Source organism: Molossus molossus, unplaced genomic scaffold (genome assembly GCF_014108415.1).
Source record: "Molossus molossus isolate mMolMol1 unplaced genomic scaffold, mMolMol1.p scaffold_m16_p_6, whole genome shotgun sequence".
Taxonomy (NCBI): Eukaryota; Metazoa; Chordata; class Mammalia; order Chiroptera; family Molossidae; genus Molossus; species Molossus molossus.
Window position 1 is genome coordinate 67,273,736 of NW_023425399.1, and position 288,358 is coordinate 67,562,093.

General features: G+C 38.7%; 1 protein-coding gene and 1 pseudogene across 4 annotated transcripts; both read left to right on the forward strand.

Moving 5' to 3' along the window:
- Window positions 1-28,903: 28,903 nt before the first annotated feature.
- On the forward strand, window positions 28,904-227,609 carry EPB41L3 (erythrocyte membrane protein band 4.1 like 3). 4 transcript variants are annotated; one of them, XM_036244576.1, is made up of 24 exons: window positions 28,904-29,221; window positions 126,809-126,993; window positions 132,521-132,718; window positions 168,328-168,432; window positions 169,629-169,671; window positions 184,594-184,669; window positions 186,748-186,966; window positions 187,323-187,410; window positions 192,270-192,422; window positions 195,956-196,053; window positions 196,740-196,915; window positions 199,904-200,124; window positions 209,487-209,540; window positions 211,419-211,454; window positions 211,638-211,703; window positions 212,160-212,351; window positions 218,225-218,299; window positions 220,938-221,060; window positions 221,690-222,073; window positions 222,838-222,969; window positions 223,701-223,799; window positions 224,654-224,734; window positions 225,005-225,121; window positions 226,508-227,609. In XM_036244576.1, the coding sequence occupies exons 1-23, from the start codon at window positions 29,167-29,169 to the stop codon at window positions 225,113-225,115; spliced, it is 2,970 nt and encodes a 989-aa protein (XP_036100469.1). In that variant the 5' UTR covers window positions 28,904-29,166; the 3' UTR covers window positions 225,116-225,121; window positions 226,508-227,609. The 4 variants fall into 4 exon arrangements, with proteins under 4 accessions (XP_036100469.1, XP_036100473.1, XP_036100472.1 ...); XM_036244579.1 differs by lacking the exon at window positions 28,904-29,221 and adding an exon at window positions 68,776-68,822; XM_036244578.1 differs by lacking the exon at window positions 28,904-29,221 and adding an exon at window positions 95,417-95,468.
- A 21,098-nt stretch (window positions 227,610-248,707) lies between these two features.
- Window positions 248,708-249,338, forward strand: LOC118619233 (annotated as a pseudogene).
- The last annotated feature ends 39,020 nt before the right edge of the window (window positions 249,339-288,358 follow it).

The window sequence follows — 288,358 nt, forward strand, 5'->3', positions numbered from 1 at the left end:
GACTGAGTGCTGACAGCCTGGCTCATCTCTGTCTTTGTAGGCATATCTGTCATTTCTTCCAGTGCCTTTTACTCTCATTCTACCATCTGCTGAAAGGAAGGCAACGTTCTTGAATTTCTGCTAGGCTGCTTTCTATTCTATTACAAATTAAAGTCTTTTAACACTTTATATTGAATATTGACTTACACTCTCCTTCATGCTTTCCTTTGAAGACTGGATCTATACAAGGTGGTCAGATAGTTTCCCATTCTGATAGCAACTTTTTTGCTTTTAACTGTAGTCAAATACACATAAAATTTACCATATTAACCATTTTTAAGTGCACAGTCCAGTAGTGTTATCTGCACACACATTATGCAAGAAAACTCCAGAAGGCTTTTCATCTTCCCAGTGAATAACAGCTTCCAATTCCCTTCTCCCCCAAACTCCTGGCAACCCTCTATGACTTTGAGTACTCTAAGTGCCTCACATCAGTGGAGTCAGACAGTATTTGTCCTTTTGTGACTTGCCTACTTCATTTAACAAAATGTCCTTGAGGTTCATTTATGTTGTCGCATGTGTCAGAATTTCATTTCTTTTTAAGGCTGAATAATATTGCATTGTGTGTATAGATCACATTTAGTTTATCCATTTATCTGTCAATGGACATTTGGGTTGCCACCACTTTTTGGCTATTGTGTACCATGCTGCTATGAACAAATATCTTTTTGAGACCCTCCCTGCATTCAGTTCTCTTGAGTTGACAGTAGCTTTTGATGCAACAAATTAGTAGTGTACATATGTAAGGCAGAGGCCTAGGAGGCTGTAATGGAACCAAAGATCACAGAATTCCTCTAGCATGACCTTGACACAACCTGGTTTTCCAAGGTGATTGCCCATGTGGAAAGCTTACGGCAAATAAACTGTTTTAAATGAAGGCTCAGTCTGGGGAGTTCCATCTACTTGAAAATGTTTATGTGATTTTACGCTGTAAAATTTCTGCCCTAATAAAGTAACTATCATGGCTCATAGAATTGAAAAACAGTCTATGCCATGTACAGCCTAGAAATTGTAAGTCATGTACGTTTTTTCTGGAACTATATAAAGGGTAATAATAATAACTTATTTATTTGGTCCTTTCTTTGAAGAATTCAAATTTGATGGCTCTGACCAGCAGCACATCTAAAATGGGTTGTAATTTATGTTATTTGAGAGTGTATAATTAGAATTTGTTTAGTCTAATGCTTGTTGGAATGTTTAAGTAATTTTACTTAGTTCTCTGATTATGATTTGAGTCAGCCTAGGTCTTTTACCTTGCCGTAGGTCTTCCTTCCTATTCTAGTCCAGACTTGTTTAATTATTGTTATGTCCCTATATGTCCATACACTCTTTCTTGGTATCTTTCTGGAAACATCTATTACATGCTTATATGTGGCTTACATGTGTTTCTTTTTATTTGCAACTGTTAAATGAAAATGTTAATGAAAGATCTCTTTGGATCTCTCATGAATTATCCAGCTTTTCTACCACAACTTTCTTCTTAGCCCAGGGTGTCTCCGCAGTGGGGCAAATTCTAGAAAAGATTTCTAACTATTATTATCATGTTTAGTATGGGGGTAAATTACCGTCAGTTGTTGAATTGTTCCTAAACTATTGTTTTCTCTCTCTTTTTGCATACCCTGTGTGTCTCACTGCCTCTTGGAACATGGACCATGGACCTGCCCATCATCTGGAAAAATGTCTTCTCTGGGCGTTGGGGATGTGGATAATGTGGGTGAGTCCTGAACTTAATGTTTAAGCTGTTGGTTTCTCTCTTTGTTTGTGGAAGAAGAAAATCGCCAAATGAAACTGTTTGATGGGAGAGTATCTTGGGCATCCCTGTGCCTGGGTGCACATACCTCCTGTGTCCTAAGGTGCTATTATAGCGCCCAGACTCAAATGAAACAAAGATGAATCATAGCAAAGGACAAAATTGGTATTTAGACCTTTGCTGTTGGTTTTCTTTTTCTCTTTTGGGTTTATATGACCTCTAACAATAGTTCTATATTACAAAGCCATTAGAAAATATCCCACATAGTTTGAAACTGAGTCTTCTAAGGCTCTTCAGTTGTTTCTATAACTCACATGCCCCAAATATTCACAGCTACATTTGTGGCAGATGAAATGTATTTATTTTTGTGATATTGGCAATTTTTCTAATATAAGGCCATTGGAAATGGTACGTTGTTGATGGATTTATATTAAATGAGTCATGAATCCTGACATGAAGCCTTCCCTCTTCAACTGGTCCTTAGTAGGTGGTTTAAAACTCAAGGTAGCAAAACTGTTAAATCTCAGACTCTAATTCTGTTCTTCCAAAACTGAGCAATAACAACGTTCAGGGCACTCAGCTGGGCTGCATGCAGGATGGGGGCTGGGGAACAGGGTTATGTCTGCTGGGGTACTTTATACTGTGAAATGTAGACTAGAAAACAGGAAGGTTTTGAATATAAAAATTAGATTTTTAAATACTTTTTTTCTAACACTCAAGCAAGATTCCAAGAAAAACCTTTGATTAGCATGATATGATAGAAGAGGCTGGTCCAGTATCATCTCTATTTTCCTTAAAGTATTTTGCAGGGCTGATTCCTAGAAAAAAGGAATCTGTTGAGGTTTACCTCTGCAGGGAAGTCATTGTCTGGATTATAAATTCCACTCTCATCCTGAGTCACTTTTGTCGAAAGATACCTCAAACTGCCATGTCACTATCTTAGCCAGTTGAGGTGGCAGGATTTCACTTGCTGGGAGCAAACACATTTGTTGTTGCAATCTGTTATTTCTGAAATATCTAAAATTATATTGAATGTTAGCATGAAATTTGGCATCAGTGTTTCTGAGATTTTCTATTCTGGTGTAAATGATTTGGGAATCTTCATCTTAGATGATTTACTTACCCATAAACATCCTTAGGAATATGTGTCATTTGAGTTTAATCTGTTGAGCTGTGAGTTGTTGATTTGACACAATTATCATCTAATCAGCTGTTTTGCTTATTGAGTTATGGTATGATTCTTCAGTTCCACAAATAAAATTTCCTTTCAGGATTCACACTGGGTGTTTTCCTCTGTGTATCTCTTCAGGTCTTTTCATCTCCTTCCTTCTATAAATGATAACCAGCTGAACAATCAGCTTTCACAACCTCATTTTTTCTTCCAGTAATAATCAGTAGGCAGAATCTACTTCTTTTAAATTGATCATGAGCCAAATCTTGTGAATTCTTCTTTTGTCTGGGACTTTGAAAGCCCTCTGAAGGTAACACTTTATTTGTGAGATGCTCACAAAACTTCAGAAATCTCTGATCCTAGAAGGAGACAAGAGTGAGCAGGGTGTTTTACTATTATTTTTTAACCAACTCTCACAGTGCACGTGTGCCCTCCCCTCAGCCTCTCCTTCCCCTCTTTCTAAGGCCTCCTTCTACTGAGGAATCTTCTGACTTGAGTTGTTTGGTTTTCTTATTTGTTTTTGTTCCTTTTATAAGAAGGAAGATAGGTAGGCTCTGCAGCCTGAAGAGTCACAGGTTTGGTCAATAAGAGATAATTTTTTTTTTTTAAAGTAGCTGGTGGATTTGTCACACTGACACTGGTCACTTTGGGTAAGGTGCATGATCACATGTTATCATCATCACACTCAGCATCACCCTCAAGAGATTCCTGTCTCCCAGCTCTTGGGTTATGAATCTCGTTTAATTTTCATAACAACCACATGACACAGGAACTGTTTATCATCTAATTTTATGAATAAGCAAACTGAAGTACAGCTTAACCTGCCAAAAGTCACTAGGGTTATAGTCATAAAATATTTCCACTAGACACATTGCCCTTTAACCAGTTTAATGTACTTTATGACTCTCCTGTACCTCCACAGACAGAATTTTGGTGCATCTCAAACAGTTCTTTGTCATGTACAACTAATTTGTCTTTATCTGGCAGTCATGTAAAGCTCTTGCACGAATCAAAAGTGACAATCCTGTCAAGGCAGGGAGTGAAAGGGGCAAGAGTGATTATAGCAAAAGACACGTTATGTTAGTAGAGTGATTTGCCCATGAGATGATTTCTTTGTCTAGAGAAGTTGATATTTTTGTATCTGGCAGTATGATCATATTTGAATAGAACTATAGTAGTAATTTTTGAGGGAAAAATCAAGAAGAAGCTGGATTTTTCCCAAATTCAGATAAACCCCTGTACCTACAAATTTCTTTTGGATTTTCAACTCTTGTTTGTTAGTGTTATTGAGCTACTTCTCTAATAGCTAATTTTCTGCTTAATTAGTCAGGGTAATAGGCCCTTTTCAAAATTAGAGAGCCATGAAAAGCAGAAGGTTATCTTGGTCAGCTAGCTGGGCTTGCTTGACTCTTTCAAGGTACTCCATTGACAAGTATAGGAATTACTGGAGCCACTGTATGGGAGTGTTTGGCCAGAATGCCAATACTTCTAGTTGCCCAAGCTACACAGACACCCCCAACATATCTTAGCTGAGTTTGTTACAGCTTGCTAAACTTTTTGTTTCATCTTTATTTCATCCTCCATCTGGCTCTATCAAAACTGTGAATCTAACAGGCCTCTCTCTCTTATTTTAAACACCCCAGAGGTTCTATGTTGCTTCTAGTACAGCTTCTCTACCATAGTATTGCAGCAGCCTGGTGAGTGCTGGTCATCTGTGTGATTGTCACAAGCAAAGTTTTAGTAGTAATAAACCAGGTATTGAAGTTTAACAATTACTCATATTTATAAAGTAAAATAGACTGGATTCAAGTTTACCTTTGTGGCAACATTGTTTACCCTCACTTGTATTCTGTATTACCTCGTGTGTGTGTATGTGAGTGTGTGTGTGTGCGCGTGTGTGTGTGTGTGAGAGAAAGGGGGGGTGATGCCATGACTAGCTAGGGACTGGGGATTGTGTAAAATCATAAACCTTGCTTATCTGTCCCCTTACCTGCTGGTTTCTGGTGCACAGATAATAATTCTGCTTATCAACAGTTTCTGTAGTTCTTGTGAGTTGTGGTTTTAGTTAATGACTTTGCTTATGTAATTTTACTCACAGTTTTTAGGTAAGAAAGAACGCAAGGATAGAGGAAAAAAGCTCCAACATTTGTATTGTATGTAATGATGCTATGAACATTCTTACCCATAATGACAAATATTTATAACTATCAAATGAACAGCAAAATTATGATAAGAGCAAAACTTGCAAGAAGTCATATAAATAATGATTAAATCTGTACATTTCACTTATTTTAATAACAACAAATAACATATTTACTCTTCAATAGTTCATGTTTATTTACTTTTTTATATATTACCTGTGTGATGGAGGTCTGAAAAAAAAGACAAGATTATTTTTCAAAATAAAATAATACATTTTGAAAATTTTTATGTGCTGGGGATTTTTCTTATAAAATGACATATTCTATGTATAGCAGATGATTACATGTATATATAAAGGTGTTTCCATACCATGCTCATTCGTCTAAAATGTCTGTGCTTTTTTTTGCCTCATTTTCCCAAAGAATTTTGGCAGAGGTGAGGTGTTAGAGGAATCTGGAAGTATAGATGAAAAGGTGAAAAACAAAGCTTATCTGGATGACCTGGAAGATTTTCCTTGAGCCTATTATTGTCTATTGGGCTTCGGCCCCGCCCTTTTCTCATGTGTCACTCCTGCTATGCTCATTGGTGTGGCCTTTAGCATCCCAGCAACTCTCTTTATCTGTGATTTTTCTTATCTCCTTCCTTCTGCCTCCAACTCCTTACCTTGTCTTTAGTAATTCCTGCTTGTCTTTTGCACACAGCTCCTACAAGAAGCCTGTCTTGATAACCTTCCTCTCTCCACCCTCTGGATGTGAGTCTGTTGGACCCTTACACCACCCTGCGTGTGTCTCTCTCACAGGTCTTTGCATATTGTAAGGGAGTGGTGGGTTTACCTGTATATCCCCCTATTGTTTTATTAAATTGGAAAGAAATGGGACTTCACTTTATTCTTTAATAATTTTTTCATGGCTTGATGCCTAAAATCTGGTAGGCTATCACAGGTTGTTTCTTGACTGAAATGGACGTTGGCAGCCAAGTGGTTATTAGCAAGTGTTCCTTGAACCACCACCAAGGAAGAAAGCAGGACAAGGCAGAGGGAGAAGTTTGGCTGGGTTGTGGTCCCCACAAAGGCCTCAGCCTACTCTATTAGGTCCCCTGGAGCTGGGATGATTTTCAGATTGTTTCTAATTAGAGCAAGGGCTCTGACACAAACATGAGTCATTTGGGATGCAGGCTACCCTGGAAGGAGGTAGGACCTGGACAAGGCGGCTCTCTTCAGTGGTGACAGTACCTAAGAGAGCTGAGAGAATACTTCTGTCAGCACTTCTAGCAACTGGAGGATTATAAAGCCTTCATTTCTGCTAGGGGGTCTGGGCAATACATCATCATGTCCACCCTATAGGCACCTGCATTTTTTGTGAAATTAACTGAAGAAGAGCAAAATGCTCATGAATTTGGGAAATTGGGGATAAGAGGAGGAAATGAAACACATGGACAATTTCTATCTGCTCTATTAATAGAAATAGTTTTAATGGAATGGATTTCTCTCTGAAAAAGGAGATATGATGCTGAAAGATCCCTTAAGCTTTAAGCCTCCCAACCCTAAAAGCAGCAAATGAATTTTTGTAACTATTCCAAATATTTTAACTTCTACTACTCTTGCTATAAATGTTTATTAGCTACCCAAAAGGTGCACAGCACTGCAGTAGCTAGTGTGGGAGATATATATATATATATATATATATATATATATATATATATATAATCTCTAGGAGATTTTGAACCACTGGCAGATGAGGACATTTAAACAGCTGATCACAATATGAAGCAGAAGAAAATTGGAATGAGATGTCGTATAAGCTGAGCTTTGAACCTTCAGAGACTTGAGTTTGACTCTTCCAGGAAATGTTAGCTTTTACTTTTCTGCCTGACATAATATCTCATTCAGCTTTTATAGCTTCTATAACTGATGACCTCTGTATTGGAAGGAGGGGCAATCTTATCAAAATGTATAGTTGCCATTGAAATCAGAATCATAACCCTTCCTTATTCCACTCCCAGGCTCTAAAATATGAAATGACCCTCATGCCTCTTAGGTTTAATTCCTGTAGGGGAGCAAAGTCCCCATGGAACTGTATTTAAATTCCAGGCAGGGCTTACCTTCTACAGGTCTTGCCTTCATCCCTAAGCCCCCTATGGACCCTCGATCCCTCTCCATGAGTCTAAGCCCTGCACTGGTTGGAGGTGGACCTCAGCCCATTTCCACTGTGTCTGAAAGAAAGTGCCTTTGTTTACCTTCTTTTCCCTGAAAGATCCCCACTCTCCTTTTTAATTACTTCTATGTATATGTAGTTCTTTTGTTTTTCTACCCTATCTTTAACTGCTAAGGTAATGACAGTGCTGATGACTAAGAAATTATGTTTCTCTCTCAAAGGTTCAGTAAAAAGGGGGAAAAAAAAACAAAGCTTACTGAATTACAATAGCAAAGTTCTAAATTATGCTTATGAGGCAGTGTTGATAAGGTAGTGGTTAAATATTACTTTGCTCTAAAAGAAGTTGTTCTCAGGACCAATACTGAGTGTCAGCAAAATGAAAAACAATTGATTCATCAAGTTCTTTCTTCCCTGACATATAGAGAATGAGATTATTAACTAGAGAAAGTTATTCTAAAACCTATTTTAGTCTATTGCTTTCTTTATCAATCATTTTCCTGTCAGTCCTAAAATTCTATTAAAAAATTTAAAACATCAGTTACCCATTCTCCTCTTCTGACAATTCTGAAATTGTTACCCTAGAGAGAAAGAGAGGAGTACAGAAGGACTTTGTAAATCTGTTGAGTCTGTATTGATCCTTACTACTGGATTTAACATCCCATCCTTTGAATCATGCTAGAAGTAGATTTGAGGTACCTGGCTCAACTTTATCTTTTAGTGGACAATTTGAATCTAAGCTTTACTCTGTATGACTCTCTTATTATTAATACTGGCTACAGACTGGCAGGAGGGATGGAGAAAGTACAGTGTTTAGGAGGGAAATGTGTTAGTATTTTTTATACTACAAGACATGGCACTAGCCTCCTCTTCCCCATTTAAAAATGGACTGAAAAGCTTTATTAAATTGTAGCAGAAGGAAACATAGCTTTACCATCAAAATGAGAACTTGGTATGAAAATATACAGAGTATAATGACTAATTTTACATGAAAACTTCTGTCAGTTTTAAAAGTATTTTAAAAGGCACTCTTTTTAATATAGTTTGTCCAATTCATCCAGTCTTTATTTTAGCCAGTAAATAGCTTAAAAATCCAAATCTCAGTTTCTCTTTAACAAATCACCTGCCATTGAAGAAGACTATCAACTCCTAAATACTATTCTTTACTCCTATTAGCTTGCATCTATAAATCACTTATGGTAGCAGAGTATGTAATAAATAGACTATTAGTAAATAGCTTGCAAAACAAATCAGCTTGCATATGGAAAATATAAAGTAAATGTCAAAGAACATTTGTTTTTCATAATTGTGTTAACAAATATAACTCCTCAGTTATGTTTGGAACCGAATTTTTGGGACAGGGCTGCCTTCATGCCTATCTGACCTGGATTCAACTGGATTCAACCAGTTTCTTGGACTTTCTTGGGAAGAATTTATGAGGTCAATGATTTGTACTTGTTCAAAGGTTACTCTGCTACATAATTCAGCTGTCAGCAGAAGTAGGTTTTGCCTGATCCAAGATTTCATATAAATCTGGGCAAATGAGAGAGAGAGAGGGAGAGAGAGAGAGAGAGAGAGAGAGAGAGAGAGAGAGAGAGAGAGAGATAAGAAAGAAAGAAGAAAGACAGAAAGAAAGAAAGAAAGAAAGAAAGAAAGAAAGAAAGAAAGAAAGAAAGAAAGAAAGAAAGAAAGAAAGAGTCTCCAGCTCATTTTCTCGCCCAGTAAACTGATAGATCTGTGTTGGCTATGGCGGCACAAGTATTCAGAATGGGCAAGGATTCTCCTTGCTGCTTGCTAGCCTGAAAGTTGCATTTTGAGCACGTAAGGTTGGAAAGCCAGCACTCAAATAGCACAGGGAAAGCCGGCCTAGCAACGGTGGAGAAGATAGTGGTGCTTTTATCCTGCAGCAATGAGCAATCACAAAGTTTGGCAGGTTATCTCAGAAGTCTTATCTCCTCCAGCTAGAGTCCACTGTGAGGCTCAGGAGTACAGCCAGGGCCTATTTTTAACTGTAAGTCCTATGGACCCATAATTGAACATGTGGTTTTTTCATGTCAGAAGCCCCTCCCTCCTCAGACATCCAGAAATGCATAATTAGGGCTTCATATATTTCTGAATCACGGAAAACCTCCAGGTTTTACTGTATTTTGGATGTTTTGCCTTTTGTTAGGGCTCTGGTGTTCTAAAGAGTCATTTGTTTGTTTATAATAGCAGTGTATCTCTAACTGAAATGTCATGAAGTATCTGAGTACCATGTCCACTTTAGACACGTGAGATCATTAGTATTGTTAAAATATCTTTACAAGTATCCAAAAAAGATGTTATCCCCCATGGGCTCTATGCCTCTGCCCCAAAGGTAATATAATGTTTGCATTGAATTCAGAACCTTGTAGCTGTTACTGTAGCAACAGCTTTGCCACTAGTCTTCTTTGTAGTAAATGTTAATGGTCCTATCCACTATCATGGTTTTTTACTATTAGGAAGAAAAATTTTTTTCTGGTGGTACTGTAGATTTTAGGACACATTTTAAAAAATCAAAACTATAAGTGTCTCTGTGATTTTACTTTCAATTGTTAATTTTTTTTTCTTTCTTTTTCTCTATCATTCCAAATCTTGGACAAGGGGCTCCACCTAGTGTAAGTTTTAGTGTAAGTTAGAAAAAACAGTATGGCTGTAACGAGAGGCAAAAATTGGCTGAATGTGCTCCTTTATGATAAGTGTGCAAAACAAAAGACAGTGAAATTTTATAAAATTATTTTATGGTTCAGGTGACTCATGTAATGTAAGGACATAGAAATATTCTCATTCCCGCATTTTCCACAAATTCTTACTTTTATGCCTTTTTTAAAAAGGCAAAATTGCATTACTTATATGTATAAATGCACTTTTAGTCGTAAACATTTTCTTTGCCTGTGGTAAATGAATTTAGATCCAATTTTCTGGTGGTGTAATAAGACAAGAATCTTAAATGAAACACTTAGGGATGGCTTAACAGTGAGTAAACTTAGTTATTGCCTGAAATTGCTATTTTTATTTTTATTTTTATAAACAGGGGCTTGACATTTGTATTTAATAATTTTCAAAATGTCATATAATTACATTTTGAAAATGTTTACAATGCATCCAGACTTAAGATTAAGATTTTTTTTTAATCCTCACTCGAGGACATTTTTGCATCCATCTTCAGATAGAGCAGGAAGGATAGAGGGAGGAAGAGGGAGGAAGAGAGAGAGAGAGAAACATCAATGTGAGAGAGACACATCAAGTGGTCACCACCCACACGACCCCAACTGGGGCTGGGGACAAACTGCAACCGAGGTACGTGCCCTTAGCAGGAACCGAACCCTGGACTCCCTGGTCCGCAGGGTGATGCTTTAACTGCTAAACCAAACCGCCCAGGGCTAAGATTCAGATTTTTAAGTTAGCAACCACTAAGTGAAGTTGTACTAATGTTGATAATGTAAATTTTTCTACAACTTTGGTATCACTGTAGTGTGGTATTCAATTTATTTTTATTTTAATTTTAATTTTATTTTTCTTTATTGATTTTAGGGAGAGAGGAAGGAAGAGGGAGAGAGAACATCAATTGGCCAACCTCCTGCATGCCCCCCACTGGGGATTGGGCCTATAACCTGGGTATGTGCCCTCATTGGGAATCAAACCAGCGACCTCTTGGTGCGTGGGTAGATGTTCAACAACTGAGCCACACCAGGCAGGCCAATTTCTTAATATTTTTTCTCATAGAAGAGAATTTCCAGGGCTTATATCTATTGTCACTGAATTTCAAGAACAGAAGGTACATGTCTCTAAATGACTAAATACTAAACTGACACACACAAGAACACAACCTAATTTTATGATGAACTCAACAGCCAAAAGTGCAGTGTCACCTGGCCAGTGTGGCTCAGTGGATTGAGCACCATCCCATGCACCAAGAGGTCACAGGTTCGATTCCCAGTCAGGGCACATGTACGAGGTGTGCAGGAGGCAGCTGATCCATGTTTCTCTCCCACATCCCTGTTTCTCTTGCTCTCTCCCTTCCCCTTTCTCTAAAATCAATAAAAACATATTTTTAAAAATAGAAAGAAAGAAAAAAGTGTCTCCTCATGCATTTGGATCATCTGACATGCAGCATTTATCCTAGAACTAGCCCACTGTTGTTCCAATGGGAATAATATAGATTTGCTACATTTACCTCTCCTAACACCCTGTGAGTTAGGGACGCTTTGAGGCTCAGAGAAATTAAATAACTTATCTAGGTTGTGTCAGAATTGGAATTCAGGTTTGCATCTCTCCATAATATGTGCTTTTCCTCTGTATCATATACTAACTTATATCAAACTCCATAAAGTCTTTTGTGACAGCTCTTCTTTACATTTTCAGTTAGTCGCTATTTTTATTCAAGACTCAATGTGTGCTAGATTCCAAGGGAGGTGGTACTATTCATGTCCTCTAGAAACTCAATTTAACGGAGGAGATTGAGTACTTCAGTCATATTTCCTACGGTCATATATTCCCTTGTACATTTAACTAAGTGCTGTCTGCTACAGGTAATAGGAGCTACAGGAGTTTGGATTTCTAAAATCACAGGGTCTTCTTTTCCACATCCTCTTCTCTGGCAATGAGAACTTTTCTTCTGGAATGGACATGATACCGTGAATCAAAAGAGTATTATCTCAAAGCAGCAGTTCTTAAACTTTTAGGGGTTGATACCCCTTTGCACTGAAAAATTAGTGAGGACCCACAAAGAGCTTTTGTTTGGGTAAGCTTTACCTAGTGACATTCACCATTTTAGAAATCAAAGCTAATAATATTTAAAAACATGTAATTAATTTATTTAACAATAATATTAGTAAACCCATTGTATGTTAACATAACATATTTTTTGAAAAATAACCATATTTTCTCAAACAAAACAATTTAGTGAAAAGAGTAACATTATTTTACATTTTTTGACATCTTCTTAATATCTGACTTGATAGAAGACAACTGGATTCTCATCTGCTTCTGCATTCAATCTGTTACGATATGTTGTTTTGGTTGCAGCATACTAAGAAAATCCAACTTCAGACAGAAATATCATGGAAAAGGGAAGCATATTGTAATAGCCCTTTCAGATCATTATTTGGCCTTGTTGACCTATAAAAGAGTTTCAAGGAACCCCAAGGTGTTCCTGGGCCTCATTTTCAGAACTGCTGGTGTAAGTAAGATGAGACCTAGTTTCAAGTTACTCAACTTTTGGCACAACTGTTACAAATATTAGAAACGATGTGCATGCAGAGTCTGGTACACCCCAGGCACTCAAGTAAATGGTTGTAATGTTGATGTGATGTCCATGAAAAAATAGACCCTGGTCTTTGGTGGTGTGAAGCCCAGATTCAGAAAATAGAGTCCGCTCAGCTCAGGGTATCGAGGGATAAAACTACGTGGAAAACAATGATACTAACAAGAAGGCAGGCCTCATCTCACTCCTAGGTCATATGGCTTAGCCCCTTCAGTCTTCGATCCTTCCAGGCCCCACAGGATGAGGCTGATTTTCAATACACTACACTAAAGAACCAGTTATGGTGGTTATTATTAGAAGAAATGTAATAGAGATGAGGTTTTATTATATATATATATATTTAATATGAAATTCATTGTTTAAAGTGTAATGAACAGTTGAAGTTTTTCATAAATTAAACAGTAGAAAGTGGGTACTATGGGACTGGAAAAAATAAGAAAACAAAAATTCTAGGAAGGCTTTATAGATGCTTTTCAGCGCTTTGATATATTGTGATGATGAGTAAAGCACATTCTACCTATAATGTTATGCTCCCTTTTTCTATACCACTTTGGAACCAGTAAGGTCAGTCCGACATATGACACTAAAGGGTTATAGATAGGATGAGACAGGACAAGAGAGGCTGTTCCTAAGAGAGTGTCCTGAAGCCAAGTCATATTATAGGGAGATGAAGCTGCATGTTCTGAGTCAGAAAGGAGGTTATGGGACAGGTTCAGTATATGAGTCAGAGATCCAAGAAGCAGAAAAACTAAGGTGTGAAAACCAAACTGGGCTTTGGGGAGTCTGATGGTATCGGGGAGCGGGGGAGATTAGGAATGAAGCTAGACCCAGGGATGGGATAAGGCAAGAATGTGGAAGACTTTGGTGAGGCCAAATTTTGAAGACATTTATCTTTGGTCTTGCTTCACTGTAGGAAGAGCTGGGAGAGGAGATTTCAAAATGCTGGGAAATATATGCCTTAAAAATATTTTTTAAAAACATACTGAAAAGAATTTTGGAAAAAAATATGTCACTTTAGAACACTATGAAAGTGACCCCATAAAAAGAAACTTCTTATTGCATTGTCAGAAAGATGACATAATGTTTTTGTTTCAAGAGAATATTTTAGCCATAGCAATAAAACTGCCACAAGAGATTTGTCATTTAAAGGAAGTAGAAAAAACAAAATTCTCAGCTCTCTGTGTGGGATGAGCAGACTAACGGATGTCTTCCTCTCGTTTCCTCAGTGGTATCAGATACAACGACCATTGCCAACTAGTTCCAGCTGAGACACATTTTTGTGTCTGGGGTGGTCACCTACAAGTTTCAGAGACCCATATGTGACCTGCCTAAGATACACTGCTAATCAGAGTATGGGTAGGTCCCAGATGGCCAACTTAGCTGTGTTACTTTGGGTAGATCACACTCAGCTTCTGAAGGTCTCAGTCTACTCATTAAAACATGAAGAAATAAATTAGATCAGTGGTTCTCAAAGTGTTATCCACAGACCAGTAGCATCAATATCACCTAGAACTGGTTAGAAATACATTTCTGGGCTCTATCTCGGACCTACTGAACCATAACCTGCAGGAGCGGGACCAAGCCTTTAGTGTTCTGACAAGTCCTTCACATGACTCTGCATTCCACAGTGTGAGAGCCACCGAACTAGATGATCTCTGAGGCCCTTCTAGTTTCAATGCTACACAATTCAGAGTCATGTGGAGCAACCAGAACAGAACATTTTTCTTTGTAAACATCCAGAGGACAGACTGCCTTAGGTGTTCGTTTCATTGCTTAGCCATCTCAGGAAGTTCTTATACCTATAGTTTATACAAATATATATGTAGAGCAGTGACTTTTAAAAATTGATTTTTGGATTACCATTTTCTTAAAGACTCAAAAAGAACAATAAAGATGATCCAGGGTAGGGGGTGGTGGGTAGGAAGGGAGTCACATACTAGAATATACATAAATTTATATACAATTTCAAGAAGTTCACAGATTTCCTAACATCTATCCATGGTCCTCATGGATTTGGTTAAGAAGAACTGACTTAGAAATTTTTCTGTAAATTATTAAGGAAAGTAAGCACATTGCTAGGGGTTCCGAGGGAGAGAACCATCAGATACATTGCTTCCAGTTTTTGTTTGTTAAGTACATATCAAACACTTACTGATAGGGAAGGTGCTGATTTAGGTCATGGTGGGATATATCCTATTCTGAGTTTTCATACAATTATCTGCAAAAGTAAACAAAGAAAGGACCAAATGAGCCACAAATTCTTTCTGCCAGAAAATATTTGAGGGAAATTCTCAAAAGAGATGATACATTGATCTTTGGAGATGAGCTAGAGGGGCATTTACAAGCTGAGAGGCTGGTATGAGGAAAGGCTGGAGGTGAAAGTCTGTTCAGTATGCCCAGCTGATGAGGGGCCTTTCCCCGAGGAACCCATGGCTCCTTCTCCACTTTCTTCCTGAGACATTTTTTATAATTTTTCTTGATACTTTTACTTCAACTTTAAAGAAGCCAAAGATGGGTCATTTTAGAGAACTAGTAACTAAGTTGCTTACTCTCAGTGTGCCTAGTGTGAATTGTTTAATTCTGTATACTTCAGAGTTCCTCATAAGACATGGCCTGTTCGTTTTTTAATAAGATTTTAATTAATTCTTGTAAGAAAGATAATTTTCTATTCATTTTCTAGACCTTTCCAATTATAATTACAATAGTTGTATTTTCGTGACCTCATGTAGCCCAACATCATTTCTTTGTTATTTAATTTCAGAGAAAAATAGGACAGTGGGAAAGTGCTTTCTGATGTGATTGAATCTTCATCCTTCGTGTTCACTGCTAGACTAAATTAGGGTTTCATTACTGACAGAGGCTGCTTACATTCTCTGAGAGGGGAAGAAAGACATTTAAAGAGCTGGCTTTGAGGCTACCTTCTTAAAAGTTGATTGAGGGAAAATGATACAATCGCCTTGTCTGAAGGCGGAAGATATATAGTTCACAATCAGATCCAGGATGACATAATCAAAAGTTAAATAGCCCTTGTTAAAATCACCAATTAAATGAACTTTTATAGAAAATGCAAATCATATCTTTTTGTACATTTTATTACAACCCAACGCCTAAAGAGAAAATGTGTTTTTCCTCTCTACCTGTCAATATGAGGTTAAACAGAGTGGGAAGTTCTATAACCTTACTTTGTGTACATTAAAAATAATCAAAAGGTGTTACTTAATGAAAATTAGCATCAGCATAGGAAAAGTGAGTCACAGGTATTTAGAATTTAGTGGGATAAATTATGCATTGAAACCATACCTATACCATGCTAAAGAACTCAACTGTCCAAGGTCTATAGTGTGGAATTGACAGTGGTTCTCATCAATACAATCAAGAGGGGAGTGAGAAATATTGCTGCTGGCCCCATAAAGTAAGTCCGTATATCTGGGGATTGGTTTTTAATGCTCCCAGGTGATTTTTAAGTGCAATTACAGTTGAGATGCCCTGGCCTTCATAATACCTGCATAGCTGTCACATTTGGGTGGTGATGTGATTGATTGATGGAAAGATGCCAACAGATATAGCTAGAAGATATGTGTGTTTCTTTTTAGTGGTAGTTGAATTGAAAACATCCAGAGACTTATATAAAGCAGGAGCTAACACAGCTAACGTAGTATGACTTTTTAGGCCTCCCAAATTCTCCATAGTGATGGACAGCTGTGGAGATAATGCTATGTGTTGATGATGCCTATGAGGGTCTCCCAGAGGCAGATAGCATCACTGGCCACTGTGAATTCTGTAGACTCCTGCCTCCCCATCCATCTGCCCCTCCTCCTCTGTCTCTTTCCCTGGGGTCTGGATACTGTGTCTGCTGCTCCCAAGTAAAGTAGCTGGTGCAGCCTCCCCTCCTGCTATACTTTCCTGAGTATATGCTGCAGGATTATCCGGAGCAACCCCGAGAGCATCCTTCAGCCAGCCCAGCCAGGAGCTCCAACATTAAGGGGCCATCTATGCAATGCCAGTTAACAGTTTAACTTATGTGTTAAAATTGGAATGATTTTGCAATCAGAGTTTATTTTGTAGCATAATTTTTTATGTAAATTATTTACCATAATAGTTGATTAGCTTGTTGTTTTTCTCTGTTTTCAAATGTGAGAATCACTGAGGAAATTCACTATCATCTAAAGCATTTTTGTTTAGGTCCAGACCATGCTTAGCTTAGTATTCTTTCATAGGAAAGAAATCCGGAGTGCCCCTCAGACAACAGTGCCTAGTGGTTATTTGGCAATTATTTCATTTTTCTGGGAAGGGGAGTGGCTGTAAAAGATTACATCACACATCTCTTTTGTGGTGTCGGCCTTTCTGAAAATGACATATTGAAATCTTTTTAAAGTTTTTGTTTGACAAACCCCCAAGTAAATCTCATAATTTTTCCTAAGCTGGAAAAATGAGGCATTAGAGTATATAGATTTCATTGATGCTCATGAAATGGAAAGGAAAGAGAAAATGATGGATAGATGGGGTTTTCATTTTGGATTTTTTTAATTGATTACAGATTTGGGGTGATTTTTCTTTCCCTCATTAAAACCCCCACCCCCACCCCAGCCGGTTTGGCTCAGCGGTTAGAGCATTGGCCTGTGGTCCAGAGAGACCCGGGTTCGTTTCCTGCTAAGGGCACGTACCTCGATTGCAGTTTGTCCCCGGCTCCAGTTGGGGTTTTGTGGGTGGCAGCCAGTCGATGTGTCTCTCTCACATCGATGTTTCTCTCTCTCTCTTCCTCCCCTTCTCCCTCTCAGTCTATCTGAAGATAAATGCAAAAGTGTCCTCAGGTGAGGATAAAGAAAACTTTGTTTTTAATTTTAATTTTATATTTTAAATTATCATACAATAAAATTTATCTTTTTGCTTGTACTTTTTTTTCATATGTATAGATTCACATCACCACCACCACAATCAGGATGCAGAATAGTTCATCACCACAAAAACCTCCCTCATGCCCATCCTTTGTGGTCACACCCATGCCCCACCTGAGCCCTGGCAACCACTGATTTTTTCTCTGTCACTATAGTTTTGTGTTTCCTAGAATGTCATATAAAGGGAGTCATGTAACCTTATGAGACTGGCTTCTTTTACTCAGCGTAATGCCTTTGAGATTCATCCAAGTTGTTACATGGACCAGTTATTTGTTCCTTGTTAATCCTGAGTAGTATTTCATTGTCTGGATAGACTGAAGCATGTTTCTTCATTCTCTCACTGAAGGATATTTAGATTGTGTTTGGCGATTATGAGTAGAGCTGCTATAAACATTCATGTACGGTCTTTTTCTGGTAACAGAAGTTGTAACTTCTCTGGGGTGAATGCTCAGGAGTATAGGGTTGCCGGGTCACAAGGCAGGAAATTCCAGAGTGGCTGTCCCATTGTGCATTCCCACCAGCGATGTAGGAGACCTACAGTTGTTCCGCATTCTATTCAGCACTGGGTGTGGTGAGTACTTTCTATTTAGCCATTCTGATAGATGTATCGTGGCCCAGGTGGGATTTCATAGGGGCAAAGGAGTGGGCCTTCCTTCTCTCTGGGCTCACTGTTCATTCACCCTGCAGACTCAGGGGTGGCTGGGACCTCAAACAGTGCCCTTGGGAACAGCTCTCCCCTAACACCTCACTAGGCAGCTCAGGGTGCCTGTCCGGGCCTCCTCCTGGCCAGCGCTATCATCTTTAGAAGAATGGGAAGGAAGAGATGGGGACAGAAACAGAGGCAGCTTCAAAGGAAGGGAGCAGTTTACATCATCACTCTTTCTCTCTACTCTTACCTTCTTTCTCCCACATCTCCCTTCCTCTGTTTGCCTCAGTGGAAAATAAATAGGGATTACGATTGGCTCCTCTTAATTCAAATTAATGTCTACCCTGAGGAAGACAACACATTTTACTCCATTAAACAGTGACGGAAGAGAAAAATGCTAGCAAAAAAGAAGTTGAAATAATCAAAGGATCTCTGTGTTTGTATCGGATCACTCTGCCACCGGCTGTGAACCTGATCCATGTCCTTGAAGCGGTAGAGTCACTCTGCTGGCACGAGCCCTCGTTTACAGCAGCAGCAGCAAAAGACTCCCCCAAACCAAAAAAAAATGCATGTAAAATTGTGGAGAGGTGTACCTTTTCCATTTTCAAACATTGGAAGAAAATATTGGCAAAATTTAGAATTTGGGAAATGGATCATTAAAGCTTATTTATGAGAAAGCTGGGGAGTATACAACTATAGGAAGGTTTTTGTTTTTGTTTTCAATCATGTTTTTACAACAAGTTTGGGTGAAACTATGCAGAGCTAAAGAATCATCTAAACATAATTAAATGTGCCTAATGGAGCCCCATATCCTCATATGTTTTACAGCCACATGCCCAGAAAAGATAAATTAAATTACTTGCTTGATAGCTATATTTTGTATTGTCATTATCACTTTCAGTAAGAGATAAATAACAATGTATATTATTGTAAATGAAACACCTTCCTTACTAATCTTTTCAACAGATTCAAGTAAGTCTATCGTAAATGGTTTTGGGGTCAGCCCGGGAGGTGGGCTGGAAGGTTTTCTCAAGCAAAGAAGTCTGATATGAACTGCCAAATATTTTAATGGTTTCCTAAAATTATCAGCATTTATAAGAGTACACTGTATAGTGAGTTGACACCATGAAATTAGCTTTGAATTTTCCTCAATGGAAAAGAGGAAATTATGATCAACTTTTTTTAAAAAAAAATGTATTTAACCATAATAAACCCCTAGCATCATCTGCCTACTCATTTCATTACTTATAGGAACAGTGTGCCTACATTTTTTTAAGTGCAATACAGCACAAGTATTCAAATACCCATCTCTCAAATTAAATACACTTTCTTGTCTACAGAGTAACACATTTTTTACTAAACTAAGAAGTCATAAATATTTGGGTGCCTGGAAATACATCTTGTCATAATTCACACTACCCTTTATTTTCTTGAAAAATTTAAATCTTTATATTTATTCATGAATTCCACCTGCAAGTCTCAAGAATTTATTTAGATAGTTTTTTCCAACTTGCCATAAAGCCTACAGAAAGGAACCTATTGCTTTAATTCTAGTGGAAAGATAAGTTTTAGCTTTTAGAGGCTTAGTGTCAATGACAGACTCCTGATGTTTGTTCACCACTAACACCTTTGTGACATTGGCCAATATACTTAACACAGAAATGTTCATGACAAAAGAACATGGGTCCAGTACTGCAAACTTAGGGATGTGAGAAAGTAGTAAGCATTTAACAAATATCTATTTAATAAATGATGGATCTACTATTTTATTTCTACTTTCTCACTCAAGATTGCTTCATAGATACTTTTCCCAAATGTATATAGCTTATCTATTTCAAATTTCAAATTATTTTATTTTATTAATAATATATCATTTTTAGCTTACTCACTTATAGTAAGGTAAAGGTCATTTCCACATCATTGAAGGCAGATTAAGAAACATATTTGTACACACAACTTTTTTTCCTTTTGAGTTGCATCTTGAGGGTTCTGATTCTGAAGTTGGAATTACTGGATCCCAGGCTGTGATCAATGTTCCGACTCTTATTGGCTACTGCATGGTTGTTCTCTAAGTATATTGCAATCATTTACAAGAATTTACAGGACTCCTTGCAACTCCTGCCAACAGATTTATTATTTTAATTGGTGTTTCCTAGTTCAGTAAATGTGAGATGGTACTCCATATTTGTTTAAATGTTTGTGGCCTTCATTGTCTGTGAGGCTGAATATTATTTTTAAATGCGTTATTTTAGTGTTCCTTTGTGTGAACTGCATTTTACTTTTGTCAAGTTGAGGGTAGGTATTATCTTAAGGGATTGAAATAGATATTTCTAATAAGCTTATGTTCATCATATGGATATAATTATTGTGATAAGTACAGCTCTTCTATTTTCATGTTAGTTCTCATTTTCATTGTCATACAGAATTATTTTATTTTATTAAATTAAAGTCATCAACAGAGTATAAGAGTCAAACAAATAAACTTTAGCTTCTCTCCAGAACTAAAATTCTCTCTCTCTCTCTCTCTCTCTCCCTCTCCTCCTCTCCCATTTTCTTTCTCTCCATGGTCCCATTAAGCTTTTATTGGTTACTTTCACATCATATGGAAATTTCTGTGGATGTCATGTGAGGGAACAGAAGCAGAAAGGGAAAGAAGGAATAGTGTGGATGTTCCTGTCTGTGCTGCTAGAGCACTTTCCCAAGATGGTCCTCATCAAATTATAAGGCCCATAGTCATTTGATTAATTTCTACCCTTCCCTGCTTCTTCCTGGTTATTTCTGTTTCCTCAGAGTTGCATAGTATTCTCTTTACTACTCACTTTAAGACAGGGATAATGACTTACATAGGTTAAATTTTATTTCTACAATATATACTAAAGCCTATTTTAATGAATTTTTAAATGTTGTAAACCGGCCCTGGCCGGTTTGGCTCAGTGGTTGGAGCATCGGCCTGCGGTACAGAGAGACCCGGGTTCGGTTCCCGCTAAGGGCACGTACTTCGGTTGCAGTTTGTCCCCGGCCCTGGTTGGTCGTGCGGGTGGCAGCCACTCGATGTGTCCCTTCACGTCGATGTTTCTCTCTCTCTCTCTTCCTCTCTCTCCCTCCCGCTCTATCTGAACAAAAAATGGAAAAATGTCCTCGGGTGAGGATAAAAAAAAAAAAAAAAAATGTTGTAAACCAAAATATGTAATTTATTCAACTTTACATGAGCTGTTTTAATGAGTTAAGGCCGCGCTGCTGCTTCTTGCCTAGGTAAAGGGCTAAAGAACTGTGAGGGTTCTGAAGAGATTAAAAATGGTCACTGTAATAACTTGGGACACCAAGGTTTCGACACCCACTCTGTTTTCAGCACCTGCCTGTAAATGTGTCATGTTGTCAGGCTTCATGGAGCACACTGAATAACCGAGCTGCCAAATAATTATCTTTGGAAGTAACTTAAATTACCATTCATGAAATCCTATTTATCTCACACAGTACCACACACAGAAAAACCAATGCAATAAAATTCACTGATACTTGAAAAATATTTAGATACTTATTCATCACATATGATCCTGGATTCTTTCAGCTTCTCTGTCTAGTGTGGCTTGGTCAAATAAATGACTTTTTTTAAATAGCATATGCCAAAATATAGAATTTTGCTCTATCTGAATTATTGAAGTAAGTAACAAATTTCAGTACCCATTAGCCTGATTTGTGGATGTATCAATCAGGACCAGCACAGGCAGCAGGAGGCACATGCAGATGTGAATTTTGGAAAATGCAATGCAAGGGAGTTTCCAGAAGCCAAAAGGAGTGCTGAGAACCAGAATGGTGGAAAGCCTTCACCACCCTTAGTCTGAAGCGGTGAGGGGCGTAAACAGTGTTAGCAGAGCCCATGTAGGAGGAAGGGACCATATGACAAGAACTGTGCTGGTAGCAGACATGGCCAGTGGCAGACACAAGGCACCTAGACAGGAAGCAAGTTTGGGGAAAATACCCCAGCCTCTCTCTTCTGCAGGTCTTCTGTCCTGATGATCGAAGCAAACCCAAGTCAGAGGGTCAGGCAGCCTGATGTGGTTCATAGGGGTAGACCCTCCCCCCAACTCCCTGGTCCTGAGAAAGCAAGGTAGAAAACGGATATGGGTACCTAATGGAGAATACATTAGCAGGATAGGATTCTGGTGCTCCCTTTGAGGAAATGGATGTTGGTAAACACATTCATTAGAATCAGTTACCTTTATCTTATTTTATTATTTTTTAAGAATCAATTATTTTCAAAATAGACCTGTTCTTGCATTACATGTTTCAAGATACATATTTAAGATCTTTCTATATTATTGAAATAGCAGGAACACAGAGAGAGAGGGTCTCATATTGGCAATCGTTTCATCACAGCTAACATGCAGCATCCACTTCTTGTAACTTACAACTACAATCAGGCAAAATCATAAGAACTCAAAAAGCACAAAAACTATAACATATCCACTTCACCCACCATATTTATTTATTTTTTCCTTTCTTTTAAATTTCAGTTTGGAGTCTTCTTTCTTGAAAAGTATCGCACGATTCCTGAAGGGATAAAAGGGTCATTCTATTAATTTTTGGGAAACAGCACCCTCCTCCACACAAGGCAACCATTGACTAGTACAGTGAGAGTCACCCAGTTTGCAGTCCAATTTTCTGAGTCATCGTCTCATGCTGGACTTAGTATTACATTCATTTTTTAATTCAAGTCAGCCTTCTCTTTGAAGCTCTATGCCTTGGGTTTTAATTTGCTACAGATTTCACTTTGAAGCAGATGAAATGCTTTGATACATATTTATTGATTAAAGTGCTGAAATTCCTTTGTGATAGGAAGAAGCATAAGTATTACTCACATTTATTGGACACCTATTATGTGGCAGAATCTTTTTATCTTTCTCTTTGTTCTTTATGCTTCATTTTATTTCACAAAGAAGCCTACAGTAACTTTTGTTAACAGGTAACAATCCTAACAATAGCCATATGCTGCAGATATATTAATTTCACTTTACAGACGAGGAAAAGAGGATCCAGAGACCTTCAGTAACTTTGTAAAACTATAAAATGAACCAAATGTTTAAGTTCAAATCTTCCCAGTAAATATTAGATGATCCGCAAATGTTAAACTCAACACCATGACAACAAAAATATACCTTGCCCCACATATTGAATGCTTTCAGATTACACCGGTCAGACGGGATGACGTTCTATTGCAACAGAGCCATTCCAGGGTTTTGGATCTGCCAGATGGGCAGACCCTGGGTGATCCTCAGAGACTGAATCCGGGAAATAAAGGCCCCACCTCTTTGCCAGTTTTTGCCATATCCCCACATCCAGTGGCATTGTGGATGGAGAACCTAAAGGCATGGTCCAGGTCAGAAACATGTTGGGGAAGCACTTATGAATTATTTTCTAGAATCATGTCCCTTAAGAGAGTTAATCTGAAATTTTCAAAGGCATTTATCATCTGTAAAAATAGCACAGCACTTCAGTTCTCAGATGCTGTATGATTACTCCATAAACTTAATAACAGCTTTTCAGGAAGAAAACCCTATCACATTAAATATATGAATCAGTTTCACATCCTGATTTCAGAATTTCTTTGAAATATTCAGAGAAAAGTACCAGTTAGAAATGAGGAGTTCCTTGTGACATAAGTTTCTTGAAGTAAACTTCCCCCCCTGTAGTCAGCTGTATCCAGATGACATTCTGAAAACACAAAGGAAGTGCTTATTTATTTTTTACTGTGCAGCTCTTAGGACCTGTTTAGACAGTGACTCGGTAAATGGGTCATGATGGGAGCTGGGGGTTCTCCCTGGTGGTTTAGCAGACCTGGATTAAAATGACGACCCTGAGGTTTAGAAGAGCTAAGGTGTGTGGGGCACTTGCCTGGCATGTGGTTGAGACTGTGGCTGTGTGTTTTCTACATGTCCTGGTGGTCTCAGCCACTCTGCCTGGGAGTTAAATAGTACACTACAAATAAAAAAATATTATATTCCTGATTTATCTCTCTGCCTAGTCTCAGGAATTCCAGAATCCTTTCCAGACTTGCTCTTCTCTGTTCACCAGCTTCTTTCTGGGGTAGGTAGGGCGTGTCGAGGGCATAGCATTCTTAGTTCCCCAGAGGTATCTGCCACCTCCCTTTTGGGACAGCCAGAGACTTCTCGGGGACACTTCCTGGCCCTGCTGAAACCCCAGCATCTGCGCTGCCAACCTCATGTCCCTCAGGGATCCCTGGAAAGTGCCTTTATTTTATTTATCTATTTATCTATTTTTAATACTCACCCGAGGATGTGTTTGTATTGATTTGAAACAGAGAGGAAGGCAGAGAGAGAGAAAGAAAGACCTCAATCAGTTGCCTCCTATATGCACTGCCGCTGGAGATCAAACTCGCAACCCAAGTATGTGCCCAGATGGGGAATCAAACCCACAACCCTTTGGTGAGCCACCCGGCCAGGCCCTGGAAAGTGCTTTTAGTTTGTACTTTTATGACAGCTCCTGTAATTCTATGGGACATTTAGGTTTTTATGAGGTTAAAAATTTTAAAGTGAAAACTACCCTTTAGATTATACTTACAGCTCAGTCACGAACTATTTGTGTAGAATCAATAAACCACTTAGCTACCTGGGACTCAGTTTCTCTCATCCTAAAATGAAGGCTGGAAGAGCTCACTCCTTTAGTCCTTTTTAGTACTAATATCCTTTGTGTGGAAACCATTTGGGCCTTTGCCAAAAAACACCAAGTTGCATTTGACGTATTTAGAAAACATTAGCTTTAGAATATACTTAAACATACACTGTTTAGCATTTTAAAAGTAAGCATCTGTTTAATGTTGGGAGAAGTTAAATTGTAGGCTCCAGATGTGATTCCATTCTCTATGGAAATATGTATTTAAATCACAGATCTCTAACCAGCCTTGAGGCAGCTGCGATTTCTGTCCTCTACTACCGTTTCCTTTACCTGTTTTCAACTCTCTGTGGGATGAAGTTTGTGAAGGTGTTCCAGCTTCTCTGTCTTTTCTGTGTTTAGCGCTTTTTGTAGCATGGTTTTATTTTATTATTATTTTTAAATGTTTTTTCTTTATTGATGTTAGAGAGAGAGGAAGGGAGAGGGAAAGAGAGAGAGAAACATCAAATGAGAGAGAACATTGATTGGCTGCCTCCTGCATGCCCCCAATGGGGATTTGGCCCACAACCTGGGCATGTGCTCTGACCAAGAATTGAACCAGCAACCTCTCGTTGCATGGGTTGATGCTCAACCACTGAACCACACTGGCTGGGCTGTAGCATGGTTTTATATCACAGCCTCTATTGCATTTCCTCTGATGTGTGAACAACATTTTAGTGACTATGGAGCCCCACTGCCTTAGGGATTTGATCTGAGAGCCAACCCTTTGGACTTGAGATTGCTGGAGGGCTTTCTATGAAGATATCATAGAGCAAAATTTTCTAGTTTGATGTGAAACTCATTCCAAGTCTTGATTCTTTTCCTTTTCCTTTTCTGTCTTTCATATGAAAGCCATAGGTGAAACCACATCTTAGTCTTTTAAAAAGTTACATTTTTTGTGTTTTGAAGACCGGAGTGGCATTTAATGAATGTCAGAGAGCTAAATTATGGAATGTGTGTGTGTGTGTGTGTGTGTGTGTGTGTGTGTGTGTGTAGGTGCGAGTAGGGGAATGGGGGTGCCATTCACTTTTTCAGCTAGTAGTAAATATATCTGTCTCTCATCTATTTTAGAGATTCAGAGTTTGTAACGTTTTTTGTTTGTTTGTTTGTTTTCAGCATTTCTTTATCCCACTTCCAAGTTTTATATGACCTCACTTATTTACATCAACAGAAAATTGTAACCTATTTACTCTTTCATTATTCTCTGGAGTCGGTAGCCTCTTAAAATTTAATTGGAGTGAATGCACTTGTAACTGAACCCATGAGAACTTTATGTTTAAACACTGTAGGGGTAAACCCACCAAAACTGAAAAGCCACCATGGTAAGATATCAAAAACCAAATGTCAGAAAACTAGATTCTACATAAGGAATGATAATAGTGAGTCTTACTTTTTATAGTAATAATGGCTGCCATTCATTATGCACTGGTTACATTCCAGACTCCATCTGCTGTATGTATATATATAAATAAAATAAAATAAAATAAAATAAAATAAAATAAAATAATATTTTTGTCCAGGTGGTTGTGTCACACCAAAAAGGCTTGATGGATTTTTCCAAATTTAGAGAGATCTGATTATAATTATTGACTAATTAGCTTCCACTCAGTTCACTCTCTGAGGTTAGTCACAGAAGTGGGCCTCATCCTCTAGAGGAGCAGAGGCTAAAGTGCTTGCTAATGTGGAGGGACTGACTATGCCAACAAGCAGGTGCTGAAAACACACACAATGGCTATAACAAGGAGCCCAGCATAACAATCACGAGCCAGGTGCTCCAAGTCAATTTCATTCATTTTAAGTTGAGTTGTTTCTCACATGGCAATTCTATGTGATGTGCTCAGAAGGGAGAGGAAGCAGGACGTTTTTAACAATAGGTAATAAATTGGGCAATGTGTGGATATGTATTTATACATGTATAAATCTATCCATGTGTATATGATGTGTCTATATTTATGTGTCCATATATATATATATATATATATATATATATATATCCATACATTCATGAACAAATGTATCGGCACACATATGTGTATCTATACATATGAGTATATATCTATGTATACCTATACCTATATATCTATTCATGCATGGGTGTTTGTTTCTATACATGCATGTATATTTATGCATTTAAATTGGAAATAATATTTCATGGCTCATAGATTATAGTGAGGGATATAAAAAATGTTGGCAATGCTCTGCCTTATAAGCAGCAAAAAGTATTATGATGATCATCACCTTTATCATCATCACTAATCCTTGCATCCCAAGGAAACTGTGAGAGTGAGACATTCCCCTCCAGTGATGTAGTAGGTCCAGGATTCCAGCCTAGGTCAGTCAGTGTTGTTGTCCAGAGGTATCTATTAGACTGGTAATATCTTTTATGCCTTTCTACACAATCTTGAAAGAATAAGTTATCAGTTCTGGTTATGACCCATACACAATGTCACACCATCATCACGGGTGAATGGGAGTAACTTGCACTGTTTTTGCACATCTCTAGTTGAGAACAGAAGAGTGGCCTGCCCTGGTGGTGGCATGAGCTTTGAGACTGGTGGACCTAATCTGGGCCTAGTTTTTGTTTATTGGTTGTTTGTTTTTCTTGCGTTTTTACATGATCTTAGGACCTCACATATACAAAACTAGACTATTAATAATCTTTGGTTAAGGATACACTCTCATCAATGTTATTTTATTATATAGTTATTATTTAGACATTTCAAATAATGCAATATGCACCTATGTGACCATCTCTCAAACAAAAGTAGGATTTTAACAGTAAACTTAATCTAACCATTGGACTATTCGCTCATTTCATCCAGTCTCCACCAACAATGACCTCATCCTGAGTCTCCTGTTTGTTATTCCTTTACATTTACATTTCTTTATATGCAAAGTTATTGCATTCATAAGTATTCTGAAAAGGAAACTTTTCATTAAAATTGTTTTTAACTTTCTAAAAAGGAGATAATGTATATAATCCTTTGAGACTAACTTTTTATTGGGAAGATTGCTCTATATTGTGATATGCTGCACTACATTTATTTTGTTCTGTTGTTTAATATTCTAATGTGTAACATATGTAGTTTATCTATACATTCTCTTGCTGATGGCCATTGGCCTGTTTTCGGGATTTTGCTGTTACAGGCAGAGCTTTTAGCATTGTTGAACACAGCTCTTCAGGCACATGTGCAAGAATGTCCCTTGGGCAGGAACAGAATTGCCAGATTGTAGGATGTGTGAATGTTCAACTCCAGGATATAGTACCAAATTGTTTCCCACAGTTGGTTGCCCCCATTTTCACTCTCATTGGTATGTGTATCCACAGTCTTTCAACACTTGGAATTGTTAGACTTTTTCATTTTTGCTCATTGAATGAGTGTAAAATGATGATCTCGTTGAGGATTTAATTTACATTTCTCTGACTACTAATGCTGCTGAACATCCCTTCTCATTCTTATTGGCATTATGTTTGTTCTGCCATGAAATGTATAGTCATGTCTTTTGATAACTTTTCTGTTGAGTCATTTGTGATTTTCTTATTAGTTTCTAGGAGATGTTGGGCAACTTACTTGATCATTTTGAGATCATTTCTGCATCTGTAAAAAGGGGGATGATAATACAATGTTCATAGGGTTGATTTTAGGGTTAAATTAATGTTTACATATGATACCGTAAATACTGGCATATGGCATAACAGACAATCAGAAAATGTAGGCCCCAGTCCTACTGGAGCTTCCTTTCAGTGGACTGGCTTTGTTAGAGTTTACCCCATTTGCTTAATGGAGACTCTGTTTATTGGTGTGGCCAGTGTGGTCTTGCTAATGTTGTGCTTTAGGGAATAAAGCAAGTTAAATAAACTCAGGCTCCCTTGGAGGAAATATAGGAAAGGAAAGTAGAAGGAAAGAGCTTCAGTCGGATCCTCAGCAAAATGAAGGGGAAAAATCAATATAATCATTACATTGATCTCAATAGCCCTCTCTGAAGCATATTTGAAGTGTGTATTAATATGACAATTGGGAAAACTAAGGATTTTAAAACTATGCATATACATGATTAAACGGAAAATTCAACACAATTTTCAATACGGGTGCCACTTTAGGCTTTCTGTCTGCCTGCGGCTGGGAACTGCTCCACAGCACTTTTTGGTGTTTTGCACAGTCATGCAGAGCAGCTACCCTGGGAACCAGGAAAAATATTAGGAGAAGAAGCTGAAGGACAGTGTAAAATGCTGTGCAGTTATTGCTTCCTGTTCCTGGTTTGCTTTTGAGTGTTAAATTCAAGAAGAATATCTGGATGTGATAGTAAAACGATTGCTCCCGCCACCCTGGATCTTTCTGTGTTTCACTGAGCATATTCCTGAGGGAATGGAAGCCGGAGAGTCAGCGCTCCGTTCACTTTGAGGTTGCTGCACTGCAGCATGCCATCTTTCATCTGCCTCTATCTGTGCTCAAAGTCCCTCTTAGGATTTGGAGGTAACATTTTTCTATTTCTAACATTAATATATACTTATAGAAGTGATCATTCTTAGTGATGATAACTGAATTTGATAAATATTCAAGCGAGTCCACACATACGTTCCCAGGGAAATGTGGAAATTATTCTTTAGTACGTGATGCCTCTTAAAATGTTTGTTCACTCATGCTATGCTAATTGTTCCCTAGTTTTTCTCTGGTTTAAAAGCCCTGCTTCTCAGTTTTTATGGGGGAAATCTGGAATTGAGAACAGATGGAGTTTAGCTTCAATGTCATCTCACCTTTCCCTTTGTCCTTCTCAGTTTACACCAGTCTGACCAATTTGTCAGAAATTCTTTGCTCTAAGGACACATGCGTAGACTTTGGAAACAGCTTTTGGTTGTGATGGCAATTTCCGTTTAAGAAGTAGTTAAGAGAAAAGTCAGAATGCTCTCCAAATGTCATGTATTCATGCTTAGGCTTTGCAATTCACAAATTGTCATTTGTTTTCCTCTGTGCCAGGAATTACACAGAAGAATAGTGAAATATAATTTTAATTTATTTTGTAAGAAATTGTAAATGCAACTTTATTAAAACATGGATGATACCTGGACCTCAAAGGGATGGAGTTGCCCATACACCAAGCCTAGGAGCCTGTTTCAGGCTAAAGAGTCTTATGGATGGCTCCCTCAGGGGCTTTTGTAGGCCTTTAATGATTGTTGGAAAAATGAATTTCAATAGAAATTGGTATTACAAGAGACTAATTAGCAAGGTATGTATACTGGCGCAGCTGTATACTCAGAGGTTTTTCTGTGGACTCCTGTTGGAATCTTTGAATCCTGTTATGTTTTTAACAAAGGGGATCTTAATGTTTTGGAAGGGGTTGTTTCCTGTCCAGGTCACCTGCCTCAGCCTGAGGGAAGTGGGGCTCTGGCTGAAAGGAAAGCTCACCCCTGGTTTGCTCATTTTTCTTACTTATTTTCTATTATGACAATAATTTTGAAAAACAATACTATTATCAGATTATCATATGACATTTTGAGTATTATTCCTATCTTTGTAGCATAGTATATTTTCTTTTAAATATCTAATTCTGAAATATTTCTCACAATTTTTTTGTATCCAGAAATTTTTGCAGAACTATACAAAAATGACTTGTTTTCAAGTCTGGGAGATGAAATACATGGCAGCTTTTGGTTTTGTTTTTGTTTTGGCAGAGAGGATTACTTATGAAGAGCAGCTGGGTGGGAAGGGCAGGCATTCTAAACTCTGGATATACTGACTCTGCGATGACGGAGGAGTTCTTTAGGATTTTTTAACCATAAGTGAAATACATTCAACATATTGGTAAATAACATTTTAAAAAATCTGATTCTAATATGAAGTTCATGTCCATGGTACATTCTTGTATCATGCTTAGAGAATTAGAGTAAATCAAATAAGTAAGGAATAAGAGTTGAGAGGAAAATTTGACTTTGTATTAGTCAACCTTGCTAACAGACATCATTTTAATATGAAAATAGTATTAATGTCATTAAAAGGTATATACATTAGGCAATTTTCCCCAAGAACCTGAATTAGCATTGTATTCCACTTACACTTATTGAAATTAGGTAGTTTAGTTTTTTACCTGAGTTGTCTAACATCATCTTGATTTTTAAAAAGCACAAGAAGCTATTTTTTATTATAAGTATTATATGAATAATGATTATAATAGGAATTCCCTGTAGGTTTGTTTCCTATGTGAGAGGAGAGTCCTGATGGGTACAGATTTAGAAAAGGAACATAGGAAATGGCTAGGGTGATGTAAAATATTGAGTTGCCTACTGGTCTTCACACCAGACCAGTGAAACAAATGTGTATAAGGCCTCCAAACAACCTAACAAAATTCCTTTCTTACTGGTTTTGTGTACAATATGGGCATATTTCATGTGGCGGATCCATACCATATCTTTAGCCTCAGTGGCTTCTGAAAATCCATAGTTATATCTCCTCCTTATAGTTATTAAGTTAATTATTCAAATCCTGCCTGGCCAATGTGGTTCAGTGATTGTGCATCAACCCAGGCACCAAGAGGTGTCTGGTTTGATTCCAGGTCAGGGCACATGCCCAGGTTGTGGGCCAAATTCCCACTGAGGGGCATGAAGGAGGCGGCCAAGTAATGTTCTATCTCTTGCTCCCTCTCCCTTCCTCTCTAACTAAAAAAAAAAAAAAAAAAAAATCAATGAAGAAAAATTTTTAATATTCAAATCCTATTTACTGGAGATATATAACTGCTTTTGAAACATTTTACTTAGTCAAAGTAACTTTTCTCCATACCTCATGTGTTTTTGCTTTTGTTTTTAAATGAAGGTGCTCTCTTCCTTGTGAGTTAGAAAATATAGTACCAGGTTTGGGATAATTTTTAGAATTTCATCTGTGTGGACAAATGGTGATACAGTAATTGTACAGTAACATGGTCAAAACTACTTCATCAATGTGCATTGTGGAGATGACATTCTCTGTTACACACATTGGACATGTCAGGATTTTAAATGTCACCTTTGGATTTAATGCAAGAAGTTCCTGACTGGCACTTTCTTGATTGTCCTTAGAAGTAATACTGTAGCCACAGAAACGTACTCCCAATCCCTGCTGCCACAAAAGTGAGCTCTCTCTTTCCCTCCTCTGTGCCCTCCCTCCTCCCAGCTCTTGCTACTCTGAACTCTCCCCATCTCTGGATGTCAGGACACACACCAGCAAAAAGTAGGGGGACAGCATAGGGTACCCTTCATTCCACTTGCATTTGCAAAATGGAGGACTAAGAACAAGAGGATTATCTTGCTCTAAAGCTCATTAGTTAAATAGAATAAATGGTTGAGGAAGTCAGGGCTAAAAGAATACATAGAAAAGCCCTGGCTGGTGTGGCTCAATTGGTTGAGCATTGATTGTCTTGTGTACTCAAAAGTCACGGGTTTGATTCCAGTAAGGACACATGCCCAGGTTTTGGGTTCAGCCCCCAGTCAGGGTACATACAGGAGGCAATCAATCAATGTTACTCTCTCACATACATGTTTCTCTCTCTACCTCTCCCTTCTCACTCTAAAATCAATAAAAATATTTTTTAAAAAAAGAATATGCAGAAAGGAAAAAGTAAAACCAGGGGAAGATGAGTATGATGGATGCATACCTTAATATCTGCAGCTGATAGAAGTAGGTTGCAGATTTGGCTCTCAGTTTCCTAGCAGTGAAAATGAAGAGGAAAATATGGTCAGTGACAGATCTGAAATATCTGTAAGATAAAGACCCAAAGTTTTCTAATACTACAACCTAAAAGAAGTTTCTTTCGTAGATGCTCTTAAAGTGTAATGTAAGGGACAATAACTTCACCTGCACCCTGTAACAGAAATAGTGAGACTCATATGATTATTGATTATTCCCTCATCAATATGTGCTCATTTACATGCTGCACAATCTAGACTGAGTAGAAGTGATTCTAAAGGAGCCAATGATTCTAAATACATAGTTCTATCCAAAAGTAAAATTCAGAAAATGTAGGGAAATAGTCCCAATATTCTTCAGGCAATTATGTTCATGAATATATTCCTCCCAACTGGGCTTTTGCTATTTTTGTTGTTTTTAATCCTCACCCAGAGATGTCTTTCCACTGATTTTTCAGATAGAATGAGGGAAGATGAAAGAGAGAGATAGAGAGAGACATCTATGTGAGAGAGACACATCAATTTGTTGCCTCCCGCATGACCCGACCAGGGCTGGGGATCAATCCTGCCACCAAGGTACATCCCCAGCCCTTGACTGGAAATCAAACCCACAACTATTCTGTCTGTGGGCCTACGCTCTAACCACTAAGCTAAACTGGCCAGGCCCCAATTAGACTTTTGATAAGAATTATTTAGCACAGAGTCTTGGTTTAGAATCTTTGACTAAACTGGGAGTTCAGTGTTTGGGAATTAATCCAGAAAGGATAGAATTAATTTTCTCTAAAGAGATTTAAGGACACAGTTATGAATGGATGACCATGGTGGCTTCACTCAGAGACAAACGAGGGAGACCCACAAGAAAGGATAAAGTTTGTCCTCCAAACATATTTCTGGATTTACTTCAAACCAACATAGAATGTGATTCTAACTCAGATTGCCTTACCTTTAAACCTTTAATTTGGAAAACTTAAAAATTTGGTCTGGGAGTGATGGAACCACCACATTGCCTAGAAATGAAATGGCATCAAAGCATATTGTGTTATGCCCACTGGAAAACAAGTCTCAAAATGCATCATGCTAAAATGCAATCAACTATCCGTGAGTTACAAATTCTTAGGGGCCTAGCGTTTGATACAGAACAGGGTGAAAAAAATAAATTCCAGAGGAGATGCTAAAATTTTGATAACACTCCTTCTCACTTCAGAAAAGATACAAGCAAACCTATAGAACATTTTGCATTCTTGTCTCTAAAGAATAATTTTTTAATAAGCAAGCCAATGTATTTGGAAATGGAATTTTATTTAACATTAAGTAATGGTTCAAAGAGAGGACATTTACAGCCAATGTGCATTTTTCATAACTCTTGGAATGCTTTCAAATGTATTCACAGCCACTTTTCACATAGTATATGACTTCAGAATGCCAGTTTTTCACTTTAACCTTTAAAGTGTGCCAGTGTAATAGAGAAGTCCATCTCAAAGCAATATACATAATTAAAATTCTCCATGTGTACTGGACTTACATTCAGAAAGGAAAAGTTTCTAAAAACTAGGCATTTGAGAAGAAAAAATACAGACTATTCAATACAATGAAACCTATTTTATTTCAAGGAGTACAAAGTTTGATTGAAAATGCTGATAAGGCTTGCTTTCCATAATGACTTTAGTCTGCTCCTTAACCTCTGACATCTCTTGCCACATCTCAGTTGCTAGGCAACAGTAGAGAAATAAAACCTGTGTGAGTAAAGACAGTTCCCAACATAAGAGTGGATTGTATTCCAGAAGCTGGTGAGCCACTTACTTAGAATTTTAAATACATTTTTTTCATGTTAAAAATATGATCAGTGGTAGTTCAATACCCAAGCCAGTCACTATAAACCTATTTAACTCAGTCTTCTTGAAGTATAGAAAAGCAGCACCTTTCCTATCCAGATTGAATAATTTGATGATGCTCTTCTCCAAAGTGCCAAGTTTTAGGAAATTAGAAAATGCCACTGCAAAATAAATGTTACAAAGCCCTTGATTTTAGAACATGGGCTTCTTAGTCATAGGAACAGTTAGAGGAAGCCACAGTCCATGTGGTCTCACTTTAAATACAATTATAACATCTCACTATTTGAGCTGAAGGGTGAGAAAGGAAAGTATAAGGAGGCACACAGACAAAAGTAAGAGGTGATTGGTGACAATCTGGAGCAGATATGGAAACTCTTAGACAATTTAAAGCACAACCATCTATTGCCTTTTACAATAGGGCCATTAGCCCCATCCACCACTAGACATCCTGCACTACATTATGCCTCCTTATAAAAATGACAAACTATCCCATAACCAACAAAGTGATGCTCCTTTATTGTGAATTTTTAGAAAGCTTGAATCATAAATGATGAACAAGCAAAAGAAAATGGCACTAGCTACAAGTGTTTTAGGGGTATGTCTCAAGCAAAGTTTGTCTTAGAGTAACAAAAACCTGAGAGTTTTGTATAGCTGAACTTGACTGTAAAAATACCACAGTTTAATTATACCTATGATTTGTAGGATGTTGCTGTGAGAAAATATATTATGAATTCCAAGAGGCATCAGATAAACATCCACCACTCTGTGGCATTGAATGTTAGGTCCAGAAAGCTGTCAGTTCTTGGAAAACTTACAGAGAAAAGGAAGGAATGTTTTCACCTCTGTAAAAGAGAAATACACATCTCTAGGTTAGTCATCAGGATGTTATGAATTATGTAGGAAAATGCATTTGCCCCTACGGAGGCCAAGAATGGGCTTCTCCTTCTCATACCTGCCTCTTATCCCTCGGGTGGGCTGCTCACTCACAAGGGAGGCATCTCTAATTTGAGGACTATTTTATACACTACACCTCACAAACATTTTAATCTAATTGGACCCTGCTGACTCTTAATTGCTATTTTGGTCATATACACAGCAGTGACAGTAATTCTGAATTAAAAGTGACTGATTGACATTAGGCATTGGATTGACTTCATACAGTCTGTCCCAATATTTACTAAAAATACTAGAGGCAGCAGACTAACTAAAAACATTATGTTTACTAAAGTGGAGCCTGCTATTATTTTGTTTCATTATTTCTTCCTTTACTTGCCTTTATGTCTACAAGACTAATTTTGAGTATCCCTCTTCCAGATAACTGAAAATTGTTCTACAATGCTATGCAGTCCTGTTGAAAGGAAATGTTGCCCAATAAAATCTACAGATTATAACCAAGATACATTTTGTAAAAGTGTCTTTATGGAAATGTTCCTTAGGAGATTCTGTAACAAGCACTACATTTGATCTTTAAACAGTTCCTCAAGTTTAAATGATTGAAAGTCTTGGTTTTCATTTCCTAATTTTCAGCTTGACTTTCTTATACAATTCCTTGAATTTAAAGCAAGTTAGGGCTATGTTGGGGCTCTGTTAAGTGTCTGATAAGAGGTGGTTCACACACAACATATTCAATAACATCTACTTTGGAAATTCAGGGATCTGAAAATAAGAACTCTTTAAGATCAAAATATTTAACATGATTCCTCCATGAGAGTGTCTGCGAATGTTTTGAATATATACTGCTAGGAAGATACCTTGGGAAAGGTTACTGCACCTTCCTTAGTCTCTCCTGTTGACAAATAATCAGTATCAACCACAGATGTTTCACATTTAAATTAGGGCTTGAGTATACCCTGGGGTGGGCAGGGCAGCTAGCAAATATGGCTATACCTCTGGGAAATCTAGATCCATATTTCACACTTAATGTTTCAAAAACATTCTTCAAATATGTCAACATATTTGCTTTCTCTCATACTTGGCTTCTTAAAAAATCATCCAGAGGAATTGGTAGAAACCATATAGTGGAGAGAGAAGGGAAGCCCTTGGATATGGAGGGGCTGGTACTCCACTGAGGATCAATGGTCTTCACACTTTTTGCTTATGCACTACCTAAAAAACCTTTGAAAAACTACACACCCCAAGCACACTTTCAAGTTCACATCTATCATCTTTACTTTAAATTTAAATGATTATACAGCATGTACTTTTAGATATCGTGCATATGTTATGCTTTTTATAATCAAACAAGTACATCACTCTTTTATATGTATCTTGCATATTGTCGCCATTTGCTGTCTGTCACCATCTATCACAAATACAGAAACAAACTTTCCTTTTAAAGACGTTTTGCATCATTTCTTTTTCTCAAACTTGTATTTTCATTCCACTTCTTTACAGAATATTACCCTAATACAATATTTTTATGCTTGAAAGTATGTTATTGATTATCACAATTCTCTGTAACAGAATGGTTATAGAAATTGAAATTTTAACTTCATTTATTATTTTATGTAACCATAGCATTCTAATTTCTTAAAATATTTTCTGCATTAACTGATTATTATAATTATTAGTAGTACACACTTTGATCTAAACAACACAACTATATTGCAAACTATGAAAAGTATTAAACATAAAAAAATGTTATTGGAAATCTATCTTTTAATAAGATAGGCAGAGCATCATTTACATTTTTCATGTGTCTTTGGGCAAGTATTATGTATTGCTAAAATGACATGTGGGTCAGCAACATCTTCCCTCTCCCCACCCTCTGTTTCTTCTTCTCTTTCTCCATGTCTTATAGAAGCACAAACAAAATTGTTGAAATACAAAAGTAGATGTAAATGGACGGATTACCATATTATAGCAAACAATCCCCCAAATCTTGAAATTAATCTAATAGCTACTTCATCTGTTCTTCAATTTGGTTGAAAGAAAAATGATAATTTACCTGAGTTGCAAAGTTTGTTAATTAGTCACTGAAGTAATTCCAATTGTTGAAGAAATTTACTTTGTCAATCTTGTATATAGTCCCTTTCTGCATGATAGAGGTTTACTTTTCTGGGACAATGCACTGTATAGATTAAGCATGGGGACCGTTTGCCTTTGTATTGTCTAGTGGGCAGAAGGGATTTTGAAATAGGAGGTAAGGAAGGAGAACATCAGATGGCAATCACTTTCTCAGGCAAATCAGTTTTAAGATCGAAAGTTGAGAACATTAAAACTAGACAAATGCCAGCATACTTCTTTAAAAAAATTTGTGTATTCTCAAAGGTATCCATACTAGTCCAGTTTGAAGACCATTATAGTAGATAATAAATATTTTGCTATATGGTTGTTCATTTAAGGGAAAATTTCTGATTATGAATTTAGTTGCCCTACAGATGTTATCATTATTCGAAAAAGAAATCAACTCTATTAAGTAGAGTTATGATGAACTCTAGGTAGAGTTCTCCCACTAGACAAGTAACATATCTACTGTTAAGCCTTAAACAACACAGGGGTTAAGGGTTGACTGACAGGTTGACTGTTCATTATCACTATTGTCAATATTGTGTCCATCATCACTATTGCCATTGTTAACATTGATTGGGTTCCTACAATGTACCAGATATTTTACTCTCTTTATATAACTTATTATATATAATCATTATTTCTAGTTCTACGAGATAGGTACCCTGCCTCATCCCCTATTTATTCATGAAGAACCTGAGCCTTAGTGAGATTAAGTAACTTGCCCAAGGTCACAAAGATTGGTTGAGTGAGGAATGGAGCCAGGTCATATGTCTAATTTTTCTTTTATCTAAACTAGTTATAATCTCTATTTTCATTGTTTAACTTTTGTTCATCCTTCAAGATGCAACTCTGTCTGGATACAGAGCAGCTAAGCAATTTTTTTTTTACTCTATTTACTTAATGTTTTATATTGAAATAATTTTGGACTTAACAGAAGAGTTGTAAATGTAGTAGAGAGTTCCCATATATCTCATACCCAGTTATCCCAGTGTTAACAATTTACATACAGATTGTACAATAATAAAACTAAGAAATTAAAAAGCTAAACAAAACTAAGAAATAGGCACTGGTACAATACTATTTACTAAACTACAAACTGTGTCCAGATTTTGCAATTTTTTCACTAATGTCCTTTTTCTGTTCCAAGATCCAGTCCAGGATCCTACATTGCACATTAATTGACTTATTGGGATCTCTCTAGTCTCCTCTAATCTAGTCTCCTCTAATATTGACACTTTCAAAGAGTAACTCATGGAAATATTTTGTAGAATGTCCCTCAGTTTGGGTTGGTCTCATGCTGTCCCATAATAGATTGAGGTGATGTATTTTGGGAAAGAATCTACATAAATGATGTGCCATCTTAGTGCATCATGTCAGGGTGCACTTGACATATATGTGACTTATTGCTGATGATGATACTAACTTTCATTACTTGGTTAAGGTGGTTCTGCTGGGTTTCTCTACTGTAGGGTTAACATATATCACTTTACAATTAAGAAATATTTGGGGAAATATAGTTAGAAACTTAAACTTTTACCCACTAATGTTAGCATCATCTATGGATTATGCTGGCAGAAATTACTCCTGTGGTTTTCTAATAGCGATTTTTCTATTTCCTTCATTTCATCCTACAATTATTAGTTGGAATATTTATTTATTTGTTTATTTATTTATCTATTTATTTATGTATTCAGTCATTCATTTATAGCACTATGGACACATGGATATTTATTCTTGGGGTTATACTCGAATACTATCCTTTTTATTTTTTTGCTCAAATTGTTTCAATCTTGGCCATTCGGAGTTCTTTCAGATTGGCTCTTGTGTGTTTTCTCTCTCTCTCTTTTTAATTTATTTATTTTAGAGAGAGAAGAAGGAACAGAGAGAAAGAAACATTTATTTGTTGTTCCACTTATCCATGAATTCATTGCTTGATTCTTGTATGTGCCCAGACAAGGGATCAAACCCAAAACGTTGGCATATGGAGAAGATGCTCTAATCAACTGAGCCACCCAGCCAGGGTTCCTGTGTTTTTATGCCCCTTCTTCTTTTTTTTTTTTTTAAATACTTCTTTATTTTATGGTACCACAGGATGCTACAAGTTCAGCAAATGAAGAAAAAAAATTTTTAATTAAACTATTTAAAAGATAAGCTAATTAAACTATTAAGTATAACAACTATATATTATACTTAAATATTAAAGTTCCTCATTGGACATCTCATTCAGTCCATTACTAACTTTTTGGAAGCTTGGCACTTCTTAGAAAGAATTTGCCTTGTATAGCCATAAGAAAACCACAGAAAATAGGAAGTTCTTTGTTCTCTCCCTCCACCCCCACACCCCCAATATAAAGCCTTGGAAATTGCTATGTAAAGTATGGAATGTAACATTCAAGTCGCATAACAACGTTTGCCATTGCCATTTAATTTTCTTTCAATAAATATGCAAATGTTCCCCTTCCTGATCAATGTACCTGAACAAATGTAGATTTTCAGAGTGATGTAGCAGGCATCCTGCAGTGTTCTCTAGAACTTTTAGGATCTGCAGGCTTAATTCTCCTATTTAAATGAACTTGTACTTTACCCCAGGCTTTGACATTGCTTAGTAACCAGTTGTCTTTTCCTACAGAATGGGTTAAATTTGAAAAAGTTAAAATTAAAAAGTTACTCTTATCAGGTAGATTGTGTTGCCAAAATTGTAGTCTTTCTGCATGTTCCTTTGAAGGAGCATTTTCTTAAAAACTAATTTTAAGGAATTAGTCACTGAATCTAGATTAGCGTGGATTGTAGTTGTTCTCCATCCATCACTCATCAGACGATTGCTATGCCATTAATCAAGGAAACCCATCTAATTTTAGGTTTAGCTTTAATCAACCCTTGTGCTATTTCCATTTTTATATCACCTTTTTATACAAACACTTTAGATTACTTTCAGCATTTATGTAACTCAGAGTTGCAGAAAAAGCTAATCCAGCACACAGACATGTAGGGAAAGGAGCATATTAGGCAAAATCACTGGAGGTACATATAGTTTTTGTATTTGGATAATATCATAGTGTTTGAGCCAAAATGCAAAATAAGATGAAAGAAAAATCAACATGTTGGTAGTGAAATGGCATCAGGTGTTAGACCAGTAGAGTCAGACTGGACCTTGGTTCAGCAACCTCAGTACTTGCCTTCTGGCTAAGAAAGAATTCAGAGTCAAGACTCAAACTAGAAGAGAAAGTTTATTTAAAAATCCACAGAGGTAGAAGGTGTGGGCTGTAGAGAAAAAGGGCTTATAAAACAAGTTGTAGAATCAAAAGAAGGGCTCTTGCAGCTTAGGAGAGAGAGAGAGGCAAGGAAAACACACCTGGGGGTAGGGGGTGGGGAAAGGCAGGGGGCATGCTTGAGAATAGCAGCACTGGGTCCTCCAGCTTGAGGGTATTTATTTGGAGGTCTCAGGGGAGAATCCCAATAGAATATGCATTAGCTTTTCAGGAGTGTCCTTTCAGAGTTGTGGTTTCTACTGATTGGTTGGTACCAGGGTAGGGGTCATTAGTCAATGCAGCTGATCCTGATGTCAGCCATGGCATTGCTTGTCTGGCTTTGCTGCTTTTCTGGTCTTGGAGCTGAAATACAATTGAGGCATAGATGTATTTGATGTGGATCAGAACCTCATTGTCCTGGGGCTTAATGCCTAAGGGATATTCTCTGACCCCCTTTTTGTTTCCCCTGTACAGGGGTCTAACCTGAATGACTAGCAACATGCTGGGGGAGGAAAGGTCAGGGAGGGTTCAAACTACATTACCAGTGATATGAAAGATCAGGGGTCTAAACCATAAGACCAATGATATGCTAGGGGAGAAAAGGTTATCCTGGAGGTGAGGCCCTTATTTTCCCAATGTTGCCTGTTGCTAGGCACCCAGGACTTTCTGACCTGGTGACCTTCTATACCTGGCCTATCACTCTCACTTTGCTCTGTCTAACTGCCTAACATAACCAAGCAATATAAAGGCAGACTAAATAACATCTTTATGTTTTAAAGTGCACAAAGGTAAAATTTCAAATATAACAACTAAGAACATGGTGATGGGTAAGACTAGAGTGGGGGTGAGTGGGTGAGAGGGTGAGTGAGTACAAGAGAGAGTAGGAGTGGGTGTGAGTTTGGATGAGCATCTGAGCAGTAGTGTGGAACTTAGGTCAGACGGTTCTGGCACTGTGGAGTGGGGATCAGCTGGCTACCGTGTGCACTGTTTGGCAAGGTGCTATATCCCACTTGGAGCTAGAAGGCCGTGCCATTTTGGAAGATCCATTGGGTCCTCCTTAGGAGGAGGCAGCAGGGAGAGGCTAGGGCCCAGCACCCCATGGCTATAAGTGCACCTTGTACCACCAAGCCAGCGGCCACTGCTGTGCCCAGCCAGCTAACAGAAGCTGTGCCACCAAGGCACCAGTGCCCTGAAGCAACAGTGGGGCTCAGGGAGCTGAGCCCTGTACCCAGTGGCAGCAACAGTGGTGCCTAGGGAGCTGAGCTCCACTAAGCAGCAGCAGTAGCTCAGGACCCATGTGCCCCAGCAGTGCAGCAGCCAGAACCAAGCACCCCATGATGACACATGAACGCAAGCCACCAGTCATCAATCCTTCTGGACCCACAGCAGATGAGAGGTGCCAGCCTCAATGGCCATGCACTAGTCCAGAGCCACTGAACCCACAGACCTCACAGCAACCAAGAGCCACCTGCCCTGCCACTGCAGCTGCCTCTGAGAGCCACCATCACCCTCAGATGACTGGTTGGATCTGAGATCTGGCCTTGGCACAGCCTGATGCCCCTGGATGTACCAACCTGACAGCACAACCCAGGGTGCCTCAAACTACCAGACTGTTAAAACAAAAAACAACCACCAAATGAAAGAAAAGGAGGTATCACCAGAAAAGGAAATAAATGAAATGGAGGCAAGCAGTTTGTCAGATAAAGAATTCAAAGTAGCCCTGGCCGGTTTGACTCAGCGGTTAGAGCATTGGCCTGCGGTCTTGAGAGACCCGGGTTTGGTTCCCGCTAAGGGCACGTACCTTGGTTGCAGTTTGTCCCCGGCCCTGGTTGGGTCGTGTGGGTGGCGACCACTCGATGTGTCCCTTTCACATCGATGTTTCTCTCTCTCTCTCTCTCTCCCCCTCCCACTCTATCTGAACAAAATATCAAAAAATATCCTCGGGTGAGGATAAAAAAAAAAAAAAAAAAATTAAAAAAAAAAGAATTCAAAGTAATGGTAGTAAGGGTCCTCAAACAACTTAGTGAGAATTATAAGCAACTTAATGACAACCATAAAGAACTCAGTAGGGCCCTAGCCAGTTTTGCTCAGTGGTTAGAACATCGACCTGCCGTCCAGAGAGTCCCCGGTTTGTTTCCTGGTAAGGGCACATACCTCGGTTGCAGTTTGTCCCCAGCCATGGTTGGTCGTGCGGGTGGCAGCCACTCGATGTGTCCCTTTCACATAGATGTTTCTCTCTCTCTCTCTCTCTCTGTCCCTCTCTCTCCCTCCCATTCTACCTGAACAAAAAATGGAAAATGTCCTCGAGTGAGGATAAACAACAACAACAACAACAACAACAACAACAACAACAACAAAAACTCAGTGGGAGCTTGAAAAAAGAAACTATTAATAAGAATCAAGTGGAAATGAAGAATGACATAGCTGAATTAAAGAACACCTTGGAAGGATTCAACAGTAGATTAAAAGAAGCTGAGGACCAAATCAGCAAAATAGAAGACAAGTTAGAAAAAAACACCCAATTAGAGCAGCAAATGGGGGAAAAAATTAAAAAGCAGGAGGAGAATCTAAGGGACCATTGGGACAATATGAAATGCAACAACATTTGCATCAGAGAGGTACCAGAAGGAGAAGAATCAGAGAAAGGAATAGAGAATCTGTTTGAGGAAATAATGACAAAAAACTTCCTTAACCTTGTGAAGGAAAAAGTGACACAAGTCCAGGAAATACAGAGAGTTCCACTAAGATGAACCTGAAAAGGCCCGCACCTAGACACGTTATAATTAAAATGGAAGACATCAAGAACAAAGAAAGAATCTTAAAGGCAGCAAGAGAAAGATAGAAAGTTACCTACAAAGATGCTCCCATTAGACTGTCAGCTGATTTCTCAATAGAAAACTGCAGGCCAGAAGTGGCATAAAATATGCAAAGTAATGAAAAGCGAGGGGCTGAATCCAAGACTACTCAATCCAACAAGGCTATCATTCAAAATTGAAGGTGAAAGAAAGAACTTCACAGACAAAAAAAGGCTAAAGGAGTTTATTACCACCAAACCACCACTGTAAGAAATGCTAAATGGGCAGTTATAAGAAGAAGAAAAAGAAAGAGAGAGAGAGAGAGAGAGAGAAGAACACAGGCATAAAGAATAAAAATGACAGCAAATAAGTAACTATAAATAATAACTTTAAATGTAAATGGCTTAAATGCTCCAATCAAAACACATAGGGTAGCTGACTGGATAAGAAAACATGACCCATATATATGCTGTCTACTAAAGACCCACCTCAGAACAGAAGATTCACACAGGATGAAAGTGAAGAGATGGAAGAAAATTTTCGAAGCAAATTAAAATGAAAAAAAGCTGAGATAGCAATACTTATATCTGACAAAGTAGACTTCAAAATGAAGGCCATAATAAGAGACAAAGAAGGATACTACATAATAATATAAGGATCAATCCAACAAAAGGATTATCCTGATAAACATATCATTAAACCTGATAAACATATGTACCCAATATAGGAGCACCAAAATATATTTAAAAACTACTGGAGAACTTTAAGGGAGAGATTAACAGCAATACAATTATAGTAGGGGACTTTAACACCCCACAGACATCACTGGATAGATCTTCTAGACAAATAATCAACAAGGAAACAAAGACCCTAAATGACATACTAAACCAGATGGGTTTAATTGATATTTACAGAACATTTCACCCCAAAGCTGCAGAATATACATTGTCTCAAGTACACATGGGACATTCTCAAAGATAGACCACATGTTAAGACACAAAGTAAGTCTTTACAAGGTCAAGAAGATTAAAATTATATTAAGCATCTTTTCAGATCACGATGGCATGAAACTGGAAATCAATTACAATAAAAACACTCAAAATCATTCAAACACACGGAGGCTAAATTGCATATTGTTAAACAATGGATGCATTATCAAGGAGGTCAAGGAAGACATCAAAAACTTCCTGGAAACAAATGAAAATGAACACACAACAAAAATCTATGGGACACAGTGAAAGCAGTCCTGAAAGGGATGTTCATAGCATTATAGGCCTACCTCAAGAAACAAGAAAATTTTCTAAGAAATTATATAACCCTAGAACTTAAAGAATTAGAAAGAGAACAAAAAGAAAAGCACAGAGTTAGTAGAAGGGAAGGAATAATAAAAATCAGAGCAAACATGAATGACATGGAGACTAAAAAACAATACAAAGATTGATGAAACCAAGAGCTGGTTCTCTGAAAAAATAAACACAATCAATCATCCTTTACTCAGACTCAACAAGAAACAGAGAGAGGACCCAAATAAATAAAATCAGAAATGAAAGAGATGAAATAACAACTGATACCACAGAAATACAAAGGATTATAAGAAAATACTATGAACAGTTATATACCAACAAACTGTACAACATAAGCGACATGAACAAATTCCTAGAATCATACAAGTTTCCAAAACTCAAAAGGGAAGAGTCAGAAACCTGAACAATCCAGTAACAACTAAGGACACTGAAGCTGCAATCAATAAACTCCCAGCAAACAAAAGTTCTGGTTTGGACAGATTCACCAGGGAGTTTTACCAAACATTCAAAGAAGAACTAACACTTATTCTCCTCCAACTACTCCAAGAAATTCAAGAGGAAGAAAGATTTCCAAGCTCTTTTTATGAAGCTGGCATAATCTTAATTCCAAAATCAGAAAAAGACACTACAAAGAAAGAAAATTGCAGGCCAATATCCTGATGAATATAGATGCCACAATATCAGCAAATCAGATCCAGCAATATATTATAAAAATTATTCACTATGACCAAGTGGTATTTATCCCAAGGATGCAAGGCTGGTACAATATTTGCATATCAATAAATGTGATACACTACATAAACAAAATGAAAGATAAAAATTATATGATCATATCAATAGATGCTGAAAAAGCATTTGACAAAATCCAGCACCTATTTTTTTTATAAAGCTCTCAGCAAAGTGGGAATAGAGGGATCATACCTCAACATAATAAAGTCCATATATGACAAGTCTACAGCCAATATCATACTCAATGGTCAAACACTAAACATATATATTTTAAGAACAGGAACAGGACACAGATGCCTGCTCTTGCCACTCTTATTCAACATAGTACTGGAAGTCTTAGCCACAGTGATCACACAAGAAAAAACAATAAAGGGCAGCCAAAGCTTATTATTCACAGATGACATGGTATTTTACATAGAAAACCATAAAGATTCCATCAAAAATCTAATAAATTTAATAAATGAATTCAGAAAAGAAGCAGGATATAAAATTATATCCAGAAATTGAAGGCATTTTAATACACCAATAATGAGCACTCAGAAACTAAAACAAAATCTCATTTACCATTATAACAAAATAATTAAGATACCCAGGAATAAACTACAGGACACTGAGAAAAGAAATAGAAGAAGACATAAAAAAATGGAAGCATATACCATATTCATGAATTGGAAGAATCATTGTCATTAAAATGTTTATACTACTCAAAGCAATATATAGATTCAGTGCAATCCTTGTTAAAATAGCTACAGCATAGTTCACAGAGCTAGAACCAAAAATTTTGAAAGTTTATATGGAACCAGAAAACACTCTGAATAGCCACAGCAATCTTGAAGAAGAAGAACAAAGTTGAAGGGATCACAACACCAGGTATCAGATTATACTACAAAGCCACTATAATAAAAATATTCTAGTATTGGCACAAGAACAGGCAGAGAGATCAAAGGAACAGAACAGAGATCCCAGAAATCAATTAAAATATTATGCTTAATTAATATTTGACAAAAAAGCAAGTGCATACAATGGAGTAAAGACAGTCTCTTCAATAAATGGTGTGGGAGCCCTGGCTGGTTTGGCTCAGCGGTTAGAGTGTTGCCTGTGGTCTGGAGAGACCCAGGTTCGGTTCCCGCTAAGGGCACGTACCTCGGTTGCAGTTTGTCCCCAGCCCTGGTTGGGTCGTGTGGGTGGCAACCATTCAATGTGTCCCTTTCACATCGATGTTTCTCTCTCTCCCTCCCACTCTATCTGAACAAAATATCGAAAAATGTCCTCGGGTGAGGATATAAAAAATAAATAAATGGTGTTGGAAAAATTGGACAGGTACATGCAAAAAAACAAAAATGAAATCAGACCACCAACTTACAACATAGACAAGAATACACTAAAAATGGATAAAAGACTTAAAAATAAATTGTGAAACCATAAAGATCCTAGAAGAAAAGTAGGCAGCAAAATTGCAGACATCACATGAAGTAGACTTTTCAGTGATACATTGCCTCAGGCAATAGAAACAAAGGAAAAAAATTAATAAATGGGACTACTAAAATCAAACTAAAATGTTTCTGTTCAGCAAAAGAAACCAGTATCAAAATCAAAAGAGAACTCACTGTATGGGAGAACATATTCACTAATGATACATCAGATAAGGGGTTAATATCCAAAATATGTAAAGTAGTCATACAACTTAACAAAAGAAAGACAAACAATCCAATTCATAAATGGGCAGAGGACCTGAGTAGACACTTCTCCAAAGAGGACATACAAATGGCCAAGAGACATGAAAAAATGCTCAACATCACTAATCATCAGAAAGATGCAAATTAAATCAACAATGAGTTATCACCTTACACCTGCCAGAATGGCTGCCATCAAGAAATCATCAAACAACGAGTGCTGACAAGAATGTGGATAAAAGAGAACTCTAGTACACTGCTGATGGGAATGCAGACTGGGGCAGCCACTATGGAAAACAACATGGAGTTTCCTCAAAAAATTAAAAATTGAACTGCCATTTGACCCAGTGATCCCACTTCTAGGAATATATCCTAAGAAGCCTAAAACACCAATCAGAAAGAATTTATGCACCCCTATGTTCATAGCAGCGCTATTTATAATAGCTAAGATCTGGAAACAGCCCAAGTGTCCATCAGTGAATGAGTGGATAAAACAGCTGTGGTACATTTACACAATGGAACACTATGCAGCTGTTAGAAGGAAAGATGCCTTACCCTTTGAGATGACATAGAGGAACCTGGAGAGTATTATGCTAAGCGAAATAAACCAGTTAGAGAAAGACAAGTATCACATAATCTCACTTATATGTGGAATCTTATTAACAAAATACTGATGAGCAAAATAGATTCAGAGACATGGAAGCAGGGAACATACTGACAAACCTCAAGGGGAAGGGGGGATAAGGCAAAAATAAACCAAAGAACTGATATGCATGTATATATAAGCAATGGACACTGACAACAGTGTGGTGAAGGCAGAATGGGGGCTGGAGTGAGGAGGAAGTTGTCAATGGGGAAAAAATGAGGGACCTCTGTAATTCTGTCAACAGTAAAGATAAATTATGCCCAGGTGTGGCTCAGTGGTTGCAACATGCACCAAGAGTTTGCCAGTTTGATTCCCAGTCAGGGCACGTACCCAGGCTGTGAGCCAAATCTCCAGTGGGGGGCATACAGGAGACGGCCAGTTGATGTTCTCTCTCATTGATGTTTCTATCTTTCTCCCTCACCCTTCCTCTCTCTCTCAAATTAATAAAGAAAAAAAAGTAGCCCTGGCCTGCTATCCGGAGAGTCGGCCTGCGGTCCGGAGAGACCCGGGTTCGGTTCCCGCTAAGGGCACGTACTTCGGTTGCAGTTTGTCCCCGGCCCTGGTCGGTTGTGCGGGTGGCAGCCACTCGATGTGTTCCTTTCACATCGATGTTTCTCTCTCTCTCTCTGTTCCTCTTTCTCCCTCCCACTCTACCTGAACAAAAAAAACGGAAAAATGTCCTCGGGTGAGGATAAAAAAAAAAAAAAAAAAAAAAAAGTAAAGATATTAAAAAAATAATAAAATATTTGCAAAGACAAAATATAAAAACATAATAAAAGATACTAACTAAGGTCATAATGGGTGCAGTATAGTTAATTTCCTCAGGTCTTACTGGAAAAACTGTCAATTATATGGTAGGTGAAAAAAATATATATATATATATTTTTTTTATCCTCATCTGAGGACATTTTTCCATTTTTTGTTCAGATAGAGTGGGAGGAAAAGAGAAAGAGAGAGAGAGAAACATCGATGTGAAAGGGCCACATCGAGTGGCTGCCTCCCGCTCGACCCAACCACAAACTGCAGCAGAAGTGTGTGCCCTTCGCGGAAACCGAACCCGGGTCTCTCTGGACCGCAGTCCGACGCTCAGACTGCTGATCCAAACCGGCCAGGGCTGAAAATATTTTATTTAGATCACATACAAAGAATCTAAGATAGTAATGAAACTGTCAATAATTTTGTTTAGTCTTCATAGATTTTTCCAGAGAGGTAACAAAGTAAATGTTACATGGTTGATATGAACTGCTAGAGGGTTTCAAATTAAACCAAATAACTGTGAATTTATAAACATTTACATCCAAAAGTTCATTTGTAGATTGATTATTTGGAACTCTCAAGACATTTTCCCATGAATAGATGGTTTTAGTGGTTGGCTTACCAGGTAATTGGACAAAAGTCTATTTCATCCATGACACATTTAAAGTATCAATAAACTGTAGTATTCCACTTACACTGAATTGCCATGTGTTTGCATTGCTGTTTTGAAGCTTTGCCTTCAGGGTCCTATGGCTGGTGGCTGTTGAGTTAGCTAGGAGGTTGCAGATAGCCCCACTATAACATTCTATGGTGGTGTAGGATATGGGGAAGAAGCAGGGATCTGATGGCAGAAGCAGCAACTTCTACAGTTAAGGTAGACACTCCAAGGGGCACATAACTTTGTCTCTCTTTGCATTAAATGGGTGTTAAAAATTATAAAACCAGGAAAATCACCTTTCCCATTAATTTGTAAATAGGCCTGTTAATAAGTCCAGACTTAATGATAGGAGAACATTCCATTGTAGAAAACATTATCATCTACTGTACTGATCTGCAACTTTGAAATAACTTGCCTGTCTCAACTTCATAAAAATAAAACTGTAGTGAAATATTTTGAAGATCACAAAGTCCTCTACAGGGAAAAAAGAAGTATATTCATCTTCATAAGAAGTGTAAAAAAAATGTCTTCTTTTTTTGAAAGATTATACAGAAATGACCCTGGAAATGTTTCATTTTAATAACTGTCATTTAATTAATTGAGGACACTGTGTAATATTGGCAAAGAAAATACTCCTAAAGTTCAAAAGATTCATACTTGATGTAGTCTAATGGAATTAAAACACCACTGTAGAACCCTCTCCCAGATGAGAACCCTTAGGTGGGAAAGTAAAGTAAAGTACTTTTGCATGAATATTAATAGTAATAGCTGACATTTGCCATGTGCTTACTATGTGCCAGGCACAACTGGAAGAGCTTAACATATTGAATTCTCAAGCAACCCCATGAAGAGGGTGACTTGGTCATCCCTGCTTTGTAACTAAGACACTGAAGCCTTAAAAGATAACTTACTATACAGCCAGCAGATTCCAGAGCCAAGTTTAAACTCGGCACTTAATACCTAGGCTCTGCAGCTTATATATAATTAAATATAATACACATTTATTCTATAGTACTGTTTAAATTCTCCACACAAACATAATGGTATCTGGATACAAATGCCATTATCTATTACCCATTTCCAGGTTTTTAGTAGGCTCATTTCTGCTTCCCATGTGGAAGGGTCCCATCATGGTTCCCATAGGCATTGGAGATTTCTGTGCATTTGTAAAGCCCTGTTTAGGCCCTCGATTCCATTAATCCTGCATATTTGTTGCATTGTTCTATTTTTGCATTTCTTGATCATTATATGATATGAATTTTCTTTTTTCTTTTAAATCATCAGAGTGCATTTATTCAAAGGAATGCTGTCTTCTTGTAGAGGAGGTATTGAAATAAATTCTTCTATGTCCATATGTATAGTTGTACTATTTACTTGGTTTTGACCTTGGCCAGTTATCTAACCACTCATATGTAAGACAGGTATAATAAACTTCAGGGGTCTTCTGAATCTGAAGTGAGAAAGTGTATGAAAGTACTTATAGAGGGCCTGGCAGATACTAAGCGCTCAGTAAATGATACTTATTTTTGTGAGTGGAGATGGTTTGGTGGCTCAATTTTTTGCCGGAACTAGTTTTTTAACTCTTCCAAACTAGCACATTAAACCATTCCAGAATTCAGTTGAATGTGTTTATAGTCAAAACTCAGGGTTTTGTGACCACCTTCTTCATTAGCTTGGTGCCAAATCATTTTGTCTCCCTTCATAAAACAAAACGAGCCCTGGCCAGTTTGGCTCAGAGGTTAGAGTGTCGGCCTGTGGTCTGGAGAGACCCGGGTTTGGTTCCCGCTAAGGGCATGTACCTTGGCTGCAGTTTGTCCCCAGCCCTGGTTGGGTTGTGCGGGTGGCGGCCACTCAGTGTGTCCCTTTCACATCGATGTTTCTCTCTCTCTCTTCCTCTCTCTCCCTCCCACTCTATCTGAATAAAAGGTGGAAAAATGTCTTTGGGTGAGGATAAAAAAAAAACAACGAAAAACTATCCATCTTGAACAACATGAGTATTTGCAGTTTTGAAGTGATTCCCAAATAAGGAGGCATGTGCTCTGGAAAAAAACTTCTCAAATAAGAGCCTTAAAAATGCTTTCAGCCATGACTGTAAGGCTGGGGGTAAAAACATAAGGACCAGCAGACATGCTAATATAGTATAAGTTCTTGTGTGTTTATTTAAAAATATGAGACCTGTTATCTCCTAGCAGATGTGAATTTCTGCACGAACCCCCTTTCCATCAGACAACAGAACCAAGTTAGCAGTGTCAGCAGATTAGCTTTAAAGAGCTCCTTGCTGCTTCTTCCAAGCTCCTCTTTGAAGTGCATTTTAAAGTTCAACACACCTGCCAAGAGTCCAGAGCCCTCCTCCTTCAGGGCTGTTCTCCAAGGGCACCCCAGCTCAGCTTCTGAATCTTGGCGGTCACCGAAGTGAGGCGGAAGGAGGGAGGCCTCGGGGACTTCTGGGCTGCACTGGCCGAGGGAATGGCCAAGTGGTATTATTGTGAGCTGCCGTCATAACTGCAGCACACCATTATGTGACACTCAGAGCTCACTAAGTGCTTTTTACATCCATTATTTTCTTTAATCCTCTCAATGATCCTTGAAGCAGGTTTAGTCAGTTTAGAAGTTAAAAAGCAGATAAAAGATGAAGCAACATGGGCCAAGCCAAGGTTAAGGGCACTGGCATGAAGGAGGCAGAGGGCTGACTCCAAGCCTCATGCTCTGTCCACCACCTGATGGCCAAGGATAGAGACTCACTGTCTTCCTGGCTTTCCCTCCACCCATCCCTGTTTGCCAGACAAATGTCTTTTACTTTTCTGCTCTTTAATTTCCCTAGCAGGATTAATCACTGAGCTCATGGGAATCAGTACTGAAGTTCAGAGGCTGATACTGAGACTGAAGAATCACGGTGTCTCTCTCCCTCCTTTAGTGGCAGCATTTCAGGCTCCAAATGTTCCTACTCCCACCAGACACGTAGGGAAAATGGCAAGTTTGGGTTCTTCCTCAGTCATGTTTGCAAATGATATGGATAACTATTTGAATGCTCGCTGTGAGCCTTAATTAAGTGTCCAAGGTCCAAAATGCCTTGTTGATTTGTGTCTGTGTTTGTTTTTTCTTTTATATCCAGTAGAGAAGTAGCAAGCCCTCACTACCAACTGTGCAGGCAGACACCTAACCATTACAAAGTGTATCATTTCCAATAATGACAGTCTGTGGATATTTGTTTATCATAAATGTTCACTGAGTGTCTCCTATGTGCCAGGCAGTGCACCAGGTGGGGACACAGTAGTGATCAGAAGGAACCCTACTCCTCCATTGGGACTTGCATTTAGTGAAGGGAAATGGTGGTTCATCCAATAATCACATACGCAGTGGTTACAATGCTGCAAAGCAGAAGGACTGGCACCGCCACAGGATATGCGACCTAATTAGGGAACCTGAAAAAAAGGAACAGGAAGGTGGCCAGTCTAAGGAGAATGGAGGAAGGGGATATGTTTCAGGAGCCTAAAGAGAACTCGGGGCACTGAGGTTGTGTTCTATAGAAGGTATTGTCGACACCCTGAGAATAATGTGCTGGGAATGTTCTAAGCAGAGGGCCATAGCATCACCCTTATGTCTCTGAGAGCTCACATGTCGGAGAAACTGGATTAGAGACCTGAGACAAGACTATTACAGGATGAAGGATGGGGAGAAGGAGATTTGGATAGATCCAAGAGTTTAAGATAAAATGCAAAGGACTGGATAATGGATCTGATAAGGGGTTGAGGGAGAGTAAGGTAGCTGAAGACATTAGCATTTTTCTAATTTGCATGACTGAGAATAAGTGGCATCATTCACTAAGCTCTCTAGGACCTAGTGCTGGGAGTTTTTTCAGGGTGCCCCCCCAGGGTTAATGTTCCATGTCCATACTGGAAAATACAAATAGGAGTAAGAGATACCTGCTGCATTTACAGAGCTTGAAATCTAATGTGGGGTTGGTGGCATGGAGGGACTGGTTAAGATAGTTTGTCTGCTGAGATTCATTTAAGGTATGGCTGTTGCATAAAGTTGGCACTTTAGACACTTCTTACAGAGTGTAGATACGGGGTGGGAAGCCTTAGAACTTGGGTGCCCTGGTGGAGGAAGAGGCTTGGGAATAAGAGACATTTGGCAGATGACGGAATGACCTGGTGACCTTTGAAAAGGCACTGTGAATCACTGAATAAAGCCTTAATGCAGACCAAATGGAAAAACACAGTACAGGCTTCAAGCTTGAAATAATAGAATCTAAAACTCATCTTTCATGGGCATGCCAAGTACAATCAAAAGAAGTGAGCCACTTAATGAGACCAAGTGGGATGAGAGTGATTTGTGAAGACGGTGAATTGTGACTTCTTTTCCTCCAACAGCCTCTTAAAAATATTCACTGCGTGGTCATTGCTAAATCTTTATAAATGTCACCATGGCAACAATTGATATGAAAAATAATATTAGCCTGGACACTTCTGCATCAGATGACCTGACATTTTCCGATGCAGTGGTCATTTATATTGTTTGTGCGGATGAGTAAAGAGGGTCCTATTTGGAGCCTGTCATATGTCCTGAGAAGACAAGTGCTTGTTAAGTCCACCCTGATATTAAGAAATGACCTAGTGGCATTTAAAATAGGGTGGCTTTACCATTCTTTCCTTTAATGTCTGAGGATGTGCTGGGAGATGTCCCTCACTGGTGTCATCTGTATTGGTTCAGGGTGAGGATGGGAAGTCTTTTAGCATGGTTGGTTGGAAGATTTTGCCCAAATCAGTTCCACCAGTGGGTCTGGAGGAGGTATATTGAATATAACTATGCACACTTTTATTTTTTTTAAATCATATATCCACTGTTCTTACTTACAGTTCTTTGGACTCTCTTCCTTCTGGTGTCTACTCTCAATCCTGGGCAACCTAGCTCTTCAATTCTGTACTTTCTTTTTTTATCCTCACCTGAGGACATTTTGGCATTTATCTTCAGATAGAGCAGGAGGGAGAGAGGGAAGAAGAGAGAGAGAGAAACATCAATGTGAGAGAGACACATCGAGTGGTTGTCACCTACACGACCCCAACCAGGGCAGGAGACAAACTGCAACTGAGCTATGTGCCCTTAGCAAGAACCGAACCCAGGGCTTTCTGGTCTGTGGGCCAATGCTCTAACTATTTAGCAACAAGTCAGGGCTTCAATTCTGTACTTTCTATTCCTCTAGTCATTTTTCTCCCCAGAGTCTCTTATTTTATAATCCCTGCTGCTTTCTTCACTGTCTCATTCAGCAAACATGTAATGAATACCTTCTCCATGCCAGGCATTATTCCAGGTGGCCAGGACACCCAGCCAAGAGGAGCCCAGATACCCTGCCATTGCGTGACTTACATAGAGAATGACAGGAGACAGACAATAAATAAGGAAATGATGGATATTAAAGAACTAAAAAAGTAGAGTAGGATGAGGGGGTAGGCCTGCTGGGTAGCCTGGTTACTGTTTTAAATAAAGTTTGAGGGTAGGACTCTGTGAGAGGGAACAGGTGAGCAGACTTGAAGAAGGTGAGGGTGTTAGCATTTTGGAGAGAGAATACAAGAACAGGAGAAGACTGGCTTGTCTGAGGATCTGCAAGGAGGCCAGAGTGAGCAAGGAGTGTGGCTGTAGACGTGGCCAGAACGGCAGGGTTGGATTGCACAAGGGCAGTGAAACAGGTCCAAGTGCCCTGGGGGGGGCTTTGAACATTGAGTGATGTGATCTGGCTCATTTTACAAGGATTACAATCTCTTTTGTTTGGAGAAGGACTGTAAAGGTCCCAGGGTGGCAGGAGAAAGAAATGTGGTGAGGCTGTTATGGGAACCCAGGGGCAGGGATGATGATGGCTTGCACCAGTGTGCTAGCAGTGAGTATGCTGAGAAGTAGTTGGATTCGGATATATTTTGAAGATAGAGCCACAAGGATTTACCAACAGATTAGAGCTTTCTCCTTTGAACTTTTGTCAAACTCTAAACAATAGTAGAATGCTTTTCTTAGTAAAATAGATACATATCTACACAGAGTCCATTTGTAGTACAGTTTTTAAAAATTTAATATTCTTTTCTGGAAGTTCAACTTTTCTGGAAATTCAATGGGACATATGAAATTCTGTAGGAACTTAGCATTGTGGTTAAGAATAAAATAAAATTGCCTGGTCCCATTACTTCACAAATGTGTGATCAGGGACAAGTTACTTAGCTGCTCAGTGGCCTGTTTTAATCATCTGTAAAATGTGGACCATAAGAATTCCTGCCTCACAGACCTATGAGGTAAAACGAGATAATATACATATAAAGCACTTAAAACAGTGTTTGGCAGGTAGTAGGTGTTAGATAAAAGTTAACAGTTACTAAAATTTTATTAGCATTTGCCCTAAGTTCTTCTAGTAGCTTCTTAGACTATTAAAAACCTCAGTATTCCTTCTATATTAATGTTCTTAGAGACTTTTCAGAGGACCTTTCTGTTCTCTGACATGTCTGTGGCAGTTGAAATAGTCATTCCTTAACTCAGTGCCTCTCTGCACTCATAGTTAATTCAATGTTCTTTCATTGCACTACATTATTGTACTGTAAAACTACTGTTTTTGAGACTGAAAGCCAATTTCATGAAATTTAACCACATATGTACATGTGTATGTCTGTATATATTTGACCATCTAGTTACAGACATAACAGGAGTCAGACCACCCAAGTTTGCATCCTGGCTCTACTTGTCATACCTGTGTAACCTTGGACACATTGTTGAATCTGTTTCTGCCTCACTTACTCCTCTGTAAAATAGGGATAATGACAGAATCTATCTCTGTGATGGTAAAATGAGATATTCTCATAGAGTAGCTCTTAAAACCATTCCTTGCACAAGGTAAATGTTCAACAAATTTGGTTCTTAGTAAAAATAGTGATCCCTGGACTGGACACCATGGTGTAGAATTCCAATGCCTGAACACCCCTTGGGGGAAAAATCACTAGCTCCAATTCATAAAACATTAGGATTATATTTATTTAGACATAATTCCTATTAAACCCCTCTAATCATATGCTAGATAATCTTCTAATATTCATCACCTAAGATGATCATGAATGCTCAAGTGCGTTTTCTCTAACTCACACAGGAACTTGGAATAAAACCATAAATGATGCTTTTTTCTCTGTGGTGAAATTATTTTTTAATTTAAATTTTCACTATGGAATATTTCAAATGTACACAAAGTAGAATCATACTAATAAGCCCACATGTATCTATCACCCAGCCATGATAATTAACTTCAGTTGCTATTTTTAAAAAGTTCCCCTAAGTGATTCTTTTACTATGCAAACATGGTGAGAACCACTACTCTATTCTAATAAAACAGAAAATGGAAAGAATATTTCAATGGATATTGATATCAAGAGAAGTTGAAATTTGCTCAAGGACACAAAAAAATTTTAAGGTATCATTTAGTACTCTGTTCATCAAGCCATAATAACATTCATGAACAAAAGATGGTCAGTATATACCTGCTTGATTTTGTTAAACAATGAAATAATTTGGGAATGGACATTGGAACACCCGGGGAAAATTCAGAAAGACTTATAAATATAGTAGTTTCATTTAGAATCTTTATACCTAGACTCAAACAACATCATGCCCATCTACCTAAGACAACTCAGTCAAACCTGGCTCAGAGATAAAGAAAGGTCTGAGGAGCAATGGTGGGACAAGTGGATTAGAGTTGATGGATCAGAAAAGCCATGTGGGTGGGGAGAAAGTAGTGAAAGTTGTTTTCAGACTTACAGAGAAAAGCACCACATCAATGAAAGATTAACTTCAAAACAGAGTTTTGTAGGGTATTCAATAACAATGTAAATATATATATATATATATATATATATATATATATATAGTCAGTATATATTTTTGTTAATTTATCTTTATTGTTGAAAGTTATTACAGATGTCCCGGTTTTTCCCATTGACCTCCTCCTCTCTGCTCCCGTCCACCCCTGCCTTCACCACACTATTGTCTGTGTCAATTGGTTATGCCTATATGCATATAAGTTGTTTGGTTTATCTCTTCCCTCACCCACCCTCCTTCCTTCTGAGGTTTGTCAGTCTGTTCTCTGCTTCTATGTCTCTAGATCTATTTTGTTTGTCAGTTTCTTTAGATTCCACATATAAGTGAGATCATGTGATATTTGTCTTTCTCTGAGTGGCTTATTTTGCTTAGGATAATACTCTCCAGGTCCCTCCAGGCTGTCCCAAAGAATAAGAGATCCTTCTTTTTTTATAGCTGCATAGTATTCCATCGTGTAAATGTACCACAGCTTTTTTATCCACTCATCTACTGTTGAAAAGTTGGGCTGTTTCCAAGTCTTAGCTATTGTAAAGAGCACTGCTATGAACATAAGGGTGAATAAATTCTTCCTGATTGGTGTTTCAGGCTTCTTAGGATATATTCTTAGAAGTGGGATCACTGGGTCAAATGGCAGTTCCATTTTTTATTTTATTTTATTTTTTTACTGAAACTCTTGTTTTCCATAGTGGCTGCCCCAGTCTGCATTCCCACCAGCAGTACACCAGAGTGCCCTTTAGTGTGAAGTGATACCTCATTGTCATTTTAATTTGTATCTCTCTGATGATTAGTGATGTTGAGCATTTTTTCATGTCTCTCGGCCATTTCTATGTCCTCTTTGAAGAAATGTTTACGCAGATCCTCTGTCCATTTTTGAATTGGATTGTTTGTCTTTCTTTTGTTAAGTTGTATGAGTACTTTATATATTTTGGAAATTAATCCCTTATATGAGTTATCATTGGCAAATGTTCTCCCATAAAGTTGGTTCCCTTTTGATTTTGATGCTGGTTTCTTTTGCTGTGAAGAAACTTTTTAGTTTAATGTAGTCCCATTTATTAATTTTTTTCTTTGTTTCTCTTGTACTAGTCCATATATTAGTGAAAATTCTGCTATGTGAGATGTCTGATATTTTGCTGCCTATGGTTTCTTCTAGGATTTTTATGGTTTCACAACTTACATTTAAGTTTTTTATCCATTTTGAGTTTATTCTTGTGTATGGTATAAGTTTGTGGTCTGGTTTTATTTTATTTTATTTTTTATTTTTTACATATATCTGACCAATTTCCCCAACACCATTTATTGAAGAGACTGCCTTACTCCATTGTATGCTTTTGACTCATTTGTCAAATATTAATTGAGTATAATGGCTTGGGATGATTTCTGGGCTCTCTGTTCTGTTCCATTGGTCTATATGCCTGTTCTTGTGTCAGGACCAGGCTGTTTTGATTATAATGGCTTTGTAGTATAATTTGATATCTGGTATTGTGATCCCTCCAACTTTGTTCTTCTTTTTCAAGATTGCTGTGGCTATTCAGGGTCTTTTTTGGTTCCATATACATTTTTGGAGTATTTGTTCTAGATCTGTGCAATAGTATGTCTTCATGAAGTCAACATTTGAGTTGCTATCTCAACCGTAAAGAATTATGGGCAAGTCCTGGTTCCTGGGTGGAAAACAATTTGATCTGAGTTGGACAGGACATTAAATATGATCTTGCCCAAGTACCTACCTGACAGAAGAATCACTTCTGGGGTATTATTGGCAGATGTCACCTGGTATCCACTCCCTGAACATTATAGCTGGAGAGCCCAGTGCTCATAAGACAGCCTGGTTCCATATTAGAATGGCAGGATTCTTTGATCGAGCTGAAACCTAATTCTTTAACAACCTTCTAATGAAAGAAAATATTTTGAATGCCCCCCATGCTGTCCTAAATTATTTTTGTTTTAAATATATATGTATGATTTAATTTTATCATGCTATAGGTTTCATCAACTATAAAGCCAAAATAACCTGACAAATTGATATAAAAAATACAAGGTTTATAAAATTAACAACATATTAATTTAATGAGATTAGGGATATTGTTTTTTCCTGAAACAAAATACCTCATATTATGCTTAAGGGTAGGAAGATGTAGCCTCTGGTCAATGTTTTTAATTTGGTTCACTAGTTTTCACTAATCAGCACAGGGGGGTTTTGTTAGCATATGTACATTATACCAAATGGTATTAATAATTTAAAGTTGTTATTTGCTGGGTTAGGCATAGTCAAATCTCAAACTTAACCAAAACTCCCAGCAATTAGTTCTCCATTTCTCATTTTAATGAGGCATCCCTTGGCAACTTTGCAAAGATGTTTTGTGCACTTAGAAATTAAGGTCAGAGTTGCAGTGTTATTGCAATCTTCAATAAATGGGCATCTAATCCAATTATTGTTGGGCTTAGGTACAGAACAATCTTTCATTGTTATTTATTACTATACTTATTGTTAATGAACTACTCTTGCAATTTGATGCATACAAAGACAGGATCCAAGCAATAAATCTTGCAAAATGTGTGCTATTGTAGTATAGGCTCCCTTCAGTTCAGCTCACTTATATGGCTGAATAAGGCTGTCCTCCCACCACTTTTCTCTGTTTCAATTTCTATTAAACATCTATCTGAATAATATGCCAACTTTGTCACCTATGTGATTAGTGTTGTACACTGATCACTTAAATCAGTGGTTCTTAAACCTGAGTGTGATTTTGAATCACCTGGGGAGCTAGTTAACAGTGCCTGCTCTCTAAGCTCCACCCCAGAGCTTCTGATTTGCTTATTCTGGAGCTATACCCAAGAATCTACATTACTAACAAACTCTTCAAGTGATTCTAATATAAATGATGTGAAAACTTTTATTGCTCGTCCTGGCCTGTGTGGCTCAGTGTTACAGCGTCGGCCTGTGCACTGAAGGATTGTAGATTCCATTTCCGGTACCTGAATTGCAGGTTCCATCCCTAGCCTGGTTGGGGGCACCTGCAGGAGGCAACTGATTGATATGTCTCTCTCTCACATCGATGTTTTTCTCTCTCTTTCTCTCTCCCCTCTCCCCCCCATTCTACTCTCTCTAAAAATTAATGGAAAAAATTAACAACACAAAATTTTTCTTACTTTCCAAAATTATTAGTAACATGGAAATATAAAACATAAACTCTTCTCAAACAGCCTGAATTGAGAAATTTCAGCACCCACAGATTTGTATCATCCGCAAATAAGCCCACCTTGGATGTCCTGACAAGTCTCTTGCAAACATCTTGAACAGGAAAGAGTCAATAGCAGAGGTTTTCTTTAAAATGGCTTTGATCTATTAAACACCAGGATTTATTTCAAGGGATACAAATATTCCAGACGTTATTTTTGTTTGTTTGTTGTGTTTTGTTTTGTTTTTCTATCCTCACTCGAGGACATTTTTTTCCATTTTTTGTTCAGATAGAGTGGGAGGGAGAGAGAGAGAGAGAAACATTGATGTGAAAGGGACACATCTATTGGTTGCCACCCACATGACCCAACCAGGGCTGAGGACAAACTGCAACTGAGGTACGTGCCCTTAGCGGGAACTGAACCCAGGTCTCTCAGGACCACAGGCCGACGCTCTAACCACTGAGCCAAACCGGCCAGGGCTAGACGTTTTTATTGATTCCCAGAACGTTGTGGAAGCTGTGGATGAGAGTGGAGTCACATTTCCAGGTGGAACCCACACTGTTAAAGTATGCAAGTAGTTAGGCCAGCTGTTTTCAACCAGTGTGCCACAATAATTTTTTTAAACTGCAATACCTAACTGTTTAGTCAGGGGCACTGATCTCTTTTCCCTTAGAATCTAAGTGGTTCACAACCTTCCTAATGCCGGGATCCTTTAATACAGTTCCTCATGTTGTGGTGACCCCCAACCATAAAGTTATTTTCATTGCAACTTCATAACTCTAATTTTGCTACTGTTATGTCTTAGGTGACCCCTGTGAAAGGGTCGTTCAACCCCCAAAGGGGTCGTGACCCACAGGTTGAGTAAAAAATTAAAAAATGACAACAGCCAACACAACAATACCATCCGGTATGAATGAATAAAAACTTATTTTTTCATTATACAGGCAAAAGCTACATTTTTTGGTGTGCCACAAAATTTTAGTAATTAGTTATGTATGCCATGAGATGAAAAAGGTTGAAAATCACTGAGTTAGAATTGATAATGAAAAAAAAAATGTACTGGAAAACAGGAATCAAATTAAGCATCAAAAAGATGATATTTTTCTTGGTGTAGTTATAGCTATCAATTTCTTGGTTTATCAAGTTAACTAGGACATGTTTGCCTAAAGATGGGAATATAAACCTGGAGATAGAGTCAACAAATTAATAAACAAGATATCTGAATGAATGTGTCTTATTACCCATTTTTCTCCTTCAGTTAAATCTTGTTGATTGCTGTTAGAATGAAATATAATCACTGGTTAGGATGATTTTTAATTTTACAGGAGACTGAGAGGCTTGCTGGCATTATTTTATGTCTCTTGGGGAAAAGTGCTTAAAATGTTAAGTGTCTTGATGTAACTCAATACTGATCGTTTCTGGGATATCAATGTGATCTCAGATAGTGAATAGCTTGGGAGTTGAATTTAATAATATTACAGATTACAAACTTTCTTTCTATTTTGCCAATATGTATAAAATACCCAAATATAAAATATCCTTAATGGATTTTTATTTTTACTTAATGGGAGGAGAATAGAATTAACCAGCATTTAAATTTTATAAAGATCTGAGGATTAGAATAAACCTTAAAATTTTGTTAGAAATTATTCTATTAAAAAGTACTGAGACTTACTTCTAAAATTTATTAGAAATAGAGAAAACAAAATAATTTAATAAGGGTATATTTCAATATAATGAAATTTACAAAATATATATTGATCCTGCCTTTATAACTAATATTTTTACAAGAGTACAGAGAAAGGAGGCAAATAATGAAATTTTGATGAGTAGAAATTATTATTTTTTAATGATGGTAGCATGTATAAACTTGCTCCCTCTCATATGTACACATTTTTTGTAGATTTTCGTGCTGCATTTGTACTTATTGGTGTTCTTTAAATTTCATTTTGCATCTGTGCTGTATATGTATACAGACGCCTGAAATGATGTACAGGGATCTGGAATAAAGAGAACATCTGGAAGCCTTAATGAGCCGTTCTATTCTTAGAACCTAGAAACTCTTAAACAAATTTTTATTTCACAAGAATTATCTTGTTGCTTTTGAATTATGCATTCATTCCTCTATGTCCCTTATTTATGGTCCCTGGTAATGCTGTAGCTGAATACTTTGTGTCCTGATTTCAAGGACTTGATATGCAATTCAGGTGCCTGATATTATACTGAGCATACAATAAGCCTCAACCAGTTACTGAGAGTGTCGACATTTTACTAAGGCAGCTTAAGTTGAAAAACAGTTAACTTGAAGGACTAAAGAATATGGAGATATTTTTACTTTTATTTTTTTAAAATCTTTATTGTTGAATGTAGAATGTATTACAGACGTTCCTCATTTTTCCCCCATTGACCTCCTCCTCCCCACTCCCGTCCCCCTCCCGCCTTTTCCCACACTATTGTCTGTGACCATTGGTTATGCATATAAGTTCTTTGGTTTATTTCTTCCCACCCCCCAACCCCTTTCCCTTTGAAGTTTGTCAGTCTAGCAATGAATTTGTACTTCTTAATCCCTTCACCTTTTTCACCCATTCCCCCAACCCCCCTCCCATCTGGCAACCAACAAAATGTTCTCTGTATCTATGAGAATGTTTCTGTTCTACCTATTCATTTTGTTTGTAGATTCCATTGTTGATAGATATGTATTCACTGCCATTTTGTTTGTTCATATATTTTATCTTTTTCTTAAAAAAGACCCGTCATCATTTCATATAATGACGGTTTGGTGGTGATAAACTCCTTTAACCTTTTCTTGTCTGGGAAAGTCTTTATATGGCCATTGATTCTAAATGACAGCTTTGCAGGATAGAGTAATCTTGGTTGCAGGTTCTTGCTTTTCATCACTCTGAATATTTCTTGCCACTCCCTTAAGCCTGCAAAGTTTCTTTTGATAAATCAGCTGACAGCCTTATGGGAACTCCCTTGTAGGTAACTAGCTGCCTTTCTCTTGCTGCTTTTAAGATTCACTCTTTGTCTTGAACCTTTTGCATTTTGATGATGATGTGTCTTGGTGTGGACCTCTTGGGGTTCATCTTGTTTGGGACTCTCTGTGCTTCCTGGACTTGTATGTCTGTTTCCTTCACCAAGTTAGGAAAGTTTTCTGCCATTATTGTTTCAAACAGGTTTTCAATTTCTTGTTCTTGCTCTCTCCTTCTGGCACCCCCAAGATGTGAATGTTGGCACGCTTAAAGTTGTCCCAGAGGCTCCTTACACTATCCTCATTTTTTTGGATTCTTTTTTATTTTGCTGTTCTTATTAAGCGTTTTTTGCTTCCTTATATTTCAAATCGATGGTTTGCTTCTTGGATTTACGCACTCTACTATTGAATCTGTGTAAATTATTCTTTATTTCAGTTAATGCCGCCTTCATTTCTGACTGTGCATCCATCATTTCTGACTGGTCCTTTATTATGCTCTTGAGGCCCTCACTAAGTTTGTTGAGGTTCTCACTAAGTCCATTGAGCATCCTTATAAGCAGTATTTTGAACTCATCATCTGTTAGGTTGCTTATCTCCATTTTGCTTAGTTCTTTTCTTGGGGTTTTGTTCTGTTCTTTCATTTGGGACCTGTTTCTTTGTCTCCTCATTTTGGCTGCCTCTCTGTGTTTATTTCTGTGTATTACTTAATGAGAGGTATGGGGCTATCTAAGACCAGATGCTGCTTGTTTGAAAGAATTTAGGAAAACCTGAAGCAGGATCCAAGACAAGCCAATCCTATGGTTAAGCAAGTGGCAACAGCTTGCGTGGGCCTGAAAGTTGGGGGGGGAGGGGGGGGGCCTCAGGGAGTTACCAGGGCGGGGCTACCAGTGTGAGCCAGGTTGCTGGAGTCCCAGATATGGCGGCTGTCTGCCACCCCAGGGAAGGGTTCACCAAAGGAACAAAGGCCTCTGACAGCACGTTTGTCCCGGAGAAAGCCCCCTCTCCAGCCCTCACTCCAGTGCCAAACAGCATAGTTCTTCCCTGTATGTCTCTGGTGCCCCTCGAGCTGCCTCCCCTCCAAGCTTAGAGGGAGAGAGTCCGATAAGTCCGTGCGCAGGCCCTTTAAGGAGCTGCCTGGGGCTCCAGCCACATCAGCTTCCCTGAGCCTCAGTTCCTGCTGGTTTTTCCAGCCATAAGTGATGAGGATTCTCTTCCTGGCACTGGAACCCTGATTGGGGCGCCTGGTGTGGGACGGGGACCCCTCAGTCCTCAGGAAGGACCTTCCCAGCCTAGGAATCCTCCTGATTTTTATGTGCCACACGTGGGTGTGGGACCAGCCCGTCCGCCTCCGCCCCTCCTACCAGTCTTCATGTGGCTTCTTCTTTAATTCCGTAGTTGTAGGACTTCCATCCAGCTTGATTTCAGGCGGTTTTGAATGATGGTTGTTCTGTAGTTTAGTTGTAACTTTGATGTGGTTGTGGGAGGACGCGATACCGCGTTTACCTATGCCACCATCTTGTCCGGAAGTCGATATTTTTAAATATCACAATTCTTTCGGTAAGGGTGGCCTGAGATTGTCAGAGAGTAAAAATGAGTGTTGCATGCTTTAACAGAGTTGTGTTTGTAGAGTTTGGTCAAGCTTTGATATTCCACCAATTCTTGTGTCTGAGGGCAAAGTGCCAGTGGGCAGATTCTCCATTTTTTTTCTGGAGTCTTGTCATTGTGGCTGACAATATGGCTATAATAAAACCTGAAAATTCTGGGTCCTTGCCTTGGTTATCAGGTTGGAGTTATCATTGCTCTTCAGGTAGCAGAGTATCAGTGAGTACCAGTGAAAATGCATGCTATTGATGCTTGTGGTTGGGTTGAGATTCATAGGGAATCCTGTCTCCACAGCTTGGAATTAAGTTACACACATATCTAACTTGAAGTTAGCTATGCTCCTTTTCTCTGTACCATGGCTAGAGTTCTGGATGGCTTGCTGATCTTCAGTGATGTATCTTATATATACTAGAGCAATTTCAAGAAATCCATACATAAGATTAGAGTTGTAAGGTAAGCCTTAGTATGGTGGAAGAAACAAGAACAGGCATCTTGACACTAGGCTGGAGTCATGGAATGTTTCCTCATGTTTCATGGATTATTTCCATGTGGATATATTAAACTACAAATCTGACTGAATTCTCCTGCCAAATTTGTAGTAACTCTGGTACTACGTGAAGGGAGTTTTTTAGACTCAAGAACTACTTTTCTGTAACTTATTGGAAAAGCACCATGAGGGGTTATATACTGAGAAGAAAAAAAGAATTCTTTTGAAGTGAGAGGGATGCAGGGAGAAGTGAATCTTTCATGAAAGAAAGCAAATCCAACCATCACCTCATTGCTTTCTACTTTGTACTTTCCTTCTCTTTTCCATGTGGAAGAGTTCATTGTTTTATTTCCTCATGAGAGTAAATAGATTTTTCATTATTGCTTTTACTCAGCAGGTATTAAGGTGTGATAATGTTGTTTTAATTTATAGAACCCTGGTATTTTTATTACATTTATTGGGGTTACATTGGATAATAACATTATATAAGTTTCAAGTGTACACTTCTATAATACATCATCTGTATTTTGCACTGTGTGTTCCATCCAAAGTCTAGTCTCCTTCCATCACCATATATTTGTCCCCCTTTACCCTCTTCATCCTCCCCCCCACCATACTGTAACCACCAAATTAGTAAAATTCTGGTAATCACCATACTATTATCTGTCTATGAGTTTGTTTTTGTTTGTTTGTTGCTTTCTGTTGTATATCCCACATGAGTGAAATCATGGCTCTTGTCCTTTTCCATCTGATTTATTTTGCTTAGCATGATACTCTCAAGATCCATCCACGTTGTTGTAAATGGCAGTATTTCATCCATTCTTTCGACTGAGTAGTATTCCACTGTATCTATGTACCACATCTTCTTTATCTAATCATCCATTAAACAATACTTAGGTTTTTTCCATATTTTGGCTGCATTGAATAATGCTGTAATGAACATGGGATACATATATCTTTACAAATAAACATTTTCAAATGTTTCAGGTAAAATACCCAGAAGAGGGGTTGTTGAGTCCTATGGTAGCTCTATTTTCGACTTTTTGAGGCCCTCCATACTGTGTTTCATGGTAGCTGTACCTGTTGACATTCCCACCAGCAGTGTTTGAGGGTTCCTTTTTCTCCACCACCTCTCCAACATTTATTTTTTGTCTTATTGATAGTAGCCATTCTAACAGGTGTGAGGTGGTATCTCATTGTGGCTTTGATTTGCATTTCCATAATAGCTAGTGAAGTTGAGTATCTTTTTATATAACTGTTGGCCATTTGTATGTCTTCTTGGGAAAAGCATCTATTCAGGTCCTCTGTCCATTTTCAACTGGATTATATTTTTGTTGTTGAGTTCTTTATATATTTGGATATTATCTTCTAAACGGAGGTATTGTTTGCAAAAATCTTCTCCCTTTCAGTTGGTTGCCTTTTTACTTCATTGATGGTTTCATTTGTTGTGAAGAATGGAACCCTAGTATTTTTGAAGCCTAAAGAATTTTGGTAATAGTAGCTTATTTTATACATGAGAAACAGAATCCTCAAAGTAAAGTGAAAACTTAGTTCATTATTCGATGTCCATTCACTAAAATGTTCAGTGCGTGGCTTGCAATGTACCCAGTGAGGCACTATGGGGAGACAGAGATGAGTAAGAGGGCTCCTACAACAATATTGACAAGATAGAAGGAAGAGAGTTTATTACAGAGATGCAAGCAAGTTACTGACTGATGGGGCTATGTGCTCTTGAGTTTGTTTGAGATTTCTTTTTCTCCAAATCTGTGCGGGAAAACAAAGAATAATGGAGAGTGCTGGTTAAGCCCAAAGGGTTTAACAGAAATTGCGTCCTAGATTTACTATTAAACTAGGAAGCAAAATGGTTTTTACTTCAAATTTTGAATTCATGGAATATTAAGATAATTAGCTAGGCACTTTCGACTTTTAAAAAATAATATTTAGGATTCTAACATTTTCTCCCAAGAAAACAGACATTCGTACACTATTGCTAATTTTGTTCATCGTGAGAAAGATTGATTCATGAATTAGAGAGAAAACAGTTTCCTTTCAATGGAAAAAAAAGCAAAAATACAGCAACAAAATGAATGAAAATATGAAACCATCTGTGTCTTGAATGATAATGCCAACTTAGTGCTTGTTGTAAACAATACAATTAGTCCAAGTCCACTTTTAAAGGAGTACACGTCAGTGTGCACACAAAAAAGAAAAATAAATCTCTTCTTCATTTACAGATCATATATGCAACACAGGCAGCCATGTAGGTACAGAGGTGATATGTATATATATGCCTCTAACACTCATGTGGCCCTGACAGGAAATTAATACAGGTGATTTCCAAATATATCATCCAGGATTTGATCTATCACCTTTATCTGTCACCTTAAAGGCACTTCAGGCTCTTGTTATGGCTGTTACTTGGAACAATGTCATAGTCACTTCCTATCAGCTCCTGGCATTTGCCCATCCATTCTAGTCTTTGCTGTGTCGATGGATTATTTTTCCAATAAGTCACATTTTCCCAAAAAATTTCCCAAGTGGGCACATCTACAGAATACAGGTCTGTAAACTCCACAGCAACAGAGTAACTATAATTTTCCAAACTTCTCTCCCATAAAATCTGAAAAAATGCCCCCTCCCTTTTTCTACTGCTGTTTTCCCTCTCCTAAAAACTCAGGCCAAATCTTAGGGACAGACCAGACCCACTAATTTCTGCCACAGGCATCATAATCTCTGCATCACATCTTTGCATGCAACAGTAAATGCAGTATTTTTGTGAGTCCTTTTTCCCTCTCCAGGAGTCGGTGAGCTCTTGGATGGGTGACTAGGAAAGAGCACACGGAGAGGGCCTTAAACATTTTAATAAATATGCGTGGGTACTTGGTTAGAACTTAGATGTGAGATGACCAGGAATAATTTTTCACCTACAAATCAGAGTGTGAGCCTCCGCCTCTCCATTTCAGTGTAAAGCTTATCAATGATGACTTCTTGTTAGTCTGGAAAGCTTAGGTGACCACCTGTTACTATGAACATTTATGGTGGGGAGGGGGAGACACAAGGAGAAGGGAGCTACTGAAAGACAGAAAACGGTCTTCTCTCACCTTTAATTCGGGTCTTCTCTATTAATTTAATATTTCTTGAGAGCTTATGTATGTAAGATGCCAACAATTTGAATATTCTTACTTCCAAAAAAAAAAAAAAAGAAATTTCAGCAGTCCCTAAGCCAATAAATAACTTACCTAAGGTCAGGAACACCCACCCCTCCACTCTCAAAGGAGGTGTCTAGGAGGGCTGAGAAGAGGGGAGAGGGCCCTGGCAATAATCTTAAGTGGACATCCAAACACTAACACTAGTAGCAACTATCTGGAGGCGTCGTCCCCAGCTTGACCCCGCGCCACGATGGAGAAGGCTGTTAGCACGTAACTGTCCTAAAGTACTGCGGGGGCCCCCTCCCCCGCAGCCTGGAATCGGAGTCAGGACGAGGCTGGCTTTTTCTGCGCGGTCTCTGGGCGTGTGCCCCCGCCGCAGCTCCACCGAGCCTCGAGTCTCCTGCAAAGGGGGGCGGGGAGCCTCGGCGAGCAGCCCGCGTCTGCGGCTTCCTCCCCGCGCCTCCTGCGCACAGCCCGGAGGACGTGCGCCGAGCCCGTCCCCACGCCGCCGCCGCGCGCCCGGGCTCCCGGCCCAGCCGAGGTAACTTTTCTGCCTGCAGGAGCGGGGGAATCCGAGGGGGGTCTCCCGTTTACGAGGTGCGGGGGATGAGCCGGAGGCCGGGGGTGAAGCGCCCAGGGCTGCGCCTTTGACGCGTGGTTCCTGCGGTACCCGGCAGCCCGAATCGCCGGAGCCCAGATCCCGCCGGCCCGACCCGGGACCTCACCGGTCCGCCCGCTGGACCCCCGCTGGGCCGAGCCTGTGCGCCCAGTCCCGTGCCCGGGGACGCGCCCGCTCCGCCCGCCACCGCGCTGCAGCATTTGCTGGGCCGGCGCGGCGCGCGGAGCCTGAGCACCAGCCTCCGGCCTGGGGAGCTCGCCCTGGGAGCCCTGGCCGAAAAGGGTGACTCAGTTCCCGCGTCGTTTCTGTCCATTTGGCTAAATCTCCTGCTCGGGGCGCCATGTTTTAAGTTACCCCTTGGGGTGGGGGCGAGGGCCGGGCGAGCTTCGCAGGAAGGGTGGGGGGCGGGGGGGGGCGACACTGAGGCGCCGCCCGGGGCGGGTGGGGGGCCGGAGGGGCCCTGCGCGGCTTGGCTGCGGGCTGGTCCCGGGTTCACGGCCCCGGGCCAGGTGCGCTGCGCTCTGCACAAAGCATCCCGGCTCCGGAGGGGCCAGCGATTTTATGTAACTTGTCTCCTTCCTCGAACTGGGGCAGCGTCCCCCAGACGGCGACCGGGAAGGAGGAGGGAGCGTTCTAAAGACGTTGCTCTTGACCCGGGCACCTGCGGAGCCCCTCGCCCCAGCTTTCCCTTCCCTTGCCCCCTTGCACGGGGAGGCCGAGGCTGGCCTGCTGTGGCCGAGGGGCTGGGAGCGGCACGGCTCACCTGGCGCCCGCGGGACTGCGAGCTGCCTCGGGAGGTGTCTGCGAGAGCGGCTCTGCGGCGGGTGGGGGTGGGGAGGCCGAGGCTTCGTCCGCTCGAGTCGTGGTCGCAGCCAGTTCTTGGCGGGGTTTTCCTGGCTCCTGCTCTGGGGGCTTTCTTTCTCAGATTTCCCCTCTAATCTCGCTCTCTGCTTCTTCCCCTCCCCTCTCCCCCATTCCCTTCTTTCTCCTCTCTCTTTCACCGCCCCCCCCCCCCCCCCCCCCGCCATCAAGTTCGTGGCTTCTGCAATGCGGAGGGTGTGGTTACCTAGTAAATTGTAATTGTGGTCCTTTGCAGTGGGAGAGTTTTTCCCTGTTCGGTTTTCATATTTACGGGTCCAAAGTTTTCAAGGGTTTTCTCCTCCAGTTGAAGTCCTAGGTTAAAGTTGGGAAGAGATTGTTGCATAACAAATAGAATGATAAAGAAGACATGTGTTATTAATTACTCCTGGAGGCTGGACTGAGAAATCCTTAGAGGGCCAAACAGCCCTGCTAAAATGCTTGCATTACGTGTTTAAGTTGGTGTTTCAGCTTTTTTTCCATTAGTCTTGTAGAATTGCTTTTGCAGATATCCTGCCTGCCCTTTTTTGGGGGCCCACTTTTAGGTTCTCCGAGGCGACCAGGTGTGTTGGAGTTTTTCTTGCTAGCGTTAACTTCCCTAGTGGAAGAGTCAATCATGCCAAATGTTAAAAACATTCTTTTTGAATTTTACACGTGTTTTTAAAGTATTAAGGAAGCTAAAAAGATTAAACTCAGCATATATCTGGGAGCCCTGGATGTAACATCAATTACAACAAATTAAGCATTAAAGCCCTATTAAGGAAAGGGAGCACATCAAGCTTGTGTGAACTCTGGGGAATGGGAGGTGATTATGTCATGGCTCAGACAAGGTTTTAAAAAAAATGCATGTTAATTTTGGTATCAAACTTTTAAAACTGTAGTTGGAATAATTGTGAGAAGAAATAAATTCTAAATTGAGAAGTGTGACTGTTAATTTCAGAAGGCATTGATAAAAATAAAATAGAAGAGTACCAAATACCCTCTCATTTGCATTATCATTTTCTGATGGTTTAGAAAAAGGAAATATAAGATGCACAAGTTACTGCTTAAGGTTTATCAAGCCAGTACACTTCAGGCAAATAATTTTTTTCTTGCAAAATATAACGTGTTTTGTGAATCATGTATCAGTAACAAGAAGAGTAGCCACTTTAATTTGTAAATCCCTTTTAGGCAAAGGTTCGGGAAGATACAGGTCAAAGGTCAGTGTCTCTGAAATATTTACCTTTAATTTTTAAGTGATTTCTTCTGCATAAAAGCAATTTAGGTTAAAAGCCATTTCTGTCAGTTATTGTACAGTACTTGGACTTTGGCCAACTTTGAATTGTGTTGCAATAGGAGATCAGAGATTTTTTTTTACTTGATTAGATGCTATTTTATATGTACATTGGTTTTTTAAAATTGTTTGGTCAAATACATTAAGGGACCAGACAGGTAGAAGAGAGGCAATCCTTCATGTAACTGAAAGAGATAATATTGTTATTATTTTGAGAATCCTTCTGGATTTGCTGTATGTTGAATTTAGTATGTAGGAACATGCTGTCCAAGAGATTTTCTTACATGTAAAATAAACATTCATCTTTTAAGTTAGTGCTTTAAAAAAAGTCTTAAAATTCATAAATTAGAATTCATATCCTCTTCAGTAAAATAGAATTCTAAGAATGGGCTGAAAAATAAATACAGGTTTTTTTCTGTGAAAATTTGACTCTAATCAAGAGAGAGGTTTCTTAAGTACTCTACTACCCAGGTCATCTTTCGTTTCCATAGTCTCTTCCAAGTATCCAACCACAGTTTTCCTCCCAAAATCAGCTTTATTATGACTTACTATAGAAATTATAGACTTATATTGAAAACCATGAGTCAGTATATCTTCAGCACCACTTCATTTAGAGAGATCTTTAATGGTGCAATTGCTGCATCTATTTTTTTCAAAAGGCTAGCTAACTGCTGATTTGTTGGGAATACATCATACACTCCTGGAGGGTTCTGCTGTCGTTTGATTTGCCTTGGCTGCAAAGAGTTATGTGCTCACAAGAAAGCACTGGAGCAGTGAAGTCATTGCCCTGCCCAGTGCTGTGACATCACTATGGCTCAAAGGAAACAAGGGTGGGGCAGGCAAAAGCAAATGGTCTGAAGCATCTTGCTGACTTTAACTTTGCCTGATAAATGATTGAGACTCTCCTTTCTCAACTTGAACCTCGCTATAAGGTATTGTTTAGAGAATTGGAAGCTAGACATGAATGAATGGGAAAAGATGTTTCATAGATCAAGGAAGAAAAGGTTTTTTTTGGTGCAATAGTAGAAATCATTGAATATTCCTTTTATTGAGAAGAATACTATAACTTTTAAAAAGGGCCACTTAAAATTTTCTTAAAAAACAAGAATAATGAGTATATTTTTTATGTATAGGGTTAATATATTTCTTACAAGTCTTTGTACTGAAATAGCATTCTTGCTAAATTCTTGGTTTAGATTATTGGTGTTGTCTTTTTAAAGTATTTGGTGCCTATAATGATAGTTTATTTTCTGGGTAGACAGTGTTCTTTCTGATTTATTTTTAAGTGTTCTGATTGCAGTTGACAATTGGGAAAAGTGTAAACAGCTACAGATTTCACAAATTTAGAAAATACCTGCAGTGATTTGGGGTAATTGATTTCTATTTAAGTTTTTGTTTTATTTGCAAAATATTTTACAATTTAGCATTTTAATCCTAACTTAGAATTCTAGTGCAGAGATGATCACAGACACTTTTCATTTAAATTAGTGATGAATAAATTATAAGAGGAAGTCTGAAGTTCTGAAACTGAAGTACATTTTATGTTTTGGTTTTTGAGTTTAATGTTATGGGAGCATAAAGAAAGGAAGAACCACAGAATAGCTGCAGCTTTCATTGACTTTTCTATACCTCTTTGGTAAGATGACTGTCATTTTTTCACGTGAGTGTCTTATGTGTAGGAGCTCTGGCAGTTCTTACTTAACTGTAGCTATTCCAGAACACATTTCCAAAGCAAAGGGAAGAATGGCATGAAAAGAGAACTTGAAATTAGGTACCAGAACTGCAGAACACCCGGTTGAAATGTCTCTGGCACTACATTTTTAGACCTGGCGATGACTGGTTAAATTGCACACTTTAGAATTGTAAGCTTCTATTAGCACCAAACCCCTAATTCTTTCGTAATTTGCAGTACAGAGAAAAAGCTGACAACTTAATTTTTAGACTGCTGACATTTTGATAAATTATTCTTATAGCTGTTTCTTGCAAATGTAAAACAAAGAAAAAGAAGCAGAAAGGTCTGTATTAGATCTAGAAAACAAACACGATATTTAACCTGCCTCATGTGTTTGTTTTTCCCTCTAGTTATACTGAGTGATTGCTTGATGTGAGTAGGAACTGATTTCTCTTGGAGTTTCATCCCCCAACCAAGTACAGGTTTAAATACAGCATTGAGTAAATATTTAAGGAATTGAATAAAAAATGAGGCCTTTAAGTGACTTACCCTTCACTACAAAAATTATTTGAAAAGGATTTAAAAGCACTGCTGCTTTATTTAAAAATGAGAATTACTGGACTCATGTATGTAGTCATTATTTTTAGGGGCACCATCCTCTTCACAACGAGCTTGCTGCTTGGTCCATAGCTCAAATTACGTAGGTTCTGCAGGTTTTGCCAAGTCAGAGAAGAGAATGCTGCAGGTACCGAGAGGAAAAAAGAATGGCTTTTTTGAAGGGAGAGCTGCAGGCCGCCTACTTTCTTCCCTGCCAGCTTAATTGGTGTCATGGAGGACCTGAGTGTAGAAGGGCTACTCAGAAGAGGTATCAGACTGGAGTGTGACAACAGCTAAAAATGGATTAGGGTAGGCGATGGTACTGATCCTGATGCTGAACTAAAAAGAGAAAAATATTTTGTTGTAGATGCCTCTTCTTGGTTATTTTCATAGAGAATATTTACATTCTCAAACAGGTTTTGTGTGTGTGTGTGTGTTTTAAAAGTTATTTTAATAACGTTAATTGTTTTTAAAACAAACTTTTTTTTTCACATTTTAACATCTCTGAAATTGGGATATGTCTTACGGTTGCTCTCAGCCTTGTGGCAGAGAGAAAGCTGGCAACTTAATTCATTGATTGGGAGTGTGCATCACAAATTGGAGAATTGGGTGTCAGCTAATTGGAAGAAAATCTTGGGAACATTAGTGGAACACTCATAAGAAATACTGCATTATCAGTGAAGAAACATAGAAGATGGTGTTATATCAAAGCCAAGACAATAATTGAGTCGGTCTGCAATTCATAAGAGTTGGATTCAGACCTTGTGAAGAATTTTTAGTAATACCTTGGCCAATTACTTTTGTTATGTATGCATAAATAAATAAGTCTAAAGGAATAGACCTGAAGAAATCTAAAAGAGTTCTTTAAATAATTAGAAAATAAAAACTGCAATACATAAGTCATAGCTTAATTGGCAGAGTGCTACATAACAAGTTGTCACTTGCAGTTAATGGTTTCATGAGTTGTATGAAATATGATTTGTCACTTGGCTATGCAGATATTTTCAGAAATGCTTTGTGATGTTCATTGCTTATTTACATGGCCCAGTCCATGTATTATTAATTATGTTTCTTATATGCAGCCCTTTATAGGAAAAATCTATTGAACAATCTTTATTTTCCTTTTTGATTTTTCCATTGTGGTCCTTGGAAGATGGTCAGTCATTGAGAAGATATTCCAGAAGTCAAGAGGCCTAAATTTAGCTGGAATGTAGCCTTTATCATGGAGAGTAGCAGGAGATGAGTCTAAGGAGGGAATTTGGGACCTGATTGTGGAAAGATTTTTTGTACTGTATATGAGACTAAGGGATATTTTGTACTTTCCTTGGTGGTGGGGAGCTATTGAAAGTAGTTGAATAGGAAAGAAAAATATTTATCTGATGAAGACGGATAACTTTTGTTAATGGACTATCCAAAAATTTTTAGAAATTTAATGTAATGATTTTTCTTTCAATATTGATATTTGGCAACTTACCACATATATTTTTTGTGGTCATATTTAGTTGAAGATTACATATTACTTTTGGATTGTTTGGAGTAGGAGATGAAGATATACAGAAGATGGGGAGATTTTCATTCTTATTTATTCATCCAATTAAAACATTATTTCAGATATTAAAAATCATGCATGTCTGCTCTAATGGTACTGAAAAACAAAAAGAAGAAATCTCATCATCTAGAGATAGCTACTGTTAATATTTTTTGGCAAATGTTCTTCAAAACCACCTCTCTGAATGTATAATGAACTGTAGTGGGTTGGGCTCCCAGTCTCACTATTTAATAGCTGTGTGACATGGGTTAAGGCTCTTAACTTCCTTGAGTCTTTGCTTATTTATAAAATGGCCATAATGCTTAAATCTCAAGGCTATGAGGATGAAATGATACGAAACATGCAAAACACTGAACATAGTACCTGATATATCATAAGTGCCTATTAAATAGCAGTAGCTTTATTTTGTATGGGTATAGATTCATAGATAGGTATGTAATATTTTATATAAATTGACCTCTGGCTGAAATACTAATATGTAATCATTTTCTTTTTGTTTTATCCTTATCCAAGGACATTTTTCCATTTATCTTCAGATAGAGCGGGAGGGAGAAAGGGAGGAAGAGAGAGAGAGAAACATCGATGTGAGAGAGACACATCGAGTGCTTGCCACCCACAAGATCCCAACCAGGGCCAGGGCCAAACCGCAACCGAGGTACGTGCCCTTAGCGGGAACCGAACCTGGGATGCTCTGGGATTCTCCGGTCCACAGGCTGATGCTCTAACCGCTGTGCCAGAATAGCTAGGGCCTGTTTTCTTTTTGTAACAGTACATCCTGGGAAAGAAAGCCTTTCCATGTCTGCAAATGTATAACTACATTGTTATTTTTAATGGAAAGTCTTTTCTTTGAATCCTGTACAGTACTGGTGAAGGACCATGACCTCCTCCTGATACTTACTGCCTGTACTTTTCATTATTGTTGTACACATACATCAGAGGGCTGGGGTGAAACAGGACAGTAACCAAAATTAAAATCTCTAAGGATGGTTGTGTACATCTTTCTGGTGTGTGCGAATATTTTGTTTTAACAAACTAAAACAACCAGTGTGTAGCCATATATTTCCTGATTTCTAATTTAAACTTTTTTTTAACTGGGTAAAATAGACTTTATTTTTTATTTTTTTTATCTTTATTGTTGAATATATTGCAGATGTTCCTCATTTTTCCCCCATTGACCCCGTCCTCCCCACTCCGCCCCCGCCTTTTCCCACACTGTTGTCTGTGTCCACTGGTTATGCATATAAGTTCTTTGGTTTATTTCTTCCCACCCCACACCCCCCTTCTCTTTGAGGTTTGTCAGTTGAGCAACAAATTTGTTCTTCTTAATCCCTTCATCTTTTCCACCCATTCTCTCATCCCCCCTCCCATCTGGCAACCAACAAAATGTTCTCTGTATCCATGAGAATATTTCTGTTCTGCATGTTCATTTTGTTTGTAGATTCCATTGTCAATAGATATGAATTCATTGCCATTTTGTTTGTTCATATACTTTATCTTTTACTTCAAAAAGACCCTTCAACATTTTATATAATAACAGTTTGGTGGTGATGAACTCCTTTAACTTTGTTTTGTCAGGGAAACTCTTTATATGGCCATCGATTCTAAATGACAGCTTTGCAGGATAGAGTGATCTTGGTTGTAGGTTCTTGCTTTTCATCACTCTGAATATTTCTTGCCACTCCCTTCTGGCCTGCAAAGTTTCTTTTGATAAATCAGCTGACAGTCTTATGGGAACTCCCTTGTAGGTAACTAACTGCTTTTCTCTTGCTACTTTTAAGAGTCTCTGTTTGTCTTGAATCTTTTGCATTTTGATGATGATATGTCTTGGTGTGGGCCTCTTGGGGTTCATCTTGTTTGGGACTCTCTGTGCTTCCTGGACTTGTATGTCTGTTTCCTTCACCAAGTTAGGGAAGTTTTCTGCCATTATTGTTTCAAATAGGTTTTTGATTTCTTGTTCTCTCTCTTCTCTTTCTGACACCCCCAAGATGAGAATGTTGGCACGCTTGAAGTTGTCCCAGAGGCTCCTTACACTATCCTCATTTTTTGTATTCTTTTTTCTTCTTGCTGTTCTGATTGGGTGTTTTTTGTTTCCTTATATTCCAAATCAATGGTTTGCTTCTTGGCTTTACGTATTCTACTATTGAATCTGTGTAAATTATTCTTTATTTCAGTTAGTGCCTCCTTCATTTCTGACTGTTTTTTTTTTATACTCTTGAGGCCCTCACTAAGTTTGCTGAGGTTCTCACTAAGTTCATTGGGCATCCTTATAAGCAGTATTATGAACTCAGCATCTGTTAGGTTGCTTATCTCCATTTCACTTTATTCTTTTCCTGGAGATTTTTTCTGTTCTTTCATTTGGGACCTGTTTCTTTGTTTCCTCATTTTGGCTGCCTCCCTATGTTTGTTTCAGTGTATTACTTAATGAGAGGTATGGGGCTAGCTGAGACCAGATGCTGCTTGTTTGAAACAATTTAGGAAAAACCTGAAGCAGGATCCAAGACAGGCCAATCCTATGGTTAAGCAAGTGGCAACAGCTTGCGTGGGCCTGAAAGTTGGGTGGGGCGGGGCCTCAGGGAATCACCAGGGCGGGGCTACCAGTGTGAGCCAGATTGCTGGAGTCCCAGATATGGCGGCTGTCTGCCGCCCCAGGGAAGGGCTCACCAAAGGAACAAAGGCCTCTGATAGCACGTTTGTCCCAGAGAAAGCCCCCTCTCCAGCCCTCGCTCCAGTGTCAAACAGCTCAGTTCTTCCCTGTATGTCTCTGGCGCCCCTCGAGCTGCCTCCCCTCCAAGCTTAGAGGGAGAGAGTCCGATAAGTCCATGCGCGGGCCCTTTAAGGAGCTGCCTGGGGCTCCAGCCACATCAGCTTCCCTGAGCCTCAGTTCCTGCTGGTTTTTCCAGCCAGAAGTGATGGGGACTTCTCTTCCTGGCACTGGAACCCTGATTGGGGCGCCTGGTGTGGGACGGGGACCCCTCAGGCCTCAGGGAGGACCTTCCCAGCTGAGGTAGCCTTCTGATTTTTATCTGCCACATATGGGTGTCGGACCAGCCCATCCACCCCGCCCCTCCTACCAGTCTTCATGTGGCTTCTTTAATTTCGTAGTTGTAGGACTTCCATCCAGCTTGATTTCAGGCAGTTTTGAATGATGGTTGTTCTGTAGTTTAGTTGTAACTTTGATGTGGTTGTGGGAGGATGTGATACCTCTTTTACCTACGCCACCATCTTGACCAGAAGTCCCCTAATTTAAACTTTAATGGAGTCCCTTCACAGAAAGCTGACCTCCCCCAGAACAGTCTGACCTTGAGGTTCCAGGTGCCCACCATCTTCACACATGTATCCCAACTTGCCCCAAAGGGCAGCAGAAAGCCTGTAATTGAACTAAACTCTGAATTCAGAGTCTAGACATTTCAGAGTCCAGAATAGTTTGGGAGGTGTGGGGACAGTGAGCTCCCAGAGGTAGGAGTTAAGCTTCTCTTGGTTGTGTTCTGAATTTCGAATCTTTCCTTTGTCCTCAGCAGTAGAGAGTTAGCAAATCAGTTCACAGACTTCATGCAGATTCTCTAGGTTTATGGGCCACTTGGTTATGTTATTGATAAACACATGGTTTAAACTGATCTTAAGTTTACTTGAAATCCAGTCTTGTTTTCCCTGTATCCATACAGTTTAGGAAAATAATTCATGATCCTAACTCAAATGGGCTCACATTACAGAGATAATAGAAAGGTTTTGGAATTTCATTACAGAGAATTCTTGATTTTTGTCTAATTTTATCCCATAATTTTGTGGTGTTAGGTGATGACTTCTATTAACTTCAAGAGGAATATTCTTAGTGGACTAAGTATAGGGTTGGAAAATTAGAGGTTGACTAATTTGTCTGCTCAAGACGTTTGGAAAGTTCCCCCTTGATTTTCTAAGTCTAGATAGCTGTTTTGTATGATAAAGAAAATATAAGTTAGTGAAGATATAGATAGAAACATCTGCTAACCTTCAGCTAGGACAAATTCCCCCAGCTGTGAAGTAGTGATGATGCTGCCAACCTGGAGGTTGAAATGAGACCTATATATTCAAAGACATCTGGAACGGTGTGTAATGAGAGTAGGCTCATAGTGAATGTTTTCCCATTTCAGCTGGTAATGTTGTTTACCTACTTTGCTTGTACCTAGGGACCTATTCATAGGAATTGTGCGACTCCAAAGATAAATTCTCATTTATGACATTCTGTCACAAACTCCATAATCCAAAAGATGATGCTCAACAAGAATACACAATTTTGTCAGTTTTGCATCTCTAAATAACAATAGTAGAGGTTTGCAAAGAATTAGCCACAGTGGTTTTCAAATTGTCATATGCAACAGAATTACCTGGGGAGTTACTAAAAAGCAATTTCTAGGGACCCATCCACAGTTCTCATGTAATAGGTCTGGTGTTGAGTCAAGGCATTGTATGTCCAACAAGTACTTCAGTGGATTTTTATACAAGCGGTCTCTGGACCAAATTTTGAGATTTGCTGTCTTAAGGGATCCTGTTTTAATGACTTTTCAGCTTACTGGCTATTATTGTCTGGTATACATATAATATGGAAAGATAATCCACTGTGAATAAAGGGTACTAATTTTTGAGAGAATGTTTAGCATAAAGGAACAAGTCTTGACCTTGGACTGAGAAAACCTGGTTTCGTTATGGCTAGTTCACTATCACTTTTGTGGCTTTAGAAAATTTAAAAGGTAAAGCTGGTTTGGCTCTGTATTTAGGGTGTCCGCCCACAGACCAAAGAGTTGCAGGTTTGATTCCAGTCAAGGGCACGTAACACAGTGCAGTTTGATCCCCAGCCCTGGTCGGGGTCATGCAGGAGGCATGTGCCTCTCTTGCATTGATGCTTTCTCTCTCTCTCTCCCCTTCTCTCTCTCCCACTCTATCTGAAGATAAATGGAAAAATATCCTCAGGGAGGGTTAAAAAGAAAAGGTAAAAGAAGTAGGATTAAGGTATAGCTTTATTATCTATCAAATAGGAATGATAGTAATTACATAGCATAATGATCAGGAATATTAAATGAGAATATGAGCGAAAATACATGACTCAATACATCTTCAGTTGGAGTTAGTTTTCTTTTGTTATGATTGATAATAGAAAAATGGAGTAAAATCAGATAGTGAAGAAAAGCTGCTTCTATGAGTAAATGTGATTCTGCTGATCAAATCATACAAAGCTATTCAGGTGTTGCAGACTTTCTCAAGATACTATGAAGTCCTTAACTTATATTCATGAAACTTAAAATGATTGTAAGCTTTGTTTTCTTTACAGACATTATTACTATTTTTAGTGATAATAAATGATAAATTGTTTGATTACATTATGAAATCTGTTAATTAGCATTTTTTTCTACGCTCATATCCAAGAAGTTGCATATCTCACGTAAGCCACATAGAAGGGCAATACAACAAAACCAAAGTCACTTGTAGTTCACATTTAAATTTAATCAATTTCTTAGGATCCAAAGATGATTCCAAAGGGAACTTCTAGTCCTTGGGGCTATAGTCGCAATACAGGGTCTGAAGAAGCTTTTTTTGACAGCCTGCCCCTGTCTTGGTAGAGAAAGCCAGCAAGACACATGAGTTATTTGTGCCCCTGTCTTGGTAGAGACAGCCAGCAAGACGCATGGGTCATTTAACCATCTTCAGACAAGTGATAACAATGTGCCAAACGTGATACTTTGAATTACGTACTATAAAGTTCTATTTCTTTGTTCATTCCTTTCTCCATTTATTTGTTTATTCCACAGATGCTTGGGGAGTGCTTATAACCCTTGGTACCTTGGTACCTGGTGCCTCTACTTTCCTGGACCCTGTATTTTAAGCAGGGGGCAGGTAATGAGCATATAAATATGATTTCAGATAGTGCTGAATACTCTGAAGCAGAAGCAGGTCACAGTGACTGTGCGTTTAGAGGGCTATTTTAGATACTGTCTTTGGGGATGTTTAATATTTTATTGTCTTCTTGACAGCATCCCTTTTCTGCTAGTCTGATATTAGTTCTAGATTGTGAGCAGTAACGAGCAGGACCACATCTTTAATAATCTTTAAAGATCTTTGTGTCTTCGGCCTAGTACAGTGCCTTACAATGGACCCACATTAACTGCTTAATAAATAGTTTTTACTTTTGACACTCCTTTCCTGCACCATATATTTCTTGTGATATTATTTTTACTTAGAATATACATCCTCTTCTTTCTTGTTTAATTTCTTGTGCTATTCCACTTAGGTGAAACTCATGACGCATGACCTTAAATGTGAATTTGTAACTTCATAATCTTTTTCTTAGAAGGTTCCCAAATGGTCTGTCTTTGATGCCAGCCCACATTCAACTGCAAGTCTGGTTAACCAGAATCCATATTTGGTGTCCCAGATTGTCTTTTTTTGAAGTATCTGATGGGCACACAGGAGAGACATAGTCAAAGGCATGAATTTACTTGTGACTTGACTAAAAGAATCACTCGACTTTTCAGAGACATGAATTCATGTACATGTGCGGAACACCCCTTTCTGTTTGCTGCAGAGCTCTTGTGATGTGAAAGCACTCCAGCAGTGCAAGTACACCGGATGATAACCAACAGTGTTTTCAGGGGGTTACGACGGCAAATGTTTGGGAGAAGAAACATCTTTCATGCTCGGCTCCCACTGCTCCGTGCCTCCCTTCGTTCAGTTACCGGTGGAGTATATCCTCAGGACTTCCTAGGTGGCAACACTGTGCTGTTAGTGACAGCAGGGTGAACAGAATGAGCAGCAGTGCCACTCTCCTGAGGCTCCCTGTCACCCAGGGCACAGAGAAGTACCTGCCGGCGGGCGTGGCAGTTGCACCCACTGTGGCATCCTGTGATAGGGGAGTTGGAGCACTAAATGAACATAAAGGAAGCTCTGACTCAGACCCTGCTGTGTGTGGTCATGGGAGGAGAGGTCCACCGGAAGACCTGAGCAAGGACCTAGAGTCAGCATGTGATGGAGAAGGAGGAGGGCCTGATGGGGCAGTGAGAGTGGAGGTGTTTGAGGTGGCTGAGCAGCGTGTGCAAAGGCAAAAGGAAAGGAGCTCCGTTACTTCAAGGATCTGAAGGAAATTGCATCTGGCTAAGGAATGGGATGGGATCCAGGGATACTGGAGAGATGATGAGATGAGCCTTGGAGGTGCTGAGGTCAGAGTTTAGAGTCCTGAGAACCATGTCATCCTGAGGGTGATGTGGGGCCATTGGAGAGTTTTGCTTTGTTGGATGACATGGTCAAGTGTGATTTTTAGGAAAGTTACTAAAGCTCTTGTAGTAATTCAGGGAATTTACTTTTTAAGAGACAGTGTATCAATTATAGTTAAAATTACTGTTACTGAGGTTTTTTTTGTTTTTTGTTTTGAGTGAATGAGTAAATAAATGAATCAGTAAGCTCATTAGTAAATTCTGATTCCAAGGCAGTCTAGCTTTGTGGGAAATATTTAACCTTAAAAACTTTAATTTTTCTGGAAAATAAAAATAATCATACTTCACAATATACCCAAAAATAATCATACTTCACAATATACCCAATCCTTTCAGCAAAACTGTACAGTCCTTTGTACGTAGTTAAGTACTGACAGCCGGTAGCAGTATTTCTCTCCAGGAAAGACTTAATGGTGCTCTGAACTAAGGAAGTGGTCGTAGAGATGGAGGGAAATGAACCATTTGAAAAATGTTTAGGCGATCGATATCAGGTGGAGGCTTGGTGGCATGTTGGGTTTGGGAGGTGAGGGAGAAGGGGAATGGCCCCACTTTCGGTCTCTGAGCTTGCCTCCCCTGCGGAGGCCTAGGGTGATGGTGAGGTTGCTGATGATGGTGTAGCTGATGATGGTGTAGAGGTTGGGAGTTGGGCCTGAGGGTCCCAGGAGGAGTCTTCACGCAGGAGTCTGCAAGCCAGAAGGTTTCAGCTTCAAGATCAAGACAATCATTAGAATAAGATGGTCATTAAAGCTGTGGAAGATTAGTTCCTAGAGAGAGGGAGAGGGAAGGGAATCTGCAGTGGAGGAAAGAAGAAGGGGAAAGGGGGAGATAAAATGTGTTTCAGGAAAAGCAGTGACCAGGACCATCGAGCATCCAGGCAACTCTGTGCCTGGCATACAACTTTGCATTTAGCTGTGATGATGTTGGCGACCTCATAGGGAGGAGCTCAGAGAATAGAACAAAGTTCCCTGTTGTGCATAGGTTCTTCTACTTCTGAGCTTTCCTTCACCCCTTGACCCCGTTCATCCTGAGGATGGAGTGGACATGGTGGGTGGAGGAGAAAGGAAAGTAAGGAAATGGGAGAGCTGGTACACACATGCACAGCTGGGGTACCTGGGTGCTCATGGGAAAACCAGAAGCACAGGTGAGGTATGAAAGCAAATATTTTATCCATGGTTTTCTCTTTTTCTAAAGTACACTGAGAAATAAAGGTGACATTGCTAAATATACCCACCTCCTATGTAGATAAGGGGCTGTATTTAAAATTGTGACAGGCAGCTTAGTTTAAAATGCTAAACATAGATTTTCCATATTTTCTTTTATACAGACCATAAAAGGCTCTAATGTATGGTTTCAGAGTGCTAGAGAAGGGATGACAGCATTTTTGTTCCCTTAATTTGCTCCCTTTCTCCTCACAATAGAGGTAATGCTACCAGTGGTAAAATATTCTTGATTGAAGTGGAACAGAAATATTGGTGCTTTCTTGTCCATTACTCAAAGATAAACACCAAAATAACCCGTGGATGGTTAGCTAAGAAATCAGAGGATGCTGAGACAGTGTTGAGGATTCTTTTTTTCAACAACAGTGGAAGTATTTCTGATACACAAAAAGGTTGAATAGTGGTATCATGACCACCTGTTTACCCAGCATCTGACTTGGAAAAAAAAAACATTACCCCAAATTGCTTAATCTACCCCAACTCCGTCACAACTGTACCTACCCCCCAGAAGTAGCTTCTGAATTTGTGTTTATCATAACCACAAATATTTCTTTATTCCTTTCCAAATCACTGTTTATCTATTGCTAAATGTATGGTATTGTTTTTAATGGTTAAAAAGCTTTAAATGGTATGCTGTATATACCCTTCTGCACCTTCCTTTTTTTTCATTCAGCATTATGTTTGTCTCTGTCTGTGTCCTATCTGTGTCTGTCGTATTCAATAATATATTTCTTACTAGTGAGGACCAGATGCTTTAACCTCAGGTTCATGACTTCCTTACCCATCCTTGAACAGGGTCATGCTTCCACCTGCGAGATGTGGTACTTGCTGTCCCGTGGGCCTGGAACATTGTCTCCCAGCGCATTTACACAGACAGCATGCTCCTTGCGTATACACCTCCACTACCTCTCACCCTGTTTAACACTATTTCCCATCCTTGCTTATGTTTCTTCATATTACTACATATTTTACTTATGTTTGTTGCATGTCTCCCTTAACCAGAATATCAACTTTGTAAGGACAGGGATAATATCTGTTTAGTTCACTGCCACAGACTTAGCTCTTGGAATCGTGCTAGGCACATACTAGGTGCTCCGTAAGTATTTAAATGGAGTTATTTAAAATATAACATGAAACAAGCCCATGAACTTGTGAATGAAAATTGTAGAAAAATCTTTCACATTTTATTCAATGGATATGGTTTTGTTTGAAGTGATTTAACATTCAATTGCAAATATAACTTTAAAATGTGAGACTCCTGATGAGAAGACAAGAGTTTGCCTGAATGACCTGCAGGATCTGCTTGGAACACGAGAGAACTGGTGTGGGTGACAGACCAAAACCTCACTTCACTGAGCGATAGGTTCAGCCATGCTTACCAGGCTGATAGTTGGGTTCTGGTCATTTTTAATTAACTTGGACTTGGGGTACTTTTTGCTTATTAGAGTAATTGTCCCCCTCCCCCAGAATTAACACTTAACACATTGTTAATACTTTCCCAGACATATCATCTGGCCTGCCCCCTTCTTTCCTTTCTAATTTTAGCAGTCTAAGGTAAACAGGTTTTTTTCTTACCAATGAATATTCTGTTGTCTGTAATTTGGGAAATAATTTGCACACCTCTAATTTTCACTCTTTGTATTCAGTGCTGGGAAAATCAAAGTGCGGTTGGTTTTTAATTCTGAACTCTTCAGTTAAACACCAAGTAGATAAATGAGGTTTTGATTAGGCATGAGTTCTAATTAATTAAAGAAAAATGATAATTTTTCATTTGGACTACTGTAGGAAATTATAGGTATAAAGATAGATATTTGTGTTTTCTTTTTGATACATCTTTATAATTCAGTTTTGAAGAATTTCTTACCCAATGAAAAGTTTCATAGGAAATTAAATTTTTCACTAAGTCTGAGTATCCTGTCTAGACTTTTGGAGGGTAAAGATCCAGAATTTCTCTTTATCTAGCTTCTGGTACTGAGAAGGTCTTGGTGAAATTAAGTGGTCTCTTTACATGTAAAATTTGTTTTTAGTTCCAGAATATGCTTTTCATCTTGTGCTAACAGTGACTTGTATTTGGATGAGGCTCTAAAATCAGTGTGATGAGTTGAATGTGCCTGGTTGATAAAGGGTTTGATTGAGTGGTAAAGAAAATAATCAGTTGAGAATTTTCTAATAACTGAAGGTGGAGGACCTGCACCCTCCATAATCATTCCCTGTGAACCACTTCCGCTGACGACCCACACAAATAGGTTTACCAAGACACACAGGTGTCCACCTCTTTGGATCTGTCTATAATTGGTGTCACTGAGTTTAGGACGTCTAATAGCAACCATTACTCAATTTGAAGCTATTATGTTCTTCAGCATGAGCAGTCGGGATTCTGTTGCAGGCCCGAACCAGCAAATTTGTTGTTTTGAAGCTCCTTTTAAAGAGTCTGTAATGACATAGATAATTGTTTTTATGGCTTTTGAGTGAAATAGAATTGCCCGATAGAGCTGTCTTGTTTCTTGGCATTCTTTTATCTGATACCGAAAAGGGAATGAGGTTGAAAAACGTTTCAATAGAAATGCCAGTGTCATTACAATCCTCATAAGCATTAAATATGCATTGGCTGTTTCTCCTAAAGAAGGTGTTTTCTTGGAAAAGATACTAAGGACACTGCAATGATTTTAATGCATCTGCCTGATAAAGGGAAGTTTATTGAGTGGTCGAGAAGATATCAATTTAGATAGTCTCTGGTAACAGAGGATTTAGAAGGTCTGTGCTGTCTAAAATCCTCCTCCTTACATCTTTTAAGTTCTAAGAAGATATGTATCTCATGTTTTGTATTATTACATACATAATTTCTATATAATAACCAGGCATATGTATTATGATTATAATATGTATATAATGTTTATATGTATTATAATCAGTGTGGAAGTTTAGATCAGATTTATGTTATACAGTAAATTTTCTTTATATATTATTTAATCTCCACATTTAAGCCCAGCTCAGTCACTTTTTACTAGCAGTACAGTCATTGACAAGTTCTCGAGTGTTTCTTAACCTCCACTTCTTCACCTGTAAAGCATGTTTGATAATACTAGCCTCACTGGGTTTATGTGAAGTTGATGTGCATGAGTATATCCAAAATGAGAATTGTAGTAAAGTTGACCTCATTGTGTTACTGTAAGAATGATTGTTAATACTTTATAGAGTTGATTTCAAAATGCTAGTCCATAGAGCAGTGTTGGGTCCATGTGAAAGTTGTCCTAGGTCATGGTATCCCTCTTGGACAAACTCCTCATTGCTTTGGTTGTCTGCATCGTATGCAGACCATCAGCACAGGCCACTCCCTGGGCTGTCAGGCTCTGTTCTTAGGCCCAGCAAGGAACAAATGTAAGAAAGGATATGAACAGGGGAATTTTGTTACTTGACTGCTCTCACTTTTGCATATCATTTTTTTGCACATCATTTAAAACGGAATGAAATGAAGTAGGGCATAGTTGTTAAAATTGGATTTCCTGCAATGAATGATTTAAAAGAAGAACTGAAATAAGCTAGACAGTTGATCTCACAGGGTAAACTTCTGTTGTGGGCATCCTTCAGTCTGACCAGCACTTCTCTCCGTTGCCTTGGAGAACTGTGCCTCACTCTTTTCTTGTGATTATTTGGGGCTGTCAGTGTAGGTTGCCTGCTTCCTGGACAAAATGATAGGCAAGATGGTCCAGACCTTGTCAGGCAAGCTCCTCCATTCCTGGGCATGTGATCCAGGCCAACTCTGATGTATCCTCCACCAGACCCTTCCATGTGGATAGAGGGAATGTGGCCTTACATTTCTGAGTGGTTTCTACACAAGAATGTGGCCTTCCTGGTTGGCCCAGAGAGCATGATGTCAGCGAGAGAGATGGGGTTATGTTTTAGCAAAGTAGAATCCTTAAGGTTTCTGGAGCTGCTTTGTTTCCTGCAAATGACCAATGGAAATGGCCCAAATATTTTTTGTTTCTATTTATTAAGAATAGTAGGAAAGTAGCTGTTCGCAGTATAGTATAATAGTAAAGAACCCAGCCAATCACTGCATGAGAGGAAAGTTAAGTAACCTCTTTATGTTTCAATTTCTTCAATTGGGAATAATAATAATAGTACCTGCTTCATAGATCTGTTGTGAGAATTAAGTGAATTAAAATATACATATATTCATATAAATCATATATTTAAAATACCTACTTAAATATCTATATGTAGGGTATTATAAAGATATATACGTATTTTAAAATCTTTTGTTTTAAAGAAAAGATTTTTAAAACCAAAAAAATAATAAGGACATGATCTTGGAAAGTCCTTCTCAAAAAGGTCAATTAACAAGCTTATACTAGCAGGTATTAACAAAATTTTAAGTTAGATATATTTTAAAAATTCAAATGGAAGATAAATTTAATTTGCAATAATATTATACGTAGTTAACTTATATAATTTTTCTAGTATTATTCCTTTTCCAATTTGGAGTGCTTCCGTTGCCAAAACCCCAGTTTAAATAATCTGGGTAAGAAAAGGAGAATTCGTAAGGAGGTGGCTATGATGGCCTGAAATCAAAGGACTCGAGTGAAACGAGAGAGCTTGAAGGGATCCATGTTTGAGTAGCTTCTGTTTGGAAGTCATTATGGATCATTTTGCTTCAGTAGTCACATGTAACACAATCTCACATTCAGTAATGTCAGCCTACCAGTTTGTGAGACCTAAAAGTGTGGAAACCACAGCTTTTCAGGGCATTTGTAGTCCTTGTATAATGTATACAGTATACACATATGTCTGTCTTCATGAAAGATTTTGATGGGAATACTCATTTTGTGTATTCCTGTTTGCTAAATTTGATGATTTCTTAAAAAATATGTTTTTATTTATTTTTTAGAGAGAGAGGGGAAGGGAGAGAGAGAGAGAAACATCAATGTGAGAAACACTGATTGGCTGCCTCCTGCACGTCCCCTACTGGTGATCACATCTGCAACCCCAGCATGTGCCCTGACCAGGAATCGAACCGGGACCTCTCAGTCCATGGGACGATGCTCAATCCACTGAACTACACTGGCCAGGCTAAACTAATATTTTTTTATGCTACATCCTTGATATTACTTCTCTTTCAATATTAAGATATAATCTATATAATGTGATTTATGGTGCACTGTAGTAAAATGGAAAATGTCTGTTATTTTGTATCTGTTGGTTTGTTTTGTTATGAATTCATTGTTTAAGATTTGGCTTCAATTAGGATGATTTTTAAGAGCAATTTTAGTTATTCATTTTATCAACTCACTGAAATTAGACATGGGTAAAAAAATTAAGGAAATAGATGTGTGTTTTGAAGGTTCAAACTCTAATGAAATTTTATGTTGAAAGGCTGATGACTGCACTTGAGTATTTTGAAGCTGAGTACAACAAATTAAATGTATACAATCTCTGAAAGATAGTCTCTTGAGTATACCTTTCATGACATATCTTCTTTCATCTGGATTACCATTATATCTATGAATAGACATTGGTTTTATTATTATACTGTAACTGTAAACATCTATTTTGGCATTAAAGGAATAAATGTTTCTGTTCTACAAAGATAACCCTTTTACTTGTAAACAATCTCTTGAGGCTCATTGTTTTATAACATTTAATTGCATTCTTGCTACAAGTAAAAATTTTAACTGTTAATATTAAGTGTTATGACTAAGGTTTTTTATGGCTAATGTTGGGACTAGTTGTCAGTATTTCAATATTTTATGATTAGTTAATAACAATAATATTTTGGTGCCAACTGAGTTAGTCATTTACTTTCATTTACTTATTCACCAAATATTTATTGAGTACCAATTATGTGCCAGATACTTTTCTATATAGTAGTGAACAAAACAGAAAATCTCTACCCATGTGAATCTTATACTCTAGTCTGATCTGTTACCTTAAAGCCTACAAACCTTTGTTTGGAAGATATTATCCCCGGTCTATAACTCCTGAGTGGACATTACAGCTTTATATTCTTTTTCCTTGGGAGGTGAGGAAGAGGTGCATGAGTGATATGACCTGGAAGGTAAATAAAACCAAAGTTTATTAGTGGAGCATTTTCTAATTTTGTTCCCCCAAATAATAGATGTCAATAAGAGTGTTATTCTGTGTACCATGGTTGAGGAAAGGCTAATTTAAAGTGCTGCTGCCCTGGCCGGTGTGGCTCAGTTGGTTGGAGCATTGTTCTGTACAGTCCTGTACACCAGAAGGTAGTGGGTTCAGTTCCTGGTCAGGGCACAGACCTAGGTTGTGATTCGCTCCCCTGTCGGGGCACATGCAAGAGGCAACCAATTGATGTTTCTCTGTTGCTCTCTCTCTCTCTCTTCCTCACTCTGAATTCAATATTTTTTAAATTAAAAAAATAAAATGCTACTAGTTGTTTTATTATTAATCAGATCTCACATACATTTTTAGATCTTCTTTAAATAGCATTTTGATCATTGGGTTTAAATTCTTGGAAGATATTTTAAGCCGAGGAATATTTAATATTTATATTTCATTTTTTGTTTGATTAGGAGTAACCCCAGTAGCAAAATAATATTCATATGGAAAGTATATTGTATTTTGGTGTTTTCTCACCGGAAGGTGTTTCACCACTCTGATCTGGCTCACTTCCTCTATTATGAGGCAGGCAGCTTGATAGTCTCTTCTAGATTAATACTCCATGACTCAGAAACACGTCCAATTTATACAACTCAGAAATAAATCCACTGACCTAGTTTATTTGGCCTTATTTTCACCTTAATTTGAATCATATTTCTTTTGGGGGCTTTTCTCATTTGATACCTTTGAAACATTGTGGATTACTATGAATTGTTATTAGTCACTCTATTATGAAACAGGAAATGCAGCAGGATACTGTGGACTTGCCTCAAAAGACAGAAAAAGCCCACCGTGGCCGGGTAGGTCAGTTGGTTAGAGCATTGTACCGATACTCGAAGGTTGTGGGGTTGAGCTCTGGTGAGGACACATACAGGAGTCAACTAATGAATGCATAAATAAGTGGAACAACATGCCCTGGCTGGTTTGGCTCAATGATTAGAGTGTCAGCCCGCAGACAGAAGGGCTGCAGGTTCCAGTCCTAGTCAAAGGCACGTACCTGGGTTGCAGGTTCAATCCCCAGCCTTGGTCAAGGTCATGTGGGAGGCAACCAGTCAATGTGTCTCTCTCACATCGATGTTTCTCTCTCCCTATCTCCCTTTCCCTCCCTTTCACTCTGTCTAAAAATCAGTGGAAAAATATTCTGTATGAGGATTAAAACATAAAAAGTAAGTGGAACAACAAATCAGTCTCTCTCTCTCTCTCTCATCAATAAAAATTTTAAAAACAACTATAAAAAGGATAGAACAATCCCACTCCCAAGCAGCATCTACTGCTTTGATCTGCGCAGGCATTTTGGGTTTGGATTGGTTGGCACTCACTAATATTTGCATAGCGCTCCACATTACAAGTCATGATGTCCATCATTTGAATATTTCCTTGAAGACTGAACAGTGTGTAGCTCTGGGTAACTACTGGAGGACAAATTGATCAGTGATTACTGAGCTGAATGTACCTCTAATGCAGGAAAAAGAAGGTAAATCCTTTCAAAGGAAAAACAAAGACTGTCCTGTGTTGGAGAGACTCCCAGTTGAATGTAAGATGATCCCAACATCACCTCTGGCAGAGGTCTTACATAACTCAGGACGAGACGCTGGCAAGGGTGTCCTCCAACATACCAGGTCCCAGCATTGTTCCGCAGAGCCCCTCAGGGACCCGAAGGTGTGGGATTAGCGGGAGCTGGTGGCTTCAGTGTCTTCTTCTGGAAAAAGAGTTCAGCAGGTTCAGAGAAACCAACCTTAAAACATACTGGGCATTTGATTTGTTGAGGTGTAGCAATTCTCAGTTACAGGTGATAACTATTTTCCTCAGAATTTTTGAGATGAAGTAGAATGGGAAACAACGTGGACACACAGGAGTAACTGAGATGTAGGTGGGAGAACAGGACTGAAGAGAAGGTCTCGCCATAGTCCATGTGCCCTTACTGCGCTCGAGGTTCTGAGCTGTTCTGCAGTCTTCAGGAAGACGTCCCCGCGTGCGCCCGCCTCTGTACCTGTGCACGGACCGCACATAGCACTGTGCCACTGGGACACCTTTTGCTGTGCTTTCACTGAAAAAGAACTGTTGAGAATTTGTTGTTGTTTCTGTCATGTTTCCCTGTCTGCAAAGCTTAGCATGAGTTTTCCCTGCAAGTTTTCTCTCCTATCAACCCTATAATTTTATTGTAATAATTCCCTGCAGGATGTCACTTGACACACATTCAAGCTGACGTCTTTGCCAAGCAGATTGCCTGCTAATTTGCCAAACAAATGGGTTTAGACACTTTTTAGTGAGCTTCTGTTTATTCTTGTTAACTTTTGAGATATTTATATAAAACAATTTTTAAATTTTTTTATTTCAATACTTGCACCTTTTTTTTTTATCCTCACCTGAAGACACTTTTGCATTTATCTTTAGATAGAGCGGGAAGGAGAGAGGGAGAAAGAGAGAGAGAGAGAGAGACATCAATGTGAAAGAGTCACATCAAATGGCTGCCACCCACATGACCCCAACTGGGGCCGGGAACAAACTGCAACTGAGGCACGTGCCCTTAGTGGAAACCGAACCCAGGACTCTCTGGTCCACGGGTCCACGCTCTAACCATGAGCCAAACTGGCCAGGGCATACTTGCTCCTTTTTATTTGCAAATATCTGTCCTTGTAGAAAGATGTTTGTTGCAGTGTTTTTTCTAAGTATTTAAAGAATGAGAAAATCCTAAATGTCCATCAGGAGGAGACCAATTGCGTAAATGATGTTAAACATCCCTACAGTGGACAGCCAGTCAGTGTTTAATGCAAGGAGATCATTGTATTCATCTAATAAGGAAACTGTTAAGAAATTGTATTCAAAATGTGGTAATCATTCATTAGTTCATTCAATAAATGTTTACTGAGGGCTAGGCATTATTCTGGGAACTGGAGATAGAATAGTGAACAAGCAGATACAAATCCTTGCAGGCCTGAAGGTTCTACTCTGGAGGTGAGAAACAGAAAATAAACAAATTCATATAGAATGTGAAGGGCTGGTAAGTGTTATGGAGCAAAATAAAGCAGGGAGGAGGGATAGGAAGGGTGGGTTGGAGTTTTAGAGAGCAGAGCTAGGGAAAGTTAGGAAAAGAAATGTTCTGAGCAGAGCAAGGGCAGCCGGTGGGTGTGGGTGGGAAGCGCATTCCAGTGTAGGGTGTGAGGTGAGGATTTGCCTGGTAGCTTTAGGAGCGGCAAGGAGGCCAGTGGCTGGAGTGGCAAAGGGAGAGTGATAGGAAGTGAGGCCAGAGAAGAAATAGGGCCATGTGTGGTTCTGCCTTCTCTGGGTGTGATGAGTGTTTGGGGGCTTCTGAGCAGAGGAATCCATGTCCTGACTATATTTTAAGGGATGCTCTCTAGAAGATGTGTAAAGAATACACTCCATGGGAAGGGGAAGAGAGGGCCAGGAGACCAGGTCGGAGCTCAGTATAGTGGTCCAGGTAAGGGATAATGGTGATTATATCTCGAGCCATGAGATTGGTTCGATTTTTCAGACTGGAGGTAGGTGGAGATGAGCAGAGCTCTAATGATTGAGCTCCAAGGAATCCAGTGTGTACAGACCGAGTGAGAACAGTCAGGGAGGGAGGGGGAATATCAGTTGTCTGGTGTCTGGAATCCTAAAGGGGAAGGTCTTTGAATGGTGGGAGGTGGTGACTGTGTCTGTGGTGCTGATGGAAAAAGCGTGGTGCCAAACTGTGTATAAGATGCCTCTCTTGTTTAAAGGGGATGCGTGTGTACACATATTTGTGCTTAACTATGCCTAGAACGTTTCTGGGGAATACACAGAAAACCTGACACTGTGTTCTCTGTGGATGCATACTGGGGCTCCAGTAAGGTGAGAGGAAGACTTTTAGTTTAAAAATCATAGTTAATTTTTAAGTGCATTTAAGCCTCCAAGAACATTTGATGGAGCAACTGATACATGTCCCCTTCTCCTCTTTTCTTTCCTTGGCCCTGCTTGTGTTTTTCTTTCTGTGGTATCATGCTAATCCTCACCCTATCAGACTCAGATTGCAACCAGCATCCTCTTATTCATTCACTCACAAATACTGAGTGCCTAACTGTTCCAAGGATTGCTTAAAATGTTTGGTGTTAGAGCCATAAACCAAATAGACAAACTGATATGCTCGTTTATAGAGTACTGCCTGGCCCATAGCTTCTCCCTGCACAGTGCAAGGAGTCACATGGGCTTCAGCGATTCTGCTAAAATCTGGTTCACGTGCATTCCGGCCGGTCCCTGAAGCGTAACTATAACTTATGACATCATTTATGTGGAAAACAGGATTTTTGGCTTCAATAACCACTTTTCAAGTAGCATTTTGGAATGTAATGGGCAATTTACAACTTCCCCTAATGTAGTTTCTATTCTTTTCATCAGTAGATTTTATGTAATAATCAACTTTTGGTTGTCTCTGTTCACAGAAATATGTAGTAGTGTAAATATGTAAACTTTGTTGAGTTAAAAAAAAAAGTCAGATTTGTTTCATTATTTTGCTTAGGCTAATATTAAAATGAATTTACTATTCCTCAAATTTGTACCAGCGGATACTGAAGACAGTAATGTGACCCGTGCTGTGAAAGGGGAATGCTGGGAGTTCAGTGTTGAGCATTTGGGCTTTAAGGAGTGGTGGGAATGTAAGGAACCCTCACAGTGTTTTCCATCAAAATGTTTTTTGTTTGTTTGTTGGTACTGGAAGGAATAAACTTCACTTTTTGAAAAAGTCACATGGGAAACAACTGATCATGCCAGGTACCAGCATGCAGCATGGACATACTGGTCTCTCCTTGACCTGTGATTTCTGGCTTGGAAGTTCTTTCACGGGTCGATAGAAGAGTAAGAGGAACAGGAATTCCCCAATGCTTCCTTCAGGTAGAAGCAATAAATAATTAAGAGGGAGGGTCCTCAAATGGGTGGAAGAGCTGGTCCTCACATCCATTCCTTAAACATTGCCTTCAAATATCCTCTTATGTTTGTCTTAACTTTGCCATTTTCAAAACCCACAACATAGATGAGCCGTTGGTCTTAGTTGTTATCTTGTTCTGTTAAGTTGAAGAACACAGTGGTATGCAGTCGTGGCAGGTGGCATTGCCCAGGGGGAGCACACCCATAGATTGTGAGACTGAACCCCTGGACTGGGCTCCGAGTGTGGTCCACAGACCAGAAGCATTTGTAGCACCTGGAACTATTTTTAGTAAAAGCATCTACCCCTCTGAGGGCCCTGTGTCAGTTATCAGCTTTTGGAGTAGCTGACTTTTTATGGGCACTTGGGAGTTTCAGTTCACTATAATAGTCATTTTTCCAGTCAGGGAACGATGACTTTCTGAGGTTGAGGATGATGCCATGAGTAGGCCTCCCTCTGCAATTGCAGCAGGTCCTTCTCTGCTGAGAAAACCTGCTTCTGTGCAGTTGTTTTTAGAAAACTTGGACCAGAATCAGAGAGGTAGTGGATGGGGCTCTGCATTTGGAAAGTGTTTTCATTTTCTCAAAAATCAGACTTCTCTTTGTCTTAAAGACTTGCTCCAATTTAGCCCTCTATTCGTCTTTTACTTTTGACTTCCTCTGCTGTCTTTGACTTGCACGCTATGTTTTCTGGCACTCTTAGCCTTGGTTTTGAAACAGGGTAAATTTTTTGCCTGCTGTTAGTTCCTTCTTGCTGTGCCATTTCAGTTCATCCTGGTGACGCTGCCTGGAGAAGAGAATTATGTAAAAGGCTGAGAGAGCTGTCTCAGTATTAATGTTCTATGCACCTTTGAATTAGGAAGTTTCTAGTATTGTTTTGTACTTCCCCATTTTTTTATGCTTAGTCTCAATTCCCTACTCCTGTGGTTGGCTGAGAGTTCATTTTAAAGCAAAGCTCCCTCCTCGTGGAACAGACCTGCTCATGGCATATGGTTAAAGAATTTGTATTTGCTCTCCAAGCTGAATTCCTACCAGTGTTATTCCAGCAGTATGATCTTTAAGAGGACTTCTTAGGGAATGCTGTAAAGCCAAAAACTCTTGATTCCACCCAGCATTGTGCACTGCAGCAACTGGTAAGTCTAATTATAGGCTGGGCAGCCCCTTAGGAATTACAAAAAGTGTTAGCAGAAGGCCTGCATGTAAGTGACAGCTGTCTGCCTTGGGCACCAGGGAGCCAAAGTGCATATAGAATAAAATAAAGTGTCCTGTCCAGCATATGTTGACTTTAGACACTTGTGAAAATCATCCTACTTAGTGCTGGCAATAATAAATTGATGGTCAATCACTGTAATAGGGTTGGCTCAAAAACCGCTGTGAGGGAAAGAGCACATACTTTTTTTTTTGTAGTTCAAAATTGTGTGTGTGAAACATTTGACCATTCAATGCGTGTTGATTTAAAGATGACATAGAAAATAAATGTTATATACCTGTCATTTGGAATATCAGAATATTTTGGGTGCCATTGTAGCCTTGCCTGTCTGTACTAATAGATTCTGGGACCAAGGTAACTCTCACTTTCTTGTCAGAAGCAGATGGCGTGAGAAATATTTCTTCTGTTTAAAAGAGAAAACCCCAAGCACCAAAGTAATACCAAGAAAATGCTAATGATTACTCTGAATAAATACATTTCTCACACTTAGCATTTTTCATAAGAGGTTCACTGAAAATATAAATTATTTGTAAATTTTATTAATATTTTGATGTTGCTTAATAAAACGAAAGTGGATGCATACATTAATACTATCTGAGGCAAATAAAGCTCAGTTTGTGTACTTGTTTTTTTACAGAAGAGGAAACGACGTTGAAAATAAAAAAATTATTATTTATAGGTGGACTGTAATGCTTACGGGAGGAAGGAAATGTATTTCAAGAGTAATTTTATCATATATTTTTACCATATATGTAATGTGATGTCTTATTTTGATTATACTTTCAAATTACTCTTATGACAAGTGCAAAAACGTGTGCCATTTGTGACTGGCATCAGATATAAAATATATATATCAACTTGGACTTTTCTTGTTCCTGTAAAGGGAACATGAACTTCACCCTGATCAGTGGTGAAGATGGCTCTGTGTTAGCAGCTGTCTGGCATTCTGTTTCAGTTAGGCTGGGGCAGGAAGGAAGAAGCAGCACATGTACTGAAATAATCATTGCATAAGGGTCGATTCAGCTGTGTAGCTGTTAAGAGTTGTAATTTAATACACAAGACATATTGAAGAAAATGCTAATTTTCTTCCACTTTTGTAACCTTATAATTATGCTTTTGCCTCTGTATTAGCAAAACTGAAGTCATTACTACTTTTTTTTTTATTGATGTGCATTTCACATTTAAAAATTTCATTTTTATCTTCAAGTTCCCATTAGGACATACTTTAAGATTACCTTAATTTTCTACTTTGGATAATTCACTGTTACTATAAGATATATTCTGTACATATTGGATATAGGAATCTGAAATATATAAGATAAATAAATAATGGTTAATGTTTGAGTACTTAATATGTACTTATATGTGCCAGAGATATTATGAATTATCTCATTTACTCCTTATAAGCAGGTAAGATATGCAGAGATGATTAATATCTCTATTTATTAACCTGAGACTCAGGGACATTAGGCAACTTATCCAAAGTTACACAGCTGATTGATGATGGAGTCAGTTGAACCCAAGCGTCTAACTGTAGGGTTATTACTCTTGTCCTCTCTGTTGTATTGTTTCTCCATAACAGAGGGAGACTATGGTGTGAGCAGTTTTCTGACAAGTCACAGAGGAGGTGCTCCATAAATAAGGGGTGGGGCAAAAGTAGGTTTACCATTGTTCATATGAAAAATAATGCAATAATTAATAAATAATAATACAGTAATAAACTCTGTATTTTATGTACTCACAAGTGTAAACCTACTTTGCCCTGCCCTGTATTTAAATGTGAGAAAAATCTCCATTTTCTAACCTTCAATTTAATCTGGTCATCCTCCCTTTTGTTTATTCTATGCCCTTTAAACACAGCACAGACACCTCACTTTCTGGACATGTGGCCTTCTCCAGCTCAGGATGGACGAGGTTATGCTGCTATAACAACCCAAGTCTCTGCAGCTTAAAACAGCAAAGGTTACCTTCTTGCTCAAGCTGTATGTGCACTGTGGTTTGGCAAGGGGTCTTTACTCATGGTAATAACTGAGGGACCCATACTGACAAGGATATGCAATCCTACTGTGTGTCTAGAAAGAGGGTACCCAGAAATTCTTGGGAGAGTGCACTGTTAACTGTTTCAGTTGTGTTCCCCAACCCAAAGAACTGTACACAGCATCCACCAGTGCCCAGGTGTCCTGTTTGATGCCCTGTCCTCTGTCCCACCAAATTCTGTGGATCCCCTCTCTGCAGAATACATTTTTGTTCCCTTTCTGGTGAATCCAGCATTTTTATGTAGGTGGGGCATACCAGGTAAACTATTTGGAAGTGGGGAACTAGAAGATTTATCTTGTACCTGCATTTGCATAGGCAGCCATTTTAAACTTAGATTATTATTTTGGGGGTGGGGTGTGGAGGGAGGTGGTTTATGATGGAGATAATGGGGAGAGATAAAGCTCTTCTCCATTTTTTGACGTTGCAGATATTCAGGCCCTCATCTTTTTCCTGGATCATCATAACGCATTCCTCTGGTCTTCCTTTCTTTACTTCCAACCCCAACTTCTCTCTCTAAACCATTCTCCACTCTTTAGCCAGTATGCTGTGTCTGACATACCAGTTGGACATTACTACTCCAAGGCTTAAACTCTAACTTGTCCTCTGTTGCTTCTCTAAGCATTGATGAATTCTTTGTGATTTGATTTCTGATTGCCCCTGTAGTCACCTCTGCCTTGCCATCCCCCAGCCCCCTGTCCAGACCCAGACCCTCTTCACTTTGGTATATCCCAGAGGTCTCAGATTTTACTTTCTCTTGTAAGGAATTTCTAATCTCTCCAGCCTAGCTTGAGTGACCCTCCTTCCCCATCTCATGGCATTCCTCAATTCCATTTTATACCTTTTTATTTGTCTATGATCCCTTTAGACTATGAGGTCTTTGAGGATGGGAATTTATATCAGTGACTTTTTTTGTTCATTATTATGTTGACAGCATTAACACATTGTGCTATGTTGTTAGCTGAAGGAAAAAGCAACTGGGCAATATAATCCAGTCCAATTGCCCTCTGCTTTTTATAAAGCTATTTTTTTGTGTTGCTGAATTTGACCAAAAGAAAGTTCTAACTCCACGTGATGTCCTTGTCTTATTGAAAGCTATTCTCAAATATTACTTTATTCAGGAAACCTTTGGAAATGACTTGGGTACATATTTTTATATACATTTCTAACCTCTAGCAAGATGGTTCACGGTGCTCTGCAGCCCTGTTCCGGGCACACATTTCTTCCCAGAGCTATCTCTGTGTCTGGGAGGTTGGAATGCGGAGCGTCCTTGAAGAGTAAGCACTGCGAGTCACCACTTTGAAAATTACTTTTACTGTTTTATATGAAAAATATAGAAAAGACAACCCTAAAAAACTTATTTAGTGTAGTGAAATATAGATTACATATTTGACTAAAAATTATCCTGATTTTTTTAGAATTATTGTTAAAAAAACACACAAAACAGTTAAAGAACCAAAAACCATAAATCTGGGTCGAAACCAAGTTTCTTCTCTTTAAGGAAGAGGGACATCAAAATTGGAGTCTTTGGTTACCTTTGGTATATACCTACAAGAAAAACTCCAAAATAAAAAACAGCTATTAAAACAAAGTTCAGTTCCTTTATCTCTTCAACTCAGTTTTTCTAAGGAGATAGTGGAGAGAAGTCACATCGATTCACTTGAATTTCACATACTTGTTGGTTTTTTGTTTTTGTTTTTTCCTTCCCTTATCGTAGAAATCCAAATGCAAATCAGCTTTACCAAAAAGACTACTGCAGGCAAGAAGTGGAAGGCCCGTGGATGATAACCTACTCTTCCTCTGGGTTTATTGGGAATGAAGCACTTTGGTCAAAATGGATTACTGGGTTCATTGTATTTTCACTGTAAAAAAGGTATCCCAGAATTTCTGGAGTGCTGACGGGTTGTAGAGGTAAATTTTTGAGTAGTTGAATAAAAGGACAATACACAAATATGGTTATTTCAAATACTTTATTTTTATTTTTAGGATAATGATGCCTACAGTGAAATTTTTTAATTGTTCATTTATTTCTCTTCTAAATGAGTATATGAATGAAGCTAGCATTAAGTAAAAAAAAAATCTAAATTTAATAATTTTTATCTTATTAAATTTTAGGGTGATGGGGCATTTTATTTTATTTTTTATTTTTTTTTATCCTCACCCGAGGACATTTTTCCATTTTTTGTTCAGGTAGAGTGGGAGGGAGAGAGAGGAACAGAGAGAGAGAGAGAGAGAAACATCGATGTGAAAGGGACACATCGAGTGGCTGCCACCCGCACAACCGACCAGGGCCGGGGACAAACTGCAACCGAGGTACGTGCCCTTAGCGGGAACCGAACCCGGGTCTCTCAGGACCACAGGCCGATGCTCTAACCGCTGAGCCAAACCGGCCAGGGCTGATGGGGCATTTTAAAAAATAAAACTACTAAGTTAATTTATTCAGAACACATTTATATGGTCTGTATTCTAGGCACTGGAATAAAAAAACTGAAAACTGCTTGCTCCCTGCTGAAGAAGAGCCTGTGGTCAGGTTGAGCACTGGGTAATGGCAGGGCAGTGTAGCCAGTGTTCTAAGAATTTGAGGACTGCTCCTGAGCACAGACAAGAGACTCCCAGTTGCCTGGGAATTGGGCTTAGTTTGTATGAGGGATGATTCTTTTTTTTTTCTTTATTGATTTTAGAGAAGAAGTGAGAAGGAAAGAGAGATAGAAACATCAATGAGGGAGATAATTGATTGGCCTCCTCCTACATGCTCCCCACTGGGGATTTGGCCCACAACCTGGGCATGTGTCCTGACTGGGAATTGAACCGGCGACCTCTTGGTGCATGGGTTGATGTTCAACCAATGAGCCACACCAGCCGGACTGAGGGATGATTCTTTACCTGGTACTTAAGGAAGAAAGTTGGGACCTCTGGGCCCCTCTTAACACCATTTATAAGCACAGGTGTCAAATCATGTCCCCCCTGGACTACGTGACATGGGGCCTGTTGTTAGGTACCCTACAGATGCATTCCCTAAGTCCCAGTGCTAGTTTATAACAAAATTAGACAATACTTATGTAGTCATATTACATTAATAACTTTGCTGATGTGAAAAGAGCTCTTTTTCACAAGTATAAGCCATATTTCACAATATGGCAGTACAGTACCAGCTTTCCCTGATTTCCATGTTAAAATACCATATCTATAGCAGGGGGTGAGTGTGTGTTCTAGAAGTACAGGTTCCTCCTGAGCCGGGTCTAGGTTGATGGCTAGCTGTCAGAGACTTGTTTGTATGTGTTCAGTTATTTTACTGATTACAGTATATTATAAGTTGTTCAATGGTAAAAATAAAAAAATAGTCCAAATAGAAAACAAGGTATCAGAGTCTCGGACTCTGGGAACCCAGCATATAGCATTGAGATGTTACTAAGTGATAGATTAAATGAGTGAATGGTTATGAATAAGAAAGATTATAAGGAGAAAATTAGAATAATTATCCTACATACCAAAACAAAGCAGAATAATTGCAAAACAACAAAAATTTCATTAGTAGAAATTTAGTTGGAGTGTTTTGGAAAAGAAGGCGGTTTTTTGTGTGAGCTAGTGTTGCTGGTTTAAGCTATTAGGGGCCTGCAGACTTCACATTTTGATCTCCTTCACTTCTTTTTAGATTAGTGTGGTTCTAAGTAGCAAACTGTGAAATAGGAAGATTAATGTCTCCACTCCTGTTTAAATTCCCAACTGTTCTTTTTATCCCATTTAACACTCTGCTTCAGATCTCTGCTATCCCAGTCAGCTGCCATGACTCTGGACTAATCAATGTCTACGTGTCGCCAGGAATGGATGCATTGGTGTGATCCTTTCACATTCAGTACTCAATTCAAGGAAATGAATGTTCAGTTTGGGAGATCAGGAAAGGGGTTGCTTGGGGCATGTGAAGACCTGAGTCCTCCTCTGCCACTGGGGCTGGTCTCCTTAAATGTCCTCTGGCTTCTTGTCTCTTCCCAGAGTTAGAGCATCCTCTCAGGCAAATGCCAGCCAGTATGCATGTTTATAAAGAATTTCTCAGCATTGCTACGCTCTGTTTATGAAAATTGACTCTTTCATTACTTTCAAGTACGTCTATGAAACTGAACTCTGAAATCAAGCCTCTCCTAGATTGGTCTTTGTGACATTAGAGACTGTTCAGCACTTCAAGGCCAATTAGGAAAATCCGCTAAGTATCATATTACTGTTAAGCACAATTTGCTTTTTGCATTTTTCTTCAGATAGAGAGGGAGGGAGAGAGAGAGAAACATCAATGTGAGAGAGACATATTGAGTGGTTGCCACCCACATGACCCCAGCCAGGGCCGGGGACAAACTGTAACCGAGGTATGTGCCCTTAGTAGGAACCAAACCCCGGACTCCCTGGTCCACGGGCCGACACTCTAACCACTGAGCCAAACTGGCCAGGGCCCCAGTGTGTTTTTTTATGTTTATATGTAGTCTCTGCTTAACTGATCTGTATATTTCTTATCAGACTTATTAAAAATGGACACATCAAATAGCTATAGTTCTTATTAGATATGGTTATATATATTTACACAGTGATGGGGAATGAGGGAATATGTGGAGAAAATAGATACAAATACTTTGCACAAATTTTAGAAAAACAGTATATTTTAGTGGGAGCTATATCTTCTGCTGTATTGAACAATGTTAATATAAAAATTATACTGTGGTTGTCCTGGCCGGTGTGGCTCAGTTGATTGAGCGTAGTCCCATGTACCAAGAGGTCATCGGTTTGATTCTCAATCAGGGCACATGCACAGGTGGCCTCAATCCCCAGTGGGGGCATGCAGGAGGCAGCTGATCGATGGTTCTCTCTCATCGATGTTTTTCTCTCTCTCTTTCCCGCTTCCTTTCTCTCTCTCTAAATACAATAAAAACATCTTTAAAACATTATACTGTAGTTAGTTGTTTTCTTTTTCCCCATCACAGGAGGAGAACATAGCTTGGAAAGTGGAGTCTTTTTGTTTTGTTTTTGTTTTTATCATGCCTTCTGGAAGATAAATGAAGAAGACAAAATACTTACAGTATCAGATAAGAATTGTGCTCTATTAATTATGATTTTATAGTTGTAGTTCCTTGATACACATTTCATTGTCTTCCTTGCTAACCAAGGGCATCATTGTCCCACGTAACCTTTGACTGAACTCTTTTTCCTTATCTTCCTTCTGAGAGAGTCCTGGCATAAGATAATTATCTCCCAAACTGAGATTTTCAAAAAGGTTCATGTAAGCACATTACTGGAATTGACAAGTGCATAGCAATGATGGATGCTGCTGTGATTTTTCTGACACAGTGGCAAGGACAGAGTTCATCTGGTCCCTTAATTTGTTTATTAATTATGATTCTATTAGCACTAGCAATCCTTAAGGCCTGTAAATCTCTCAAGGAGGAGGTAGTATTTTGTAAGAAACTTTGCTCAGATCATCTTTGGATTTTAAGAGTATTCATGTTTTTTTTCCTCGCTAAAATTGAAATAATTGTAGCAAGGAGGTAGTAATGAAAGGAATCCACTGGTCTAAAAATAATGATGGCCCATTTATTGAATGCCTCCTATATCTGTTATACTATGTTAAAGGCTGCTCTGTGTGCATTATTTTACTTAATTCTCAACAGTCACAAGAGGTATTTTATTTGCACTTTACAAGTGACAGAAATTCATCTGCAGAGAGTTTTAAGTAACTTTAGTAAGTGACAGAGCTAAAATTTTATCATTTGTTAGATTTTAACGCTTTGTAGAAGATCATTGATATCACTTGGCAAAAGTAACAGTGCTTTTCAAAGTCTTTCGCATTTTAAATAATAATTTCCTTTTGGCCTTTAATTTTAATTCCTTTTGAAAGAGACAAGGCTCATACCAAATCGTTAGTAATGCTAAAAAGAAGCTGAGTGGGTTATATGATTTCTTTTGGATCTCACGCTGATATTTTCTGTGTTCTTTGGTTGCTCTGGTTTTTTGTATGTTTACTTGGGGGTTATTTTATTTATTTATTTATTTTGCAAGTTTGGACAAGCAGTAATCTGCCAGTGGCAGAACCTCATCATAAGGGATGTGACATGGGATGGATGGGTCATTCTTTAAAGTGCTTTTCTAGATAATAGATACTTTTGCCTTTTTGATTTTACACCAAATGGGAGTGCTCCTTTTTTAGGTAAATGTGAAGCAGGTGTGTTCTGCGTGAGACGGGGCAATGTATTTTAGAATGTACTGTTAATTCTGGTCATGCCCAGGGTGTGCTGTGGCTGGGCCTTACTTAGCCCCAATATCCAAACTGCCCTGAAGGTGTCATGCTTGTGGGAGCCATCCTTAGAACTGGACTTGAGGAGGGTAAATCCCAGCAGTTCTTAGGCCCCAGATATAGAGACCTTCATGCTGTTTCTTGGCTTTGTCTAGAGAGGCCCTAAAGTAATCCATCCCAATTGAAGAAACATCTGCAACTCTGCATTATGTCTGGTGTAACAGGCTCCAGTCTTCCTCTGATTTCCAAGGTCTCAGCACTAGAGATAACAGTGACAGTGCTTTTTCTGGTCAGGACCTGGATATCCCTTCTTCCCACAGTGGGCCAAGCCTTCTTTTAAATCTAGACTTTTATCCCAACTCCTGTTCTATTAAAGAATAGTCCACACTGGCAATTTTTAAAGACCATTTTGAGAAACTAATAAGAAAAAGAACAATAATAATTTAATGGGGATCTGATACATGTCAGATATATTCTGTACATCATGTATATAGTCCTTACAGTTTTAAGGTAGATGTTAGCTTATTTAAAGATGAAGAAACTGAGATTTGTGAGATCACACTGGTAGAGCAGGAATTCCACCCCATGTCTGTCTGATGTCAGTGTCCAATCTCGTTTCACTGGATTGGGCTATCTTTTGTGATAAATGATTCTGGGAGTTGTAATAAGCATGTTGATTATAGTACCATTTTGCATAAAAGTTAACTGTAATGGACAACACAATTTCAAATAGCATTTCAGGAATTTAGCAGATGGGTGTTCTAATTCAGCAAACATAATCTACTAGGCACCTATTAAGTGCCTGACACTCACTGTTCAAGGGCCTGAAGACTCAAAGCTGAGTCCATATATTAAATAATAAATATTCATTGAGCACCTACACTGAGCTAGATACTGTTTTAGACAATGTGGTTACTACAGTGACTATTACAGATAACAATCTCTGTCCTTATGGTGCTTGGAGCCTCCAGTGGGAGGAGACAGATAAAAAGCAAAATGAGTAAGTGAAATATTTTGTATATTAGATTAGTGATAAGTGTTACGAAGAAAAACAGAGCAGGAAAGGAGGATAGGGTGTGGAGGGAGTTGACAGGGAAGGCCACACTGAGAAGGTGAATTTGAGCAAAGACATGAACGAGGGGGGGCATTCCAGGCAGGAATAGCAGACCCTGGGTGGGAGTGTCCTGCTGTGTCAGAATAGTGGTAGAGAGGTTGGGAGGCTGCCAGAGTGAGTCAGTGGGAGAGAAGGAGAAGACGGGGGAGCATTTGTGCAACATTTTTAAGGCGGATGTAAGACTGCAATGCACACTTCATGAAATGGAGACTAGTTGGAGGAGTTTGAGTGGAAAGGGGACACTGTTTATATTCCAAAAGGACTAACCTGGCTCTTTATGGAAAGCACTAAGAAGAGTACGAGGGCAGAAGGCAGGAGACCAGTTAGGAGGCTGGAGGGGGGTGACCGTGGTGGAGGTGGTGGTTATGATGGACATGAAGGTGCAGAAATGGAGTGGTCACAGTCCTGAGGTATTTTGAAGGTAGAGCTACAGGGTTTATGAGGGGACTTAATGGACATTTTTATTAGTTTGTTTTATATTTTCTCTGGCCGAAGACCCTGGAGAGAGGGGTTGGCCACTGGGGGAAGACTTGGGATGACTGGTTTGGGGGAGAAAGCTCAGGAGGTCACTTTTAGATTCCTTAGGTTTGAGATAGATTCTCATAAGGAGTGAGAGTGAAAACCTGTTTTTGCTTTTAAGAGTTCCATGTCTGGTAGCAGGAACTCTCAGAAGCAATGTTCTTACAAATACAGTGAGATGTACTTGATAGGAATGTGCACAAGTCCCGCGGTTGCCCATCAGAGGCTGTCTTGGGAGGAGGGGGAACTTGTTGGAGTGGAGGTGGTGTCAGAGCTGCATTTTGAAGCATAAGGTTTACTAGTGCTTGGGGACAGTGGGTTGGTAGCTTCTAGACCCAGGGGAAGCACATTGGAGGGCGTGGAGCTTTTGGAGAACTACATATCACTTAGTAGGCCATGATTGCTGCAGCTTGTGTTGTGAGGATGAAAGTAAGGATTGAGTCAGGCAGGTGCAGGATGTGGCTGCCCTTTGTGTTTTATTAGGGAGAAGGAAGGGATGGGGGACTACTGAAAATAAGTTATTGCTTAGAAGGAAATAGCCTCTCAATTCCAAACGTGCCAAGATCCAGCAGGAGAAAACAATAGAGAGTAGGTTGCAATCTGTGCCCTTATTTTGTTACTACTTTTTGTTCTTCTTTTTGTTCTTCTCATAACCAGTGTTTCCCAAGCTATACAAGTGCTGTGTTCCTAAGATCTTAGTTCTGACATTGTAGATCATGGACTGAATTTGGTGGAAGGTACTTGAGATCCACTTGAACCCACTAATGACTCCATTCCCACCCTACTCAAGAGAAGGTTCAGCAGGGTTGCCAGGGTGAAAGAATATAGTAAAGATGTTATTAGAAAGGATCTGAGCCCGGCCAGTGTGGCTCAGTTTGTTGAATGCCATCCCAAGCACCAAGAGGTCGCTGGTTCAATTCCCGGTCAGGTCACATGCCCAGGGTTTTTAGCTCAATCCCCAGTAGGTGGCATGCAGGAGTCAGCCAGTCAGTGTTTCTCCCTCTCCCTCTCTCTGAAGTCAATTTTTTTTTTTTTTATCCTCACCAGACATTTTTTCCATTTTTTTTTTGTTCAGATAGAGTGGGAGGGAGAGAGAGAGAAACATCGACGTGAAAGGGACGCATCGAGTGGCTGCTACCCGCACAACACAACCAGGGCTGGGGACAAACAGCAACCAAGGTACGTGCCCTTAGCGGGAACCGAACCCAGGTCTCTTGGGACCGCAGGCTGACACTCTAACTGCTGAGCCAAACTGGCCAGGGCTCTGAAGTAAATTTTTAAAAAAATAGAAAGGATTTGAGATTTTTCTTGACATTTGGGATTGGGTAAATAAGAGGTTTGGTCATAAGGGCGTTTTAAAAGTAAATAAATAAACCCTGGCCGGTTTGGCTCAGCGGTTAGAGCGTCGGCCTGCGGTACAGAGAGACCTGGGTTTGGTTCCCACTAAGGGCACGTACCTCAGTTGCAGTTTGTCCCCGGCCCTGGTTGGGTTGTGCGGATTGTAACCACTCAATGTGTCCCTTTCACGTCGATACGTCCTCTCTCTCCCTCCCTCTTCCTCCCACTCTAAACAAAAAACGAAAAAATGTCCTCGGGTGGGGATTAAATAAATAAATAAATAAGATTTTGATGTATCTTTTACCTCTTCTATTAGATGACCAAGACCCTGACTCAGGGGTAAGCGCTCAGAATTATTTTGTGGAATTGAATTGAAAGTACTGGGTAGAGGCATATTGTGCGACCAGACTGGAGTTGTTACTAAAGCAAGAACCAAAGGTAGCCTGTGAATTATAACTAACAGGGTTTTATCCACCCCCCTTTTCTGTTCACTCTTTTTTCCTTCAAGTGTCCTCTCCCCAGTGGAAGCCCATTTCACTTTAAAGGGGGTGCTTATTTGGAAAGAAGAGGAAATGAACCCTGTCTGGTTTGGCTCAGTGGGTTCGATTCTGGCCAAGGGCACGTACCTCGGTTGCAGTTCGTCCCCAGCCCTGGTTGGGGTCGTGCAGGAGGCAACCAGTCAATGTGTCCCTCTCACGTTGATGTTTTTCTCTCTCCCTTTCTCTGCCTTTTCTTCCCAATCTATCTGAAGATAAATAGAAAAATATCATCTGGTGAAAATGAAAAAAAAAAAGAGGAAATAAGATCTTCTCAACTTTAAGGAAGATGTTCAGTAATAATCAAACTAATGTAGATGATTATGCTCTTTCTGCCAGTTGATACTTAACAGTGTGTTGTGAGGAAGATGGAGCATGACTGCGATAGAAAAACATAGCTATTGTGAATTATAGCTTGTAATGAGTATTATATATTATTGAATTGAAGATTTATCTAAAATTCAAAAATGTATAGTCTGTATATACCTTTTGCTTATACCAGCAAAAACAAAATGGCATATAATTTATGAAATGCAAAAAGCAGTAAGATTGCTAGGCTGATTTTGTAGCAGTAATCAAAATAAACACAAATTGATGGCCTTGATCAGGGCCAATGATATGTTATCTACTTGTCATTTCTGTCTCCAGATGCAGTCACTGAATAGCTTTAGGCCTGTTAATTTCCTTATAGGCCAGTGGTTAGCAAATTTCAGTCTAAGAATCATCTAGGTGCTTATTAAAAGTACAAAATACTACCCTGGCCAGTTTGGCTCAGCAGTTAGAGCATCTGCCTGTAGACTAAGGGTTCAATTCTGGTCCAGCGCACACACCTGCAATGCAGGTTCAATTCCCTGGCCCTGGTCAGGGTCATGTGGGAGGCAACCAATCGATGTGTCTCTCTCAGGATGTTTCTCTCTCTCCTTCCCTGCCTTCCACTCTCTTAAAATAAATAAATAAATAAATCATTGGAAAAATATATATCCTCAGGTGAAGATGAAAAAAAAATGAAATGCTGTCCCAGTGTTCTCAATCCAGCCTGCATTTTAGAATCCCAGCGTAACTTTTAAACATTACTTGTGCCTAGAAACTGTCACCAGAGATTCTGATTTAATTCGTAGGGGTGGAATCCAAGCATCTGTACTCCAGAGATTCTCTACACCTAGCAGGTAGGTCTGGGGAATATGCAGTTTTACCAGAGCCCCAGGTGATTCTGAGTATCAGCCTCTGTGGCTCTTAAACCTTCACTAATTTGCTCCACCCACTGAATTATGGCACCCAGTAATATTAGTGGAGGATAAATAGACATATTTCAGATGTGTTAAAACAAATTATATTAGAATAAATCTTTTAAAATAAAAACTAAGTTAAAAAATTAGGAAAGTGACCTAGCTAAAAGACTATTTTAAAAAAGTGATAAATACATTTTTAAAGAAGAAATATTTTGTTTACTTGTTATCTTCTGATAAAAATAGTACTTCTGCAGAAAATTAGAAAAAGATAGTCGGCCCTCCAGAGATGGTCACTCTTAACATTTTGGTTTATCATTTAACTATATATATTCTTGTGGTAAGTCTGGATGTTGAAAACCGTAGGCTTAATCCACAGCCTGTCTAGGCTTAGCCTGTCTAGGGTTAGTAGTTAGCATTATCCTCTCCACCTCTATGGCCTCTGTTGCCAGTCCAGCCCATCTCTTCCATCAGAAAGCATTACTTCCCTGTTCTCAGGGAATAGTTTGTCTTCCCTGTTCCTTCATTTTTTTTCTCCTCTAGATCACAAACACCAGTGGGAGTCCAGGAAGCTCTCATTTTGCCCTAAATCTGTGAGACTCTTTCCAGTAAAGATAGAGTTTCCCTGGTAAATGTATGAAAACCATCATCATCCTCGGTTCTCATCTGTCCCAGTTTCCCTTTTGTGTCATTGCACTGCAGTTTTTCTCATCCTCCCAACATGACTCTCCCCACGGCGACTTTGGGGGAGCAAATACCCCTTTCCCTGCCTATCTGAGGATTCCTCTGAATACAGGAGTTTTAAAGTAGGGAATTAGGGTGGCTTTCTTAATTCTATATAAAGCTTTCAGCTAGACAGATTTATTTTGCTTTCATTTTAAACAAGTTAAATTTTTTAAACTAATTTCATTGTGTAAAGTGCAGTAATTATAAAAATTAATATGGGAAGTGAAGCAGGTTTTGCTGTGATTAAACCTTTTTTTAAAAAAACCTAGACCATAATGAACCTATAAAAGCATCTAAGATGAACTGCTTTCCAGTCTTTCAGTTTTCCTTCAAATTTATTTTTGTCTGTAGGGTTTTAAGTTAATCCCCATTGAACTGGAAATATGTGCATTTACACATTGAAAGAGCTGTTTATTGACTTAGTTGCCCATTAGAAAAGAAGAATATAAATGAAACATCACACCTGTAGCTGTTCAGTCATTTTTAGTACATTCCATGGGAAATTCAACCCCTAAAGGCAACTCTAACCTCCTGCCGAGTTTTTATCTACTAAGTCACAGAGGCAGGAAGAAAGATGGTGGCTGAGCCAGTCCCTTAAAGCTTTAATTACAAAGGATTTGAGGCGCCAGTGGGAAACCCTGTCAGTGCTACAGGCACCCAGTGAACAGCCCTGGGGTAAAGAACTCTCTTCCGCACCTTCAGAGAAATGATGAGGCACTATTCTCAAGCCGCTCATTTGTGTGCCAGTGAGATATTTTAAGATCATTCTTTGTAGTCTTCATCCATTACTAAGGGCCAGACGAAAGCTGATGCATTACAGTAAAAACAGAATAAGTACTTGGCCTCATATTTGTATTGAAGGATGAAAAATTTTAGTAGTCTGTCAAAACCCAAAGTATAAAAGGATCCAGAATGTCAAAGGAGCTCTCATTTTCTCTCTCTATGAGGGGTGTGATAAGAGATGTGAACACTTGGTAGTTAATTGTGGGGTGGCAAAGATTCCATAATATGAAAATGTGGGGAAAACCAAATTCTGTTAATTTGGTTTTGGAATACAGAAGTGTCCTAGAAAACATCAGGATTAAAAAGGAAAACTGATGCCCTGGCCGGTTTGGCTCAGCGGTTAGATCGTTGGCCTGCAGACCAGGGAGTCCCGGGTTCGGTTCCCACTAAGGGTGTGTACCTTTGTTGCAGTTTGTCCCCAGCCCCTGTTGGGATCATGTGGGTGGCAACCACTCAATGTGTCTCTCTCACATCGATGTTTCTCTCTCTTCCTCCCTCTCTTCCTCCCACTCTATCTGAAGATAAATGAAAAAAAATGTCCTTGGATGTGGATAAAAAAAAGAAAAATTGATCAAAGTTAGCATATTCTATGTGAGGAAGAGTTGAGAGGTATTAATTGGTATTCCTTTCTGTTCAGTGCAGTGTACCACAAAGCAGCCAGGAGTTTAGGGGTCAGACTGATTTTGGATCTGACTTCCCACATATATGTTACCTAGGGCACATATATGTTAAATGAAGCTGATATAACCAATCATTCATTCATTTATATATTTAATGACTGTCAATAATGGTTACTTTCTTGTTGTTTTACTTTTTTTTTCTTTTTTGATTTTAGAGAGAGAGAAGTAGAAACATCAGTGAGAGAGAACATCAATTGGCTGCCTCCTGCATGTCCCCCACTGGGGATTTAGCCCACAACCTGGGCATGTGCCCTGACCGGGAATCGAACTGGTGACCTCTTGGTGCATAGTCCACACTCAACCACTAAGCCACACTGGCAGTGCAATAATGGTTACTTTGTATGATTTTGTAATTATTGAATGAAAACAATAACAGAATGCCTGGAATTTTCCCATGTATCTGGTTTCTTCTTCTTAGCAATAGAAGTACCTTTTCCCCCTATTTCTTTACTAATGTGATCAAACATGATTCCTGCTGTATGAGTCTTCATGACTCACTACCCAGAACTCCTTTATAAGATAAGATAAAAATACTTACAGGCAGCGTACCTTCCTGGTCCTTGAAAGATCTTTGGCCCCTTTGCTTTCTTTCTCACTCTCACCACATGTCCTGGTGACTAGTTTTGGGTGTCTGCATGAAACCTGCTATTAGGAGATAAAAGCCTTGAGACAGGCCAGATCCGTGTTCTGCTGATCATCTGAATTTATAGGGCTCCTAATATATGTGAGAGCTGTTGTTCTGCCTTGTATTCATGAGGCTCAGAAACACAAACTGTTCCTTCATTCATTATTTGTTCATTGGCTATTCGTATGCAACATTTTCCTGGACAAACAGCGAGTTAGAGCACAGGTATTTGCTATCAGGTCTTTCTTAGATAGCCGTTATTGTGAATCTGGCTGTCCTCAATCCTATGGTATTGACAGCTATAAAGAGACACTCAGGCCCTGGCTGGGTTGGCTCAGTGATTGGAGCGTCAGCCTGTGGTCCAGAGAGACCTGGGTTTGGTTCCCGCTAAGGGCATGTACCTTGGTTGCAGTTTGTCCCCAGCCCTGGTTGGGTCGTGTGGGAGGCAGCCACTCGATGTGTCCCTTTCACGTCGATGTTTCTCTCTCTCTCTCCCCCTCCCTCCCACTCTATCTTTTTTTTTTTTAATTTGATTTTTTTTTTTTAATCCTCACCCGAGGATATTTTTCCATTTTTTGTACAGATAGAGTGGGAGGGAGAGAGAGAGAAACATCGACGTGAAGGGACACATCGAGCGGCTGCCACCCGCACGACCAACCAGGGCCGGGGACAAACTGCAACCAAAGTACGTGCCCTTAGCGGGAACCGAACCCGGGTCTCTCCGGACCGCAGGCCGACGCTCTAACCGCTGGACCAAACTGGCCAGGGCCCTCCCACTCTATCTTAAAAAAAAAAGAGAGAGAGAGAGAGAGAGAAACACTTAGATTATGGATTCTCAGCCAGATGTCCCCAGGTATCAGAGGGTATATTGCCCCTCACTAAAATGCAAAGTTTGGAAGTTGTAGCCATGACCTCTCCCTTATTTTTATAATGAATGATTCTGTGGAAGAGAGACACATTTTTGAAGTTGAAGAACTCTTCTTTGGTGGTAGACACAGAGTCTGACTCAGTTTTAATTTTTTCTGTCTCTGGTTCACAACTCACCTCTCAGAGGTGCAGAGTCAGAAGTTGGGTAATAGAAAAGTATGCTCCTTCATTAAGGTGCCAAAGATATCTTTTGCTTATAAGTTCTTCCCAGAGATAGAATTGGCCAAGAATACAGAGGAAATACACTATCTTCTTTTCTTTCCTCTTTTGATTTTAGTCATGGAATTCTCAGAAAATTTTGAACAATGAAATTGGACATTTATAACTTGAAACATTTTACTGGCTTTTGTCAATTCAAGGTCCTCCACTAACAACACTTTCGAAGTTGGAACTAATTAAAATTTAGGTGTATCCATTTGAGGCTTAAAGCCACTCAGTGGAAAGTTATAACTTTTGAGAATCAATAAGCAGAGCCAGTACCATTCATGTTTCTCTAGAAGCAACAATAATCATTTATTTACTTTTTTGTTTTCCCAGAATACAATGGCAGTCTAGGACAGAATCCTGAAGGCTCACACTAGGTTAGAAACTTCTTTTTATAAAAGAAGAAACTTTTGATGTCTGTATTTTTAAAGTAAGTAGGAGGGAAAATAGTCTTTAAAACAAAATATTATTTTATAGAACTTCAACTTATGTTAAGTAGAACAGTAAGGTTGCAGATTAGCAATGTGGAGTTACAGATGATCATATAAAACAGTAACCTTGAAAAGTTGTCCAGTTCTGAAATAGGAATGGGAGGTTAAGAGTAGATTTTATTGGTGTACCAAAGTGCAGAACTTGTGTGGAACAAGGGCTTTGTCACTCAAAAACTCAGAATTCATTCTTGGCTCTCTGCTTACTATAATATAACCTTAGGCAAGTTATACACTAACCTCACTGTCCCCATCTGTCCTGTGGGGGTAATGTCCACTTCAGGGTGGTGGAGGTGAGCTTGTGTGAGAAGACATAAGGGAGGGTCTTAGCTCCACACACTTGTGTGTTCCCTATGAACAACTTCCTTTACTTTTGCAAGCACGATACCGTTAATTTAAAAATAATAATTAAAGAACAAAAAACTTCTGAGAAATTATTTCAACTGTTCAATTTATGAAGATCCATTGCATTTTAGAAGGGATTGAATTTTCTTTTTAGGAAACCATAGGGTTGTATTTTATATTTATGGAGAGTTAAGTTAAGCAAATATGCCATGTTTGAAAAATGATCCACACATTGAGGCCATAACAACAGTTTCTTCCTTAGGAAGAGTGATCAGTGGTTAACAAAAAAATGGAAGAAAATAGTTGCTGCTTTAGCTTATTTTCTTACACTGTGCAGGATACAGTTTGACATGGGCACTGAACACTCTCTTATGTATTGCACTGGCACTAAAATTTCCATTTTGACTTAATTCTTTACTTAGAACCTCAAGAATACTGTGGGAGTGCCTTTGGCTGAGGGAAATGAAGTCAGAGTCAATTCTGAAGTCTATTTCAGTGATAGGAACACTGATGTACTGCTATAAACATAGCCATCAGGAAACTGAATTCAAGTATTCATGTTAACTACTGAAAATAAATATATATATTTGGCATTTTCCTCTCCTAGGACCAGCTTTTTAAAGTATTTCTGCTGTTTATTGAATAATATTAAAACGCTGGTCAGTATGGAAAATGCAAATATGTTGTGGGGAAACACTGCCTTATGCTTTGTGAATTGGTTCTAAGTCCACCCCAAGGCAAGATAGGATTTAACTGTGGACAATGTAGACATGTAAATTATACCTTTATAGCACCAGCAGGAGTCTTACCTGGTCCAGTTCCTGATAATGACAGCATCTCAGTGATAATCATGTTACAGTCTCAAGGAGACAAAAAGTTTTTGCCAGATTATGTGGGAAAGGAGCATGTTGGTACAGAGGCCATGTAACCATTAGTTAGTTCCCAGATGAACTCTAGAAATGAATTGCATACCACAAGACCAAAGCTTTCCGTGATCATCTGTTTTTGTTTGTTTTTTTCTTGGAAGTCTGGAGCTATCATTTTAGAGCCTAAGAATACATTATTTATTAATAAAGCCAGGCATTGCTTCTCATTTGAATTAGATGTTTTTAAAAATGATCACTGGTGCCGGGCTAATGTGGCTCAGTTGGTTGAGCGTTGTCCATGCACCAAGAGGTCCCAATTCGATTCCCAGTCAGGGCACATGCACGTATTGTGGGCTCAATCCCTGGTAGGGGGCACGCAGGAGGCAGCCAATTGATGTTCTCTCTCATCGATGTTTCTATCTCTCCCTCCTGCCTTGCTCTCTAAGATCAATAAAAACATATTTTAAAAATGATCGCTGATGACATAGGGGGTCACTGATGACTTCCTGTGTTAAAAGTGATGGAGCACTGCCTGGAAGAATAACTTTTGAAACTTGACATTTGTTGGTGGGCCCCCTGCCTATTGGAGAATGCATCATTTGCAACCTTCTCACCTCTAGGGGTCCCTGTGTTTATGAGACCTAACATTTGTAAGAGATTTTGCCCGCCAGTTCAGTCCATTTTCTCTGTCTTTGCCAAGGTCCCATCAGAAGTTCTGATGCCTCTAAAAGGGCACCACTGATTTTATTCCTCTCCTACTGCCCTGTTGCGGCATTTTCCCTCCCCTGGACTTTCGCCATGGCCTGCTAACTGCTCTCCCTGCTCCCACTCAGCTCCTTTACTCAGAAGTCAGAGTGGTCTTTTAAAAGTATCATTGACCCTATCATTCCTCATGTTAAAATGCTCCATTGCATTTCAAATAAAATCCAACTTCAGAGACTGGCTTACTAAGACCCGTGGCTCCACCGCCCCCACCTACATCTACTTCACGTTGTACCTCCTGGGTCCCAGCTTCCTTGACCATCTTTCGGTCCCCTGACCACACCAAGCTCTTTTCCTCCTTAGGGCTTGGGCTTTAGCCTTTCTGGAGGGTAATATTCTTGTATCTTCACATGGCAGATTCTTCTCATACTCAAATGTCTGCTTAAACATATCCTCCTTTGAGAAGCCCTCCCTAACCACCCGATGTAAGCAACCACCCATCTACTTTAGATTGAATTATCTAATAACATCTCTTTGTAGCTGACACGCTTTGTTTCCTTTTTTCCTTCTATTAGAATAGGAGTTCCACTAGAGCAGAGATCTGTCTTTATCTGATATATTCCCAGGTTTCAGAACAGTTATTCAAGAAATGTTTGTTGAGGGAACATACTAATGAATGAAAAAGTAATGTAGCAGTACTTCTAGCCTTAACCGATAAATATCCAACCAAAAACAAAGAAACATGGTTAGTGTGTAAAGCTCTGTCATTGCTAAATGTGCACTCTCCTTTACAATAGCAAAATAAACAGACCCTTAGGCTCCTTCCCCAACCTCTGGAGTTCAAGAATCCCAGTTTGGGAACTTCCTTATTTTTAACAGAATGATGATAATTAAAACATCCAGAACAGAACTTAAATTGGTTCTTCTGCCACTTTTTCTGTAGACTTAATTTGCATGTAGTTTTGTCTCCTCAGGGACCCTGCCCCTCCCATTATTAGTGCTGTCACTGAACTCTATTAATATTCACTAGCACAAGACCCCCTACCTCCAGAGAGGGAGTCAGCTGCTTCCTTGGTTTATTGAAATGTATTTAGAGAGCTGTGGGAACAACCAAATACTATTGGTACTTCAAAGGTGTATAGAACTTTATACCCCAGTACTTGGCACCATTTTGATTTGCAAATATGAATACATATTGATAAGGTGGATGATTACATAGTCATAATCACCATGTCTGTCTGGCTGTCTTCCAAACTACATCTGTGAATTACTTAAACACAGATCTAAACATTTTTAACTTAGAAAGAAAAGCTAACAACTTACTGAAAATAAACCAGGTTTTTCTAATGTACAGTAAACTAAGAGTGTTTTCTTCAGCTTTCTCAGATGATCTGGGTAAAAGTATTGTTTCAGGGAATGAAATGAAACCCTAATAGACTCAATTAATGAAGCCTGCAGCTGCCTAGCCAGTGGGAGGTTGTTTTTCTTGCTAGAATGCTGGCGATTGCCTGCCCTAGTTATTTATGCCCTTGGAACTGGTCAGTAAGATCAGTTAGTATCTGTCTTAACTTTTCTTAGAGGACAAAATTTCTTTAGATGTCATGCTGTTACTCTAACAGTGTCTCTGGTTCTCAGGAGTGCTAGAATTTCAGAATCTCAGAACAGAAAGGGAAGCCAAATTCCATTGAGGTCACAGAGCATGGCAGAGTCGAGGCCAGAACACGCTCTCTCCTGGCTGGTTCATTCGCTCCTGCCCCATCAGGGCTCTCCCCCATCATGGCGCCCCTCTTGCACTTGTTTACTCCCAATTTCCTTTTATCTTTCTAATGTAACCTGTGATTTTTAATTTCATCTAAAGCTTAAAGCTAGTGTCATTAAACTTGGGACTAAAGGTGAGTAATTATTTTTCCATCAAACAGGGACTGTTTCCCAAGGAAGCCCTCTGTGTCCCTACAGACTTGTTGAAAGCCCCTTTCTTTGGACATAGTTCTCACACCCTGGGCACTGTGGTTGATTTGCTTCTCAGGGTAACCTGTCAGAATGTACATTCCTTGAAATAGGGGACTGTGGCCTTATTATTATTTGTCTTGTTTAGTTTTTAAAATTCCCAACACTGAATTGTAGATGTGCCAATGCCATTGTGAAATTATTGTCCCTATGCTGATGGATCTTGGTAATCCTCAGCAGGTGTATAATGGTCATTTGGGAAGTAATTTTTTAATTGTTGTGTCATCTTCATAAAAACTACAGCCTTCTGCTTCTTTTATAATCTTAAAAAGTTAGTCGGCTCCATAGGGGTAGGTATATTGTCCTAATAGGATTTGAACTTAGTATGACCATAAAGCTTATTAAAAAGAAAATAATCAGAATTGTTCCTGCCATTAGTCACATTTAGTTTCTCAACTGTTCTCAAGTTTTCAAAGATATCTTATAATGACCAGCCCTGAATTTCACTCTTCTGTGCTGCCCCATCGAGGCCAGCTTGGTACATTAGTTTGGTCTTATTTTGAGCCAAAACAATAGAAAAGGCCAGCTGACCCTTTCTGATGCTAGTCATCCTCATACCTGCCAGAGTGGTCTCTGTATAATGAGACGAGGTCTCCTTAATGAGGATGAGACTGCCTTGCAGGACCTGACTTCTGCCTGGCTGGTCTCAGCACCTCTCGTCACACCTTACATTCCAGCTGCACCAGACCAGATGCCCTTGCACATGTGATTTTGCATTGTTCTGCTGTGAACAGATTGGGAACTTCTGCCTAGAATTTTCTTTTGTCTTCCTCCTTTCTTTAAACACAACTCCGGAGATGAAATAGACAGAAGTGAAGTGGATTAAGTTGGGAGTAAGGAGAGAGGCATCCCTAATGAAGCATGAGCACTGGACAGATGGGGGCTGGCCTGCTGAAATGGGAAGACTGAAGCAGAGCATATTGGGGGCTTAGGAGGGTGGCGGAATCAAGGGTATGGATGGACACTTGTTCAGTTTTATGTGCCTCTCAGATATCTAGATAAGATAGGTCAGAAGTAGAATTGTATGTATATATGGACCTAAAGCTCAGGGAGGTCACAAATTAAGGAACCTATATTTTGGAATTGTCACTGTTATTTGAAACAAAGTGGAGGAGCTCTCCAAGAAAGGGATTTGAAGAGTGCAGCTGATTCCTAAAGAACTGCAAAGTTGAGAAATAGAATATGAGAAAGAGACTATGAAGAGGCAAATGGAAATGAGAAAAGAGTAGCCAGAAGGAGAAGGAAAATCAGGACAGTTTGAACATGAGCCAGGGTGTTGCATAGAATTTATTGGCTTGTAGGGAAGTCATTTTTAACCTTAATAAGGTTTACTAGAATAAAGGGGAGTACACTTGACCCTTGAACAACAGAGGTTTGAACTGTACAGGCCAGTTGACAGAACACCATATAAGTGGACCCTCTGAAGCTCAAACCTGTGTTCAAGGGTCAACTGTACTCTGCAGAGGGGATGGGAGGGAAGATGTGGAGACAGCATGGGAAGAAACTTCTTTCCATAAGCATGGCTCTAAAGAGCAGTAAAGAGGTAGGGCCATACTAGAGGGGTAGAGATGGGATTTGTAGAGAGCAGAATGTAAGACCAAGTGCAGGTTGATTTGGTTTCTTGTGTTTTTTTATAGGTGGATAATACTAGTGTTACCGGAGAAATCAATGGGCCATAATACTTCATTGCTAGTGGTGTGGGCTCTTGTGATATCTTCAGAAAATGAATTTTCTAAGACTCACATGGGAGAATGAATGATTTTTATTTGCTTGAAATCATATTCTTTGGGTTGAAAAATCCCATGTCCTTCAGTCCAGCCTGGAAAAGAGGCAGCTGTGGGTTCAGCAAAGCTAGAGGTAGGGCCAGTGTCCAGTAAACATATTGCAGCTGGATCCAGTACAGCATCAGGTTAGATTCAGGCCATCAGTCCATTGTATGGGTCCCACATGGCCATATGCCACATGGGCAAATGCAGGGTTTAGGAGCCCCTGAAGCCAGCTGTCACGGGCAGCAAAAGGGCCAAAGACCAAGAGGCAAGAGAGGGAACTTCCTTTGTTCAGAAGATTAAATATTCACGTTTCGCACCCTTGCAGTGGCTACGTTTATTCTGGCCACTGACTTGTTCCCAAGAGTGACTGACAGGTAGGCACCTTCCCACATCACCCACACCTTACTGGGCATGCACCTTAACTGCTTTGTTCAGTCCCTTCCTACATCCATCAGTGGGGAATTAACCTGGAGTGTTCAACTATAGCTTTCTGGCAAAGTGGTATAAACGGCAGGCCTATATTATCCAGTCTTCTCTTTTCTGATAAATAATCACCAGATTAATGTAATGGTATTACTAGGGCTTTTTTGGTCTTCATTTAATGCAAATAGGAAGAATCCAATAGAGGAGACATGATATTCCTGTCTTTTAGTTGTTAGTTTTTAGTGGACTGATGGATAGGATTCAGTAGTTATAAATATTTAAGTGAGTATGTATTACTGTAGTCTACTAGCCTCTTGTTTCCTATAAATTTATGTTTGAATTATAAAAAAGAAAAAAAGCTTGTTTTAAAAAAAATTGGCCTTTGTAGTGCTATATTACTGTAGGCAGGTAAATGGTATTTCTTAGGAGTCCTGTTTTATACGTGATTTATATTAAGCATTTTCCTCTACTGTCTTAGGTTTATGTCTTTTATAAAACACAACTGAATTTTTATATCAGCAAGAGAGGCAGATAAATTTGAATAGAGAAACTAATTTAGCAGTCCTTTAGTTAGGAGATGGGAATGTTAGAATTGCTACCTCCAAAAGTGGAAGAAACGAGGATAATCTGACTTTTTTTATTGCTTCTGTGGAACAAAAAATTAGAGCTGAAAAAGAACAAAACCTGAAGTGCATGACAATGACCATTTTTTATAGGTGAAATGAATAGGGAATTGGGAACATGATTTCATTTACACCTGCACGATGCTGCCTTTGAAGCTCATTACCATTTCCTTTGGCAGTCATTTAATAAACACATCCCTCTGAGAGGCATAATGAAACACAGTTTATGTTTCTTAGAAAGTAAAGGACTACTCTTGCCATCACCCCAGCATAACTAATGAATGCCTTTACTCCTACTTTTTAAGATTTGGAGTGTCTAGGCATCCAAACCATTTTAGCTTAAGCAAAACCCAATAAGGTAAATTTAGTACTTTAAAAAGGGCCCAGTTTACTCCTAAGCTAAGCACAAGCCTTTTGTATTGCTTTCTGTTTGGGATTGCAAGTGATGGTGTTTATTTAAGTAACTGAAATAATCAACAGCTATGTTTCATCCATCGAGAAAATATCACAAGAAAAGGGAACATTGGAAAAGTAATTTTTAGGAGTTGGAAAGGGAAATGTGCGACTCTAAGTACCAAGGATCATCCTGGAAAGCAAGAAATAAGTATAAGAAAAAGAAAAACCAAAACAATGTAATTATTATGAAAATCTAATTTTTAAAAATGTTTTGGCATTTGGGTACAAAATTGGAGGTACACACTGTAAAATTAAAATAATGAGCTAAACTTAGAAGACTGTATTTAGGTGCTTATGATTTTGTTTGACATTTAAAAATCAGTGTATTGCTTGCTTATATTGGCATGTGGAAAAGAAGACTATTTTAAAAGTTTTGAAATTGAATTTACTGATCTAGGCCGTCAATATCATTTACTCATAGGTACAATATGAACTGATTACCTTTCAGATATGTGGAATTAAATATTGATTTTAGTGAGATCCCAGAATTTAAAAGCCTTACATTTTTGTTTAATACTTTACTTTCTCTCAACAGCATTGGAAGTTTTATTATACTAAAATTAGTCAAAAAACAAACAGCAATGATTTTTAAATTTATTATATTATACATATAGCTGGAAAAAAATATACATAGGAAATATTTGTCAAGGACATAGGAGTTTATTTAAGGTTTGACGTTTTGTGGTTTATGGGATGAATAACAGGTAAGGTGTTATTACACAGTGTATTCATATGTAGAAAATAATGGTAGATTATTTTATTGTTTAAATAGTTGATAGGTGCTTTCTGGGCTCTATCCATTTTGCATTTTTATTCAGTTTTTGTATAGCTGGCTCTCTGCCTTAGGGAGGCATGGAATTAAAGACAGAAGCAGGTGCAAAATGGTTTCATGACTAGAATTAATACACTGAAATTCACTATTGGGATATTTCTTTACTAAGCTTGCCCTTTTATTTCATGTATAGTGAGTCAAAAGGCTAATGTCATGAGTTTAGAAGGATTCCTATTTTAACATATATTTAACAACTTTTTAAAGTTTAGAGTGCACTGATATGAGATGTATCTACTACAACTACATTTGTGTAAAAACCTCCTTAGTTTTAAAAAGTAGTAAGGAATTTGAAAGATGATGAAACTTATCTTAAACAGAAAGATCTGGGACTTTCCTGCCTTTCCTACCCCTCCACACAGCCTCCTCACCAATGTCACTAATTTCAGGTCTGAAGCCCTCATTTTATAGAAGAGGAAGTAGGAAACTGAAAGATTAAGTCAGTCATCCAGGCCCCAGCCAGTGTGGCTGGCTTGGTTGGTTGGAGCCTCATACACCGAAAGTAGCAGGTTCCATCCAGTCAGGGCCATACCCTGGTTGGGGCACATGTGCTAGGCAACTGTCACATCTCACACCAGTTTCACTCACATCAGTGTTCTCTCTCTCTCTCCCCCTCTCCCTTCCTGTCTCCCTAAAATCAATAAAAAGCATGTTCTCAGGTAAGGATTAAAAAACAAACAAACATCCAGGACACACATGCCAACATATTTGCTGCTAATTATTTTCATGTATTATATCTATAAAAATTATATGTAGATTTGAAAGTGAAATGAACTGAGATGTTTATATTTGGATATATGATCGTGGTTTTCTATGTCTGTAACAGTTTAGATATCTAATTATTGTAATGGCCATTATTTGCTGAAACACACATAATAACAGAACCCTACTGAAAGTATCCAAATTTAAAAAAAATAATAAAATTTATATGCAAGAACTTTCCTGTCTAGGAAAAAATAAGTATTTTTAAAAATATGCTTTTTCAAGTAGTCATTTATTTTGTTTTGGTTTTTAATTCATAATCTAGTGACTTTTTGGTTACTCTTTTATAGATATTCTCTAAACTACCCAAACATTTTCTTTTTGTGTTTTTGGAAAACCCTTTGGTCTATTGATAAAAGTATTAGACCGTGAACAGACCAATTGTGTCTATTGTCTTGTAGGGAGATTTTGGTTCTGAAAGTTTAACTGAGTTCTATTTACTATAAAGCATAAAAATACCCATTCTTTACACACTTAAAAGAGATATTAAAATTATTAAAGACTATAAGGAAGAGTTACTACACTTTAAAATGTAGAGATAAAATAATGGGGTTGATTTTATTATTCAGTTGCTCATCAAATAATTATTAAAGTACCAACTGTGTTGTAGGTACCGTGTTGATACAGTAGTTCCCTGTACGTGATATCAGCAGTCAGCTGTGGTCTGCAAATATCAGATAGAAAATTTCAGAAGTAAATAATTCATAAGTTTTAAACTGCTCGCTGTTCTGAGTAGTGTGATGACATCTCACTCTATCCTGCCTGGGGCGTGGCCCATCCCTTTGTCCACCGCTGCCCCTTAGTTACTTCGTTACTTGATAACTAAGTCTCGGTTATCAGATCAGTTATCAGACATTTAGAGAGACAGAAACCACATTCACATAACTTTTATTACAGTGTATTGTTATAATTGTTCTATTTTATTATTAGTTGTTAATCTCTGACTGTCTAATTTATAAATTCAACTTTGTCTTACCTATGTATGTATTTAAAAAACATAATATGTATGGGTTTTGGTATTATCCACAGTTTCAGGTATACCCTGCAAATAAGGAGGGATTATTGTACTGGGTATATTGAGGAATAAACACGTGATTCATACCTTTAAGTGTAAGGGAAGGTGGTTAAGGGAGGATTGAATAATTATAAAATTTGATTAATTATAGGAAGGAAACAATAAGGCACAAATAGAGTAACCGTATAAAGAGGGAACGCCTCTCTTGACCAATACTTGAGGAATGGGGAATTGGCCACATGAAGAGCAGAGGAAAAATTGTTCTCAGCAAATAGAACAGCATGTCTAAAAAAACTTGAGGCAGAACATCATGATGTGGTTTAGAAACTGAAAGGAGACAGTGTGGCTGGATCACTGTGGGACAGCAGGAGAGGCAGTGCTGCTGGGTGTGGATAGGGAGTTAAGGCCTCGGTTTGCCCTGAAGGCCATGCTAATTAAATAATTTAGATTAACTGCAAGCATATTGGGAAACTAATAAGGGGTTTTCAGCAGTGAGTGATAAGACTAGATTTATATTTTATGAAGATCAGACAGAATAGAGGTGGGTAGGAATAGAGGCAGGGAAAAGGTTATTGAGAGAATTCAGGAAAGAAATAATGGCTTGCTTAGTGGCAGGAAACCAATTAGAGATACACAGTTTACCCTTGAACAGTGCAGGTTTGAACTGCAAGGGTCCACTTATATGTGAATTATTTTCAATAAATGTGTTGGAGAACTTTTTTTGGAGATTTGGTATTGATTATACTAGGCTACCATAAAGCAACCATATTGTTCCTTCTTTGTTATCAATGTGTGCATTGTTATATCTGTAAGTAAACACACATTTCTTTTTCACAATGTTTTCTTTTTTGATGTCTAGTGTTAGTAATAAATATAATGTCTACTGTGTTTTATATCCTATAAGATAATATTGATATAGGTACTGAAGCGATTTACCTTGTAAATAGATGATGTAAACTTACTATATCAGTAAATGCAGCACTGTACTGTAAATGTATTTTCTCTTGATTTTCTTAATAACATTTATTTTCTCTAGCTTACTTTATTATAAGAATAAAGTATATAATACATATAACATACAAAATATGTGTTAATGAACTATATTATCAGTAAGGCTTCAGGTCACCAGTAGGCTATTAGTAGTTAAGCTTTTGTGGGAAGTAAAAAGTTATATGCAGATTTTTTTACCTTAGCAAGGGTTTCAGTGCCCTTGACCCCCACATTATTTTGGAAGACTATATTTTTAATATGTGTTTATAAAATTATATATTTTTCAAAATATAGTTTGCAAAACTTTTCTATATTAGATAAAGTAAGGGAAAGGGAAATGTCAGGAGTGACTTAGGGAATTCTGGCGTGAAAGAATGGTATTGCCACTTTTTGAGGTGAGGAAGATAAGGGGAGGAATAGAAAAATATCAATAGTTACCTGTGAAGAATGTCAGGTGGGCAGTTGGAGTTTTAAAAGCTCAGAAAAGAGTTTGGACTAGAGATAGAAATGCGTGAGTTGATGACTTATGGAAAGTATTTAAAGCCCTGGAAAAGGATATCACAAACTGGGAAGGGAATGTAGAGATAGAAGAAAAGAGGGTCTAGGATGGAGTTTTCCAGGACATTTCCATGTTCAGAGGTTGGATAATGCGTAAGCCTGTAAAAGAGAATGAAAAGGAGTCTGCAGGAGAGTGTGGTGAGTTCTGAATCCCAAGAGATGGAAGCATGTTGACAAGTACAGGCCACTAAAAGGTCAGATGAGTTGAGAACAGACAAGAGCGCATCGTCCGGGCATCAACCACAGGCGCCATCCCGGTGGAGTCATACTGGAGTGGTTACAAAGAGGAAGTGAGGAAGTTTGAGACAGTAAGAGTCAACAAATTTTTTGAGAAGTTATGGGTGGAAAGCAGAGAAATATGGTGGTAGCTGACAGAAGAAATAAGATGAAGAGAAGCTACTTTGTTTTAGTAAGATGGGTACCACTAGAGAATGACTAGTAGAATTTAGTCTGTAGAATGTATGTTAGATTGGGTGTGGGCTAGTATACTGAAGTTCAAACAAGACACAAGTTGATTTCTGCCTCACATAACAATCAAGAGCAGGTGGGTTGTAGGCCATGAAGTCATCCAGGGGACCCAGGCTGAAGGAGCAGCTCTGGCATCCTCCTAAATTTGGGGCCTCCATGACTGGGTCAGTGGGTACCATGTTAGTCATTAATTTCCAGCTAATGGGAAAGGAAAATCTAGGCAAGTGGCTTGTCTTTGTGATGATGACCTAAACATTGAATACATTTTCTCTGTTGTCTCACTGGTCAGACTTGATCACATGGCCACAACTCATTGTAGTTTCAAGCTGGATGGAGAAGTACCAGCAATAACTGAGTTTAGTTAGTAAAAGGAAAATGGAAGAAATGGATTTTGGGGAGTGTCTGTTTCTGCCACAGACTATGCGCTTCTTGGGGTGGGGAAGGGCTTTATAACACATTCATCTTTGTTTCTAAATTATAAGCAGTTCTTGACTTATATTTGGTACTTATAAGAGTTCAGTGAATTGAACTATTAAAACTAATCTCCCCCTTTCTGAAAGGTGGAATTCAGTTGTGGGCTCCACTTTTCAGTATAAACATACAAAAGAGGATATGATATTTACCTTCAAGATTTGCTTGAAAATCTAAAAAGTAAGAGGAAAATAGAAAATGTGTTAGTTTTATTTGGATTACTGCTTGCTCTGAATTTGGACTTGATATTTACATACACTTTGGGCATCTGAGCACATGTCAATTTGATATGTCTCTTATTCAACAGAAAGAATAACTGCTGTTTGTAAAAAGTAACCCTATCTAGAAGCAATGATATAGCACTTAGTTTATAACATAGATTGGTATTTATGTATGATGTTTCCCTCTTCTTCACATTATTAAACGTATTCCATTGTGAAGATAGGAACTAAATAGTTTTACTGTGGAGTTTTATTTTGCATAATTTTACATTATGCTAATGTGTCGTCATGTGCTTAAAGCATTACACTAGGCCTTTGCTCATGATATTTTTTACCATAAAATTAGAGTTAGGAAGGGAAAAAAATATGACAATCTGAAATATTTGTTTTTGAGGTAGCTCCCAAATACCCAACAAATTACTTGCAGTGACATGGTAACCACAAGCATAAGAGCTTTGTTGCTGCTTAGAGCAAAAAAAATTAAAAATGCTGTAAACAAAATGACATATCTATTAGTAGATGGAAAAGTAACCACAGAAAATAAACTCTTTAGACATGATCATGGTCAACTCCCTCATATAGCAGATGTGGAAACTGAGGCACAACATACTTTAGTATCTTGACCAGCAAATGCTTAGAAGATGGTGGTTATATTTATAAAGTCTTTTTTTAGGATATAAGAGCAGATTATTATAAATTAAGATCTTTTGTTTGAGTTCATGAGAAGTTTCCATTTCAGCATTCAAGGGAAGTAGAAGGAAGCCAGGAGGAAGCCTATGAGAATGAACTTGTGAGGGGTGGGGGGTGATGCTGTCCAGCTTCCCTGCAGCCGTGGCCAGTGCTTTCCAGTATGGGTCAGAGTCTGTCTATGGAGAAGCCTTTGTTGTAGTTGTGGTTTCGATGAGAAATAAAAGAGAAGGGCATTTGTTCATGTAAGCATGAAGAGATTCAAGGGTTGGGAGAGGCAGAACAGGGTCCCTAGAGATAAGAAAGGGAAAGGGAATGAGAAAAAATATGCACTTCCATGATTAGATAATCAAAAATCTAATAGGAATAAAATCTGTGATCATTACAAGTCAACTTTTACTTGTAGTTAAATGTTAATTTTGAACCATTCATGCTAAATTGCACAAGCCGTGTGTTAGTTGTGTGCGGTAGGACCACGCTTCACTTGTTAGCATTTCTCCATCTTTCTGTCTCTGCAGCCTTCCATGTAGCATCCTAGTTTTCTTGCCTAGGGAAAGTAATTGCACCCAGTGATGGGACTTTCCCTTTTTGTGCTTGCAGAACAATCAACCATGACAACCGAATCTGGCTCAGACTCAGAATCCAAGCCTGAGCAGGAAGCTGAGCCCCAGGAGGCGGCAGGTCCACAGGGGCCCGAGGGGGTGCAGCAGGGGCCAGAGGAACAGCACCAGGCCTTGGAGCAGTTCACAGCCGCTGCAGCGCACAGCACCCCCGTGAGGAAGGAGGTGAGCCCATGGGACCCACACTGCCCCGCTGCCCTGCAGCAGCTGGCATCACCCAGAAAACCAATTAAATAATGTTTACCGAGCTTTGTCAGGGTCTGGTCTGACCTCGGTCTCTTAGCACTAGAGAAAACTATGAGGGGTCATCTGCTTTGCCCCTTCTGGTCCAAAGCAAATGAAAATTTATACTATTTTAAGGCTTTCAGTGAATGACATTCCACAACCTTGCTTGGTAACTCCTTCATTTGATTGAAGCTCTTAAACTCACTGAAATCTGGATTGCAAGTTATTGGTTTTATCTGGGTTTACAGGGAGGCTAGACACCACACTGGCAGCTTAAATTATGCTCTTGATTTTTATTCAAGCCAAGGGGTTAGAGCTATTTTGGTTTTTCCCAGGAGAACTCTGACCCTAATGTTGCCAGCTACTCTTAGTGGATGTTCAGGTTGGTCTCTTTCCCAACCCCTACATACATGTAGATTTTCAACTCTAGTACTTCTAGATGTATTTCAGTTGTCATGTGTAATTTGAATATTTCTTTTGAAAGTTTCCATATAAAATGTAAAGCATGGTTTACACTTGGGCCTTGAATAAATCCATGTTTAAATTTCTTTGATTTAAAACATCAGACCAGGATCAGCATGTTTTAGAGTGCTGACTCACATGTGGGAAGGAAATCTAGAGTCCCCTGAAAATGATGTACTTTTCATAGGTCAGACCTTATGTGTTAAGCTGGACATTCTAGACCACGTGAGAGAAGAGACATGAAGTCAGCATGTTAGTAAAATTCTTTGGAAGGCACAACACATTTTTATAACATTAAACTAGATTATATTTTTACAGCCTGATTATTTTATTTCTTTTCTCATGATATTTAAGTTTTGCTTTTGTTTTTGCTTTTAAATAGTATTGAAAATAACATTTATTATCATGTTGTATAAATAGATGCTCTGTCTGATCCAAGATGTTTTGTGATAAGTTTATTTTTCCAACGTGTTAAACAAAATCTAAGGAGCTGTTGTTTTCGTAATGTTCCTTTACCTTTTTGTGTGTGTGGAGGAGTAATGGTGTTAGTGTTGGTTTGTTTTTAAATCTTCAGAAATTTAAGATAACTAAGCTGGCTTTCTTTATTCTTTCCTCTTAACTCTGAGTTGAAATAAAAATGAAAGTGGGGATAATTGTGGAGAAGGAAGATTTTCTGTACCTAGGTATGATATGATTAAACACACTTTATCTTCTATAGTCAGATGTTTGACACAAAACAAGAGAAGTAATACTAGATCCTTAGCAGGAAAGATGACTGGTTGCAAAGTCAAGAGACCTAGATTACTCTGTCCCCTCCCCTAGCTATTTTAGTGGTCTGGAGACATTCAGGTCCTCTGGGCCTTGGTTCCTTATTTACATATGAAGAAATCAGAAAAGATAATTGTCTAAGATTTTTCCACCCTAAAATTCTTTGATTCATACTGGGAGCCCAGTTCTGTTGGAGGTATATAACAAGGTACATTCGGATATTTAGCGATGATTAGAACATGGGATTTGGCTGAATTTGAATTCCAGTTTACTAATATTGTGACCTTGAGAAAGTCTGTTAAGATGGTGCTTTGTTCCTTTTTCCTCGTGTGCAAATTACGGTAATAATACCCAACCTCCTAGAGCTCTTATGGGGATTAAATGAAGAAGAGGATTTGCTAAAATGGTTGATACTGATATTTAAATTGTAGTGTATTGCATGACTGTGACATTTGACTTTGCTGAACTTGGCCTGCTCTCCCAGAGCTGATAAAGTTTTCAAAATGTGCTTAAGAGCCTTAGTGATGGGTTGGTGTTTCAGGTGATAAGGAGAAGAGGCCTCCCTTTGAACACTGGTGGTTTATGATGACTCTGGAATTGACACATAAGTAACCAAGAAAGTTCATTTTGATACAGGTACTTTTATGTTAGTGGAGAAAAAATGAAATTTTATCTACCTACTACATAGAAAGGTTATTTCCAGGTAAAATTTAGATAAAAATGTAGCTTCTGTTGACTTTTTTTATGATGAGATAAAGTGTAAATTAAAAGACTTATATAAATTATGAAGCATTTAACAAATGTGTTATGGTTATTGATATAAAAATCCAAGGTTACCAAACTTCTTAAACTACCTTAAGGCCAGAATGAATGTTTTATGACTTTTTTGCATTGTTTTAATGCTTCGATATGGAAAGATTAACAGTCAAAAAGAAGTCAGACCAAGTTGCCAGAGCAGGTTTTCTTTTGTTTTAGCTGGGAATTGCCTTCTCAACTGCTTTGGACTTTGAAGTTGGGTTCCCTGGTTTTTTCTTGGTTTTGTTAACAGAAAGCGGACCTGGCCCTGAGGCATCTGCTTATGCCCAGTGGTAAGTGGGTAGGTTTGTGACTTCCTGCTGGAAAGATTTCACAGCAAAGTCCTAGTGATTTTTAGAAGTCCTATATTAAAGCTGGGGCAATGAAACAAGAATGGGCCAGGATAACAGGAGAGGGCCTAGGTGGGGAAATGGGCCCAGGCTGGGCTTTGGCTCACTAAGAAGTCAAAGAAAAGGGGGCCTTGGGCACGAGTTCAGGGATTAATCCCGGGTTGAACTGCTGCTGCCCATTGCTGCCCTGGTTGCAAGCTTTGTGAGGTCCTTTAGAGTTTAGGAGATGCATACCTGTGGGGAAGGAAGGAGGGAAGGAGGGGAAAGGCACAGGCATCTTGCTAGGAGGGAGAGTTCCCCGGGGACTTTCCTTTTGAAGGGTTTTAAAGGCTGGGAGTTTAGGGGAGGATCTCAATAGAATATTCATCAGTTTTATGCTGATGTGCCAAAATGAGATTCCCTTAACTTCATGTGTCCTTGGGTGTGGTTGGCACAAATGGCATTAATTGGATTTCTCTTATCTATCTCCCTCAGTAGGGTGATTTAGCTGCTTACCCTTTGGTAAGGGAGGCGAAGTGTAAATCACTTGCTTTTAAGTGTCCCTAGTTTAGGGAAGAGAGGATTTACTAGATGGCTGCAAACTGCATAATATCTGTCTCAGTTTCTCTATTCTGCTTGTCCTGGCTTACTAGCCTGTCTCATTTTCTTCACTTAGCAAATGGTGTTTTGTTTTGTTTTTTTATTCTTAAGAACTTCTCAAGACTTTTCCTTGAGTTCCTGGGCAAGGTAGTGGAGGAAAGGACTGTATTTGTAATCTTTAGAGTGTTAATTAAGATAGAAAATACCACTATAAAAGCAATAATCTATACTTAAAATCTAAAATAAATACACTGAAAAATAATGATTATATTAGAATGTTGTAAAATTGTAGAGGCTAATAAAAAAGAAGAGTTGAAATGATAGAATGTCAATACTCTCTTCACTCTTCAGCCCATGACATTTAGCTACTGACATTTAGCTACTAGGATGACAGTATGTTTATGAGAGAGGAAGTTTCATGCTTATTCAAGGGGCCTATACAATTTCAGAACATGTTTTTCTTTGGACTGTCAGTGTATGTTTGCAGGCCAGTGGAATGGTAGTCTGACCCATGAGTTGAATTTGCACTAATACATTGGCAGTCATATGATAGAGACGTTTCCGAGGAGAGTGATGCAAGGGAGGAGTTTATTGTCACATAGGATGTCCTCTGCAGTCCTGAGTCTAGCCTGGACTAGACTGTTGTGATTTGAAAGCAGATTAATGCTTTTGGACAGATTTGATCTGTTCTTATACTAGCTCTTTACAGTGAGGGAAAGTGGATTTAGGGGATTACTTTGTGATGAATTTCAGTGCTGCTGGCTTCATTGAATTGATTTAGAGCTAAATCAAATATTTTAACAGTTGTACAATTACGGAGAAGATTAATACTTGAAGTTCTGTAGGCCTTAAATTTTATCAAATAACCTTATGCATGTGTATTTGGCAGTTATGGGTCTTAGACTATTTACAGGAGTGGGGAACCCTTTTTCTACCAAGGGCCATTTGGATATTTATAACATTATTTGTGAGCCATACAAAATTATCAACTTAAAAATTAGCCTGCTAAGTGTGAGCCAGGTTGCTGGAGTCCCAGATATGGTGGCTGCCTGCCGCCCTGGGGAAGGGCTCACCAAAGGAACAAAGGCCTCTACCAGCACGTCTCTCTGACAGAAGGCTGCCTCTCCAGCCCTTTGCCCAAGGCCCGACAACTCAGTTCTGCCCCCTATGTCTCTGGTACCTTTCACGTTGCCTCCTGTCTGAGGGAGCAAGTCCAGGATTGAGCACTCTGCAGACCAAGGCATCAAGCCGGTGAACCTGGAAGCCCTCTCCAAGTGGACTGGTCACATCCCTGGGGACGTGGTAAGGGACATGGCCCAGGTTGACCCCATGCTGGGTCGGCTCAGCTATGACCCCTGTGCAAACCCTCCCAACTACGGCAGCCCTGACCCCATTGTCATCAACAACACACACCAGGTCTTAAAAGGGGACTGTAAAACTCCAGCCAGTCTGAAAGGATATTTTCAGGTGAACCAGAACAGCACCTCCTCCCACTTGGAAGCTTATGATTTCCAGATCTCTGCAAGTGGCTCTGTTGCCAAGAAGGGAACAAACTGCATTCGAGTGGAAATCGAACCTCTAATCCAAGCCTACTGCTTACTGTTAATCACCAAAATGGGACTGCTAATGAGGAATGTATTTGCATATGTTTGTTTGCAAAGCCTGAATCAGTGAAAACTTTCCTTGAAACACTATATTCGGACACTCTGGGATAGAGAACAGAGAGTGTGAACATAGTCTGGCTTTTGAAACTTAAGTATTTTATAGTTTTCCCCTCGAGAACTTTTTTTTAAGTGGATTGCCACCCTACTTCCTTTGCAGAACTGCCCTGGTGGCTTTGCTGGGACCAGGCCCACAACCTGTGCCTCTCCTATTGATCCTTATTTTTGAATTCAAAGAAGCTATTTAAAAATTTAATATATGAGGCTTTCTTTTATTCCTCCCCAGTTCTTAATTTGACAAAGAAAAATATATATTATTGATTAAAGTGAACAGGAAAAAAATAAAATAAAATTAGCCTGCTGTATTTGGTCAGGCTAATTTTATGAGGCGTGTGATGTTAGCTGGTATTGATTTTACGGGCTGGATGTTCCCCACCCCTGTTACAGAAGGATCCAGTGAATGAAGAAAATCAAGTACATTAGGTAAAATCTAGATGATTTATTTTAAAGACCAACACTATCTAATGCCCTTTTCTAAAAAGCCAGAATTCTGTTTGTTTTTCTTCTTTGCTCAGTGAAGTCTCAATGGCATTTGCTTAGTGCTTCAAAAGTAAATCCTAGTGTCAAGTTGAAATAAGGCCCTACTCTTGCGTCTAAATGGCAAACGTTATTTAGGTAAAATTATTAGCATTGTAAATATTTGTATATTTATATCTTTTCCTATTATCCTAATTCAGATGTCTCTCATCCTTTAGGAAATAGGAACGCCTGTTTCTGGTGTTCTAATATTGCCTGAGCAATGCAATATTTATTTCCTGTCTTGCAATGAAAACTAGTCATTGTTCTTCACAGGGCACCGACAAGGAACGGGAATTTGCTGCTGGAGCTGCAAAACAGCTCGAATATCAGCAATTGGAAGACGATAAACTCTCTCAGAAATCATATAGCAGTAAACTCTCTCGATCTCCATTAAAGATTGTCAAGAAGCCTAAAAGCATGCAGTGCAAGGTGATACTTCTAGATGGATCAGAATATACCTGTGATGTGGAGGTAAGTGTATATTTTAAAACTTTTTTGTCCCAGATACTGAGAGCTGGGGAATGTTGGCATAAAACATACACGATGCCTCTCTGCTTTTTCAGAACTCTGGAAAATCACTCAGACCCAGTGTCTAAATACAAAATTATTTTCAAAGTCTCTAACAGGGATCAAATTACTAAAACTACTTTTATAATGTCTCCTAAATGTTACAGTCAAAAGAAAAATGTGGTCTTCTTTAAAAAAACAAACAAACAAAAACTCCAACATTTACCATGGTAGGAAAAACAAATTGGAGGCCTTTAAAAATCAAGTTTTCTTTAATATCCTAGCTATAAGTTATCATTTAAATGAATTTGGCCTTTACTATTTGAATATTTTTTGGCCAAGTCTATTGTTTAATGGTAGAAACTTGGAGATTTCTGTACATAGGAGCAGTGGAGTAATTTGAACTATGGATGTCTTTTTTCTTGCCGAGAGAATGAGTAATCTATAAAATGTACATTGTGGTGGGCATTGCAGCTCAGTGTTCTTTTAGTAAAAAAACCAAATTCCTCTTAGAGAAGAGATAGTTGAATGACTTTTGCCTGAGATGTTTAGCAAGCCCAAGTTAACAGATGACAAGAATTAAGTCTGTCCATAGCTATGGAGATGGGAGATTGCAGAGTTCTCCAAGTGTAATGGAGAACAGTGTAGGGAATGAACTCAAGCTGAGAGAGCAGGTCTCTCTATGTGCAATCACACACCCATGGCATCCTCTCCCCACAGCTGGGAAGGAGTAGCTTGCTCTTTTAGCAAGGTGATCCCATTTCAACATTAACGTTTTCATTCAAAGAGCTCGTTCCTCCTACCTCCAGGCCTCTGCCCTTTGTCACACAGGGACATTACACATCTCTCTGCAACAGCCCTTCCCACCACATCCTTACCAGTCCATCTCTTCCACTAGGTGTAGGAGAGTCACTCCCAGGCTCATGGGCAGTGTACACCTGTGTGCTCCACATTTCTCTTCCTCTTTCATCATGACACAGATAGCACCGAGCTCACCTGATGTCCCATGTCCCACATTCACTTATTTCTACTTTCTGTCTGCAGCCCCCATATCATTCCTGTCATATTTTGCGTAATACACTCAAGCACTCAATGCTTTTCTTGGAACAGAAAATTCAAACACACTTCATGTTGATAATATTAGTAAGGATGGGGGTAGGGTTGGATTACTAAATTATTGCAGATTGCAGGAACATAGAAAATGTATCTGTATTTTGAAAATAAATTATTAGATCAAAAGTTTTTTAGTCTATCATTTTTATAGAATTTTTGTCATCATATAACTTGAGAAATATCGATGGGTTGCTGCGGGGAGTGAAATACACGTTTCAAGGACCCTACCTAAGGTTGCCATGCACAGATTTGTTTCTTACGTTTTTCTGGCTTTGATTTTGGCTAAAATCTTAGCCCAGAGTGTTCAGTTGTTGATTTGGATGTTTATTTTGGAAATGCAGAGATACAGTAATATACTTCTACCAGTGTTTTACTATGAAGCTTAAAGGACTTTTGTAACCTTGCAAGAGGTTGTATTTTTCCATTGTGGATTCACTTTCTGGAAAAATTGATCTAAGTCAAGAGAAGCTTTTTTTTTTTTGTTAACTTCAAGAAGAGTTTTTCTATTGATTCCATTGTATAGTATAATGAAATAAATAGGTTTACCTGGCAGCCAGTCATAGCTATCTGAGTTTTCTTTTTTTTTAAATTATATCTTTATTGTTGAATGTATTACAGATGTTCCTCATTTTCCCCCCATTTACCCCCTCCTTCCCACTCCCGCCCCCCTCCTGCCTTTTCCCACACTGTTGTCTGTGTCCATTGGTTATGCATATATGCATATAAGTTCTTTGGTTTATTTCTTCCCAACTCCTAACCCCCCTTCCCTTTGAGGTTTGTCTGTCTAACAACCAATTTGTACTACTTAATCCCTTCACCTTTTTCACCCATTCCCCCAACCCCCCTCCCATCTGGCAACCAACAAAATGTTCTCTGTATCTATGAAAATGTTTCTGTTCTGCTTGTTCATTTTGTTTGTAGATTCCATTGTCAATAGCTGTGTATTCATTGTCATTTTGTTTGTTCATATTATTTATCTTTTTATTCAAGAAGACCTTTCAACATTTCATATAATAATGGTTTGGTGGTGATGAACTCCTTTAGCTTTTCCTTGTGTGGGAAACTATATGGTCATCGATTCTAAATGACAGCTTTGCAGGATAGAGTAATCTGGTTGTAGGTTCTTGCTTTTCATCCCTCTGAATATTTCTTGCCACTCCCTTCTGGCCTGCAAAGTTTCTTTTGAGAAATCAGCTGACAGTCTTATGGGAACTCCCTTGTAGGTAACTGCTTTTCTCTTGCTGCTTTTAAGATTCTCTCTTTGTCTTGAACCTTTTGCATTTTGATGATGATGTGTCTTGGTGTGGGCCTCTTGGGGTTCATCTTGTTTGGGACTCTGGGCTTCCTGGACTTGTATGTCTGTTTCCATCATCTAGTTAGGGAAGTTTTCTGCCATTATTGTTTCAAATAGGTTTTCGATTTCTTGTGTCTCTTCTCCTTCTGGCACCCCCAAGATGCGAATGTTGGCATGCTTGAAGTTGTCCCAGAGGCTCCTTACACTATCCTTATTTTTTTGGATTCTTTTTTCTTCTTGCTGTTCTGATTGGGTGTTTTTTGCTTCCTTATATTCCAAATCAATGGTTTGCTTCTTGGCTTTACGTACTCTACTATTGAATCTGGGTAAATTATTCTTTATTTCAGTTAGTGCCTCCTTCATTTCTGACTGTGCATCCTTCATTTCTGACTGTTTTTTTTTTTTTAATGCTCTTGAGGCCCTCAGTAAGTTTGTTGAGGTTCTCACTAAGTTCATTGAGCATCCTTATAAGCAGTATTTTGAACTCAGCATCTGTTAGGTTGCTTATCTCCATTTCACTTAGTTCTTTTCCTGGAGATTTTTTCTGTTCTTTCATTTGGGACCTGTTTCTTTGTCTCCTCATTTTGGCTGCCTCTCTGTGTTTGTTTCTATGTATTACTTAACGAGAGGTATGGGGCTAGCTGAGACCAGATGCTGCTTGTTTGAAACAATTTAGGAAAACCTGAAGCAGGATCCAAGACAGGCCAATCCTATGGTTAAGCAAGTGGCAACAGCTTGGGTGGGCCTGAAAGTTGGGTGGGGCGGGGCCTCAGGGAATCACCAGGGCGGGGCAACCAGTGTGAACCAGGTTGCTGGAGTCCCAGATATGGTGGCTGTCTGCTGCCCCAGGGAAGGGCTCACCAAAGGAACAAAAGCTTCTGACAACACATCTGTCCTGGAGAAAGCTCCCTCTCTAGCCCTCACTTCAATGCCAAACAGCTCAGTTCTTCCCTGTATGTCTCTGGTGCCCCAGGAGCTGCCTCCCCTCCAAGCTTAGAGGGAGAGAGTCCGATAAGTCCGTGCGTGGGCCCTTTAGGGAGCTGCCTGGGGCTCCAGCCAGGTCAGCCTCCCTGAGCCTCAGTTCCCACTGGTTTTCCAGCCAGAAGTTATGGGGACTTCTTTTCCTGGCACTGGAACCCTGAGCAGGGACCCCTCAGGCCTCAGGGAGGACCTTCACAGCTGAGGAATCCTTTTGATTTTTATCCGCCACACATGGGTGTGGGACCAGCCCGTCTGCCTCCGCCCCTCCTACCAGTCTGGATGTGGCTGCTTCTTTAATTCCGTAGTTGAAGGACTTCCATCCAGCTTGATTTCAGGTGGTTGTGAATGATGGTTGTTCTGTAGTTTAGTTGTAACTTTGATGTGGTTGTGGGAGGATGCGGTACTGCGTTTACCTACGCCACCATCTTGACCGCGAGTCCCCGCTATCAGAGGTTTCTAAAGGAGATTTTGTGGTGTTTCGTGTGGGGAGAATAAATGCCTCAGGACTGACCAAGGTATGTGCAATGTTGATCACTCTGCTAAATTTAATTTATATCCCATGCTTCAAATTCATTACAGGTAATTTGTCTTTTTGAGTACAGAATTTTCATTGTAATTAACTTTGGATACAATTCAGTGTTACTTTTACTGTAACTGAGCATTTGAGTGGCAGGGCAGTGTTGGTCATTTACTTTCCTTTATAATAAAGTATTTTTATAAATTTGACAGATTCTTAAGAGTAATGTTTTTCTGTCACAAAAACTCTTGCCAGCAGAATATTTTCAGTTTTAGAAAAAGACTTCAATAGTAGAAAAAAATATGTTCACTAATGACATTGTTGTGGAGATGGAGAGATTTGGACGTAGTAAAGTAAAATGGATTTATCTGTAGCTGACTTGTTGAATAAGAAAAATGGTTGTGAATCGGTTGCATTGTTCTCTAGGTGAGAATATGACACTAGCCGAAAAACATTCAAACTGCCTCTTGTCTTTAGATACAAATTGGAATGTAAACCTTAGCTGTAAGGTACAGAGTGTGTATTAGGTAAACAGAGGTTGAAAAACTTTACCCTGGGGAAGATATCCTTCAGTCTTTGCTCTCCTTTAAATATGTGTGTGTGTGTATATATATATATATATAAATGTTCTAGATTTTAAATGATATAGAGCTTAAAAGTGACTAAGGGGCCATGGTCAGTGTGGGTCAGTGGTGAGAGCATCAACCCACACACTGAAGGGTCACAGGTTTGATTCCTGGTCAAGGGCATGTACCTGGGTTGCAGGTTTGATCCCTGGCCCTGACTGTGGCCTGTGCAGGAGGCAACCAGTTGATGTGTCTCTCTCACATCAATGTTTCTCTTTCCCCTCCCCGCCCTCCTCCCTTTCTTCTGCCTCCCTTCCACGCTCTCTAAAAATCAGTGGGAAAAATATCCTCAGTGAGGATTAACAACAAAAGTGACTAAGAGTCAGTGTGTCAGAGTCCACATGTGGAGTGGACAGTGTGGATAAGATAAAATTTGGCAGGAGGTAAAACTTTTACTCTGTTTTTAAGGGTTAAGTACAAAATAGAAATGTTTGGGATGGGGCAGTCAGACTTAATGACAGTTTAGGTGAAACTCATCTTTGGGTTAAAGTCAATTACAAATGAAACACAAAGCAGCAGTTGGGGTGTGGCTGTCAGACACAATCGTGTGAGGCAGGCCACTTTCAGGAAGTGTAGCGTTGGGTTTACTGGAGGCGGTGCGTCCCTGGTTCCCTGTGCTGGAGAGGTCTCATCGTGGTGTCTTGTTTGGTTCACATGAGATTGGAATGCTCCAAATCTGCAGATTGGGGTGCAAAAATGTATTGGCTCACTTGTAACCCACAATTTCAGGTTACTTTCTTAAACTTTCTGAACCCGTTTCCTCACCAGGAAAATGGGGGTGAAAATATTTGTCTCAAAAAGGCCTTGATGGGACTATTAAAGCTGATAGTTTATTTGAACACTTTCTGGGATGTAGCATTATGCTTGATAAATGGTAGGCTTTTACTCACAATAATAAGAACAGTGAATTCTGACTTGAGCGTATTCCTGGAGAATTATAGGATGGTGAAGGGTCACCAGATGGCCCGAAATCTGGAGTAAACAGAAACAGTGGAGTTCACTCCAACAGGCATTTCTTTATACCATCCAGAGATGCTTCTAAGGGACTTTATCTAATTTCCTTCTAGCAGTAGGCTGAGATCATTGTAGAATTCAGTGTTTTTTTCTGTTTGAGAGACCTTTTCCCAAATAATTTTTCAAACTCTTAGTCTTGATTATCTAAACTATAAAAATATGTTATTATGTGTAAACTATAAGATAAGTAATTTGATATATATGTTTAAGAAATGTTTGAATGTTAACAAACTTTCATGTATGCCAACAAAATCACTAATACTGTCATTCCCTTATTTTATTGGCCATTAAAGAACACAAGCAACTTTCTAGCCAGTTTGTTATCATTATTGCTGTATATTTCTTGAACATAAAATTTAAAAGAGAAAATAAAGAAAAGATACCCCAGTCACACACAATAGAGGAAATAGTGTTTCTTTTAGTTCTATTGCTTCCATAATTGGTGAACTCACTGAGTCTAACTGATTAGCACACATCATATTTCCTAATGACCATCCAAATAGAAATTATTTGGATACCATTCTAATATAGTCTGATTTTGTCTCAGGAAAATAAGTCAAACGTGATCTGAAATTTGAGTCTATATTTCATAATATAGGTTTGTTACTGCAAATAGAAAATGTTGAAACCATTTTATGATGTAGTTTAAACCAGATTGGTGGAGGAGTCCAGAACTTGACTGGAAAAGTGGCAAAGGGCTTACCATGCAAGTGTTCCTCACAAGGGCCCTGCCATGTGTCTCCATGCATGTGGGACCTCAGTCTACTCTACTTATGGATGATTCAGTAGTGAAGGGGACGTAGTGTTGTGAGACCCAGGTAAATCCACACGGAGTAGCACTCCAGGGGAAGATGCCGGTGTATCAGCTACATTGCAGAGAGATTTATATTCAGACTGGGGCAGTTCAAAAAGAGCTATATAAGTGCAGCAAAAAAATCATAAAAGCCTGCCCCCCAGGTTTCTCCTGTGTAGAGGCTGACTGGTTGACTGAGCTCCATGACTGAAGCCATGCAGGGTCTTCCAGAATGTCCCAGATCTGGAGTAGGCACAGAAACTGGTGTTCACTCCAACAAGCATTTCTTGATAACTATTCAGAGATGCCTCTGAAGAACCAGAGATGGTAAGAAAATTTATGACACTGTGTCCTAAGTGTGCTTTGGTCACCTTCTAACTACTGGTCAGGAAGGGACTGTTAAAAAAATTTCCAAATGCTTTGTGTTGCCTGTGAGTCAATTAACTGACTAAATCAATTGTGCTATTTTACATACTACACTTCTGAGATTCGGTTGAAAAATCAGTCAGTGTCTTAATTTTCCGACTTCTGCGGATGTTATGTGATGAAAGTACCTTGCGATCCTTTAGGAAGTTCTTGACTGGACAGCAAAGAGAACCGCCATTATCCAGAAAGTTGATCAGTGCACCTGTTGCCTTTCATGGATTATAAAAAATAATAATAAATTGTAAAATATAGGGATTTTTGTTCAAACCAGTGCAAGTATTGTTCATTCAACAGCTACGTCAGTGTCAGAGTTTTTGATTCTGTAATTTGTAAATTCGATGAACCTCTCAGTGGGTCTTGGCTCAGCTGGATGTCTTACCACATCATACCATCTGTTATCATACTGGTCATAACTGAATGGCCCCGTCTACCAGCAGTGGCTTTCCTGCTTGAGCATCGATTCCTCTGGGAACTCCTGAGGATGGGATGGTTTTAATTAACTTGGTTTCCTTGTGTGATGGCTCTTTGGTGCAACCATAGGAACAGTTACATCCAAGGACTTGTAACATGCACCTTCTCACTTACCTGACATAGTTAGTGTTAAATTTTCCCAAGGTGTAGAGATCTGTCCTCATTAATGCAAACCCTCTTTACTAAAATTATTAAAGCTACTTTCCTTGGGTTTTATTTATTTAAGTAATAAACTCGAATATAGTTCATCCAGGAGTATAGACATGGTCTAATAAACCCTCTACACAATATTAAGGTTAAAACTGTGAGCATATATGTCAAGAAATACAACCAGTGAAACCCTCTGGTGTGTCACCGTACGGTGGGTTGTGTTTTGGAAGCTGAGTGAATTTTGGAACTTGAGTGCCTGTGCACACTGGGTGACGATGCTGTACCAAAGGTTAAAATCACTGAGCAGTTCTTTTGGGTTTCATCACAGCTGTCTCATGGTGTTAAGGCCTGACTGGGAATTTATTTTGAAATATTAATATCCTAACATCATGGTGCTGAAGCAGGTTTGCTCTTTAACTGACTGTTCCCCCAACTCTTCTCTTTCCCATTGTGTTTTCGGATCACTTTGTGTTGCTGATTGGGTGACATGAACTTTCCCTACTCTGTGTTCAGGCAGAGCGGATTCACAGCCAAAACACTCTCCGGGTGTGTTTTGCCTTGCCATCCTGGAGTGGGTGCTGTATTTACCTTTGTACTTAGTACAACACAGAGGTTGGTTTTCACATAGTGGATATTTATTATCTATTTAACGAAGGACGTAATCTCCTAGGTTTGAAAGTAATCCAAGTTCTCTAGTTCTTACCATCCTGTGATTAAAATTTCAGGTTATACTTTATATTTTTATATCCAGTTTACATGCATACATTTTACCTCCTTTAGAAACTTTCTCAACTTTATTTCTGAAAGTTTTCACATATGTTCTAGAAGAAATCTTTTACGTTTCTTTTTTCTGTTGGTGGCCTTTTTGCCATTGACTCATGAGATGGTGGGTGGGCCAGCCACTGACACCTTTTGTAGGTGTCTGGGAGGGTCCTGCTTTCTCTTGACTGTTTCTCCAGAAATAATTTCCCTTAGTACATCTGGGTTTAGACTTAACTTGAGATTTGGGGAAAGACCATGTAACAGAAAGAACACCTGTTTCTTCAAGCGCCATTCTTAGGAGTGACAGGCCCAAACCTTGCTCTCAAGTCCCTAATCAGTGTCATCCTGCCTGGTACCCGTTCCGCTTCCACGTGCCAGGTGCCAGCTCACACCCACTGTAACTCAGCCCTAGCCCCAGAGGCAAAGGAAGTCTAAGGCATCATCCCTCATTTCCTTCCTCAGGAAGAATTTCCTGGCATGGTAGACATCAGCTAGTCCTTTGGGTGGAAACCATAGCCTTCCACTCACACAGGTTTAGCTGGCCCCCTGGTCCCAGCACAGGAATGTCTGCTACCGGTGACCTTCTCTAGGCCCTTCTCTAGAAGTGGAACTAAGCTTGCAGCTTCAAAAAATTGCTTAAGGTGTAGTCTCTATCAGGCACCTCATTAAAATCTTTGTGTTTTCTAGAACCCATTGATCATTTTGCAGAGTGGACACCAAAATATTTTTTGACAAGGGAGTGACTCGTTTGAGTTGTTGAATACTTTCTTAATGCAAATTATTTTTTCTTGTTTACAACAATTACAGTTCATAGAACTAATATCACACTGTGTATAAAAGATGCCAAAGAGTTTTACTAATTTTTCAGGGGACTTAATATAAAGTATTTCTTGAGGGCCTATTATGTTCTAGGCACTGAAAATCAAGAGTCGGAGACTTCAAGCACAGATGTCTTAGCCATGGAGTCACACAATCTTAGATCTTGAAGGGACATTGGAAATAATTTTGCATTTACCTCATTTTACTGATAAGGAAATAGGCCTAGAGCAGTTAATGGTTTGTCTGAGGACAGAGCCTAGAGAGGGCAAAGAAGGGCCAGAACCCATATCTCTGGCCCTCTGCTCCAGAGGTCTCTGTACTGTGGCATCAGAACATCCAAAGTCTGTAGCAGCAGGAGGAACAAACCAAAATGTAGTGTTTACCTCCAGCAAGGACTTGTGGAATAGTAGGAAGAAAAGAGAAAAAGGAGAAGGATCTACTATTAATTAGGTTCTTGAATATCTATTTGTAATTCTGTAAGATTTTGACATCAAAATTGATCAATTTATTTGGATTATGTAGGTAGTTATATATGTCATTTTTGGGTAAGTAGAAGGAAGTGAGACTACCAGAGAGTGTCTTCTATTCACTTTCTCATCTTCTGCCCCCATCTCTGCCCTTCACCTCCCTTCTTCCCTCCTCTCCTATGTGGCTGGAAGGCTTTGAAATCTTAAAGCACATGTGTAGTAGACACTGTTCTTAAGTGATCACCATGTCTTTGGTTTTAATTATATTATCATGAAATAAGGTACTATGTGAAGAGTAAAACTTGGAAACAATACTTTTGAGCAGGAGGAAAATAGCTGGAGAGATAATACAGAAGCTCTTTCAAGTGGTATGTGTAACAGTGTTCAAAGGTTGGCTTAGTTCTTTTTCTTAATATGGAATGAATTTAAGCAAGTTCTACAGTTATCACATAGTCCCCTCAAAGCAGAAAGGCTAATATAGAGACCCTAGCTATCCCTTCTGGAGAGGAACAGTTTTCACCATACACTGATATTTTCCCCCAATTTTTGTGATCAATTGCCAGTTCATTTTATAATTACAGCATTTCCCCCATGAAAGACAGGTTATAATTTTCAAGATTATAGCGCCTCTCCCCTTAATTAGCATTTAAATTAATGCCTTTCTTTTCATGGAAGTACTTTTGGCCCTTCAGGAAGTTTAGGAAGCAGGCTACTGGTATGGGCTACAAGATTAGAACATCTTTTCATAGGTGGTAATAAGCTGGGAAGATTTCTCTTGAATTTCATATAAATGTTGTTGTTACCTTCCATTTCAGAGGCTGGAATTTTTTTTTACCTTGTCTCCTAATTCTGAGCCCTATGAGAACACCTGTGACCTCTTTTTGACTAGAGTTGAAGGCTGGTAAATGACATGTTCTTAGAGTTAGAGGAGAACATGGGCTCTAGTTCAGTTCCCCCCAAATGTGTGTGTGGTGCATGTGTGTGTGCTTGCACGCATGTGTTTTCAGCAAAATACAGAAGGCTCTGGGAAGACTGGGGTCCAGAATGAAGTTGAAGGCCCTATTATGGGGATGTGGTGAGATATTTACAGAGAACTTGCTTTCATACGACTGCTGGCAAGCACACACCTGCCGACCCAGTCCAGAAAGGAAGCGCACATAGACGGGCAGTGATTAGCGTTAGGATTTGGCTGGCGCGTCTGCCTCATGGCCCAGTGTCCGGCTGGCGTGTGAAGAGAGGTGAATATGGTGCTTTCAGTTTGAAAAACATTTTTAACGTAAAAGGAGATATAAAACTGCATTTATGAATACCTTTTGTAGGTTTACTATTCCTGTGGTCATGTTAATTTTTACAGAGAGAGAAGGGAAAATCTGTCATAGTGGTATTTCAGTCCAGTCTTGTTTGCTGTTTAGATACAGCAATTAAATAATTCAGTAGGAGATGGAAAAACTGATGATGAAGTATAGAGAGGGAAAAGCTCTGCTAAAATGTTACGTAGTGAACTTAAATAGCTCCCTTTCTAATTTCTTTTGGTTAGTTACACATATGCCATGGCTAATATTAAATGGCAATAAATTAATAAATTACAGCAGCCATTTTGGGCACTTATTTCAAGGCTAATATAGTTAGCTTTCAATGCAGGCTTCATCTAAGGCTGTTGATACCTGAAAAGGGTCATTATTAGTCATTCTTGCTAAGGTTTTATATTTTAAGGTTTTCATATCAGACAAGCAGCTTCATGTCTAGTATATAAGTTGGCCCAATAAACAAAGGGCCATTTTAAAATTCTAGACTAATTTAAAAATTAGATTCAGCTTTGACAAATTTTAACTTTCTTAAATAGCTGGGGACTTCCGCTAAGGACTTTGTTCTGTCAGTTCTTATGCTTATGCTGTGCTACTCACAATATTGAGGTTCCATAAGACAGAATAGTGAAACTGTTGAACTTAATTTTATCATGAATTCATTTGCCCAGTAGAGGAACCAGCATTTAGTGTTTCTGTTAAAAGGATCACTCATGCCCTGGCTAGGTGGCTCAGTTGGTTGGAGTGTCATCGCATATACCAAAAGATGGCGGGTTTGATTCCTGGACAGGGCACATTACTAGGTTGTGGGTTCAAAACCCGGTTTGGGTGTGTAAGGGAGGCAACTGATCGATGTTTCTCACTCTTCCCACCCCCTTTCTCTCTCTTGAGAAAAGAAATCAATAACAACATGTCCTTGGGTGAGGATTAATTTTTTTTTTTAAAAAAAGGATCACTTACACCTAGGCTTTTAAAAATGTGTTTATGAAACTTATAATTTATAGCTACCCTAACAATTGAATGTCTGAATATCTGTGGAAATATCACAAATCCAATCAGACTGGAGGATTGTTGTTAAGGAAGTAAGTTGGCCCAGTTGTCCCTATAAAGAGTTGAATTTGAGTTTACGAATATTCAACATTAGGAGGCAGTATGTCATACTAGCACAGCCTGGGTGGCATCTTGGCTTTGCCATTTGTTTTTAAGTTATTCCCTGAAGTCCTCAGTTTTCTCATCTGTAACCTGCAGCACACTGGGTTGTTGAGAGTGGTGCGGAGTGAATGGTGTTTACTTGTGCCAGGGACCCTGGTGACTGACGGTGGCTATCACATTTGAAAAGTTCTCTAACTTTGTGGAACTTCCATTCCATAAAATATGAAGGATATCCTTCTACGCCTTGTCTATAAGAATATAAATATAAACTATTTTATAGACTGGTGGTTTTTTAGCATAGAAAAACATAGCCTCCACACTGCATTAGAGGTTTTTTATTTAATCTTTCAGTATGTAAATGTATTAATAAACTGTGTTAACAGTTCAGACAAGGAATATTATTTAGCATTATAAGTAAATGATCTTTCAATCCATGAAAAGATACGGAGGAACCTTAAATGCTTGTCACTAATGAAAGAAGCCACTCTGAAGAGCTACCTACCTTATGATTCCAACTATATGACACTTTGGGAAAGGCAAAACTATGCAGAGAGTAAAAAGACCAGTAGTTGCCAGGGTTGTGGGGACAGGAGGGATGAATAAGTGGAGCGCAAAGGATTTTTAGGGCAGAGATACTACACTGTGTGATAGCATAATGCTAGATATATATCATATATTTCTCTAAACCCATAGAATGTACAACACCAAGAGCGAATCCTAATGTAAACTGTACATTTTGGGTGATTATGATGTGACAGTGTGGGTTCATCAATTGTAACAAATGTACCATTCTGGTGGGGAATGTTTATAATGGGGGAGGCTGGGGTTAATGGGGGGGGGATATGCAAAATCTCTGTACCTTCCCCTCAAATTTATTGTGAATCTAAAGCTGCTCTAAAAATATTGTTTTAAATAATAACAAAACCACAGGATCATAACCTCCACACTATTTAGAGATTTGCTCTTATCACCTAACAATATATTCAACTGCAAAGTATTTCTTAAATCTGAGAAAATGGATTTCATCTTGACTTTCCATTTCTAGGTTGTGTGTGTGTGTGTGTGTGTGTGTGTAAGAATATTATCTGTTTTCACATCAGTTTCACATCAGGTAATCATTAATTTGGCAATTTGGGAAATGCTGAATGATTTTCTAAAATACAAACGGGAAGTAACTGTGCTTGTATTTAAAATTTAAACCCCATTTACCTAGAAGCTTGTTAGAATTGAGAAACTGACCTGGAAAATAGGAAATCTGCTTTTTCCTCACTCTGCCCAGTTTCAACCGGCTGAGATTAGACAGAAGATGCAGCTAATGTTCTATTGCTTTTGTGTCAGAAATCAGTAGGTGTTTAACAAGCCTGAATACGTTCTGAAAAAATTACGCACACTCCATTTCTGGCTTTTAGTGCTAGTCTGTTATCCTGAACTGACTCACCTTTTATGGCAAATGAGGTAGTGTTCCTTCACTTCAATAATGAGCTCCCTCAAGTTGTGTAGGGAAGGCTATTAGAGAAGGGGTCTGATGAAGTCACCCAGCTTTTCCTTCATCTCTAGTTTCTTTGGAAGTCAGCACAGAAATTCTTTCCAGTTCCACTTAGCCTCAACTCACTGTATTTTGTGAATTCTTACTGGTAACTTTAAGACATTTATTTGAAGAGGCTTCTTTACTATTCTGTTTTATTTTAAGTGTCTTTAAAAATGCAGGTCACCCTGTATGTGCCCTTCTATAGCAAGTGTAGGATATGGGAATCTTTTTTTTGCCTCATCATATTAGGAGTTCTGTGGCATGCTACGTTTTAATAAAACAACTAGGGACACAACAGAAGCAGCTGGGAAGAAAGAAAGAGATGGAAACCTACCTGACACCCCTTTTTCATGTTGGGACAGATCCTCTGCTATTGCAGAGAATTTCTCTTGCCAGAAGACATTGGGAGTGGCGTTTGGAATCACGTTTCTTGCGTTCTTCTTTCTCTCTGAGGATCTAAGGGTTGATATGTAAGAAGCATGACTATAGACCTTTAGCTGGCTGTAAACACCCCTTTTAGGAGAAAAGACCCCTCAACAGTGGTTCATGTTGTTAAAAATGGTAAGCACAGTCCAATCACTGTAAATTTTTATTTACTTATTATTATTTTTTTATTGTTGAAAGTATTATATATGTCCCCTTTTTTCCCTATTGGCTCCCTTCTTCCCACTCCCACTCCTTTCCTGCTTTCCCCAACATAACGTGTGTGGTTGTGCATATGTGCATATAAGTCCTTTGGTTTATCTCTTCCCTCCCCTCTCACCCTGCATCCCTCTGAGGTTTGTCAGTCTGTTCCCTACTTCCATGACTCTGGATCTCTTTTGGTCGACAGCTTATTTTGTTCCTTATGTTTCACAAATAAGTGAGATATGTGGTAGATATTAATTATTGGGGAATGTTGGCTATTTCTGTGGTGGTATTTAAGGCAACCTAAAGTTGAGTGGCATTCACATATTTATTTATAAATTTGTAGAATAATTCTAATTATGCTCAGGATATTTACATAATTCTGTTTAGAAATTGGGCAGATAAGGAGAGGTGGAAAGTAAGCTTGGAGTATAGAAATATCTGGGGCAGAGGAGACAGATGCGGCTAGAAAGGAAGGCAAGGAAGAGTCAGGAAGGATGGGTTTGGCATGCTAGCAAGGTTGGCTGTTGTTTGGATATATTGATTTTCTGTTACTGTTTAACAAATTACCATAAACTTGGAGACTTGACACATTTATCATCTATCATTTCACATTTTTCAGCTGGTCCTCTACTCTGGGTCTCATAAAGCAGAAATCAAGTATTTCACCAATTGTATCTTCATCTGGAGACTGGGTTAGGGAAAGATCCACTTTCATACTTCTTTGGGCAGTAGGCAGATTTTATTTCCTCCTGGTAGTAGGACTGAGGGTCCCCACTGTCTTGCTGGCTTCTGGCTGGGGACCACTTTTGGGTGCAGAGTCTTGGGTCCTTGTGGTGAGGTGCCCTCTGTCTCAGCAAGACCCCCCCTCACCTTGGATTCCTCTACCTTCCTTTGGATCTCTCTGACCTCTCCTTCTGCTACCAGCCCGAGAAAACTGCTTTTTAAAGAGCTCTCATGATTAAGTCAGGTCCACCCTGATAATGTCCCTCTCTTAAGGTCAGCTGTGCCATCCAGTAACCTAATCACAGGAGTAAGAGCCACTCTGCCCACAGTTTCAGGGATTATGCAGGGTGTGTCCATCTGGGAGGCAGGACTTTTAGATCCGTTTTAGAATTGCACCTTTCACAGTAGGTGATGGCGTACTTCTGAGGGGCTTTACATGGGGGAGTTGTTTGGCCATTTGTGTTTTTAAAACATGTTTCTATTAAATAACAATTGAAGAGGAAGAGACTCATAACAGGCACACTAATTGGCTCAATGGCATTGAAGCAGGCAAGAGATGCTGCAAGGCAGGGGCAGTGGGATAGAAGGGAGAGAATGGAGTTTAAACTTAAATATGATGAAGCTGAATAGACTTGATTGATTGGGTGTGTGGGAGGACATGGGTTGTGGTAAGAGACAGTAAGTGATAATGATTTTTCAATTTCTGGATGGAGTGACTGCATCTGCATAGGTGGATGTAGAACACAAGAATAAAAATTTATGAGGGAAGATAATTAATTTAATTCAAACCAATTGAAATTGAAGGGCCTGGAATATGACAGTAGCAATCTACCATGCAATGGGATAGATCATTTGGTGTTTGGAAGAGAAGTGAGGCTGGTGACTTTGTGGGAGCCATTATCTTTATAGTTTTTAAAATATGGGAATGAATGAGGTTGTGCAGATAGGTAGTCAGTGAATGAGTAAGAAGAACAGAACACTAATGGTAGAGCTCTGGGGAATACAGACATTGGGAGTGGGGAGTGCTTTGTGAAACTCCCACCCCCACCCTCAGGTTCTTCCATACTCCCAACCCCTGACCCTTTTTGCCAATATCTCCAGCTTAAGAACTGGGTTTGCCTGACCCCTTGGGAAAATTACAGTAGTAATTATGATTGAATAAGTCTCCTTCAAACAACTCAAAGAAAGAGTCTACATAGAAAAACATTCCCAGCATCTTTTTTTTTAAGTTAAAAAAAAATTCTCACCCAAGAATATGTTTCTATTGTTTTGAGAGAGAGAGAGGGAAAGAGAGAAGAGAGATAGAAGCACAGATCAGTTGCCTCCTGTACATGCCCCAACAAGAGATGAGACCTGAAACCTAGATATGTGCCCTGACTGGGAGTCTAACCTGCACCCCTTTGGTGTGCGGGACTACGCTCTAAGGCACTGCACTGTGGGGTGTGGAAAACAGGGAGCTGGGGATTGTATAAGGTACCATACATTGAGGAATAATTGTGTCGCCATTCATTGTGACAGATTCTTATGCTCCAGTTAGTTGCTAATTCTCCTTTTATTTTTTTACTTTATACATTTTTTTATTTTATTTTAATTTTTTTTATCCTCACCTGAGGACATTTTTGCATTTATCTTCAGATAGAGCAGGAGGGAGAGAGAAGAAAGAGAGAGGAACACCGAGTGGTTGCCACCCACACGACCCCAACTGGGGACAAACTGCAATAGAGGCACACGCCCTTAGCGGAACCGAACCCGGAATTCTCTGGTCCACAGGCCGACACTCTAACCGCTGAGCCAAACAGGCCAGGGCATAATTGTGATTTTTAAGTCACCTTAAGCATACTCTAAACAGTGAAGGAGTGGTGTTATATAGAAAATTTTCTTAAAGTTTTTATCTTGAATTGGAAAAAAAATAAACCCCTTATGCACAGTCCCCAGCAGTTTTCCAGTCAGGGACTGTTAATACCCTGCTTTTCATTCTGGTATTCTCCGCTCCACACTCCGGCCCCCCTTCCTCCTGGTTCCGGGCATACAGGCATCTAGTGCTGAATGCCTGACTCCGTTCCTTCTCTATGGCAGAGAAGCAAAGGATCTTTTCTGTCTTCAGTTTCGTGGGTTGTATTGACCAACCAATGCTCTTGAAGCTTTTTATTTGTTTCTTCTAGAAGAGGTCACAGATTTCAAGTTGTGGGAGTTTTTTGTTGGAACACATATCATTTCCATCAGTAACACTAACTTCTTATAACTTGTTATTTCCCTTGTCAGCCAACTATTAAGGATATTTTGTTTCTAGATAAATGGAATATAGGTCTTCCTATTGTTTCTTCTGCCAAGATTGCCCTATATTGTTAGTTGCTTAGTGACCGTTTCCTGCAATCAAGGTCCAGGATATCTCTGCAAATGGCAAATTAAAGTGGGCAGGTGAGATATTAATTCATGAAATGCTTGGATCATTGGAGGTTTCTTTTTTTTTTTTAACAATCAAAACATTTGTGTTGTGTGGGAATGTATTTGTTCAATGTGACAGACAGCTGTTTTAACTGGTATGTACATTTAGAGTCATTTTCTAATAAGGGTGAAAGAAAATGCCCTCTAGTCCTGGGTTTATGTAGGAACGCAGCTCATTTCACCAGCAGTGCTATAGGAACGGGCAGCGGTGTGCAGAGGCACTGCCTGCTCAAGGGGCTGGTGCTTAGAGTGGTGCTTGGAAAACGAGAAGGAATAAAGAGACTTGTTATTTTGTATGGAATGTCATGGTGACAGCAAATAAAGTCACTAAAGAGCAGCACATTCTTTAGGGAAATGCCATTAGCCTGAGCCTGTAAAGCACATGAATGGTTTTAGATGATTACCCAAAGCAAAATGCTTCAGTTGTGTCCCGGTATTCCTTTAGGAAAAACAGTATCCAGAATGTCATGACTTGCAGATAGTACAACGGTCAAGAATTCATCATCATAAGAAAAACAACCCACCAAAATTGTAAATGTAATTTGTTTCAAAAATACATTTTATTTTATCTTGGGGCTTGTATTAGTAATACCCCACCATGTTCTAATAGGGATTTAAAGTGTTTCACTTAAATACATTTAATATAATGAGAAGAATATAAATAAGTAGAAAGCAGGACCACGAAAAACAAAGTAAGAAGCCGGGCATGAGTTTAGACCACAAAGCTCGTGATCTGAGCACTCTTGCAGGCACTGAGGAGGAAACCTTGACTCACAGTGTCCACACGATAAAAACTCCCCAGTTTTTCAAAACAAGCACATTTATTCTGGGTCTGGTCGTTGGAGAGAAATGCTCTGCTGGAGCTGTCTGCTAGCTTATTCCAGGAGTGTATCATGAAGAGCCATCAGGAAAGGCTCAGTGATTGTAATTTCTCTCAGTCAGATCTTTAATAAGCATTAAATAATGATTTGTCAGTTTGAGATTATGTTCCTCATTAAGTATGCTAGATGTGCAGCTATTTATGTTGTCATTTTAGTAGGGAACTATATTTTCAATAGAAGTAGTGATGATGTTGACATCTCAGGAAAAGTGAGGGCTTGATATGAACAGCATCACCCACCTTCCACAAGGACATGGGTCATGCAGGTGCTTGAGGGTGATGTTAAGATGCACCTCGCCCTGGCCGGTTTGGCTCCGTGGTTAGAGCGTTGGCCTGCGGTCCAGTGAGACCCGGGTTCGGTTCCCGCTAAGGGCATGTACCTCGGTTGCAGTTTGTCCCCGGCCCTGGTTGGTCGTGCGGGTGGCAGCCACTCGATGTGTCCCTTTCACATCGATGTTTCTCTCTCTCTCTCGTCCTCTCTCCCTCCCACTCTATCTGAACAAAAAATGGAAAAATGTCCTTGGGTGAGGATAAAAAAAAAAGATGTGCCTCAAACATTTGGATCTGGGCCATAGCAGAAACCCCAACACTGTACTAAGTAGAGCATGACTTTAATGATGTCAACTCAGAAAACCTTTCAAACTTGAGCAATATAATTTTTTCTGTACTCTTCAAGATAATCTCAAAGCAAAATATGTGCCTAGGCCTGGCCAGGTGGCTCAGTGGGTTGGATCATCGTCCCATACACCGAAAGGTTGCCAGTTCCATTGCCAGCCAGGACACCAGGGCATATACCTAGGTTGTGGGTTCGATCTCCAGTCAAGGCACATACAAGATGCAACAGATCAATGTTTCTCACATCTATGCTTCTCTCTCTCTCTCCCTCCTTCCTTCCCTTCCTCTCTCCTTTCCTCTCTTTCTAAAATCAATAAAAGCATATCCTCAGGTGAAGATTAAAATAATAATAATAATAATAACATGTCAGACACGTAAATGAGTTTATTTCCTTTATGGGATTATTAAACTGTAAGTAAGCCTATTAAATATTGTGACTGCTATAAAAATATTGATTTCAGTTTTAGAAAGGCTTTTAAGTACCAGGACCAATTGCATACTTAATAGTTTTCTCCAATCTGCTATCCACATGTTTATCTTTCTATTCTCCTGTAGTTAGATAGGGAAGAGGGAATAGTTTTCCTGCTTTCCCAGGAGTTTTAAATAACATTTTAAAAAGTGAATCCAGGTGGCATTCATCAAAAGACAGCCCTACTAAGCAGGTGGTGTGAAGATGCGGGTCTGGCGATACCTTGGAGATCAGGCTACCCTAATGCAGTTGAGCCAAGGGTGGTCCTTAAAAGCCCTGATCCACCTTATGTGTGTCTATTTCAATGTGACGGGTTTATTAAATGTGTATCAAATGAAAGTAATGGAGTACAGCCATGGTTCTGGACCACTTGACCCTTGAGGAGGACCTGAGAAATTTTCCAGCAAGTTAATCTGCAACATTAGAGGTAGAATTTTTAAAATGAATAGGTCTTTTATGTGTGGAAATAAAGTTTTGTTTTCTTGCAAAAATGGGGTGGAGGGGGTTCAACACTCTAGATCTGGCCAGAGCAGATTATGCCCATGTGGTAGAAAAATATAAATAAACTTGTTATGAACGAATTTCAAAGATCACAGCAGTTTTTGAAGAGTTTTGAAACAGAAAATCAACCTCAGATGCATTCACTTAGCTTGATTTTCTTTCCTATTTAAAAAAATCATACCAATTCTACTCTCTGCCGGGCACCGTGGGAATCTAATCATGAGTTTAAACTGCTTACCTGGGAGGCTAATATTAATAGTACTCAGATCGTAGCAACCAGTGTGAACTGCCACTGTGACTAGTGCAGGGCAGGAGCCATGGAAAGGTTCTCTGGGATGTGACCTAGTCCTGGAGGCTTTTAAGAACCAGGTATGGAGCTGAGGTATGGAGCTGGAGCAGAGATCTCAAGGATGGGCAGGTGGACCATTCCCGGGTGTGAAGCTCACGGGTGCAGGAGGGAGCCTGGGAGGCAGAGGGACGGAAGGGAGGCTGGCTGATGGAGTGCGGAGAGTGCAGGTAGGCACTGTGGTGGGGCAGACTGAGGAGGAAGCCAGCAGGGCCTCCCAGGTCCTGAGGGGATCTTACCATATTCACATGGCCTGTCTGTGTCCCAGAGAGGCTCTCATTACTAAGTCTGATAGCCACATACTCATCTTCCCATGAACTTATTCTCCGTGAGAATGTTCTTTTACCGCAAAAACTGAAGTTAAAATGTTGATAAAATTTCGAGGGTGACGGACTTGGAATTTCACTTCACATCCTACTGGGCATCCTAGGTCTAGGCATTTTACTAACTGCCCCACAGTCCGTGCTAAGCCAGGTGAGAGCAGGTAGGACTGGTTTATAAGATGAACATTAAAAGAAGGGGGATCAGCATCATCTGAGTCCCTCAGTCCTGAATCTCCCGGTTCAACCCTGAGCATAGACAGGTATGCCCCAGGAAAGATAGCGACTCTCTTGTGAGTGCAGGACAAAAACAGAATAACCTCAATAAGTGTGTATTATTTTACTTTTTGCTTGAATAGAATGGTTTAAGTTTTCCTGTAAATAAAAGAATGTTATAGTTGTTTATTAGGTCAAATGGCTGTACCTACTTTAAAAGCAGTTTGTTTTCTTGATTCAGTTGACCATATCATTTCAATTTTTATGTAATTGTTATTTACGACCATTTTTAATGGTATCCATGCTTTAAAACATTTCACTACAAAACTTAAAGAGATTGCTATCTTACACTCAGTTGAAGGAGCTCTTGGGAGGACTGTATGAGGCTGACATCTTGTCGCTTCAAGTTCTTTCAACTTCGCTGTCCTGAGGAGATGGGGCTGTCTGGTCTGGTCCTAGAATTAGGACCAGGCCTCCTTTCTCAGCAGGCTGGAGCAGCCTCCGCCCCACACCCACTCATAGGAATGGAGACTGACAGGCAAAGAGGATTAGTGCTGGCTTTCCTGGATTGTGAGCTCAGGCAGCATTAAGTCAGGATGTCCCTGATAAAGTGGTGTCAGGAAACAGTGCCAGCCTTTGACGTGTAGATCCATCTGTAGCCCAAGGTGGTTCATATGGAGTATTAAATGTGTCAGAAAAATTTGAAGAAAATGTATAGAGAATTGAAGTATGTAATAATGAAAAAGGCTTTTTCTCCTATCTATTGGATTTTAAATTCTAAGCCAAATTATGATATGCTCAAATGCAGATAAGACTGATCTGTTTCATATAAAGTGTGATCACCTATCCTATTTTTATGAGATATTTACTTATATTTCATTATATGTCTTTCATAGATTATCATATCATTTTAATTTAAAGCTTATATTTAACGGGTAAATGATATACAGTTGACCCTTGAATAACACTGGTTTAAACTGCACATATCCATTTATAAATGTATTTATAAATGTAAAAATACATTTGTAAATGTATTTTCTCTTCCTTATGATTTTCATAATTCTCTAGTATACTTTATTGTAATAATAGAGTATATAATACATATAACACACAAAATATGTGTTTATCAATGGTTTATGTTATTGGCAAGGCTTCTGGTCAACAGTAGGCTATTAGTAGTTAAATTTTGAGGGTGTCAGAAGTTATATGTGAATTATAGACTGTGGGGAGGAAGGGGAGGAGGGAGTTGGTACCCTCTAACTCCTGTGTTCAAAGGTCAACTGTAATTACATTTTTATATATATCAGTAGTTTTTGTAATAACCCGATATCCTTTCTCTCCCTGCTCACTTACAGCCTAGCTCTATTAAGAGGCTAAAAGAGTTGGTGGAAAGGAACAGGTTTACTTAGTACATATTTTTTTAAAGCAATGATAATGTTATTGTTTTGATCATCAATGACATAGATTTGAATAGTGACAGTGCCGCAAGTCTATACTTATTAATTGGATTTTTTAAAGTTGTCAATATTTGCAATGCCTACAGCTCTTTATTTGAACAAATGAATTATAAATCACAATTTGGGTTTTTGGTTTATTTATTTATTTATTTATTTTGAGAATTGTCTTAGAAAACACATTAAGTACTTCCTCACAGGAAAAAATTTCTCAGAGCTTTACGTCATTGAGAATTAGGTACTATGGTTGTTTTCCACGATGGAAATTTAAGTTTGTCCCTCTTTCAAACATTCCTTTCTTTGGCTTCCTTTTCTGCATTCATTTTGCACACATTGGCTTAGTGATCTGAATCCTTAGCAGATTAACAGCAGGAAATGTTGTCTGACAGTTCGCTGCCAACGTCTCGTATGTGTGATGTGAAACTCTGTAAAAACCAAGCCCAGTGTTTTTGTTGGCCAAGAAGAAGCATGCTTCACTGGGAAGCTATTATCTACCACAGTGCATATCTATGAGTGCAAATTCTAATTTCGAATAGAGGTTGAAATTGCTGCAACAAATGAAGGCAGAAACAGATTGTGATGGAAGAAAAAGGCCTCTTTGAAAGGCTTACTGTGCAGAAAGAGACTATTGTCATGTATGTACTAAAATGATTTGTGCACTGAATCTCAGTCAATACATGCATTCTTGTTTTGACAGTGTTATGTGCAATATATATGATAATATATAACTGTCTTATGTTTAGGCCTAAGATGTACCAAAATGTGCTGCTATACCCAATACATATTAAAAACCATTTTATGTGTGTTTGTAAAAGATAATGTACTCTGTTTTCTGATAATAATATTTTCAACGTTTCTCAATTTAGTGATTTTTGTTTTCTATGATTTCACTACAGAGAAGAAATAAGCTTTCAGTAGTTTGTCAGTTTCTATCCCAAATTTCAGCATTATAAATTCTAAATTTATTTGGCTCCTTATCAAGAAGGCCTACCAATAATTACCAGCATTTATTGCATTTATTGTTTTTTTTTCTTCTCATGAACTAGGCAATATGCTTTCCTTGTTTTATCTAATTTAATGCAGCAATTCTATGAGTAATTACTAATATTTCCATTTTATAATGAAGACAGTGAAGCTGAGAAAGGTTAAATAACTTGTTCAACCTCACAGAGCCAGCTAGTTGTTGCACTGGGGCCTAGCCTCTGGGCTTCTGATATACCTCACTTAGTGCAGAATGGTGGGAAAACAAACTTAGGTAGAGAAGTCTGTTTTAAAGATGTTTAAATAGCCCTGGCCAGTTTGGCTCAACGGTTGGAGCATCGGCCTGCGGTACAGAAAGACCCGGATTTTGTTCCCATTAAGGGCACGTACCTTGGTTGCAGTTTGTCCCCAGCCCTGGTTGGTCGTGTGGGTGGTAGCCACTCGATGTGTCCCTTCACATTGATGTTTCTCTCTCTCTCTTCCTCTCTCTCCCTCCTGCTCTATCTGAAAAAAAAAGGAAAAATGTCCTCGGGTGAGGATAAATAAATAAATAAATAAAGATGCTTAAATAATGCTAGATGAATTATAATCCATACATAATTTAGACATGGGAATCACTGTTTTGTTTATAAACTTAGTAAGACCAGGAAGTAGTTCCATATTCCTATTTTAACAGGACATTCCAGATCTTCACTGCTACCTTAACTGAGCGAGAATGTGGCAGAAACACAAAAATAAATAATAAAAATAAGAGGAATGTGGCAGAATAATTATCGATCTACTTATTAATGTTAGAAAGAAATAACCATCATGTTTTCTGGAAAGCTGATTCCTTATGAATTTAAAGAAAGGGCTGGCCAGAGAAAGACAAATATCACATGATCTCACTTATTTGTGGAATATAATGAACATAACAGTCTGAGGAATAGGGTAGACCCAGAGACGTGGAAGTAGGGTACAGACTGACAACCCTCAGAAGAGGGGGTGGTGGAGGGAGGGAAGAGATAAACCACAGAACTTATATGCATATACGCATAACCGATGGACATGGACAACAAAGCCGGGACGGGGTGGGGGTGGGGGTATGGGGAGAAGGGTGTCAATGGAGAAAAGAAGGAAAAACATCTGTAACAAAAATAAATTAATAAAAAGAAAAATGAAATAAAACAAAGGGCGGGCATATATGTAACATCTAGACAGAAGAAATTGGATTTCTGCCTCTCATGTCAGCCCTCTATAAATATGCTGCCTGAATCACATTTGGGATTAGTTCGTAGGCAGGAAAATCCCTCTGAGTCCTGCCCCTATGGGCATGTGTCTGGCATGGTGGTAGGGATAAGATAATGGAGTTTATACTGTGTTATTAAACTTGACATTGAAAGTACACTTGAGCCCGTCCGGTGTGACTCAGTGGTTGAGTACTGACCCATGCATAGGTACAATTTCCGGTCAGGGCACATGCCCAGGTTGTGGACCTGATTCCCAGTGAGGGCTGTGCAGGAGGCGGCCATTCGATGGTCTCTCTCATCGATGCTTCTAGCTCTCTCTCTCTCCCTCTTCCTCTCTCTCTAACATCAATAAAGAAAAAAAAATTTTTTTTTTTAAGTGCACTTGAAGGGAGGAGAGTGTCTGCAGGGAAAAAAGAGAAACATCTGTAACAAAAATAAAATAAATAAATAAATAAATAAATAAATAAATAAATAAATAATAAATAAAAAAGAAAGAAAGAAAGAAAACAAAAAGACAGAAAAAAGAAAGCACACTTGAGCCAGAAAGTACAAAAGGAAGTACCACATGGAGTGCAACTGGTGCCATGTATGTGTCTCAGACCCGCCTAGCCTCAGACCTCTCTAAAGGGTTCATGCACTGTTGTCACAGACCAGGAACCATCATCTTTTGCTCCTGGGTTGACCACAATCTGTTGGTATTTTGAAAATGTGAGTTTTAAAAAAATGCACGCTCCACTTAAATTGTAGGAAAGACAGTGTTAGAATGTGTTTCTATCAAGAATCTGACCAAGAAAAAGGAAAACCCAGGAAAAGATGACTTATACAGAGTCTAGGTGTCTGATTTGGGCTCAAACTGTGGCCTGGATAGTTTGCTGAGCTCCTCAGATGCTCCTAAACTCCACATAAATTGTGACTCAATCATTTAGAAATAAAGATAATTCCAGTCGACCTTTAGAAGTGAAGAAAATGGAAAAACATTCAGTGTGGAAAAATGCAGTTTTTAGAGAAGAAAGCATGGAAAAAAAAAAGATGGCCTTTTACTTCAAGATTAATCCAAGATGATGTGGGGAGAAATTCTTTCTTCATATTCATGCTAGTAGCACCTAATTAGCACATATATTGAATGCCTGCTGTATTTAGGACACTCTATCAGGGGTATTAATAAGGGTGAATAGTTTCCTGTCCTCAGGGAGCAGAAATACAAGTTCACAAAATACAGGAATACATGGGAAAATATTATATCCAAAAGAAAGTAAGTAGTCTATTTTGAGAAAGATATGTGATAGAAAGAATAAGGACTTATAGTAGTAACACTCCCTCAAATTACAAAATAGCTGAAGGGAATGAAAGTATCAGTTTTCCTACAAGTTCTCAGTATCATTTATATTTCCTTGTGTGAACATAGGTGATTTAGGCCTAAGCAATATAACAAGAGGCGTTTTTGTTCTTTCATTTTTCAGGATGATAGTTTAAAGAAATGCACGCATGTGTTCCGAGGAACCTTAGGGATATGCACACATCCTGATATGGATTTGGTCCTGCTCCACCCCCTTCCTAAGAAGTAGGGACTGTTAATTAGCTCCTGTTCTCAGGCAAAAGGCTTGCTCTGCCTCATTTTCTTCATGATTGTTCAGCTCTGGACAGATAAGAACTGTTACCTATCTTCTAAGACTAGATTATTTTACTTGACTTTACAAATTTCTCTAATTTCAAGTTAGCTTTTGCTAGAAGAGAGCTTCACCAGGCTTTGTGAGACTGAAGAAAAAAAGCAAATTCTGTTGAAGTCTTGTGCTGAGACTTGGTACATCTTGTGCTTCCTGCTTCTGCACACATTGTCTGAAGCATGGATCAGGAAATGATTTCTAGGGTCTTGAGCACTAAGGCAGTGCTCACCTCGGAGAATGCACTGACAGGTTATCTGTCTCCAGGTCATCTGTAACCCTGAGAGTTCCTCACTTGGGCCTTCCCTGGGTCAGTGCCCTGTGCTTGTTCCTCCCAGTCACTTCTGTAACCTGCTATTAATTAATGCTTCTGCTGTATTCCAAAGAGGGAATCAAGACATTAATCAACCAACCTGCATCATTCTTGAGTCATGTAGCAGGTTCTTGAGTGGAAATCTATATATATATTAGCTCCATAAAGGGAAAATGCCGTCCTTAAAAACACAAACCTTAACCTTAAAAACACTTCTATTTCATATACAGTGTGGGGCAAAGTAGGTTTACAGTTATTCATATGGAAAATAATACAGTAATAAATAATAATACAAGAATAAACTGTTTTGTGTACTCACAACTTGTTAGCCTACTTTTGCCCCGTCCTGTATTTCATTCATAGCTTTAAATGCAAGCTTGTTGTTTGGGGTTTCTTTTTGTTTTTTTTAACAGTTTGATTTATCATGTATCATTTGTATAATTTTATTCCAGCATTTGGCTGATTATCATTTCTTGTGAACTTAAATTTCTCATGAAAATTTGTTGAAAAGGGTATCTTAAGATTTTAAGTGTGTGTGTAAATACATTTTATCATGCAGTTATGAGTGTGTTGTCCAAGAGGTCTAAAAGAAGCTGGTTTGGGCCTAAACTAAATCTGAAAAAGGTGCACATTTTCTCAAAATGTTGCTTTATAGTCATCATATTAAGAATTTTTAAGTTATAGACATAATTTAACCTAAAGTGTATCTGACAACTTATAACCTCTACCTGCATGGATCATCTGGGATCTTAAAAACATGCAGGTGCTTTGGGTCCGACTTCAGATACTCATGATTTACTGGTATTGAGGCAGGTTCTTAGGCACTGGCATTTTTTAGTACTCCCAGGGTTCATAGTTGAAAACCAATAGTTTAAAAATATTTCTTCTGTGACATTTGGATATGATATGTTAGCAAGAAAAAAACCATGTAAAGTTTCATTGTTATCTTTTTAATCTCTTAATCATATTTGACCAAAATGAGTCTTTATAAAAGATTAATTACAGGAGGCATGGTGCCACTGGGAATGTCTTTATAACCCGTAGGATGTAAGGTAAGTGCACAGAGAGACAGCTGTGATGTAAGGCAGAATATGGAAAGGCCCTCTTGGTGCTGTAAAGTGCTATAATGCCCAGAGTACTCACATTTGGCTGGGTGGACAGGAAATGCTTTAAAGAAATGGCCCTGGAGAAGCTTTGTGAAGGATGAGAGGCAGAGCATTTGGGCACATTGAGAGCATCAATATGGATAATACCTATAATGGACTGAACCATATCAAACCTGTTTCAATCCATGAGTTCATAGTGATAATACAAGACAAAAAATGTAATTGGTGACTTTTGGATGATGCTAGAGAGCCAAATCATTACGTATCTTGAAAATGGATAAAGGTAAAGGAGTGAGCATTGATCGTGAACTTCATCATCAAATTGTGTCACTGGATAAACAGTTCTGACAAAGAGACGTATCTCTTTATAGACACACTTCAATTAGTAGAGTGGGAATGATTAGGATTAGAATATTTCCATCTTGCAACTTCACATTAAAGGATCTAGGGCAATGATCGTTAGCTGATATCACAAAAAAGGCAAGGTTTGCTTTATGCCTACTGATGAAATTACACAGCATCACGTAGGAAAATCAGTCAAATCAGAATCTGATCATGCTTCTAGTTTTAACCACCATTTATAGGGAATACAGGAGACAGTGAGTTAAATTATACCATAGACTGCAAACAGCAGCCAGGAATGGGGAACCTTTTGTCTGCCAAGGGCCATTTAGATATTTATGACATCATTCATGGGCTATACAAAATTAATCAGCTTAAAAATTAGCCTGCCATATTTGGTCAGGCCACTTTGGTGAGGTGTATGATGTTAGCAGGCATTGATTTCTCAGGCCTTCTACAGCCCTAGGGCCAGACATTCCCCACCCCTGGTAGACTGAGGGAACTCTACAAGCAAATAGCTTGGTCTCTTGGACAAATTGATTTCAAGCAGAAAACCAAGATAAACGGAGAATTTGCAGACTGAGACTAAAGAGAGATGTCAGCAAATACAGTCTATGAATTTAACAAACTGAAAAAGACAATAAAAAGGAAACAATTGAGGAAATTAAAGTATTGGCTAGGTACTTTATAACATTAAGGACTAATTGCTGTTTTGTTTAGATTTGATAAAGGTATTGAGATTACATTTTTTAAAAGAGTAGAGTTGCATACTAAGACATGTAGAGAAAATATTATTTGCTGAGATGCTTCAGCATAAGGGGAGAGGATGAGTTGAGTGGAACTATAGATGAACCAAGATTGTGATCCTCAGGGCATTTGCTGAAACTAGGTGATGAGTATGCAGGTTTTCATAATACTGCTCTATTTTTTTTTAATGTTTGAAATTCCCCATACTAAAGCATGCTAAAATCAATTTTTAAAAATTGCCCCTCTAAGTGGACAAGTAAAAATAAAAATTTTAATGCAGACTTTCCAGATGATGCTGGTTGATGAGCCATGCACTGATAACCAGTGTTTTACAAACATTATTGTAAACATCTTGAATGACCTTTGACTTGTGGGAAGTTCCACCAATGCTGAAAAAAAGCTTATTTCATCTGCTGTATTTGAGTGGTGATGATGGACATATCCTCTTGACTTTAGTCCAAAGAAAGTCCCTGAACTTTAGCTAGCATCCTTGAAATTGTTTGCAGTTTGGATTACCTAGTTGGGCAGTGTAGCTCATGAGGAATTGCCTTGATTTGTTGCCCTGCTTATGCTCCTTACCAGATTGTCTCGATTTCGCTCACAGGGCATTTTAGACTTGCAGTTCCTGGGTGAGTGTGTGTGTGTACCTGGGATGGAGGAGGACGGCAGCCTATCCTAGAGGTTTAAATTTTCTAAAATGTTTACTCTTAATAAAATTTGTAAGTAAAGTAAAATCATTTGGAATTTAACTTTATTAGCCTTTTAAAGTATTTAATAAATTATGTTAACAATTTAAAATAAGACATTAAGTATTTTCCTTTTTAATTAATAAGCTTTTTGAGTAATTTTAGGTTTACAGAAAAATTGAGCAGAAAGTTCTCATATAACCCCTCATACTCCCCTCCCTCTCGCCTATCTTTCCCTATTTTTAACATTTTACATTAGTGTGCTACAGTGTTTCATAATTGATGAACCAGTATTGACACATATTACTAACTGGAGTCCATAGTTTATATTAGGGATCACTTTTTTTTTGTTTTGTTTTGTATTTTATTCTTTTTATTTTTTAATTTAGCTTTATTGTTGAAAGCATTACCGATGTCCCTCCCTTTTTTCCCCCATTGACCGCCCCCAAACACCATCTCCATCCTGTCTTCACTGCACTTTTGTCTGTGTCCTCTGGTTATGCATATATGCACATAAGTTCTTTAGTTTCTCTCTTCCTATACCCGCCTTGCCCCTTCCCTCTGAGATTTGTCAGTCTATTCCCTACTTCCATATCTCTGGATCTGTTTTGTCAGCTTATTTTGTTCATTATATTCCACAAGAAAGTGAGATCATGTGGAACTTGTCTTTCTCTGACTGGCTTATTTCACTTAGCATAATACTTTCCAGATCTTTCCATGTCATCTCAAAGGGTAAGAGAGCTTTCTTACAGCTGCATAGTATTCCATTGTGTAAATATACCACAGCTTTTTTATCCACTCCTCTAGGCAGCAAAATCTCAGATATCACAAGTAGCAGACTTTTCACCAATATATCACCTAGGGCAAGAGAAACAAAGGGAAAAAAATTAATAAATGAGACTACATCAAACTAAAAAGCTTCTGCACAGTGAAAGAAACAACCATCAAAATGAAAAGGGAACCCACTGTATGGGAGAACATACTTGACAATGATACATCTGATAAGGGGTTAATTTCCAAAATATTTAGAGTACTCATACAACTCAACAGAAGGAAGACAAAGAATCTAATTTAAAAATGGGCAAAGGACCTGAATAGACACTTCTCCAAAGAGGACATACAAAATGGCCCAGAGACATATGAAAAATGTTCAGCGTCACTAATCATCAGAGAGATGCAAATTAAAACAACTATGAGGTATCACCTCACACCTGCCGGAATGGCTGCCATCTACAAGTCTCCAAACAATAAGTGCTGTTGAGGGTGTAGAGAAAAGGGGACTCTAGTGCACTGCTGGTGGGAATGCAGACTGGAGCAGCCACTCTGGAAAACAATATGATGTTTCCTCAAAAAATTAAAAATTCAACTGCCATTTGACTCAGTGATTCCATTTCTAGGAATATATCTTTAGAATCCTGAAACACAATATGCACCCCTATGTTCATAGCAGAACTGTTTACAATAGCTAAGGTTTGGAAACAGCCCAGTTGTCCACCAGTAGATGAGTTGATAAAAAGGCTGTGGTAGGGTTCACTCTTTGTGTGCTACATTCTATGGGTTTTGAGATATGTATAATAACACGTATCCCCTGTTATAGTATCATACTAAGTAGTTTTACTTCCCTAAAAAGTCTCTGTGCTTTATCTCTTCATCTCTCCCTCCCCCACCTAATCCTGACAACCACTGATCTTTCTGTTGTCTCCATAGTTTTGCCCTTTCCAGAATGACATATATAGTTGGAATTGTACAGTTTGAAACCTTTTCTTATTGGCATGTTTCACTTAGTAGTAGGCATTTGCGGTTCCTCTATTTCTTTTCATGGCTTGATAGCTCACTTCATTTTAGTGCTACATAATATTTCATTGTCTGGATTGTACCACAGTTTATCCGTTCAACTAATGAAGGACATCTTAATTTCTTTCATGTCTTGGCAGTGTTGAATAAAGCTGCTATAAACATTTGTGTGCAGGTTGTCATGTGTACATACATTTTCAACTTTTTTGTGTAAATATCAAAGAATATGATGGCTAGATCATCATATTATAAGAGTGTGTGTAGTTTGTTTTTTTTTTAAACTGCTAGACTGTCTTCCAAAGTGGCTGCATCATTTCGCATTTCCACCAGCAAGGAATAAGAATTCCTGTTGCTCCACATCTTTATCAGTGTTTGGTAGTGTCTGTATTTTGAATTTTAGCCATTATAATAGGTGTGTAATGCTATCTTCTTTTAATTTGCAATTTTTCTAATAACATATGATATTGAACAGATATCTTTTCAAAAAAGAATTTTTTTAATCCTCACCCAAGTATATATTTTCCATTTATCTTCAGATAAGGTAGGAGAGAGGAAGGGGGGGGCGGGGAGGAAGGGTGGCGAGGGGGAGACAGACAGACATCAATGTGAGAAAGACACATCGACTGGTTTGCCTCCTGCATGACCCTGACCAGGGCTGGGGACAAACCGCAACCGAGGTATGTGCCCTTGACCAGAATCAAACCTGTGACTCTTTGGTCTGCAGGCCGATGCTTTAACCACTGAGCCAAACCAGCCAGGCATGAACATCTTTTAAAAAATGTTTTTAATGTATTGATTTGAGGGAGGGAGGGAGGGAGGGAGAGAGAGAGAGAGAGAGAGAGAGAGAGAGAGAGAGACATTGATTTGTCGTTCCACTTATTTATGCATTTGTTGGTTACTTCTTATATGTGCCCTGACCAGAGATGGAACCTATAACCTTGGCATAATGGGATGATGCTCTAACCAACTCAGCTACCTGGCAAGGGCTGATGTTGGACATGCTTATTTGACATCTCCTTTGGTGAGGTGTCTATTCAGATCCTTTGCCCATTTAAAAAAATTTTTTTCTTGAATTTTTGTTGAATTTTAAGAGTTCTTTGTATATTTCAGATACCAGTCCTTTATCAGACATGTGTTTGCAAATATTTTCTCCTGGTCTGTGGCTTGTCTTTTTATTATCTTAAAGTTAATAAACACCCAACAACAAACACTTCTTTTAATACTGAAAAATTTCATAAGTCAATTTGGAAATTTTTTCATTTAAAATAAAGCGCAAATTAAAGTAGTTAAAAATGAAAATTATTTGAATTGTTTAGAAGTTTATAATTCTTAGGAGATATAAGGTCTTTCAGATTGTTGAGCTACAGTGTTCTCATTTACTCTATCAGCAACAAGTACAGTTTTTCAGTGGAATAAAGAGGGCACAAAGAGGACAGTCCACCATTGTTTTGTTATCCTTGAAAACTTAACAACTCACAAGAAACAGTAAACAAACCTAAAAATGTTAGTCTACTCTGGTTAGGTAAATTATTCATTGATTTAGAATAACTCTGTTAATTTTTTTTACTCTCAATTTTTTACTCATTGCAGCTGTATATAAATTTGATCACTTAGCCCTGGCCAGTTTGGCTCAGCGGTTAGAGCGTTGGCCTGCGGTCCGGAGAGACCCGGGTTCGGTTCCCGCCAAGGGCACGTACTTCGGTTGCAGTTTGTCCCCGGCCCTGGTTGGTCGTCCGGGTGGCAGCCACTCGATGTGTCCCTTCACGTCGATGTTTCTCTCTCTCTCTCCCTTCCTCTCTCTCCCTCCCACTCTATCTGTACAAAAAATGGAAAAATATCCTCGGGTGAGGATAAAAAAAAAAAAAAAAAATTTGATCACTTAATGAACATCATGTCTTTGGAAGTCAAATATTTAACAAAGTTTCTAAAAGTTCCAATCTGATTATTGAACTTTAGTCATATGTTAGATGTTATTACCTAAAGATACACATGTATATCAACAAGTACAAGTAAAAGACTTGAAAAATTGAATAATGTGCTAGAAAAAAATCATCTAAGTCAACAGAATCAAGAATTTTGGAGGTTGGGGAGTGACTACGTAGGGGATGCAGTCCAGGCCTGGAAAATAGTCCTAATTCCCCGTCTCCATTCATTGGCAGCATCTTTCTCATCACAGTGTGCAGACGGGTGCTGAAACGGCATCTGGGCTCCACGGGAAAGAGCGCTGTAGTCATTAGTAACGTTTGCCATGAGCAAAGAGGGCCAGTTATACAGCCTCAAGCCCATGATCATCTTGTTCCATAGAATCTTACATTCTCACTCAAGGATGAGAATGTAAGGCCCAAATAACTTAAAAGGCTTTTCTAATGTCATCCAGCTAGCTGCTGATTGTAGTGATGATATTTAGCAGATAGGAATTTTATTGTCTACATATAACCATCAAAAAAACATCTTCAGTGTGAAAGATGGACCACTGAGATTATCTTAAGAATTGTTCATAGTGTTTAAAATATTCAGTAAGAAAACAATCTGTTCTAGTCAAGAGATAGCTATGAGTCATTAATAGAAATCAAATTGTGAGAAGCCAGAAAACTAAGAGCCATTAGTCTATGCTTGATCTAATCAATGTCACCTGTTAGACAAAAGGAAAAATATAGCAGCCAGCAGACAGCAAATTAAAACAACGCCCAAGGCAGCCAGTGACATTCAGAAAAAATTCCTCCATTGAAGGCCTGGCGGTGGTCTGCCGGGTCAGAGGAGATAGGAGAAATGTTTATTTATTGGTATTTGTTTTGTTTGTTTTTACTCATTTAGAAAATACTTGGCCAGACACTGATGTGTGTTTGTGTGGTGTGTGTGTAAATATTGTGGTCCAGCTAAAGCAAATTAGATAGTAAGCAGGTAGCTGATAGCTCTGAAAGAGTTATTGACACCACAGGAAGTGGTGTCTGTGCTCCAACAGTAAAAATGCCCACTTCTACATTACGTGTGCTGCCTTCTGGCAGTTACTTGGGCTATAATAGCTGACATTTGTGGAGTGCTTGATATGTGCCATCACCGGCCCAAATTTGGATTCTAAAATGGATACCAAATTTGCGCCGGTGATGGCACATTCATTTTTTTAATGTTAATCATTCCAAAGAAGTAGGTGGTATCATACACATTTTACAGAAGGAAAACCAGAGAAGTTCACATAGCTGCAAGGAACATAATGAACTTTCAAACCCAGAGTTGCCTACTGATGCGCATGTCCATTACTTAAAACTGCCTCTCTCATCTAACTTCTCTGAACCTCTGTGTTCTTATTTGGTAACAGAGATAATACCAATAGAAGCATTGGAAGAACCAATTTTTTGTAAAAACTTGATAAATTGTTGAGCATTATTCAGAAGTAATATGCTATTACCTATAAATAAGATTTAAACCAGTGAGCAAGCATTTCATTGTCATACCACTTATTTCTATCCATTGAGCAATGTTATTATGTAATTTTGCTAATATATAATTTATTTTCATATATTATTAAATTTTTTTCAAACACATCACTGATTATTTAGCAAGCTCCAATTCAAGCTTTACTTTTCTGTTAAAATTGATCCTTTTTCCTAAATAGTCATGTTTGAGGGGACTGTGTGATTCATTTCCAATATAATTATGGTTACACAGTAATACACACCGCATAGGGGTCTTCTGAATATGTACTTATTATTTTGGCATGTACATTGCTTATCAGTTTTCATATTTGTCATTGTTAATATAGTAAATCTTAAAGACAAATATGCTTAATATATTAGCTGTGACATCTTGGTACTACACACACACAAAATAGTTTAGTTTAATTTTTGCCAGTTAATCCATATTAGAATCCAAGACCATATTGAAAGACCTTTGAAGGATTAGATGAAAATATGATGATTGTGTATCACAGTAAATTAAACTGATAGATTTTCCCTCGCTAGATGACTGCCTTTTTACTTTCTCCAAATGACTGCTTAATGGCCAAAAATATAGCATATATATTTATATCTTATATTTATAAATGATAACTAAACTTTAAACCTAACATTTTGTAATGTTTATTTAATAGGAGGATTTTCTCTAAAAGTAAGAGAAAGTTAAATACTGTAATACAAAACTAAGGTTTGTGGCAAAAACCAAAAATAAACTAATGAAGTTAGTTTAATGGTCTTTAGAAATTGATTGATAGCTAGAATTTTTAAGGATTGATAGAGAAAGTTTAAGGGCAGTCTAAGACAAGGAATAGGGTTAATTCTCAGGCTCAGAATCTGATAATATGGGAAATTAAGTTTGGCATGTTGAAACATGGCTTTTGTTGGCCCTTGAATACTCTCTTTTACGGTCAGGATTTTTATATTTTACAAGATTTTTGGGGCCTCCAAGCACCACATCATTTACCAGCTACTTGTGTTAGAAATAGTCCGCAGGTTAGCTGTACTTAACCCAGGGACACTAGTGATGTTTGTTATTTGTTTGTAAGGGCAGGCTTTTGCACGCTTAGGTCTGCTTTACTGAGCCTTTGTACTTGTTAAAAATGAGATGGCGATAGGTGATCACACTTGATCATCACTTACTGTGTAGTTACAACAAGCAGTATTTTAAATTTTACCTATTTTTATTTGTAACACTTGAGAGAACTTTGTTGAGTATGTCGACTTCTTTTTGTTTTGTTTTCCATAGAAACGCTCCAGAGGCCAAGTGCTGTTTGATAAAGTATGTGAACATCTTAACCTGTTAGAAAAAGACTACTTCGGGCTTACATATCGAGATGCTGAAAACCAGAAGGTGAGTAATTAAAAGCAGTACAAAATATTAGGGCTTGAGCTGCTCATTACTGCCAGAAAGTGAACTAGAATTGAAATGATAAATCTTTTCTCTATCTCCCCTCACACTCCCACATTTATTGCTATGAGTCCCTAAATGCTGTTAATCGCCTTATTTCTTCATAAAGGAAATTATTAGCAACTTCCTTTAATCTTGAATAGTATGGAAACTGTAAGTCAGTGTTTCTCTTTCTTCAGTTATTTATGGTTCCAGGAAAGCGTTTTATATGGTGCTTTTTTTGTGATGCTATATTTCAATGGCTATGAGCCAATGAAAATCAAATATATTGATACATACGTAGAAAACATGTTCAAGGCTGCTATCCTATTAATTCATCTTATTATGCTTTCATGTTCTTGCCAAATCAAGAATATGAGAAGAGTTGTTGACCTGACACTTGTCTCATATAGTTAGTGGGTATTTAATGTTTAATGTAATAAATACCTCTGTAGACTCTAGACTCTTATACCTGAATAATGCAGTCTCTTCAGAGCTTTACCTCATTAATCCCACAACTACCTGAAAAACAAGGAAGAAGAAATTATTTCCATTGTATTGGTGCTGGAAACTGAGTCACAGAAATTTTTTTCATTGATGTTACATGTTTTGGTGTTGTGCAGTGAATCATCTTAATATCTACTTAATTCACTGGACAATGTCTAACTTCATTCTTAAACACTTGAGTGTTCTGATGAGGAGAATCATAAATCTCACGCAAGCATTCATTTATTAGAAGGTTTTCTAAGTATGTGCCTGAATTGACTGTGTGGATCTGAATGGCTAGAATGGCTAGAATGGCATTATGTCAAATTACCTGTATCTTTAGTCTAGTAATTTGAACAGAAAATCCAGTTTTTTTGTTTTGTTTTGTTTTTATCTACTCTGTTTCTCTGCTAGCTTGACTCCCTGAAGGCACTGATTGTAAAAGAAAAGAATGTTGTTAGATGAATGGTAGGCACCACATTCTTTCATTAGAACTGTGCGTGGGCCCTTGCACAACCTGTCAGAGGGGCACTGGACGTGGGGAAGGACCCAGCTCGGAGGCCTTCCAGCAACCACTCACTCTCAGACATGCTGAGTGCGCATCTGTACCTGGTCAATATTAAGTCATTTTCACTTTTCTGTGATTCAAATTCAAGCTGTCATTTCCTTTTCAGAATTGGTTGGACCCTGCTAAGGAAATTAAAAAACAGATTCGAAGTAAGTTCTTTTGGATTATTATATGTGAAAATGTGAAGATTTTCAAAGAGTGGGGTTGTCTGAATTGGTAATACATACTCACATGGCTGGTGTGAATACATTGTTTTGAAAAACAGAGTAAGATCTCAAATTATTTTTTTCACAGCTTAGTCTTGCTCAGATCTTCTTTTTAATTATCACAACTTAGGAATAAAATGACTATACACAGATATGAAATGTGGTTTAATCAAGTGATGCTCCAGTTGGTAATTAATCATTTAAAAGTTCCAAACTTAATTATTATTGTTATGTTAAGCCCAGCTGTCCCAAAAGTATAACAGTAAAGCTAAAAGTAATAGTCATTTAACAGGTTAGAAATAGAGTAACTAGTCAGACTAAAGTGACAGCCTCTTTTCTTGGTCCCTAAAGACAAGAAATGCTTATTACTTAGTGGATAAAACAATGGCCTGAGCAACTCACAAAACTGAAATACAAGTAGCGAGTAAATATTAAACAGGTGTTTAATCTTACTAACAATTAAATGCAAGTTAAAATGAGGTATATTTCAGCTATTCAGGGTAGCAGAGATTTTAATGATGCCCTGTATTGGCAATATGTACACAATCTGTAGAAATGTAAATTGATACAATCCTTTAAGAAGGTACTTTTTGTTAGTATTTATAAAATGTAGAACGTACTTACTCTTTAACCTCCTAATTTTACTTATAGAAATTTATTCAGCATATGTAGAAGAGAGGACAATGTATGTGTTGTATGAAAATTCCTTATAATATGATTTGTAATAGCAGAAAACTACAAGCAACATGTATGAAGAAATGATTAACTCACTCATGGAATAGCCATACCTTGAAATACTAAGCAACTATTAAATAGAATGAAGCAGAATAAATATGTCTTAGTTCTCATTAGTGAGACATTAGTAACACAAATCATATTTTTTTAAAAAGTTATGCATATATAGGTGTGTGGAAAAAATTTTAGCACAAAAGATATTAACAATAAATACCTCCAGAAATGGCATTGTAGTGTTGAGAAAGAGGAATTTCAAAATTTTTGTTTTTAACCCTCTTACTTTTGCGTAAACATGGATAATCTTTATAATTTTAAGTAACTAGTTAATGTTTAAGAGCAATTAATTTCTATAAATAAATCTAGATATTTTCCTGAAAACTAATTTTTGTTGAATAAATTTAAGACCAGTGTATTAATAAGAACATTGCCATTGAAATTTTCAACAGCTTACTATTAAAAGAGAAGAGATATTCTAGTGCCTTTGAATGTGTTAAATATTAAAATAGGCCAACTATTAATATGAAGAAATTAGTAGTGAGCCTTTTGAAATGATTTAGTACTAAATAATATCATAATAGAAGAAAAAAGTCACTATACTGATTATTTATTACAATGATAACATCTTTATCTCCATTTTGAGAAATTTGATGTATTCACTAACCAGAAACTTGATAATGAGTAATTGATAAGTTGTGATTGAAACCAGGGACAGCTATGGTTGTAAGTAGGTAAAAACACTCTTTTTGTTCCAGAGCGTCCTAATAAAAATTTAAAGATAATAACTGTATTCTAAGAGTCTTTTTGTGGAGTTCTTAAATGCAGATGTGCTGAATGTATCTCCTAACATTGTGTGCCTAACGTCTTCTGTATTCATCTAACTAATAAAATGCTGTTTTGTATTTGGATGATTCTAATTACAAAGCACTTTGAAAATATATTAAATGTTCCACAGTAAGTCATAATACTGTTACAAGAAAGGCTCTGTAAACAGTCAATTTTCTTTCTCTCTTTTTTTTTTTGTTATTAGAATTTTTTCCCCCTTAACCTTCATTTGTCCTGTCTCCTCCACTTCCTTTTTAATGGGAGAAAGCTAAAGGGACGGTCAGAACCTGAGATTTAAAGGATATTTTCATCGTGCAGATCAGGCCATGGTTGTAACTGCAGCATGAACGGACAGTCTTACAGATAAAGGAAGAGAGAAAGGAAAAATTGGACTTATTTTTAAAGAATTTGGTATTTTATCTATATTTCTTATTGTTCTAATACACTAACATGCCCTCGTTCCACAACATTTACATTCACCCTAGGCAGAGTTTTTTTTTTGTTTTGTTTTTTATCAAACTATTATAATTATTGTATCATTACCTCCTGTTCCTAAATATGATGAAAGATGTTTCCATCTTTTTTATGCTTAGGCCCACAGTATGTTTCTAAAATAACAGCTCAAGAGAATAGCAATCAAAATGGTAGAGATTTTAAGTTACTAATTTATGAGAAATAGAAAATTCTGAAACCAGTGTTCTTATGAAAAATTCTAATTCCAGTCATCTTTTGTTCATACCTGATCGCAAAATTTTTAAATATACTGGATTTTATGATATGATTATAATACAGTAATGTCATGATGTAGAATACATGATATATAGCAGTTTTTTGCTATAAATGCAGTATATTTAGAAATTTTAAGATTTGGCAGGAATAGAAGACTAAAATTTAATTCTTTTCCTAATGATGGACTCTTCAGTTTCACAATTTTCTATTATAAATTTTTGATTTAAAATCCTATATTAGCATATAGTAGTATCATTTTGATGCATTCATGGTGTTCCATTTTCTGTTTCCAACCAGGAATTCATCTGAAGATACAGGCTGTAAGCCCATTCACTGCATAATCATATCTTCCCAGTTAGCTGCTTCTGCCATGTTCTTTACCAGGATATCTATTTTAGCTTAAATCTGCCTCTGTCATTACTTTCAAGTTTTATAAGCCATTTAGCTGGATTTTCGTTTTCTTGATTAGGGTATAGAAGGTAGTTTTCTTGAACTTTCCCACTTTCAAAGTAATGTCCTATAAAACCCAGTACTTATTTCTGTTATATCGTAGGAGAGTGGATTTCTTAGAATGAATGATTTTCAAATTGCAGTCCCCAAACTCACTGTATTAGAACCACACGAGGTTTATTAAAAGCACAAGGTCCAGATTCCAAAATGGCAGTGGAGTGAATGGAAGCTACACAGACTGTCTCCTAAGGCCAGACAACTAAAATAAAGACAAATCGTTGGGAAAAAGCAGCAGAAAAGCAGCTTGTGAGGATCATACAACCAGGGACACTGACTCAATCCTGGTAGGATTGCAGAGGCAAGAGAGGGGGGCTGGGAGCCCACAGACAGCAGCAGCCTTTGCTCTGAGCAGCACCCTGGGGTTAAACTCCCAAGCAGCTCCACAGCCCAGAGCCGGGACAGACACTAAAATAGCCACAGCCACTCACCTTGGGCTCTGGCAGACGGAGGGCGGACTGGACTAGAACTGTGTGGGGACACTCAGGATTGTGAAGGCGCTCAGAGCTTTTGCTGAGTTGCAGCAACGCAGGACGGTGGCCATCTTACTCCTTCCCAGGGCTCTTGGTAAAGGCGGTGGCCCCTCCCTTGGAGATTCAACCCCACCCAGGTGGGCCATTGAAATGCAAACTGGAGCTCATTAAAACCAGCATTTACCCCACCCTCAGGAAATCCCCTTACATTGATCACCTGAGGGAGTGTTTTATTCAACTGAGAATCCAAGGCTCTTCCAGTAACCAAGACTAATAGCCTCCAGACAAAATCCTAGAGGATAACTGAACCATTCCTGGGATAGCAACTCTAACCAGGAAAGTAAGACTTGACAGTGGTGTTTAACATGAGTCCTCCCTCGCTCATCCAAACCCAGGAGAGGGAGCCACGAACAGCAGAACACCAACACCCACAGGGAATATTTGGCAGGCTCCGAAGCCCACTGTGATAGCCAAAATGGTGAATCAAAGAAACAAAAGCCAAATGAAAGAACAAGAGACCTCAACTGAAGATGAGATAAATGTAGAGCAGTTAAGCAAGTCAACAGAGGTAGAATTCAGAGTCGTGATCTTGAGGAAGCTCAACAGCATGAATAAGGACATCAACACCATGAATAAAGACATAGAAATGTTGAAAATCAACCAATTGGAAATTAAAAACCACCAAGAAGAAATGAAGAATGACATACCAGAAATAACATATTGGAAGGTCTAAACAGCAGAATAGAGGAAGCTGAGGACAGGGTCAGTGAATTAGAAGGCAAGGTAGAAAAAAATCAACCAATCAGAAAACAAAAGAAAAAAAAAAAACAATGAAAATACAGGAAGATAGCTTAAGAGAACTGTGGGACAACTGGAAACATAATAATATTCGTATCATAGGAGTCCCCGAAGAAGAAAATGAGCAAAGGTTAGAGAATATATTTGAAGAAATAGTGACAGAAAACTTTCCTAATTTAGTGAAGGAAGAAGGCATTCTAGTTCAAGAAGCACAGACAGCCCCAAGTAAGAAGAACCCAAACAGGCCCACACCAAGAAACATAGTAATTGAAATGCCAAAAATTAAAGACAAAGAGAAAATTCTAAAAGCAGTAAAAGATAAGCAACAGGTTACCTACAAAGGAACACACATAAGGCTCTCAGCTGACTTCTCAACAGAAACACTACAGGCCAGAACGGAATGGCATGAAGTAATCAAGGTCATGAAAAACAAGGATCTAAATCCAAGATTATTCTATTCAGCAAGGCTGTCATTCAAAATAGAAGGTCAATTAAAGAGCTTTCCAGATACACGCAAAAAAGGCTACGGGAATAAATTATCACCAAACCAGCACTGCAAGAAATGTTAAAAGGACTGCTGTAATTAGTAGAAAAAATAGGAAGAAAAATATAACCACACTAGACTTCTGGTCAAGATGGTGGTATAGGTAAATGCGGTATCACGTCCTCCAAAAACCACATCAAAGTTACAACTAAACTAGAGGACAACAATCATTCAGAACTGCCTGAAATCAAGCTGAATGAAGTCCTACAACTACTGAATTAAAGCAGCAGCCACATCGAGACTGGTAGGTGGGGTGGAGGCAGATAGGCTCATCCCACATCCACGTGTGGTGGATAAAAATCAGGAGGACACCTCGGCTGGGAAGGTCCTCCCTGAGGACTGAGGGGTCCCTGTCCCACACCAGGCACTCTGCTCAGGGTTCCAGTGCCAGGAAGAGAAGTCCCCATAAATTCTGGCTGGAAAAACCAGCGGGAACTGAGGCTCAGAGAAGCTGACACGGCTGGAGCCCCAGGCAGCTTCCTAAAGGGCCTGCGCATGGACCTATTTGATTCACTCCCTCTAAGCTTGGAGGGGAGGCAGCTCCAGGGGCACCAGAGACATACAGGGAAGAACTGAGCTATGTGGCAATGGAGCGAGGGCTGGAGAGGGGGCTTTCTCCGGGACAGACGTGCTGTCAGAGGCCTTTGTTCCTTTGGTGAGCCCTTCCCTGGGGCGTCAGACAGTCACCATATCTGGGACTCCAGCAACCTCTCATACTGTTAACCTCGCCCTGGTGATTCCCTGAGGCCCTGCCCCACCCAACCTTCAGGCCAACCCAAGCTGTTGCCACTTGCTTAACCATAGGATTGGCCTGTCTTGGATCCTGCTTCAGGTTTTCCTAAATTCTTTCAAACAAACAGCATCTGGTCTAAACTAGCCCCATACCTCCCGTTAAGTAATACACAGAAACAAACACAGGGAGGCAGCCAAAATGAGGAGACAAAGAAAAAGGTCCCAAATGAAAGAACAAAACAAAACCCCAAGAAAAGAACCAAGCAAAATGGAGATAAGCAACCTAACAGATGATGAGTTCAAAATACTGCTTATAAGGATGCTCAATGAACATAGTGAAAACCTCAACAAACTTAGTGAGGGCCTCAAGAGCATAAAAAAAAAACAAACCCACAACAGTCAGAAATGAAGGAGGCACTAACTGAAATAATGAATAATTTGCCCAGATTCAATAGTAGAGTACATAAAGCCAAGAAGCAAACCATTGATTTGGAATATAAGGAAGCAAAACACGCCCAATCAGAACAGCAAAAAGAAAAAAGAATCCATAAAATGAGGATAGTGTAAGGAGCCTCTGGGATAACTTCAAGCATGCAACATTAGCATCTTGCGGTGCCAGGAGAAGAGAGAGAACAAGAAATTGAAAACCTGTTTGAAACAATAATGGCAAAAAACTTCCCTAACTTGGTGAAGGAAACAGACATACAAGTCCAGGAAGCCGAGAGAGTCCCAAACAAAATGAACCCCAAGAGGCCCACACCAAGACACATCATAATCAAAATGCAAAAGTTTGAAGACAAACAGAGAACCTTAAAAGCACCAAGAGAAAAGCAGTTAGTTACCTACAAGGGAGTTCCCACAAGGCTATTAACTGATTTCTCAAAAGAAACTTTGCAGGCCAGAAGGGTATGGCAAGAAATATTCAGAGTGATGAAAAGCAAGAACCTACAACCAAGATTACTCTATCCTGCAAAGCTGTCATTTATACTCGATGGTCATATAAAGAGTTTCCAAGACAAGAAAAAGTTGAAGGAGTTCATCACCACCAAACCATTATTATATGAAATGATGAAGGGTCTTTTGGAAAAAAAAAAAAGATAAAATATATGAACAAACAAAATGAAAATGAATACATAGCTATTGACAATGGAATCTACAAACAAAATGAACAGGCAGAACAGAAACATTCTCATAAATACAGAGAACATTTTGTTGGTTGCCAGATGGGAGGGGGGTTAGGAGAATGGGTGAAAAATGTAAAGGGATTAAGAAGTACAAATTCATTGCTAGACTGATAAACCTCAAAGGGAAAGGGGTTGGGGGATGGGATGAAATAAACCAAAGAACTTATATGCACAACCAGTGGACACAGACAATAGTGTTGGAAAAGGCAGGAGGTAGGTGGGAGTGGGGAGGATGGAGTCATTGGGGAAAAATGAGGAACATCTGTAATACATTCAACAATAAAGATTTAAAAAAAGAAAAGAAAAATATAAGTACATATCAATAATCACCTTAAATGTAAATGGACTGACTGCTCTGAAAAAAGACCCAGAGTAGCTGACTGGATAAGAAAGCATTGACTCATCTATATCTTGTTCACAAGAGACCCACCTCACAACAAATGACTCACAAAGGTTGAAAGTGAAGATATGGAACAAAATCTTTCAAGCAAATGGAAAGGAAAAAAAGCTGGGGTAACAATACTCATATTTGATAAAGTAGATTTTAAAATGAAGACCATAACTAGAGACAAAGAAGGCCACTACATAATATGGAAGGGATCTATCCAACAGGAACATATACCTTGGTAAATATATATGTACCCAATATAGGAGCACCAAAATATATTAAAAATTTTCTGGAGGACTTCAAAGGAGAAAATGACAGCAGTACAATCATAGCGGGATCAAAACTCCAATACAATCAAAACTCCACTGACATCACTGGATAGATCCTCTAGACCAAAAATTAGCAAGCAAAGGGAGACTTTTAATGAAGCACTAGACCAAATGGATTTAATAGATATCTGCTGAGAATTACACCCCAAAACTACAGAATTCGCATTCTTCTCGAGTGCACATGGGACATTCTCAAAGATAGACCACATAATAGGATACAAACTAAATCTCTACAAGTTCAAGAAGATTGAAATCATATCGAGCATCCTCTCAAATCACAATGCCATGAAACTAGAAATCAATTGCAACAAAAACATGCAAAGTCATTGGAACACATGGAGGCTAAATAGCATGTTATTAAACAATGAATGTGTGACCAAGGAGATCAAGGAAGAAATTAAAAACTTCCTAGAAACCAATGAAAATGAAGACACAACAACACAACATCTATGGGATGCAGCGAAAGCAGTTCTGAGAGGGAAGTTCATAGCACTACAGGCCTACCTCAAGAAACAAGAAAAATTTCTAATAGACTATCTAACCTCACAACTTAAAGAACTAGGAAGCAAACAAAAGGAAACCCCCAGAGCAGGCAGAAAGAAGGTAATAGTAAAGATCAGAGCAGAAATAAATGGCATAGAGACCAAAAAAACATTTCAAAGGGTCAATGAAACAAAGAGCTGGTTCTTTGAAAAGACAAACACGATTGATGGACCCTTAGCTAGACTCACCAAGAAACAAAAAGAGAGAACCCAAATATACAAAATCAGAAATGAAAGAAGAGAAATAACAACTGACATCGCAGAAATACAAAAGAACTATTACCAATTACTATGACAATTATACGGCAACAAATTCGACAATCTAAGTGAAATGGACAAATTTCTAGAAACACATAGTCTCCCAAAACTGGACTGGGAAGAGATAGAAAATTTGAACAGACCAATGAGATCTAAGGATATTGAAGAGGTAATCAAGTCTCTCCCAGGAAACAAAAGCCCAGGTCCCGATGGCTTCATGGGGAGTTTTCCTCAAACTATTTCAAAAAATTCACGAAGAAGGAACTTCCAAACTCAATTTATGAGGCCAGCATAATTCTAATTCCAAAACCAGAAAAAGACACTACAAAGAAAGAAAACTACAGGCAATATCCCTGATGAAAATAGATGCCAAAATACTGAACAAAATACTAGCAAATCGAATCCAGCAATACATCAGAAAAATTATTCACCATGACCGAGTGGGATTCATCTCAGGGATGCAAGGCTGGTACAATATTTACAAATCAATAAATGTGATACACCACATAAATAAAATGAAGGATAAAAACCGCACGATAATATCAATAGATACTGAAAAAGCATTTGAGAAAATCCAGCATCCATTTTTGATAAAAACACTCAGCCGTGTGGGAATAGAGGGATCATATCTCAACATAATAAAGGCCTTTTATGAAAGACCTTAAGCCAACATCATACTCAATGGGCAGAAACAAAAAGCATTTTCCTTAAGAATAGGAACAAGACCGGGATACCCACTTTCACCACTCTTATTTAGCATAGTACTGGAAGTCTTAGCCACCGCAATCAGACATGAAGAAAAAATAAAAGGGATCCAAATTGGAAAGGAGGAAGTGAAACAGTCATTATTTACACATGACATGATATTATATATAGAAAACCCTAAAGACTCCATCAAAAATCTACTAGACTTAATAAATGAATTTGGCAAAGTAGCAGGATACAAAATTAACGTGAAGAAATCGATGGCATTCTGATACACCAGTGATGAACTCACAGAAAGAGAAACTGAAAAAACAATCCCATTTACTGTCATGGCAAAAAAATTAAGATACCTAGGAATAAACTTTATCAAAGAATTAAGAAACTATTTACAGAAAACTACAGGACATTGAAAAAAGTAATAGAGGAAAATATAAAAAAAAATGGAAGCACATACCTTGTTCGTGGATTGGTAGAATTAACATCATTAAAATGTCCATATTACGCAAAGCAATCTATAGATTCAATGCAATCCCCATCAAAATACCAATGACATATTTCACAGAACCTGAACAAATACTTCAAAGGTTCATATGGAACCAAAAAAGAACCCGAATAGCCACAGCAGTCTTGAAAAAGGACAAGGTAAGTGTGATCACAATACCAGATATCAGGTTAAACAAAGCTACTGTAATCAAAACAGCCTGGTACTGGCAGAAGAACAGGCATATAGACCACGGGAACAGACCAGAGAACCCAGCAATGGACTGAAGACATTATGCTCAATTAATATTTGACAAAGGAGCCAAGAGCATACAATGGAGTAAAGACAGCCTCATTAATAAATAGTGTTGGGAAAATTGGACAGCTACATGCAAAAAAATGAAACTAGACCATCAATTTACACCATACACAAAAATAAACTCAAAATGGATAAAAGACTGAAATGTGACCCATGAATCTATAAAAATCCTAGAAGAAATTGTAGGCAACAAAAATTCGGACATTATATACAGCAGAATTTTCACTGAAACATCACCTAAGGCAACAGAAACAAAGCAAAAAATGAACACATGGGATTACATCAAACTCAAAAGCTTCAGCACAGCAAAGGAAACAACCATCAAAATGGAAAGGCTACCCAGTGTATGGGAGAGCATCATTGCCAATGATACATCAAATAAGGGGTTAATTTCCAAAATATATAGAGTACTCATACAACTCAACAGAAGGAAGACAGAGAATTCCATTTAAAAATGGGCAGAGGAGCTGAATAGACATCTCTCCAAACAGGACATACAAATGGCTAAGAGACATATGAAGAAATGCTCAACATCACTAATCATCAGAGAGATGCAAATTAAAACAACAATGAGGTATCACCTCACACCTGTCAGAATGGCCGTCATCAACAAATCTTCCAACAAGTGCTGGTGAGGGTGTGGAGAAAAGGGGACTCTAGTACACTGCTGGTGGGAATGCAGACTGGTGCAGCCACTATTAAAAACAATATAGTGTTACCTCAAAAAATTATAAATTGAACTTCCATTTGACCCAGTGATCCCACTTCTAGGAATATACCCTAAGAAGCCTGAAATACCAATCAGAAGGAATATATGTATGCCCATGTTCATAACAGCACTATTTACAATAGCTAAGATCTGGAAACAGCCCAAGTGTCCCATCAGTAGACGAATGGATAAAAAAGTGGTGGTACGTATACACAATGGAGTAGTATGTAGCTGTAAGAAAGAAAGATCTCTCATCCTTTGAGATGACATGGAGGGACCTGGAAAGTATTATCCTAAGCAAAACAAGCCAAGCAGTAAAAGACAAATAGCACTTGATCTCATTTATTTGTGGAATATAATGAAAATAACCATCTGAGAAATAGGTAGACCCAGAGAGGTGGAAGTAGGGTATAGATTGAGATCCCACAGAAGAGGAGGTTGTTGGGGGGGGTGGGGGGGAGATAAACCAGAGAACATATATGCATGTATGCATAACCAATAGGCATATGGACAACAAAACCCGGGACGTGGTGTGGGGGATGGGGAGGAGGGTGTCAATGGGGTAAAAAAGGAGAAACATCTGTAACATAAATAAAATAAAAAATATATATAAAATATGTTCAAAAAAAGAAAAAAGGGCCCTGGCCAGTTTGGCTCAGCGGTTGGAGCGTCGGCCTGTGGTCCAGAGAGGCCTGTTTTCGGTTCCCGCTAAGGGCACGTACCTCTGTTGCAGTTTGTCCCCGGCTCTGGTTGGTCGTGCGGGTGGCAGCCACTCGATGTGTCTCTTTCACATCAGTGTTTCTCTCTCTCTCTTCCTCTTCCTCCCGCTCTCTCTGAACAAAAAATGGAAAAATGTCCTCGGGTGAGGATAAAAAAAAAAAGAAAAAAGGCACAAGGTCCTACTGCATATTCCAGATCTCTGGAATAAAAGTCTCTCCTTGGAGCCTAGGAATTGACCTTTATTTTTAAATTTATCTTTATTGCTGAAAGTATTAAAGATGCCTCCCTTTTTCCCCTAGTGGTCCCCTCTTTTGCTCCCCCACCCTCTGCTACCCCCTCCCATGTCTTCATTGCACTACTGCCTATGTGCATTGGTTATGCATATATGTATATAAGTCTTTGTTTGCTTGTTTTTTTAATTTTTTTAAATCTTCACCTAAGGATATATATATATTTTTTATTGATTTTAGAGGGGAAGGGGTTGAGAAAGAGAAAAAAAACAGTTGCCTCCCATACACACCCCAACTGGGGATCGAACCCAGAACCCAAGTATATGTCTTCACCGAAAGTTGAACCCAAAACCTCTTTTGTGTACAGGATAATGCTCCAACCAACTGAGCTACCTGGCCCTAGCAGGAATTGACATGTATTTTATATTTTAAGGAATTGACAGTTTTAATAAGCACCTCAGATGCTTCTTAGGTCAACTACAGTCTGAAACTCACTTTCCTGGATTAAGGATTTTTGCATTTAAATTTTTTTTTTCTCTTTTTTTACTTTTTAGTTTTCAGTTTAGAGTGTTTATCCTGAATTTATTATGAGATTGTTTAATTACATTGATAATCTAGTCATTGGATTCAAGGCATACTTTGAAGTGGATAAAAATTATAAAAGAGCAATAAATATATTTCCCATAAGTAATTCATTAGTTTTAATTTCACTTGCTTGGGTGGCTGAGGTGTGGGGTGTTGGGGGAGGGGCTCATTTTATGAACCTCATCAGTAGTAGACATGGAAGGGACCCATTTTAACACGAAGTGAGTAGAAAGTAATAGGAAGGTAAACCCAAATCAGACTATTTTAGAATTTGTTATTCTAAAAATTTATTTTTGAGAACAGAGGGAAAATAATCACTAGAAGTATATTTGATTGACAGGTATTTTATGGCTTAGAATTCTTATAACCTACGTTTCAGTAAAGTTTCTATGTGCTTTTAAAATAATATTGGTGTAAGGAGCCTCTGGGACAACTTCAAGCAAGCCAACATTCACATCATGGGGGTGCCAGAAGGAGAAAAGAGAGAGCAAGAAATTGAAAATCTATTTGAAAAAATAGTGACAGAAAACTTCCCTAACTTGGTGAAGGAAATAGACATACACATCCAGGAAGCACAGAGAGTCCCAAACAAGATGAACCCAGTCCTGGCTGGTTTGGCTCAGTGGTTACAGCATCGGCCTGCAATCCAGAGAGACCCGGGTTCAGTTCCTGCTAAGGGCACGTACCTCGGTTGCAGTTTGTCCCTGGCCCTGGTTGGGTCATGCGGGTGGCAACCACTCAATGTGTCACTTTCATGTCGATGTCGATGTCTCTCTCTCTCTCTCTCTCTCTCTCTCTTTTTTTCCCTCCTTCCCACTCCCTCCCACTCTATCTGAACAAAACATGGAAAAATGTCCTCGGGGGAGGATAAAAAAACAAAGCAATCCGAACAAGATGAACCCAAAGAGGTTCACACCAAGACACATCATCATCAAAATGCCAAAGGTTCAAGAGAAAGAGAGAATCTTAAAAGCAGCAAGAGAAAAGCAGTCCGTTACCTACAAAAGAGCTTCCATAAGACTGTCAACTGATTTCTTAAAAGAAACTTTGTAGGCCAGAAAGGAGTGGCAAGGGGTATTCAAGGTTATGAAAAGCAACGACCTACAACCAAGATTATTCTGCAAAGTTATTATTTAGAATCAGTGGATGTATAAAGAGTTTCCTAGACAAGAAAAAGCTAAAGGAGTTCATCACCACCAAACCAGAATTATATGAAATGTTGAAGGGTCTTCTTGAAGGAGAAGAACAACAAAAATATGAACAATAACAGGGCAATTAATACATATGATCAACAATTGAATCTAGAAACAAAATGAGCAAGCAGAACAGAAGCAGACTGATAGATACAGAGAACTTTTTGTTGTTTGCCAAATGGGAGGGGGGTGGGGATATGGGTGAAAAAGATGAAAGAATTAAGAAATGCAAATTGGTTAGACTGATGAACCTCAAAGGGAAGTCGGGAGGGAGGGTGGGATGAAATAAACCAAAGAACTTCTATACATATATGCAAAACCAATGGACACAGACAATAGCATGGGGAAGGTAGGAAGAGGGTGAGATTGGGGAGGATGGCAATAATGGCGAGACATCTGCAATACATTCGACAGTAAAGATGAGTGAAACATAATAATATTAACCACTCAATTTTACCTGGTCTTATACCAAGTCCTTTATAAGGCACTTCACGGTATACCCTGCCATGTGGAACTTTAACTGTAATATGAATGGTAGTGTCAAGAAGAAACTGGAATTAATAAATGGACTCTATGTAGATAACCTAGGCAGCTAAGTATTTGTCACATGCCTGTACTTGCAATGCTGTTCCTTCTGGATATTTGGGGAGGGCTCATAGAAAATAAAAAAGGACTTTCCAGAAGTTTCTCAATGGGCCGAAGGGAGTGTTTGGAATTCCTAGGAGAGTACACACACTTAAGCGCTGAACTGTGAGGTCACAGAGAGGGAAAGGAAGACCATGGCTATGTGTGGCATAGAAGAAAGGCTTCCAGTACAGCAGCCAGGAGACTGGAGGGAATTTTTCAGCAGCGCATTCAGAATACAAGCAGGACCTATACTGTGGCACTTTTAGTGTGGTGACTGGGTGGAGGGAACAGATGTATGCAGTGTCCCAATGAAGGAACGCCCAGACACTCCGTGAATTGCTGCATTCAAAGGCCAGAATAAAAGAACAAAATGAATATAAGTTAAAGGAGTGATCACATAAGATAAAATGTAGAAAAGAAGAAAAGATTTTTTTTTATGTTTATAAGATAAACCATACATGATTAGAGATAATATTAAATGGAGAGCTTAGGAAGGCTTAATAATGTTCTGAGTATATGTGTGGACACTACTGCAGAGTAGGCGCCTGTGAGCTGACATATGGAGAGACTGGACACAAATGCCGCAGGATACAGAATGGCAGTGTGTAAAGAGGACCTGTTCAAGTCATGGGCTAAGAAAGAGGTGTGGGAATTGGTGATGCACAGTAAATACACTCAAGTATCTCTTTAATCAGAAAGCTCCCTGAATAAGAAAAGAATTTCAGCAGCCCATAGAACAGCTCCCTTCCTAAATATTCACTACAACAAAACTTCCCCATAAAATCAAACACCTTAAATGGTCCCTTGACATGTGTTATAATGAGATTTGACCTGCAATAACAAAACAGAAAGGACAAAGGAAATGGGATTATGTCTGTAATGTTGGTATGTGAGCTATTCAGAGCTTCACAGCAATAGACTTAGTCAATTCCAGACTTGTCTGATTGAGGATTATCCGTATTGCTCACTTTTTCCCCTCTTCCGAAGGCATACCATTGTCCCTAAGAAAGGGAGGAAGTTTAGTCAATTTCCTCTCCAGTTAGAAGTGCCAGTGAAGGATTTGATTGGTGAGAAGATTAGAAACTAGATGAAGTTTCAGACTTCTCTGGATTTCATTTAACAGAGACTTTCCTATTTTTGATGGATGATTAAAATTTGCCTGGGTTTTAAAACTTGGAGTTAAGGTAGCACTAGCTGTCATAAGTATAAGGGGATTTTCTAAGGTTTTATTCTAATTTTTTTTCTCATCTCTGCAGGTGGTGCTTGGCAGTTTGCATTCAATGTGAAATTTTACCCACCAGACCCCGCCCAGCTATCTGAAGATATCACCAGGTATTTGAAAGTTGGCTATAAAAAGGCAGGCATCTTGGGAGAGTTATGCTTCTCCCAAATTCTCCAGAGAAGAACATGCCTACATTTGGTAACCTTACAATCATCCACACTGAAATGGCAAACAAAAGGCAGCTGAATGAGAGCAAACATCTGATGAGGAGATTTGCCAAATCATATCTGTTCTTGAATCTTTGGTGCTAAGTCGCTACTTCGTCTGCCTGACCCTAGTGGGAAGACATGCAGAATTGTGATACTATCATCCACTCACCACAGTAAATCAGATGGGATTCAGCCTTAAATGACAGAGCCATTCTTAGTGCTCATGGTTTAAAACTTCAAGTAATTATAATAACTTATATGTATATTAAAAAAAATCAAGTAAAAAATATGTCTTTGGATGCTTATGCCTTTTATTTAACCAATCTGCTACTTGGCAGCTCTTTTAAAAAAAATTAGACACATACACATTCATATACAGGTACACATTGAACACATTTACACTTAAGACTTACTTTACTTTCTCCATGACCTACAAGGGAAATGATTAATTCATTTTTATAAAAAGAAGACATTAAAAAAAGAATCCAACAGAAATATTCTGGCATGGTAACTGGGCGCTAGGTGTGAGAAGGTGTCCTTTATGAAACAGTTCTGGGTGTGAGGCACGTCCATGACTCCTCTGCATTCCACTTTGGAACCCCTAGCCTGGTGGGTAGTAAGTTTGTAGCCAGCCAGAGCGATTTTGTGCAGTGTGTGCTGAATTTTCTGTGTAAGCCTCACATCCTTGGAGGGCTTTTCAGAAAAGGGAAATTACTCAAAAAGTTTCCATCTCTTGCTCTGATTAAAAATAATTTTAACAGACATTTTAGGTGAAGGGTAAACACTAGCTCCAGAGTATTTCTTCACATTAAATTATAAAATTTATAATTTCATATTTTAAAATACTCTTTAGTAATATTGAGAACTATTTAATTGTGGCTAATTTGTGATTGTAAAGCCTATGTGCACCTGGATTTTAAATTTAGTGCATGATTGATTTCTATCTACTTGTAATGTTTGTAGAGCCCTGAATTAATTAGAAATTTGTATATCTGAATTACACAGAGTATGCTTATATCATTAGCTTAAAGTCATATGTACAGGGACCTTAAGACTTTTTCATAATCCTCAGCTTCAACAGATTAACAGTTCATTTCTCATATGAAATATACAGGTGTGTTTTATTATTATACCCATATGCTGGCCCATGAAAGGTATTAAAACTTATTCATGTCAATACTTACTGTGGAATCTTCCACAATTAGTATTATATCTCTAAACCTTAAAAGCAAAATAACAGAGAATATAAGTTAAATATTAATGGAAATATTTTTATGTTATCTTGTCAAAATTATATGGAAAATGTTTTATAGTCCCCAAATTTCAAACTGTCTACTTATAGTGGCGAGGTTCTGAGGTCTTAAAGTAGTAATTCTTCAATTAGTCTTCATATCAGTTGGATTCTAGAAAGTTATCCTAAAAAAATGAGAAGTTGAAACAGAAATCACTCATTATTATCGAGAGACTATCTCACCAGGAATGCAGGAAATTGAGAATAGAGTTTATGATGGCGTAGCTGTTGAGTTACCTGAAATGTGTCTTGGACATATGGCAAGACCTTTAGATATCCAAATGAGACTCCTGAAGTCAAGTTGGGACTTAACAATTATATTTAAGAGCACCATTTTTATACTGTAATACCTCCAACCAAAGATTTCAGGAAGTGTGTTGGGGACTTTTCATTTGGCTTTAAATGTTATTTTAAAAGTTTTAGCTGAGTATGTCTATAGGTTTTTTTTATTAATAAAACTGTTTTATTATGAACATTAACTTGTCTTTACTTGCCCTTAAATATTGTATTTTGTGGCCAAGTATTTTCCCCTTATACCTAGATTAAAATATAGACACTTGAAAATTTGTCATCATGTGATTGATTATTCAATAGGGAGAAATTGCTTACTGAACAGTGTGTACTGAGTGGCATCCTTTTCCTGTATCCCATTGCTGGCTTTTTGCTTTGTCCTTTTGATGACTGGAAGGTACTACCTCTGCTTACAATTGCGAGATGACATCGTGTCCGGAAGGCTGCCCTGCTCCTTTGTCACCCTTGCCCTGTTGGGCTCCTACACTGTCCAGTCAGAACTTGGAGACTATGACCCAGATGAATGTGGGAATGATTACATTAGTGAGTTCCGCTTTGCACCAAATCACACTAAAGAACTGGAAGATAAAGTGATCGAGCTGCACAAGAGTCACAGGTTAGTGGCAGAAACCCTGACAACAGTTCGTTTTTTAAGTTGGGCCTTGATGAATGAGCATTACTTTCACTACCCACTGTTTCCAAGACTGATCTCAAGTGCATCATGGACAACACTTGAGCAGAGTAGGATTCTGCACTAGGTACAGTTCTGGGATAATTAGGTTCTTACTTAGAATATCTATTTATAAGGTTTTCTTTAAAAGCCATCTTATTATTTTTCTTCCCTCTGAACACAAATTGGCTGGTGCCTCTATGAAGGCTTGCTTATTAGCTAGCAAGGGAGCTAAGTAGGAAATATTAGAGCCTGGCCAGGCAAAAGTGAAGCAACATTGTAACACTTTTTTGTCTTATCAGAGGGATGACGCCAGCAGAAGCCGAGATGCATTTCTTGGAAAATGCCAAAAAACTATCCATGTATGGGGTAGATTTACATCATGCCAAGGTATGTATTTTTTAACCCCCAAACTTTTTATTTAATATTATTTAATTCAAGTACTGTTATTGCTATAAGCTGGTGATTTTTGTTTCAGTACATGTAAACCAGAACCTTGGGGATTCAAATCTGTGTTTGCCCTTTAAGGCCTGCCCAGTGATAAAGCATATTTAGCTCTAATATTTTCCTGAGGAGTTGACGGTACATGGCTCAAACTCACATGCCTCGTGGTCTGAGCCTCTGCCTGCCTGTGACAGTTGGAAATGTATCTTCACACCACAAGCTCTGAGCTCACCCTGCCTTCCCTGTCTCACTTGTATCTCCCACTTTGGGCTGACATGTGTGTGCCCTTTGCTCCTGCCAAACCCTGTCTCTGCCCTTTGCCAGAATGTGCTCATTTTTGTTCGTACCTTCTCGCTCCTTTCTGTCTATGTGTTTAAACTTAGCTGATTGTCCAAGACCCAACTGTCATATCTATTATGTGTAAAGTGCTATTTATGGCCCTGTTGTGGTTACTCATCAGGTATTCAGTAAATTCATGTGAAATTTAAATAACTCCATCTACAAAGTTGAGGTATTCTGACAAATAACCAGTCCTCTGAAATAAGATTGTTATTTTTAAGTTCAACTAAAATTAACCACCCAAGCTAAGGATTGTCTGGTTGATGGGTGATTGGTGAAATGTTAAAGCTGTGTCTTGGCTCTGGTTCTTGGGAAGCAAGAAGCTGGAATTAGACTGTATGAGGGGGGAGGTTGTAAGGATGCATAGAGCAGCTTTTAGTCCATGTCATACTTTTTATAGAATTGTATTTTTCAGCAGTGAGAGAATGAGTGTTAGTCTGTTATTGGAACAGCTGTGAATGAAGTACTGCGGAAGTACAGGCAAACTTTATGAAAACTGTTATCATCAAAACATAAGAAATGTGTTAGGATCTTAGGGATGGATTCTGGTACTTAAGCAGTGTTAAAAGATCAGTGTTTGAAGTTCAGGGGCAGTTTATTCTGATTTGGGCTGACAAGGTAACTGCTCCAGTTATGGGAATATGCCTTTACTTCTAATACACAGAGTAGTTACCAATTTCATAGTCTGGGACTCACAAGAACATACAGGTTACAGGCTTCTAGTCAAGCTACTATCTTACACAGTCAAGTTTGGGGCCAAGAAATGAAGTTTCAGCTAACTCTGTTCAGGCAAACAGCTCAGCAACCCTGAGGTCCCATGGGAGGGAAATCTATGATCTGTAGGTTCTATTGATGCTCCCTGGATGGTGTTTGGACCAGAAAATAGTGGCCATTAAGTGAATGCAGGTTTGACTGGTTATGTTTGTGATCATTTTGTGCATCACACAGAATAAGCACTTCCAACGGCTGAAGGCCCGAGCACCAACTAGCATAATCTCTGAGACTTGGCTGGGGCTTATCCCAGGGATGGGCTGGTGCATTATGCCAGGGTCTTTGACATTTGTGTATAATTAGAACAGCAGGTGTAGCTCTATTTACTTGCCAGTTTATTATATTTTTTTTTACTTACTTTACAGTCAGAGAACAAAGGTGTTTGTATTTTATGCCAGATATAAGGCAGGATGAGAATTTAAAAAGAAAATAAGGACACACATACACTATTTTCTCTTAGAGTTTTTCCTTAGGTGACTAAAAGATAAGGAAACAAGAAGGAAATGAAGATGGCCTAAAAATTTGAGTGAATCGAGAGCTAATTTTGAATTGCACATGATGAGTCACTTACTGCCCAGGAAAAACAAATAGATGAAAGATTAGGGCATGCTTTTAGGAAAGTACAACTCAGGATATATCAGTGTTTCCATCACTTAACATTGCTATCACTACTGAATTAAAATAGATAGCTGCAATAACATGATTTGAATTTATGCCAATTGAAAAAGAAAGAATTAAGGGAGTGCAAATGCAGCCTGTTATAGTATTTTATCTGAGTATTAAGTATAACATAATTTGGTTATGGACTCTATTTTCTCATGCAGCCACACTCTATCATTTTAAGAAGGAAATTTACTGAATTAAATTAGAGCTAATTTCCGGTCATAACTGAGATGCCTTTCTTCTATGGATGGTATAAAAGACCCTGAGCTTTAGGACCTATTTAGAAATTCTGAATTGCTATCTTGAACTCCACAGCTCTGTATAAAATACCATATTAGATGGAGTTCCCTTGTTTTGGAAACCTTTTTCTAAATGCTTTGTTTTCTCTCTTGGGAAGACTGTCTCTGCTTGTTTGTCATCTAATGTCAGTCTGAATAGGCTCTGTGAGAGTCATTTATTTCATACAAGATTCTAAAAGGTAGATATAAGTCCATATTGAATATCCCATGGACCAAGTGATAATGAAGGATGGCAAAGTTTAAACAGTGATTTTTAAAATTTTTTATCCTCACCTGAGGACATTTTTTCATTTTTTGTTCAGATAGAGTGGGAGGGCCAGGGACAAACCACAACCGAGGTACGTGCCCTTAGCGGTAACCCAACCTGGGTCTCCCTGGACCACAGGTCGACGCTCTAACTGGTGAGCCAAACTGGCCAGGGCTAAACAGTGATTTTAAATTAAGGGAATAGCATGCACATTTATTTTAATTACAATAGACTGAGACTATCCAGGTCTTCCTTCAGTACCCCCTGATAAAGGGAGCATTAAATGTGTTCACTGGCGGGCAAACACACATGTCTCCAAGAGAGAATGCCAATAGAGCTTTCACCATAAAAGACGTACCAAACTAACCTTAATACTATGGGCTGTGGCCAAACACTTGAGAGAGAAAAAAGTGTCTTTCTTTTTTTTTTTGCTTTGTGATTAATAAAATGAAGACCACCATCCAATTTAAAACTTACTGATACTTTCTTTCCTCATTTGCCAAACATAAAATGGCTTGACACATGCTAGGTAGGCACTGTCCTGACTGTGTGGCTACAAAGATTAGAGCTCTTGCTCTCATCCAGCTGCAGTCATGAGGAGGAGGAAGGTGGTGAGAGTTTATTGCAGTACCGATTGTGCACACAGAAAGATATGGGGCACAAAGAAGTTCCCGTTGGGGAGGGCACAGGAGAAAAGTAAAGGAGCAAAGGAGCCTTCCCGATCTTCCCAGTGAAAGGATTCTGTTTTCTTTCAAAGACACTAAAGAGTGATTTAAAAATAGATAAAATAATGAAAAATGTTTTAAATGTTCTTTCCATCTTTAGTTCAAAGGCATATTTTCTGAACTTTATGTTCTTTATCAAAAAGAAAGGAAATCAAAGAGCAGTTACTCAAATGGTCCTCCCTCATGCCTATATTTCTGCTCATGGCATAAGGTGGTCACCTCTGAACTGTCATGTGGCAGACGAGCTGGTTCTAAAGGACCAGCAATGCCAGCTACTCCTCAGCACCAGGTTATAGCTCTTTATATCGCTCTTTCAAAGTCGAGCCCATGGTAAGTGGCAGGCAGTTTCTGGTCTTAGAGTTCTCCTCAGATCTTATTATGTTGTAATATCCTGCCATCAAGTATTTTCATTCTTGTAACTTCCTACCTAATGGAATGATATATTTCAAAGGTAAACTGTTTTATTTTAAAGCAATTATAAACTTATATTTTCCAGAGATGGACTAAATTTTTTTATTCTGGAAATATTAATCTTGTACCTTTCACTGACAGGCTTTAGGAAGTAAATTTCAACAATAGGATGAGTCAGAATCTCTTTTATGGATTCTGCTATTTTCCTCTCCCATCTTTGCTCGTGCCACAGAGTGACTCAGCTGGGGACAGCCCTGCTGATGAAGGTGACAAACGCCCCCAGCTTTGCCTCCTATGTACCCCCTGCTTCCAACAGCTAGTGAGAGCAGGGAGATGGGATGGAGCCTATGCCTCACACACAGTCCTGCCTCTGTCCTTAGTTTGTACCCCACTCAAGGCCACTGCAGATGTTCATTCTACACTAATTTGACCTGAATACATTTATGGTGCATATATTATACTTTGTCTCCCAAACATGACATAACATCTCTGAAGACCTCTGGGACCTTTGGGCATCACACATCCCTAGGAAATGACCTAAATATATAGCAAAGCAAATTGCAAATGTAGCATGATCCCACTTTTGTTATAAAAGATTGTTCACATATATAAAATATACCTTTATTTATGTGACTTATATTGTTAAGTGTGATTACCACTGGGCAGTGTGTGCATGTGTGTTGGGGGGCCTGTTGGAGACGTACAGTTCATACGTAAGGGAAAAAAACTATTATATATTTAAATTTTACTCTACAATAATGGTATATAAGAAAGACTGAGGTTCTTTTAAAAGTAACGAACTCTAAAATACTCATAAGAAAGGATAGTGCCCCTCTCTTAGTATACATATTCATTAAGAGTGCCACTTCTGGAACCAGGCTGCCTGCATTCAACTGGGACAGATACATAACCTCTCTATGCCTCAGTTTTCTCGTCTGTGAAATGGGAATAATAATAGCATCTATCCCAAAATATCCTAGTGAATATTAAAAGAGTTATATATATAAAGTGTTAGGGCAGTGCTTGGCACTCCATAACTGAGAACTGTGGCCATTATTTCTGTTATTGACACTTTCACCGGTTGGCCTTCTTTATGTGCAGTGTTTCTGTTGTAAGTCTAAGAAACCTGGGTGAGCAGATTTCACTCTAACAAATCTCCATAGTAATATCTTCATTACAAGGCTATTATTGAGTGGTAATGTTTTTAAAATGGCTGCAGTATTTTTCTTATTTAAATTAGAGCTACAGGTAGTCAATTATAGGTTCTGTCATGGAGGCTTAAATATTGTACCCAGCTATAAGTGGAAACAAATGAGATATAGATCCTCTGTTCTTGCTGCTATTTTCCAGGATTCTGAAGGAGTAGAAATTATGTTAGGAGTTTGTGCGAGTGGCCTGTTAATATATCGCGACCGACTGCGGATAAATAGATTTGCCTGGCCTAAGGTTCTAAAAATTTCATACAAACGGAACAACTTTTACATCAAGATCCGCCCAGGAGAGGTAAGTAGACCCCCACATTTGCACATACATTGGGGAAAAAAGGTACCCAATAGCAAACAAAAATTTTAATTACCTGCTCACAAGTTCTCAGGACATGGTTGGTGAGTTATGTCTAAATGCCTGAGAGAATTTATTGTAGGTTTATCCAATAAACAGGAAGAAATAAAATGTTCTTTTTTTTTTTATTAGTTTATTTCCATTTTTCCCATGGCATACATTAATTGAAAGGGTTGTTTTGACATATTTTAATGTAAAATCCAGATTCCTGAATAATGTTTTGTATATTTCAAGCTGTGGAATAAAAGAAGGTCTTAGTCATTAAACCTCTGCAAATAAAGGATAGATTTCTTTCTACCTGTTCTGTTGTCTCTATGCTATCTTTCTCTGTCCTCCAAATCTGATAGCATCCTTAAGTGAATAGCTTAGAGATAATGTGCATTGATGTACAAGAAAGATTAGAATGAGGGACACAGAATGTAAATTATGTAAATGTTCCACAGCCTAATATATTTTCACCTTTTTTACTCAAATCAGAGAGGCTAATGAAACAGTCAAAATTGTTAACTAATCCTTATTTCTTGGACAATAGCATCTGTGATTGACTTATATTTGTCTCCTCCTTAGTGGTTTGTTCATAATAGGTAGTAAATATCTGCTCTATCTGCCTAATAGATAATATATATCTCCATCTCTGATCAATATGATTGATATAATGGAGGCAAAGCCCTAAAATTGCATCTCATTTATGTCTCTGAACATTGTCTGGCATAATATAGAATTATCTCCTGTCTTCAAAATCAGCCTACCCATGAGTGGAAAGTACAATTAAAATATCAGACTACAAAGCAAGCAATCATTTTTAGTGTAAATATAAGGTCATATTTGTCTATGAAGATTGAAATAATCTGTAAGCCTTTCATGCAAATACCCAAATTGCAGTAATTATAAAAATATGTCCTAAAGTTTGCATGTTAAATTTATAACTGATATATATATAGATATATTTATATAAATATATTTATATAAATATATTTATATTTTTATATCTATATATATATCAGTTATAAATTTAACATTTGTATATATTTGTATTTATTAAACATTTATTAAGCAAGCATCTCATATTGCTAGGGACCATCCATGTCGGGCATTGGAAATAGAAAGATCAATATGATCTTGTCCTTAAGGGACTTTATGTTTAGCAGAGAAGCAGACTCACACACTGGAATTATGCCATGATAGAAACAGATGAGATAGTATCCCATGGACATGGAATGAACACAGTTGTGAGAGGCAGCAGGGAAAATTGGAGCAGTGCAGACAGCAGTGAGCCATGGAAGGTTTTAAATCAGGACGTGACATAACTAGATGAATACTTCAGAATGACAGATTTCTTAATAAAATTAAGCTACTTAGTAATGTGATGTGATAAGACCTAAACTAGAGCAGAAGCTCTGGGAATAGAATGGAAGGAGCAAATCTGAGACAGATTTCAGAGGCAGACAGTAGGTTTTGGAGACAGGATGGAGGAAGGATAAAAAGAGGAGACGGTCCAGGATAATCAGACGTTTTTGGCTTGCCCAAGAGAAGGCAATGGAAATGATATTTGAGACAAGAGAAAATAAGGGGGTAGATTTCAGAAACAAAGATTGAAATGCCTTTGGGAATTTTCAGGGGGTGATTCTTACACAGTAAGAAATATAGAGCTTGAAGAACGTCATCAACTGTATACATTTTAATCAGGGCCTTGGGCATGTAATAAATTATCCAAATAACAAGAGAAGATAAAAAGAAAAAAAAGAGGCCCTATAACAAAAAATGTGGGGGAGACCACTTTTTGAGAGAGAGGTAGGCCAAAGAGGAAACATAGGGAGATTAAGAATAATAGCTAGAGAAAAGTAAAAAGGGACAGAATCAGTCACAGGTGACAAGGAGATGAGACTAGGAGTGCATGGTTAACTGGTAGTGCCAAATGTTACAGAGAAAGTACAAATAAGAACTGAGAAAAGTGTCTCAGAGTTGACAGTCAGACCCTGTTGAGACATTGAAGAGTTGAGGAAGCAGTTAGGAGCACCTGGCAGGTTGCCGTAAGGTAAGGAGCGAAGTAGCCGAGGCTTCTTCAGACGTTTAGCAGTGAGGAGTGAGAAGACTCTGGCTCAGACAGAAGCTGGCTCAGGGAAAGTTGTTCCCTTTCTTTTTTTTACAAGCATATTTATAGGCTGAGAAGAATGAGTGAGAAGAAAGTACTGGTGGCATGAAGTCTCTGAAGAGGTTTCAAGAAATGAATACAAAGCACAAAGAGCTAGAAGACATTAAAAAGTGCAGGGGCCTCTATTATCCTTGAGAGAATCTTCCCATCTTCTTGCAGGAGCAAGTTGACTCTTATTTTTTAAAACCCTTGACCTTTGCATAATGTGTGGTACATATTAGATGAAGGATCAGTAAATGGGGGGTGGTTTAGTTAAGATCCATAGTACTTAGCTTTGTCATTTGATTGGGCCCATTGGACAGCAGTGATTTTCATGACCAGTATGCACATGAACTTCCAGAGTGAGTAAGAAATTGGGAAAGGCAACTGCAGGTAGAGTAATCTGTGATGTATTCCCAGTCTTCTCCCTAACCAGTCCCTCTCAACAAACAAGAAATAGAGGTCAAGCATAAGTATATCTTATATGCCATGCAAAGGAGCCCTCTCCTTGGTTCTTTGTCACATAAATTACTTTTACTATTGATTGTATCAGTAGTCAGGTTGTTTGTTTTGTGTTCTTTTGGAAACCCTTTACTGTTTAAGATGATTGCCCTCTGGTGGCTTGATGCATACTGTCCTTAGAAAATAAAAAAATTAATAAGTGTCTACAATAATATTAAAATAATTACTCAGGAAATCAGATATTTCACCTTAGAAAATCAAATGGCTGATAGAGTATTATCTGAACTATACATGCTGAGAAATATGAAAATGTATTCTCCCAATCTCTAATCTTATATATAATATTGAGAGATGGTAGCATTTAACATGATGATCCATTTTATAATGCACAAATAATATCAGCAATACCTGATACCAAGTCATCAAATACCTAGGATACATGCATATTTTCAGACCAAATATCAGGAGAAAATGTCATTCTGAGAATGCTATATACTGTAAACCTTTTGTTTATTTCTGTATCTTCCATTTGACGTCATGATGTCATGGAGAAACCATGAAAATTAGGCTTAAAACTGAGATCCAGACAAATTGATCCCTGGAAGGAATCCAAATATTCTTTTTGCATTTACTTTTCATAAGGTCCACACTGGCACATGAAACATGTACTACATGCATAATGTGGTTGTCTGTATCTGCAGCATTTAAGAAGATTTTTTTTTTCTTTTTAATGAATGAATATGTATAGCATGAATTCTGCATATAGCAAATGATTGAGTAAAGAAAAAAATTATGGGTGGTATTATGATTTTTTAAATGATTTGCTTTTCTGTTATTTATTATTTTTATCTTGATTCTACTCTTCAATGTTTTTTAAATATAGTTTGAACAATTTGAAAGTACCATTGGGTTTAAACTGCCAAATCATCGAGCTGCCAAGCGTTTATGGAAAGTATGTGTTGAACACCATACATTTTTCAGGTAGGGAGAGATCATTTTACTTTTTTCCTAAGGAAAAATTAAAATTCCTGGAATCACTTATACTGAGAAAGGTTGTTGAGAAGAAGAATGTGGAAGCATATCCTTTCTGTTCCTTCAGGTTTGTTGTCACCAGATTTCTTAATAAGAAATCCTAAAAGAACTCTTAACTAAATATGAAGGGTTTTCCTTAATTTTTCTATATTTATCTATCCCATATCCTCTTTATTATTTTTACCGTCTTTTCATTCTTTTTATAGGATAGCCACTTCAAGTGTCCAATCCCTTTCTTACCTTCAAGTGTCTGATCCATTTCTTATTATTTCAATAATTTCTCAATAGCCTGGACTCCTTAGGGCCACCGGAGTTGTGTCTACACAATAACAAATCATCACTGTTCTTCATTACCATCACCTACTTAATTTGCTCTTGGGGTTTATAGAACCGTAAACTCTCCAGTGACATGAGATATTCAAGTTCACCAGTCCTACCCAACCCTCGTTTTGCTCATAGCCTCAATAGCATCCCTAGTTGATTTGTACTGTGTGAATTATTTTTTCTTATAAAATCAGGTTCATTTAATTGCATTAGTACACAGAGCATTTTACCTTTCCGAACAGAATGAAAAGTTAGCATTCTTATTATTTGATTTAATATTCTTTCTGTTGTTTTTTCTTTAATATCTTTAGATTGTTGTTACCAGAAGCACCTCCAAAGAAATTTCTCACCTTGGGTTCCAAGTTTCGTTATAGTGGCAGAACACAAGCCCAAACAAGGAGAGCCAGCGCACTGATAGATCGCCCAGCCCCTTACTTCGAACGCTCATCCAGCAAGCGTTACACCATGTCTCGAAGCTTGGATGGAGGTAGGCATCGCTCTTGTGGCTGCCCAACAGGATGAAGCCACCATGAGCATTCAATAAACATAGATCCTCTTGGATAGTGAGAAATGGAAAGCACTTACTTCTTGGTCTGTGGCTGAGTGGCCAGATTTAACCCCCATCCTCAAAAGCAAAAGTGCCTTTGTGAGTCTAATGTCTGTTACTATCGATTTATATAAAATTATCTAAAAGAATGGTTGGTGCTTAGGGAATGAAGAACATAGCTTTCTTAAGCTGGTACTCTGAATTTGGAGAAAGATTCTCATTCCATACATGGTAGTCACATACTCTATGAGTAATCTGGTTTCCTTGCCAACAGATCTTAAATGATTGTCAGGTTTGTCTTAGACCATTTGTTTCAGAAAAAAACAACTGTAAATTAAATGTATCTCTTTTTCTAAAAAAAAAATTTATAAATAAAATGTGACTTATCAGTCAGTACATAATGGCTTATAGAAAGGATGATATTCAAATAACAGCAAAGGGCTTTACGTTAAATCCTCCTGGTTAATATTAATTACTGCACCAGATGGACTGGGAGAGTATTACTGTGTAAATGTTATCTACTATTAAGTCAAATATATGAGTAAAACAGGGAGAGAATCACTTAAATACTATGTTTAAGGAGTGGCATAATCATGAGTTTTCAGTAGGTTTTGTTTTGTGGGACGGTTTTGTATTGTATCTGTAGTTACATGCAGATCTGCTTTCTGCTACCAGACATGGCAGCTAGAGGTGGTACTTAGCTCAGGAACCGAGCCATGGCCAGGCCCCGTCTTCTCACAGAGCACCGGGAGATGAGTTGTTTTATAGAAGACCTATCCTGTGCACATACACAGTTAGACGTTTCTGGCATGTGTACAATTTTAATAATAAGCACAAACATAAGTAAAAATAAGTAAACATTAAAAGTACCTGGGATCCCCTTCCTCCCTACCTTTCTGCCACGGCTTGCCACAGTTCATGATACCCCAGTGTTGTTGGTGGGGTGACAGACTCCCTGAACCCCTGATTAAAAAGACTATATTTTCCTAATGGATGATGTTATAAACAGTTTATAGAAGAAATGAAAATTGAGTTCTTAGTGCTATGTTATGTATGTTACTAGTGAAGTGGAAAGGACACTCACCTGGCGCAGGTAAATCCAGGCTGAAGTCCTGTTCCTCTACCTGGCAGTAGTTGGTGAATGATTTAAACTCTCCCTGTCTGGTTTTTATGCGTCAAGTTGGGAGTAAGGCCACCTCTGACAGGTTTGTTGTAAAACTGAATAAGACGTATATCAGAGCACTCCTGTTATAGATGTAATTATAATTATCTCAATAATTATATTGATAATTATCTTGATAGGCTTTTGTGAGGTAGACTAGGACTTTATTACCATTCTGTATCTCCTATGAGTTTCCTGTTTTCAGGATATCTAATAGAGCCATACTTTGGGAATAAAATGTTTATTAGGACTATTTCAGGTTGGATTAACGTGCTTACATATCCATGTTAACATTGAAGCTTTTCTTCCTCCTGTAGAGAATCTCTGTAAACTGTGTGTTCTATAAGTCAGTGTTGGAGGAGCTTTTGTAGATTCACACTTTTTTTCCTGAATACCATCCGCTGTGTTCAGTGATGTGTGCCCAAGGGAACACATGTGTTGTGACTTTTGTTTACCTCATGACCTTTTGTGTGATAATGATTGCTGAGAAGACAATTGTGAAATAAATGCACTAATATCATGCTGTCTTTTCCTCCCTGCCCAAAAGTGATGTTAGTATGTGTTGTCTCTACTCTTTGGGGTCCTGTCAGTTCTAATGTGTTTCTGTGCTGCTGAGCCGGGGGCCATGGCTGCATGTTGGCATATAAACTGCTTTTTGCAAGGTTGCATCTTCTGTAGAACAGCCCAACTGGCCCCTTAGGAAACTGTCTCATACGAGCTTTTTCATCAGTATAACGAGACATAAAATATCTTAGTGAAGGTATTTTAGTGAAATGATTTACTATTAAAAGGATTTCAGAAATATTTTCTTAACACTTATATAAATATGAAAGCAGATTACATTTTGCCTGTAATTAGCTACTGTGTATTGGAAAAGCAGCATTTATAAGTTTCTGAAATATTATATCTAAAACCTAAAATAATGAGTATCAATTTTTAAAAATTTAACTGAAATAAACATCTCTTTCACTAAGACATTTTAGCTGGGATGAAAGGCTGTATCTTATATCTCTTATGTTTGCATGCTTTGCCTTTGCCTGCATTTCATTAGCAATGTTTGTCTCATTTTTCCCAAACATTAGAGATGAACGAATATATGCATATCATGGTAGATATGTATGCATATCTTTTTAAAGTGCAGTAGAAATTAAAATATTTCTGTACTTCAGTTAATGGAATTTCCATCTGACTTTTATAATCTCTGCTAAGACGGTTAATTTTTTTATTACCCTTGTGGCTTGTATACTGTAGGAGACTTTTCAGCCGTTATTAATAATAACAGTTTTGTTTGTTTTTTTTATTTCAGTGCTCCTTGGTAAATGGCACTTCCAAAGATATGTTCAAAGTCAAGTGTACTAGATTATTTGTTTACTGAAAATATTATTAGTTTTGGAACTTGCCACTAAGTGTCTGGTGCTGGTACCCAGACAGTTACTGTGGGGTAACAGGCTCTGTGGCAGCTCAGCCTCCCGCCGTATACTCATATCCACCTGACATGCATCCTCACCATGGAGCCTGAGAGGGGATGAAACTGTTCTGGTGGCTTCAAGGGAGAAGCATTTGAAACAATTTGAAACACTAATGCAGATGACATAGAAAGTGGAGTCTAGGGTAGCACTTAGAAGAAGGTACCTGCAGCGCTGACTTGTCTTTTGAAGAAATCTGGTATTTTATAGGGGTATTTATAATGGGACAGTTAGTGGTATTCATCTGTCTTTGTACTTAACGATTTCAGACTTAATTTCTTCAATTGTATTTGCTTTTAGCATCAGTGAATGAGAACCATGAAATATACATGAAGGATTCTGTGTCTGCTGCAGAGGTTGGTACTGGCCAGTACACCACAACAAAGGGCATCTCTCAGACCAACTTGATCACCACTGTGACTCCGGAGAAAAAGGCCGAGGAGGAGCGTGATGAGGAAGAGGACAGACGGAAAAAGGCGGAGGAAGCCACTCCGGTCACAGCAGTACGGCACGAGGGAAAGGTACATCTCCCAGGCTGCCTCCTAGAGCTTGCTCAAACTTTAGACAACTGCTAAATAGTACTGAGAATATAAGTCAGGAATGTGTTAAGACTTAGGCTAATTCAGATTTCAGCTTAGTCATTTTTGTTGTTGTTAATCCTCACCTGAGGATATTTTTCTCATTGATTTTTAGAGAGAGTAGAGGTGGGGAGGGGGCTCAGAGTGGGGAGAGAGAGAGAATAAGAGAGAGAGAGAAATATTGATATGAGACACATTGACTGGCTGCCTCCCACGTGCACCCTGACTGGGGCTGGGATTGAACCTGCAACCCAGGTACGTGCCCTTGACCGGAAATTGAACCCACAACCCGTTGGTGCATAGGCGATGCTCTAACTACTGAGCAACACTAGCCAGAGCTTAAGTCACATTTATGGTCAAATTTAAATTATTCCTGTGTCAACATTTTTCCTCTGAAAGATTCCTTTTGAACTTTTTGAGCCTTTTTAATTTAACAACTGTTGTGCTACATTAGACTTTCAACAGCTGTCTTATCTGTATTTTTTAAAAGTACTTTTACTGGCCTATTACACTTTTCTATTTGGGCTCACATTCAGAGCTATCACTAAAGCTGTTTTCTTTGTTTCTGGCCCCATTCTCCTACCCAAGGAGTGTATATTTTTGTAGTATAATGACATTGCCATTCTTCTGACTGCAGGTAATTGAGTGACCATAGCCTGTGTATTTATAGTGTTTCTCCTTTCTTATTCTTGTGATTATAATCTATTCATCAAAGTAGTGACTGGGCATGTTTTGAAAAGTGATATTAAGGCAGAAGGTGGCAAGGGAACATGGAAAGTGAATTTGGCAGCAACTTCTCCAAGGTGTTTTTTCCATTAAATTTTGTAACTTCATTTTACCCAAAATTTAATTTTTTTAAAATGCGATGTTTATTTTTGGTGGTCCAGCACCATACAGCAACTTTTTAGAAAAATAAAAGTCAGAAGCCAAGCAGATAATCTACTTCTGGTTATGGGTTTTGTATGTAGCAGGGCGGCTCCGTGAAAGTCCAACAACATTGGGAGGTTTATACATAATAACAGCAGTGGGGGAAAAGTGTGCACAGTACAGAGTGGAAGGAAATAGCAGAATAAAAATGCTGTATAACTTACAGCTGTGTTAAAACCTGTGTAAATTTGATTCAAAAATATTATTTTGCACATAGGCTCTTCAGATATAGATTGATATGCAGGGACTCACTCCTTGGGACTCTATAGAAAAATACGCCTTTTGACAAGAATTTAACAGTGATAGCTAAAAGGGTATGCCAACAAAAACCTGTCATTGTTATAGTTATGGTAGGATATTCCAAATGACCCAGTGTGTCTCTTTTTTAGGATAAAATTATTTGCCAAACAGGATAGGTTATGACAGCAAAATTGTTAGGATCACTTGTGCTGTTAAAATGCACTTTGTTCTGAATTTTGTTTTTATACTCTTCCTTTCAGTTAAGTCAAGGCAGGTCTTAAATAGGACATGAAGAAAAGATAGTGTACCTGAACAGCAAATGTGTTCCATGATTTCTTAAAATCACCCATGCCAACATACGATTTTCATGGATGTGAAAATATGATTAAGTGGCGCATAGAAATGACTTAGTTTGCTCCAAAAACAGATCCAGGCAGTCTCACTTTATTTGATTTTAAATATCAGCAATTTGCTCACATATGACATAGCATGAAGCATTCGCTACTTTGTTCCATTTATGCCATTGGAAAATAAAATCGGCAGAGAAAACTAGAACTGTCATAGTCTGAGTCTCTGGGAAGCCAGCACTCTGACTCAGAAGGGCTGTGACCCAGACCGAGTGCTGAAGTAGGTGGTTGCCTGTCTTCATTTTCTAGTGCGAAGCTGTTTTTTAAGAACCACGTTAATAAGCAACAGGAAAGCTTACACCTTAATTTTTCTTCTTCTTCAAAACGTAACATAGAGGGTACTTATTTTTTAAAGAAAATGAAATGTATTACTAAAAATAGTTACTGAACAACAGTCCCTCTATTCCTTTGAGAGGAAGCGTGTTTCCCAGCTATGATCATCCCAGGTGAGTGGGTGGCCTTTGCCACTGCAGGAACAATAATCTACATGCAGAAGTCAGTTTATAATTTATACATTATTCTCAGTTGAATGAGATTTGAGCAGGGTCTTGTTTAAAACACAATGCTTAGTGTCACGTGAGTGTTAGGAAAAGACATACTTGTCTAATACTAAAAAGACAATTCTAAATTCTAATATATCCATGATATAATTTCATTTGTGCCTTTTCTTACCCCTTGTCCCTATAGTTACCAAGTCAGAATTAGATAGCCACCACAGAGGAGGTTAGGTCATTTCCATGCTGTCAGGTCACTGGGAAAAACATGAGTCTGTGTGCACGCGCGCGCGCACACACACACACACTCAGTGTCACAGAGAGCAGCAGAAGTCTAATTATCTTCAGGCTCTGTGTGACCTCGACTGAACTCCTGTGCTGCAGCAGCTTCAGCGCTTTGCCCAGGTCCTTTGGGGTACTTGCTTGCTTTCCTTCTTCCTGTCCTCACTTAGCAGCCCTCTGCCGCCTGCGGAGGAGACTCGTGGTGGCCTTTCAGATGCCAGGCCCAGAGGGGGCCTGAAGAGCCTCACTTTCCCACAGAAGCCGGAGCTCACTGGGACGCACCTTGTGGGGTTGCCTGCCTTTGTCATTCTCTTGAGAGCTCAAACCAGGGGAGTTCAACATACGTTTTAACTGCTAAGAAAAACGTGAAGACTGGGAAATTATATTTTTCTATAATTCATGGCCCACAAATAGATACTTGTTACCAGAAAACATATTGTTTTTGCTTGTTAGCTTGTTGAAACCACTAGGAGTTTAAGTTCTATTTACATCATAAATAAATGAGTCAAAATAAGACTTTTCAAAGGAACTTCAATTTTTTGTGGAGAGTCAGACTTCCTAAAATGCTAATTATTGAATTTACTAATTGGAACTGCTTGTCACATAGGAGTGGGGCCAGAAACTTTTTTATTTGGAAGCTCACCTGTTTTGCATGTAATTGACTAACCAGGGAAAGGTAATGCTACAGATTTCTTTTTACATAATCAAAATTTGCATTCATTTTTATTTTTAATCCATCTGAACCACAGTAACAGATCTGTTAGCTAGAGATCAGGAGAAGCTATTCAAAGTCTTGATTTTAAGTTTTCAGAGTTATATTTACTCTCAAAACCCTAAAACTTTCTAGAGTTGTTGATCTAAACAAGATGTTTTGAACATGTGAAGCATGTAGACTTTGAGATTGCCCCAGATACCTTCGTTCTGACCATTTGAAGAAACCCACCTCGGTTTGATGGTCTGGCGGGGAAACGGTAGCCATCCGTGGCAGCGTTGGCATGCAGCTTGAGTACTTTAAAATTCGTGAATAACCCTAGTGCTGAAATTCTTGTTTTACAATTTTATATTGATACCCATAAGAAAATTGACTAATTGCAGTTTTCTTTTTGTCCTTTTGCACCTCTGTTTGCTGCTTTCTGTCTCTCTCTGTCTCTTTCACATCAGTCACCTGGGCTTGGCACTGACTCATGTCCCCTGTCCCCCTCATCAGTCCATTGTCCCCCCACATCTCCCACAGAGCTCCGTAGGAGGTGTAAGGAGAATGACCACCAGCCTCCAGGTTTCAAACCCTCTAAAGACACCCTGCCCACGCCCAGAGAGCCCTCCATGGACTCTGACGGCAAAGGGAAGCCACACTTAGGGGACCAAGATGTGGCTTTTAGCTACAAACAGCAAACTGGCAGAGGGGCCACCCTGTTCTCCTTCTCCTTGCAGCTCCCTGAGTCATTCCCTTCTCTTCTAGATGACGATGGGTACCTCTCTTTTCCCAACCTGTCTGAAACCAACCTCCTCCCCCAGAGCTTGCAGCATTATCTCCCGATTCGCTCACCCTCCCTCGTACCCTGTTTCCTCTTCATCTTTTTCTTTCTGCTCTCCGCCTCCTTCTCAGTGCCATATGCCCTCACTCTCTCCTTCCCTCTGGCTATGTGCCTCTGCTACCTGGAGCCCAAGGCGGCCTCCTTGACTGCCTCACTAGACAATGACCCGAGTGACAGTTCAGAGGAAGAGGTGTGTACCTCGGCATAGAACACACTTCCCTGTCGTGGTTGGGGCTTTGGTCCGAAACAGTGTTAGATGGCTGCTGCGATAGTGGTCCTACTTTCAGAGCCTCATTTATTGTCTGTGCCAATCTGTGAAGAGATTTTGTGTGTTGGGGGAACAACCTAGCCCCAGGGTTAGGCACAACACCATGTGGATGTAGCAGTCTGAGCCCAGCCTGGAATCATTCTGCTACCCACTGAATTACACACGTGGTGAAGGATTCCACCAGAAGTCAATTCTAAATAACCTGGTAGCTGTGTAACAATCAGGGCTAAGTTAACGGTTTTGTTCAGTTACCATTTAATAAAGTAAATTACACACAGATAGATACATAACTTTCGTCTAGATTTAGGGAGTGTTACTAAAATGTACAGCTGATTTTCAAATAGAGTTTCATTCAACATCTTTTCCTTATAATGTTGATGAGATGCCATAGGAATTTGAATTTTGTTACATCAATTAGCCTATGGTAAAATTGGTTTCATTATACATCATTTCACTTAAAGTCACAGACCCTATCAACAATGTTAAGTGAGGACTTACTGTATCCTGATTTCATGATATGGTCTAGATCAGTGGTTTTCAACCTTTTCATCTCATGGCACACATAAACTAATTACTAAAATTCTGCAGCACACCAAAAATCATATTTTTTGCCAATCTGACCAAAAAAATATGGGTATAATTTTGATTCATTCACAGCTGTTGTGTCGGCATTGGCTGTTGTCATTTTTTATTTGACAATCGAAGGAAAAAGAGGTCAGTGCCCCTGACTAAATAGTCAGGTGCTACATGTTGTAAAAATTCTTGCAGCACACTGGTTGAAAATCACTGGTCTAGAGAAATGCTCCTCAAGATGAGATGGGACAGAACACCACTATAGGAGCTGAGTCATCATCATCAGCTGATGACACAAAATTGTGAATGCGTCTCATCCCTGGAGATTCTGAAATGTCCCCACTGCTATCTTCTGTTGTCATTGCCAGGCTGTCCTTGTTACTCACAGAGGGGAGCCAGAGTCCATGGATGTTTTGGGTCAGAAAGGAGGTTTGAGCAGTTTAAAATGCACACATAACATCAGTCATTGGTAGGGCTGGAAACAGGACCAGAAAGAACTGCCATTGAAAATACCAGTTTTCAAGCACAGTCAGGAAAAGATTCACATAAGGTCTCTATACATTGTAAAAATGAGTTGAAATTTCATCAGTACTAGCAATGCCAATGCGTACGTTGGATGATTCTTTCAAATCCACCATAAGCCCCAAACCCCACACCCCTTCAGGCAGGCTGACAAGGCCAGGGAAGCTGGATGTGCTTCTGTGGCTTTCAGCCTCCATCCATGAAGTCATACTACCTGTTTCCTGTCCCTCATCCAAGCCATTGGGCGAACTGACATTGTAGCCAGAAGTTTTTCCTCTTAATTGCTCTCCTTTCCCACCACTCCATAGCTGTATGAACAGCCCAGCAGTTTTTCTTTCTGCAGGCTTCAAATACAGCACAGGGGAGAAGAACAGAACCTGCCAACAGAGGCACCTGGCTGTCACTACCCTCCTGCCCACACCTCCCAGACCCCTCCAGCTCTTCTGTTCCCACAAAAGAAGGGTTTGGGGGCAAGAGACAAGCCTAGCACTCCTGGCATTAAAAAAATTTTTTTTTTTACAAAGAGCAACATTATAAAAAGAAAGTCTTTTCAGTTTTTGCTCAGCTAGAAATCATGTGAGCTGCACCTGTGAGTATATAATATTGCCAGGGTATGTAAGTATCTATATTTAGTGGTATTATGACCATTTCCTTGCAGCAGAAGGAAAAAAAAATGGGAATGGCTTCACAGATGTTTGAAATAAAAATTTAAGCTTTTCAATTTAATATTGCCTAAGAGCCCTTTTCAAGGATCTTGGGTCATATGTGACTTAAGTTCCAAATATATGTATAACCATTTTCATACATGGAAAATATTTTAAGAGAAAAATAGTTTAAATTTTAGGCTTTAATAGCACTCTTTCTCACAGTGGCAATATTATCAAATAATATAGGACTAGAACATACAACAGTTAAGAACACAATTTTATCTACAAAGACTATAGCTGTTTCCAACTGGGCCATAGATTTTTCCTTTAGCAATGGAGTTAGTCATCAGGCTAATATAAAGCAGAAAGATTGCCATTTTATACTTTCTGGATTCTGAATAACTGAACTTATGTGTAGCGAACCACACAGACCTTGTGCCTAATCCAGGGTGTATATCTTGTTGTAATCAATGCATGAGCATCAGTGTTCAACTTGGGCATGTCTGCATTACATCGGCAAAACAAATCACAGCAGTACTCATTGCAAGCTAGTGGCTGCGGGACTGGAGCTTCCCAGTACGTGACTCTCCTTGTCTTTGCAAACCTCTCAGACCCTGAACCAGCTCTGGCTGCTGTAGTCTCCTCAGCCCTCCTCTGCAGCCTCGGCCAGCTAGGGCAGCTCTCCTGACACAAGACCTCATATTTGGCCATCTGTTCAGTGTCATCTCTTAATGCCAAGTGTTCAGAGCTGTGCACTTTAGTTCAGGCTGAGCTGGAGAACTCATATGTAGGTCATTCAGTTAAAAAAAAAATACTCATTTGTTTACATGGCCTGTTTCATTCTCCAGGCCTCAAGCACTTTGGCAGCTAAACTGGGTAACTTCGAAACATACAGGTCAGCTCTGTGACTTCCATTTTGCAAAATAACTAATGGCCATAATTCTTAAATATTTTATCATCACTGCTTACATTTTTCACCCGTTGTGGTGGCTTAATTAATTAGTTCTGGCCTTTCTCCAGAGTCAAGCCCAGTGTAGAAAGGCTTAATCATTTCAAACGTGAAGCTGTTGGCCAATAATTTTTTTTCTTTTGTACCTTCAGAATGGTCAAATAAGAAGGGACAGTATATCAAATTGTCTATCAAGAAACATAAGATGAATTTAGCTCATCATACCATAGAATGTAATTACATGTGAATTTCTGAGGAATTTTTTGATAATGCAAAAAACAAAAAGATAAAATCAAATCTGGAGGAAAATTGATCATTTGATTTTAACATTCTAAATTGTGTAAACATAGTATTTATTATGTGATAGTTCATGATGTGCTATACATTTTGCAGTTTTGTTTAGTAACAGTTGCTGTAAAAGCTTTTATTCAGCCTTTATAACTTCATTTATTAACTATTAACTGTTTATTGACCAGGCACTCTGTTTGTTGAGTGGCTGACTGACTAGGTGCTAAGTAGGAATTTGAGGGTGTTTAGAATGGCCTCAGCTATTATTTATTTGTGTATATCTAGGAAAAATAGTGGTATATTTTACAATTATTTTAGGTATTTTTAGTTTTGTGTATGTCAGACATCATATAAATAACTTAGTATCCGTTGCTTGATATGGTTAGGGTTATTTTCACCGTTTTACTAGATGGAAATTGGGATTAAAACATGAAATGTGCCCAGTGTGTCACAGATTTGAATAGCAAGATTTGAGCTCAGACCCCTCACACTTCACCACAATTGTAATCTAAAGCCAAGATGCTTGGAAAGTTCCTGATGTAAAATTTAAAGCCACAGGAAAATAATAGGTAGGAGGAGAAATACTTTCATGAACTTTTAAAATATTGGACACAATTAGTTAGCGTACTGAGCACAAGTCATTCTTATTTGTTCTTGAAAGTTTAAGATTTTGAATTATTCTGTACCCTTGGACAATAACCTATCTCTCCCTAATTCAGACTGACCTTTCCCTAGATTGTCACTAGGTAAAGCCATGGTAATGCCATAGCAATGATCACCCAAGAAAATTAATAGCCATCCCCCGACCCCCGAGGTTGCTAAGGTGGTCAGGTCATGAAAATATATCAACGCACTTTCTTTACCAACCTACTGAAAGTTATTTTCCACTTAAAACATGGTCACAGGTGGCCAGAATGGTGACCTCAGGTGCACCACTGCACAAATTCCATCTCCTTTTAGGAATATATAAAATGAAAGTTTGGGTTAGTGCCAAGAAATCTGTCTAGCAGAGTTATGTGAGCATAAACAACACTGGCCCAATCATCTCTTCCTGACATTCCTTGTTCTTGGGAGCGAGAGGTTCTCTTGAGGCAGATTCACAACCTTAGAGCCCCCAGTTTTTATTTTTGTTTTCAAAATATTAATAACACATCTTTGCTCAAGGGAATTTAATAATACTTAGTTGATGTTTGTGAAAGGAAAGTCAGTTAATATTGTATTAGGGCATTTAGCTGTCCTAGTTTCAATGGCTATGGCTCTTCTCTCCTCCAGAGAAAATAGTTTTTCTTTTAAATCATAACCCTCTGAAACATTAAAAACCAGTCCTGAAATTACTGATATAATTCTCCCCTGAAAACCTAGGCTCTGACAAATGCTGTGCTTTGTTTTATTTGTTTCCAAGTAGATGTTTCTCTCTCTTTTTTAAAAAAATACTATTATTATTTGCTTCATTCCATGGGTTTTGGGGGGAGAGGATGAGATGTTTCAATACATACTTTGATATATCTCTTTATATTGGAGGATGGCACAAAATAAACACATCATATAATCTTAAAAATTCCTAGTTAGCAAAGCTACTTGAAGGTTGAGTCACATTTTTGCTTACAGAAGACCTGTGCCTGTGAGCCACTGGCATGTGCTCTTTGTAATTACTAGGTAATGCAGACAGCCTGATGGTCCTCAGTGGATGTAAATGATCAAAATGGTATAAATGAGGAGCTGAAAGTCCAGTGACTGTTATAGTAGCTTTTTATTTAAATAATTTTAATTTACCTTTCAAATGTATGAAATATTACTAGAATAAAAAACATATATAGACATCAAATTTATTTACATTAATTTTTAGGAGATCTTCTTTGGGGTTTTAGTTAAAAGGGGGGAAAAGGACAATTGGTTTTCCTGAGACAAAACCAGACGGGTCAAATTGGCTAAATGCAGTTTCTGCGGTTCCCGCAGACTGCCTGCCGCTTGTCTTCCTCTGAGTGACTCCGCTGGGGAAACCTAGCTCTGGCCTTGCTTTTGCTTTTGCTTGACCCTGCGTTCTTGTGGGAAGGTAGTATGATTTGATCACAGAGAAAGGGAACGAACTCTTTGGCCTGCCCCATTTAACCAGATGGGTTTGTTTTCTATTCCTGCCTTCCTCCTGGAACCTGATCACTTCTGTGATCTATAGACCGACAGCGAGCGCACGGACACCGCGGCTGATGGGGAAACCACTGCCACTGAGGTTGGTGTGATAACTGAGCATGGTGGCTCTGCATTTAGGAACTTTGTATATTAGCTTTTAGGGTGGAGAGGATTTCTAACCTTTACAGTAAGGATTAAATATTTTCTATTGCCTAGACCAGTGGTTCTCACACTCTGACCTGAATCAGAATCCTCTGGAGGGTCCCATCTCATGTTTCTCATTCAGAAGGAGGTCTGGGGTGGGGATGGGGAATTTGCATTTCTGAAAAGTCCCCAGACCATGGTGATTCTGTCCATTTTAGTTAGGATCACATTTTGAGAACCATTTGGCTAAACTGATAATACTTATTTTGAATATAGTCCCCTATCTGAAATGAGAGGCTGTTTACATATCTAACCATGATGAATGGGGAGGAGCTTATTGACTGGATACTGATATATATTTAAACCCCAAATAATACTTTATTAAATCTTTATTAATATTAAATATTTTATTAAATCTTTAGGATACAGTGTGTGTGTGTGTGTGTATGTGTGTGTGTGGCTTTCGTTGTTTTTCAAATCTTCTCTATGAGTTGCTAATTTAAATTTCTATAATTATGTAAATTTATTAAAAAGTTAATATCTGTGACAAAATATAACAGTACATTTTGATTTTATAAGAATTATTAGTTACATGTAGCTACATGTTAATATATTTAATAAATTTCATTGTAATCCTAAGTGCTATAAATTAAGTATATTTTAATAATATTTTAAGTTTATATACCACTTAAGAATTTTGTTGTAGAACATCTGAAGCATGAAAACAAATACATGGAACACAGGTAGATTGTGAGACTTAAAAATAAATAAAGAGGTGTGAACCCGCCACACACTTAAGAATTAGCATGTTACCTGCACTGTTAGTTACCTGTGCACTCTCATGCTTTTTAAACACTTCCCCTTTTCTTTCAGGAACCAGCATTATAGCAGTGCAGGGTGGGGCATGCTGGGTAGGCGGTCTTGTCCTCTTGTTTGATAAGGAAACTGAGACCCAGGTAGACCGACTTGCTTCCAGCCACTGCTCAGGCCTCTCCCTCTTCTCGCCTATGGTTCTACTCTGGGCCCAGCACATGTGGCTTGGCCTACTTACCTAGTTTGGGTACTCGGATACCAGCTCAAAGATTAGACATGTCCTTGAAATTAGAAGAAAAAAAAAAGATAACAAAATTGCATTTAGGTAAATATTTTGTATTTTTTAAAAACTCAAAAATTGTGCTGTCTACATTTTGAGTTTTTAAAACTCAAAAATATTAATGATGGTTGATTTTTATAAAAATGTTCTTACCCCACAGAAATTCTTCTGCCCTCCCAAGTTGTTTTTTTCCTTAAGTATACGGGTTCCAGAAATTACAGGTTTCAAGAAGTCTTTAGATGTGAGAACCCTTCTGTTAAATTTTTTTGAGCCTCTGTTCTCTGGCCTACAAATTGGTGATAATAATAACTAACCTCATAGGATTACTGTGAGGATTCATACACTACAAAGGAGTTCTTATTGTTGGGGAATCATAGCCATTCTTATGAATTTGAATTTTAATGGGGCTCCCCATGCTTCCTGAACCGTTTCTCATGTTTAAGGACAGCCCAGCAGGCACATCCTGTCCCCTCCCAAGCACGTGTGTACACTCATCACGCTCGGAAGTCCCCAGGTGGAAGTGGCAAAGACCCACAGAGCAAGGAGTCTTTTACTCCTGCCTTCCTGTGAAGCTTTGTACTTTATGTGTGAGAATGTTGTGGTTTGCATAGAAGAAATAGCATTCGTAAGCAAGAGCAGACTAGTGGCTGTCCTGGCAGGTTTATATAGACCGTAGTTCTTCAGTGTCAAAGTCATTTGCATGGTAAGACTTTATTTCCCACTCTTTCTTGATGCTGGCAGTCGGACCAGGAGGAAGATGCAGAGCTCAAGGCACAGGTAGAAAATGAAAAATAAAATAATAGCAAAAATCATGTGTGATAAGCCATTGTTCGTCTGTGGTGTTCAAGTCTTCCAGCATGCTCCATAGACAGTTACCGTGTTGGTGCAGTGTGGAGGATGGCATTTATTCCAGTGACTACCCTGTCCCTTACCTTTCCCTTTCTTCTCCACTTTTTTCAGAATAGTCTGATTAAGCGAATAAAGGGTGAAAATGTGTATGTCAAACATAGTAATCTTATGTTAGAGGTTGGTATGCATATATACCAGTGCATGTTTGTGTGTGTTGATTTCTTTTTGTGGAGTACCTGTGGGCTCTCACCATGATGCATGAACTGTGTGCTCTCACCTATGAATAAGTGGGGATGACTTCTCACCCTTCTCTGATTTCCTTCCTCTCTCTTTTCCTGTGTGTGTATTTATTTTAATTCTCTCTGGTTACATGTGAATTACATGCTTTACAGTTTACCTTTTAAAACTCTTAATTTTTATGCTTGCGTGAACTAGATTTATTTTTCTTCTATTTTCCTTGGAAATAGCACATTTTCACCAGAGTGTTTGTGTTAGTGTCATGAGCCATAATCAAAACTTTTGTTTTGACTACTAATGAAATTGACATTGCTTTTAAAAAAGAGAGAGAGAGAGAGCTAAAAGGGAAATAAATGTAAAATGTTGACTGTTGGATTCTTTATGTTCTGAATATAGGAGCTAGATAAAACTCAAGAGGACCTGATGAAACATCAAACCAATATTAGTGAGCTGAAAAGAACCTTTTTAGAAACCTCCACAGACACTGCCATCATGAATGAATGGGAAAAGAGGCTTTCTACCTCCCCAGTCCGACTAGCCGCCAGGCAGGAGGATGCACCCATGATAGAACCACTTGTACCTGAAGAGGTCAGTATTCAGGCTGTTGGTTGTCTCCTCTTCACTAGACTCACTTCTCTACTGGGTCTGTGCCTGGGGAAAGGACTTGGCAAGCTTCTGAGTAGAGAATCTCACTACTTGTCTATGTGTAACCTGAGCTGACATACTCAGTGCTCCAAATAAAAGCTGAAAAGTAAAAGGATGAGGTGGCTAAGGAGTGGGTCAGTCACATCAGATGGTGCTTAGGAGCCACGGAAGTTACAGTGCACATCGGCTTATTCTAACTGTTAAACCTAGTTTTCACAGCCAAGAGAAACTGAGGTGCAATCCTAATGAACTGACACTTTTTCTGAATATGCGTCTTCAGCTGCATTAAGAAATGCCCTGAAAACTTATTAGTTCTTCTCATCATTTGCAAGATGAGGCCTATTCAGGTTGTCTAATGTCTGACTAAATGGTGACCTGAAGTTGATAGAATGTCAGGACATACTTCATTTTGGGAATACTACACCAATCTTTTACTGATATGATCAGTATTTTATTTTTATTATAACTGAATTTTATACATATAACTGGTATTTTAACTGATTTATAACTAGTTTTTATTTGATTTTTAGTAGGGAAAGTAAGGCCAGAATATCTTTTTAAGTGAGACACTTCTATATAAGAAAGCTCTCTTTAAATTGCAGCCAGAGTGTAGGGAGGTTCAGCTGGTGTTAGTGACTTTGGTGTTTACATTGTGGGACCCACAAATAGCAGTGGTGCTAATCTGTCAATGATTAGACATTACCTTTCTTTACCTGTCTTTCAAAAGAAGTTATTTAAAGCTGCATTTTTCTAGCATCGTATTGATCAATTTCTTATCAAGACTCCATTATTGTGAGATATTTGTCCAGGAAGCTGAAACAGAAGAAATTAAAATTTCAGCCTTTATGGGAGAAAAATTCTTTAAACTTGCGATGCTTGGGTCCTTGCAGTGAAAAAAAAGAATGTAATCATACTCATTTTGGTCATTTTTAAAACTTCCTTCAAGAGTTATTTATCAAAAGTGACCACAACCATTATGCTAGCTTCATGACAGTTGCAATCCTAGCTAAAAAGCGATGAAGCATATATCTATTTGAATTATTTTGTGAAGGGCCCCTTTCTACAGAATTAATGAAAGTATTTCTTTACCATTAAACACAAATTTCAGATTACTTGAGTTTCAAGAGACAAAAATGTCATATTCCAATTGATTTAAATGTTGTAGTCCCTGCATTAGTAAGAATACCACTTGTTAACTGTGATTGCATAAAATTGCATTATAATTGGTCAGGTTTGGCTTACTGTATGTCTACTATCTCTGTTGGAAATAAGGAAGATCATTTTGGCTCTGAGAATGGCAGACACTGGATTAAGTTCCAAAAACAAAAAATAAATAGCCATAATGGAAACAAACCAAAAAAGCCATGCCTCTTCCCAGTCTGTTAGTAAGGGACATGGTAGGTGGTAGCCACTTTAAATGAAGTTTAGGTGGATGTTTAGAGAAGTCAATGGTTGGTGCTAATAAACAAGGGACTTTAGAAGGCTAGGCCATTAGACTAGCAAAAATATTATTTTCACTTATTAAATCCTCTAATTCTTAGAGGATGACATTGATGAACCCAGAAAACATTAATAACTTGAAAAGGTGATACTTTGAACATAGTGAACTTCCCCTGGATGTTAATGCCTTTTCTGTGTTAGTGCAGAGAAGCTGCGCAAGGAAGCATTTGTTTGTTTGATTTTAATGATTAAAGGTTGGAAACATGTCCTCTGCAGAAGAGTAAAGCAGCTTGTTATTTAGACTGGAGAAAACCGAAGGCTGGCTTAGTAACTGCTTTCCAGTGTCTCGTAAGTTGTTAGGCAGAGGCTGTGCTCCAGTGCTCCACCACCACCACAAACAGAGGGAACTGTAGAAAGACTTGGCTGGACGTGAAAAAGGACTTCAAAACCACGCTGATTAACCCTGGTTATCAAAGGAGCTCAGAAAGAGCATCCTTAAGGAGTTTCAAGTCCAAGAGGAAGAGAAGTCCTTGGGGGGTAGGGGGGTCAGAGCTCGGCATATTTCCCTTGACCTTAGGGCTGGGCAGAGTGGCCTAGGGGCTCCCTTCTAACCCTTGTCCAGGACTCTTGATGACATCCAACTTTATACTCCACTTGAGGGCCCTAAGAACAATCCAGAAAGTTTGTGTGCTCTAAATTCTTGCCAGTTTCTGTATTAGGACCATGGCTTCTGTTTTGTGTTTTGTGAAAAGTGCAAAAGATCATTTTATCCTCCCAGTTAGGCATATACAAAACATGTCCACTTACAAACATAACCAAAAGATTTTTATTTTAGAAGGGAGGTATTTTTTAAGTAAATTACTAATTTGATATCATTCTGTTATTTACTATGTCCCTCTTTAAATAAGTAAATAGTAATTGACCAATTTAGAAAGTTCAGTTATTCCTAAAAGGAAATAATTTAATTTTTAAAACTGACATTCCAAATAAAGCAATATTGTTTGTGTCAGAGGATGAAGAAATTTTGATTCAGTGACCCCCCACAAGCTTAGTTGAATTTTTTGGGTAATCTTGGTGATAAAATACAGAAAAGAAATCTATGACTGATTTTTAATGTGACCATTTTTTTTCCTTTATCTACGGTGTGTTTAACTCATAAGTAAATGTTTCTTTTTAATCCTCAACTGAGGATATGTTTTCATTTTCATTGATTTTTTTTTTTTTGTAAAGAGAAAGGATGGGGAGAGATTGAGAGAGAGAGACATCAATGTGAGAGAGAGACATCAATTAAAAACCTCTAGTATGCACCCTGACCAGGGATCCAACCCACAACCTTTTTGGTGTACAGGACAACAGTCTAACCAACTGAACCACCTGGCCAGGGCAGTAAATATATTTCTATAAAATGCTACATGTTTATGATTAGAAGAAAATTAAGAGAAGTACAAATACTGAGCTAGTAATGGTAATGATACTCTAAGAGTATTATGTATGTTTACTATAATATGAGAATTTTATTGCCACTAGTTTCAAATTTCAAATATTTGACTTATTAGCAGTCAAATAGCAAAGATATGACCCAAAGTAGCAGATAATATCAGTGCTCATTAACTTTGGAAAATAGACAAATGCACCTGTAGGGCCCAGGAAACATAGGAAGGGTAGATGTGTGGTATGTGAAGAGTTCCAGGTACATCATCTTTCCACAGTTACTTCTCATGACAACCTGTGATCACCTCGGCCTAGTCCACGTTAGAGGCATATTCCTTTGTGGTTACTTAAATATTAAAAGTTTCCACACCGTGCCAATAGTGTTCTCCTTTTTTAATGTAGCTGGTTTTACAGGTGTGTAAGCTTAGTACAGTCCATCGTCCTCATTCATGGATTCCATATTTGCACAGTTGCTTACTCACTAAAATTTATTGTCACCCTAGAATCAATGTTAACAGACTCTCACCATCACTTGCAGACAGACTTGGGTGGTCAAAAATCTGAGTAGCTCAGTGCATATGTTCCCAGCTGAGGATGAAAGACAGTGTTCTGCTTTCTTGTTTCAGCTCATACTGTAAACAAGTGTCCTTTACATGGCCTATTTAAGTGCCACGTTTTTGCTTTTTTGTGTTTTCCTGGTGATTTTGCTGTTTAAAAATGGCCCCCAGGCATAGTAGTGAAGTGGTCTAATGTTCAGCTAAGCACTAGAGGGCTGCGAAGTGCTTTATGGGAAACTACCTGTTACATGACTACGTTAAGAGTGTTGTTCACTGTGAGTATAAGATCTTTATACAGAAGCACATATAAAACAAAGTTATGTCTTGATGTGGCCAGAGGTTCACAGGAACCTAATCCTGTATTTTCCCAATGGGTCAGTGTTGCAGCATTCACTAATTCATTGTTTGTAGTGACTTTATAGAACATAACTGCCGTGAATAACTAGAATTGTTCTGTTTGTGCATTTGTCTGCTTTCTGGTCAAGCTATACTTTTGCTAGTCAGGTTTTAGAAGAACCTCAAATTGGACAAAAACCCATTCACGAGGGATCATCTATTTATGAACAGGAAGAATCACCTCCATCCTCTGAATCTGACTTCTCTGATTTTCCACCGAGGTCTTGGGGTGCAACTCTAAGTGCATGTTAAAATTGTGTGGGGGAAAGTTTTAAATACTGAGGTGCACCCCACACATCACTATTATTTAAAAAGCTTGCCACATAATTCCGATGCACTGCTCAGTTTGAAAACCTCTGGCCCAGGCAGAAGTGAGAGCCACAGCTCTGTAGAAACCCTTAATTGCCCTAAGAGCAAATACACCCCTGACTTTTGCATGCCGGTGCAGGGCCTTCTTTCCCAGTTTGCAGAGATGAACTTTTTAGTAACTAAGCAAAATGGTTGGAGGATACATCTGACTCTATTCTAACCCGTCATACTAGTAAATGTTTCAGTTATCAACTTTTTTTTGTCAGTAGCTCTTCTCTGTTAGCTGAATTAACTGGGTTGGGGTTGACCATATAGAAGGTTTAATATTAAAATCTATCCCCTTTTCTTACCCTTTTCTGTTACTGAACATACCCAGTTCTGAATGCAGACAGTGTGGACATTTTCAGTTATAGGCACAGACCTTTTTGAAATTAGTTGATGTCAGATAACAAGATACACTGGATACCACTGTTCTCCTGCTGGTTTTGTTTTTTTAAGCTTTCATCTTAGGAAAAATATTTAGCTCAGTGATTATAATTAGAGGTATAGCAGTGGTATTCTGAAAAGTACCTATAATTTTGACCTTTCTAGTTTCTTATTCCTGCTTGAAAAAGAGGCTATGATTGAAACAAACAAAAACCCACATTTAATGATTCCACATGGTACATTTTGTCTCTTCCAGTATGTTTATGCAAAGTGGGGCAGGACAGGGATTTTTTTTTTCTTTGAAAATGTCTTATTTGTTCTTTATTAAATAGCTCTCATAAAATTATATTGTTTACAACAGTAGAATTTATTTTAAAAGCAACATTCTCCTAGAAAATTTGAACTTTCTGTTATTTTTAAATTCATCTTCCAAAATATCCTTTCTGTTAATACTCTGTGGAGTTGCATGCTGTGCACAGAGATAGAGTCAGTAACTAGTGTATTGCCACTTAAAGTATGCCTATTTAGTACTAAAGAAAGGAATAAAAAGAATAACATGACATATTTACTTTAACATTTCTCAGTTTGATATGATAAAAATAAGCATGATTTGAAATACCTAATTTTTCACCAAAATATTTTCAACTTGACTTTTTAAAAGCTTTTACCATGTTATAAAAGTTCAAATAAAGCTATTACCTTGAGTGTATTTTATGTTTATTTGTGGAACAATGAAGAAGTCAACCTAAGTATAACTGAGTTTATTCAAATTAGTAGCTAATGCAGTGACCAGTATGTGTTTCTTGACTCTTTATCAAGCAGCACTTAAATGGGAAATACAATCAAATATTGTCAAAAATAGAAGTGGGAATTTTCTCCTACCTTAATTTTTTTTAATCTTAATATTTCTTTTAATACTCACTTTTATGGTGTTGCAGATGACTGAACTGACATGTAGCCATTGTTCAAATGCCGAGGCACTCCTTGTGTTGCTGTTACACGGTGTATTCGTAGAGATGAACAATATTTGAGTCATAGAAACACTAGAGTTTCAGAAAATCATGTTACTTTTTGGAAATAACTATTCAACTTAGATATGGCTTCAGACCATTTTTCAAATTAATAAACAATAATTAGCTTTCTCAGAAAAAAGAATGACTGGTATTTGTATAACACAATAAAAGAACTCTCTCCTAACTTGCCTTTTTGGAAACTGTCTACTTCCTCTTTTCCAACCCAACCCCTTTATTCAAACAGACCAAAGAAGAAAGAGAAATTTCTGAAAAAGTTATATTTTTGCAGCAGGGAAGCTCTTCATTCCTTGAGTCTCAGGTAAAAAAACAAACATAAAGGAATTTTCCAAAAGGGAAGCTTTTCAAAATGCAGTGTCATTAAAATGTCTTTAGTTTTGTTTTCTTCTTAAAATTTACCTTCCTGAAAACTAAGGTAGGTATATCATTTTTACTTAGATTCTGGGGTGGAGAAAGAGGAATTTTCTTACCATAGTAGTTATCAGGTAGCCATCATCTCTTTATGGCTTTTGCTCCTAGATGGTTATGTCTGTTTGTGGGCATTTCTAAGAGTATTATTGGAACTTTTCACCACTTGTTTTACCCATAATGTGATATTAATTTAGGTGACTTTGAATGATTTTGACAGTTCTGAACTTTTATTGGTTTTCCCACTAGCCAAGTGTGATAAAGAAAATTCGGGAAGGAGACTCAGCGGGCTCTGTGGTTACCTCTCAAGTCATTTTCCAGAAAACTGTCCCATCGACCCTAGAGGTTATTTTTCACTTCATTTCATTTAATCCAGCACCAACATGTTGATCAATCTGCAATTCTTTTTCTTAAAGCACACATATTTCTAGATTCAAGTTTTCAGACAGTGATAATTAATGCACGTAGAAAACATTCTAGTTTAAAATGTAAACCAAGGTGCTCATCTACTCCAGGTTTCATTTCTTTTCCCTCTGTAACCTGTTAGACTAGTCAACTGCCTGTCACATGCTGTTAGGCTTCCCAAATGCAAGTTTCTTAACGTTCACTTCTTCTGCCTTACTGGAACTAACACTAAGGACAGTGGCAAAGAAAGTTCGGAGACGATAAACTTCAGTTGTAATTAAGATTGGAACGCTGTAGCCTGTTTACAAGAGGATCCAGCAATGTCCCAACAGTGGGAAATATTTCATTATAATGCCTTGAACACAGACACGGTTAATATTTGTTGGATAATAAGTGGTATAATGGACTTGGTCTCCTAAATAAGGAAGTATAACTTACAAACATGAAATGCTATCCACAGAAATTTGTGGAATGCTGGTAAGTTCTTTGTGAGAACAACAGATATGAAGTACACCGTTATGTTTCACATCAAAACTGTCCTTTTGTGTCCACACAAGTAAGGCTAAATAACTTATACCACCACTTCAGCAATGTTATTTAATCTTAAAACCTAGAATAATCAGATGTTTAACATACGATCAAGTACATTGCAAAATTTAACACCAATGTATGTTTCTATTTTAAAAAATCTGAAATTGCAGCTCTACATGCAGACTATATTCCGAATTGAAGGTTAGAGCTTATAAATTTCAGATGAGATGAGATTGCAGCAATAATTACTAGATAACACCAGCCCTGTACAGTCACATGAGTTTAGCTCTTGTCTTGATTTTCTTAAAGGATTCTTGTTTTAGAAATGAGATATCATCAGAGTTTCTAATTTAGCTTTTATATTTCAAATATAGGCCACAGAGGATTGGGTTATTGTAGACAAAATACCTACTGAGGTAGTTGATGGTGATTTGAAAAAGATCGTGACTTACAAGGTGGTGACCTTGAGCAGTAGAACTGGTGACGTCCCTGCAGACATGTTAAGATCTAGTACCATTGAAATGCAGAGCTTCGATGATTTGGCCCAAGAAATACAATTGAAAGAAGAAAGCAAACAGAAAATATACACTCTAGGAAAGTCCTATGATACCGTATCCGGAAAAGTCGTCACTATGACGGAAAAAGCTAAGGAGGGAGAGAAGGGAGTGCATCCCTCCAGGCTTGAAGCGCTTCAGAAAACGGAGTCAGTGAAGATCATCCCTGGCATGACAGAGTACGAGGTCCTGGAAGCCATCACTGATGAGAAATCCAAGAGAGGACCCGAAGTCCACACTCCGAAGCGGAGACTGTCAGAATCCCTGGCTCCCATCAAGGAAGCCGAGTCCCGGCGGCAGAGCCCCGAAGAAGACGACCCCCAGAAAGCGCGGAGGCCGGGAGGGGACGCGGCCCTGCACGTGGGCCTGGACAGCGTGCAGTGGAGCAAAACCGAGCACGCGCCGGAGGGGCAGGCCCTGCGCGTGGGGCTCTTCGGGCCCAGGAGGAAGAGCCTGTCCGAGTGGAGGTACTCCCAGGAACCGGCCTTCAGCGTCGCCACTGCTCACTACCTTACCGAGTCGGCGTCCCGAGTCGTGGTAACCAGTGCCTTTCGTTCGGCGCCGGGGCGGATTCCAGCATGACGTGTTTGGGCAGCACCCTTCTACCCCGAACCTTTCCGTTTCTCTTGCTGTTTGGCTTTATGTTCAGAGCAGCCAACCCAAGCTTTTTACTTTTGTTCATGATTAAGTCAATACCTTAGTCCAGTGAGCATTAAAACACTTTTCATTTTATCTCCAGCTCCCTGTTCCCGAGATGGGATAGCGCTGCTGTGGCTTGCAATGAAGGGAAAAAATGACCTGCTTAAACCGGCACCACCCTAATCCTAATAACTCTCTGCTTTACCAAACAAGAGCTCATGGTCACCTCGATTTGCTATTTTATTTTTCATTCCTTTCCGTTCCCAAAGTGTATGGTAGATTCCTTCATCCCTCCTTTCTCTTTCCTCGGCCTCCAACTTTGTCTAACCAGCTGTGAATGTGTTATGAGCTTGTGTATGTACCTGTCTCTGTGCTTGACTCTCCATTTCTTTGTTCACTCAGACTAAGCAATCTTCTGGTGAAAAGCTCATGGACGGCTCAGAAATCTTCAGCTTATTAGAGTCTGCAAGAAAACCAACAGAATTCATAGGAGGGGTTTCCTCCTCTTCTCAGAGCTGGGTTCAGGTGGCCTTTTGCTTCCATCCTTGGTGTTCCTGACTCTGCCTATTTGCCTTGCTTTATTTCTTTGTGCCTTTTTGCTGCATGTGTGTGTGTGTGTGTTGCATCCATGTAGGCTTTGCCTCAAACACCTCAGAGATGAGTTCGGTTCTTTTCCTTTGCGCCTGCTTGGCGTCTCTGTCAAATGCATTTAGTTCCATTATAAGAACATATTTCAGATACTCAAATGGCAATGGTGTTGAGGAATTTTAATAGCATTTAATTTTTTAAAGCATTTTATACCACTTATTAGGTCCAAGAAAGCAACCAAAACCAATGTGAATATGCCACATTGCTTTTTTGTTGTTGGTGGTGGTGGTGGTGTTTGTTTTTGTTAATTGTGTTTTACATTGCATTTTGTTTCTGTTGTGGATATGCTGAAGTAGCAGCATAGATTTGAATGTGTGTGTTGGTGCAGAGGGCAGGCATCAAAGACTCTGGTGGGAGGAATGAAAGCTAATTTATATTTTCTATGAGTGTTTCTGGTTATAAGCACTTGACACTGGCTTTAGGCATCCCGGTGAGTGGCGTCTTTTGTTTTTTTACCTTTGGTTTATGGAAAGATGGCACTGACACCACAATCTTCTCCCATGCAGAAAACAGAAACCAAGACGGGGTTCAGCGACACAGAGGCCGAAACAACCCAGCACCCCCAGCCACTTAGCACTGAGAAGGTTATGCAGGAAACTGTGTTGGTGGAGGAAAGACATGTGATGAATGTGCATGCAAGTGGGGATGCTTCTTACGCGGCTGGAGATGATGTGGATGCTGCAGCACAAGCAGCATCTGCTGATGCTTCTAGCATTAAAGGGAAGGAGGGCTCTGCTCTGACGGAGGGGGCTAAAGAGGAAAAGGGGGAGTTGGCTGATAAAGCTGTCCTGGAACAGGAAGAAATGGCCACTGCTTCCCATGAGCCAGAGGAGGAGCAGAGTAGAGCAATCCACATTTCTGAAACTTTGGAACAAAAACCTCATTTTGAGGTAACTTGTAGTTAATGTTACTTTTAGCACTAAACTTATATAAGTCCTTAAATTTTAGTTAAGCATAATGATGGAATTAAGTTTAATTTCCTATCTTTTTCAAGTACGTTTTGTTTCTCTTATTTCTGTCATGTGTGGCAATTATGGGTCTCATGCAAATATATATAATGATTCTTAATAATGTATAGTTCCAGGAAATGATTTCTGCTCTCATTGTAATTAGTGTAATTTGCAGTAAACCTGGGAAATGCATGTCCAGCTAGGATATTAGAGAATTTGATAAATTTATCTCTGATCAATGTAATCCTAAAGGACCAGAAACCATGATTGTGCATTTGCCAAATAGCAGGACTTTATTCTTTATCCTCTTGTGGTTCTTGAAATATTAGGAGCCAGGGGCGTTATGTCTTACTACTTGTTCCTTCTTTCTAAGAAGTTAATACTTTTTAAAAGGCTAATTTTTGATTTTTTAAAATTTATTAAGATTAGTTTATGAGATCAAGGAGGGGGGACATAAAACTGGTTTATTTCCTTCAAAATGATTTTTTACCTGAACCATTCTATGTAAAGACACTGGAATTCTGGGAGACTATTGGACATGTGTCTGTTGTGTGCCTCAGTCCCTAACTGACCTAACCTCATGGGACATGTAAACATTTATGTCATACTAACCTGTGCTTATATATATCCACCAAGCGGAGAGGAGAAAAAACAAAACTGTTTGTAGAAACTAATTGCCACTCTCCTACTTTCCCTTGGTGCAGTCATCCACTGTGAAGACAGAAACCATCAGTTTTGGCAGTGTTTCGCCGGGAGGAGCAAAGCTAGAAATTTCTACCAAGGAATTGCCAGTTGTTCACACAGAAACCAAAACCATAACATATGAATCATCAGAGGTAAGACAGTCTGTGAAGACCAGAGCCCTTGCACTTTGTTTTACCCCTTTAATGGCTTAGTGCATTTTAGATTAACTGTATGATTTTAATTTTAATTTTTAAATATATTTTTATTGATTTTTTAGAGAGAGAAGAAGGGAGAGAGAGATAGAAATATGGATATGAGAGCAAAACATCAATCAGCTGCCTCCTGCACATCCCCTACTGGGGGTAGAGCCTGCAACCTGGGCATGTGCCCTGATCGGGAATTGAACCAGGATCTCTCAGTCCATGGGATGACATTCAATCCACTGAGCCACAGGCCAGGCATAATTGTATGATTATTGATTTGTGAAACTCAGAGTACCAAGCCAGACTGTCTTTATCAAGAGTGATGCAGTAATTATAATTTTATTACTGATTGTTGGGTAGGAGATGGCTTAAACAAGTCTTCCTATATCTCAAAATGTGGAAAAAGACCCAGACATCTATTTCCATAGCTATGGATAAGGAAAAATATTAGCCCAACCAGCCACTGCTTACATTTCTAAAGTCCCAGTTTTACTAATGATGGTCAACTCTGGCCCTGTCTGGTTCAGTCTTTACCAATAGTGGTAGCTGCCAGGTGTTGACTGAGGCACACAGTGATCATCAGAGACAACTAAATCATCATAATGCCCTAAATTAACAGCAAACATCTGGAGAGGTACTGTAAATATTTGAGTGTGATGTCTATTTCTTTGCTTGCTTAGGTTGATTCTAGTGCTGATTTGGAGCCAGGCGTGCTAATGAGTGCACAGACAATCACCTCGGAAACCACCTGCTCCACGACCACCACCCACATCACCAAAGTAAGTGGAGTGGGACCTGATCAAAGGAAGGCCTTCACCCAGAATTTCTAGGTTTGGCTGCATAGGGAAATAGTTATGTAACAATCGGGATGCCGGGATACTGCGTTGGAGCTTTCACAACTACTATTTTTATGATACATTTGTCCTCACAGGCTAGTTTCTGTTTCTGAATATACATTCTTATAACCTTTGCTTACCTAACACGAATGCTTGGTGCATGACAGGTGCTCCAGAAACACTAGCCAGCCAAATCAGAGGACTCCATACTATGCCCATTTCTGAAATTAACGATTTAAAATAACTACTATTGAATTCTGTTTCAATTCTTTTTTTTTTAATCCTCACCTGAGGATATTTTTCCATTTATCTTCAGATAGGGTGGAAAGGAGAAAGAAAGAGAGAGAGAGAAACATCGATGTGAAAGAGACACATCAATCGGTTGCCTCCTGCACAACCCCGACCAAGGCTGGGAACCAAACTGCAACTGAGGTTCATGCCCTTGACCAGAATCGAACCCACGATTCTTCAGTCTGCTGGCCAATGCTCCAACCACTGAGCCAAATCAGCCAGTTCTTAATGTTTCAGTTCTTAATGAATGATATTATAATAACTATGTGTGGTGTTGAGTGGATACTAGACTTATCAGTGTCATAACTTCATAAGTTACATAACTGTTTCATCACTATGTTATACACCTGAAACTAACATGGCATTGTATGTGAACTGTAACTGAAAAATTAGAAAAAAGAAGGATGTTACTTCAAACTTGGTCAGCGTCTTCTGCTATTCTCTCCATTGAACAATGATTATTCTTCTGAGTGGGCAAATTCATAACGCTTGTCTATTCCTTTCAGACTGTGAAAGGAGGCATTTCAGAGACAAGAATTGAGAAGCGAATAGTCATCACGGGTGATGCAGACATCGACCATGACCAGGTAGTGTGTGAGATGGTAAACACCCTGTCAGAGCCAGAGAAACACTTGTTGGCCCTATTCTTCCCAGTCCCATTCTTACAGTTCAGCGTGTAATCTAAACAGTTTTCTGAATTAATTTTCCAATATACAGTGTATGATTCCTTTTGCAATCATTGTACCTCATTTGTAAATTGTGTATATAGATCTAGCTCATAAGTCTCCACCTTGCTACTGATCATGCATGTTCCACCTCCTTTTTGTCTTCGCCCTTCTGTGATTTCCTGGGGATAGGCTCTGGCTCAGGCAATTAAAGAGGCCAAAGAGCAGCACCCTGACATGTCAGTGACCAAAGTAGTGGTCCATAAAGAGACAGAGATCACACCGGAAGATGGAGAGGATTGACCCCAGGTAAGAGGTGACACTGATTCACTTGGCTTGGCCTCAGCGGGCATGTGGCATGGGGCACTTTCCCTTCATCCCTCACCTGATTCCTCCCTTTCCTTTTTTCTCTCACTGGCATTTGCAGGGCTGGGTACCAAAAGGATGGAAAACTACTTGTCAGGTACTTGTTTGTGTCACATTTGGAGGTTCCATCCTGAGGACTTTTGTGTACACTGCCAGCTGGAGGATAAAGGAAAAGCGGAGTCTTTGCTTGCATGATCTCGCTGGTGTTCCCTTTTGATCCATTTCCTGTACTCTTTTCATTATCCAGCTTTGCAAGGCCGGATTTGATTTTACTTGCCATGTGACCTACTCAGAACTAAGGTAGCTTTGTTCTGAAAGATGCAATATGTGTGTTGCAAATACTAGGGAAATAAATATACTCCTTACTCCTTTTGATGGCAACATTATCCCATTATAAGCTTTTTCTTCAACTGTGTTTGTTTATAACCTGTTTATGCTTTTGTTTTGCTTTGTTTTTTAATTTGAAACCTGAGCACTCACTTTCATTTTGGCTGTCTTCTATTTTCTGTATTCTCTGGGTTGAACGTTTTCCCCTAGTGTAGCATTGTGGCTCTGGAGGAGGGAAAATTCAGTCCTGTGATCCCACTTTCCTCCAGGAAGCGCATGCCTTTCCGCTGCTGTGTGGTTGGCATTGCAAGCAGACAGCATCCTCTGTGTGTGCATAGACTTGTCATGCATACTAACCTGCCATGTGGGGCTCTCCGCATCCCTGGAGGGCTTTGAATGCTGACTGCTTCTGATAAGCTACTTGCATACTTGGCTATGTGATAAAAGTCTCTTAAATATTTTACATGTATAAATGAAGTTAGTTCTCTAACATTAGTTTAAGAAACATAGATTGACAAGAAGCCTCTCTTAAAGAAAAACATAAAAATCACTCAGATTTGCCCAGCCGGTAAGGCTCAGTGGATTGTCATCCCATGCACTGAGAAGTCCTGGTTCAATTCCCAGTCAGGGCACATGCCCAGGTTGAGGGCTCGATCCCCAGTGGGGGGTGTGCAGGAGGCAGCTGATCAATGTTTTTCTCTCACATTGATGTTTCTATCTCTCTAAAAAAATCAATAAAAATATTTTTTTAAAAAAAAATCACTCAGATTCAAGTTAATAATGTAATTTAGAAGAGAGAAAGCAAAAATAGATTCTCTCCACAGAGCTTCAACCACTTGGGTGATGCTGTAGTTATTCAAGACAAAGCCTATCAGTGACTTACACTGGTATTTTACAGCATCTTGTCAAGAAGAGCATTGAATGACCTGCAAGATAACATTTCTTGTGACCTTGGGCTCAGATGTTTTCAAATGAGTAACTGATCAAATCTCTTTTCTACAGGAATAACTTAGCCTGCACAGGAATCCAGTCATGCAAACCATTAGGAAAACCAGAGCCTATATGGAGTTCCCTCTTCTAACCCCACTGACTTGTATCTGCCCGTGGAAATTTTCAATCCAGAAGAACAAACCTTGACCATTAATTAAAGACACTGGCAGAAAGATCTTCCCGTAATAAAGCAATCCGAATCAGCATCACTAAACTGATATTGCATGAAGCAACGATAAAATTACAAAAAAGCAGCATTTTTAATTTTCACAAAGTGTCTAAGTTTTCAGCTATACCTGCACGTTCATAACCAACAATATAAACCGTGATCTCATGTAACACATAACCAATCCATGCCTTTTATAGTTTATTATTATTAAAGTCTAAACAAAATTTCAGTTTCTTAGGTGACAGACCTTTTGTTTACAGATAAATGAAGATTATCCTAAAATGCTAGAAGCTGTCTGGTGTATCAGGTTTATCCCAGATTAGATGTGCCAATAACCGAGTTTATTCAGTAAACACTTGAATCTTGTACTTGTTTCATCTGGTTTTATTACTCTTAACCCATAAACAGTGATGACTCTCTGATCCTCTGGAAATATTTAATGCTTCCAATCCTGCTTTGTGTATCTAATTTAATTCATTATAAGGTAGTACTGATTTTAGCATATTAATGTGATTTCTTCCTGTCTCTATTTTAGTCTGTTCAGTCTTGAAAGCTTTCCAGAATTTCCTATCAAATCCTAAATATGTAAATTGTCATAATTTGGAGAAGAAAATATGTATTTTTGTTAGTTTACAATATTATGAAATTTCACTCCAAAAAACCTGTTGAGTTCCTGTTGCGTTTTTTTTCCCCTTCTTTTCTTCTTTCTTACATTTTTTCATTGATTTTTCTTCTTTTACTTGAAATAAATAGGGTTTTTTCTCCAAATCTGGTCCATATTTACAACCTAGTTCAGAGCCAAGCCTTAAACTGTACAGAATTTCCACTGTAATTAAACTATTTACTGTTTAGTTATAAATAGACTCCAAAAAAGATATATTCTCCATTACACTGTCTACCTGCATCACTCAGCCCACAGTGAATGTATGTCTCTGCATAGTAAAATAAAAATGGTAAATGCATTCTTTGTGTAATAATTTCAGTATTGTATGTGTTTAGTCCAGAGGTAACATTTACATGACATCAAAGGCCTTATCTTCTGCATTGTAGAGATAGCTTCTGTGTACATGATACAAGGTGTCCATCTGATAATATAGTGTGTGGACTATTTCATGTTTTGGAGATGGGAAACAAAATACATATATAAATGGTTGCCTATGAAGGCCTTTTTAAAAAAGTACAGAATCTCATTTCAAAGTTTTGACTTTTTATAAGAACAGAAGCTGTTATATAACCAGGTGCTTTTAATCTACATTACCACTCTCACTCACATCAGCTCCACAGCTAGCTGAACAATCAAAGGTGCATTTTACGAAGGCCCACGCAGCATGTTCCTGCAGCTCATTCGCATGTCAGGGACTAAGAAGACTTTGTTACCACTGCCAACCTAACACCTAGTACTTGCTGGCATTTTCTACCATGTCATGCTTTACCAAACTTTCTCATTTTTTTTAACTCTAAATTTTTTTTAAATATTTTTTTCAGAAAATTGTTATATTGATCCCATATCTTGGTCTTACTCTTATCATTTATCTCTGAAGGTGTTATCAGCTTCTCTTTATTAACACTGTGTATTCATTTTAGGAACTGAAGCATCATTTAAAATTTGTTTGAAGCCAGTCAAAAATGTGTTGAGAAAAATTAACACTTTATTGATACAAAGTGGTATGTGACCTCCCAAGGACACCTGCACCCAGTCTGCTTAGTTGTGTCCATCAATTTGTACCAGTGTTCACTGTTTTAAACCAAAATTAGCGTTTTCATGTTTTTCTGTTCTCAGCAGTAAGTGCTCGTTCATTTTTATAAACTTACACATTATCAAGGAAGTTGTACATTTTCGGCTTTCTTTCCTTTTCTGTCATTGCTCTTCAGACTTGTCCAGCCTCCAGTCACCGCTGTGTGGAAGCTGCAAAGCCTCCCACACATTCGTGCATTTGTGATAGCAGAGCCCCACTGCTGACACTAAAATCTGCAGCTGTTTTTTATTGCTGTATAACAAATTACTACAAAATTAATAGCTTAAAACAACACACATTAATTATCTCAGTTTCTGCAGGTCAGGTGCTTGGGTGTGGTTTCACTGGGTCCTTTGCAAGGCTAAGGCTGGGGTCTCAACTGAGGAAGATCTCGCTTCTAAGCCCTCCAGCCATTTGCAGAATGCATTTTCTCATGGTCATAAGACCCTTGACAGCTTGCCAACAACCGAGGGAGACTAGACTGTCCCCTAGTAAGACAGTCTTAGATGAAATAATAGGGGAGCAACTTCTCATCACCTTTGCCATATTCTATTGATTAGAAGTAAGTTACAGGTTCTGCTCACAGCATCAACAAATTTAAATTTTAGATTTGGAGATTAGTCAAGCCCTATCTAACATGGTCTAATTCAACAGTTTTAAAGCTTAATTTCACTAATATATAAAACTGGCTTATGCTTACTGCTAAACTCTTAGGTAATCTCAGAACATTTTTTAGCCATTACTAACACACAAAAATGTAACATTGCGGCAGGTGTGAAAAAAGAGCCTAGATATTACACTTTAAAAAACTGAACAATTCCACTTCACTTAGCTATTTGCCTCACAGTTAAGAAATATTTGCTTCTCGATTTGCTCTAAGATTCAGGGTTATAAGAAAACAAGAATTTAGGGTTCTCTTGATGAGCAGAAAAGCAAATTGCAAATCTAATGGCATATGGCCCAGCCTATTGGTAACTGCATTCCTACTAATCACACAGTGATCTGAAAAACATTAATTATGGAGTTGCCAAACCTTAAAAATCTACATGGTATTTCTCTGTAGTCATGGAGTGAATTGCTAAGTTCAGATAAAGCATTCATCCAGGTAAAATGCCTGCTCAAAGGAGCTTAGCACTCAGCCTGGGTGATCACATCCTGCTCCTTCTGTAGCATTGGGATTAATGGATGGAACCGTAGTGATACTGAGACACCCCCCACCCCAGCAAGAGAAATGAGGACAACACGTAACATGCAGTTTACTCTCCTGGAAGAATCTTCCACCCCCTTATACTCTATATTTCTTTAACATTTCACAGAGCCTTCTTGGGTACAGTGAGTTAGATCATGCACCTTGAGGACTGCTCAGCCTATTTTTCTTAACAGCTATAATCCATTTTCTTTATTGTGTCAACTTTCTAGCACATTTATTACACAATTTAAGTCAACATCAACCCTAACTATTTTTTTTTAAAGTCAACATGAAGTCTAGAACATGGATTCAAAATTGCTTGCATGATCTCACTTATATGTGGAATGTAGTGAACAAAATAAACTAACGAACAAAATAGATCCAGAGAGACATGGAAGTAGGGAACAGATACGAATCTCAGAGGGAAGGGGGTTGGGGGGTGGGAAGAGATAAACCAAAGAACTTATATGCAGATATACATAACCGATGGACACAGATAATAGTGTGGGGAAGGCCTGGGGAGGGGGAGAGCAGGTTGGAGTAGGTCAGTGGAGGAATAAAGGGGGAACATTTGTAATACTTACAACAATAAAGAGAAATGGTTTTAAAAATTGCTTACAACAAAGGTTATGTGCGGCATTTTAAATGCTTTTCTACCTTTCTCACTGCAGTAAATTAGCCATGTAAGAAGTGACAGTCTTGGATTGCCATAGAGGTTGCCTTGTGTTTTAATGGACTTTTTACTCATTAAGTAAAATTAGATTATTCCATTTTTTATTTTATTTTATTTTATTTTTTTTATTTATTTATTTTTTTAATCCTCATCCGAGGACATTTTTCCATTTTTTGTACAGACAGAGGAGGAGGGAGAGAGAGGAAGAGAGAGAGAGGGAAACATCGATGTGAAAGGGACACATCGAGTGGCTGCCACCCGCATGACCAACCAGGGCCGGGGACAAACGGCAACCGAGGTACGTGCCCTTAGTGGGAACCGAACCCAGGTCTCTCCGGACCGCAGGCCAACACTCTAACCGCTGAGCCAAAACGGCCAGGGCGATTATTCCATTTTTTAAAAAGCACATTTATGTGGCAGGCCATTGTGTTTCACAAGTGACATTTTATTTGACAAATAGTTCCTTATCAGAGCTGTTTAACTTTGAGGAAGGTGACAAAAGACAGTAATTCTCCCCCATGAATGTGGTTACTAACACATGTAGATACACACACACACACTAGCCTCTCATGTTTTTTTTGAGATAAATGTAATCTTTTAAGAGATTGGCCAGGTTCTTGTATACAAGCTTAAGAAAAATCTTAGCCTGGCTGGTGCGGCTCAGTGGATTGAGCATCATCCTGTGGGCAGAGAGGGCCCAGTTCAATTCCCAGTCAGGGTACATGGCCGGGTTGTGGGCTCAATCCCCGGTAGGGGCCATGCAGGAGGCAGCCAATGGATGTTTCTCTCTCACATTGATGTTTCTATGTCTCTCTCTAAAAAATCGGTATTTAACAAAGAAAGAAAGGAAAACTTTACCAGCCAAGATGATATGTGCACTTTTAGAGTTCCCCATGCAGGCACAAGAATATTTTTTGGCTGACTTCCAGACTTACTCATTCTCCTTAAATAATACTGAAATCTGATCCTTGAAGACAAGCAATGACAAAGAAATGCACATTTTAATGCAGTATAATTTACCAACAATCATTTGGCAAAAACACCATTTTAATAGGAAGCTTTGGTGAGGATGCAAGGTAGAAGCCACTCCAACACACTTCTGATGGGAGTGTAAGTTGGTAATTTATAAGCAGATAAGTAGGGTTGATAAAGACATATTCTTAATTTTTTTATAAATCTTTTGACCCAGCAAATCCACTACGGGAAATTTTCCCTAAAAAAGACACCGAAATTGCCCTGGCCGGTTTGGCTCAGTGGTTAGAGCATTGGCCTGCAGTCCAGAGAGACCCGGGTTTGGTTCCTGCTAAGGGCACGTACCTCGGTTGCAGTTTGTCCCCAGCCCTGGTTGGTCATGTGGGTGGCAGCCACTCTATGTGTCCCTTTCACATTGATGTTTCTCTCTCTCTCTCCTTTCCACTCTGAACAAAAAAAAAACAAAAACAAAAATGAAAAAATGTCCTTGGGTGAGGATTAAAAAAAAAAGACACAGAAATCTATAGGAATTACTATACAATAATGTTTTGCTCTGTGTTGCCCATAAAAACCAAGAAGTTTAAGCAGTTGATATTCAGTAAAGTGGGAAATTTCTAAATCAATTATGGTATGTACATGTGACAGAATATTGTAGAACCCCCCTCCCCCCCAATTATGAAATAATGATCTGATGGAGGGAATCCTGATGTGTTAGGTGAAAGTTGGAGAAAATGTATATTATGATGCTAACTGGTAAAAATGCTTATCTGCACAGAAAATGCCTGGGAGGATGTATACCCAAGTGGGAGCAGTGGGAGTCTCTGACAGAAGAGCATATGTTTTTTTTATTCTTTGTGCTCTTGTTTTTCCAGATTCTTTGAAAATGTATCACCATTATTAAATTTCAAAAACAGTGGTTTAGGGAATATCTGGCAACTGAGAATAATGGAGAGTAAGAGATAGTAAATGAGAAGAAATTTCGAAAACTGATTTTCGTCCTGGAACTTCAAAGCTATTATTGTAACCACCAAATATTACAAAAGCCTTGTTAAATACTGACTTCCTTAGTCACATTCTAATTAGAATGGTGATAGATGAGTTTCTATTTCAGATAATGAAGCTATTTATAGGAGCACTTGATGCTAGATCTGTCCAGATGAATGAGCTGTGCCTTGGACGTGTGTTAGCGGCTCACGCACTGCGTTGCTTGGTGAGGGGAGTATTTAGCACACTGTGAAGTGTTCAGTGTTTACCACTGTAGAACTGAAAGGTAATGCTTCTCTGGGTTTGCTTATGCTGCTTCCTTCTGCATAAAGCTGTCACTACGTCACTAGCCCTGTTTCTTAAAGCAAGGATAGCCTTAAAAAAAAAAAAAAAAGAAAAAACAAACAAAAAAACACCATAGATTCTGAACTCAGCTATCCTGGGCCATGCCACTTACATGTTTTGTCACCTTAAGCCAGTAACTTAGACACTTGGAGCCTCAGTTTACTCATAATTAAAAAGAGATCTAGCCCTGGCCGGTTTGGCTCAGCAGTTAGAGCATCGGCCTGCGGTCCGGAGAGACCCAGGTTCAATTCCCGCTAAGGGCATGTACCTCGGTTGCAGTTTGTCCCCGGCCCTGGTTGGTCGTGTGGGTGGCAGCCACTCGATGTGTCCCTTTCACGTCGATGTTTCTCTCTCTTCCTCTCTCTCCCACCTACTCTATCTGTGCAAAAGATGGAAAAATGTCCTCGGGTGAGGATAAAAAAAAATAAAATAAAAAGAGATCTATAGCCAGCTACAAAGGTTGATGTAGTCAAAATCCTTTGGTTCTGTGAGAAAGTATATGACCAAATAGGAATGTATGAGAAATATGAGATGACAGTTTAATGTAATGACCTAATTTTCCTCCTCCTCTCTCCCCTCAACACTGCATCAGTTGTTCTGAATATGAGAACTCAAACTGGTTTATCTCAGGAATAGCTAATTGCCCCTGTTTGAGAAAAAGCTGCAAAATCTTTTTCTTGTTATGATTAAAGTGATGTGAGTGGCCATAGGTAGTTAGGAGCCTTTCCTGTGTAAGGACCAACTTTCACTTTGTTCAGAGGGGCAAAAAAGTAATACATAATTATCCTTATGTAGGTGGTCCATGCTTTTCTATGGTGAGAATTTAGCTAATATTGTCAATAACTATGAAGCAGCTAGCTAGCACAATGCCTAGCGATAATCAGTCAATGTGCTGGTTCCTGTGAGTATTGCATTGCTTGTTGGGTAATGTGTGCATCTATATTGTCATGCACATTTTTTTCAGGGTTAGCTATAATGATTTTCTATGTAGGGGCTTTATATTTGCATGGGCACATTTTGTATGAATGCACAGAGTTGGTTAATAAATAGCATTTCTAAATTTCATAGAACATTTGTGTGCCTAATCAGGTTCATATAATTTACCTTTTTGGGGGAGTGCCTATTGACTAAATCAGAAGGAATTCACAGGCTCCATAGGCTCTTCATCTTCCAGAGCAGTGGGTCTTTTGAGCCTAGGTGCTATTAGAATTACCTGAGGATATGTGTTTAAAGATACTGAAGTCCGAGCCTTCAGAGATTCTGAACTAATTGGTCTGGGACTGGGGCCCCAGCATAAATATTTTTTAAATATTTTACAGATGAGTTTAATGTACATCCAGTGTGTAGAATCACTGGCCTCATGAAATGCATCAGAATACATGGAGGGCTTGTTGAAAAACCCTGGGCTTCACCCTCAGTGTTTCTGATTCAGCAGGTCTGGCCACAGCATTAGCATTTCTATCAAGTTCTCAGGTACTTCTCTCAATGCAGGTTAGAAGAACTACTGGCTTAGTAGGAAGAGCTCTGATTTAGGACTGAAAAGCACTGGATGGTGAGTTTCTTGACCTGTGATTCATCTTCTAAAAAGGAAAATTAACTCATTCACATACACATTATTGTAGACACTGATAGAGACAATATTTTGAAATTCACATACAGAAAGTTTCTAGTGCTGTACAAGCCCAGGGCAATATTGTTATCTCCCCACATCTTGGGAGCCCATGAGATAAAGTGGAGTGGTTCCCAGGAACATGAAGAAATGATGATAAAATGATGAAAACAACAACTGCTCATAGCAATGGCCAGGATGGAGACAGTGGTTCTAGAAGAAGTTGTATGTTTTATAATTGAATTTATTGGGATGACACTGGTTCACAAAATCATTCAGATTTTAAGTTTATAATTCAACAAAACATCATCTGCACACTACACTGTTCACCCATCGCCCAAAGCAAAGTCTCTTTCTATTTCCTTTTATCTCCCCTTTGCCACCTCCACCTACCCCTACCCCCTCTGTCACCACACTGTTGTCATATATGTATATTCTTATGTTGTGGTGTGATCCCTCTATTTACACTTTGCTGAGAATTTTTATCATAAATGGGTGATGGATTTTATTGAATGATCATGTGATTTTTGTCCTTCATTTTGTTTATGTGATGTATCACATTTATTGATTTGAAAATATTGTACCAACCTTGCATCCCTGGAATAAAGCCCAGTTGATCATGGTGTATGATCTTTTCTATGTATTGCTGGATCTAGTTTGCTAATATTTTGTTGAGGATTTTAGCATCTATGTTTATCAGGAATATTGGCCTGTAATTTTCTTTCTGTGTAGTGTTTTTATTTGTTTTTGGAATTTGGATAATGCTGGCCTCATAAAAAGAGCTTGGAAGTCTTTCCTTCTCTTGAATTTTTTGGAATAGTTTGAGAAGGATAGGTGTTAGTTCTGTGAATATTTGGTAAAATTCCCCTGCGAAGCCATTCAGTCCAGGAATTTTGTTTTTTGGGAGTCTCTTGATTACTGCTTCAATTTCATTAGTTGTGATTGATCTATTCAAGATTTATCTTCCTGATTCAGTTTTGGAAGATTTTATGTTTTTTAAGAATTTATCCATTTCACCCAGGTTGTCCAATTTGTTGACATAGTTGTTCATAGTATTTTCTTAGAATCCTCTGTATTTCTGTCATGTCAGTTGTTACTTCTCTTTCATATCTGATTGTATTTATTTGAGTCCTCCCTCTTTTTTTCTTGATGAAGTTGTTTAAAGATTCATCAATCTTGTTTATCTTTTCAAAGAACTAGCTCTTGGTTTCATTGATCCTTTATATACTTATATATATTTAAGTCTCTATGTCATTTATTTGTCCTCTAATCACTTTTATTTCCTTCCTTCTATTTACTCTTGGCTTTGTTTGGTGTGTGTATGTGTATGTTTCCTAGTTCTTTTAAGTGTAGGAGTAGGTTATTTTTGTGAGATTTTTTCTTGCTTCTTAAGATAGGCCTATAATGCTATGAAATTCCCTGAGGACTACTTTTGCTGTGTCTTATAGATTTTAGATTGTTTTGTGTTGATTTTCTTTGTCTCCAAGTAACTTTTGATTCCTTCCTTGATCTCTTTGTTTAATAACATGCTATTTAGCCTTTGTGTGTTTGAATGTTTTTCAGTTTTTTTATTGTAATTGATTTCTAGTTTCATACCATTATGGTCAAAGGAAATGCTTGATATGATTTCAATCTTCTTGACTTTATTAAGCCTTATTTTGTGTCCTAACATGTGGTCTATATTTGAGAATATTCCTTGTATACTTGAGAAGAATGTATATTCTGCTGCTTTGGATGAAATGTTCTACAGATATAAGTTAAATCCATCTAATCTAGTATGTCATTTAAGGTTGCTCTTGCCTTGTTGACTTTTTATCTGGAAGAAGTATCCATTGATGTAAGTGGGGTGTTAAAATCCCATTACGACTGTATTGTTTTTGCTCTTTCCCTTAATGTCCACCAATATTTTTTTATATATTTAGATGCTCCTATGTTGAGTGCACATATGTTTATAAGGGTTATATCCTCCTGTTGAATCTTTTGATAGCATTTAATCCATTTACATTTAAAGATATTATTGATAGGTACATATTTTAGTCTTTATACCTATACTCCTCTCTATATATATTTTTCTTCTTAAAGCTGACCCTTTAGCATTTTTTGCAATACTCATTCCTGGGTAATGAGCTCTCTTTTAGCTTTTTTTTTTTGTCTGGGATGCTTTTTATTTCAGCTTCAATTTTAAATGATAGCCTTGTTGTATGGTATAGTCTTGGTTGTAGGTCCTTGCTTTTTATCACTTTGAATGTTTCATGCCAATTATTTCTGGCTTGAAGTGTTTCTGTTGAGAAATCAACTGACAGCCTTATGGGAGCTCTCTTGTAGGCAACTAACTCTCTCGCTGCTTTTAAGATTCTATCTTTGTCTTTAACCTTTGCCATTTTATTGATGATGTTTCTTGGTGTGGGTATCTTTGGCTTCATCTTGATTGGGACTCTCTGTATTTCCTGAACTTGTATGACTTTTTTCTTCACCAGGTTAGGGGAGTTTTCAGCCATGATTTCTTCAAACAGTTTCTCAATCCCCTTATTCCCTTCTCCTTCTGTTACCTCTATAATGCAGATGTTGTTATGCTTGATGTTGTCCCAGAAGTCCCTTAAACTTTCCTCATTTTTTTATTTTATTTTTTTTATGTTCTGCCTGGGTGCTTACTGTTATCTTCTAAATTGCTGATTCATGGAAGATGGTGGTGGGCAGGACTAGAGCAAGAGTGAGTGTATGAGAGTGTGAGCGGGTGCGAGAGAGAGTGTAAGTGGATGTGAGTGTAGATGAGCAACCACGCAGCAGTATAGAAACTTATGGCAGAGGGTTCTGGTGCTGTGGATGGGTAAGCAGCTAGCTACCAATGTGTGCTACTTGTCAGGATGCTTCTCCCTGCTTGAAGCTGGAAGGCCTCACCATTTTGGAAGATCTGCTGGGTCTTCTCTGGGAGGAGGCAATGGGGAGTGACTAGGGCCCAGCAACCTGAAGCCACCAATGTGCCTTGCAGCATTGGACCAGTTGTCCCCACTGTGCCAACAAGGACCAGCACACAATAGCAGTGCTGTAAGGTACAGGAATCAAGTACCATCCCTACAGCAGCAGCAGCCCACTTGGTGGCAGAGTCCCACCCCCAAAACAGCAAGGTATGGGAGCCAATCACTGCCCCCAAAAGCTGTATCAGCCAGCTTGGGAGCCAACAGCAGCAGTGACAGGCTTAGGAGCAGAGCCCTACCCTCAATAGCAGCTAATGCTCCAGAGCCAACACACAGCCCCAGCAACAGCAGTAGACACTTGGGAGCTGATTCCCACCCCCAGCAGCAGCAAGGCTTGAGGAGCCAAGACCTTCCCCTGACAACTGCAGTAGCAGATTGGGAGTGGAGCCCCACTCCCAGCAGCAGTAAAGTCCCAGGAGATGAGTATCCTCGGCCCCCAACAACAGCAGAGCATTGGGAGCTGAGACACATCCCTGCAGCAACAACAGCAGCAGTAGCGGGGCAGACTGGGAGCTGAGACCTGCCCCCAAAAGCATCAGCAGTGAATGATCAGATGCTGAGCCCCAACAGGCAGCAATGGTACCTGAGGACATGTATACTCCATCAGCTTACCAGCTGGACCCTCGTACCACAGCAGTGCCTATAAGAACAAACCAACATGAGCCACCAGCTGTGAGTCTCCAGAACCCACAGAAGACAAGAGGTGCCATGCACCAGAATAGTCTGGGAGGCATAGCAGTCTGTTACACACCAACCTACCTATACATCCTCAAATGCCTCACCTGGCCTGGAACTACCAGATTGCTAAAATGGTGAGACAAACAATGAACCCTCAAATGAAAGAAAAGGGCAGGGCCACCAGGACTTAGAAAGGTAGGTCCAAATACTGTTCTATTGGTTGTGATATTGGAGGAGGGTGAGTACTTCTTCTTCTTCCCAGGCAAATGCCTCCAATGTGCACCAAAGGTCCTAGCTTCGAGGAGCTCTCAGATCCCCACCCCAACCCCTGGCAGGACTGATCTCAGTGGAGCAGGGCGACAGGGAGTGGAAGGGCAGACCAAGTGATTTGACAGGTCGGGGGAGGGGGCCAATGGCTCTGTGCTCAAGGTTGGAAGAGTAGTCCTCTTTCCAAAGCTCCACAATTCAATTACTATCCAAAACTCCACAGTTCAATCACTATCTGAGCCAAGAGCTTAAAAAAAGTTCTTGCCAGGGATCCCTGCTGGATATAGCCAGCAGACCTCTCTGTATCTCAAGTAGTTGGAGGATGGAGCAGCACAGTCCCCAGGCTGGTGCTATAACAATGGGAGTGCTTGACCCTGGGAAGGTAGCATCTGGGTCTCTATCAGACTCCCTTCTCTCCCAGGCAGACTGAATCCTTACTGATTTTCACCACCAAATGTATTGTGGACTCCTCTTTCCATCTCTCTTGCTTTGGGTTGGGGATCCCTGCATGGGGTTGAGACCCCCTCCCATGCTCCTGGGTGAAGGGAGCTTTGCAGCCATGATATCCCTCCAGCTTCTCATCCACCACATTTGGGTGTGGGGGCCAGCCCTTTCTCTGTCTCCGCCCTTCTTATCTGTCTCTATGTGGCTTCTTCTGTAAATTCTTGGTTATATTTCTGTTCATCTGGACTTCAGTTGGTTATTCAGGTTGATTGCTCTAGAATTTAGCTATAAATACAGTTTGGTGCTGGAGCAGATGAGTGTAGATTCCACCTACTCTGCAGCCATCTTGGAATCAAGGAGTTGTATTTTAAAAGGACAGCAGGAATCACCTTGTGAACATTGATAAGAATAACCAAATGACAAAAAATACAAGGTTTCCAAGGAGGCACCAATATTAACAAAAAAATATTGCAATTATGCTCCCCAAAGTGCCTCAGTTTCATATGTTGTAAACACCCAAGAGAGGCCTTATACTATGCTCTTCAAAAATCTCAAAGCAAACTACATTTCAGACGAACTGATAATGGGCACTCATAAAGATGTGCATAGGGATGCATGAGTACAGACCAAGAAGTCAAAATAGAATAGAACTTGATGGGAGATGTAAGAGTGGAGAGTGAGAATTGGGAGCCCAGAGGAGAAAGGGCCTCTCCTAGGTGTGATATAAGAAGTGACATTGGAATCTATCCTTAAAGGACGTTCACCAGACAGTAGACAAAGGAGGTGGTGAGGGGTGAGAAGCAGGACTCAGAAAGTAGAAGCTTCTTCCTTAGGAATGGTTTGTAGGTCTGGCACCTTATGATTCTAAATTGTCATCTACTGCCAGCTTTGTCCCCTGCTCTGTGAACTGTGGAGATATTTACTCAAATGAGCCTTTAATAGAGACAAGAAGAGGTAGAAGGGAAATGTCTCAAGAATATGAATGACAGTACAATGACTGAGGGTCACCAAAGGGTACTGCCTGCAGCTTTGGACTCCTCCCACCAGAAGGAGCAGAGTCTGAAGTCAGGACTGAAAAGAAGGGTGGGAGCCAAGATGACTTTTATGACTTGGAGCAAGTGATGGAGGCAGCAGGTATCTCCTCTTTAGAGATGATAAAGGTAAAACGAAACAGAACAAATGTCAGAGTTGGGGGCTGGCTTAGGATATCTTGCAAGAAGGTTTGGAAATGGACTAGATTTCTTATCAAGTAGTTCTCCCAGTTTTATCATTCTCAATCTATATCATATAAGTGGCAATTTTTTCATGTAAGGAAAGTTTTAAAATAGAAGAACATATTCTCTAAGTATAAGGAGAATAATCTGAACTATTTTATTATCATTTTTTGTTAATCCTCTACCCAAGGATTTTTTTCCATTGATTTTTAGAAAGAGTGGAAAGGAGGGAGGTAGAGCAAGAGAGAGGCATTGATTGGTTGCCTCCCACATGACCCCGACCAGAGCTGGAGGTTGAACCTACAAACCAGGTATGTGCCCTTAAACAAAATCAAACCCTCGACCCTTTGGTCCACAGGCCAACACTCTAACCACTGAGCCAAACCGGCCAGGGCTGAACTATTTTAAAAGATAGCAGTAACAATTAAATGAATTTTTTCTTGTATAAAACTTCTCAATTATCAGAAAGATTTGGGACAAAGTAGTCTGATTAATCTATACCATATATTTCATATTGACTTAATGCTTAAAGACAGACAATACCATATGATATACTTAATGCCAATAATACTACGAATATTTTTTTTGATGATCCAGAACACCCTTGCAAATTTTTTTCATGTGTCAGAGTCATCACATAATATTTCTCCTCACATACTGTATTGTGGGTACGGAAGGTGAAAGAAATGGACGTGAATGTGTACTGACCTCAGGACACAATCTAAAAATTGCTTCTTGGAATAAATCCTCATAATAGTCTGTTTATTATGTAATTTTCTTATAAAATAATATAAAGTGTAGTTTATGTGCAAACATAGGTATTTTGAAATTTTTAAAACTTGGATTTAAGGTGAAGGGGAATTTTCTGCAAAAAGACATAAAGATGATCCATTTCGAGCATGAAGCATGACTTTCATGTTGAAAATTTGGAGAGTACTTGATTATTAGGAGCTTCTGGGAAAATCTGGCCAGCCTTGGGTATCATCGTACTGATTGGGATGCTTGCAGGTTTTAACATGTCTGAAATATTCTCAGGATTGAAGACATCCTCAGATATTCAGGGTAGGGCAACCTGGCTTCCCTCTGTAGGAATCCTTTTTCAGTTTTCTTCTAGACATTTCTGGGAAAGGCACAGTTTTCCGCCTATCAGAGTCAAGATATGGGAGTCGGTGGAGGAAGGTGAGCACATTGGGATCCAGGGCAACTGGGAACAGGAGGGACCAGTGAGCACAGCCTGGATCTGCACCTGGAATTTCCTGGCAGGAACCACAGAGGCTGCAGAGAGCCCAGGGCCAGATGACAGTCACAGGTTGGAGCACATGAATACTGCAGGTCGGAACCGCACAAAGGCTCGGCAACAAAAAGTCATGAAGTAAGGCCTGAGAGAGAAATTGGCCATAACTGGCAAAATCCACAAACTTACCAAGGACTTGCTTCTCTGAGGAATAAGTGGCTTTATTTTTTATTTTTTTTATTTTTATTAATTAATTTATTTATTTTTGTTACAGATGTTTCTCCTTTTCCCCCACTGATTCCCCCTTCCCCCTCCCTCCCTGCCCTGTACCCAGCTTTCTTGTCCATGTTCATTGTTCATGCACACATGCGTATAAGTTCTGTGGTTTATCTCTCCCCCAACACCCCCTCTTCTGGGGATTATATAGGTGGCTTTTTAAAACTGGTATTAACATGTTTGCTTGTTTATTCTCCTTGCTTTTAAACATGAGTTGGCAGCAGGAAATGAAGAAGAGACAGAAGTCTAGTTGTATGCCGGTCAGTTGGGTTTCCATTAATTAAGAGTTGACAATAGGACTTCCGGTCAAGATGGCGGCGTAGGTAAACGCAGTATCGTGTCTTCCCACAACCACATCAAAGTTACAACTTAACTACAGAACAACCATCATTTAAAACCGCCTGAAATCAAGCTGAATGGAAGTCCTACAACTACGGAATTAAAGCAGCAGCCACATCCAGACTGGTAGGAGGGGCGGAGGCGGGAGGGCTGGTGACAAGAAGGGCTGGTCCCACACCCATGTGCGGCGGATAAAAATCAGGAGGATACCTCGGCGGGGAAGGTCCTTCCTGAGGACTGAGGAGTCCCTGTCCCACACCAGGTGCCCTGCTCAGGGTTCCAGTGTCAGGAAGAGAAGTCCCCATCACTTCTGGCTGGAAAAACCAGCAGGAACTGAGCCTCAGGGAAGCTGAAGCGGGAGCCCCAGGCAGCTCCTCTTAAAGGGCCCACGTGGGGACTTATCGGACTCACTCCCTCTAAGCCTGGAGGGGAGGCAGCTCCAGGGGCACCAGAGACATACAGGGAAGAGCTGAGCTGTTTGGCATTGGAGCGAGGGCTGGAGAAGGGGCTTTCTCCGGGACAGATGTGCTGTCAGAGGCCTTTGTTCCTTTGGTGAGCCCTTCCCTGGGGCGGCAGACAGCCGCCATATCTGGGACTCCAGCAACCTGGCTCACACTGGTAGTCCTGCCCTGGTGACTCCCTGAGGTCCTGCCCCACCCCACCCTACTTTCAGGCCCACCCAAGCTGTTGCCACTTGCTTAACCATAGGATTGGCCTGTCTTGGATCCTGCTTCAGGTTTTTCTTAAATTCTTTCAAACAAGCAGCATCTGGTCTCAGCTAGCCCCATCCCTCTCGTTAAGTAATACACAGAAACAAACACAGGGAGGCAGCCAAAATGAGGAGACAAAGAAACAGGTCCCAAATGAAAGAACAGAACAAAACCCCAAGAAAAGAACTAAGCTAAATGGAGATAAGCAACCTAACAGATGCTGAGTTCAAAATACTGCTTATAAGGATACTCAATGAACTCAGTGAGAACCTCAGTGAACTTAGGGAGGGCCTCAAGGCATAAAAAAGGACCAGTCAGAAATGATGGATGCGTAGGCAGAATTGAAGGAGGCATTAACTGAAATAAAGAATAATTTACACAGCTTCAATAGTAGAGTATGTAAATCCAAGAAGCAAACCATCGATTTGGAAAATAAGGAAGCAAAAAACGCCCAATGAGAACAGCAAAAAAAAAGAATCCAAAAAAATGAGGATAGTGTAAGAAGCCTCTGGGAAAACATTAAGCATGCCAACATTCGCATCTTTGGGGGTGCCAGAAGGAGAAGAGCAAGAACAAGAAATCGAAAACCTGTTTGAAACAATAATGGCAGAAAACTTTCCTAACTTGGTGAAGGAAACAGACATATAAGTTCAGGAAGCACAGAGAGTCCCAAACAAGATGAACCCCAAGAGGCCCACACCAAGACATATAAATGCAAAAGGTTCAAGACAAAGAGAGAATCTTAAAAGCAGCAAGAGAAAGGCAGCTAGTTACCTACAAGGGAGTTCCCATAAGGCTGTCAGCTGATTTCTCAAAAGAAACTTTGCAGGCTAGAAGGGAGTGGCAAGAAATATTCAGTGATGAAAAGCAAGAACCTACAACCAAGATTACTCTATCCTAGAAATCTGTCATTTAGAATCGATGACCATATAAAGACTTTCCCAGACAAGAAAAAGTTAAAGGAGTTCATCACCACCAAACCATTATTATATGAAATAATGAAGGGTCTTTTTGAAGAAAAATATAAAATATATGAACAAACAAAATGGCAATGAATACATATCTATCAACAGTGGAATCTACAAACAAAATGAACACGTAGAACAGAAACATTCTCATAGATACAGAGAACATTTTGTTGGTTGCCAGTTGGGAGGGGGGTTGGGAGAATGGGTGAAAAAGGTAAAGGGTTAAGAAGTACAAGTTCGTTGCTAGACTGACAAACCTTAAAGGGGAAGGGGTTGGGGGGGCGGGGTATAAACCAAAGAACTTAAATGCATAACCAATGGACACAGGCAATAGTGTTGGAAAAGGCAGGAGGGGGGCGGGAGTGGGGAGGAGGGGGTCAATGGGGGAAAAATGTGGAACATCTGTAATACATTCTACATTCAACAATAAACATTAAAATAAATTAAATAAATAAATAAATAAAGAATTGACAATAAATGCATGTGGTTTAAGAACTCATGACTAATGTCTAGCTGTCATTCCATTGCAGTGGTGCATGAAATGCCCTTACTGTGCCCAGAATGACTCCTGAAGAGGTTTTTGACAGGCACTATACATTAAAAAGAATAAACACCTTACTTCAGCCCTTTTAGATATGAAAAAAGAAAAATGTTAACACCATTTATAAGGCCATGCTCATGTAGTGGTGACTTCTGGCCCTCCCTACTACACATGTGTGTGTGTACACATACCACACACACACACACACACACACACAGACTTTTGATATTTTGCTCAACTCAGTCCCTTGCTTGTAGCTCCAGCATCTCCATGTGCCCACCACCACTCTCTAGGGTGGCTTTTCAGGGAGGTTCTCCATCCTTGTTGATTTTCCTTAATCCAGTCTTATTACATGTCTTAAATCATCCCCTTTGAGTCCCATTTGTTTCTGCAAAAACATTTGATATATGTAGCCAGTCATTAGCTTTGTGACATTGGGCAAGCTCTGTATGTCTTTCTTTCATATCTGTAAGGTGGGTGAATCTATAAAGTGGTAGTTTAAACTATGTCAGAATGACAATATTTGACCATTTCTGACCTACAAATATGGAAATTTCATATGCTATAAGAACTAATTAAATATAAAGTGATTGAATAGTGCCTTTTGTTCTATCATTTATTCCCTCTATGCCTTCTTCCACCCCCTACAATCACCACATTGTCACATTGTAAAGCTATTCAGTTGTAATCTTCCTATTTACAATGCTCAGACTTAATAAATTATGTTTTTTCCCAATAATAGCAAATCTGTGCTTCCTCCTTGTCCCCTCATCCTAAGTAGACACTGCACATTTATTATAAGACTCTTTCTTACTGAGCCCAGAGACAAATTAAAACCATTTGAAGGTAAGAGACACCATGTCCCAACTTCATGCCCACTGTCTGGTCTTGCCCTGTGAGGGATTTCCACTCCCACTGACCTGCTGGTCTGGCACAGGGGCTCTCACTCCCATGGTCACAGTACAGAGTGCTCCTGGCATCTTCAACATTTTTTTTCATGGGAATGTTGATCTGCATGTTGGTAAGCTCTAACTGCACTCTTAATACTTGATTCTGCAGCAATTACCTTTAGGTTCAGTGGGCTTCTGTAAGCTTGCCTAGTGGCTCAGAAACCTTTCTGTAATTTTGTTTTTGGGGAACAAATGCTGTGGATTTTAGACAGTGTACACATAATCATAATCTGCAAGGTTTATAGGGGAAGTGGTGAGCTTCCTGATTGGTTGATTATGTCCTAAACAAGACTAAAGCATAGCTTAAATTGTCCATGAATGTGTCAGAGATAATCAATAGGTAAGTATACTCCAAATAAATTAAAACGTGTACCTGTTTGCTCCCCAACTGTCCTCCAAATAGTAGCCTTATCTTTGAAACTCAGTCATCCCAACTCCATGCTTACTATGTAAGTGGTCACTTCTAAGTGACATCAAAATTTCTCTAAGGTCATTCTTTACTCTCTAGAGTCAGTCATGAACCTTCTGAATCCTGCCCCTCAATTTCATGAAAATGAAATATTAAAGAACTGAAGCATATCTGTAACTTTAAAGAATTAAGAGAAGATAATAAAGGTAAAGCATTTCCCTTCCCTTCTGGAAAAATATATGCTGAAGTACAAAATACAAAAAGACAGATAAGATGGTGCTTCCTTATTTGTTGCCTCTTTTTATTGAAGTATAATTGACATATAATATATTAGTTTCAGGTGTACAAAATGATTTGATATTTGTATACAATGTGACTTTACATACTTACAATTGTGATAAAAATGTTTTATATCTACTCTCTTAGGCACTTTTAACTATGCACTGCAGTGTTATTAACTGTAGTCACCCTGCTGTACAGTGCATCCTCAAGACTTACTTATTTTATAACTAGAAATCTGTAACTTTTGACCCCTTCTCCAATTTTTCCCAAACCCCCTAACCCCTGCATCTGGCAGCCTCCAGACTCTTCTTTATATATGAACTTGGTTTTCTTGTTTATTTGTTTTGTTTTTAGATCTCACATATAAGTGAGATCATTTGGTATTTGTCTTATTCTGTCTGACTTATTTCATTTAACATAATGTCCACAAGTTCACCCATGTTGTTGTAAATGGCAAGATTTCATTCTTTTAATGGCTGAATAATATCTCATTGTATATATTCACCACATTTTCTTTATCCATTTATCCATCAATGGACATTTAGGTTGTTTCCATATCTTGGCTATTGTAAGTAAGGCTTCAATGAACATGAGGATGCATATGTCATTTTGAGATAGTGTTTTCATTTTCTTTGGATAAATATCCAGAAGTGGAATTGCTGGATCATATGATAGTTCTATTTTTAATATATTAGATATCTCTATACTGTTTTCCATAGTAGCTGCACAAGGTTTCCCTTTTCTCTACACTCTCACCAACGCTTGTTATTTCTTATTATTTTGATAGTAGCCATTCCAACCATATCTCATTATGGTTTTGATTTGCATTTCCCTGATGATTAGTGATGTTGAGCATCTTTTCATGTACCTTTTGGCCATCTGTATGTCTTCTTTGAAAAAAATGTCTATTCAGACCTTCTGCCCATCTTTTAATCAGATTTTTGTTTTGTTTTCTATTGAGTTGTACAAGTTCTATATATATATATATATATATATATATATATATATATATATATATATATTTTAATTTAACCTGTTATCGGATGTATAATTTGCAATTTTTTTCTGCCATTTACAAAGTGTCTTTTCGCTTTGTTGATGGTTTTCTTTGCTATGCAGAAGCTTTTAATTTTAGTTTTTAATTTTTTTGTTAATCCTTACTCAAGGATATTTTTTCCATTGAATTTATTTTATTTTTTTTAGAGAGAATAGAATGGAGGGAGGGGGAGAGAGAGAAGGTGCAAGGAGAGAGAGAGAGAGAGAGAGAAACAGAGAGAGAGAAACAGAGAGAGATACATGCATTGGTTGCCTCCCCCACATACCCGACCAGGGCCAGGGATCCAACCTGCAAGCCAGGTATGTGTCCTTGACCAAAATCAAACCTGAGACCCTTCAGTCAACAGGTCGACATTCTAACCATTGTGCCACACTGGCCAGGGCAGAAACTTATTGGTTTGAGGTAGTCCCACTTACTTATTTTTGCTTTTGTTGTCTGATTCAAAAAAAAAATGATCTCCAAGACCTATGTCAATGAGCTTTCTGCCTATCTTTTCTTCTAGTAGTTTTATGGTTTCAGGTTTTACATTCAAGTCTTTAATCCATTTTGAGTTACTTTTTATGTGTAGTATAAGATAATGGTCCAATTTCATTCTTTTGCGCTTTTGTGGGGGTTTTTTTGCCTTATTTTTTTTTTTTTAATTGAGTGGTAATAAGGAGGCTGACCTTTCCTTGCTTTTGTTGAATCTATGGTCAAAGAAACAGTTTCCAGTCATGCACATGATGTAGGCTTTGGTTTACATGCAGCAAACATCGTTTAGAAGTCCTGCTATTGTGGTAGAATGAATAATTTCCCCATGATATCAGCAAAATACACTAGGAATTCACTCACAAGAAACGCACTGGATTGATGTAGCATATTAATTTATTTAAAGTGGAAATAATTTTTCTAAACTGTTGCTAAGGAATATAAAACCCAGCCACCCCACCTATACTATGGGGTAAGGTAAGGGAAGGAGGATAACAGCAAGCAATTCAGACCAATGAACAGGGTTTATCTGGCTAGTTCTAGGAATGAAGCAGGGACCCAATTATCTTTTTTTTCTATTTTATCTATTAAAATTAATTTAGTTGCCCGGCCAGTGTGGCTCAGTGGATTGAGCATTGCCCCATGGACTGAGAGGTCCTGGTTCAATTTCCAGTCAGGGCACATGCCCAGGTTGTGGATTCAATCCCCAGTGGGGGGTGGCAGGAGGCAGCTGATCGATGTTTCTCTCTTACATTAATGTTTCTATCTCTCTCTCCCTTCCTGTCTCTCTAAAAAATCAATAAACAACAAACCAATTTTTTTAGATTTAAAAATAAATAAATAAATAAAATTAATTTAGTTGTACCCCTATTGGTGTCTTCCTTGTGTATACAGTTAGGAAATTGTATATTTATAATTTTGATTCCCTTTAGACAGAGAAAGTTTGTGTGCATTTGGAAACTATATTATAAATACAAACTTAGCACACTGTTATTTTAAGGACATATAACTTGCATATATAAGGTAATCCAAATAGTGGTGTGATTCCTTTTCCTGGCTCAGAAAGAAGAAACTACTACTACTGAATTTAAAGCCTCCGTAGGCATCTTCTTTTTAACCCAGGTTCAGCCCATGCAAATATCACATGAATTCTAAATTTAAATGTTGCCAGCTTTGTATATATAACATTTCACTTTCCAATGTATTTGCAGCAATGTTATAAGACATTGCTGTATTCCAGGTATCATTTTGCTCTGCTTTCAACAGTTTTGTCAGGAGGTTTGAATTTATTTGGGGGTGTTATACCTAGTTTGATTTTAGAGGAGCTGTCCTCAAGTATTGAGCAGCCAAATGATACAAGGCATTTTGGGGCCAGAAAGACACTGATTAAGCTAATAGCCTCCTCACTAATGTGAGGATGTTGCCTAAATTCCAAACTGATCTTGCCTTCCCTAACTAACACTCTCGGGCTTTCAGAGTACCCTCTGAGGACTTTAAGGTGAGTTTTTTCATCAGCCTCAGCGACTGCGCTGTATTTTTTAGGGTAGCTCTGGACTATTAGTGAGGCTCAACTCTGATGACATCTTGAAGTACAAATGGAAAAAAGCTATTAATCTTTTCTGCCTGCTCCCAGCTCCCCCTCCCCCTGAGCACCATGTAGGCTACACCATACTTGCTTGAGTTCCAAGATCCTGCTAAGCCAGTGCACTGTCCTCTTCTTCCAGCCACCATTATGATCATCTACCTGGACCTCATCAGCCATGAAGAGATGTTCTCCAATATCTACAAGATCTGGGAATTAGCAGAAGGGATGTGCCTGGAAGTATAGGGAAAGATGGTAGAGGGAAAGAGTAGGACAGAGGGTAACACTAATGACTCGCTTGTTGGTGGAAATGGCCCCTCTGAAGGCCTGGAGGGCAAAGGTAGCAAAAGCAGTTACCACTGGTGTTGATATCGTCATGAACCACCATTTGCAGGAAACCAGCTTCCCCAAAGAAGCCTATGGGAAGTACATTAAAGATTACATGAAGTCAATCAAAAGGAAACTTAAAGAACAGAGAGCAGAAAGAGAAAAGCCTTTATGACAGGGACTGCAGAACAAATCAAGCACATTCTTGTTAATTTCAAAACTACCAGATCTCTATTGGTGACAACATGAATCCAGATAGCATGGTTGCTCTGCTGGACCACTGTGAGGATGGTATTACCCATATATGATTTTTTTTAAGGATGGTTTAGAAATGGAAAAATGTTCACAAATTTGGCATTTTGGATCTATCCCCTATCATCATAACTGGCTGCTGCTCTTTATCCACACATCAAGACTAGGACAAATGGGACTGGTGGTATCTTGAGCTCTTCATTTATTTTGACCTTGATTTATTTGGAGCAGAGGCATTGTTTTTAAGAAGAAACAACAACAAAAAAACACGTCATGTAGGTTGTCTAAAAATAAAATGCATTTAAACTCATTTGAGAGAATGCCTCTTAGTTTAATACAGTTTTAAACCCATCCTGTACAGTGCTTCTGGCTGTAGACCACTACTATTAAGCATAAACTGTCTTCAGAAAACTTCTACAGTGAAAATTACTTCTGGGACTGGAATATAAAAATAAGGATCAAAAGTCTTAATTCTGGTTTACAGTAAAGAGAAATACCATGCTTACAGCAGAGACAACATTTGAAGTGGATTCCTTAGACATTTCATCACCCACAAACAGAAGTAGTTAACTAAAAGAGATTACTAAAAGAATAAAAAGGGACTAACATGGTTGGGGGAACAAAAGAAAAAGAAAAAAGCTATTCATTAACAAATTAGAAGGTTCTAATTACCAGAGTTCAACTTTAGACTATGGCCCTAGGCCTGGACTTTGAAAAATTACCATGGCTTCCCAATTCTAGGGAAGCCTCAAATTCATATCTTGGCAAACTCACCCAAATGAAGGTGGCCAAGAGCCTGCTCAAAATAACACTCTTCAAAGTGAAGACAGAGCAAATTGTTTCCAAGGATCACTTCTCTGCTCCAATTCCCTTAGTAGGATCAGTCATGGTTCCCCAATCAACAATCTAAAAATCCCACTAGCCTGACATTTTTGATAAGGTATGAACTACATTATATTTTGCATTTGTAGCAGCTAGCACAATGCCCATCATACACATGTTCATTAAACCACTAAAACGAGTGATGAAGTAGTTGAGATCTGATCCTGACTCCTGGACAGGAATGAAGACTCACCTGAGTTGAATCAAGGGCATTGGGGCATTTTGGAGAGAATCTAGCTCTCCTAACTGGTAGGACCTATAGAGATATAATCCTCTTCCCATTACTTTTAGTAAATTTGACACCTAAATCTTGAGATCCAATTTCAAGACCAATGCATGTTCTACCTAGGCTAATTCAAGGTCTTAGTGGAACGGGGTGTCTTGAATTAGATTTCATATATGCTCTGAGACTACCCTAAATGTTTCAGAGTTACTGTTGGTGAACTTTTAATCAGGCAGTTTTTTTTAGTTCTTTGTGTTTTTTTAATTTTTTAATTTTTTTCTTTATTGATTTTAGAGAGAGAAGAAGTGAGAGGGAGCAATAGAAACATCAATGAGAGAGAACATTGACTGGATACCTCCTGCATGCCCCCCACTGGGGATTTGGCCCACAACCTGGGCATGTGTCCTGACCAGGAATAGACCCATTGACCTCTTGGTACATGAGTCGATGCTCAACCACTGAGCCACACCGGCTGGACTAATCAAGCAGTTTGATCACACTGATGGCCCTGTTCCTTTATGAGGTACTCTGTTTTTCATCAGTTCTCAGCCTAGATATAGCCAGCTCCTAGTTTTTCCTGAAAACTTTTGGAGTCTTTTGAAGGGGACAATATGTCTAGTCATCATTTTAGTACCTAAAATCTGTTTTCCTCTATTATGGATAGTGCAAGGCCTGTAGCCTCCCTGCATTCAGGAGTGATAACTCCAAGTCACCTGCATATACTGAGAATTGTAGAATGTCTTCAAAGCTGTTGAGATTTAGACCTCACTTCTTTTCATCTTCTTTCTTTCATCATGACTGGAACAATGACTAATGTGCTGACCATGAGGGCATGGACTGCATTTGAAAGGGCCTACTCTCCTTTTCAGAAACAAAATCCTAGAAAATTTGATAATCACAGTAAAACTTATGGGAGCATCTTTCTCCACAAATAGAATCTTTGCATAACTTTATCAAAAAGTAGCTCTAGCCCTGGCTAGTTTTGCTCAGTGGTTAGAGCATCAGCCCATGGACCAGAGAGACCCGGGTTCGGTTCCAATCTCAGTTGCAGTTTGTCCCCGGTCCTGGTTGGGGTTGTATGGGTGGCAACCATTCTTGTATCTCTCTCACATTGATGTTTTTCTCTCTCCCTCCCACTCTCCCTCCTGCTCTATCTGAAGATGAATGCAAAAATGTCCTCGGGTGAGGATAAAAAAAAAAAAAAGTAGCTCTGGCTTTCTGTATTTCTGGCCCTCCAAATTTAAACAGGTTATGATCTAGGCCCACTTGATAAATTTCTAAGACAATCATCTCTGCTACATTGACTTTTGTGTGGGATGTACTGCAGTATGGAATGGGGCAGGGAATGGATTTGGACCTGCATCTGAAAGGGTGAGATGAAAGAGGAAAACATCACACTCTATGCAAGTAATGACCACTATAAACATGTTGATATATCATTTGGCCTTTGAAATGCTGTAGATGTGGTCTAATATTTTATGAACAGCATTTGCTACAACTAGCTCTATACCCATAAAATTAAGTCCAAACTCTTTATTGTAGCATTCAAGGCCACTGACAGTCAGAACCTACCCATCTTAGCAGCTTCAACACTAGAGACTTCCCACTCACCCCCTATCGTAGAGTGAAGACCCATTGAGTCCCCACCCTCAAGCTCATGTTCACACTTTGAAACATTTTCTTGATGGTGGGCCTTCTTTATTTGTGCTTCCCAGCCTTATTTATCTAATAGCACACATAATATATCATAAATTTGCCTGGCAAATAGGGTAAAATGGAAGAATTTGGGAATATCTATGAAGCTTTGTTTTATTTTTTTTTCCTTTATGTAATTATAAAATATAAAGTGTATGTTAGGGGAAATAATTCTGATTTTTAAATAAGTTTAAGTAAAGTATTTTAATGTTAGTGATAAACTTTATAAGGTCTTTCTATAACTGCATTTCTTAAATATCTGTTTATAATGCTTAAAATGTTTTCATGTTGTTCCTGAACAAAAAATGTAATGATAATTTTCTCAAATTCTAATAGTCTCCATTGATGAGAAACTTTTCTTAAACAATAGGTAATAAAACTTTATAAACCACTGATTTTAAATCATTCAAAATTTATAAGGCAGTTGATATATTTAAATACTACAACGGCTCTCATATTGACAAAATGCATTTTAAAAATTCTTATGATAATGTTAATGGGTTTTTAAGTCCAATTGAACTTTTTATAGCATTCATGCCAAAGCTTATTTACTTATTCATTTGTAAAAAACCATGTTATTGATGCTTTATTCTTTGTCAAGTTCTAGTCTACGTACTAGTGTGATTCAGCAGTGAATAACAATGAAAAAATCCCTGTCTTCATGGAGATTACATCCTAGTCAGGTGAGGCAAAAAATAAACAAAATAAATAAATGAAATATTTAGTTTAGCCCTGGCCAGTTAGGCTCAGCAGTTAGCATCTACTTGCAAACCAAAGGGCCATGTGTTCAATTCCATTCAAGGGCATGTACCTGGGCTGCAGGTATGATCCCCAGCCCCAGTCTGGGTCATGCAGGAGGCAACCAATCAATGTCTCTCTCTCATATCAATGTTTCTCTCTTCTCCTCTCTCCCTTCCTTCCTCCCTTCCACTCTCTCTAAAAATCAATGAAAAAATATCCTCGCGTGAGGATTAACCTCATATATATATATTATTTTCTCACATGGAGAAAATAGAAGTAGAAAATGGAGGACATTTAGTAGTGACAGAGATGGCCAATTTTGAATACAGTGGTCAGGGAAGACCTCAGCAAGAATGTGATATTTGACAAAGACCTAGAAAAGATGAGGGAATGAACCAGTGGCTATGTGGGAGAGCAGTCCAGGCAGAAAAAGCATATCCAAAGCCCTAGACAAGAGTGTGTCCAGCTTGCTCGAGTAACATGATGACAGCCATTGTAGAATGAGCAGATTTTTACTATGGCAGCAATAGTATGGTATGAGGTCAGGTGATGGAGAACTCTATAGGCCACCATGAGGACTTCCTAAGTGAGATGAGGAGCTGATGCAGGGGTAATAGCAGAGGACAGATGAAACATTTATTTTAAAGGATGACATTCTCTGCTATGTTGAGAATTGACTTTATATTTGTCAGAGTTCTCCAAAGAAATAGAAATAATGGAACTTATAGAGATACATCTAACAGGAGATTTATTATGGGAATTGGCTCCTGCAACTATGGAGGCCAAGAAGTCACACAATCTGCCATCTGCAACCTGCAGACTCATGAAACTTGTGGTATAGTCCCAGTTTGAGTCCAAACACCTGAGAACCAATGCTGTAACACAAAGTCCAAAGGCCTGAGAACTGGGAGAGCTGAGGGTAGAAGTTCCAGAGTCCAAAGACTCTAATGTCTGAGGGCAAGAGAAGATGAATGTTCCAGCTCAAGCAGGGAGAGATAACGTGCTCTTCTTTTGCTTTTTTTGTTACAATCAGGCCACCAATGGATAAGTTGATGTCTACCCACATTGATCAGGGCAGATCTTCTTACTCAGTTTACTGAATCAAATACTAATCTCTTCCTAAAACACCCCCAAAACACACCCAGAAATAATGTTTACCAGCTAACTGGACATCCCTTAGGCTAGTCAAGTTGACACATTAAATGAACCATTCCAGACCTTTTGTACAAAGAGACAGGATTGCAATGAAGAGAAAATTAGGAGGCCTTTGCAATAATTCAGGGCTGAGGTAATAGACTAGGAGACGTAACATTTACAACATACCCTTTGGCCCATAAATAGCACACCAGTACCAAAACACACCAGTTGGGAACTTTTGCTCTGCAGCATCCAGAGACTGAGTCAAGAGTAAGTACATAGACCTATAAGTGTTTCTGTTCTAGATTTAATATATACGTATCCCAGGAACCCTACAAACATCCAAACTAGAATTCTTGGGCTTCAAAATTATTGAAATGTTCATGTGTCACAGCCTTTACTTCATCTGCTAATTCTCAAATGCAAATGACAGCATTAATCTCTGACAGAGACATAGCTGTGTCCTCCTCCCTGGGGAAGCCTAGACTTAGACAGTTCTATCTGTACTCCCTGCATTTGCATTTGTCCAACCTGGAGAAATTGCTCCTGGATCCCCCTCTTTGTGTTTTTTTCTACTCATACCAGCAAGACATTTATTCTAGGTTTTTCTCAACCCAGATTCCAAAGTAAATAGAATGTTTTACAGATGTGAGCACACTGTGTGAAATTAGAACACCAAGAATTCTCCATCCTTCAAAGGTTTGGTTTACCAGCTCTGACTCAGAGCCATCTCCAGCTTGACCCCTGCTCTTCATTGGCCCACTGCCCATGACCACCTATCTACACAATAAGATTTAAATCTGGAAGGAATCTGAAGATGGTGGCGGGCAGGACCGGAGGGAGGGTGAGTGTGTGAGAGAGTGAGCAAGTGTAAGAGAGAGTGTGAGTGGACGTGAAGGTGGACGACCAAACCTGAGTGGTGCAGAGCCTCGGAGCAGAAGTTCCTGTGCTGTGGATGGGAGCAGCCAGCTCCCATGGGAAGCGGCCCTTCAGGGCACTTCTCCCTGTGCTGCAGGGAGGTCCCACCATTTTGGAAGATCCCAGATCTTCCCTGGGAGAAGGCAGTGGGAGCCGCTAGGGCCCAGCACACCTGGCACAATTGGACCAGTGGACACTCTGTGTCAACACAGACTGGTGCACAGTAGTGGAGCTCCCAAGGTGCTGGTCACGGAAGCCTCAGACAGCCCAGAGCCCAGCACCATCCCCCATAGTAGCAGGCTGATCAGAGTTGAGATATATCCCCAGCAACAGAGGCTGGATAGCAGACATCCATCCCCCAGGCAACAGAAGCACAGACCAGCAGCTGAGACCCATCCCCACAAACTACAGCAAAAGCTGAGCAGGAGTTGAGCCCCACGGGGCAGCAGCACTCCACAGCCACCAACTGCGGGACCTGGGGCTCCACAGAGGCCTGTGAGGTCCAGTAACCCACAAGAGCAGTGGGAAGCCAGTGCCCAAGAGAGACCGGTGCTATCCAGCTGCCCGCCTGCGGGAACTGCAGGATGCAAGCAAACCAGAAAGGCCCTTGCAGCCCAGCAGACACTGTGCGATTTAGTTACCCGCGGGACCTGCAGAGTGCTGAAGCACCAGAGGCCTGCGCAACCCAGCAGGGACTGTGCCATCCAGTTACCCGCGGGACCTGTAGAGTGTGGGGGCACCACAAAGGCCTGAGCGACCCAGCTGCACACAAGATAGGCATAGAGAATGTGAAAATGGAAGCGGAGTGAATAGAAGCTATGCAAACGATCTCCCAGGACGAAACGAGAATTACAACTAAAATAAAGACAAATCCTTGGGAAAAAGCAACAGAAAAGCAGCAGGACAGGACCACATAACCAGGGACACTGGTAGGATCTGCAGAGGTGTGAGAGGGTGACAGTCTGGGAGCCCACAGACAGCAGCAGTCTTGGCTGTGAGCAGCACCCTTGGGGAATAAAGACCAAGGAGGCTCCACAGCCCAGAGAGCTGGGACAGAGCGTAAAATAGCTACAGTCACTCACATTGGGGGCTACAGCAGAGAAAGGGTAGACTGGGCTGGAACTCTGTGGGGACACCCAGGATTTGGGGGGCACTCAAAGTTTTTGCTGAGTTGCAGCCACAAAGGACGGTGGCCAGTGTGCTCCTTCCCTGAGGTGTGGGGAAAAGCAGCAGCCCCCACTCCTCGAATTTCAGCCTTCCCAAGTGGGGCAAAGAAATGCAAATTGAGGCTCATTAACAACCAGCATCTATCCCACCCTCTGGAAATCCTCTTAGGCAGAAAACCAGGGCTACATTCCAAGGCACTGAGTAACTGAGACTACTAGCCTCAAGGAAAAAACTAGAGGATAACTGAACCTTTCCTCAGCTTGAAAATCTACCCAGGAAAGTAAGACCTGACAGTGGTGTTTAACGTGGGCCAACCCAGGCTCATCCAAACCCAGTAGAGGGAACCACAAACAGCAGAACACCAACACCCACAGGGAAAATTTGGCAGACTTCAAAACCCACTGATATAGCCAAAATTGTGAAACAAAGAAACAAATCCCAAATGAAAGAACACGAGAAATCTATCAAAGATGAGATAAATGAAATGCAGCTAAACAAATTATCAGAGGTAGAGTTCAGAGTCATGATCTTGAGGAAGCTCAAGGCATGAATAAGTACATCAGCACCATGATTAAAGTTATAGAAACATTGAAAACCAACCAAATGGAAATGAAGAATGACATAGCAAAAATTAAGAGCACATTGGGCCCTGGCCAGTTTGGCTCAGCGGTTAGAGCGTCGGCCTGTGGTCCGGAGAGACCCGGGTTCGGTTCCCGCTAAGGGCACGTACTTCGGTTGCAGTTTGTCCCCGGCCCTGGTTGGTCGTGCGGGTGGCAGCCACTCGATGTGTCCCTTCACTTTGATGTTTCTCTCTCTCTCTCCTTCCTCTCTCTCCTTCCCACTCTACAGTGATACCTCGGTTCTCGAACGCCTCGGTTTTCGACCAAATGGAGATTCGAGAAACTTTTGTCTCGGAATCCGAACAAATATTTGGAACTCGAACTTCCGAGATGAGCCGAATGGCATTCATTCGGCCCAGCACGCCTTGCTTGCGTCATCAGTGTGAGTGCAGAGAGAGAGTCACGCTTTGTGGAGTCACGCTTTCCTATTGGATTTCATTGCTTCGGTTCTCGAACAATTCGGTTCTCGACCGTCCTGGAACGAATTATGTTCGAGAACCGAGGTATCACTGTATCTGTACAAAAAATGGAAAAATATCCTCGGGTGAGGAAAAAAAAAAAAATAGAGCACATTGGAAGGACTAACCAGCACAATAGAGGTAGCTGAGGACCAGATCAGGAAATTAGAAGACAGGGTAGAAAAAATAAACCAATTAGAAAACCGAAAGGAAAAAAAAAATTAAAAAACAGGAAGACAGCTTAAGAGAACTGTGGGACAATTGGAAACATAATAATATTCGCATTATAGGATTCCCTGAAGAAGAAGAAAATGAGAAAGAGTTAGAGAATATATTTCAAGAAATAGTGACAGAAAACTTTCCTAACTTGGTGAAGGAAGAAGGCTTTCAAGTTCAAGAAGCACAGAGAGCCCTAAGTAAGAAGAACCCAAACAGGCCCACACCAAGGCACATAGTAATTAAAATGCCAGATATTAAAGACAAAGAATACTAAAGGCAGCAAGAGATAAGCAACAGGTTACCTACAAACGAAACCCCATAAGGCTCTCAGCTGACTTCTCAATAGAAACACTATAGGCCAGAAGGGAGTGGCATGAAGTAATCAGGGTCATAAAAAACAAGGATCTGAACCCAAGACTACTCTACCCAGAGGGTCAAATAAAGAGCTTTTCAGACCAAAAAAAAAAAGGCTAAGGGAATATATTAATACCAAACCAGCACTGCAAGAAATGTTAAAAGGACTGCTGTAATTAGTAGAAGAAATACGAAGAAAAATATAACCACACCAAACAAAAATGGCAATACATAAGTACATATCAATTATAACTTTAAATGTGAATGGGTTGAATGCTCGATTAAAAAGACACAGAGTAGCTAACTGGATAAGAAAGCATGACTCACATATATGTTGTTTACAAGAGACCCACCGCACAACAAAAGACTCACATAGGTTGAAAGTGAAGGGATGCAAGCAAATGGAAAGCAAGAAAAAGCTGGAGTAGCAATACTCATATCTGATAAAGTACATTGCAAAATGAAGGCCATAACTAGAGACAAACAAGGCTACTACTTAATAGTTACAAAAGATCGATCCAACAGGAAGATATAACGTTGGTACATATATATGCACCCATATAGGAGCACCAACATATATTAAAAATATTTTGGAGGACTTCAAAGGAGAAATCAACAGCAATACAATAATAGCAGGGGAATTCAATACCCTGCTGACATCACTGGATAGATCCTCTAGACAAAAAAGTTAACAAGGAAACACAGACTCTAAATGAAGTGCTAGATCAAATGGACTTAATAGATATCTACAGAGAATTACATCCCAAAACTGCAGAATTCACATTCTTCTCAAGTGCACATGAGACATTCTCAAAGTTAGGGCACTAACTAAGTCTATACAAGTTCAAGAAGACGGAAATCATATCAAGCATCTTCTCAGATCACAATGGCATGCAACTAGAAATCAATTGCAACAAGAACATGAAAGACATTTGAAAACATGGACATTAAATAGCATGTTATTGAACAATGAATGGGTTACCAAGAAGATCAAGGAAGAAATTAAAAACTTCCTGGAAACCAATGAAAATGAACACACAACAACACAAAATCTATGGGATGCAGCAAAAGTAGTTCTGAGAGGGAAGTTCATAGCACTACAGACCTACTTCAAAAAGCAAGAAAAAATTTTAATAGATTATCTAACCTCACAACTTAAAGGACTAGAAAGCAAACAAAAAGAAAAACCCAGAGCAAGTAAAAGGAAGGAAATAGTAAAGATCAGAGCAGAAATAAAGGACCTGGAGACCAGAAAAAAACAATTCAAAGGATCAATGAAACAAAGAGCTGGTTCTTTGAAAACATAAACAAGATTGATGGACCCTTAGCTAGACTCACCAAGAAACAGAGAGAGAACCCAAATACACAAAATCAGAAATGGAAGAGGAGAGGTAACAACTGACACCACAGAAATACAAATGATCGTTAACAATGACTATGAACAATTATATGGCAACAAATTTGACAATCTAAGCAAAATGGAAAAATTTCTAGAAACACATAGTTCCCAAAACTGAACCGGGAAGAGGTAGAAAACTTGAACAAACCAATAACAACAAAACAAATTGAAGAGGTAATCAATACTCTCCCAGCAAACAAAAGCCCAGGCCCAGAGGGCTTCATGGGGGAATTATACTGAACATTCAGAAAAGAACTAATACCCATTCTCCTCAAACTATTTCAAAAAATTCAAGAAGAAAGACTTCCAAACTCGTTTTATGAGGCCAGCATCATTCTAATTTCAAAACCAGAATAAGACACTACAAAGAAAGAAAATTACAGACCAATATCTCTGATGAAGATAGATGCCAAAATTCTGAACAAAATACTAGGAAGTCGAATCCAGCAATACGTCAAAAAAATTATTCACCATGACCAAGTGGGATTCATCCCAGGGATACAAGGCTGGTACAATATTCACAAATCAATAAATGTGATACACCACATAAACAAAATGAAAGATAAAAATCATGTGATCATATTAATAGACGCTGAAAAAGCATTCAACAAAATCCAGCATCCATTTCTGATAAAAACGCTCAGCAATCTGGGAATAGAGGGATCATATCTTGACATAATAAAGGCCATATATGAAAGACCTACAGCCAACATCATACTCAATGGGCAAAAATTAAAAGCATTTTTCTTAAGAACAGGAACAAGACAAGGATACCCACTTTTGCCACTCTTATTTAACATAGTACTGGAAGTCTTAGCCACAACAATCAGACAGGAAGAAAAAATAAAAGGGATCCAAATTGGAAAGGAGGAAGTGAAACTGTCATTATTCACAGATGACATGATATTATACGTAGAAAACCCCAAAGACTCCATCAAAAATTCACCAGACTTAATAAGTGAATTTGGCAAAGTAGCAGGATAAAAAATTAATGTCAAGAAATCGATGGCATTCTTATACACCAATGATGAACTCACAGAAAGAGAAACTAAAAAAAAAATCCCATTTACCATTGTGGCAAAATATTAAGATACCTAGGAATAAACTTAACCAAAGAAATAAAGGACCTATTCACAGAAAACCACAGGTCATTGAAAAATGAAATAGAGGAAGATATAAAAAAGTGGAAGCACATACCTTGTTCATGGATTGGAAGAATTAACATCATTAAAATGTCCATATTATCCAAAGCAATCTATAGATTCAATGCAATCCCCATCAAAATACCAATGACATGCTTTGCAGAACTAGAACAAATACTTCAAAAGTTCATATGGAACGAAAAAAGACCTTGAATAGCCACAGTAATCTTGAAAAAGAAGAACAAAGTTGGAGGGATGACATTACCACATTTCAGGTTATACTACAAAGCGACTGTAATCAAAACAGCCTGGTACTGGCACAAGAACAGGCATATAGACCAGTGGAACAGAGCAGAGAACCCAGAAATGGACCCAAAGCAATATGCTCAATTAATATTTCACAAAGGTGGCAAGAGCATACAGTGGAGTAAAGACAGCCTCTTTAATAAATGATGTTGGGAAAATTGGATAGCTACATGCAAAAAATGAAACTAGACCATCAAATTACACCCTACACAAGAATAAACTCTAAATGGATAAAAGACTTAAATGTGACTCATGAATCCATAAAAATCCTAGAAGAAAATGTAGGCAACAAAATTTCAGACATCATACGCAGCAGAATTTTCACTGCTACATTATCTAAGGCAACAAAAACAAAGGAGAAAATGAACACATGAGACTACATCAAACTCAAAAGCTTCTGCACAGCAAAAGATACAATCATCAAAATGGAAAGGCAGCCCTGGCCAGTTTGGCTCAGTGGTTAGAGTGTCGGCCTGTGGTCCAGAGAGACCCAGGTTCGGTTCCCGCTAAGGGCATGTGCCTCGGTTGCGGTTTGTCCCCGGCCCTGGTTGGTTGTGCGGGTGTTGGCCGCTCGGTGTGTCCCTTTCACGTTGATGTTTCTCTCTCTCTCTCTGTTCCTCTCTCTCCCTCCCACTCTACCTGAACAAAAAAAATGGAAAAATGTCCTCGGGTGAGGATAAAAAAATAAATAAATAAATAAAAATAAAAATAAAATGGAAAGGCAACCCACTGAATGGGAGAGCATAATTGCCAATGATATATCAGATAAGGGGTTTATTTCCAATATATAGAGAGTGCTCATACAACTCAACAAAAGGAAGACAAAGAATCCAATTAAAAAATGGGCAGAGGAACTAAATAGACACCTCTCCAAACAGGACATACAAATGGAAAAGAGACATATGAAGAAATGCTCAACATCACTAATCATCAGAGAGATGCGAATTAAAACAACAATGAGGTATCAACTCACATCTGTCAGAATGGCTGCCATCAACAAATCATCAAACAACAAGTGTTGGCGAGGGTGTGGAGAAAAGGGAACTCTAATACACTGTTGGTGGGAATGCAGACTGGTGCAGCCACTACGAAAAACAACATAGTGTTACCTCAAAAAATTAAAAATTGAACTTCCATTTGACTCAGTGATCCCACTTCTAGAAATATACCCTAAGAAGCCTGAAACACCAATAAGAAAGAATATATTTACTCTCATGTCTGTATCAGCATTATTTACAATAGCTAAGATCTAGAAATAGCCCAAATGTCCATCAGTAGACAAATGGAACAAAAAGCTGTGGTACATGTACACAGTGGAATACTATGCAGCTATAATAAAGAAAGATCTCTTATCCTTTGAGACGACATGGAGGGACCTGGAAAGTATTATCCTAAGCAAAACAAACCAAACAGAGAAAGACAAGTATCAGGTGATCTCACTTATTTGTGGAATATAATGAACATAACAGTCTGAGGAACGGGGTAGTCCCAGAGATGTGGAAGTGGGGTACAGACTGACAATCCCCAGAAGAGGGGGTGGTGGGGGAAAGACAAACCATAGAACTTATATGCATATATGTATGAACAATGGACATGGACAACAAAGCTGGGGACCGGGTGGGGAGGTAGGGGGAGGGGGGAATCAATGGGGGAAAAGGAGAAACATTTGTAACAAAAATAAATTAATGAAGTAAAAAAAAATTATATCTGACCCCACAGTTTGCCTGCATTTATTCTATAAGAAATGACTTATTATTATCTGCATACTGATTACAATCTCATAACTTTGTAACTTTATTCATGCTGCTCCTTCTGCCTAGAGCCTCTGTCTCATTTTCTTTTCTTAATTATTATTCGTTTTTTACTTAAACTTATCTTTACTGTTGAATGTATTACAAATGTCCCTCCTTTTTCCCCCATTTGACACCCTCCTCCGTGCTCTGTCCTTTTTCCTACCTTCCCCACACTATTGTCTGTGCCTATTGGTTATGCATATATGCATATAAGTTCTTTGGTTTATCTTTTCCCACCCCCCTTTCCTTTGATGTTTCAGTCTAACAACCAATTTGTACTTCTTAATTCCTTCACCCATTTTAACCCGTTCCCCCAACCCGCCTCCCATCTGGCAACCAGCAAAAAGTTCTCTGTATCGATGAGTCTGTTTCTGTTCTGTTTGTTCATTTTGTTTGTAGATTAAATTGTTGATGGATATGTATTTATTGTCATTTTATTGTTCATACATTGGATCTTTTTCTTAAAAACCCTTCAACATTTTATATAATACTGGTTTGGTGGTGATTAACTCCTTTAGCTTCTTCTTGACTGTGAAACTCTTTATATGTCCATCAATTCTAAATCATAGTTTTTCAGGAATTTGGTTGTAGGTTTTTGCTTTTCATCACTTTGAATATTTCTTGCCACTCCGTTCTGTCCTGCAACGTTTCTTTTGAGACATCTTCTGACAGTCTTATAGGAGCTCCCTTGTAGGTAACTAACTGCTTTTCTCTTGCTGCTTTTAGGATTCTCTCTTTTTTTAACCTTTGGCATTTTTATTATGTGTCTTGGTGTGAGCTTCACTGATTTCATCTTGTTTGGGACTCTCTGTGTTTCCTGGACTTGTATGTTTGTTTCCTTCACCAAGTTAGGTAAGTTTTTTGTATTTTCAAATACGTTTTCAATTTCTTCCTCTCTCTTCTCTCCTTGTGGCACCCCCATGATGCAAATGTTGATATGCTTGAAGTTGTCCCAGAGGCTCCTTACACTATCCTTATTTTTTTGGATTCTTTTTTCTTTTTGTTGTTCTGTTTGGGTGTTTTTGGCTTTCTTATATTCCAAATAGATGGTTTGCTTCTTGGCATCACCTAGTCTACTATTGATTCCCTGTAAACTATTCTTTATTTCATTTAGTGTCTCCTTCATTTCTGACTGGTTCTTTTTTATGCTATTGAGGCCCTCGCTAAGTTCATTGAGCATCCTTATAACCAGTGTTTTGAATCTGTTAGATCACTTATCTCCATTTTGTTTAGTTCTGTTCCTGGAGTCTTGTTCTATTCTTTTATTTGGGACATGTTTCTTTGTTTCCTCATTTTGGCTGCCTCCCTGTGTTTGTTTCTATGTATTAGGTAGAGTTGCTACATCTCTTAGGCTTCCTAGGGTGGTCTATTATAGTAGGTGTCCTGTAGGGTACAGTGGCACAGCCTCCCTGATTACCCCAGCTGGGCTTTCAAGGTGCACCCCTCATGTGGACTGTTCACCCTTCTCTCGTATTTGAAGTGCTGCTGGCACTTCAATGGGAGGTATTTACTGTGGCTCATAAGCTGCAGGGACTGGCTGTTCCCACTGACCACTGACCTCTGACTACCTTGGAGGACCAGCTATGCAGGAACCTACCACACAGAGCAAGACTTACTTCAGCAGGCCTCTGGTACCCACTGAGTCCACTCCTTGAGTGTGTAGCTTATGGGGGTGGTTGAGTAGTGGTGCTTCACCATGGTCTGAAGCTGTCCACTGGGTGTGCTGGCTCTGGGGCAAGGTCAGCCACTGCCTGGTTTCTACCCAGTGCCACCAGGCATAAGCTACAAAGCAATCTGCAGATGGCTGCTTCTTATGCTTGTCTTGGAGGGACCCAGGCAAAACCAAGCTGTGAACCAAGGCTGGCTGCTCCTAGTGCCAGGCCTGGGGCCACTTAGTGAGAGGTATCGGGCTTTCTCAGTCCAGATGCTGTTGGTTTGAGAGAATTTAAGAAAATATGAAGCAGGATCTAAGACAGGCCATTCCTGTGGCAAAGCCACTGGAAACAGCTTGGGTGGGTCTGAAAGTTGGGTGGGGCAGGGCCTCAGGGAATCACCAGGGTGGAGCAAACAGTGTGAGCCAGGTTGCTGGGATCCCAGATATGGCAGCTGTCTGCCAGCCCCATGAAAGGAAAAAAGGAAAAAAGGAAAAAAGGCCTCCGCCAGCATGTGTGTCCTGGAGAAAGCTGCTCAAACAGCTTTTGCGCCAAACAACTCAGTTCTTTCCTGTACATCTGGTGATTTTCAAGCTGCCTCCCTCACACTGGAGCCTGGAGGGTGCGAATCTGAGTAAACCTGTGCATGGGCCCTTTAAGAGGAACTGCTTGGGGCTTCAGAAATATCAGCCTCCCTCAGCCTCAGTTCCCACTGGTTTTTATAGCCAGAAGCTATGGAGATTTCTCTTCCTGGCACTGGAACCCTGAGCTGGGGGGCTCGGTGTGGGATGGGGACCCCTCACTCCTCTGGGAGATCCTTCACAGCTGAGGTATCCTCTTGATTTTTATCCCCCACACATGGGTGTGGGACCATCCCGTCCTTGTCTCCTGCTCTCCTACCAGTCTCCATGTGCCTTTTTTAATTTCTTAGTTGTAAGACTAACATTCAGCTCGATTTCAGGCGGTTTTAAATGATGGTGGTTCTGTAGTTTAGTTGTAATTTTGATGTGGTTTTGGGAGGATGCAAGACCATGTTTACCTACCTACCATGTTTACCTACTTACCATCTTGACCGGAAAGGGGGGGGGGAGACATTGATTGGTTGCCTCCCGCATATACCCCAAATGAACCCTGAGATCGAACGTGCAACCCAGGTAACGTGCCCTTGACAGGAAATGGAACCCACGACCCTTTGGTGCTAGGGCTGATGCTCTAACCACTGGGCAGCACCTGCCAGGGCACCTTGGAAACACTTTCATAGCAGCGAAGGAGCAATTAATGCCTTTACTCATATCATTCAGCTATATTTTTTTGTAAAACTTTTCTTCCAAATGACTATGTTTTTTTTAACAAATTGTTCTTGTGTTTTATTCATATTTATGAATAACATAGCATGATATCACATAGTATGTGTCATCCTGAAAGTTTATTTTGAAACATTTTAATGAGATATTTTTAATAACATTTTTTATGGTACTTTTAGGGAACAGATCAATAGCAATAAATATTCCCTACGTTCAGCTGTGAAATATTTTTCTGAAACCCTCTGAAATTTTTTTCATGACCTACAGTGATTTAAGATCTGTTCAGTGAACACATGGAATTCTGTATATTGTGTAGCAGATCTCAGGTATTTCTAGAGTTGCTGGAGCAGTTGTGGGGGCTGCCGTGCTGTTCATTACAAAGCTGAGAGTCGTCCTAAGCTAGTGGCTCTCAAATGTTTTAGTTTCAGAAACTCCTCACAGTCTAAAAAATAATTGATAGCCCAAAAGAGAGCTGTTTTATATCAGTTATACCTATCAATATTTATGTTATTAGAAATTTAAATGGAGAAATGTTAAAAATATTTATTCATGTAAAATTCATAAATCAATTATGTTAGACACATAGCATATTTTAATTAAAAATAAGTCCATTTACCAAATCCAAAACTTTTAGTGAAAACAGTGGCATTGTTTTATGTTTTAAATTTTCTTTAATGTCTGGATTAATAGAAAAGTAGCTGAATTTTAAAATCTGCTGCAATATGTTATCTTGGTTGAAGTATATCAACAAAATCAAATCTCACACAGGTAGGTAGTTAGAAAAGGAAGGAGTATTTTAATAGACTTTTCACAAAATTTTGGACATTCTTCTTTGATAAACTCCACAAGTGATATATGTGGAATCTGGAACCATATCAACATACTTCCCATAGCTGTCACATTGTAGTGCATTGGCTTGGATCTTCCACTTAGGATTTTGTGACATGATGCATCATCATTTGAAAAGTATTGTTCCACTGGGTAATAGAGATCTTTTAAGCACTGAAATACTTCATTATACATACAAAAATGTCATTCATTAGTGTAATTAAGATTACAATACTTAACATCTTTAAGGGATAGAAGGCTGAAAAGCTTACAGTGGCAAAGACAAGTTTTTCATTATTCTATTTTCACTTGAAAGCTTGAATTTCATCATTGTCAAAAACAATTTTAGTTGAAGTAATTTTCTTTAAAGTGGCAAGATCTTTCTCTTTATTGTTGAGAAAATGTCTGCTGAACACTTAAGTCTGAGTAAGTATGGTTTGTTTCTCAGTCAGTCATACCGCATAAAATAAACCAGCTAGTTCAGTATTTGGCAACCGAAAATCACCAACCACACAGGTGCCTTTCTTCAAGACAACAAATATACACTAGTATGCAATGGAATTATTGTTTACAACTTCCAATTGTACCATCAAAATATTAAAACACATGTCAAGAGTCAAGGTCAAATAAAATTAGTAATTCTCACTGCTTCATCAAGGGAATTGTTGATGAAACTGACATTTCTTTTCTTACTGCAAATGCATTGTGTGGAAGAACACAAAGTCTGCTAGAAGAGTTTTGTCCCACTACCTGGATTAGTGCTAAAGGGCCAGCAGTTTTACCCACTATTGCTTTTGCTGCTTAGTGCAAATGTTACCACTGTGAAAAGGGTAAATAACATCTCAGTACCATTAGAAAAAATGGTGTGACCTTGAAGTTCTTGAGGAGCTCTTGGAGTCTGTGGCCTACACTTTGAGAAGCATTCTGAGCAATTAGTCAGAGGTCACTGAATATGCAAGGGACCCCCAAATAGAATCACAACTTTAAAAGAGGCATTGAGAGATCATTTGGTAAAATGTTATACTACGTTGTCTCACAGTTTCAAGTCGTACAGTATTCTCCATACTATAAAAATATAATACAAATTCTATTTTACAATACTGTGGATAAGCATTGGCAACTTGTTCTTTTTTATTTTAATGCATTCTATGCTGTATGAAAATGAAATTCCTCAGCCAATTGCCTTCCATTTCATTTTCACTAGACATGGAAGTCAGTCTACTTACTCTGCATAAGATTTCCATTTGTAAAAGTATTCAAAATCAGTCTTTCCTGTTTTCTCAACATATCTAATCATAATATAATTCTTAAAGCCCTGACTGGGTGGCTCAGTTGGTTGGAGCATCATCTCATACACCAAAATGTTGTGGGTTCAATTCCTGATCAGGGCACAAACCTAGGATGTGGGTTTAATCCCCAGTTAGGGTGCTTATAGGAGGCAACCAATCTCTCTCCCTCTCCCTCTCCCCCTCCCCCTCCCCCTCCCCCTCCCCTCCCTCCTCCTCCTCCTCCTCCTCCTCCTCCTCCTCCTCCTCCTCCTCCTCCTTCTTCTTCTTCTTCTTCTTCTTCTTCTTCTTCTTCTTCTTCTTCTTCTTTCTCTAAAATAATCAGTAAACATATCCTCTGGTGAGGATTTAAAAAATGTATACTTATAGGTTTTCTTTTGCAACTATTTTTATCCCCTTTAGGACCCAAAAGTTTTCCACATGATGCTATTGTGTATATCTGTTCTAGTCTGGTCTATCTCTTTATCATTAGCTTTGCTAACCTGAGATGTACCATAGGCCTTCCTCCAGCTTTCCTCCAATATCTACATTCTCTGACTTAGGAATGTCTGGCTTACAAATGCCCTTTCCTGTGGAAAACTTCTGAGCACCACTGTCAGTGTTTCTATGAACACAGAGGCTTGTGAGTGGGTGTAACACTAGAATTATGGCATACAAGTGAAAGGAGACCAACCATGCATCAGACCAGCCTTGTCTGATAGAACTTGCTTCTGCAGTAATAGAAATCTTTCATATCAGAGTCATCCTATAAAGTAGCCACTAACCACATGTGGCTATTGTGTCCTTGAAATGTGGCTACTGTGACTGAGGAAATGCATTTTAAATTTTATTTAGTTTTGATTAATTTAAATCTAAATAGCCATATATGTGCAGTGGTTACCATATTAAACAACAAAGTGATAAACCTTACTTGCGGTATCTCATTTAATCAGAGAATTAAATGAGCTCATTTTTAACAGTGTCTGTGTCTAGGCATTACTTCTGCTCCACAGTGCAGGGTTCTTTAGTTCCTGGTTACATAAGAGTGCACCTCCCAGCTCTCTTGCAGACAGGCAGGGTTGTGTGACTAGTTTTGGCCATGATAGTTCTCTTTTGCCTTGATGTGATGAATGTGGGAATGCTTCACAGTGGAGCCCTTGTGATTCTGAACCATAAATGGCTGTGGAGCAGAGATCCCCTTTCCATTACACCCCACAATAGACATGCAATATGAGACAGAAATGAACTTCTACATGTTGAGCCCCAGGAAATTTAGGGTTCCGTTATTACTGCAATACAACCTAGACTGTCCTGACTGAAAATAATCAACATCAGAATCATCTGAGCAGTTTTAAATCCACATACCTAGGTCCCATCCCAGCCTGGGATCTGGGCACTTGTATTTGTGGTTAAAAACAAGACAAAACAAAATAAAAGACCTCTTCAGGTGATATGGATGCATGCTCACTTGGTTAAGAATCAATGCTGAAAGTAACATTGTTATACTACAGATACTACAGAAATGAGGCTTAGAAATGTAAAGGTAAATTGTGCAAAGTCACTTGGCTATTGAGGGAGACATAATATGAACATGCTCTCTCCTATGCTGTGCTTTCTTTCCCTCTTATTATAAGTAGTATGGATGGTGGGAGAGACATGCCCTGGCATCCACATTACATTTGTTAATATTTTATCCTCATTATAGTACTTTTATAAATAGCAGCTAGTTTCACAGAAGTCTGTTTAATCCAAAATATAGTTTTAAGAGTCGCATAGACTGTAGAATAGGCTAGGACTCTAACTTCTATTTATAATTATTGTTTCAATGTATTTGAATAATATATATACAATGGCTTTTTAAAATTAAAAAAAATTATATGTATTGGATAAGTCGTTATGAAAAGTCGATTTGCATTGTATGCTGCTTGAGTAGCAAAAATGTTATTAGTAACAACTACTGTGCTGACTGTGTCATATCTGCCTTAAAATGTCATTATTCACCTTCTAAAGTGATGAGTCCTGGATGTTGGTCATTTCATTTACTCAGCAAATACCAATAGAGTATCTGTTTACACCAGGCCTTGTGATATTCATTGTGTACAGAGTAGTGAACAAAATAAAATACCTGTCCAAATGAAGTTTACATTTTAATGGGAGATAAACATGAAGCAAATACACCGTTTTTAAATAAATACATATGTATTACAAATTGTATCAATTTCCTCAAAATTAATACATTAATTTAATGCAATTCAATTTATAATCTCAAGGGGTTTTTTTTTGGTGAGGGAGATAATTCCATAATATACTGGCAATGTTTACATAAAAGAATAGAAGACCAAGGCTGGCCAAGAGAAGAAGGAGATAAATGAGTGGCATTGAGGGAGAGGAAAGTTACTGTAGGTGTCAGTGTGAATTCTTGGAGAACCAATACCGAAACAGAGTTAGGAGCACATGAGTTTAATTTGGGGAGGGGAAGGAAGAGTGGGGAATGCCTGTAAAGCCGAGGAAGCAGGTTGGGCAGGAAAAACCTTCAGCAACCGATTAGATCTGACACCTGTTTAAGGACAGAGGCAGAAAGAGACTGACTTCCATGCAGATGTGACCAAGTCTCAGACAACTCAGCGGAGAGCTTGGAACAAAAACTTTGATACTGGGGGTGTACCACAGCAGGCAGAAATGGCCAGGCCCTTGTACTTCTGCTGAGTCGGTCATTAGCTGGGGGCTGCCTGGCTCCTCACAGCTGACTGGCAAGGTCTTCCTGATGGAGTCTGAGAGTATACCTCGTGGCTGCAGCAGACCAGGTATTAGCACACAGAGTACAGCCACTGCCATCAAAACAAGATGGTGTTGGTACAAGAATGCAAAAGAGGTCAGTGGGATAGAATAAGGAGCAAAGCATGACATCAATAAATGAGAATTAGCACTTGGAAAAAGTTTAGTTCTATGGGAGAGATGGCTTACTTAATAAATGAGGCTGGCATAAATGGCTATCATTCTGAAAGAAAATGTCAGCCTCCAACTTAGGCATAGGCAAAAATTTAGTCCAGATGTACAAAAGATTTAACCATAATTAATAAATAATTAAAATATCAGAAATTTTATGAAACTTGATCTATACAATCCAGCAGCAAGAACATTATTCAAGGCTAGAAACCCAGAAGCTATTAAAAAAGTAAGAGAGACTGGAATATTCAAAACCTTTGTTGAGAAGGGATACCATAAAGTCACTAGACCAATGATAGATTAGGAAAATCATTTTTAACTCAGAAAAGAGAACTGAGTTGCACTTTATATGGTGCAACTTAAAGACCCTGTTTTCTAGCTAAATAAATATACTTACTATTTACATTTTTCATGAGAGTCCAGTGAAGAAAGACATACTTAGGGACAAATTCTATGACCTGAAACTTATATGACACATAAGGAGAACCATGTTGACTTTCCTCAATTCCTGATTCTGTTGAACAAATAAAAGTTATTGTGAAAGCCTTCCCCTCCTTACAGTGTTACTCTCTCTACCACAGACATACGTTGCTGTGACTCTTTTATATAAAGGTGGGATTCTTACATTGTATCCCTGTAGAATATAATGAATGCCTATAGATGCCTCCTAGGAGAATCCCATAGCCCTGTGGAAAACTCTTAATTCACCCTGGAAGCTGTGATCATTTCCTGGAATCAGGGACATGAAAGAGGTCACTCTTCAGGAAATGAAGTTCAGAAATATAGACCTCAAGGAAATCAGAAAAAGAACTCTTGTTTTTTGTTTGTTTGTTTTTTGATATTTTCTTCCCTTGGCTGTGGATTCCAACTGTGTAGGTGTCTTTGAAGTGACCCATGTTTGGTAGATACTTAGGTGGGCTCAGTTAATAGGCCAGGAAGTTCTGGAGCAAACTACCAACTGAAGATGCATAAACTGGATTTACTAAGATTTACTAAGACAGATGTCCCAGTGTCAAGGTTCTCTGTTGCTCTTTCCCAGTTGTTCTCACAAGACTTTGGTAAACATCTGAGCCCTGTTTCTGATGTTGGACCACAGGATTAATAGTCCCAGAATGTGGCAACAGCATACACATTTTAGTTTCAACTCTCTACTTCCTGAGATAATGCATCCGTACATTTAATATTCCTGTGTAGAGTAGAATTACTTTCATTTGTCCTCAGTTTGCTTCTTTAAACTTCAAGAGATGACCCACACCCAAGATGACAATATTTGGTGAATAATTTAGAGTTCTTCTTGATTTATGTAAATTGCACATACATATGAATTCTAAGATCATCAATATGTATTTGAAATAAATTTGTTTGGAAATATTCATGGGAATAAATCATCTTAGTATCAGAACTACTCTGCATATCAATGTGCATAATTTTTATTAGATTTTACTTCCTCTAACATTTGAAAGAGAAATAAATCTTATCCATATCTGTGAGGATTGCAGTGACAATAGAAATGGTAATTTAATTTCAATATTTATATGAATACATGAATATTCCTGTATCACTAACATGATTTATGAATAGTACTTTCTGTAGAGACTAAAAAAATGTGAGGCCTAAAGGCACAATTACATTTTTAATTCTCATTTTATTCTAGGAGTTTTCATTTATATTACAGAGAACTATCTGGTTTTAATTTGATATTTTATAAATTGTTGTAAGGCAATGTGGGAGAGTTTTAAAACCTGTGAAATGCTGCATAATGCCGGGACCTAAGTTTCTGAAGCCAGACCCAGCTCTGATCTGGGCTCTGCCATTTAATAAACAATTCACTTTACTTGGGTAAGTCACTTCACCTCTCTGGACTTTAAGATTCCTTGTTTGGGAAAGAAGGGCTGGGTGAGGGCTGAGGGAGATGGTGCAGGAACAGCATTTGTGCTGTGTGAAGTGTATAGCAGGTTATTTTCTCAGTAATACTCATCCTGGCTCTACCACTAGCTGTGTGATGTTAGGCTAGTCACATAGTGTAAGGGCATCAGTTTCTTGATCAATAGCTAAAAGATTAGATCAAGTAAAGTCTAATTTCCTTTTTAACACTGCATGTTATGTTCTTATACCTGAAATGCAAACTATTTCACCTTAGCCATCTACTCACCCTTTAAGTTTTTTATTTTGTTGTCGTTAAGCCTTCCATAGCCAACAACCCACCCCCATCTCCATGCACCAAAAAGAGTAAGCCTCCTCTCTGCATCCCCAAATACCTTGTCTCCTGACATTAAAACTCCTTAGGACCAGAGCTCATTTCTTTCTTATCTTTGCCTCCTCGGAACTACTATACACAGTGTCTAGTTCACAGCAAGCACTAAATAAATGTTTTTTGAATGAATGGGCACAGAGATGGGTAGATGGTTGGTGTATTTGTTTTCTATAGCTACCTTAGCAAGTATTACACACTGGCTTAAACAACAGAAATGTGTAGTCTCACAGTTCTGAAGTCTAAGTCTAACATTAAGGTATTGGCAGGACCATGCTCCCTCTGAAACTTGTAGCAAAAAATCTTTCATTGTCTACTCCAGCTTCTGGTGGCTTGTGGCAATTCTCAGCATTTCCTGGCTAGTAGTGGTAGTATTTCTACCTCTGCCTCATATGGGGTTCTTCACTTGTGTGTCTGTGTCTCTGTGGTTCTTCTCTTCTGATAAGGATAGAGGTCCACCCTACTCTAGTATGACCCTGACTTAAACTAACTGATGACATGTGACAGCCCTAATTTCTAAATAAGGTCATATTCATCAGTACTGAATACCAGGGCTTCAGTGTATCTTTGGGGGGACATAATTCAATCTACAACAGATATTCATAAATCAAAGAGCATAATCCCCTTCAAAAACACCCCACCACCTTTCTGTAGCCCACCTAGAATTTAATGGTTAAATATATTTAAAGTATTTTTTAAGTGAAGATTAAAAACTGAGAGAAAGTGGAATGAGGTAGAAGCCAGATCCTTAATCTTAAAGGGAGTATAATTAGGGAGAAATAAAGCAAACAATCTACTTGTATACCACCCCAGTGGGATGGGTCTCTAGCCAAGGCTCCTATGGAGTGAACTTCTACCTTCAGTTGGAGGACTCTATGCATGCTTTTCATCTGTCAAGCAACTTCAGTCCTTCAGTTACAGGTCTTGGTTCTTTGAAAGTGTACCTCACTTCATCATATGTCACTGAAGTTATAAGCAATGAGAAGAAAATGAAATGCATGGCCTCTAGCATCTACTTCCTATGGAAGCACTATATAAACACATGATTACAATAAGATATAAATGTGCACTTGTTTTGATCTTGCTACATCATTCTATACTCAATAGGAACTATACCAGTAATTATTTTTCTTCTTGAAAGTCTTTCTCTTAAACTACAGACATAGAAATGTAATTTTATTCACTTTACCTTTTATCTTTATAAAGATATCTATATATGTGGCAGGCATTAGGCGTCTATTTTTAAAAAATTAAATTTAGTGCTGGCTGGTGAGGCTCAATTGGCTGGGCATCATCCCTTGCACAAAAAAGTTGCTGATTCCATTCCTGGTCAGGGCACATGCCTGGGTTGTGGGCTTGATCCCCACTAGGGGGCATGCAGGAGGCAGCCAATTGATGTTTTTCTCTCTCCCTCTCCCTTCCTCTGGCTCTAAAATCAATTAGAAAAACATATAAAAATCGTGGAATGTAACTGAGACTCAGAGGCATTTATCACTACAAGTCTTTGCCAAACAATTTAAAAAGTTGGGGTGGGTGTCAAAAACTAAGTCACATATCACCAAATCCTATCCATTTTGCCTCTGTGAACTTCTTCCGCTCTCCAACTCCATCTACCATACTAATCCAAGCTACCAATACTGCTCACGCTGCAATAGACTCCTAGTTGTCTCCTTGCATCCCGAAGGGCAAATCTGATCAACATTCCTGCAATACTGCCTTCATACTTCCCTTCTCCCTCTTCCTCTCTCTTCTCAAAAGAGTGTGTGCCTAGAATCTGATACAGTATTAGGGTTGAAGAGGAAAAACATTTCAATTCTATTTTTCTCCTCATCTCAACTGAGGCTTAAACATAATTGGGTTTATGTCAACCTTAATTTTATCTCTATCATTCTATGAACAAATATTTGCCTTAGCACTGTATGAAAATTTAGACTAATGCCCTTAAGAGATTTTTTCAATTCAATATTTCCATAAAGAGAGAAACATGTTACAATAGGTCTTAGGGGAAATTCTATGTTATAAACCATAATTCTGAGATGTACATTTTTTGCATTGTTAAAAACCTCTGCAATCAAGATGTGTATTACAATTGATGGTCATTCATGGCTTAATCAGCAAAACTGTTTCTTTCTTAAACTTTTCTAAAATAGCTGTTCATCTTACAGTCAGTGGTGTCTTAAGTAAAATACAATACCTATTTCTGGAGGCCCCAGTGAAGGTTTTATATGGCCATCATAAAACTTGTAACTCATATTTTATCATTTTTCTTTTTTGCATACATAATCAGATCGACAGTTATTTATTGAGCATGTACCATGTCTAAGATACCGTGTTAGGTACTGTTGAAAATTTAAAAAGTCATGTATTCATTTATTCAGCAAGTATATATTAAATATTTACTATATGTAGACTTTTTTTGTACACATAGTGAGTGGTACATAGTGATTTAGATAAGATTTCTATCTTCATAGAGCTTGTATTCTGGTATGGGAGAGAGTAAACAGGTAAAAACATAAAAATATAATGACAAATTATAAATATTACTATGAAGGAATTCTATATTACATGAAAATATGAACAGTTTCCTTGATCAATTATTTTTCTGTTTCTGAATACATTTCCTCAGTGGCCCAGAAAGATTTTGAATAAATCTTTGAAGGCAACATTCCCAGAAATATTTTAATACAACTTAAAGCTCAGAAATCTTTATGAGTATTCTTTCTGGAATCTGCTCCTAAATCCATTTGTTACTACAATACTGATTATTCTAGAAATTTGTTTAATTATGGATATTTTGCATCCATGCTTCTAATGCTTTCAGAACAAAGTTATGAAAATTAAACAATAAGTCAATAACTTTTTAACACCCTATTTTTATTTCTTTAGTTTACAAGTTAGATATTAGAACATATTTAGATTATATAATACCTTTACATCTAAGATAAATGTGAGTCATGCCTTACAGAAGACTTTTTGGGTTACTTTATCAGAGAGGATGCATATGGTCTTTAAATGACTGCATTCGAAACCATCCTTCTAAGGTTGCCTGCAATTTCTTTGTATTGTGATGAAATACACATAACGTAAAACTTACCTCTTAAGCATTTTTAAGTGTGCAGTTTATTGGCATTGAGTACATTCATATTGTGTGCAACCATTACTATTATCTAGCTCTAGACATTTCTCATCTTCCCAAACAGAAACTCTGTACCCATTAAACAATACCTCCCCATTTCCTCTTCCACGAAGCCCTGGAAACCCCTATTCTACTTTCTTTTCTATGAATTTGACTACTCAAGGTACCTCAGATAAATGAAATCATACAGTATTTGTCCTTTTGTGACTGGCTTATTTCACGTCATATAGTGTCTTTAAGGTGTGTTGTGACTGGCTTATTTCACTTCATATAGTGTCTTTAAGGTATGTGAGGTATGACAAAGAGGTCATATGTGTTCACATTTGCTTCCATTTAAAGACTGAATAATATCCTATTACTGTGCACATTTTGTTTACTAATTCATCTGTCAATGTACTTAGATTACTTACACATTTTGGCTATCGTGAATGACGCTATTACAAACATGATTATACAAATATCATTTTAACAACCTGTCTCAATTATATTTGGTATCTACCCAGAAGTGGAAATGCTGGATCATATGATAATTTTATTTTATTTTTTAAATTTTTTGAGGAGCCACCATACTATTTTCCATAGTGGCTACACCATTTTATAGTCTCACTAATAGTACAAAAGAGTTCCAGTTTCTCCATATCCTCACCCACACTTGTTATTTTTTGTTTGTTTTGATAATAGTTATCCGAATGGGTGTGCAGTGGAACTTTATTGTAGTTTTGATTTACAGTTCCTTAAAGATTAGTGATGTTGCCCAGCCAGTGTGGCTCAGTGGTTGAGTATCAACCCACGCACCAAGAGGTCATCGGTTTGATTCCCAGTTAGGCCACATACCCAGGTTGTGGGCCAAATCCCCAGAGAGAGGCATGCAGGAGACAGCCAATCGATGTTCTCTCTCATTGATGTTTCTATCTCTCTCTCCCTCTCCCTTCCTCTCTCTCTAAAATGAATAATTTTTTTTTTTAAGATTAGTGATGTTGAACATCTTTTCACATGCTTATTGGCCATTTGTATGTCTTTGGATAAATGTCTATTCAAGTCCTCTCCCAATTTATCCGTCAGGTTGTTTTATTGCTGCTGTTGTTGGAGTTTATATATTCTGAATATTTCTCCTTAAATATGAAATTTGCATTTTTATCTCCCATTTGGTAGATTGCTTTCTCTCTGTTGATAGTATCCTTTGATGCACAAAAGTTTTTAATTTTAATAAAGTCCCACATACCTTTCTTTGGTTGCCAGTGTATCTGAGGTCATATCCAAGAATTCAGTGCCAAATTCAATGTTATGTGGCTTTTCCCTATTTTTTTCCTGAGAGTTTTATAGTTTTAAAACTTACATTTATGTCTTTATTCCATTTTTAATTAATTTTTGCATATGGTATAAAGTAAGAGTCCAACCTCGTCCCTTTACATTAGAATATCCAGTTTTCACTATAATATATGTTGAAAAGATTATCTACCCTCCCCACTGCCATTGAATAGTCTTGGCACCTATGTTGAGAGTCATTTGAGCACATGGTTTATTTCTGGGCGTGCAGGAGGCAGCCAATTTGTGTTTCTCTCTCTCTCCCTCTCCCTTTCTCTCTCGCTAAAATCAGTAAAAACATTTTTTTTTTAAAAAAGCATATAGTTGAAAAGGCCCTCTATATAAAGTGGTTTCTAATGTAATCAAGTCATATTTTGTAGACTATTTTCTTTTACTAACCCCCACTTCATGTTTTTCTTTTATGCTATTGAAAGAAATGAGGAAAAAGACATAAAAATACACCTCTAGACCTTTTGACCTCATCATTAAACTACATACAAGTGACTATTCAACAGTATTTCTTATAATGTATAGGTTTGGGCTCTACTAAATTATTTTCACTTCCTCTGTCAGATTTTTTATCTATCAATAATGTTCTTATTATTTCAGTGTAAGCCAGGGGTCAAGTTGAGTGTAGTTTTCACTTAACTAGAAACTTTAACATGACATGACATTTTTCATTTACACCTGTCATTAGAAAGTATCAATTGTCTTTCCAACCTAAGACTAGGCAAGTCTTTGAATGAAGTAGTTGTAGCATCCCCTCTGGTATTAAGCTGAAAGACATCTGGTAATGCTGACCTGAATATAGGAAGCAGTCTGCTATTTTCAAGGGTCCAGAAAGACCCTCTTTGTTTTTGCTTTAATATGATTTTCTTTGGAGCTTGACATATGTACTATAGATAAAATCTTGCGTAATTTAATTTTTTTTTTTTTTTAGATATAACCTCTCGGTAATAGTCAATGTTATCGAATAAATGATTCAATACAGGAATATTGCACAACCAGTCTTGTGGCATTTTGAGCACAAGTTGTCGTTTTTCTGGGATGATTTGTTATTGAACAAATTAGATTTCCCAAGAACCTGGTCATTTCTTTCTTTGAAGTAATAAAACCCTTGCTTAACTTGCTTCAGGTAGATTTTCAAATCTCCACTACGTTATTTTTGTTTTCTCAAATCCCACAGGTCATCAGTTCTGAGAGCTTGAATGAGAATTCTCCAAAGTAAATTTGAAAACTCCGAGAAACAATTTGGCTGTATCTGCAGATGGCCTGGGTCTTTGTGGGTGTCACAGTCCCCAAGACCTTTTGTGTCCTGTGGCCATGGCAAAGGGGCTTTTGGGTTCCTGAGCAGCACATGGCTTTGGGAAGTCACATCTTTTATGTCAAAGTTCATTGTTACTACTCAGGAAAGGAGTATGACTAAGAGAAGTAATTTGGGAACTACTAAGTAATTCAGTAAATAACAACTTTGTGAAGCATGACTTTGCCAGAATCAGATTGAAATGTAGGAAACAAGGAAATGACAAGGTGAACTTGACAGAAAAATAGCCATTTACTCTGAGCCCTGCACCACACAAGGGGTGAATTTGGCCAGGTAAACAAGCAGATCGTCCTGTTTACATCATCAGAGTCTGACCCTACCCCCACATCTCTAGTCCTCAAACACCAGAGGGAGAACCCAGTTGCTAAACACAGTGGGCCAGTGAAGGGTACTCCATTTTGGCTACTAGGTGAGAAAGGGTCTGGTCTCAGATAACTGGCCCCCGACCCTCATTAGTGGTTGCATGTGGTTTTTCTACCCTTTTCTTCCAGAGTCTCATCTACCCTCAGGGAAGAAAGGCACAGGAATATGGAGTATGTGAACTATGTAGATGAAGGTGTTCTGGTTCATTCAAAAAAGTGCAATTTTAAGAAACCCACATAGAAATAATGATAACTTCAATTATTTTATAAAGCAAGTTACTGTCTTCAAAATAATTGTTCTATAGAAAGGATCTAATTAGACCCTGTCAGATTATTTCTTAAAACACATTTTTTAAATCAGTACTATAAAAATGAAGTAGAAATCACTTTTTAGCAAGAATAATTACTACAAACTGGTCTATTAAGAATGGTCTTCAGTGACTCATATTGGAACCAATTTAGTCAACAGGAATTTAGACATGTCCAAGTGATCAAAAGGAGGATAGTCATGTGGAGTTATTTTCTTCTTTGCTTTCAGATTTCAACAACTAAACTATAATAGTAACTAGTGGGGGTACTTTTAAAGCAACCCAGACCAACTGAAAATGTGATTTACTTGAAGTAGTGACCAATAAAAAAATTAAGTTGGTACCAATTGATAACTTTTCTAAAGCAGATATGAATAAAATAAAACCAGAAACAATATAATCAAGTGGAACAAAGAGTAAAAGATAAGTCACTTTTAAATAATTCTTGTTTTTCAGTTTTACCTAAATTGGCCTCATTAGTGCTACAGCAGCTCTTGTTACTTTCAGCTTTCAATACTTCCCAAAAGCAACTGTCTCATTTAGCCATTGTTCATGGTAGGGAGGCAATCAGGTAGTAAGCAGCCTGGCATCCTCCTCACACCCAGCCATGGATCTCCTTCTGGGTCTCTGGGAAAGAATCCTCAGGAAGCTGATTGGACTGAAGAGCCCTGGGGTGTGAGCTCATTTGCTTTTCAATTAAGTAGACCATATTCCTCAGGAAAATTTTTGGTTGAGGATAGAGCTCCAGAGTCCTTACAATGCAAAGAAAGGTATTTGATATCCCACGTGGACTTAAACAAAAGACCCAAGCCTGCTGTGGAAGGGGTCCTTGCTCATGGAAACCCAGGGACACCCATGGACTTAACGTGATTGCAGAGACATGTATCCTTTACCCCTTTGCAGACACACCTTTAATACAGTAATGCTAATATTAGTAATATCATTAATGCTTCCCTGGATGATATAACTATTAAAGATTCACTCACTATGCCAGGCACCATCATAAATATTAGAAATACAAAGATGAATCTGATAGTTTTTGTGTTCCAGGAAGTTATAGTCTCCTTGGGGAGGTAAACATACAATATAATAAAGGATGTATTGAATAAAGGCTAAAATAACAATAATAGAAATAAATAAGAATGAAAGATAAGAATAATCATGGGGTAGACAGAGAGGAGATTAAGAAAAACATTATAATGGAAGATGTATGTGAGGTAGATCTTGAAAGATGAGTAGAAACTCTTCCAAACACCTGAAACAATGAAAGACACAAGAAAGTATCATTAGTTTGAAAAAGCCTGGGGACTTATATGTTGCTGCTGCATAAGCTTAATTGGCCAAGAGGAGAATGAGGGGTGAGAACTAGAACTTAAAATACCTAGTAGGTTGGACTGAGCAATTCACACTTATATTCCATGTGCTGTAGCGTTATTAAGGGGTTTTAAGCAGGGAAAACATGGTCATACTCTCATGGTAGAAGTTGACCCACTACATTCAATAAAAAAAATTTTTTTTAATTGACGGTGGTGTGGTATGTGAAAGGTGAATTGGAAACAAACAAGAGTATCATTGGGGAGCCAAGTGGCAGACAATGACCCATTTGAGCCATGAGGAGGCCTATGGCGGTGGAGATGGAGGAGATAAAGGATAAAAGATATTAAGGACAGTAAGAACCAAGAGAGTGAGAAAACAGTAAAAATATAAGTATTCTTATATTTGTAAGACACTGACATACAATGTTTATAGAAAGTTTGTTGGTGGGAAATAAAAATATTTTTGACACGGGAAAAAAGGATAAAAGATGTCTAGGAAGTATATCACCAAATTTCAGGATGTGAGAGGCCACTGCCACTGATAATACTTTTAGTGGACTGTATGAGTGTGGGGGTAAGGAGGGGGTTGGAAGCCAGTAGGTAGAGGAAAAACTGCAAAATTAACTCAGGAAATTGGACTTGGCTTTCACACTTCCCACTCTGACCACAGCTGATCCACTACTTCCCCTCTTCTCACACTTCAGCCTGCTGCTCCTCTGTTCATCTCCACACTCACCATTCCTCTAAACTGCCTGTGCCAAGGTCATTAAAGGGCTCATTGCTAAATCAGTCAGTCCTCACTATCTAGTGCCTCCCTGCAACGTCTAACACCATTGAACTCTCCCTCTATGAAATATTTGTTCCGTTAGCTGCCATAGCACTCACTCTCCTTGCTTTCCCCCCATTTCTCTGGGTGATTATCTAATTCTTTGTAAGCTCCCTTTTCTCACCTAGATCCTAGTTTATACTAGGCTTCTTTCTTCTTTTAGTTTAATGTATTTTTTTTTATTTATTTGAAGATAGAATTGACATATAACATGTAAGTTTAATGTGTACAGTGTGGTGGTTTGACACACATATGTATTGTGAAATGATTATCACAACAAAGTTAGTTAATATCTCCATCACTTTGCATAATTACCTTTTTGTGTCTGTTGAGAACATTTAAGACCTACTCTCTTAGCAACTTTCTATATATAATATAGTATTTTTAACTGTAGTCACAAAGCTATATATCACATCTCCAGAACTTATTTATCTTGTAACTGGAAGTTTGTATACTTGTACCAACATCTCCCCTTCTCCCTAGCCCCTGGTAACCACAACTCTACTTGTTGTTTCTATGAGGTTAGCATTTTTATATTCCATATATAAGTGAGATCATAAAATACATATTTGCCTTACTCTGTTTGACTTATTTCACTTAGCATAATGTCTTCCGGGTCCACCCATGTTATCACAAACAACAGAATTTCCTTCTTTTTATGACTGAATATTATCCCATCATAAATACATACCACATTTTCTGTATTCATTCATCTGTCAATGGCCACATAGGTTGTTTCTAGTCTTGGCTATTGTGAAAAATCTTACAATGAACATGGGAGAGCAGATATCTCTTTGATGTCTTGTTTTCATTTCCTTTGGATATATACCCAGAATGAGTTTTCTGGGTCTTATTGTAGTTCTATTTTTAATTTTTTGAGGGAACTCCATAGTGGTGGCACTGATTTACCTTCCCACAAAGAATGCACAAGGGTTCTTTTCTTCTTTCCATTTCCTCGTCACCGCTTGTTATCTCTTGTCTTTTCATAATTGGCATTCTAACAGGTATAAGGCAATAGCTCATTGTGCTTTTGATTTGCATTTCCCTAATGATTAGTGGTGTTGGGTATCTTTTCATGTACCTTCTGGTCATTTGGATGTCTTCTTTGGAAAAATGTCTATTCAGTTTCTCTGCTCATTTTTTAATTAGATTTTTTGTTTTTGTTGTTGCTATTGAAGTGTATGAGTTCTTTATATTTTGGATATTAACAATTTATCAGACAGATGGTTTGCAAATATTGTCTTCACTCCAGAGTTTCCTTCTTATTTTGTTGATTGTTTCTTTGGCTGTGCAGAAGCTTTTTAGTTTGATGTAGTCTCACTTATTAATTTTTGTTTTTGTTGCTTTTGCTTTTATCTAAAAAATCATTGCTAAGACTCATGAAAAGGAGTTTTCCCCTAGGTTTTCTTTTAGCAATTTTACAATTTCAGGTCTAATGTTTAAGTTTTTAATTCATTTTGAGTTAATGTGTGTGAGTAGTGTAAAATAGAGGTTCAGTTTCATTATTTTGCATGTGATAATACAATTTTTTTCTGCACTGTATTTATTGACAAGATTGTCCTTTCCCCATTGAGTATTCTTGGTTACCTTGTCAAATATTATTTAATCATATATTCAAAGGTTTATTTCTGAGTTCTTTATTCTGTTCCATTGGTCTATGTTTTTATGCCAATACTATACTGTTTTGATTATTATAGTTTTGTAGTACATTTTGAAATGTGCAATATGATGCTTCCACCTTTTCTCTTCTTGTTCAAGAATCTATTCAGAATCTTCTGTGGTTCCATGCAAATTCTAAGACTGTTTTTTTTATTTCTGTGAAAAATGCCATTGGAATTTTAATAAGAATTGCATTGAAACTATACATGGCTTTTTGTAGTGTGGATATTTAAGCAATATTAATTCTTCTGATTTGTGAACATGAGGTATTTTTCCATTTATTTGTGCCTCCTATTTTTTTCATCAAAGTCTTAGTTTCAATGTACATGCATTTCACTTCCGCATTTAAATTTATTTCTGAGTATTTTATTGTTTTTGATGATATTTTAAATGAGATCATTTCTTGTGTTTCTTTTCGAATCCATTTTGATGTATTGATTTTGAGGGGGTAGGGAGAGAGAGAGAGAGAGAGAGAGAGAGAGAGAGAAACATCAATTTGTCGTTCTCCCTATTTATGCACTCATTGGTTGCTTCTTGTATGTGCCCTGACTGGGGATCACACCCACAACCTTGACATATCAGCACAATGCTCAAAGCACCTGAGCTACCTGGCCAAGGCTTTCTGTATTTCTCTTTCAGATACTACTTTGTTGTTAGTGTATAGAAGCACAACTAATTTTTATATGTTAATTTTTGCCTCCTGCCACTTTACTGAATTGGTTTATTAGTTCTACAAGTTTTTTGGTTTTTTGGTGGAATTTTCTGTATATAAGATTATATCTTCAGAGACAATTTTACTTCTTCCTCTCTTATTTGAACACTGTTATTTATTTTTCTTGCTAAACTATTTGGACTAGGTTTTCCACAGCTATATTGAATAGGAGTGGTAAAGTGGGCATCCTTGTCTTGTTCCCTATCTTAGAGAAAAACTTTTCAAACTATTACCATAGAATATAGTGTTTGCTGTGGGCCTTTATTATATATTCTTTTGATACCAAATTTGTTGAGAATTTATTATAAATAAATGTTGACTTTTGTCTAATGCTTTTTTGCATCTGTTGAGATGATCATATGATTTTTATCTTTCATTCTATTAGTGTGGTGTATAACAATAGAATTGTGGGTGTTGAATCATCCTTGTGTTCCAGGGATAAATCCAACTTAATCAGGGTGCATGATCCTTTTAATATGCTGTTGGATTCAATTTGCTAATATTTTGTTGAGAATTTTGGCATCACTATTAAGGATATTGGCTTATAGTTTTCTTTTCTTGTATTGTCTTTGTCTGGCTTTAGTTTCAGGGTAATTCTGGCCTTGCAAAATGAGTTTAGGAATGTTCCTTCCTCTTCAATTTTTTGGAAGAGTTTAAGAAAAATTGGTGTTAATTCTTTTTTAAATATTTAGTAGAATTCACCAATGAAACCATCTGGTCTTGGGTTTTATTTGTTGGTAGGGTTTTAATTATGGATACAATCTCCTTACTTGTTATTGGTTTGTTCAGATTTTCTATTTCTTCATGACTTAGTCTTGGTAGATTGGATGTTTCTAGAAATTTATCCATTTCTTCTAGGCTATCCAATTTGTTGGTGTATACTTGTTATTAGTAGTCTGTTATAATTCTTTGTATTTCTGTGATATCAGTTGTAATGTCTCCTCTTTCATTTCTGATCGTATTTATTTTAGTTACCTCTTTTTTCTTAATTAATTTAGCTTAAAAGTTTGTCAATTCTATCTTTTTAAACAATCAGCTCTTAGTTTCACTGATCTTGTCTACTATTTTTCTGTTCTCTATTTCACTTATTTCTGCTCTGGTCTTTATTATTTGTTTCCTTCTGCTAACTTTGCGCTTATTCTTATTTTTCTACTTTCTTGAGGTGTAAATTCGGTTGTTTATCTGATATCTTTCTTTTTTTCTTAATATAGGCATTTATCACTATAAACTTCTTAGAGCAGTTTTTGCTATATAATTTTTGGTGTGGCATTCATTTGTTTCAAAATATATATATTTTTTATTTCTCTTTTGATTACTGCTTTGACTCACTGGTTGATTAGGAGTGTGTTGTTTAATTTCCATATATTTGTGAATTTTCCTGTTTTCTTCCTGTTTTTTATTAGTAATCTCATACCAGGTAGTAAGAAAAGATACTTGGTATAATTTCAGTCTTCTTAAATTTGCTAAGACTTTTTTTGTTGCCTAACATATGATCTATCCTTGATAATGTTCCATGTGCACTTGAGAAGAGTGTGTTTTTCTGCTTTTGGTGGAACGTTCTGTATATATCTATTAGGTCTTTTTTAATCTAAAGTATCATTCAATTCTACCGTTTTCTTGATGACTTTCTGTCTGAATAACCTGTGTACTGTTGAAAGTAAGTTATTGACACTCCTTACTATTGTATTGCTGTCTATTTTTCCATTCATATCTGTTAGTATTTGCTTAATATATTTAAATACCCTGATATTTGACATATCTTCCTGATGAATTTACTGCTTTATCATTGTGTAATGATCTTCTTTGTCTCAGTTACAACTTTTAGTTTAAAATCTATTTGTCCAGTATAACTATAGCTACCCCAAATCTCTTTTGTTTTCATTTACATAAAATATTGTCTTTCAAACTCTCACTTTTAGCCTATGTGTATCCTTAAAGCTGACATGGGCCTTTTGTAGTCATATATAATTGAGTCTTTTTTAAAAAAATATGTTTTTATTGATTTTTTTTTTGAGAGAGAGAGGAAGGGAGAGAAAGAAATATCAATGTGAGAGAGAAACATCGATTAGCTGCCTCCTGCACATCTCCTACTGGGGTCTGACCCCAAAACCCAGAATGTACCCCGACCGGGAATTGAACCGGAACCTCTCAGTACATGGGACAATGCTCAATTCACTGAGCCACACTGGCTGGGCATGAGTATTTGTTTTTTTGTTTGTTTGTTTGTTTTTAATCTATTCACTCACTTTATGCCTTTTGATTGGAAAGTTTAATGTATTTTCATTTAGAGTTATCATTGACAGGCAAGAACTTACTAATTCCATCTTGTTTTCTGGGTGCTTTATAGTTCTCTTGTTCCGTTCTTCTTTTTTCATTATCTTCCTTTGCAAATAGATGATTTTCCATATTGGTGTGTTTTGACTAATTTTTCTTTATCTTTTATGCATTTGTTGTATGTTTTTGTTTTATCAGTACCAAGAGGCTTACATAAAACATGTTATAAGTATAACAGTCTATTTAATGATAACAACTTAACTTTAATAACATACAAAAATTATGCCATTTTACTCTACCCCACCCCATATTTTATGTTTTTTTATGTGACAGTTTACCTTTTTTTTTTTTTTTTTATCCTCACCGGAGGACATTTTTCCATTTTTTGTTCAGGTAGAGTGGGAGGGAGAGAGAGGAACAGAGAGAGAGAGAGAGAGAAACATCGATGTGAAAGGGACACATCGAGTGGCTGCCACCCGCACAACCGACCAGGGCCGGGGACAAACTGCAACCAAGGTACGCGCCCTTAGCGGGAACCGAACCCGGGTCTCTCAGGACCGCAGGCCGACGCTCTAACCGCTGAGCCAAACCGGCCAGGGCGACAGTTTACCTTTTTTAATATTGTACATTTATTACCAAATTATTGTAGCTATAGTTATTTTAGTACTTTTGTACTTTAACCTTTTTACTAGAGTTAAGTGGTTTACATATCACCTTATTACACTATTAAAGTATTCTAAACTTGACCCTTAGATTTACCAGTATATGGCATATATCCATGTTTTTATGTTTCTAATTTGCATCATTTTATTTCTTTTGTACAATTCCTTTCAGCATTTCTTGTAAGGTAAATCTTGTGGTGATGAGCTCCCTTAGCTTTTGTTTGTCTGAGAAGGTCTTTTCTCTCCTTTGTGAAAGACAGATTTGCTGGATAAAGTATTCTTGGTTGAAAATGTTTTTCAACACTTCGAATACATTAGTCCACTCTCTCCTGGCCTGTAAAGTTTGTGCTGATAGCCTTATGGGGTTTCCCTTGTGACAAGCTTATTATTATTATTATTATTATTATTATTATTATTATTATTGCTGCTTTTAAGAATCTCTCTTTGTTTTGATTTTTGAAAGTTTTATTGCAATGTAACTTGCAGAGGATCTTTTAAAATTTAGTTATTTGGGAATCTATGAGCTTTATGAACTGGGATGTCCAAAATCTCTTCCTAGATTTTGGAAATTCTCAGTCATTAATTTTTTGAATAAGCTTTCTCCCCACTCTCCCTCACTTCTCTTTCTGAGACTCCAGTGATTTGCAGATTGCTTCTTGTGATGGTATCCAATAGTTCACATAGGATTTTCTTCACTTTTTTAAATCAATTTTTCTTTGACTGGCTAATTTCAAAAGTCCTGTTTTCAACTTCACAAATTCTTTTGCTTGGTCTACTTTGATATTGATGCTCTCTATTGCATTTTTAAAAATTTCATTTATTGTGTTCTTTAGCTTCAGAATTCCTGTTTGGTGGATTTTCATTATTTTTATCTCTTCATTAAACTTTCAAATTGGCTTTTAGAGAGTGATTAAGGGAGAGAGAAACACTGATTTGTTGTTTTACCCATTTATGCATTCATTGGTTTATTCTTATATGTGCCCTGACTGGGGATCGAACCTGCAACCTTGGCATATCGGATGATGCTCTAACCAACTCAGCTGCCCAGCCAGGGCCTCTTTGTTGAACTTTTGTTTTTTGTGGGTATTGCCTTCTTAATTTCATTGAATTGTCTTTTTGTCTTTTCTTGTAATTCATTGAGCTTCCTTAATACAGCTAATTTGAATTCTTTATTAGGTAAATCACAGATCTCTATGTCTTTGGGGTTGGTTACTGGAAAGTTATTGTGGTCTTTCAGTGATGTTACAGTACCCAGATTTTTTTTTTTTTTTTATCCTCACCGGAGGACACTTTCCCATTTTTTTGTTCAGGTAGAGTGGGAGGGAGAGAGAGGAATATATATATAGAGAGAAACATCGACGTGAAAGGAACACATCGAGTGGCTGCCACCCGCACGACCAACCAGGGCCGGGGACAAACTGCAACCGAGGCACGCGCCCTTAGCGGGAACCGAACCCGGGTCTCTCAGGACCGCAGGTCGACGCTCTAACCGCTGAACCAAACCGGCCAGGGCTACAGTACCCAGATTTTTTATGTTCCTTGGAGTCTTGCGTTGCTGTCTTTGCATATGAAGTAGCAGCCACTCCCTCTATTCTTTACTGACTTACCTCACTGCCTACAAAATTTTTGCTCAAAATATTTCCGATGGAAAGAATAAATACCCTATTCATTATCAAAGTATCCTACACAACATTGCTTCTTATCAGGATAAGCAATTTACAGCAAGAGAAGCCCAATAATGGATTTCACTGGCCTTACCATATACACTATTACTGAGAAACATCTGGCTCAAGAGAGCTGTTGGACCACTTCCTAAAGACTCAATATGCTGCAGTGAAAAGATAACATTCCATGAGATTGGACATTATCATACAGAATATGCTTTGAGGCAGCACCTGGTACATGATGCCATTTCTCTAATGGCCATAATATATGGATCTGGAAAAGAAGAGATGAGTGTGGCAGTGGCTCCTCTCACTATTAAACCTAAAAACCCACTCCTACATATTTGGCTTCTGCTGGTTTAAAG

Excerpts from the sequence above, each read along its gene's own strand:
- EPB41L3 (XM_036244576.1), top strand. The coding sequence starts at position 29,167 with ATGCCATCTTTCATCTGCCTCTATCTGTGCTCAAAGTCCCTCTTAGGA. Across the intron at positions 211,455-211,637 it reads ATGCAGAGCTCAAGGCACAG|AATAGTCTGATTAAGCGAAT; the intron begins GTAGAAAATGAA and ends CACTTTTTTCAG. Across the intron at positions 223,800-224,653 it reads CCACCACCCACATCACCAAA|ACTGTGAAAGGAGGCATTTC; the intron begins GTAAGTGGAGTG and ends TATTCCTTTCAG.